General features: G+C 32.7%; 34 protein-coding genes, 4 long non-coding RNA genes, 1 other non-coding gene and 2 pseudogenes across 62 annotated transcripts; 19 read left to right on the top strand and 22 right to left on the bottom strand.

Moving 5' to 3' along the window:
• Nucleotides 1–8,028: 8,028 nt before the first annotated feature.
• LOC117132203 lies at nt 8,029–8,128 on the bottom strand. The gene has a single exon (XR_004455763.1). It is a non-coding gene; the product is annotated as a U6 spliceosomal RNA (small nuclear RNA).
• A 4,857-nt stretch (nt 8,129–12,985) lies between these two features.
• On the bottom strand, nt 12,986–29,469 carry LOC103852807. 4 transcript variants are annotated; one of them, XR_001957286.2, is made up of 5 exons: nt 22,110–29,465; nt 21,602–21,726; nt 21,323–21,480; nt 21,141–21,227; nt 12,986–20,886 (listed from the first exon to the last, which is right to left on the bottom strand). It is a non-coding gene; the product is annotated as an uncharacterized LOC103852807 (long non-coding RNA). The 4 variants fall into 4 exon arrangements; XR_630010.3 differs by having other exon boundaries at nt 21,323–21,466; nt 22,110–29,464; XR_004455617.1 differs by having other exon boundaries at nt 21,323–21,726; nt 22,110–29,469.
• A 3,071-nt stretch (nt 29,470–32,540) lies between these two features.
• Nucleotides 32,541–54,036, bottom strand: LOC103852808. Its single transcript, XR_001957698.2, has 3 exons — nt 53,358–54,036; nt 36,374–36,413; nt 32,541–36,259 (listed from the first exon to the last, which is right to left on the bottom strand). It is a non-coding gene; the product is annotated as an uncharacterized LOC103852808 (long non-coding RNA).
• On the top strand, nt 38,609–52,731 carry LOC103852811 (disease resistance protein TAO1). Of its 2 annotated transcripts, XM_018656981.2 has the most exons (3): nt 38,609–39,241; nt 41,572–42,284; nt 51,506–52,731. In XM_018656981.2, exons 1-3 carry the CDS (start codon nt 38,760–38,762, stop codon nt 51,937–51,939), a joined length of 1,629 nt encoding a protein of 542 aa, XP_018512497.1. In that variant the 5' UTR covers nt 38,609–38,759; the 3' UTR covers nt 51,940–52,731. The 2 variants fall into 2 exon arrangements, with proteins under 2 accessions (XP_018512497.1, XP_018512498.1); XM_018656982.2 differs by lacking the exon at nt 51,506–52,731 and having other exon boundaries at nt 38,613–39,241; nt 41,572–42,918.
• Nucleotides 54,037–56,514: 2,478 nt separating the features above from the next.
• On the bottom strand, nt 56,515–68,823 carry LOC103852812 (5'-nucleotidase SurE). 2 transcript variants are annotated; one of them, XM_018656926.2, is made up of 11 exons: nt 68,590–68,823; nt 58,548–58,777; nt 58,364–58,458; nt 58,141–58,208; nt 58,026–58,069; nt 57,874–57,951; nt 57,630–57,783; nt 57,346–57,498; nt 57,156–57,263; nt 56,997–57,062; nt 56,515–56,922 (listed from the first exon to the last, which is right to left on the bottom strand). In XM_018656926.2, the coding sequence occupies exons 1-11, from the start codon at nt 68,638–68,640 to the stop codon at nt 56,824–56,826; spliced, it is 1,146 nt and encodes a 381-aa protein (XP_018512442.2). In that variant the 5' UTR covers nt 68,641–68,823; the 3' UTR covers nt 56,515–56,823. The 2 variants fall into 2 exon arrangements, with proteins under 2 accessions (XP_018512442.2, XP_009127958.2); XM_009129710.3 differs by lacking the exon at nt 68,590–68,823 and having other exon boundaries at nt 58,548–59,025.
• Nucleotides 59,945–68,110, top strand: LOC117131764. The gene is made up of 2 exons (XR_004455099.1): nt 59,945–65,101; nt 65,273–68,110. It is a non-coding gene; the product is annotated as an uncharacterized LOC117131764 (long non-coding RNA).
• A 9,704-nt stretch (nt 68,824–78,527) lies between the features above and the next one.
• LOC103852813 (TMV resistance protein N) lies at nt 78,528–82,091 on the top strand. The gene is made up of 2 exons (XM_009129711.3): nt 78,528–79,619; nt 79,941–82,091. Exons 1-2 carry the CDS (start codon nt 79,063–79,065, stop codon nt 80,746–80,748), a joined length of 1,365 nt encoding a protein of 454 aa, XP_009127959.1. The 5' UTR covers nt 78,528–79,062; the 3' UTR covers nt 80,749–82,091.
• A 705-nt stretch (nt 82,092–82,796) lies between these two features.
• Nucleotides 82,797–86,266, top strand: LOC103852814 (protein HOTHEAD). The gene is made up of 6 exons (XM_009129713.3): nt 82,797–83,079; nt 83,383–83,773; nt 84,143–84,453; nt 84,526–84,911; nt 85,345–85,913; nt 86,004–86,266. Exons 1-6 carry the CDS (start codon nt 83,007–83,009, stop codon nt 86,056–86,058), a joined length of 1,785 nt encoding a protein of 594 aa, XP_009127961.1. The 5' UTR covers nt 82,797–83,006; the 3' UTR covers nt 86,059–86,266.
• LOC103852815 (LOB domain-containing protein 7) lies at nt 86,058–87,133 on the bottom strand. Its single transcript, XM_009129714.3, has one exon. It carries the CDS (start codon nt 87,072–87,074, stop codon nt 86,517–86,519), a length of 558 nt encoding a protein of 185 aa, XP_009127962.1. The 5' UTR covers nt 87,075–87,133; the 3' UTR covers nt 86,058–86,516.
• A 2,242-nt stretch (nt 87,134–89,375) lies between these two features.
• Nucleotides 89,376–90,410, top strand: LOC103852816 (abscisic acid receptor PYL3). Its single transcript, XM_009129715.2, has one exon. It carries the CDS (start codon nt 89,433–89,435, stop codon nt 90,048–90,050), a length of 618 nt encoding a protein of 205 aa, XP_009127963.1. The 5' UTR covers nt 89,376–89,432; the 3' UTR covers nt 90,051–90,410.
• A 5,242-nt stretch (nt 90,411–95,652) lies between these two features.
• On the bottom strand, nt 95,653–97,484 carry LOC103852818 (inorganic pyrophosphatase 1). The gene is made up of 4 exons (XM_009129717.3): nt 96,954–97,484; nt 96,688–96,809; nt 96,357–96,564; nt 95,653–96,249 (listed from the first exon to the last, which is right to left on the bottom strand). Exons 1-4 carry the CDS (start codon nt 97,110–97,112, stop codon nt 95,860–95,862), a joined length of 879 nt encoding a protein of 292 aa, XP_009127965.1. The 5' UTR covers nt 97,113–97,484; the 3' UTR covers nt 95,653–95,859.
• Nucleotides 97,485–106,358: 8,874 nt separating this feature from the next.
• Nucleotides 106,359–108,043, top strand: LOC103852821 (ESCRT-related protein CHMP1B). Its single transcript, XM_033283420.1, has 2 exons — nt 106,359–106,785; nt 107,550–108,043. Exons 1-2 carry the CDS (start codon nt 106,461–106,463, stop codon nt 107,834–107,836), a joined length of 612 nt encoding a protein of 203 aa, XP_033139311.1. The 5' UTR covers nt 106,359–106,460; the 3' UTR covers nt 107,837–108,043.
• LOC103852819 (jacalin-related lectin 19) lies at nt 107,977–109,290 on the bottom strand. Of its 3 annotated transcripts, XM_033283412.1 has the most exons (3): nt 109,063–109,290; nt 108,484–108,711; nt 107,977–108,405 (listed from the first exon to the last, which is right to left on the bottom strand). In XM_033283412.1, exons 1-3 carry the CDS (start codon nt 109,192–109,194, stop codon nt 108,097–108,099), a joined length of 669 nt encoding a protein of 222 aa, XP_033139303.1. In that variant the 5' UTR covers nt 109,195–109,290; the 3' UTR covers nt 107,977–108,096. The 3 variants fall into 3 exon arrangements, with proteins under 3 accessions (XP_033139303.1, XP_033139300.1, XP_033139308.1); XM_033283409.1 differs by having other exon boundaries at nt 107,977–108,711; XM_033283417.1 differs by having other exon boundaries at nt 107,977–108,711; nt 109,067–109,264.
• A 192-nt stretch (nt 109,291–109,482) lies between these two features.
• Nucleotides 109,483–111,804, bottom strand: LOC103852822 ((R)-mandelonitrile lyase-like). The gene is made up of 3 exons (XM_009129719.3): nt 111,415–111,804; nt 109,802–111,305; nt 109,483–109,717 (listed from the first exon to the last, which is right to left on the bottom strand). The coding sequence occupies exons 2-3, from the start codon at nt 111,127–111,129 to the stop codon at nt 109,675–109,677; spliced, it is 1,371 nt and encodes a 456-aa protein (XP_009127967.2). The 5' UTR covers nt 111,130–111,305; nt 111,415–111,804; the 3' UTR covers nt 109,483–109,674.
• A 231-nt stretch (nt 111,805–112,035) lies between these two features.
• LOC103852823 lies at nt 112,036–114,435 on the top strand. Its single transcript, XM_009129720.3, has 8 exons — nt 112,036–112,261; nt 112,447–112,642; nt 112,975–113,037; nt 113,173–113,312; nt 113,410–113,447; nt 113,535–113,580; nt 113,861–114,025; nt 114,129–114,435. The coding sequence occupies exons 1-8, from the start codon at nt 112,141–112,143 to the stop codon at nt 114,278–114,280; spliced, it is 921 nt and encodes a 306-aa protein (XP_009127968.1). The 5' UTR covers nt 112,036–112,140; the 3' UTR covers nt 114,281–114,435.
• On the bottom strand, nt 114,315–115,805 carry LOC117131947. Its single transcript, XM_033285190.1, has 2 exons — nt 115,800–115,805; nt 114,315–115,109 (listed from the first exon to the last, which is right to left on the bottom strand). Exons 1-2 carry the CDS (start codon nt 115,803–115,805, stop codon nt 114,792–114,794), a joined length of 324 nt encoding a protein of 107 aa, XP_033141081.1. The 3' UTR covers nt 114,315–114,791.
• LOC103852824 lies at nt 114,315–118,150 on the bottom strand. The gene is made up of 2 exons (XM_009129722.3): nt 117,812–118,150; nt 114,315–117,691 (listed from the first exon to the last, which is right to left on the bottom strand). The coding sequence occupies exons 1-2, from the start codon at nt 117,868–117,870 to the stop codon at nt 117,418–117,420; spliced, it is 333 nt and encodes a 110-aa protein (XP_009127970.1). The 5' UTR covers nt 117,871–118,150; the 3' UTR covers nt 114,315–117,417.
• A 628-nt stretch (nt 118,151–118,778) lies between these two features.
• Nucleotides 118,779–120,505, top strand: LOC103852826. Its single transcript, XM_009129725.3, has 5 exons — nt 118,779–118,890; nt 119,194–119,290; nt 119,382–119,850; nt 119,927–120,075; nt 120,196–120,505. The coding sequence occupies exons 2-5, from the start codon at nt 119,213–119,215 to the stop codon at nt 120,373–120,375; spliced, it is 876 nt and encodes a 291-aa protein (XP_009127973.1). The 5' UTR covers nt 118,779–118,890; nt 119,194–119,212; the 3' UTR covers nt 120,376–120,505.
• Nucleotides 120,406–126,721, bottom strand: LOC103852825 (protein trichome birefringence-like 31). Its single transcript, XM_009129724.3, has 5 exons — nt 126,296–126,721; nt 126,048–126,219; nt 125,776–125,975; nt 125,550–125,696; nt 120,406–120,928 (listed from the first exon to the last, which is right to left on the bottom strand). The coding sequence occupies exons 1-5, from the start codon at nt 126,658–126,660 to the stop codon at nt 120,571–120,573; spliced, it is 1,242 nt and encodes a 413-aa protein (XP_009127972.1). The 5' UTR covers nt 126,661–126,721; the 3' UTR covers nt 120,406–120,570.
• Nucleotides 126,722–126,806: 85 nt separating this feature from the next.
• Nucleotides 126,807–128,535, bottom strand: LOC103852827 (transcription factor GTE3, chloroplastic). The gene is made up of 4 exons (XM_033283389.1): nt 127,465–128,535; nt 127,332–127,377; nt 127,165–127,242; nt 126,807–127,092 (listed from the first exon to the last, which is right to left on the bottom strand). Exons 1-4 carry the CDS (start codon nt 128,482–128,484, stop codon nt 127,058–127,060), a joined length of 1,179 nt encoding a protein of 392 aa, XP_033139280.1. The 5' UTR covers nt 128,485–128,535; the 3' UTR covers nt 126,807–127,057.
• A 795-nt stretch (nt 128,536–129,330) lies between these two features.
• Nucleotides 129,331–136,796, bottom strand: LOC108870878 (CLAVATA3/ESR (CLE)-related protein 1-like). The gene has a single exon (XM_033283433.1). It carries the CDS (start codon nt 133,785–133,787, stop codon nt 133,548–133,550), a length of 240 nt encoding a protein of 79 aa, XP_033139324.1. The 5' UTR covers nt 133,788–136,796; the 3' UTR covers nt 129,331–133,547.
• LOC103853390 (putative RING-H2 finger protein ATL61) lies at nt 129,505–130,131 on the top strand. The gene has a single exon (XM_009130308.2). It carries the CDS (start codon nt 129,505–129,507, stop codon nt 130,129–130,131), a length of 627 nt encoding a protein of 208 aa, XP_009128556.1.
• A 219-nt stretch (nt 136,797–137,015) lies between the features above and the next one.
• Nucleotides 137,016–140,514, bottom strand: LOC103852828 (uncharacterized protein ycf45). 2 transcript variants are annotated; one of them, XM_018656816.2, is made up of 9 exons: nt 139,814–140,514; nt 139,325–139,539; nt 139,090–139,240; nt 138,820–139,011; nt 138,535–138,697; nt 138,195–138,430; nt 137,939–138,115; nt 137,736–137,858; nt 137,016–137,485 (listed from the first exon to the last, which is right to left on the bottom strand). In XM_018656816.2, exons 1-9 carry the CDS (start codon nt 140,228–140,230, stop codon nt 137,159–137,161), a joined length of 2,001 nt encoding a protein of 666 aa, XP_018512332.1. In that variant the 5' UTR covers nt 140,231–140,514; the 3' UTR covers nt 137,016–137,158. The 2 variants fall into 2 exon arrangements, with proteins under 2 accessions (XP_018512332.1, XP_033139274.1); XM_033283383.1 differs by having other exon boundaries at nt 139,810–140,048.
• Nucleotides 140,515–142,294: 1,780 nt separating this feature from the next.
• LOC103852832 (aquaporin TIP3-1) lies at nt 142,295–143,476 on the top strand. The gene is made up of 3 exons (XM_033283404.1): nt 142,295–142,523; nt 142,607–142,872; nt 142,938–143,476. Exons 1-3 carry the CDS (start codon nt 142,382–142,384, stop codon nt 143,328–143,330), a joined length of 801 nt encoding a protein of 266 aa, XP_033139295.1. The 5' UTR covers nt 142,295–142,381; the 3' UTR covers nt 143,331–143,476.
• Nucleotides 143,370–147,352, bottom strand: LOC103852830. The gene is made up of 7 exons (XM_009129729.3): nt 146,250–147,352; nt 145,859–146,100; nt 145,006–145,639; nt 144,578–144,935; nt 144,427–144,509; nt 144,156–144,350; nt 143,370–144,072 (listed from the first exon to the last, which is right to left on the bottom strand). Exons 1-7 carry the CDS (start codon nt 146,433–146,435, stop codon nt 143,551–143,553), a joined length of 2,220 nt encoding a protein of 739 aa, XP_009127977.1. The 5' UTR covers nt 146,436–147,352; the 3' UTR covers nt 143,370–143,550.
• Nucleotides 147,353–147,690: 338 nt separating this feature from the next.
• LOC103852833 lies at nt 147,691–152,645 on the bottom strand. The gene is made up of 7 exons (XM_009129731.3): nt 150,134–152,645; nt 149,872–150,017; nt 148,948–149,132; nt 148,571–148,805; nt 148,410–148,495; nt 148,244–148,335; nt 147,691–148,168 (listed from the first exon to the last, which is right to left on the bottom strand). Exons 2-7 carry the CDS (start codon nt 149,965–149,967, stop codon nt 147,930–147,932), a joined length of 933 nt encoding a protein of 310 aa, XP_009127979.1. The 5' UTR covers nt 149,968–150,017; nt 150,134–152,645; the 3' UTR covers nt 147,691–147,929.
• A 711-nt stretch (nt 152,646–153,356) lies between these two features.
• LOC117125768 lies at nt 153,357–160,372 on the bottom strand (annotated as a pseudogene).
• Nucleotides 160,373–167,609: 7,237 nt separating this feature from the next.
• On the top strand, nt 167,610–171,179 carry LOC103852837. 4 transcript variants are annotated; one of them, XR_004455377.1, is made up of 7 exons: nt 167,610–169,153; nt 169,247–169,305; nt 169,440–169,500; nt 169,607–169,673; nt 169,772–169,960; nt 170,031–170,702; nt 170,799–171,179. It is a non-coding gene; the product is annotated as an uncharacterized LOC103852837 (long non-coding RNA). The 4 variants fall into 4 exon arrangements; XR_004455379.1 differs by having other exon boundaries at nt 167,610–168,572; nt 168,777–169,153; nt 170,031–171,164; XR_004455378.1 differs by having other exon boundaries at nt 167,612–168,907; nt 169,063–169,153; nt 170,031–171,164.
• A 255-nt stretch (nt 171,180–171,434) lies between these two features.
• LOC103852838 (kunitz trypsin inhibitor 4) lies at nt 171,435–172,598 on the top strand. Its single transcript, XM_009129734.3, has one exon. The coding sequence runs from the start codon at nt 171,854–171,856 to the stop codon at nt 172,499–172,501; it is 648 nt and encodes a 215-aa protein (XP_009127982.1). The 5' UTR covers nt 171,435–171,853; the 3' UTR covers nt 172,502–172,598.
• Nucleotides 172,599–172,831: 233 nt separating this feature from the next.
• Nucleotides 172,832–174,765, top strand: LOC103852839 (kunitz trypsin inhibitor 4). Its single transcript, XM_009129735.3, has one exon. The coding sequence runs from the start codon at nt 174,013–174,015 to the stop codon at nt 174,634–174,636; it is 624 nt and encodes a 207-aa protein (XP_009127983.1). The 5' UTR covers nt 172,832–174,012; the 3' UTR covers nt 174,637–174,765.
• A 174-nt stretch (nt 174,766–174,939) lies between these two features.
• LOC103853391 (kunitz trypsin inhibitor 4-like) lies at nt 174,940–177,871 on the top strand. The gene has a single exon (XM_033285079.1). The coding sequence runs from the start codon at nt 174,981–174,983 to the stop codon at nt 175,674–175,676; it is 696 nt and encodes a 231-aa protein (XP_033140970.1). The 5' UTR covers nt 174,940–174,980; the 3' UTR covers nt 175,677–177,871.
• Nucleotides 177,872–179,131: 1,260 nt separating this feature from the next.
• LOC103852841 (nascent polypeptide-associated complex subunit beta) lies at nt 179,132–180,866 on the top strand. Its single transcript, XM_009129737.3, has 6 exons — nt 179,132–179,354; nt 179,820–179,887; nt 179,992–180,140; nt 180,219–180,275; nt 180,358–180,396; nt 180,483–180,866. The coding sequence occupies exons 2-6, from the start codon at nt 179,820–179,822 to the stop codon at nt 180,671–180,673; spliced, it is 504 nt and encodes a 167-aa protein (XP_009127985.1). The 5' UTR covers nt 179,132–179,354; the 3' UTR covers nt 180,674–180,866.
• LOC103852840 (organic cation/carnitine transporter 1) lies at nt 180,701–183,206 on the bottom strand. The gene is made up of 2 exons (XM_009129736.3): nt 182,427–183,206; nt 180,701–182,086 (listed from the first exon to the last, which is right to left on the bottom strand). The coding sequence occupies exons 1-2, from the start codon at nt 182,959–182,961 to the stop codon at nt 180,915–180,917; spliced, it is 1,707 nt and encodes a 568-aa protein (XP_009127984.1). The 5' UTR covers nt 182,962–183,206; the 3' UTR covers nt 180,701–180,914.
• On the bottom strand, nt 183,196–188,769 carry LOC103852842 (kunitz trypsin inhibitor 4-like). Its single transcript, XM_033285081.1, has one exon. It carries the CDS (start codon nt 188,738–188,740, stop codon nt 188,099–188,101), a length of 642 nt encoding a protein of 213 aa, XP_033140972.1. The 5' UTR covers nt 188,741–188,769; the 3' UTR covers nt 183,196–188,098.
• Nucleotides 188,770–192,061: 3,292 nt separating this feature from the next.
• Nucleotides 192,062–194,649, bottom strand: LOC103852844 (kunitz trypsin inhibitor 4-like). Its single transcript, XM_033285080.1, has one exon. The coding sequence runs from the start codon at nt 193,265–193,267 to the stop codon at nt 192,653–192,655; it is 615 nt and encodes a 204-aa protein (XP_033140971.1). The 5' UTR covers nt 193,268–194,649; the 3' UTR covers nt 192,062–192,652.
• Nucleotides 194,650–195,166: 517 nt separating this feature from the next.
• LOC103853392 (kunitz trypsin inhibitor 4-like) lies at nt 195,167–195,493 on the bottom strand. The gene has a single exon (XM_009130310.1). The coding sequence runs from the start codon at nt 195,491–195,493 to the stop codon at nt 195,167–195,169; it is 327 nt and encodes a 108-aa protein (XP_009128558.1).
• Nucleotides 195,494–204,675: 9,182 nt separating this feature from the next.
• Nucleotides 204,676–224,758, bottom strand: LOC103853397 (kunitz trypsin inhibitor 4). 11 transcript variants are annotated; one of them, XM_033285705.1, is made up of 9 exons: nt 219,508–224,758; nt 219,137–219,424; nt 218,897–219,063; nt 218,679–218,751; nt 218,448–218,521; nt 212,586–212,655; nt 212,245–212,334; nt 211,348–211,421; nt 204,676–205,219 (listed from the first exon to the last, which is right to left on the bottom strand). In XM_033285705.1, the coding sequence occupies exon 1, from the start codon at nt 222,530–222,532 to the stop codon at nt 221,831–221,833; it is 702 nt and encodes a 233-aa protein (XP_033141596.1). In that variant the 5' UTR covers nt 222,533–224,758; the 3' UTR covers nt 204,676–205,219; nt 211,348–211,421; nt 212,245–212,334; nt 212,586–212,655; nt 218,448–218,521; nt 218,679–218,751; nt 218,897–219,063; nt 219,137–219,424; nt 219,508–221,830. The 11 variants fall into 11 exon arrangements, with proteins under 11 accessions (XP_033141596.1, XP_033141594.1, XP_033141589.1 ...); XM_033285703.1 differs by having other exon boundaries at nt 204,676–208,874; XM_033285698.1 differs by having other exon boundaries at nt 212,245–212,359.
• On the top strand, nt 212,666–218,517 carry LOC117125761 (annotated as a pseudogene).
• A 6,200-nt stretch (nt 224,759–230,958) lies between the features above and the next one.
• LOC103852845 (UPF0415 protein C7orf25 homolog) lies at nt 230,959–232,755 on the top strand. Its single transcript, XM_009129740.3, has 2 exons — nt 230,959–232,235; nt 232,309–232,755. The coding sequence occupies exons 1-2, from the start codon at nt 230,962–230,964 to the stop codon at nt 232,514–232,516; spliced, it is 1,482 nt and encodes a 493-aa protein (XP_009127988.2). The 5' UTR covers nt 230,959–230,961; the 3' UTR covers nt 232,517–232,755.
• A 1,502-nt stretch (nt 232,756–234,257) lies between these two features.
• Nucleotides 234,258–239,288, top strand: LOC103852846 (transcription factor MYB54). 2 transcript variants are annotated; one of them, XM_009129741.3, is made up of 4 exons: nt 234,258–235,019; nt 235,334–235,732; nt 236,058–238,758; nt 239,118–239,288. In XM_009129741.3, the coding sequence occupies exons 1-3, from the start codon at nt 234,905–234,907 to the stop codon at nt 236,246–236,248; spliced, it is 705 nt and encodes a 234-aa protein (XP_009127989.1). In that variant the 5' UTR covers nt 234,258–234,904; the 3' UTR covers nt 236,249–238,758; nt 239,118–239,288. The 2 variants fall into 2 exon arrangements, with proteins under 2 accessions (XP_009127989.1, XP_009127991.1); XM_009129743.3 differs by lacking the exon at nt 239,118–239,288 and having other exon boundaries at nt 236,070–236,464.
• Nucleotides 239,289–240,725: 1,437 nt separating this feature from the next.
• Nucleotides 240,726–243,385, top strand: LOC103852847. Of its 2 annotated transcripts, none has more exons than XM_018656255.2 (12): nt 240,726–240,940; nt 241,041–241,125; nt 241,207–241,294; nt 241,391–241,546; nt 241,756–241,887; nt 241,960–242,110; nt 242,194–242,232; nt 242,309–242,383; nt 242,486–242,557; nt 242,651–242,715; nt 242,883–242,973; nt 243,063–243,385. In XM_018656255.2, the coding sequence occupies exons 1-12, from the start codon at nt 240,851–240,853 to the stop codon at nt 243,099–243,101; spliced, it is 1,083 nt and encodes a 360-aa protein (XP_018511771.1). In that variant the 5' UTR covers nt 240,726–240,850; the 3' UTR covers nt 243,102–243,385. The 2 variants fall into 2 exon arrangements, with proteins under 2 accessions (XP_018511771.1, XP_009127993.1); XM_009129745.3 differs by having other exon boundaries at nt 240,727–240,940; nt 242,498–242,557.
• The last annotated feature ends 408 nt before the right edge of the window (nt 243,386–243,793 follow it).

Raw genomic sequence — 243,793 nt, forward strand, 5'->3', positions numbered from 1 at the left:
GCAAGCGCGGAATTCTGGATAGAATTCTTGTTTCATCTTAATATTTGCTAGGGTTATTGTAGTTGTGAATTTTGCGTTTTGAGTTGTTTTTCAAGTTTTTTTATTGTTATAGAGTCAGATTTGTGATGATGAACTGTGTATGCATTGTTCTCCACTTATGAAAGACTGAACTGTGTTAGTAATGTGATTGATATAGTTTGTGTTGTTGTTTGCTGTGTCACTGAGATTTATTGTTTGTTTGTCTTTTTAATTTGTTTTTTGTACTGTTGAGAGTACATAAATTATATTAAACTTGTTGAGAGTACCTTTTGTTTCTGGATATTTTTTCTCCAGTTTAGTTGTGTAAGTTGTGTGTATTAAGAAATAATTTTTATTATCCTTATTATGTTTGTTATATGTTTTTTATTTTATTTTAAAACTTGTTGCTCTTACCGGACCTTTAAAACAAATACATGAAGACTTCTAGAAATAACTATAAAATGAGTGACATTTCTGAGTATTTGGGTTTTAATGAGTTTTAAACGAATATGTATTTCTCATAAGAAGACAATAGCATTGGCCTATTGACATTGGACATGTAAGCCATTTTTATAAGACAAGAGTAGTGAGCAGGTGGAGCTGTTGTTGCCGCCTTTGTGTCTATCGGGATTGTCTCTTGTATCTCATGTTGTGGTTGTATTTGTTTATCATTTATTTGATGGGTAATATGTAAACAAAAATCATTGTTAGTTGTATTTATCAGAGTTCATAACTTACTCTGCTTTTTTTGTTTAGGTAATTTCACTGATCTTGGATGTCGTCTTCGTTTTTTTCGTTGCGAAAGTAAGTTTGTAAATTGTTAAATAGCTGCCCGTGTAGTTTGTATTTGTTTAGCCGACTCGATGTATCTGTCGTTACAAAAGTAAGTTTGTAAATTGTTAAATAGTTGACCGTATAGTTTGTATTTGTTTAGCAGACTCGATGTATATGTGTCGTTGAGTTTTAGTTGAGGTGATTGGTTTGATATATTTGTTTTGAAGTTTATTTCTAAGATTAGACAAAAAAGAGAGGTGGTCATTAATGATTCGTCCTTTTTTGGAATTCTAGTTTTTGGTGTTTTGATTGTTTGGGTTGTTGTGGTTTCTTTTAAGCTGTAAAATAAAAGTTTGTGCAAAATTTGTTTGATAAGTAAGAGAGATAAATAGACGACCACATAATTTGGGTAGGAAATATTTTTGATTATTGATGTTAGCACAATATAGATTATAATATAAAGGGAATTGTGTGTTGATTATTTCTTACGGATCAATGACGAGACGGATAACGACTCGAGTTGTTTCTTTGCTAAGGTCATAGCCTTGGACAGACCGGATTTTTCCAACCACATCTGCGAGTTTAATTATCCGTTATGAATTATGATAACGAAACATATTATAAACCCATATGCAATATGATAATATACCTGAGAGTTCTAGGTTTATGTTCACAATCACTTAGAAATTGTCAAACAATGTAATTATGATTGGAGATTGATCTCAGGAGCACCTGTGATGACTTCATCAATATTAGTTGGTGAGATGAAACAAATGAGAAATGGATGATCAATTATCTTGTACATGCTTGAGCATCTAGCAACCTCAAAACGATCGACTTTCACAATGGAACCGGCTTTCAAAGATGGCATGTAATGATTAGTACGTCCGGCGGGAATAAATCCATGAATCACGGAATGTGCAAATAATATTTTTTAACAAAGAATCAGGAAATCAATTAAAAACAATTATATTAAATAAGTGTGATAAATCGAAGATTAACTACCTTTTCATCAAGGAAGAGAACTGTGATTCCCATAAACTCATTGTCTTTCTTAAAGTTTAGGGAATCTCATAAGCGAGGAGGTTAGAGGCTATGCTTTGACTACCACGACCAACACGGAGAGACTCGAAGGTTGAGTGACGAATGCCGGGAACGCCGGTTTGAGGAACTTGAGAGGCAGAGATACATTTCTAGAAGATCGTTAAAGCTAGAGGAATCAATGAGTTTTGTGGAGATGCAGATTGGGTTCATCAAAGATGAGAATCATATATATATATGGGTTACAGAAAAGCTACAACTCAGGAACATTTAAGATCAAGCGATTTAAGATGGGGAGATGAAGAGTTCACCGGTGAAAAACTAGATTACGAACAGATACACAGCGCAACTCTGTAACTCAGACTTGTCTGAAACAATGATGAAAAGAACCCTAACTCATGTTAAGCGAAGACATTTTACAATATGGAAAAACTATAATTTACATATAACGTGATGAACCTCATTTAAAAATGAAACTCATAATACACTTGTAGGCCCGGTCCACAGAAAAAACCGAAGAAGCAAAGATTTCTGACCTTCATAAATATATATTAGTTTCGGCCATCAATGTATAAAGTATCTTTTAGTTTAGTGGTAAAAATGTTGGTGTTTATATCTCAATAACTCGGATTCGAGCCGAAGACTTGCCACTTTTTCACACTTTTTAAAAGTGGGATCCACCAAAATACTGAGTTGTCGCATCAGGAAAGAAAGAATTGTATTGGCGTAAAAGAATCTTTATTATTACCAACTAAAAGCATCTCTAAAAAAAAACCATTAAACCTTATGTACTTTAAAATCTCAAATTTTAAAGTTTTGAATAATGAAGCTTTATGTTTAAAATTTCATTATTCAAAACCTTACATTTAAGGTTTTATATTTTAATCTTTGTAATTATCTGTTTTCCAAATAACTGTTTTAATCTACCAGTTTCTTGACACCTTGCATTTAAGGTTTTATATTTTAATCTTTATAATTATCTGTTTTTCAAATAACTGTGTTAATCTACCAGTTTCTTTATACTCGCGGCACATGTTTTTGATCAACCCCGGTTCCTTTAGCTGGCCATTTGAATTTATTCTTGCTTACGTCGCAAGGCTGGATAGGAAGCTCAAAGACCCTTGGTTCTGGAAGTTTGTTGAACCGACATGAGAAATGGGAAAATAAGTACCATTTGTTCTGGGTCGAGGACTCTTCCTCCTTTATTTTCTTTCTTTCACAAAAAAATAAACCACCAATAGCTGTGAATTTTGTTTTGAAAATTTTAGTTTCTATAATTTTATCTCATTAAGATTTCACATGTAAAAATATTGATTTAGTTCATAACTAACATATAACTAAATTAACATATCATTTTAAAATTCATAAATTGATCATATATAAAAACACTAGAAAACTCATTTGAGTAATTTAGTATTTATTTGTTATTTATGATATAATTTAGTTTTTCTGTTATTGTTAGAATAAAATAAAACAGAGCTCTTTGTAATACAACATAAACGGAAAGCTGAGTATTTGAACTAGAAACAAGGATCAAAAGTATTGGTTTGTTCAGAGCATCTCCAACAATCCTCTTTATTTTAAAAGAAAGATCCACTTAAAATAAAAAAAAATAAAAGAATAGATTTTATTACTCAAACTTAAGCGTAGCCTGAATGGCTTACCAAACTAAAAACCCCCAGGGAGGATGGCTGAGTGTGAAGAGGATATTGAACGGGTTGCAGCAGAATACTTCCAAGTTCTCTTTACCACATCAAGCCCCAAAATTTTTGATGAAGCCCTCCGGTATGTTACCGAGAAAGTTACTACACGGTGTAATGAGACGCTTAATAGTGCCCCATCAGATGAGGAAATTGAAAAAGCTCTATTCGATATTAATCCGGAGAAGGCACATGGCCCTGATGGGATGACGAGCTTGTTCTATCAAAAATTCTGGGGAATCACCGCATGGGAGATCTTCCGTACGGTGAAAGATTTCTTCTCGTCAGACACATTGGATGCGAGACTGAACCAAACAAACATCTGCCTAATCCCAAAGACAGATAGACCATGCGAGATGACGGAGTTCCACCCCATAAGCTTGTGTAATGTAAGCTATAAAAATGTTTCGAAGATCCTCAGCAATCGACTCAAACGCTTCCTCCCGACTTTGATTTTGGAGACCCAATCGGTCTTTGTAGCTAAGCGACTCATCACAGATAATATCCTAGTCGCACAAGAAGTGTTTCATACTCTACGGACTAACCAAAGCTGCAAGACTAAATTTGTCGCCATCATGACCAATATGAGTAAAGCCTAAGACAGGGTGGAATGAACATCCTTAGAAGCACTTATGCACAAACTGGGATTTTGTGAGCGATGGATCTCCTGGATACATGTATGTATTTCTTCAGTATCATACAATGTACTCATCAATGGAGAACCGAAAGGTAACATAATCCCAACCAGAGGTATCCGACAGGGTGACCCACTCTCTCCATTCATGTTCATTATCCTGACAGAGGCGCTTATATCCCAAATACATGGAGCAGAAAGAGAGGGCAGACTCACCGGCCTAAAAATTGCGAGAGATAGCCCTCCTTTCTCGCATCTCCTGTTTGCGGATGACAGCCTCTTCTTCTGTAAAGCAGAACCTCAACAATGTCGGGAACTCATGAAAATCATTAGTGAATACGAGAGAGCATCAGCACAACAGTTAAACGCTGCCAAATCCTCCGTTTTCTTCGGCAGCAAGGTCCCTACGGAACTCAAAACTGAAAAAAAAAAGCTCTGGGTATATCTCGCGAGGGAGGTATGGGCATCTATCTGGGACTACCGGAGAAGATTTGTGGCTCCAAGAGACAGGTATTTTCTTTTATACAGGAACGCCCTTTGGATCATCTGAATTCTTGGTCTGCGAAACTACTTTCAAAAGGCGGAAATGAGGTTTTGATCAAATGGGTGGCGCAGGCACTTCCCTCTTATGTTATGTCATGCTTCCTACTTCCTCAAGACATTATTAAAAAAATGTCTAGTGCAATCGCATGGTTCTGGTGGAGTACCAAGCAAAATAATGGCGGCCTACACTGGATCGCATGGAATAAAATCTGTATACCGAAAGACAAGGTAGGTTTGGGATTTCGAGATTTAAAGAATTTCAACATTGCCCTGCTGGCCAAGCAGCTGTGGCGCCTCGTACAATACCCGACGTCCCTATTGGCTAAAGTACTGAAACGAAGATATTAGCGCAATACAAATCCGATTGATGTCGAGAAGCAAGTTCACCATCTTACATATGGCGCAGTTTGATGGCAGCAAAACGCCTCCTGAAGTCGGGGCTGAGAAAGGCTATAGGCTCTGGCTATAATACTAGAGTCTGGGACGAGTCATGGCTTCCTACAAGCCCCCCCCCACGTCCGCCTACTGGGGTAAGCCCGATCCAAAAACCAAATTTACTCGTCCATGAGCTCGTCGATCGCAACTCCAAGAATTGGAACTTGGATTTGTTGAAAACTTTGATTGTCCCTGAAGATATCCCATTGATAGGTAGCCTGCGGATTAGCAAATCTTTCAGGGTAAATAGCTACTGCTGGGTTCATACGAAATCCGGAATGTACTCCGTCAAAACTGGATATGATGAGATGTGTCGACTGACAGAGGAACTTCCTACAGAAAACTGCTCAGAACCTAGCATTACCGGTTTAACTCAACAGGTGTTGGCGAGCAAAACTGTGCCAAAAGTAAAGCACTTCATGTGGCAAGCCCTGACTAACTGTGTTCCCGACTGCAGTTGTTTGGCTGACCGGCACTGCCATCCTGATCGGACATGTCCAAGATGCGGGAAATATGAAGATACTATAAACCATATGCTATTTGAGTGCCATATGGCCACCCAGACCTGGTCCCTTGCGGCACTACCCACCGATCTGGGAGAGTTCCCGAGCTCCTCCATATACGGAAAATTCGACTTCCTACTCAATAGGATCCACAAACGCCATAGCACAGAGGAGTGCAAAGCTCGTATCCCTTGGATCCTCTGGTTCCTATGGAAAGCTCAAATGAGAAGGTCTTTAGCAACAAGGACATCTCGCCACTGGAGGTGTTGCAGTCTGCAGTTTCAGAGACGACTAGCTGGTGTGTGGCGCAAATTATCCCGGAAGCACCAGAGGTGAATGAGTGCTCGCAGATTCCGGAGCCGCAATATATACTTCCACGGAGGCCTTTTTGCAGGATAGACGCATCATGGAAGGAAGATGACGCCCGTTACGGTGGTGGTTTCGTGATGGAGAATGAAGATGGGAGTACAATGTTCAGTTCAATTGCTAGTAACCGTGTGTTGTCTCCCCTACATGCAGAGTTCGCAACTTTGCTGTGGGGTATGAAGTCTTCGCTATCTCTTGGTCACGTCTCGATGGCTTTTGAATCAGACTGCTTGCAGCTGGTTAGGCTGATTGAGGAAGAAGAAGAATGGCCAAGTCTTATGGCTGAGTTTGATGAGTTTCTTAACCTTCGTTCTATGTTTCAATTTTGCTCCATCTCTTTTGTTTCACGTTTAAAGAAACTCTGAGCCGATTGCCTTGCGAAAGGTGCTCGTTCTCGCGGCTTTTGTTTTTCCCATGTACTTCCTGAGGTCCCAACTTGGCTGGTGCTCGACACCACTTGGTTGGAACCATCGTAATAAAAAATATGGAGCTTTCAATGTCAAAAAAAAAAGTGTAACCTGAATAACTACACCGTTATAGAAGGACCAATAAAACAAAGTTCTCAATAGAAAGACCTCGCAACCCTATCTAAAGAGTCAAAAATCTGATTTTGCGCTCATGGAATATAAGTGATCTTGAATTCCGGTAAGCATATTGGCAGAGTCTCTATCCTCTCCAATTTCGTTGCAAAGTTTGGCCAAGGATGAGACTCCTTAATCATAGAGAGATGGTTCTTCAAGGGTGACCCTTTATATAATTTAATTTTCTTAATATATTACATTTTAGTCCTCAATTGTATAATAACTAAATATAATCATTAAACTTTTCAAAATCAATAAAACATACTAATTAATAGATATTAAATAAAGTATTTTTGAAAATAAATAATAATATATAGTCAAATATAACTATAAATAGTATAAAATGTTAATAATGTATTTTAAATTGAAATAATTTTAAGAAATTATAATGATAAGTACTATGATATATAAAAAGTTATCATGCAATTGTGAGACATATATAATTATAGGGACTAAAGTGAAAAGTGAATAGTATCTGAATAGTGACCTTTATATTTGAAGGTGTACGGATCATCTCTTTAAAAAATAAAGGGATAAAGGGTTGTTGGACTAAAAAACTCTTTAAGAATAAAGAGATAAAAGACAGTCGGAGATGCTCTCGTCTTTAGAACATGAACTACAACTTATAGGTCTAGTAACCCTAGTTTCAGCTGTCTAACTCTATAATCGAAGTTGTGGACAATCATCCCTTGTTATAGGGTTTATGAACTTTTTTTATAAGCTCTTGTAGTAAGAAAATATGTTAAATTCTTCAATATCCTAAAATATAGTAAAATATCAATTTAGTAGAAGTTTTCCATTTTATCTGAAGGTTAGAGGAAAACCTGTTCGGAAGTTGGATATCAAGGTCAACTAACAACACGTGCAAGTGAAGCGGTTGAACATGCCCCATATATAAAAAATAAAAAATTAATAATTTTTTAATATTATAGATAAATTATGGTAAAAACCCCTAAATTTTTAGATATGTTGCTAAGTTTAAAACTTAGAACTAAATAAATAAATCAAACAAATATATGAATTTTTAAATATACGGTTAATATTTTTTGAACGGAGTCTGAAATAATTTGAGACGGCTCTGCCGGAAATCATTTAAGCTTGAGAAGAAGGTCGATGTTCTGCTCTAAGCAGGAGGAATAAATTCTTGGATTAATTATCATAAGAATTATCATTTACTATTATTAGTGGTGATGTAAGTTTTAATATTTATAAAGTTCTTAAAACTTTGATCAGTATTGAAAATTAAATGCAAATATATATTTTAAGGTCAAATTTTAGATTTAATATGAGAGAAGAACATCCTCAAATTTGAAAGTATTTAATCTTAAAAATAAAATTGCTCTTGTATACGCTGGAACTACTAATGTTTATTGGATATAAAAAACTGATATTCGATGAACCAAAATATTATATTCTTCTCCATTTTAAAGATTTTGAAGTTAGACTATTTCTCGATTTATGTGTCATCTTTGCGCAAGATCATGATAATATTTTCTGTATCGTTCCAATTTTATAAGATGTCTTTGAAGATACTCCTTTTTTACCTTTTCTGTCTGTTTTTCTTTATTTTTGTTTTCTTAGGAATTTAGTATGTTGTTTCGTGGGAGTGGGTAGAAAAAAGAACTGGAAATTTCAGAGTTTGAGCTCTGAGCAGCATTAGCTTCCTTGGTTTTCGTGATATTTGTCTAATTTCCTATTTCAGAGTTTTGGAGCTCCGAACAGCATTAGCTTTGATCGATCCTAGACGCAGCAGAGAAATGGAGCAAAGAAAAAGGCGAAGAAGAGGAAGAAAAAGACTTAACATTGTGTCAATATCTTTCCGCTGTTATTCTTGTCCTTAGTCATTCTTCCAAAAACACCAGTTGTAGCCGAATAATCTGAATAACTTGTCCACAAGTACTCACCGTATGAAATATGTAATACAATTGTTTTTTTAATAAAAATATGTGCAGACATTAACTTTAATATTAAATTGATAATTATACATTTACAACTATATAATACTTATGTTACATGTATATGGTTAATATGAAAGATTCGATGTTACATATTAATATTTATACTATGTTCATATGAACAAAGAATACATTAGAACGTTCAGAAAATGATCACATTTAACACTAATCTTAAAACATCAAAAAATATAATTGAGAAAAAACAAATATTTCACGCATAACTCCAATAAATTTTTTTGCCATGATATATAAAAGAGATATTTGAATTACCTGAGATTTATTATCATTGATTTCATTGTAACAGCAATTTACGGTTTCTTTCTCTAAGCCTTGAGTCAGAAAAAAAGTAATTCTAACAAAAATATTTAAAGATGTAAACAATCTCCAAAAGATAACAAATTATATAATTGATAGGACAACGTCAATGAGTTACAAAGTTTTTAAAAAGCTTTGAAATTACCTTTGGCTCTGAGACGTACCGAAGAGGATCACACACAATAAATAAATTGCACTTGATTAGCATACACATCTTATATTATATTCTTGATAACTGATTTAACTTTAGAAAAAAAAAGAATTACCTTTTTCTAAAGGGATGATCAGTTCCTGGATAAACAAAGTCGTCTCTTTTTGTTAGTTGAATGAATCACTACTGATGCAAAAATATAGATAGAGATACAACATGGAGAGGAAGAGAACAAAAATAAACGGAGAAGAAGAATCCCCTATAAAATTACCAGTAATGGTGTTTCCGTCTATGAGTTACTTATTGATTATCATATACATGCGTAAGATCACAAAAGTAGAATTTAAATTAAAGCGATCAAAAACATATAAAAACTTAAAAGATAGATGCGTGAAACTAATGGGGGTGGCATGATATTTATATAGCAAATTAGTTTAAGTTTTTAAATGACCTAGTTTTCAAGAGAAACTATGAGATATAATATCCTCTAATAAATTTTAGTTCAGCTATAAGATAGAATATCTTCTAATAATTTTTTTAAGATATTATGGTTATAATATATACATAATTTTGGTAACTCAAATCTTGCTATATATATATATATATATTTAAATATTAAATGCATGATATTAAAAAAGAATATATCTCGTCAGTTGATTGCAACTGATTTTTGATAAAACAAATCTCACTATAAGTATTTAAATAATAGATAATAAGGAAAGAATAAGGAATTTTAACGTTAAAACCTCTCAACTAAGTTTGTTTCGGGTAAAAACCCTCAAACTAAGTATTTAACGAAAAACCCCTAAACTAATTTTATTTAATAAATTAAACTCTAACAGGTCATAATTACTATTACTACCAGTAAATCTTTAGTTTAGGGATTTCTACACTAAGTAAACATAGTTGAGGAATTTTACCATTAAAAATGAATAAAATTCAAAATATTGTAATAGGAGGATAAATTTTCAAAATACATTTTATAAATTAATGTATAAGCTTCTATAAATAACTTAGAACCTCCAATAATAATTTAAAACGTCTAATTTTTATAAATGTATTTATAATTTTATAAATGATTTATAAAGCATGCATTGAATTATTAGACATTAATATTTATTATGATACTTTATATACAAATATAATTATTTCTATACGAATATAAAATCATTATATCAATTCAAATAAACACTTTTGTTTATTGTTTTATGTAATTTATAAATATATAAAAAATTGATCGCATTATTACTCTTTCATAGTTTCAACAATTAGTTACCATAAATAATTATTTCTAATATTATGTAGATTATTTGGAAAGTGGTAATTGAATTATCCTTTCCTTTTAGATATAATTATAATAAATATAATTAAAAATCATCGGTCAATCAAATAATAACAATTTGAAGAGTTCATTTATGATCAACACGTAATAAAAAATCACTTATGTGACTTCTCAATCAATATATAGTAGAATTTATATTTTTATAAATAATTTATAACACTATATAAATAATTTTAAAATTCTGATAAATTAATTCTGTAAACAACGATAAATAATTTAAAAATCATATTAATAAACATGTTTGGATTTTGTAATATTTAAAATAGTTATTACATAATTATATTCGAATACAATTCATCAAGTAGAATATAAAACTATTATAATTATCTTATATAAAAATCCGTTCATTATATGTTATAGTTTATAAATATTAAAAGTAATAAATATAACATTATTAATCTTTCTATAATTTCGAGAATTAGTTGTCATAAATTGTTATTTGTAATATTCTTTAGATTATATGGCAAGTGATGTTAAATGTCTTTAAACTTACCTTAAATTTTTAGATCTAATTTAAATAAATAAAAATTAAAAACAATCGACTAATCAAATTATAACAATTTATTTGAAACTTCACCTATGAGCGACACGTCACCAGACCTCACTAAAGTGACTTCACTTTTAATATATAGGGGGATTCGGGGCGGAAGGTGTGGTACGGTATTACTTTTCAATTTTTAAGGATCAAAGCTTAAATGTTTTTTTTCAATGATAAACTTACATTTAAAATAACATTTTAGTTACATTTTAATGCCACTGAAAACTACCTAACACTATCTTTTAGCATTTATTATCTTTATGTCAATTAAAAAACATACCTAAATTAATTTCCAAACTAATTAATGTTGAAAGTTTATAAATATTTCTCAATTTTAATAAAATTTCCAAAATTGATATTTAATTATTATACAAAAAAATATTTGTAAAACAGATATCAACACTTAAAATACACAAATTAGTGTATGCTGAATGGTAATAATTCGAAAATTGTATCTAAACTTCAACTCTATTAACTTCTCCAGAACTACAATAACCTAAAACCATATATTATATAGAAGTCTTTTGGCATTTAATAACTTTACGTTCAGAAATTTTCCTTATTTCCTTATTTGATAAAAATAAATCAAAAGTTCAATTCAATATTTTTAAAATACTAAAGAAATTTTCTAATTTTTATACCAGGTTAACTATATCACGGATTGATAACGTTTTTTTAGATCTTAACATAATTTTAATTAACAGTTTTTCAAATAATATCTAAACCAGTTTATATACGACTCAGCAAATTCATCGGTGAAAGTGCATGTTTTTTTTAATTTCATCTAATTTGAATTATTTAGTTAAAACTAATGAGCACATTTTTTTTTTTGCAACAAACGACTATTCTATTACTAAAATTTGAGATGGTCTGGATAACCAGGCCGGAATATAATAACCAATAAAGCAAAACGATCTATGAAAAGAACGAGCATTTCTCGCTAGTGAATCAGTAATTTTATTTTGCGCTTTGGAAAGTAGCTGGTCTTGAAATCCGGAAAAATATATGGAGAATTTGAATGACCTCCAGCTCAGTTGAGAATTTGGCCAAGCTTATGGGTCCGTTATCATTGCAATAAGGTTCTTGCAATCTGTTTCAAATCTCTAACAGGTCGAATGTTGTAGCATGCTCTCTATTGCCCATGTTAGCGCTTCCAGTTCCGAGTGTAATGCTGTCTCATGCCTCTTTAAGTTATGTGTCTTCATAAGTTAGATATTTCCCATGCTATCCTTCTAAACCAATCCAATTCAACGAATTCATCTGTAGAGGTCCATGAACCATCCACCATAAAAATATTATGCAAGCTTAAGGCTTGGGTTTCTTCAACAATTTGTGCTTGTGGAGGAGCATGTATAGTATCCTTTGCATTGTACCAGGCTCGACACTCACTCTATACATATCTGACTAGCTCCAACGGATCTTCGCCTTTTGAAGAGTTTATTCTTAGCCTTTCAAATGTACTAGATTATTCAAGGATAAAAATCTCTATCATCTTCTGGATCTATAATACTATTCTTTCTCCAGAAAAAATAGTCCATTTTAGCGTAGATATTCGAGATAGGAAAAGTTTGACAGCTTGATGGTGTTGATGATAATGCCCATGTTTGTAAAGTCGGTAGACACATTAAGCACATTGAAAGGTAAAATAATATTATAATATAAATTAAAGCAATCAACATATAGTTACATAAATATAAGTTTTTTTATTTATTTGATGGCAGAAATATAAAATGCATATTGAAAGATAAAATTATATAATATGTAAAATTTCTTCTGTGTATTTAATATATTTTGACAAATAAAACAAATCTCGCAGTTTAAAAGTTCAGATCAAAATTTAATTAAGCATTTAAAAGCCCAAAGACACAAGTACAGAGAATATTATACAAGGAAACCCAAATAATAGATAATACATTAAAGCTCATAAAAACAAATAATTTTTTCCTGGAAGCCACTTTGGTTCAATGATTTGATTAAAAGTTCATTAATGCTTCTATACGGAAATCTGAGATTCAAACCCCAAATAATGCAAAATTATGTAGATTATGGAGAAAATAGTTATAAAAGATCTTCAATATGGTGTAGAATGTACTATGAAACACAGATCTTATAGAACCGCTCAGAATGATACAGTCAAACATGTATTCTCATAAAATGGTATAATTATTGCTTAGCGGTAAATCATATATTACACATTGTAATAGCACAATTAATCATACCTTAAAAAATAACCATAGAAAAGAAGAGTCAGCTCTACTCGTCTACAGTCCGTCCCTGCGAATCAAAAGTCTTCACCACTATCTTTTGCCATCGGAAGGATGCTCGGCCGAGATCCGCCATGAATTAATCACCTCTTCTCTATCCAGTATTGGATCCTATTTCTTAACCAAGCCTTGTACTCTTTGGAATTTCCTTCCATCTCAGCCGTTGACCACTTGACCAGAGAGACCTTATTTTGCCGGAGATTTAGAACAGAGGAAACTTGAGCCGGATTGAAGATATACCTTATGTTGGACCGTTTAAAAATGCCAACTCTTCTTGATCCACTCCAAAACAACTTCAGAAAATCTATCAAACCTAATCGACTCCCATCAGAAATGCTTTTCTTACACTTAAATAGGTTAAACTAGCAAATAAATAATTTATTCTCCTAGACAGGAATTAAGGTGAGCGGCAAAAGAAAGTATCTGCTCATTGGACTACTGGATTAGGGTCAGATGAATGACAGGTTATTGCAGTCTCAATCAAAGATAGAAGAACCGCTTCGTTAAGATTGAGAACAAAACAAAAGTCTCCAAAGCGAAAAAAACAAAATTCGGCAACCAAAGTGGAATCGATCAAAGATCGAACATATATTACAACAAAAACAAAACATTGAAAGATTTGGGATTTGATAAAATAAAAGCGTTGGAGAAAAATCTCTTCTCTAGGATTTTTTTTTTTTTATGTTATCATCTTTATCTATATTTTTTATGTCCGCACAGGGTACGGACCGGCCACCTAATATAATCTTAACATAGTAAAATATAAATTAAAATATATTTCTTTTGTCAACTTTTGATTCATTAAGCCTTTTGAGCTAATAATAGAAGAGAAGATAGAGGAATGTATCAGGTGTAGTAATTCTTCTCGGCTCCAACATCTACATGACTTACCAATCTAGATACTATGAAGGATTTGGAAAAGTCGAAACATGCTCATTTTTCAGAACAAAGGAATTCATTGGAGATCAACTTTCAACAGGCTTATGATGATGCAAAAGAATGGTGGAATGATACTAGGAACATAGTTGTTCAGCAAAATGTTTCCCACAGAAATGTCAATAATTTGAGGCAAAAACCATGGAGTAGACCCCCTGTTGAGTGGCTCAAATATAATGTGGATGAGTCTTTTTTAAATGATGCAATTCCAGGACAAGTCGGGTGGGTCATTCGAGACAACTGGGGTGTTTACAAAGGTGCTGTTCAAGCTACTAGAAAACAAGTGAAGAATGCGTTGGAATGCGAATAGCAGCAGGCTATACTAATGGCTTTACAACATGTTTGGAGCAGCGGTCACAAGAAAGTCATTGTCGAAAGTGATTGTGAAAAGGCTGTTGAGAACTTGAGATATTAAATAATAGGAAGCTGCACTTTGATATGTATAACTGGAAACGGGAAATTTTATGGTGGCAGGCTCGTTTGGAAGAAGTACAATTTCGATGGATTAATCGTACATCAAATCGAGTTGCAGATAAGCTGGCGAAAGAAAGAATACAAGATTCTAAGTCGTTCTTATTCCATAATTATGTACCAATGTTTATTGCTGATGTATTTCGCAACGATTATGTTCTTTCGGTTTAATTAATAAGATGAAGTGTAATAAAAAAAAGAGAGACAAATTTAAGCATACAAACCCAACACGTAAACCAACTAAAGATACAGAAAATCAGTTCAGACAAACACATGTGAGGCATTCATCCCTTCTTTGCTACGTGGCTTTCAACTGTATTTTGGGCAAGACACACGTTTCCTCTTCTCCGGCAATGAAGAAGCAGGGGCGGACGTAGAACAGTATTGAGACAGAGGCATATGCTATTTTTTTTTATCATGTTTAATTTTTGAATTTGTACATTATACAATTTAGGACTTGTTCGTTTCTCCATATGGATCAACCATTTGGATAGAGATGAAAGTTTTGTTCGTTTAGACATTAATTTGGATGACTTTTGAAAATTTAGACTTTAATTTTAAAGTCTATTCAACTGAACTAATTTGGATGGAGATGATTCAATCAATATGGTATAATGTCTATTATTCCCGCTTAAACCATAAACGTGTTTTCCTGTTTTTTTTTTTGCGACAACGTGTTTTCCTGCCAGAACGTGTTTTTCCGTCAAAACCGAAAAATGCATTTTCTCATCAAAATGCATTATCCGCCAAAACTGTTAAACGCGATTTCTCGTGAAAACCATAAAAAAAACATATTTTCCTGCCAAAACGCATTTTTTCCGCGAAAACGTATTCTCGCCAAAAGCGTATTTTCCTGCCAAAAACATATTTTTCTGCCCAAAAGCGCAAAAACGTTTTTTCTCGCCAAAACCAAAAATTGTATTTTCCTGTCAAAACTGCAAAAAAAAATATGTTTTCTGCCAAAAACGTATTTTCCCGCTAAAAACGCATTTTCTCGCCAAAACCAAAAGTTGTATTTTCGTGTCAATATCGAAAAATCTCGTTTTCCTGTCAAAATAAAAAAAATCTCGTTTTCCCGTCAAAACCGAAAAATCTCGTTTTTCGCCAAAACCGAAGTTATAGTGAGTTTATTATTAATACTCTTTCTAGTTTGAAACTCTAAATTTTTTTTTTCAAATACATGTTTATCAATTTTTTTTGTTTATTAGAAGTTAATATTGTAGTGAAATTTTAACATATGATTAAATAAACACAAAAGGTATTCTGGTAATTTGTTTACTAAACTCATTAGCATGAAAATAAAAATAAAGAAAAAAACATAAGATATATTTAGATGATTCATCTAGATGAACTATTTGGATGAACAAACAAACTATCACAAAAATCTTAATGGATCATCTGGATGGAGATGAAAGATGTTAAAACGAACGGCCCTTTAATGCAAATTAGTGAAGTAAAATAAAAAAGAGATGGGGACACGTGTCCCCGTAAGTTTCTATGCATCCGCCCCTGTGAAGAAGTAACCCACCGGCAAAGCTTTTCCCTCGAACCACCTTTCATTTTAGCCGTGACCACTTAAGCGGAGAGGCCCTGTTCCACCGGAGTTTATAACAGAGGAAGTTTAAGTCAAGCCGGAACTAGATCCTTTGTCGGACCCTTATAATAATGCCGACTCTTCTGAATCCATTCCAAAAAAAGTCGACTTTTTATATGACAACCCGAGTTCTTTCTAACTTCATAATTAGGTTGTTGGTGAGCCTCGAACCCATGACCTCACCTTTTAACAGCATTCCCACAAGACAAGCTCAATCCCAAACTAAAGAAAGTAGAACATGAAGATTTGATTCGTTGGAGATTGAAATTCACTATAAAATTGCCACAGCTAAGACCAAATCCGACATAGCCCGACATGGCGAACGAAAGACTCGATCCTAAGAGCATCTTTAAAAGAAACTCTATAACTTCAAATATACAATTTTTTACTCTCCAAAAATGAATTTCAAAACATTAAATTTGGGTTTAAAATTTTACCACTCAAAATTTCAAATATGAAATTTCATTTTTTTTTATTTGCATTTTGATTCTTACAATTAATTATACATCTTTTTTTCTGACAACAAGATATTCACAGATTCATATTAACTCTGCATCCATGTGAACGACGAAAGACGGTTGTTTTCTACCACTGCGTGCTAAGCTATCCGCCCGTAAGATCTCGTCCGAGGTACATGAACGATGTCTGAGTTGAGAAAACTTCTTCGTAACAGCGTGATATCTTCCAGATAACTTTCATCATATTTATGATTTTTAACTATTTTCACTTATTGTTTTAATTTTTAAATTTTTCATATCTCATAAATATTTCAAATTTGTTTTTTTTTAATTCAAATTTTACACATAAACATAAATAAAAATTTTAAAACTAGAATTAAACAACAAAAATATTACAAAAAAAAAACTTAATAAAAAAAATTTAAAAATATATGAAAATATAGTTATTACACAAATTTAAATATCACAATAAAATAAATACTCTTGTAAATTTTCTGTGGAACCTAATAATTGTTCAAAAAGATTTTCTGCAACCAAAAATGGAGCATTAAAAATAATTTATGAAATAATGTGGTATTTTGTTTTTGATTTAATATTTAATTATGTATTTCTATTTAAAATTTTATATTTTAGTTTAAATTGTATTAGTTAATATTGCTGTAATAGTCTTATATATGTGCTAGTTATTTATTAAAAGAATTATGAATTTATATTAATTATGATAAATATAAAAATTATAGTGTAAGATACAAATAATTTTGAAGTTGGATTTGAAGTTTTGTTTTTGGAGAAAAACATTTGAAAATTTCAAATAAAATATTTCAAAAACTTTAAAATAGAAAATCTTTTTGGAGAAGCTATACGATCGAAAGACACAGCAAAAAAAACACGATCCTTTTTCCTCTGAAAGATAGGAAAGAGTGAAAAGGCAGAGAGGTATTCTCTCTCTATAAAATTGATTAATAAAAGATTTCACCACCATAAGTGATAACTAAAAGCACGAATTTAATCATAAATTACTAAATAATTATAAATTATTAAATAAAACAATTTGTAATGTTCTCTATTTGATCAATAGTATAATAAAAAGTTTCACAGTCATTTTTTACGTAAGACATAACGGAGAATAACTGTATAATGTTACAGATTTGAAATTTAAAACATGTCTTAGAGGGTCCTATGTTTTATACTTCTGTATATTTTTCCAATTAAGGTGGTGGTGTTATTAAACAAACAAAAATGAACAGTTAATATCACGTTTATTTATTTGAAATTTTATTTTAATCCAAATCAATTTATTTCAGATATGATTCAGTTCCAAATAATTCAGGGTATGATTGTTATGGAATTCAAATATCTCTATTTCTATAATATTATTTGATAAGTCAGTTTCAGTTCCAAATAATTTAGGGTATGATTGTTATGGAATTCAAATATCTTTATTTCTATAATATTATTTGATAAGTCAGTTTCTTACGTGTTGCACTCATTATAGTCAATTAAATTGATACTCTTAATAAATTAAATTTATATGTAACTATCAATATTTGTATTTTAATTAATTTGTTAATAATTTTTATTTTATTTTTCAATTATAAAAAATAAAAATATCTATAAATTTCTGTAAAGCTATTTGGGATTTTTTCTCCAAAACAAAAATTTAGGAATATATGTATACTTTATTAATAAGAATTAGTGTGACGTATAAATTATTAGATTTGAAAATAATAATATATAAAAACAAATATATTATTTATTTTATATAAATTTAATTTTAATAACTATGGATATTTTACCTAATATTTTCTGATTAAAAATATTTACTATTTTATTTTTAAATAAAAGTTGATATTTGTTTAATTTAAACTGGGTGAATCAATAATTTTTAAAAATCCTTCATATTTTCTATTCTAATTTTAGTCTAAAAATAAAAATATCAAATTATATAGATTTTAAAAGATATACTTACAAATGTAAGAAGAACCAAACTAAATAAAAAGACTAAATTTAACATTTTAACCTAACTAGAACTACGAAAACAATAGTTTAATATGCTTAAAACTTAATAATCAAACTGGTCAGAAATCTTATATCGAAAATTACATGTCAAACTACAACAACAATATAATTTAAAAAAGTTTCTATTTTATTTTCAAACATAGATAAACCATTTTGAGTTTTCTAAACAAACGTAAGCGAAACATTAATTAATGACTAGAGGTTGGCCCGCCCTACGGGCGGGTGGGTTTACACTGAAACTATTTTATACTAAATTATATTTTAGTTTTATAAAATATTTAAAATTTTACTTTATACTGAAATTAATAAATATAATCTATTTTATTCTAAAATTATATTATAAATTTAATTAAATTTTGTTGGTTTAAGTTGAAAAAACTACTAACAATATTTTTAATAGAAAACACAAAATTATTAAATTAAAAATTAATATTTTAATATTTGATTTCTATTTCAATTTAATATAGTTTAAAAAATCTAAAATAAGAATAACTACTATTTTTTATTCTAAAAATATCAGATTTTAATATTATTATAATAACTATTTTTCACGATAATAAATTAATATACCCACTTCCAAACTAAATCATTTGAAAAACAAATGTAATGTGATACAATTATAAAATTTTATATTTTAAAGTAATATAGAAATAGATTCAGTAATGTCATAATTAATAATTAGTATATATTATATAACAAAAAACGTGGTGTAGAATATATGTGTGTCTCAGTTTATATTAGATTTTCCATTTATAATGAATTTCTTTAATTTTTAGTGTTTTACTAATTATTTTTTGTAAAATATTTTAGCATTTGGTGTAAAATATAGTGTTTTAATTTTGCATTTGTATTGGTGTGATTTGTAATAAATTTATTGTTATAAACATTTTTCACAATGATTTTTTTAGTTATTTCATTTCCATAGTGATGTGTTCATGTTGTTAATACAAACAAATCATAATCATCTACTACGGTTGACATTTATCCATTGAAAAGTTAAACTAAAAGTAATGTATGTTTTTTAATTATTATAATAATCAGTTAGTTTAATTTTTTTTTCATAGTAGAAAGATTGGTTTTTAGAATGTTAAAGAGAATATCAGTAACATCAACTAAATGAGGATTGCGTTACGAAGCCAAATTTACAAAATTAATGTAATTTAAGTTTACCGTTACGACTTCAACAATGTTAGATCGCTGGAAGCTAGTAGGAGTAAGGCAATGTGCGGTCAGACCAATTCATTGATTGGATGTCAAATTAGTAGACCGACGATTATAAACAAAGTTGTAAGGTTTTGAGAGTACACAAGATTTTGGGGACTGTAGACCTTACTATTGATGTTTAGTATAGTGACATGTTAATTCTCATTCTATTTTTTTATTTGTGTCTCGCTTAATTCAAATATATTTGTATTTTATGTTTTTATTTCATGATTAGTGGTAAGTTCACTTTCACATTATGACTTAGGTTTTTACATAATATATTTTGCAGATTTTGGTTTCATTTTTTTTTAAATCAACATTTGAATGTATGGTCTGAAAAATTCTATTTCATATATTCCATATCTTCTGATGCTGTATCCATTTGTCCACAATGGGAAGTTGTTATTGGGTAACTGTCAACCCCTTGAAACTTTTAGATCATTTGGATTTGTACTATGTATATTACATATTGTTATCTTTTGATAAATGCAACTCCGTATAATTCTTTGAAATCAGTAAACTTATAACTTCAGTCGTTTGAAAAATTTTCCCAATCTTTTGTAAATGATTTTCCCATGAAGGATGAATAAATTTGAAATTTCATAAAAAAAAAAAATTTCCCCAATCTAAATGTGTTTTTAAGTGATAGTGTAAAGAAAAAAATAATGCAAGACATTCGTTTGAGCTTATTTAGTTTTAAATACACTGCAGAAACTTAATTTTTCTAGTGTACAAAAATCATATGCGAGAAGAGCAACAGCACCAGTAATGCTCACTTACTTTGTAAGACCTGAATCATTATCTTTGCCTAGGAAGCCGGAATGAGGGAGGTTGAAGATAGTTCGGTCAAATCTTCTGCAGTTAAGATGAGGATGCAATGTTACTGCAATTTGGTTGCATAAACTCCACGTAAGAGGGAATCTCCACATGTCCTCAAAGTTCCAAGATTTGAAAGGAAGAGATAAGAATGGATTGGATGAAGCGGAGAGATTTGGGGAGTTCGTCATCTTTATTTATAGGATATAGATTCTCGTTGCTACAAAAACTGCAACACAAAGAACACAATACAAATCAGCCTCAATCAAACGATGAAAAAAACCACAGTGAGAATATACACAAACAAAGAAACTAAGGTAAGAAACAGAATTGTAAAATGCAACAAATCTTTAGAAACAGCCACAGAAATCATAAAATAAAATGCAACATATCAACAAAATCAACAATTTTGCAAGAGACAGAGACAGAGATTAATATAGGCATATGTTAACCACATAAAATAAAATGACAAACTTAACTTACAAATACAATAGATCTAGTGGCCTCTGAAGGAAAGTAAGTGGTGAAGAAGCCATTCAGTTCGAGAAGGCTCGTTGCTAATACTTCTTCCTGAAAAAGGCAAAAATAGAAATTCTAACTAAAGCCTTGATACAAAAGGAGATAAAAGAAGACTTGAAGATATGGTTCATAGATAACATTTATACCTTCAGTGCTTCAGATCTTGAAGCTGCACCAACAGCAAGAACAGCTCTCGCACAGTCTGTCTAGCAGTTCTTACGGCTCTGAATCTCCTCTACACTGCTGCGTGAAGCTTAAGAAAGCTAGGAATGGTAACCACAAAATCCAACCTTCAAGTTTGATGCTTTAAACAATTATTCCAGCAAGAGAAGGCGTTTAACGTCATGTATAAAGCTTTGAAGTCAAAATCTAAAACTGATCAAAACGAAACCAACATAGGACAGTGTAGTTTGTTAAATGTTTACCACATAGGAAGTCAAAGTCAAGCATTCGTTGAACAGGAAGCTGATTATAGTTGTAGAACAAAGCTTGTATGGTCCGAGAGAACAGTTGTCCCGTTGCAATTTTGGGAAGAGTTCAAAAGGGGAAACTGTGAATCAAAACAGAAAAATGATCAGATCCAGAGTCTTAGTTAAACGAATAGACACCAGCAATGCAGACTACAACTATAGTAAAAGTGTTCCTCTTTCAATGTTGAAGACTCGAATCAAAGACAAAGTTGAATCAAAGACAAATTTGAAAAGTTAGCTACTTTACCCTAATCGAACTCGGCCCTCGAGAATATCTATTTAGAATCACCAACACGCAGATCTCATCATTGTTTACTACATTAACGAATCTAGAATTGCATAAAGTTTTAAACTTTACGCACTCTCCTCGTAGATATCGAAATTTTGGTGTCAAATCGGAATCAAGACAGATGTAAAAGCTAGGAAAGAGGGTGTGTGAGAAAGCTCAGAAAGGAGAACGGACCTAGCCCTTGGCGAATCTAATCACCCTCATGGCGATCTCAACTCCAATTTCATTGTCATCAGCTGATGTGCCTGTTTGTTTTGCTGTAATTCTCGGTGGTACGCATAGTTTCTTAGATATTATTTCATTTTGCATCTGTTTTATAGAGGGAAAACGGGAAGTCGAAGAAAAATCTATGATTTCTGTTTTGAAGAAGGCAATAATGGATGAAGTTAATGGAATAAAAACTTGGAACAGCTAAGAAGTGGGATGGAGAAAAACTGGAAAGACAACGAAAAGAGAGGAAGGAAGCCATTCTTCGGTTAGATTTTTTTTTTTGTTTAAGTGACATGGCACATTAAAACAATTTGATTGGTCTGAATTAATTTGTCGACGTGGCATGCTTCTCTGTTGAGCATATATTCCTTTTAATATTGTTAGATTACCATTAAGTTATTTTATGAATATTTAAATATGCATGTGGTTTTAGAATACCACTAATTATATTGGTTAATGCAACTCTAATTACATTAACAGTTAGTTTTTTTTTTTTTTAAATCTTTCCAAAACAACATATATTATTAGATTGTTAATATATTTATAAACATCATGATGAACAGAACTAAATATAATTAAAATATTAAAATATTTAAAACCAAAATAAACAACATTTCAGTTGAAAATAGATACAACCCAATATACCAAAAAAATTGAACTGATTTGAATGGTTATACATATAATTACATATTTAACTGCGACGCCAACATAATAATTTAACACAATGTTTATTTTTACTTTTTATACATATAGATTATGAAACTATTCAGAAATTATCAAAAAGTGAAAATGAAAAATTAACTAATTATAATTTTATTATTTTTAAATGTTTATATGTGTGTGTGAGCATAGAAGAATCACCTAACTCACTATATATTATTTGAGAATCATTTTAAAATATATAACCTTCTATTTGGTATTAATTACAATTTAATCTTGATGAGTTGTCAACACCTTATATCTTTACAATGCTTATGTGATTAATTAAAAATGATGTATTAGTTAAAACTTTATATTTTCAAAAAAAAAAAACTAAATGTATTGATATCCTATAATATTTTCTATATTACAAGTTGTTAATCAGAAAATATAAAAGTCGTTGTCACGAGAGAAGGCAAGATATATTTTTATCTTAGGTTAACTAATCTGTATTTGGTTTAGATTTGAAGGAGGTGGCTTTAGGGTTTGGAGATTATGGTTTAGAATTTAAAATTTAAGGTATAAAATTAATGTAATAATTTTAAATATATTTTTGGAAAAATAAGAGTTTTGAAAAAGCCTAAAATGAATTTTGAAAGAAATATCAGAAACATTTAAAAAAAAAAGTTTTATTTTTTTCAAAATAAAAATCTATTTTTATTATTTAATATTGATTTCTATATATATATAGTAGAGACACAAATGTTTTTTTATCTCTTTAATGAAACTTACTTTTGTCATTTTTCTCTTTGTATGTTTTTGGTCATAAAACATTTTTAGATTTATTTGAAAGATTTCCCTATAATATAAGATGCAAGTGGAGCTTGTAGATGTCAATAGTCTTTCATGACTAACTAAGCGACGAAGTCACTGATGTTGGATGCATTAATTGTTACTACATAAGGCATGCAGAGTAGTGGATTACCATGTGGATGCACGATATGCTGAGATGAAAAAAGATAAACTGAGGGTTTATGTCTTGACGTAGTCGTTGAAGTAGTTGCTGAGGCAGTGTGTGTCAGAGAGTGAACCAGGAGGCATGCAAAGTGGTAGAGACCATGTGGACGCAAGATGCTGAGCTGGCGTGGGATAAACTTGAGGAGCAAGTTTATACCGTGAAGAAAAGGCAAGAGATAAACTTGGGGAGTAAGTTTATGCCTTGAGAAATAAGTGCATTTCAAGAAAAAGAAAGTGTACTTATTGATATGGGTTTCAGGAACGTGGAGATCACTATAAAATAGCTATGGAGTTGTGTGTATTCCATGAGACACTGGCTATTATTATAGAGGAAGGGTTAAAATCCCTTAGGGGTGTTCTTTGGTCATGCTGAAGTACTGACGACAGAGAGACAAGTTTGGGTAGATTAGAAATCTTTCAGTAGCAGTTGTTAGGGTGTTAACAGGGTGTGTAAAGCTAATAAGTAAGTCTTGTAATAGATTGTTTAATAAAGCATAGTTGGTTGCTTGTATCTATATTTTATTTTTGATTTATCTTCTGCATTACCTTATTATGGTGTCATCTTTGAACTAATAAGTGGTATCAGAGCAGGTCACCTAAGTTACTGGTGTGATCCTGAAGGTGAAGATGTACATGATTGTTCTATGCAGAAGACAATCATGTTGAAGGATGGTCGATATGGTCATTGGAAGGTACACATGAAGTTGTTGGTTTGAGGAGTCAATGATGCTGCATGGATAGCTGTGAAGAGTAGGTGGGAGGAGCCTACCATATTTACAGCAGAAGGGAAGAAGCTCAAGCCTAAGGAGCCAAGATAAGGAGTGGTGAAGATAGTGCAACTCTCGTGGGGGAGAATGGCATATCAAGTGTGGAAGTTTCGAGGTTAAGAAACGTGGTTGTTGAACCAGAAGGATATTGTGCTTGATCGGCACACAAAGCTAAAAGGGGGAGATTGAAGATGCAAGTGGAACTTGTAGATGTCAATAGTCTTCTGTGATTAATTAGGCGGCGAAGTCATTGATGTTGGATGCATTAGTCGTTACTACATAAGGCATGAAGAGTGATGGGTTACCATGTGGATGCACGATATGGTGAGATGGAGAAGGATAAACTGAGGGTTTATGTCTTGACGTAGTCGTTGAAACAGTTGCTGAGGAACCAAGAGGCATGCGAAGTGGTAGAGACCATGTGGACGCAAGATGCTGAGCTAGCGTGGGATAAACTTGAGGAGCAAGTTTATACCGTGGAGAAAAGGCAAAAGGTAAATTTGGGGAATAAGTTTATGCCTTGAAGAATAAGTGCATTTCAAGAAAAGAAAAGTGTACTTATTGATGTGAAAGCTGTCTATATCCATGTTCCATGGAGGCTAGGGTTTCACAAACATGGAAATCAATATAAAAGAGCTATGGAATCGTGTGTATTCCATGAGACACTGGCTATTATTATAGAAGAATAGTGAAAATCTCTTAGGGGTGTTCTTGGGTCGTACTGAAGCAGTTGATGAAGTAATGATGACAAATAGACAAGTTTGGGTAGATTAAAAATATTTCAGTAGCAGCTGTTAGGGTGTTAATAGGGTGTGAAACTGACAAGCAAGTTTTGTAAGAAATTGTTTAGACGATTTTTAATAAAGCATAGTTGGTTGCTTATATCTATATTGTCTCTTTGATTTATATTTTGTATTAATTTATTGTGGTGTTATCTTTGCACTAATATAATATATTGTTTACAGTTTTTTTTTTAGTTTAATTTAATTTAATTTAATTATTATGTACATCTTTAAAGTATTTGTACGGCTCGCCGCCCAAACCAGATGAACAGTAGTCAGTCTTGTTCTCTCTCACTTCTCACCTGAAAAGAAAATTCAAACTCGCCTCATTTCGTTGCTCTGGCTCCAGTGCCGTGCGAAGGTTTTCGGAGGCCCGAGGCGAGTTCAAAAATATATTTTACATGATATATTTTTAATAATATATATATATATATATATATAACACTCAAAAGTTTTGAGTTATTACATAAACGTTTTCTAAATTTTCTTCACCAAAATTTTATAAAATAAAATTTTTAATCATGAACAAAAAGTATGAATTTGTAATATAAATACAAAGATATAAATTTTTGATTGAAATGTTGGTAGCTGTCAAAAATGTAAATCTTAGCATTTAAATTAACTATAATAAACTATATATTGAAAATATTATATTTTCTTTATCAAATTCTCATAAATATATAAAATAAATCTAACTCATAGCATATAAAAAAAAGAACAATGTGATCAAATATTTACAGTTTTTTAGAAGTAGAATCTTTATAATTTTATTTAAAATATAGCAAAAATGATTACAAACCTAGTTACTTTAAACAGAAGTTCAATTTAAATTCAAATAAAAATAAAAATGTAATTAATAGAATATGTTAACTACCATGTAAAAGTATTTTTTTTTATAATTTGAGGCCCTAAAATTTCTACAAAATTTGGGGGCCCTAGGCGAATGCCTTTTTTAAAAAGCTCTAAGCACGGCTCTGTCTGGCTCGCCTGCTTATCGGAGGCCTAGTCTCTTTTACATATGTCTTCGCCAAAAATCTGTTTGGAGGATCGATGGCCTTTCAGTTACCGTAAAAGATGTTGCACTCGGATTTTTAGAGCTGTGATTCATGTTGAATCTGATTTTCATATTAACGTCTTTGACTTGATTATAACAGAAGTTATTCTAATATTAATAAAATATATTTATTCTGGAGCTTGAACCCGTGCCATAATACCTTTTAAAAGAGATATACTAACCACTAGACTAAAGTAACATATCAAAATATAATTACAAATTTAAATTATATATATTGCTATACTCTTTTTTTTTGTTCAAAATATTTCTATACTCTTTATCTTCTCCAATTAAAACTTTAGTAAAGACCATTTCTGATTTATATAAACACATTAGCATGTTTTTAATTATCATATCTTTAATAAACTTATAATATACTCAAATATAAATAATAAAATATTGATATTTTTCAAATTTTAAATGCACTTAAATTTTTGAAAATAGTTATAAATTTCTTATATGAATTAATTTAATTTTTAAAATTAAAATGACAATTTTTTATTTCTAAAAATTAATATTATATATTTTGATATTTTTTCAAAACGTTATTGTGTTAATAGGCATATTACATTTCTTTCACTAAGATATTTTGTTCAAAATATTAGGCATATTAAACAATAACTAAAATATATGAAAAAATAAAATATGTAGTAAATTAAATTAATTTTGAAAAAGAAAAAATTACCATTCAAGTTTTACATTTTTAAATAATTGATATAAGAAAATTTTAAAAATAGTTCAAAATTTTAAGTATATATTTTTTTAATAATTTATGAATATCTTATGAGTATATTTTAATATAATTTAAGTTTATTAAAGATAATAATTAGGAAATATGTTAATATTATATAAATCAGAAACAATTATCACCTAAGTTTTAATTGGAGACTATGAAAAAGTACAATAGTATATATAATTTCAAATTTGTAATAGTATTTTCAAAAAATTACTTTATTCTAGTGATTAGTGTATTTGTTTAAAAGGATATCAAGGCACATGTATGAATCATGGAATAAGCATATTTAAAATAAAAAATTCAAAATGACTTCGTTGGTTGACTAATTTCTATTATATCCAATGTAGATTTATACACGTTAAAAAGTTCAAATTATTTTTTTAAATTATAACTGAGTTGAAATTATATTTAGCACTGACTTTTAGTTAGAACCGCATTTGGAGCGAGTGATATTGTTGGAGTTGAAATAGAATTTTCCGTTTATATCCTGCAATAAAACCACGGTGTTGTAAACTGATTGGAGAATACTCTCAACTCTTATATAAAATATAATTATTATATAATATTTTTATTAAATTAGTTAGTTTAGTTATTAGAGTTTTAAAAATAAATAACTTTTATTTTTATCATAGATTATTACTCCCTCTGTTTTTATTTGTAGGTAGTTTTAGCAAAATAGATTTGTTTTATATTATAAGATGTTACAGAATCCAAAGGAATAAAATAATATAATTAAAAAACATTTAACTAAATAGTGGTTACTTTTTCCAAAAAGTTGAACACAACTTACAATGAATAAATTTTAAATTTAATAGGTAGGCAACTACTAATATTTACTAATTACCAAAAACTGTGTCTTCTAAATTCACTATAAATAACATATCTAACGTAACTGTTTTCTTATTCTATCAGAGTTTCTTTTGATTTGTTTTCTTCAACCCATTTTTCTCTTCAGAAAATAATGGAACGAGAAGAAGCAAAAATCAAAAAGAAAACAAAACAGAAAATGTTCAAATGTGTGATTTTTGTTGTAAAATTCTTAAAAGCTCAAATGTGTGATTTTTGGTATTCTTGTTCACTTTTTTTAATTTTTCTTATCCTTTTATTCTTCTTAAGAATAGCAATAGCCTCTTTTTTAATTAAATGTTTCAGACAAAATAAATGTGTTATAGATAAAGCAATGTGTGTTTTCATTGCTGATTTTTAGAAAGTTAAGAAGTCTTAATCTGCGTGCTTTTATGTTAAACTACCTACAAATAAAAACAGAGGGAGTATTATTTTATATTATCTTTAGATTTATATTTAAAAAATTATTTTTAAAATTGGATATCGGTGTTTGACCAAAAAAAAAAAAATTGGATATCGGTTAAAAGTTATTTAAAATTTTAAATATCCGGGCATAGAATATTTAAATTGTTATGAAGAAAATTTGTTAGATAATTGACTATTCAAATGAACTAGATCGAATTCCGTATACTTCTAAAATTCAAACATTTGATTTATGCCTACCCATAATGGACGATAACTTTGAAAACTTAAAATGCAATTTTCCCTGATATGTCAACATAGACGTTGCATGTGTCAATGGACATGTGGCCATGTGGGAAAGGAAAGAAAATTGTTAACACTGCCCCCACAAAGTTTAGTCCAGCCATGAAAAGTCTTTACCTAGGTGGGTCCATAAAATTGACAAAAAAAAGGTGGGTCCATAAAAGGTGGGTCCATAAAAAAGGTGGGTCCATAAAAATTGACAATAAAAAAGGTGGGCCCATAAAAATTGACAAAAAAAAGGTGGATCCATAAAAATGATAATTTTTTGAGTACCTGGACTTTCGGTCACCGTTTTATATTTTCTAAACATAAATATTAGGCTTCAAAATATTAACATTGTAAATATATTATTTTATCCATCCATTTATTTATAAATAACTACGTTAGAGATTTTTTATGAAATAAAAGAATAAATAACTCTATATTTACTTAAATGTATATTTTAAATAATTTAAAATGATAAATGATTTTTATTTTGTTTGTTATCTCAAATTTATTTAATAACTATTTAAAAATAGATTATGTTTAGATATCACTAATTAGAGACTGACATTAACTGAATAGCATTTGCAAAACATCGTATTTCTTATTATCGAATCAGTCTTATTATCATAAAATAAATTTAAAATATTTAAAAATTGCAAACATTTTTTAAATGTTCTTTAATATATGGTTTTTTGTATATAATATATGTAGAAAATTAGCATTTCTCAGTAAAAAATAAAAGATAGTTTTATATTATAAAATATATAAATTTATGTAGATATTTATGGGTACTATTACTTAAAATTATATCTTATTATATAAAGCTTGGCTCTTCAAACTTGCTAATTAACATGATCGCGACACATATCAATTATATATTTTAAGATTGTGACATGTATTAATCTATCTCATAATTAAAAATATATATACTAAGATATTAACAAAAACGAATTTTATTAAAAAGTAATTAAAATATTATTTAATATTAATTTTTCTTTTTTAAATCCTAATCAAAAGATATTTAGAAAAAAAATATTCGATAATAAATTTCCTTATAATATTGTGACATGTGTTTAAATATATAATAATTAAATATATATACAATAAGATAATAAAAACGAATTTTGATAAAAACTACTTTTAAAATTATTTAATAGTAAAATTTATTCTTTTAATATTTAGTAGTAATTATTTTAGAAATTTTCTTTTTACAAAATCCTAAAAAAAATTGAAAACCATTTATTTAATAGAATTTTCCTTTTATGAAAGTTTGTTTCTTCAAAATTTTTAATTAACAAGATCGCGACACATGAGAATTATATATTTTAAGAATGTGACATGTGTTAATCTATCTCATAATTATAAAAAATATATATAAATATATTAACAAAAACAAATTTTATTAAAAAATAATTAAAATATTATTTAATTATAATTTCCCTTTTTTAAAATCATAATCAAATGATAATTGCAAAAAACTATTTGATAACAATTTTCCTTATAATATTGTGATATGTGTTTAAATATATAATAATTAAAAATATATATAATAAGATAATAAAAAGAATTTTGATAAAAACTAATTTTAAAAATTATTTAATAGTAAAATATATATTTTAAAAATATTCAATAGTAATTATTTTAGAAATTTATTTTTCGAAAATCCTAAAAAAAATATTTGAAAACAATTTATTTAATATAATTTTCCTTTTCTAAAGTTTTAATGAAAATATAATTATAAAATATTATATTGAGCTTGGTTCTTCAAAATTGCTAATTAACTTGATTGTGTCGCATGTTACTTATATATTTAGAAATGTATTATGTGTTAAACTATCTAATAATCAAAATATATATACTTAAATAATGAAAATGATATTTTTCTTAAAAAATAATTATAAATAGTATTTAATAGTCTTATTATTATTATTATTATTATTATTATTATTATTAATATTAATATTATTATTATTATTTTTGTTAGTATTTTTATAAAAAGCTTAATTTTTCAAAGTTGCTAATTTACATAATTGTGACAATGTTAGTTATAGATTTGAAAATGTGATATGTGTTAAACTTTCTCATAATCAAAAATATATATACTAAAATAAAAAATATATTATTTATTAAAAATTAATTATAAATATTATTTAATAGTCTTATTATTATTATTATTATTATTATTATTACTATTGTTATTATTTATCATAAAGTTTGTTTTAAGAGATACTAAAGATAGAGAATTATAAAATATAAATATTAACTTTCCAGAAAAAATGTTAAACAAAAGCTAATCGTAAAATCCTACAAGTACAAAAAATTATTTAGTAAAAAATGAATAAAAATAACTTTTGAATAAATAATATTACTTTTTTTAAAGCCTTATTAAAAGAAAATTTTAAAAGTACTCTTATTATTGTCTTATAAGTAATTGACTTTCCTTTTTTAATAGATAATTTTGTATGTTAAAAAAGTATGACCAACAATAGCTACAAATATTTCACATCTATATTTAGGTTTAAGCTACTACATATTTGTTTTACAAAACACAACTTTTCCTTGATACAACTCAATTTTTTATTATCCTTAATACATCTTATGATGCTAACATAATTTTATATTTTATGTTGTTATCGTACATGAGTATGTGTGAATATGATGAATATGTGTTTGTATGTATAATCCAAAATATATAAATAATAAACAGAATTTTTTCTGTTAAAAGTAAAATAGTTGTATAAAAATCTAAAAGAAAAATTAATTATAAAATAATTAATTTTCTTTTTAAAAGTCTAAATAAAATAAAAATATAAAAATAATCGTATTTTTCTTATAATTAACTAACTTTACTTTTTAATAATTTTGTGTTAAAAATATATAAACCAAAATTAAATTCAAATATTTCACTTGATATGATTGTGACATGTGTCAATTAAAAAAATATTGTGAATGTGTCGATAAAAACTGTCATTATGTGAAAATAATTTAGTCTTTTCCTAAAATTCTAAATAAAAGAGATTTATAAAAAAAAATTATTTTCTAATCTTAACCAATTAAGAATTTTTCTCTTTTTAAAAGAAATTCTCACCAGAGAGAATTGTATAATTTCATTTAATAGTAATTTGTACTTATAAAAATTAAGGATAAACCTGATAGTTAAAAAAAATATTTAGTTAACAAAAATTTGTAAAAAATATTAGTGATATTGGAAAAGATGAATTTTAAAAATGGCAACTTTTAAAAATAGTTAATATTTACTGGAAATAATTATTTGATAGAAATTTTATTTTTCTAAATCCTAGAAAAAAATATAATTGTAAAATATTATGTAATATTAATTTCCTTTTCTAAAATCCTAAAAACTGTACAAGAATATTTGATAGTTTTTTTTTCTTATTTATATAATAAATCCTAATGAAAAAAAATTGTATCATATTTTTAAGTCCTAACCAAAAGAAAATTGTAAAAATATATTTGATAATATTATTAAGATAATATTTGATGATGAACATGATACAAAAAAATATTTAATTAACAAAAGAAGTGTAAAATTAGTATTGATACGAAATATAAATTTTATTTATTAATAACTTAAAATAATTATTTGATAGCAATTTTTTTTTTGAAATTCTAAAGAGAAGATAATTGTAATAGGTTATATGATAGTAAATTTTTTTTCTAAAATATTAAACAAAATTGTAAAAGAGTATTTAATATTATTTTTAATTGTAAATATAAACGAGATTTATAAAATAGAATTTTTTTATTTTTAAAAGAAAATCCTAAAAAACAAAAATTAAAGAACTATTTAATAAAACATTAAATTATTATATAAGAACATGTATAATGTTGTCATTGACTCGATTGGTGTATTTAAATTTCATTTCTTTTTACTTTTCATTCAGTTTTTTTTATTCCGGGCTGTGTTTAGTTTAAACGTTTAGATATAGTATTTTATCTAATCCTAAGTACAAAATTTAAAACAATTCATCTATGTACGACTATAAAATACAACTATTAACTTAAACTTATGTGTAAAAATAGGTTTTAATTATAAAATAAATCTCAAACAACATATGCAAAAAATAATCATAAAACTATAATAAAATTATTTATTATTTTAAAGTTTTTATTAAATTAAAACATCACACAAAACCCGTTGCAACGCAACGGGCTCATAACTTGTTCAATATAAAACTTACAAAAACAAGCTAAATATAATACTTAAAAAAGAGTGTATGATTTCTTTTAATATTATTAATAAAATACATATCGTTTTATATGAATGGTTGATTAGATGAGATTTTCAAGATCTAAAGCTATTGAACACATTCTTTTACGGTTTAGGTTGGACACAAATTTGACTCTTTTACCCGGTTTGAATTTCGGATTTCGAACTTATATGATTGTATTCAAAAGTTAAAAAGATATTAAATTAACAAAAGTTTAACTAAAATTAATTAATCAAAAAGAAATAGAAATAATTTTAACAACGGTAGTTATATATAATTTTTAGTTCATTGAGTATAAATTTATTTTTGACCACTATTAGAATTTATAAAACGAAATAATTTTATTTAAACGTACCTAAAATTAACTAAGCAAAATAAAAGTTGTAATAATTGCAGTTATACAATATGTTAAGTCATTTAAAATAAATTTATAATCAATTATTAATTGAATTAGCATAAGAATGATACCTAAAAATTGATTTTCAAAATAATATCGTAAAAAAAAATTGAGATGTGTTTTTGGGGTTTTTGCAAAATTGACTCAAAACTCAAATTTAACCATAAAACTAACTTGTGTTTTCTTTTGAAATTTTTTTTGTCCTAGTCACCACACAAGTTTAAATTATTCATGAAAATGAAAATGCCATTAAATTATTATTTTTCGAAAATGGCTTTTTTACTCTCTCTCAAACTCATCATATTCAAGTATTTACCAACCACCATGAACAACTAATTTAAAACTCTTTATGCACCTAAAATTGATTTACACATCCTCTTTCTCAACTCTTATGAAATAAAAACAATATCTCTTTACTTTATCTTCATATTCATCCAAAAAACCCAAGATTTTGTTTCTAAAATTTTTATGGTTTATAGATCCATTGAATTTTACGATTCTTAGTGGGTCACTTTTGTTTGAGATTTTGTGTGCTTGGAGAAGACTTATGTATGCTAAACAAGTTATTTCACTGGTTGAAACTATGAAATCAATTTTTTTTTCAGATCTGTTCGCCCAGTCGACTTCCGGGTAAGTCATCTGGCTATAGACGTCTTACATGCAAGTCTTCTGGTCAATGCAGATGTTAGTTTTGCAATTGATTTTTAAATGTGCTTTTATAGACGACTTACATGGAAGTCGTCCATCTTTGTTTGTTAAAAAAAATCGAGACGACTTTCATGTAAGTCGTCAAAGGTAAACGGGTTAGTTTTGCAATTGATCAGATTGTGTCAGAAATTTGATTTTTCTTGGACTGACTTAAACATAAGTCGTCCAATAATTTTTTTTAAAAAAATCAATATTTTGTTATATCTAAACGACTTCAACGTAAGTCGTCTCAGGTTAGTTTTGCAATTGAAAAATAAAACATAAAATTTTATTTTCTTAAGACGATTTACACGGAAGTCGTCCGTTAGACGACTTACACAAAATTCGTCCATGATTATATTCCGAGATTCTGGTCAAACCTTGCTTATCTTGGATAACTTCCATGTAAGTCATCGGGCGGACGACTTCCCTGTAAGTCGTCTAGAAAAAAAATATTTTTTTTGTTTTATTCCCAATTGCAAAACTAACCTGAGACGACTTACATGGAAGTCGTCTAGGTATAACACAATATTGATTTTTTAATTTTTTACTGGACGACTTATGTGTAAGTCGTCCAGGATAAATCAAATTTCTGACACAATCCGGTCAAATGCAAAACTAATCCGTTTATCCTAGACGACTTACATGGAAATCGTCTCATTTTTTTTAAACAAACAAAAATGGACGACTTCCATGTAAGTCATCTAGGTTAAAATCAATTTCAAAACTATCCTAAATGGACGATTTGCTAGAAGTCTACCTGACGACCTCCATGGAAATCGTCTGCGTCAGTGTTTAATAATTTTTCATTTTCTCTAAAACTATAAAGAATTTTTAATACTTTTTTTGTTAATTCATGTATATTAGTCGATATTTGAGCTTCTGAATGAAATTCATAACTTAATTGGTTTTAATTATGAGTTTACTGACATTCATGTGTATTAATGTTTCCATGGAAGTATTCTATGTTAGTTTTTGTAAATTTGTTAAGTAACTTTAAGATATGTTTATTTAATTTTCAAAAGTGTTTAGTAACTTCAAGAATATCAAGTAACATGGTTTAATGTGTCTTTTTAGATCAGTAGATATACTTTTTAACTTTCAAGAAATTTGAAATTTCAATTTTCACTTAAAATTTTGAATTTCCTTCTTAAATTTTAAGTTTCCGCTTAAATTTTCCGCTTATATTTCAATGTTCTACTTGAAATTTAAGTCTTCCGAGAAGACTTCCCAAAAGACTTCTAATGAAAGTGTTATATCCTTGAACTTATGTAATGGTTTATCTTTTGTGAATTTGATTAACTTTTCTTGAGAATTCTTCTCCCTTAGTTGTAATAAATTTGATTAATTTCTTGTGTTATTGTGTTTTGCTATTGAAGTTGTATCAATAACTTCAGTTATGTCAAGTAATTTTGGCAAGATAATATTGTTGAATATGAACATATTTACCAAACTTTTTATTAATATCTCTTCAAATTTAGAAAAAAAATCACAACTAAAAGAATACACATGCAAATCACAAACAGACCACAAAAAAACTATTATAGATCATTCCACTATAAAGACAAGCTTGGGCTCTACATGATATGGAAAAAGACTCCGTGAGATCTAGCATATTATATTTTAGAAGATTTTGGAAGACTCATGGGAAGTCTTCTCGGAAGTCTTCTAAAATATAATGCGTTAGAAGAATTCCAGGAAGTCAGCGCATTATATTTTAGAAGATTTCCGAGAAGATTTTCCATCAGTCTTCCAATGTCTGCTCTATATCTGAAAAACATGTATGTCAAACTCAGATCTGAAAAACATGCATATCAAAAATGTCAAATGGCTTAAAAACAGAGAAAATGAGTGAAATATTATATATATATATGCTTTTATAGAATACACAGAGTACATATCCAAGTGGAAGAGGAGAACCATCTGGTTAAAAACCTTCAACAAAAAGATTGATTAATGAGAAAGATATGAAACAAAAATGAATAATTCATATCAAGTTAGGTGTTTTCAAGCCAAAGAGATTAGAGTAGGTTTGAAGAGTTTTAGTTTGGAAAAATGTAAGAACTTTATGCAACATGAGGTTACCAGATGAAGAAAAATTAGACATAAAAACTTACTAAAACGCTTAGATCTATTATGAAATGGAGACATGTGAGAAGACTCCGTCAGAAGACATCCAAGTCAATCGTCCTGGAAGTCTTCTAGCGCATTATATTTTAGACGACTAATATGTAAGTCGTCTCAGAAGTTTTCCAAATCTGAAAAATCTGCATATCCAAAAAAACGTTCAAAGGGCTTAAAACAGAGAAAATGAGTAGAAGATTAGATAGATCTATCTTTCTAGAACACAAAAAATACATATCTAAAATTAATAGATCTACCTTTAAATGAGTAGAAGATGATAACTATGTGATGAAATACCTGCAAAACAAGATAAACTAATGAGAAAGACATGAGACAAAAACAATAAATAGATATAAAGTTTGGTCTTTATAAGTTCAAAGAGATTAGAGAGAGGTTGAAGAGTTTTAGAATGAAGAACATATCATTTTTGTTGCAGCCATTTGAGAGGAGGAGAAAAAATATGTAAATTTTTCTTTATATATGGAGACAAAAATTCCAATAAGTTATATATTTTCGATTCAGAAGACTTTCAAGTAAGTCTTCTACAAGATGACTTATTTGTAAGTCACCCATAAGACTTCAATATTTTTAGCGGGAAAAATATTTTAGTGGGAGTTAGAAGACTTTCAGAAAAGTCTTCTAATCGCCAGCGACTTACATGTTAGTCTTCTAGACCCTAAACATAACCCCCAAACTAAATTAACTAACTAACACTTCATAAAATCAAATTAAACTTAAGAAGTGTTTACTATACACAAAAATAAATAAATATATGTAAAATTTTAATTTTATAAAATAATATTTAAGTTTTCCAAATCAAACCCTAAGAATACATACAATACTACATCATATGTTGTCAAACCCTAAGCCAAAGAATATTATGATTAACTACTTTCACTCATCTATATTGAAAACTATTCAATTTTATTATATCTTAATTTATATCACTTAAAACTATTTATACTTACATGATTTTAATTATAATATTCATATATTACCTATTGATTTTTTGTTTATTTATTCAAAAATGATTTAATTTTTTACAGTAGGTTTTTATGAATTCTTATTAATTTTATGATATTTAATTTTAAGTGAAGCAATAGATTTGTAAATAAGAAAGAAATGCAATGACTAAACGTGTAAATAAAAAGAAATATTGAATCTGCTATCCGTGTTTCCAAACAATTCTCATTTAATCTGCTATCTAAGTTTTCAAACGACAGAATCTGTAAATAAGAAAGAAATAGAGTGACTAAATATGTAAATAAAAAAATATTTACTGCTATTTTTGTTTCTAAACAACTTTCATTTAATCTACTATCTAAATTTCCAAACAATATAAAAAGGTAATTTAGATCTAAGTTTCCAAACAATATCAAAAGATACTTCAGTTTTAATAATATAAATAGATAAGTATATTCATATATAATAAGATCAGCGCGGCGTCCAATTTGGAAGAGAAAAAAACATGCCAAAAATTATTGAAGTTAAAATTGACCCCAGTCGGTATCAAAGTTTGGAAAAGAAAACATGACAAAAATTATTGAAGTTAGAATTGACATTTTTCTGTTCCTCCCTCTTTCGCTCCACTGATGCACACATCAAAATTTATTATTATAGATATTATATATATATTTTTTGTGTCAAAAAAAAAGAGATTATATTTTTGTAAAGCTGACAAAAAAAATATAATTTTCTAAAATATCAACTACAAGGACATCCTAGCGATTTGTATAGTCTTTTCCTAAATTACCGCGTATTAAACTTGACGTGAATTATAATGTTGAATCAACCTCATTTTCTCTTCGATCAACAAGTGAGCCACATTGATGAACCTTTTTTTCCAGGGGTAGGCATGTACACTGTTAAATTAACAATAATATTTGTAAACCCCTAAAATATCTGTTTTATTTCTTTTATATATCTTAAATTTATAATTCATCAAAATAATTTTATAAATTAAACTCAAAACTAAAATATTTTATATAAATATATATATATATATATATTAAATTAATGATTCGTCAACGTAAAGTCTATATAGATTTCTTGAACATTGTTTTACACATTCTCCACATATACTAAATAATTATCAACATATACATAATGCCATAACTTCTATAAAAGTCACTATTTAATTAGTTCATATTATTTAATCTATAATTATAAAATTTGACTAGAAATATTTTTAAAATTATATTCTCTAATAGAAAATATATTTTTAAAATATACTACATAAGCAATTTAAACTATTTTAATATTTTAAGTACAATAAAATTTTAAATATTAAAATACTTATAATATATTAAAATTATTATATAATTTTGTATGTACTATTAAAATAATATTGATCCCAGTGGAAAAATTCTAGCTCCATCGCCGCTTTTTCCGATAAGTTTACCAATAAAAAGACAAAAAGGAGAGAAAAGAGAAAAAGGAGAAAAACAAAAAATTGACACAAAAAAACGTATAAAAACGAAATGAGCTATCCATTACAACACTACGTCATCAATGATATCACTAAACTTTTAACCGCCATACAAAGGTATCTTCAATGGTCCTCAATGGTGTCCTCAAAATTTTTTTTGAATCTTAAGCTATATTTCGTAGAGAGAAATAATTAGCCACAGTTCTCCAGTTATCATGTATACATCTTCGTTATCATCCAACGCAAAAGTGGATGTGTTCCTAAGTTTCAGAGAAGAAATTCGTGGGGGATTTGTAAGCGGATTTCTAAGCCATCTGAGGCATGCGCTTGCTCGACAAAGCATAACATGTTTTATAGACAACCAAGAGGAGGAGAGGACAGAGAAAAGGAAGCAACTTTCAGCCAAGAAGGTCCTCCATGCTATCCCGGAGTCTAAAGTAGCAGTGGTTGTGTTATCTAAGAACTATGCCTCCTCTTCCTGGTCTTTAAACGAGCTGGCGGAGATTATGGAGACAAACTTGATGATGGTTCCGGTCTACTACGAGGTGGATATATCTGATGTCCGGTATCAGAAAGGCAGTTTCGGGGAGGATTTACGGAGACATGGCCAATCCGAGAGTTCCCAGACCATGAAAAGATGGAAAGCGTGTTTGACAAAATTAACCGACACCAAACCGGAATTTTCTCCTCAAACTTCGTACGTCTTGACAAAAATTACTTATTTAGTTTTTTTTTTGTTGAACTTCTGTTTGTGTTTACGTACGTGGTTATTATAAAGTCTATAGGAATATAGTGGAATGAGATGAATTAAGAAAAATGGAATACAATCAAATGGAATGATAGCGGTGAAAGAAATAAGATGAATGGAATTACAAATATTTGTGTAACATAACTGGTAGTCTTTTACGGGAATATAGTGGGATGAAAACAAATTTAATTTAAACTTAATAAAACTTTCTAAATAATAAATAAAAAAACTTATCTCTCTTCTCTATTCTCTCTCTTCCATCTTTTACGGAGAAGAGATGAGATGAAGTTTTTTACCGGCGTTCTTGTCGGATTTTGACTTCCGCGTGGTCGGGTTTTTGTCTCCGGGAAGCCGAGGTTCTCTTAGCTCTGGCTTCGCCGGCTTCTGTCTCCAGGAGGCGATGTATTCTTCAGAATCGCTTTCACCAGCACTGCTTGATCTTCGAATCAGTTCTTCCTTATCCGACTGCCTCTCTTTCTGATTCTCCGACGATTCTCCATCCCAATCGTTTTGGTTTTTGCATCTTCAAGCTTATCTTTATCTTCAAAGATCCTGGATCTATACATGCAAGATAGTCGAAGAGGTGGGATCGATCGTAGGCGTTGATGATCTTTTCCCGATTCGTAAATCCACCAGTTTTGGCTCTTCGGTTCGAGCCCTTGTGAAGATTGGTTCTTCCGTGGTTCGTCTTCGCCGTCGGCGGAGCTCCGTTGTGTTCTTTTCTGGTTCCGGTGGAAGGAAGCGGCTCTTCGTCTTGATCCGTGTTCATTGATCGCCGGGCGATCGTACATGTGGAAGATGACGTGCTATGGCTTGCTTCCTCAACGGTTTATTTCTTGTGGGCTGAAATCCACAAGTTGTTAATCTTTTCGGGCCTGTCTTTTGAGCTTTCGTTGTAATGTTTGTTGGGCTTTTTTTGCCTTCTTTATCTTGTTTTGTTATGGGTTTTGCCCTGTTGGGTCGAGTTCCATTAATAAAATTTCCAGTAAAAAAAAAAACTTTCTAAATAATATAAAACTGTTATTTTATTTTTTTTCATTCTTCCTATTTCATCCATTCACGAGACTTTTTGTTTATGAATGATTTTTAACTTCATTTCATTCCTTTCCATGTATTCCATTGGAATTGATGGAATAAAGATTTGTTTTTCATTCAACTCAAATGGTAACATTTCTGTGGAATCTTCGTGAATGGCTCATTCCATATAATTTTATTCCAAAAAATGTATATCCAGTTGTTCTTTTATCAAATGATAACATGTTCCATTTTCTTAATTAACATTCAGTTTTATTTAGTCAAAAAATCATTTGTAAATGGTTATAGACTTAACTGGTTATTCCTAATAGGAATACATGGAATAAAATGAATAATTATATGTAGAATGGAAAAAATTGGAATGATAAACAAAATAGAATAAAAACTGAAATTTGTTTTGGAATTGGAATTCCAATCATCCCACACATTCACGATCATTTTTGATATGGAACAAATGGAAAAGATTTTACAAAGGATTTGTTTTTAAATTTTATTTCATTTTTGGAATATGTGAAATTGATTTTAAAAGGTTTTCCATGTAACTGGTAAATATTTTTTTGGAATTCTATGGAATGATGCATTCCAAACAATTCCATTCCAAAATTTAGCATTCCAGTTGCAGTTATAGTAATGTTTTTTCTCCAGATTTAAAAATTTATATTTGAATTCGTTTTGATACAAATCATTCCAATTTCTATATCGAATACATTATTTAGTGTTTTTAGTACAAAATGATAGGTAACGGCAGGCAGGGCCGGCTTACAAGGGGGGACAAGCGGTGCGACCGTCCCGGGTCCGAGTCCGTGTCCCCCCGTGTAATGATAAATAAGGGGCCCAATTTTTTATAAATTTATACTTTTATATATAAAAAAAATTATAATACAATAAATAAAATTGAAAAGGGCCCAAAATTATTTGATATGTATATAGTTTTATTTTCATTACAAAATATACAAAATATTATTGATTAAATTTTAAAAATATTTTAAACATTATCTCTATATAAATTTTAGAGAGTAAAATTTTTTTTTTTTTGCCCTAGGGCCCCTAGCAGTGTTGAGCCGGCCCTGACGGCAGGTAGAAGAAAATTTGGAAGTAAGACATGTAAAATGATGGTATTTTTTTCTCTTGTTTGACCCTTTGGTTTGGTATGAATAACAACAACGAGATGATAAGAAAAAAATAAACATGCTATATATTTAAGCATAAATAATAGCGTCTCATGAATCTCAAATCATTGACAGGAAGGATGAAGCGAAGCTGGTTCGCGATATTACACGTCACGTTTCTGGTTTGTTGTCTACATCTCGTTTACCTAAAAATTTGCTCCCAGGAAAGACATGTGAAGACAAACCTAATACTAGGATGACTTCTTGGAGTCGACGAGTCTCTGATTCCAACAAGATTATGGCTACCATATCTGGGAAATCCTACAGCCCCATCGCAATGGATCGTCAAACAGACTCAATATATGAAATATTGAAGTTAGAATGTACTAGCGAAGTTTATGTGATTGCTGTTACAGGTGTGGCAGGAATTGGCAAAACGACTATTGCAAGGCATCTTTTCAATAAACTATCCTCCCGTTTCGAAGAATCGTGTTTCTTCGAAGCCTCAAGAAACATTCTTGATGACAGTTCACAAGCTCAACGAGTTATCACATCAAGTGCAACAAAGAATATCAACCAGAACTTATCCACAGCTTGTTATCAGAATCATTATTCTCTTGAAATCTCGAGGAACTTCCTTGATCAAGGCCACGACCTTTCTGCCTTGTTTGGCTCACACGAAAAGCTTCTTTCCCCAAAAAGTCGTAAGAGAAAAGCAAGACAGACACTCGGCGATGAAGATAACAAAAGGAGAAGGATTTGCAAGAAGCGAGTTCTTATAATAGTTGATAACATAGGGATCGAGGACTTAGAGATGGTCATGAAGGGTGTGAATCGTTTCTGCCCAGGAAGTAGAGTTATAGTAACCACAGAAGACAAGAGTTTGCTCTTAGCACGTGGAGTTGAACATGTCTACGAAATGGACTGTCTAAAATACGACGAAGGTCTTGAGCTCTTCAGTGAATGCGCGTTCCAGAAGCAGTATCCTCCAGCAAATTTCGAGCAGCTCTCGGCCCGTGCAGTCGAAGTTACCGGCTGTCTTCCTTTGGGTCTTAAATTACTTGGTTCTTTCCTACGTGACAGAACCGAAGAGGAATGGGAATGTGAATTAAGGAGGTTGGAGGCAAGACAAGATGAAGCCACTGTTGAACTATCAAAGCTTAAAGCACAAGCCATGAAGGCATACCACATGGCAGAACAAAAGAAGATTGCGAATGTGAATGCTGAGGCTCGAAACAACAAAAACAGAAGCCACTGATTGAAGATTTTTCCACAAGGCATACCACATCACCAGGACTAGTTTCCTTTGTGATATCATGTATTATATTATTTGTTTGATATCATGTAAAAACTCGTGCTTTTATCGTATTGTTTGTTTGATATATCATGTAAAAACTCGTGCTTCTATTGTATTGTTTGTATGTTATCATGTAAAACTCAAATAAGTTATTCGTTACCGTTTTATGTACACTGTTAATTAAACAGCTACATGCTTCTTCAAGCATCTATTTATATAAATAAATTTGTTATTTCTTTAAACTCTTACAAACATTCTCTAATTGGCAACTCATCATAACTTTTGAATATTTATTATTACTTCACATTCTATACTATTATTTTTAATACCAATTTCTTAATAAATATTTAAGAACAATAAAAAATAATTAAAGATTTTTTTATCAAAAAAATTGACATCAATCTATCAAAAACATAATTTAATGAATAATACACAACAATTTCAAAAATAAAAAATGAACAAGAAGGAGTGATATTCTTTAATGATATTTTTTTATTTGTCATCAAACCAACGACAACAAAAATAAAAAATGTAAAAACTGCATAAGTGTTCTTCTATTATTGTCATAAAATTCAAGATTAACAAAACAAACAAGGAAAATATATGATAAACATAACTAAAATTAATACATAATAGGTATTATTTGTACATCTATATTATTAAAACTGAAGTACAAATGGGTAGTGTTTGGAAACATAGATAACAATATAAATGAAAATTGTTTGAAAATATGAATAGCAGTACAAAATAATATTTGTCTATTTAGATTTTTATTCTATTTTTAATCAAATATAACCATTTCATTTATTATATTTACTAAATAAATTGACATCAGAAGTACAGGAAAAAACTTATTTGTTTTAATTTTTTTTATCTTTTATATTCATTTTCTCACCTTTTTAACTTATAATTACTATAATATTTTGACAGCATTTATTTCCATATTAACTATAATAATTTGACATATTTGAATGAAATTATTCTATTTTTGACAAGAATTCAAAATGGTTAACAATTTTTTTATTTGTTTACATAATCAGTTAGCCATAGACATTCATATACATGTCAACTACGAGTTATTTCTTTTGTGTATCAGATTTTTTGAGTTTTGAAACTATGCTTCATTCGGGTAATATAAATTTTCATGTGGTTTTCGAATCGGGTCTTTCCAAAAACTAATGTATTTGAGGCCGGTTCAGATATTTATATCAAAAGTAACAATATTAACCGATTCAGTCCGGGTACTTTAAATTCAGACTAAACTTAACCTAAAAATAACCACATAACCAAAAGTAACAATATCACCCTATTTGATTCGGGTTCGATTCTAATGTATAGAAATCTAAAATATTCAAATACTTATACAATTAATTATATATGACACATAAAAATATCTAATACCAATCATGAAAAACACAAAATATTAATTTATAAAAAGAATAAAAATCAACACCATCACGGGCATGCGGATCAATCTCTAGTAATAGATTATAAAAACTCAGTTTTTGAAGAATTTATATATATATTATTATTTGAGAATTGATTTTGCTTATTTGTCAACTTTTTTATATTTTTTGGCAATTTTGATTACTTGTCATGTTTTTAATAAAATTATGATTTGTCAATTTCTCTATATTGGTAATTTTTCTTATTTATCATGTTTGCAATTAATTTTGACTAATTTTTCTTATTTATCATGTTTGCAATTAATTTTGATTAGTCATAAATTTTTTTTATAATATAGATATACCTATACTTTTAGTTAAAACATTATTAATTTATATGTAGCATTATTGTAATCATATGTTAGTAGTAACAAAAAAAATGCATCTACAATGATAATTAAAATACTTAAATGATTAGACAAGGATAACATGTGTACTCTTAAGCTTTGAAAAGTCTTTACATAACTGCCACCACCACTAACCATGCTTTTTAAGTGGGCTCCTAAGAGGTGGATCCACGATTTTGATAAAAACCAGCTCTTCCTCTTCTCTAAGAGGCGATTTTACTTAGGTTCTTATACTATTTGCGGGCTTTATTGATACATGGCGCTTACAATTGGTTCGTTTTTAATTTTTTTTTTAATCAGACAAAAAAAAGTAAAATAAAAACCCTTTAACGTTAATCATGCTCTTAGAGATATAAGAACAGTTTTCTATGTCATCACCATCGTGGATTTGTACTGAAAATCACCACTGATATATATCATTAAAATTTATCCTAACTATTTCATACTTCTATGTTGCCGAGAATATGTACCACTAAAAACTCTTTCTTTCGTATTCTTGGCAACTTGAGATGAGTAGAATTCCGTTTGAACTACCAAAAAATAAAACATGCAATTTATTGAAAGATGTAGCATATACATGTTCTTTAGAATACTATCTAAACAAAGTAACTCTTAGACCATCTCCAATGTATTTTGCTATTTTCACCTCTAAAATAGGAGAACTCTATAATAGAGGTGAGATATGCTCCAATGTATTCCTCTAAAATAGCAATCTCTAAAATATAGAGTAAAAAATAGAGGAATGCTATTTCTTCCTCTATAAATAGAGGAAAAAATAGAGATCTCTATTATAGAGGAAGAATTAGAGGTGGGTTGGAGCAATTTCACCTCTAAATGCTATTATAGAGGTAAAAATAGCAATGGGTTGAAGATGCTCTTAATACTACCAACTTGAACCAAACCAATGTAAATTGTATAGATATCACCACTCTTCAATATTGAAAGAAACTCTGTTAAAATTGAATTGAGTCAAAAGAATAATTTTATTTTCAAATAGAATAATATGGTATCAAACGTAAGAAAAAAAATCCACACAACAAACAATAGGGATTTGGTTTAAAATAAAAAAAAATAAAACACAAAAAATTAATTTAATATTTGCATCAAATTTAATAACTTCGTTTAAATCCAAAACATGTATTAAAACAAATTTCGTTGGAAATATACATTAGTCCGCACCCTTACCTAGTAAATTATTGTTATACAAGAAAACTTTATCACAATTATTTCTAAGTTTGATGAAAGTTTTTATTTAATAAATAATAATTTAATTAAAGAATAAAATATAATTCAATAATATATGTATCTCAAGAAGAGGTAAAAATTTATAAGGTGAAAACCACAATCAAAGGTTAATACATAGTAAAAAAAAAAAAATTCTGAAAATAGTTTAGAAAACAGTTGATTAAAAAAATAGTTTATAAAAAAGTATAAATATTAAAAAAATTAGTAAAAATGTGATATAACCCAAAGTACATAATATAACAAAGGGGAAATTTCATAAAAATAGACTACCTAAATTTTGTTAAGGTTTTTAATACCCAATTTTTTTTTGTTACCCTACTTAATACCAAACTAATTACTTTGCTCATTTTAATACACTAACTTTAAAACTATTTTCATTTTAAATTATTTTTTTTAATCCTAAAAATAATCACTTTTGGGAAGATTTTTTTTTGGATAATATTCAAAAAAATTACAATATTAGTTTTATATTTAATTTCAAAATTTATTTTTTTCTAAATTTGAACTAATTTATTTATTTTATTCATAATTAAGTTTTTGTAAATTTTAGAATTTTTTCCAAAGTTAAAACTGAAATTTTAAAATTTTAAGATTTTTTTGGAATTTTAGATATTTTTAAGTTTTATTTGAAACTTATTAATATTTTTGATTAAAATGAGCTTAATTTGAGTACTAAAATGAACATAATTTTAACAGATTTTGTATTAAAATGAAAAAAGTAATTAGATTACGTATTGAAAGGGTTGACGTATTTTTATGAAATTTTTCCTATAACAAAATATAATTTAAGGATTTGTAGGAAAAACACATAAGAATAAAGAAAAAGATAATTCATTTACGATATATCAAAACAAGATTAAAAAAAAAACTTTAAAGGGTTTTCTCTTTTTAAACACCACACCCAAGTTAACTGAAACTAACAAGATATAGATGGAAAATTACAACTAAAATTAATAGATAACTAAAAAAAATCAAAAGTATATGTATAATAAAATCTAAATAAAACACTAATCATATAAACAAAAATGAACTTTTTTATGTATTATATAAACAAAAGAGCTAATGTTACTGTATCCAAATAATTGTAGAACTTTTACTAAAAATGTATGTCATGAACTTGAAAAAAATTCATGAACAAAAATCTGATACTGATACGTAAATAAAAAGTATATAGTTGTATTATTTATACGTACAAAAAATCCAATATAAAATAACCTGATAAGAAGAAACACAAAAATTAATGAAACTAAATGACCTAAAATAAAGATTTACCTAAATAATAACAGAACATACAGTAGTTTCACTATAACAATCTCAACAATCGTATAATAAAAATTTAGTTAACTGCAAAGAGATTGAAACTGAATAAAAATGATCAATTCTAGAAACAATGAGGAGCAGAGCAGAAGCGGTTTTTTATCCCTGCATGTCTCATTTCACCGGCATTGTGCTACCATAAGTTTGGAATGTTTAAGAGAATATCACAAATTCGCGAACAAATCAAAACCCTAACAACAGTAGAATCGATATTATTGTATGATAAAAATAACTTGGTTTTCATATATTTTTGTCAGATAAATAATAAAATAATAGGAATTTAATTTGAAAAAACTACATTTTGAACCATTAGAACATCTCTGATATATTATTTTGTTTCTAGTAAAATATAGAACAATTTGATATAGTAGTAGAGTTTTATCTGATCCTATTCCGTTTCTGAATGATAACAGAGTAATTAGTAAAAACTAAATGCATTATTTTATTTTTTTAAATGATATCATTTTTTACTTCACTATGTTAGTCATGGCCATATTATCTGAAATCCAAAACGGAACCAAAAACATAAAAACCAAAACTAGATCGCAATTTAAAGAACTCAAGCAATTCATATTTCTCTAGCCCAAAAAAAATACAAACTGAAAACAAAACAGATACCCAAATATTTGTAATATAATTGATTTATTTAAAAAATATTAATTAATTTTTATTTTAAAATAATCATATATCTAGAAATATATTTATAAATAAAAAAATTATAAAACAATTTATCTCTAATACTTTCTGATTTCTTCGGATTTAACTTGAGAATTAGCTAGGATTTATCTCTAATAGTTTCAAGATTTAATTTGTCAGTTTTTTTTGCTTACCCGAACCAAACCCAAACTATTTTTAATTTAGATCCTTATGTTTTATAAAGAAACATAAAGCATACACGAACTCAACATTACTCGAACTTTTCCGATCTAAAATTTTTCCAATTCCTAAATACCACAACTCGAATAACCCAAAATCCGAATAACCTAAACTAACCTGAACCGACCCGAGCCGCAAACCCAAATGCACATCTCTACACTATGTAGTGCAGGGTTTAGAGATTTGCTCTAGTTTCTATTTTGGAATGGAAATAGAACAGAGATGAAGATACTTCAGGTGATGATTGTTTCCATTAGTTTCTGGTTTTAGTTTTTGGTTTTTAGATTTTGGTTTTAGATTTTAATTTTTGGTTTTTAACTTTTTGATTTTGGTTTTTGATTTTCAACTTTTGATTTTAGTTTTTGGTTTTTAGATTTTGGTTTTGCTGTATTCTTAGTTTATTTTTATAAAATAAGCAATACATTGTTTTATAATAATATTTTTTTTAAAAATTACCATTAAAACTTATCAAAATATAGTGGCTGTTATTCCAAATAAAAACATTACCATGTTTTAGATTATTTTATTTTTAAGTATTATACTTAAATATAATTAAAAAATATCTATAAATTATTAAAATTAAAATATTTTAAAATTTTGAAACTATTTATAAATTTTATACATAAAATATTTTTCGTTTTTTAGAACTTAAATGGCTATTTTTTCAAATTAATATAATGTATTGTATTAATAAAATATTTTAAATTTATAATTTTTAGTTGTTGTTTAGTATGTATAATAAAATTCTTCAATAATTTATTTATAGATATTAATAAGTAATTGGTTACAACTAATACTAAAATTATCTATATTTATTTACATATATGAAACACATAAATTATTTTACATTAATGTTAAATGATAAAAAGAATTGTATGGGAATTTTATCTTTATGAAAACATTATTTACTTAATTATTAATTAATTAAAATATAGTATTTTATACAAAATAAACAAAATCGTTTTTATATTGAAAACCCACAAAAGTTGGTTTTTGGCTTTTCTTCACAAATTGGTTGAAATTTTGAAAAACTAGTTTCCCTAAATTTTAGGGAATTTATTTGTTAAAAAACTTGATTGCCAAGTGAAATGGTTTTTACCAAAACAAACACTAAAAGCTAAAAACTTGATTAGATAAAAAATAGTTTTTACAAAAACAAAAACCAAAAACTAAAACAAAAACTACAAACAATCAACCTCTCAATCTTATTTTTCGTTCTTAAAGTTTAAAATGCGCTTACTCCAAATTCATCAGGACTTCAAAACATAAAATTTGGTTCTCTAATAGAATTCTAAAATGACATAATTTTACCAAATTTGGTGTTCTGTAAATAATATAATATCAAAATTATTTTAACATTATTTATCACACTAAATATTTAAACAATATATTTATCTTTTATTTAAAGATAAATTCTTCAAAAAAGATCATAAAATGCTTTTTGACCAAAAGAATATACAAGAAGAAAAATGACCAAAAAAGTTTCATTAAAAAGATGAATGACAATTATAACATTACTCTATAGATGTATAAATATAAATAATAAATATTTTTTTTATTTGCAAAAAACTTTATTCTATATTCCAAACTTTTATAGAATTTTTTTTTCAACTTTACAATTTTTTAAAAAATTATTTTGAATACCAAAATTTCTTTCTAAAACATTGTTAAATTATTATTTTAAAACTTAATTTTAAATTCGAAACTCCACCTCTTTCTGAACTTCACCCTCGAAATCTAAACTCGAAGTTTAAATTACTAACCATAAGAGTATAAATGTTTTTTACTTCTTTTGTGAAATATTTTTAGTCATTATTAGAATTTTTTTGTGTAAAAAATTTAGTGATATAAAATATTTCTCTTTTAATTAATTCTAACATACAAATATATGTATATATTAATTTTGTTTTTAGATATAAAAAATATATCATTTTGTATTTTTCATTTGTTTGATTTTTCTACACGCTTCTCTTTGGACCTTTCGTTAGGGTCTGATTAGTCCTATCTTTTTGTCGTATTTTTTGTCGTGTCAATATGGGTTTGCTGTTTATAAGACTTGGCGTACATGACATTGTTAGAAGAAAGAAGTCATTCTCAGGAGCAAAACTTTTTTTCTGCGCAATAATCACGATTATTGGCCAGGGTATTGATAATGTATTCGGTGTTTTTGAATTTCAGAGGGGAAGACGTGCGTAAAAGTTTTATCAGCCATCTGATTCGTGAGTTAAATCAAAAAGGCATAAGAAGTTTTAAGGACGAGGAGGAGGAGGTGGAGGACGAGAAAAAGAGAGGGAAGCAAATCTCCGCTTCCCTTCACCGTGCTATTTCAGAGTCGTATGTGGCGTTGGTTGTGTTGTCTAAGAACTATTCTTCTTCTGTCGGGTGTTTAGATGAACTGGACAAGATTATGGATCGTGCTCGGCAGAAATTGACGGTAGTGGTGCCTGTCTTCTATGAGGTGGATTTGTCTGATGTGAAATACCAGAGAGGTGGATTCAGGGAAGATTTCGAGAGACATGGACAAGTAGAGAGTCCAAAGACGTTGAAGAGGTGGAGAGACTCTTTGAACAGCTTAACCGACAGACCTGGCTTCTCCTCTCAATCTTCGTACGTACCCCTTTCTTCTTCTTTTTTCTTCTTTCTTTTCAACGCCTCCAAATAAAATTTTAAAAACCATTTGGTAGAGATAATAAACAAATATAGAAAGTTATAACTTTTCCATTTTATTTTCTGCCTTTACAATTTAGAACTAAGTAATTGGTTGTTGTATTTTAATGGATTTAAAAATCTATAAATAATAGCGTCTCATGAATCTCAAATCATTGACAGGAAGGATGAAGCGAAGCTGGTTCGCGATATTACACGTCACGTCTCTGGTTTGTTGTCAGAATCTCGTCTCCACAAGGAGTTGCTTCCGGGTAAAGCATGCGGAGACAAGTCAGCTATAAAGAAAACTCGACTACACTCTGCTTCCGACCAATTTATGGCTACCAAATCTGAGATATCTAGTAACCTGGTTGCCATGGATCGCCACTTGGAGCTGATGAAGGGAGTCTTGGCGTTAAAATCTACTAACGAAGTTAGAGTGATTGGCATTTCAGGCGTCAAAGGAATTGGCAAAACTACTATTGCGAAATTTATTTACCAAGAATTATCTCCAGATTTTCAGGAACATTACTTTCTTGAGACCTCGACCAATATTCATGAACACCTTTCAGGCAATCAAAGTATTGGCCAAATAAGTATTGCGAGCAATCGTTGCAAGCAATCAACCCCAGCATTTCAAAACCATTGTTTGCTTGCCACTTCGATGAATTTTTATGATCAAGGCCATGTCGGCCGTGCTTCCTCATCAGGCTCACCGAAAGAGATTCTCTCTCCAAGAGGTAAGAAACGAAAAGCGTCACAGACTAGTTCTGACTTGGGTTCTGAGGCTAAAAGGGCAAGGATTGGGGACCAAAGAGCTCTAGTCATAGTCGACAACGTTGAGACTATCAAACAGTTAGGGGAGATCATGAAAGATGCGAAGTGCCTTGGTCCAGGAAGTAGAGTTATAGTAACCACAGAAGACAAGAGTTTGCTCTTAGCACGTGGAGTTGAACATGTCTACGAAATGGACTGTCTAAAATACGACGAAGGTCTTGAGCTCTTCAGTGAATGCGCGTTCCAGAAGCAGTATCCTCCAGCAAATTTCGAGCAGCTCTCGGCCCGTGCAGTCGAAGTTACCGGCTGTCTTCCTTTGGCCCTTAAATTACTTGGCTCTTCTCTACGTGACAGAACCGAAGAGGAATGGGAATGTGAAATCCTGAGGTTGGAGGCAAGACAAGATGCAGACTTACCTAAGGAAACTCCGATAGGATCCGCCCCCGGACTATCAAAGTTTAAAGCACAAGGCATAGGATCCGCCCCCGGACCCAAAGAGTTATGGGAATATAAGTGCATAGGCTCGAAACTAGAACAACAGAAAGAAAGATAAAGCCACTGATTGAAGATTATCCCGCAAGGCATACCACATCACCAGGACAAGATTCCTTTGTGATATCATATAAAAACTCGTGCTTTTATCGTATTGTTTGTTTGATATATCATGTAAAAACTCGTGCTTCTATTGTATTGTTTGTTTGATATCGTGTAAAAACTCAAATAAGTAATTCATTACCGTTTTATGTACACTGCTAAACAGCTCCATGTTTTTTTCAAGAATTTGGAATAAAGAAAATCATGGGAGAATGGTAGTCAACTTAATACCCATTGGTTACCCATCGATCCAGTGCATATGTCATCGTTCCGGTTTATGTAAAGCCCGGTATCATTTACCTAGTTTGGGTTTTTAGGCCAATACGTTAATTTATGTGATTGGTATTATTAAGCTCAAGGGTTTAAGATACACTATATAAGCTTCATAACCTAATTCTTGAAAGATTAACATAGAAATCAGAGATTAGATAGAGGCAAGAGAGAAAGAGGAGTTAGAAAGAGAATCTGTAGAAGGTTGAAGAGAAGAAAAAGAAGATTCGATCAGGAGTCTGAGATGATTCTTCGTTATGTGTGTTTTATCTTTTACACATTCACAGTTTCAATAAGCTTAAATGGTTAACTTATTGCTGTGTTCTCTCTAGGTGAATCGAGAAACATTAAGGTTGTTGTGTAAGAAAAATCTTGCATACATTTAATAATAGTGAATCGTTGAAAGTGTAATCCTTTCCCAAGCTATACCGGTAAAAAGAAACAGGGTAAACATATATATCGTGACTTTAATTAAATCAAACAACAACAAGAATACTAAGATTAGTTGGTAAAAATGAGATAATCTGGTTCAAGGAATTTTCTCGACACAATTACAAACATATTAACTTCTCAAACAGCTACTGGCAAGAAGATGTTTTTTTTTTTTTATCTATCCATGTTCTATTTCACAAGCATTGTGTTACCATAAGTTTGGATATTTTCCCTGTGTTACTGTTAGCTAGAGAGTGAACGATTTGTGACAAAGAAAAAAAAGAGAGAAAATCCCTCTATACAACTACCAATGTTATTTACAATGTGAATGTGAATGTGAATGTTCATTCCTACAATATTGCTAAAAGCTACAGGCTGCACATAATTAACAACTGGTTCGAAATGCCATCATGGAGGCACTATGTGGCCAAGAAGGGAGGATGAAGAAAGAAGGTTTACAGGTCAATCAGAGATTCACAAATCATATCAAACATCAATTGTCCAAGCCATCGCACTTGCACGTTCTCCATAGTTTTTTTTTTAAATAAAGTTCGTTGACTTTTTGAAAGGTTAATGATGTATTCGGGTTGACTCCACCTAATTGCGTAGATTATCTATATCTAAAGCATGGAATCAAAGTATGATGTGTTTTGAAAAAGATGATTCGAAACTTACAGAGAGACGGGAGACAGGAAGGATTTCTCCTGAGGTCTCGCATGCTATCCGATGATCGAAGATTGCCGTCGTCGTTGTGATATCGGAGAACTACGCATCCTTCAGTACTCTTGTACGATGTGGATCCCCAGGATTTGATATCGGATAACTCGCCGACGACTTTTAGAGGCCCGATGAGAGAGAAGACCAGAGAGACTGTGAATAGTTGGAGGGTTTCTTTGTCTCCACTTAGCGCATAGCCTGTTTTGTATCAAATACGTATTAGATGCTCTTTTAACCTCCACTTGGATGTTTTTAGTTTGACATTTATTTAAAACAAAACATAGTTAATTTCAAGTTTACAACCCGGGCTATCCAAACCTAAAACCATACCCACACGTTAAACCAAGATTCAGTCATAAAATTTAAAAATCAACAAAGTATTTAGCTTTAGATTTTGCTCATTTTTCCTGTTTCTTTATTTTTTTTATTGAAACAAAACAAATCAATATTTTAAATCTATTGATTTCCTTTTTTTTTTTTTTTTTGTCAAAACCTTTCATCTTTTCATTACTGGAGAATAGGATAAATTTCCAATAGGAGACGAATTAATTCTTTCTCCAGAAAATAACAAAATAGCAAATCATAAATTACATATAGAAAGAGGAGAAAAAAATAACGCAAAATTGTACAACTTTGTCAAATTTGGTATAACTATAAAATTTCATACAATTTAATAAAACTATAACTTAGTACTCCCTCTGTTTTACAAAGATAGATTTTTTAGTATTTTCACACATATTAAGAAAACACATTAAACTACTGTATTGTTTTTTGCAATTTTCAATTTTCAATAACTTTTAACCAATAGTAATTCAATAAAGTCAATTAATTTTTTTTTAAATTTACAATTTTTTCATAAAAAACACAAAAATACATCTTTGTGAAACAAACTTTTTTTTTAGAAAATCTATCTTAATGGAACGGAAAGACTAATATTTTGTGCAATTTTATGATGATGGCTTAATTTCATATACTTAGTTAGGTTTTCGTATGAAGTGCATCTTTAAGAAAACGAAAGTGACGCCATGCAAACTCTGATGATCTAGGCATGGAACGAAGTGAAATGTATGGTGGTTTTGAAAAAAAAGGGAAAACAAAAAAAGAATGTTGGTAAGAGTGTATGGGATAATGACAGTGGAAGTGATAATGGAAAAAGATTTTTGGGATTAGTAAAACCAGTTTGTGTAATTTTTGGTAATTCAGTTCAACTTTGTTATTTATGTTTATGTAATTCGGTATAATATTGTGAACTTTTTTTCATTTTAGTTTTTCAGACTTCTTAGAATTTGAGATTATCTTGTTTTTGTGTTTATGTAACTCGGTAAAAAAAGTTATCAAATTTGTCTAGATTTGTTTGTAAAACTTGGTATTACTTTGTTTTAGAGTTTGTGTAAACTTGGAAAAACTTTACACTCCATTTAATTGATACAAATTATGATTAGTTGTACATCCAAATTTCCGAAACTACCATGATAATAGACATAAGATAACATAAAACTATCATTATTAATATAAAATTTCTCAAACTTCATAGTTGTTTTCAGACATAAAACTTCTTTTTCAACACACCAACTAGAATTTGTGACAAAAAAAAAAAAAAAAAAACACACCAACTAGAATTTGACCCGCGTTTTAAAAGTGCGGATATATTTTTACCATTTTGATAAAATTTATTTGAATTAATTATTTAAACATAAAAATTTTAAAGTTGTTCTATTAATATTTAAAAATATTCTATTATAATGTTTGATTTTTGCGTAGTGTTTTCATATTCGAACAAGACCCATAATTGAACTGGTACATCCGACAACTTTTGTATAATCCAGTTAAGATTTAATGAAAGTTGAACCAACCCAGAAAGTATCTTAAAACCTGCTATTAATATGTAATATGATATCTGTTGATCCGCTAAAAACCCCCATAAAAACTGATAATATATATTTTTTAAAATTAGTTAAATAACTCATATTTTTAATATTAAAGAAAATTGATTTTTTGTAATTTCTTTGATGAAATTTTTCTTGTCATTTGAAAAAAATGAAACAATGGTAATAGAAAAAACAAAATTTATTCATATAACAATATTAGTTTCTTTTTGTTATTAATAATCTATGATAAATTTACATTTTTACTTATTTTATATCTAAAATTAGTTTATAAAACAAATTGAATTGACATATCATTATTGTGGACAAAATGACATAGTAAATAATAATTTATAATTGGTTATCGCTAAATAATATTATACACGAAAATATGATATTAAAATTAATTAGAAAGTATAATTTTCATAAAAGAAAATTTATTATTAATCACAAAAATAGGAAACATTATCAGTTACCATAAATATAGGAAATATTTAATTGGTTAGTTAGTTAAGATTCTAAAAATAAAGAGTGATATTATCTTATAAATATGATGAAAGTCTAGGGGTAGAATCCAAAATTTTTAAAATAAGATCCTGCTTTAATATTATAGATTTGGTTGTTTGTGTAATTTGGTTTGTTATTTATGTTCGTACACTTGGTGTAATTTGGGATAACTTTGTTTAATACTACACTCGCGGAATGTGTTTTCAGACATCTCATGCCGCTTGCAACACTACTGCTTCCTAAGCAATGTCAATAACATCTACAAACACCGCTTCTCACCAAGTTTGCTAGAACATCTTACTAACAAAAAGAATTTCCATTTCTTGTAAACCGACACGTCCTGCTTGTTATCGATGGTGTTCATGATACTCGCCATGAACAACTTAGGAATGCGATGTATCACTTGTTTTTGTGTAATTCGTTGGCTCGGTTATCACATTATACGGTGTAACCGTGTTATTTCTACGACTCCATCTGGTCGATGTCCGTTACAGTGATGCTACATAAGTGTTGTTCAGCAGTCAATCAAAATAACAAGAAAGAGCTATTGTCCCTATGTTTGAACAAAGGTTGTAGCATTGCCGGATACTGAAAAATAAATTCAATGCAATGATATGGTCCAATAGCCACACACCTCTCTTAATATATCTAACCAATAGCAACATGTTTCACATTAGAAACCTCACTACCTCCTTTATGAGATATCCAGAGCCAAAACTCAAAGATAGTTCATGAAACATGTTTCAGCTGAACCAATAGTATCATCCAGGGGATTTGGGACGGTCCTTCACAATCAAGAGGTATACAAAACAAATATCAATACAAAGTTTTCATGAATGTGGAATAGAGTAAAAGTAGACCGACCCTTTTCAATTACAAAGGTAAGCGTTCCCAAAAGCTACTGACAAACAAACAGGCCAACAAAAGTAACCCACGAGGGAGATCGAAAAATAGAATAAACAAAAAGGGTTAAAACGACAAACAAATGCAGAGTCGAGTTACCAGATTTGGTTGGCCAAATCATGTAACATAATTTACTATAAGGGCCTTTTTCATTGATCAGCGTTAAGGGCTTTGGAGATCCATTCTGATGCTGCGGCTTGAGTTTCTGGATCCATCTTTGGAAGTAGCGACAATGGAGTCACAGAAACCTGTCATTACAAAAAAAGGGTTAGTAAATAGCTAAGAATCCAGACCATAAAAGAGAGTGATCATGTCAACTTACAAAACCATCTTCTAGAGCCTTGATATCCAGATCTTCATCCGTATGTTCTTGTTCTTTACCCACAAACTGCATATTAACACAGTCAGGACTCAGGATCTCAAACACAGTGGTACATGCTTATACAAAAGATTTGAGAACGGTTCAAATTTTTGTATTTACCTCTAGGCGGAAGTATTTCTTAACACGGCTATCAGTTTTAGCAGCAACACCAACCGATTCAATCTCCACAATACTCTTCTTCTGTGTGGTGAAACGACGAGCCGCTCCCTGAGATCACCGGATATCTTAATCTCAGTATCTAATTAACTAAATCTTGGACCAAACTTTTGAATAGAAGGAATTAACTCACAGCAGCTGAAGCATCTCTGCCAAGCTGGGCAAGTTGAGCTCCTAGGCTTTGTTGGTTGGACATGAAATTCCCAGCACCAGGGTGACGGTTAGCTGAAACAGCTTGCCAGCTAGGACTCTGCCTCCACATGCTTTGTTTTGTTACCTTAAAACCCTATTCATATATATGTACATGAATGAAACTTCAACTTCCCTAAAACCATTGAAGAACATGGTAACCTATGATTGTGTTCTGAACATGCATAACTCGAACCAACAAGCAGTGTCTGAGTTAGAAATGCAAACCTTGTTTGATGATGGGGATGTTGGAATTTCTATATTGAGAGAGCAGTCTTTAGGGAAAACTCCTTTCTCAATGTCTCTGATTGTTGCGTTTATCAAAGGTAAAGAGACACCAACAGCATCCTTAAAGTCACTTTCTTTGCTTTCATCTTTCTTCCTGTAATAATAGATAAGAAAACATTTAAACCCAAAACGTCTAATGCTATATACTCACTAGTTATTTGATACATTCCTATGATATACTCACCAGTTCAATGATATTGACAAAGAGGGTACTCCAGAAATCAAGGCTTCCCTGGCTCCAGCCACCGCACCAGAATAGAACCTGAAAGATTCTCGCATCAGGAAACACATAGCAGATGGACAAACAAGCAAGTATACAAAGACAAAAGCACCTACATTTGATGACCACAGCTTGATCCCTGATTGATTCCACTGATTACCTGAAGAAAAAGAAGCAAAGAGAAGGATGCATAAACTATCATAATATCATATATGATTAAAAAATGCTAACCAGTATTGGTTTTGACCAAGCGAAAAGGGCTCCAGATAATCCTAATGAGATGCAGTCCACAGTAGTCCCTGAGACAAAAACAATAATCTTAAAGCCTATGAAGACACTAAACTAGCAAAAGACTTGCAACAACAAAATGAGAATCAATGGATCTTGTTTCAACAAAAAGACTTCAACTTTCAGCTTACAGATGTAATAACATTCAATCAAAATCAGCAAATACCTGAAACTTCAAAGGCGGTGGCACCTTTGATATCAGCAGAACTCGCAGCAATGGTTTCTCCAGGAGTCATAGAATGAGAAGAAACCGATTTATCCCTGCCCACATTCCAATTCACAAGCCTCACCCAAAGTTGGAAACTTTAACAAGAAAAATTGAACAAATCATAAAACCAAATCTTGCTCACGTTTGAGGAGCACAGACATGGACATTGTAGAGCCCTTCGCTAACCAAAGCCTCGACGAGAGAGACGAGCCCAATCGAATCAATCCCATCTCCATTCGTGACTAAAACGATGGGTCTGGAGTCGTCGATCTCCTCCTTGGCGGCAACATCGACGGAGACAGAAGTAGACGGAGGAGGCTCCTCCTCCTCCGCGGATCCATCGCTTCCTCCTTTTCTCTTGGAAAGCACGTCCTGGAGATTCGAGACGAGCGCGGCCGACAAGCCGTTGTTCTTCGAGGTCATCGTGTCGAAAGAGAGAGCACGCAGATGAGGTGGGTCCTGTCTTGAAGACGAAGAAGAAAGTTGAGAGAGAGAGAGAGAGAGAGCGGGTCTAACGGAGGAAAGAGAGAAGCTTTAATTGGCAGAGAGAGAGAGAGATTACTTGTGTCAACTGTTATCTCTTTTTAGATAGAGAAGAGGAAGGAAGAACAGTGACGCGCTATTTTTTCCAACCAGAAAACATAAATATTACATTTAAGTGAATAAAATATTTATTTTAGTAATATTTTAGTTAATTAGCCATATAAATACATAAACCTTATAATTAAAATAAATTATTTGGAATACTATTTTTTACAAGTTAATATAACTCGTAAACTTTTACTTATGCATATAAAGACCTGAACCTTGAAATTAAAATAAATTGATTAATTTTTTTTTCTGGTTAGGGTCAAAAGAATGAAACATGTTATGAATGGTCCACATCTAATAATTATTCAGTTATTATGGTATGCATTTAAAGATATTGTGGAAAATAATTTGAACCGACAGCATCATAGTATCATGTTGGTTGATAATTAAAACTGTTAATTGTTGCTAGATCATATGCTACTGTAGTTTTTTTTTCTTATATCAAAATAGCCTTTTGATTTAATTAGTTTTAGTTGCACTATGTTATTTATGCTTTATTACTGAATTGGGTACAACCCATGTTTGAAACTACGCTAGGGGCGAGTTGGGCACTCGACCGGAGCCTAGCGAGTTAAAAAAAAATCGGAAATTAATCGACGATTAATCGGATATCAGTTTTGTGTATCGTTCTCAGTTTTTTGATAAATGTATATATTATTACTCGGTTTACATAAAGAAAATCAATTGTTAATGTGGTCTAGTGGTCATCTTGTGTCTTAACTGAGCGTCAGTTACCGAGTTCAAACTCAGTGTAGTGTTTATTTTGCCTCTTTCATTTTTTATTCATTAATGGCACATCTGTAATTTTGTCATCCTCTTCCTCCCGATTTTTAGGTTACGGAGAAAAAAATTTCCATTTGTGACAAAAAAATGAGAAAATTTTCTCTATTATTTTTACGTTTCTCTGGCTGTTTATGCATCAAACTTGTAGATCTAACATATTGCACCCGATTTCAAGCTTCCGAACCCCAAAAACGTGAATTATTTTGGTGACTCCGATTTAATACCCGAGTTTGACGAAATCGGTATGCTTCACCACCGCACAGCGTATTTCTGCCCTGCGTTATCGGTCACGTTTTAGAACCTGGGGTACAACTACATTAAATAAAATATCTGAAGAACAAACTACAATTTCTATATTTGTCTACTTGATAGCTTATTCTAGGTAATAAAGTATTTTTTTTAGTTAGGGTTGCATTCTATTACTAATAATTTAAAACTGATTTATGAATGAATGGAGGAATATTGTAGGGTCTCTAAGTCAAGTAACGAATTAGAAAATGTATCAATACGAGGGTAGTGTTGTAGATGAGATTATTGTCTCCCTAACTCGTCCGAAGTCGTCATGATTGAAAAGACGCAGAAAGTACATCGAATGTCATGCTCTTGGTATGAAATCATTTCCCTTTTCTGAAAAGAACGTCAAGTACTATTAGGGGGAAGATGGCGAGGGAGATGTTTGAATATAATCTTTGCTACTATAAGGACGGAGATGTTGCAGACTACAGCAACTTGGATATGTACGTAGGCTAGTGATGTGTAATCTTCTCTCCTTTTGGTGCTTACTTTTGTTAGAACTCTTGGATGTGTAGTTTGTAACCTCTTTTGTCCTCTTTTGTAACCTTGTAGTACGTTAACAAGGTAGGATATGAGTAACTTTTTTTGAAACCTATCCTCCTACCAACTAGTTCGGTAGTGCATCTAACAAGGAACTTGTTCTATTGTTCATAACAGAAAGTGTATAAGTGAAAAGACGATAGAAATAAGTCATAAAACAAGTACATAAGTCAAAAGACAATAGAAATAAGTCATAACACAAATACATAAGTGGAAAGACAATAGATGGTAATAAGTCATAACACAATACATAACAAAGCAAATAGAAAGATACGTGGAAGAGTTCTAGACGACTTTATAACGACCTTCAGACGACTCACATAAGATTTGTTTCCAGAAGACTTGATGAAGACCTTATGACGACTCGTACACGACTTTCAGGAAGACTTACTTCTCAGAAGACTTTCACCTTGACTATAATTTTTTTCCAAACGTATGTAATTATATAAATTTATAATCTGAAATAATCAAATAGATAAACCCCTTAAAATATATATTTTTAATTTCTACAGTTTTCATACAAAATTCTCTTATAATTTATTTAGTTATACTATAGAATAGATATTTGTGTAGGATAATTTATATTTTCTTGTTGTGTTTAAAAATATACTTTAGCATGTATATTTTTAGTACATATCTGGATTTTGTAAGTAATTATTTTATTAAATTTTATACATGGTTTACGAATTTAAATATCTTTTGATGGTGAATGATATTTTAAATGATTTTTTTTCAAAAATAAATAAGTTAATTTATTAATTTAATATAATTTTTCTATTTAGTTCATATAGTACTTCTATTTAGTTCATATAGTTTAGTTCATGTATAATTGTTGATTCGGGTTACAACAAAGAGACCGTTTTCGCAAGTATAAAAACGCTCTTTACAAAGTCGTCTGAAGTCATCATGAAGTCTTCTCATGTTTGTACTTGTAACATACCAATCATGTTTCTGTGTTGTCATACTGGATATAACCAGTATTAGATTGTTAAAACCACTTCGGAAAGCAAAGTATCTAAAACATTAGAACTTAAACATCAGAACCAAGTCAGGAAAGTAGAAGCGGAAACATGGGAATACAAAATGAAAGAAATGGGCGTTGACAATCCTGAATCATTTACTTATATGCGGCCGCCGTGAAAAAGTCTGGTCTCATTAATATGCATCCTCGTGAAGATATCCCTAGATTTCGTGTGCTAGGTGCAACTGGCTGCTTCTGATGAAGCTGTAACTCACCGTGTAGCTGTGACTCCAACACATTATCCACTATCCCATTCCGCTGTTTCCTCTTCCTATTCCTCACATAGGCCTGCACTGGCTTCTGATGAAGCTGTAACTCACAGTGTAGCTCTTCTTCCTCGTTCGTTCCCGTCGGTTCCCGTAGAGGCTGTGTCTCATCACGAGGCTGAAAAGAGGAACTTTGAGGCTGAATAGGGGAATATTGAGTCTGTGACCGTAGCTCACCGTGTAGCTGTAACTCCCGCTCTTCTTCCTCGTTCATTCCCGTCGGTTCACATCTGTTCCCGTCCATTCTCGTCTGTTCCTCTATTCCGTTTTGATGAAAAGAGGAATCTTGTTGCTCATTACCAGGCTGAAAAGAGGAATTTTGAGGCTGTGGCTCATCTTCCTCTTCTTCGTTTTGATGAAAAGAGGAATGTTGAGGCTGTGTCTCATTATCAGGCTGAAAAGGGGAGGAATATTGACCCTGTGGATCATCACGAGGCTGTCCTTTCAAAGCTTCCAATTGTGCTCTTAAGTCAAAAATTGCTTTGTCTTGTTGATCGGATTTCTTCTTCAATAACTCCACTTCTCTTTGAATTATCTCATCTTCTCCCACCTCCAGGTTTGTCTCTAAATTATCCTCATTTCTTTCTCTTGTGTTCTCTTTGACTTCAACAACCCGGTTGGATTGATCTTTTTTTGTAGAGATGATCCCAGCAAATTTTCTTTTGTTCCATCAAAACAAGTTTCCAGTTGTTGATGGTGGAATAATCTGTTTCGGGTTCTTGAACTTATGCCACCAGATGATGCTCATCAATCGTAGGTATCAAAATAGACTCGATGTTTGTAAAAATAAAAAGCAATAAGTCTTTCGTACGTCTTTCTTAAGTCTTTAATGAGTTTTTCTGCCTCATCCGCTTATCAGTTGTACCATCATACCAAAATCAAATCAGCATATTATACAACATATTATGCATTTCAAACTAAGAAACCAGCATACCAAAATCAAACTAACCTTATCAGTTCCTAATGATCTCTATACGCCATTCAGTGAAAAGCTTTTTTCGCCTGTTTTGCGAAATTCCATCTTACACATCCGTGGACATGTATTCACTGCTCCTCGTACAGGCAATCGATATTTGCTCTTGAGGTTTGCAATACATTCAAAAGGAAATATCTGCAGAGTTCAAAAATAAGTCAGTGAATTCAAAGTCTTTGATTCAGAAAGAAAGTACAACGCAGAAAGAAACCTCAAAGTCAGAAAGAAACCTCTTAGGGAGTAATGAAGCAGGGTAAATTCCAACTATTCAAGGAAGGCTTGGAACGCTCTTTCATCTTGTCTGCCAGGATATATAAGCAGTACTTAAATGACAGAGTGCCCCACGGAAAGGTCTGACACAGATCTAAATGGTTCACTAACTTAAGGAAGAATGGGTCTAAAAGACATTTTCCTTTATTCTTCCTTCTTATAATGATAGATCCTATGAAGTATAACAATGTCATTTTCACAAGATCTTCATTATCCTCAGCCATTGACAAGAATTTTTCTTCAACGTCTAACCGATCAACCTTATCTATGTCTAAAAAGTTCCTATGAGCGAAACTGAGACTTAAACTATGCTTCTCTGCAAAGCTTTTCTTTGACGGGAGTTCATCGCAGCACAATCTCGTTAACAAGACATGTTCCCTAATGGAATATCTAACTGGGATGCCATTAACAACAGGTCACCACTGATTATCCTTGATGTAAGCAGTTCTAATAGCTAAAGCCCACAGTCCCATGAGTTTATGAGAGCTGTATCTAGGCATATGAAAAACATACTTAAATTGTGGGTGATGGTGAAACCAAGCAATCTTATCATCCTTCAGCTTTGTCTCTATTACATCAAGTGTTTCCTTAACCCGGCACGACGTTCCCATTCTACACATCTGCCTATAACAGGACGGATCAAATAACATTTCTGGCGGAGGAACAGGCTCTGTACCTATCGAACCCCTAGCATATCAACATTCCAAAATTTCAACCCAAATCCACAACCCAAATACAAACACAAATCCACTATTCAATTGATCCACTTACCTGTTGTCAGAGACTCCGACCATCGAACTAGGGTTCCGGAGGTCTTCGGCAATCGAACTCGAGTTCCGGGGGTCCGGAACCCTAGTTCGATGGTCGGAGTCTCTGACAACAGGTAAGTGGATCAATTGAATTGTGGATTTGTGTTGTGTATTTGGATTGTTGATTTGGGTTGAAATTTTTGAATGTTGATATGCTAAGGGTTCGATAGGTACAGAGTATGTTCCTCCGCCAGAAATGTTATTTGATCCGTCCTGTTATAGGCAGATGTGTAGAATAGGAACGTCGTGCCGGGTTAAGGAAACACTTGATGTAATAAAGACAAAGCTGAAGGATGATAAGATTGCTTGGTTTCACCATCACCCACAATTTAAGTATGTTTTTCATATGCCTAGATACAGCTCTCATAAACTCATGGGACTGTGGGCTTTAGCTATTAGAACTGCTTACATCAAGGATTATCAGTGGTGGCGTGTTGTTAATGGCATCCCAGTTAGATATTTCATTAGGGAACATGCCTTGTTAACGGGATTGTGATGCGATGAACTCCCGTCAAAGAAAAGCTTTGCAGAGAAGCATAGTTTAAATCTCAGTTTCGCTCATAAGAACTTTTTAGACATAGATAAGGTTGATCGGTTAGACGTTGAAGAAAATTTTTTGTCAATGGCTGAGGATAATGAAGATCTTGTGAAAATGGCATTGTTATACTTCATAGGATCTATCATTATAAGAAGGAAGATTAAAGGAAAAGGTCTTTTAGACCCCTTTGTCCTTAAGTTAGTGAACCATTTAGATCTGTGTCAGACCTTTCTGTGGGGTACTCTGTCTTTTAAGTACTGCTTAGATATCCTGGCAGACAAGATGAAAGAGCATTCGGAGCGTTCCAAGCCTTCCTTGAATAGTTGGAATTTACCCTGCTTCATAACTCTTTTAGAGGTTTCTTTCTGACTTTGAGGTTTCTTTATGCGTTGTACTTTCTTTCTGAATCAAAGACTTTGAATTCACTGACTTATTTTTGAACTCTGCAGATATTTCCTTTTGAATGTATTGCAAACCTCAAGAGCAAATATTGATTGCCTGTACGAGGAGCAGTGAAAACATGTCCACGGATGTGTAAGATGAAATTTCGCAAAACGGGCGAAAAAAGCTTTTCACTGAATGGCATATAGAGATCATTAAGAACTGATAAGGTTAGTTTGATTTTGGTATGCTGGTTTCTTAGTTTGAAATGCATAATATGTTGTATAATATGCTGGTTTGATTTTGGTATGCTGGTACAACTGATAAGCGGATGAGGCAGAAAAACTCATTAAAGACTTAAGGAAGACGTACGAAAGACTTATTGCTTTTTATTTTTACAGGACATCGAGTCTATTTTGGTACCTACGATTGATAAGCATCATCTGGTGGCAGAATTCCAAGAACCCGAAACATATCATTCCACCATCAACAACTGGAAACATGTTTTGATGGAACAAAAGAAAATTTGCTAGGATCATCTCTACGAAAAAGATCAATCCAACCGGGTTGTTGAAGTCAAAGAGAACAAAAGAGAAAAAAATGGGGATAATTTAGAGAAAAACCTGGAGGTGGGAGAAGATGAGATAATTCAAAGAAAAGTGGAGTTATTGAAGAAGAAATCCGATCAACAAGACAAAGCGATTTTTGACTTAAGAGCACAATTGGAAGCTTTGAAAAGACAGTCTCGTGATGATCCACAGCCTCAATATTCCTCCCCTTTTCAGCCTGATAATGAGACACAGCCTCAATATTCCTCTTTTCATCAAAACGAAGAAGAGGAAGATGAGCCACAGCCTCAAAATTCCTCTTTTCAGCCTGGTAATGAGCAACAAGATTCCTCTTTTCATCAAACGAAATAGAGGAACAGACGAGAATGGACGGGAACAGATGTGAACCGACGGGAATGAACGAGGAAGAAGAGCGGGAGTTACAGCTACACAGTGAGCTACGGTCACAGACTCAATATTCCCCTATTCAGCCTCAAAGTTCCTCTTTTCAGCCTCGTGATGAGACACAGCCTCTACGGAAACCGACGGGAACGAACGAGGAAGAAGAGCTACACTGTGAGTTACAGCTTCATCAGAAGCCAGTGCAGGTCTATGTGAGGAATAGGAATAGGAAACAGCGGAATGGGATAGTGGATAATGTGTTGGAGTCACAGCTACACAGTGAGTTACAGCTTCATCAGAAGCAGCCAGTAGCACCCAGCACACGAAATCTAGGAATATCTTCACGAGGACGCATATTAATGAGACCAGACTTTTTCACGGCGGCCGCATATAAGTAAATGATTCATGATTGTCAACGCCCATTTCTTTCATTTTGTATTCCCATGTTTCCGCTTCTACTTTCCTGACTTGGTTCTGATGTTTAAGTTCTAATGTTTTAGATACTTTGCTTTCCGAAGTGGTTTTAACAATCTAATACTGGTTATATCCAGTATGACAACACAGAAACATGATTGGTATGTTACAAGTACAAACATGAGAAGACTTCATGATGACTTCAAAAGACTTTGTAAAGAGCGTTTTCATACTTGCGAAAACGGTATCTTTGTTGTAACCCGAATCAACAATTATACATGAACTAAACTATATGAACTAAATAGAAGTGCTATATGAACTAAATAGAAAAATTATGATCATGATTAGATACTAATCAATGTAAACCAATAGAAATAACCAATTGTTGCATAATTAATAAGCAAGTTAGGTTGAACTTGTTTTCACTTAACGGTAGTGAGTTGCACATGATGATATAATAATTGTCAAACTTATTAATATCATAAGGCTACCATTCAGCAAAGCAATAACATGAGATGAGTGAACACGTCTTTAGAGTTGTTTGATAATTTAAACCACAACAATAATTCTACCGTGACACATATGTGCAGTTTGAAAGTTATTAAAGCATGTTATGATTTAATAAGAGAGCTTATCTTTGTGGTGAAGAGCAAACAAGCGTCCGAGGTTGCCGAACTTTGTTTGTATCTTGGTGAAGAAGCTACCATAAGCATCACTTCAAGACCTTGGTATCGTCATAACAACTTGTGGCCGAGAATACAAGAAGAATCAAACTCTTCTCATCTCCAGTCGCCAAGAATCTTGACTTGTGCTGTTGAGGTTGCTAAGTCCCGCCATTGTCTAAGCTCTCGGAGACGGTTGTAGTGAGCTCAGAGGGAATTGCTCTAAAAACTGGTCCTCTCATCTGAGTTGAGATGATGATGAGCTCGGTGTATCATACAGCAAGTTGAACAGCTCGTTCTTAGAGAAAGAGAATGGCAATTACGAGATCATAAACATGCCGAGCTGTTTTAGATCTTCATCTATAATCTCTTTCGTTTATATTCTTCTCGGCACTTGATTGGAAAGAGGTGATGCTGATAATCATGTGACTGAACTCGTTGCGGTGTTGGAGACGCACACATTCACACGTTTGAGGAATTCATCATTCTTGATAGCAATACACCGAGATCAGGCTGATTGTCGAGTTGCTGGAATCTGAAGATAAGGTCGTGTCTCATGTGCTGTTTCTTCTTGACGAGGAGTTTGTGCCGGTTGTGGCAAGCTTATGGAGCTTTTCCAATATCAAACCATGGCTGCCGAGATCACAATTTGATTTATGTGACAAGAAGCTTGAGAACTCTGTAGAGAATTGTTGATGGAGATCATGCTCTTGCCGAAGTGGCTGGTGAACCCATGTCGTCACGGCGTGGATTGGATTCTTCGCGTCTCTCTCTCTGTCCTCATGTTCTTCGCGATTCTGGGAATAAGCTCGAGCAGTTCCAGAGGCTTCACCGGCGGACGGAGACAAGATCAAGCTCGTGAGCTTCGCCGAGATTAATTCCCAAGCTTTGTTGCAGTCTTTATGAACCAAAGGATGAGACGGCAAGCTGAGAACTTGAGGTGAAGCTAGATCTGGAACGGCTACGATTGCAGGTTCACCGAGGATGAGAAAGCTCCGCATACTACTCAGCTGCTTCGAGAATGGAAGAGGAAAGAAGAATCCATTTTGATTCTTGATCTTTTTTTTTTTTTTTTTGTAGATCTAGGATTTGATTTGCCTCGAAGATAGTTCTCCTTAGCCCCTCCTTCTAGCGCCAATTGTTTGATCCAAAAATGGTATTTATATTTGTGATGTTTGTTGGAATCAATCAAATAAAAAATCTAAACATAAAAGCTTAGATTTTTGAGGTTTATAAGAAATCAACATAGAAATCAAATAGAAAATAAACATCAAAAGAGTTTGTTGATTTAAAATTGTATTACATGTAAGATAACAAGTGTAAATAAATTTAATAATCCATAAACTCTTTGTAGAATGTGTTTTAAGTCTAAAATGGAGAGAAGAAGATCCATCTAAGAAGGAGATAGCTCCTTATTTATAGAAGGATGACGCTTATAACTTTCTAGTAATATGGACATAATTCATTGTCTAATGGGCCTTAAGGGAGGATGTAAATCCACCCCCAACATCTACGATGATGTTGACGGCAACAAATGAGAAAGAGAATGTGTAGGCATATATAGCTAGGTTTAGAAGTTGATTAATTAAATAACTAAACCAACACCACTGGTTCGTATAAGGGTTTGGTTCAATAAATAATTAAATAAACCAGGCTATGGTTTTATAAGAATTGGGTCGTTACAAGCACGTCCTGGAGATTCGAGACGAGCGCGGCCGACAAGCCGTTGTTCTTCGAGGTCATCGTGTCGAAAGAGAGAACACGCAGATGAGGTGGGTCCTGTCTTGAAGAAGAAGAAGAAAGTTGGGAGAGGGAGAGAGAGCGGGTCTAACGGACGAAAGAGAGAAGCTTTAATTGGCAGAGAGAGAGAGATTACTTGTGTCAACTGTTATCTCGTTTTAGATTGAGAAGAAGAAGAACAGTGACGCGCTATTTTTTTCCAACCAGAAAACATAAATATTAATAAGTATACAATTTAAGTGAATAAAATATTTATTTTAGTAATATTTTAGTTAATTAGCCATATAAATACATAAACCTTATAATTAAAATAAATTATTTGGAATAGTATTTCTTACAAGTTAATATAAAGTTATTCTTACTCGGAAACTCTTATGCATATAAAGACCTGGACCTTGAAATTAAAATAAATTGATTAATTTTTTTTTTCTGGTTAGGGTCAAAACAATGAAACATGTTATGAATGGTCCACATCTAATAATTATTCAGTTATTATGACATGCATTTAAAGATACTTGTGGAAAATAATTTGAACCGACAGCATCATAGTATCATGTTGGTTGATAATTAAAACTGTTAATTGTTGCTAGATCATATGCTACTGGAATTTTTTTTTCTTATATCAAAATAGCCTTTTGATTTAATTAGTTTTAGTTGCACTATGTTATTTATGCTTTATTACTGAATTGGGTACAACCCATGTTTGAAACTACGATAGACGCGAGTTGGGCACTCGACCGGAGCCTAGCGAGTTAAAAAAAATCGGAAATTAATCAACGATTAATCGGATATCAGTTTTGAGTATCGTTTTCAGTTTTTTGATAAATGTATATATTATTACTCGGTTTACATAAAGAAAATCAATTGTTAATGTGGTCTAGTGGTCATCTTGTGTCTTAACTGAGCGTCAGTTACCGAGTCCAAACTCAGTGTAGTGTTTATTTTGCCTCTTTCATTTTTTATTCATTAATGGCACATCTGTAATTTTGTCATCTTCTTCCTCCCGATTTTTAGGTTACGGAGAAAAAATTTCCATTTGTGACAAAAAAAAAGGAGAAAATTTTCTCTATTATTTTTACTTTTCTCTGGCTGTTTATGCATCAAACTTGTAGATCTAACATATTGCGCCCGATTTCAAGCTTCCGAACCCCAAAAACGTGAATTATTTTGGTAATTCCGATTTAATAGCCGAGTTTGACGAAATCGGTACACTTCACCACTGCATAGCGTATTTCCGCCGCGTTATTGGCCGCACCGGCCGCGTTTTAGAACTTGGGGGTACAACTACATTGAATAAAATATCTGAAGAACAAACTACCATTTCTATATTTGTCTACTTGATAGCTTATTCCATGTAATAAAGTATATTTTAGTTAGGGTTGCATTCTATTACTAATAATTTAAAACTGATTTATGAATGAATGGCAGAATATTGTAGGGTCTCAAAGTCGAGTAACGAATTAGAAAATGTATCAATACGAGGGTAGTGTTGTAGATGAGATTATTGTCTCCCTAATCATAATATGTCAAAGGTTAGCTAGCTCCTTAATTTTGATTATTGGAATGGTGTGATTGTCACGTCGTGATGATGATTCGAGTAAATAAAGTTTATAGGAAACATGAACTGTTGTAAAGTACAACGACATGAATCTTCTTCTTTCTTTTTACTCATCTATTGCCCGCTTAACAAATTCAAAAACTTTATACTTTAATCCAAGTTTTGGGCTCTCTTTTTGAACATTTGCAGAACTTTACAGACATAAAATGAGAGAACTGTACTTGGTAAATAAATCATCAAGAGTTAAAACTAAGAATGGCCCTTTGGTTATCATTCATTCGTTTGATCTTGATTCGTCTTCTGATGTATGCATTTCTAAGAGAATTGTTGGCTTAAACCACTCACTAGTTGGCCCAATATGGCAATATATAATCTGAACTTACATATTACTAACCTTACAAAGCCATTTAAATTCATAATAGTACAATTCTTTTTTTTTTAATAACTTTAGCTTTGAAAAAGAATTCCATCTACAAAATCAGAATAAGAAAAAACCACATAAACAATGTACAACTGTATCGACCTTCCAACCGGAAAACTCGATCAGATGAATAGTTCAGCCTACGACTCTTTCTTCTTATAAAATTAAGATAGCTCTGACTTCATTAATTAATTGAGAAGAAGTCTATTTGACTTCTTTGTTTAAACAAAGTACTGTAGCAGGACGTACCGTCGACGAATCTATGACTCGGCAAAGTATAGTAGCATACGTTACTTACGTTGCCAGATTAGGCTGTACCGACAAGATCGTAAGAATATGTTATTAAATTTTCGACGATGATTTCACATATATTTAGCAAGCGTATTATATTTATTTCAAAGTACGATCCAAGTATCAAGATCTCCAGTATCTATGACGTTGGATACGTTTGAGATAAACTTTACTTTGGAATGTATGCTTCTGACATCTCTATATTGACAACATATACCATTCCAAGATTTTTGTGAAAAAAATAACGTGTTTCAACTTTCAACTTTAGGATGGCTCGTAAACGTATCTCTAAAAAGCTCTTGACAACATCATTACCGGTAGAATATCAACCAAATATTTTAGCTACATAATATTAAATTAATTTATTTAATATTGAAAGAAAGAAGCTTTCAAACAATTTAGAAAAAACTCCTCAGTGTTTTGATGTGATTGGTTTAATATTTTTGTGCTTAAAATTTTAACTAAAACTCAATATTTTGAAATCGGACCGGGGACTAACTCGGCTTGTAGCTAGATTAGTGATCGGACCGGTCAAACCAGTTCAATCAGATTTTAACTTATAATCTAACTTTAGACAAAGTAACTATTATACATATGTATTACTATGATATTATTATACATATGTATTACTATGATATTATTTTTATAAAAGTTTATATCATTGTTAAAATCTAAATATTATATGAAAATAAAATGAAAAATTCAAAATATATAAAATTTAATAAAATTTAATTTACTTAAATAGATATTAAACAAAGTATGAATTTTTCATAAAGTCTTTTTAAAATTTACAGTTTTTTATTTTTTATTTTTACTTGAATTTTTTTTAACAAAAAACAAGTTTTCATATTGAACTGATCACCGGTTTTACCAAGTTTGATAGTTTTTGACCGGGTTTGTCAGTTTAACTCAAATCAGGTTTTTAGCATAACCTAGAACCGGTTATATAGGTGAGTCATGTTCTGACCGACCGGCCCTGTCCAATTTTCAAAACACTGCTAAAACTTGATTTTAGTGACAAAATATGTGAGTAATTACCGTTAAAGATATTTAGTTTATCTCCCGCTTCTTGCCTTCAGTTATGGTTGTGTTTTAAAATGGACTAGAGTTTGATCCACGCAGCAGCGCATGTGTTTTTTCAAATTGAAATGAAGGATTAGAAGTTATGTTGGTTGCGTATTTATGTTTTAAACAGTGAAAAAATCAAATTGATATGTAGGTAAGTAACTTGTAATTTGACAATTCTATATAAAGTGAAACCGATTCAAATGTTTTTGTTTGTAGAACATATTCACTTTGTTTTTTTAATATATGACATTTTAAAGAATGTTTTCACTGTAAATTAGATGAAAATTTCAATTTTCAATGCAAATTTATTAATTTTATGATGTTTTTGATTAGACAAAATACAAAATTAAAAAAAAAAAATCTTAATTTATGTAAGCAAATCTAAATGTCAAAGTAAGAAAAAATGGAAATAGTGTCATTTAGTTGATAATATATATATATATATATATATATATATATGTATATGATTATTTTGGTGAAATGTTAAATTTATATTATAAGGAAAAAGTTTTATGTACAAAAAGAATCATAAGAATAATCATGTGCTACTAGTGAGATCAAGAACCAAGCTAGTGCCTCATAAACCATCGTTGGAGCAGTCTCCGAAGCTTTGCTTTCTCAAAGTAGTGTCATTTAGTTGAATATATATTAGTACATCTATATTTGTAAATACATTTGTTTCACAGACAAAATATGCTATATTTTTGTATCTTTTATATAGAAAACAATTTATTTTATATGTCAAATTATTTTTCAATTTAGATTTAACGTTTGAACAACGTTTTAGAGAGAACTTGACGACGTTTTAGCATATGCGTTGTACTCTCTAGATATTATTTGTGCTGATAATTGGTTAGTTTTAACAATAACTTAGATTAAAAGACATGGTATTCATTACTTTTTCTAATCATCAAAATATTTAATAAAATCTATTTTGATATAATTTTAATATCATTTTTAAAAGTATTTCTTTGCAAGTATTTATAGTTTTTGCAAGCTATACTAAAATGAGATATAAGTCATCTTTAGGATTTTAAGATTTAGTAATTTTGTGGTTAGTTTAATTTTTTGTTTTAAAAGTAGAATATTCGTAGAAATTTTAAGATCTTTTTGTTATAATATAATTATAATTTTGTGATTTAGAAATATAGTATTGGTAAAATCAATAAATTTAAAAACCAGGGTTTAAAATATGTCTGGTCTGATAGATTATATTATTAAATAAATAGTATTATATGTTTTATAATGTTATTAATTTAATAATTATTGTTCATAATATTAAAAATCAATCACATGTTGTGATACTTTTTTGACATCATCAAATATAATAACAATAATCATATGTTATGGTTGCATAACATAATACTAAGACTAGTAGACACAATCATATATTATGATTGCATAACATATGAAGAAACAAAATATAGTTAATGACATGAGCTTAAAATAGTTAATGGCCTACGAAATAATTATATATCTTGTTATAATTATTAGATTAATATGTTAGTAATATTATTTATAAATTAGTTGGTATATTTAATTATATTTAATTGATTGATCTTGAATACAAATTTTTGAATTTAGCACATATTAACGGTAAAAAAAATATCATACATGAAAGGAGTTATGATTTATGTTTTAACAGATAAAATAAACATTAAGCTTTTTTGCATTTGTGTAATTCCTTTCTCTTTGTTTTCTCTTTATAAAACTGTATAGCCATAAAGTCATAGTTTGTAGTATTTTCTTGCATTCTAATAGAACACCATTTGTCAAAAAAAAAACATGTCTCTAAAGGTAGAACAATTATGTGGCAATATATAAGAATAATTAACACGGGTTTTACCTTTTTTAAGCGTCCATTTCACGGTGTCTAGAACTAGAAGGGCGTACGGTAAGTCCAGCAGTACGTTAAAGACCATGCCTTCTAAACTATAGTAGGCTGTATAATGGTCTTCTTTTTTTTACTTTTGGGTTTAATATAAATTTATTAAAAGAGCGGCTATGCTAAATTTATTGTAAAACATTGAATTAAAAGAGAAAACTATAGTTTTATAAACGTTTACTATAGTTTTAAAACTATTTAGATTTTAAAATCTCTGCATATTGCAAGACATGTTCTTGCAAAAAAAGTATCATCAACATCTCCAAAGAGTCAAAGACCAAACCTTGCAATTCTTAACCATATGATCTTATTTTCTTCTTTTAATACATTTAGGAGGGAGATAAATGCATTTATGCATAAGAAACAAATAAAATATAGAGATTATAAACACGATTTACATAATTTTTTTTAAGTCTGTTCGATTTATAATAATTACCAAAATAAACATAACAAGATATAATATAGAAGAACTATTTTCGGTGAAATGTTTGAAGCAGTCTACACCACAGAAAGCTAAATTCAACTTCTTATTAGCTAAGGAGGGCGGCTTGACCAAAACTGATAAACATTTTTGAAATAGAATGAAAATCAGAAGACGTAAGATATTGATTTCCTATAAGTCGAACTACTTAAATAGAATAATAAGATATTGATTTCCTATAAGTCGAACTACTTAGGGGTTTTTGCAAAAACTAACCCACAACTTGATTTTAATGCCAAACCTATACCCAAACTTGAATCAAATGCAAAACTAACCTAAAAGCCTAGTGAAATTACAGCTCAGCCCCTTGTCACCAAACAAAAAAACAGAAGCCATTTTTACGAATATAGCCCCAGTAAATCGTCTGAGTCGTCTGAGATGTTGGAAGTCGTCTGGACGACTGAAGTTTAAGTCGTCTGGTACCAGTTTATTTTAAAAATAATTTATAAATCTTGTAAAAAAATATTTTGATGAGTAAAAAATAAAAATCAAGTAATTATAAACAGTTTTAACTGATATAAATTAAGATATGATAAAATTGATTTGTTTTGAAGATAGATGAGTGGAAGTAGTGAATCATGAAATACTTTGGTTTAGGAGTTTGGCAAACATATGTTGTAGTATTGTATGTATTGTTAGGGTTAGATTTTGGAAAACTAAAATGTTTTTTTCAAAAATTAGTTTTCACTTATATGTGTTTATTTCTGTGTATAGTAAACACTTTCCAAGTTTGATTTGGTTTTATGAAGTGTTTAATTAGATAATTAAGTTTAGGGGTTATGTTTAGGGTGTGGACGACTTATATTTCAGTCGTCTGTTGAATAATTTACCCGGACGACATATATTTCAGTCGTCCAGACGACTTACTTGTAAGTCGTCCAGACGACTTACTTGTAAGTCGTCTGGAAAGTCTTCTATTTTAGTTTCCCGCTAAAAATATTTAATTTCCCGCTAAAAATATTAAACTCTTCTGGACGACTTACATGTAAGTCGTCTGTTTTAATTTCTTCACCAGACGACTGAAATGTAAGTCGTCCAGGAAGTCGTCTGAGTCAAAAATATTTAACCTAATTGGATTTTTTGTCTCCCTATATAAAGAAAAATTTACACATTCTCTCTCCTCCTCTCAAATGGCTGCAACAAAAATGTAATGTTCATCATTCTAAAACTCTCCAACCTCTCTCTAATCTCTTTGACTTGAAAACACCAAACTTTATATGAAGTTTTCAGTTTTGTCTCATGTATTTCTTACTAATCTATCTCTTTTGCAGGTTTTTAATCAAATGGTACTCATCTTCCACTAATTTAGAGGTAGATCTATTAATTTTAGATATGTATTTTTGTGTGTTCTATAAATGTAGATTTATCTAATCTTTCACTCATTTTCTCTATTTTTAAGTCATTTGAACGTTTTTGGATATGCAGGTTTTTCAGATCTGGATTTGATGTGCAGGTTTTTTAGATCTGGAAGACTTCTGGGACGACTTACATGTTAGTCGTCTGGAAGTCGTCTGGAAGTCGTCTGGAAGTCGTCTGGAAGTCGTCTGGACTTCTTGGAAGTCTTCTGACAAAGTCGTCTGGACTTCCAGGAAGTCGTCTGGACTTCCAGGAAGTCGTCTGGACTTCCAGGAAGTCGTCTGGACTTCCAGGAAGTCGTCTGGACTTCCAGGAAGTCGTCTGGACTTCCAGGAAGTCGTCTGGACTTCCAGGAAGTCGTCTGGACTTCCAGGAAGTCGTCTGGACTTCTAGGAAGTCGTCTGGATTTTTCTGAGCGTTTTGGTAAGTTCTTATGTCTGATTTTTCTTCATTTGGTAACTTCTTGTTGTATAAAGTTCTTACTTTTTTTCCAAACTAAAACTCTCCAAACCCACTCTAATCTCTTTGACTTGAAAACACCAAACTTTATATGAATTTTTCAATTTTGTCTCATGTCTTTCTTACTAATCTATTTTTTTTTTTGCAGGTTTTTAATTAGATGGTACTCATCTTCCACTAATTTGAAGGTAGATCTATTATTTTTAGATATATATTTTTGTGTGTTCTGTAAAGGTAGATTTATCTAATCTTCCACTCATTTTTTCTGTTTTTAAGCCATTTGAACGTTTTTGAATATGCAGGTTTTTCAGATATGGATTTAATATGCAGGTTTTTCAGATCTGGAAGACTTCTGGGACGACTTACTTGTTAGTCGTCTGGAAGTCGTCTGGAAGTCGTCTGGAAGTCGTCTGGACTTCCTGTAAAGTCGTCTGGAAGTCGTCTGAACTTCCTAAAAGTCTTCTGGCAAAGTCGTCTGAACTTCCTGGAAGTCGTCTGGACTTCTTAGAAGTCGTCTGGACTTCTTAAAAGTTGTCTGGTCTTGTCTACTCAAGTGGAATCCAAGCTTGTCTTTGTAGATGAATGATCTATAATAGTTTTGTTTGTGGTCTGTTTTGTGAATTGCATGTATACTCTTTTAGTTGTGAACTTTTTGTAAAATCAGTAATAATGTTTTCCAAGATGTATTAAATGTGCTAACAATGTGTTTACACATTTACAAATCAATGAAATAATAGACTTCAGTAGCCTTTTTCTTATCTTTGGATCTCTCATATGCAATAATAAACTCCAATAGCCTTTTTTTCATCATTAAACAAGAATGTTGGTAAGAGATGGAAACAAACAATAGTAACTAGTCAAAGCATATCATATTTTTTATAAGTTTTCATTGAAAAACTTAGTCAAATTTAGTAAAACTAAGGGAGAGAACATATTTTGTAAATATGAGTTTTACATATCTTGAAGTTACTTATCACTCTTAAAAATACAAGTTATTCAAAAACTAAGGTAGAAGACTTAAAAACTAGTGGAGAAGACGCGGACGACTTCAATCTAAGTTGTCTAGACGACTAAACTATATGTCGTCTGGTCAACGCAGAGGTTATTTTTGCAATTGACTTTGAAATCTGTTATTTCGGACGACTGAAAGTTAAGTCGTCTACTATTGTTTGGTTAAAAAAAAACTCCAAAAAAGCTAGACGACTTACATTTCAGTCGTCAGAGGTTAGTTTTGCATTTGACTGGATTATTTCAGAAGTTTGACTTTTTGGACGACTTACATTTCAGTCGTCTAGTGAAAATTAAAATAATAATATTTTTTTAAAAGTAGACGACTTAAAGTTAAGTCGTCGTAGGTTAGTTTTGCAATTGAAAAAAAAAAATTCAAGATTTAATTATACACAGACGACTTATAATTCAGTCGTCCACCAGACGACTGAAATGTAAGTCGTCCAGGATTTACGAGGTTTGACCAGAATCTCGGAAAAAAGTCTTGGACGACTTACAATTAAGTCGTCTGGTGGACGACTGAATTATAAGTCGTCTGTGTATAATTAAATCTTGAAGTTTTTTTTTTCAATTGCAAAACTAACCTATAACGACTTAACTTTAAGTCGTCTACTTTAAAAAAAATATTATTATTTTAATTTTTGCCAGACGACTGAAATGTAAGTCGTCTGGGGAAGTCAAACTTCTGAAATTATCCAGTCAAATGCAAAACTAACCTATGACGACTGAAATGTAAGTCGTCTATGTTCTTTGGAATTTTTTTTGAAACCAAACAATAGTAGACGACTTAACTTTCAGTCGTCTCAGGTTACAGATTTCAAAGTCAATTGCAAAAATAACCTCTGCGTTGACCAGACGACTTCCAGGTAAGTCGTCTACAGCCAGACGACTGAAAGGTAAGTCGTCTACAGCCAGACGACTTCCCAAGTAAGTCGTCTGACGAACAGATCTGGAAAAAAACTCAATGTCATACCTTAAATTGGTGAGATAAGTTCCTTAGCATACATAAGGCTTCTCCAAGCACACAGAATCACAAACGAAAGTCACCCACCCATAATCGTTAGCTTCTATGACTCTATGAACCATAAAAATTTTAGAATCAAAATCTTGGATTTTTTTAGCTCATTGTGGAGAGAAAGTGAGAGATATGTTGTGTTTAGTTCACAAGAATGGAAAAAAAAGAAGGGTAAATCGATTTTGGGAGCATTAAGAGCTTCAAATTGGTTGTTCATGGTGGTTGTGGTATTGATGACAATGGCAATCTTGTAATTACTTGAAGATGATGAGGGTGAGAGAGTAAAAATGTCATTTTCGAAAAAAAAAAAAAAAAAAAAATTGATGGCATTTTCGTAAATTATATGAACTTGTGGGGTGAATAGGGCAAAACCAATTTTCAAAAAAAAAGAGGTTAGTTTTGTGTTTGAATTTAAGTTGTAGGTCAATTTTGCAAAAATCCCAACTACTTAAGCAGAAAAATTTGATCACCAGATCGTTATATTTTACTGCAATATTAAACAAAACAGTTTCAAACATATACATATGAACATTATTTATTCTAACCATCTGATATATCAGATCCTTTTCATTGAACGCTTCACATAAAAATGGGAGTATCTAGCGAACAAATGAAAGAAATAAAAATAGTTATAATTATATCCTAATTAAAAATACATACAGACTAAGTGTGTAATCGTTTGTATAAAATTTTAAAAATACATACAAAATATTTATAATTTTATACACAATGGTTTGTATTAAATTTCTTGGAAATTAACTGGTAATTTCATTACCGTTAAGCGTTAACTAAGTGTGCAATCTTTTCTTCTATAAAACTAAACTCATGTTGGGTATAGACTACTAAATGCTCCCAAACTCAAAAGCCTATAAAGAATTTAAAGATGAATAGAATCTTGAGAAAACTATCGTGCGTTAAGACAAAAGTTAAAACTTCACTGCGACTATTCGAATCCAGGTCATCACTGTCTTCTTCCTCTTCTGCCTCTTTTACTCCCAAGAGGTTCGACGTCTTTCTAAGCTTCAGAGGCGCAGATACTCGCAGGAAGTTCGTTAGCTTTCTGTACAATGATCTAGAGGCTAAAGAGATTCGAACGTTCAAAGACGACAAGGAACTGGAGAGTGGCCGTCCTATTCCACCGGAGCTTATCCAAGCCATCAAAGGATCAAAAATCGCGGTGGTGGTGGTCTCTGCGACTTACCCTGCCTCCTACTGGTGTCTAGAGGAGCTCGTGAAGATTCTGAAGTACGAGAGAAAGGGTTTGCTTAAAGTTCTGCCTGTTTTCTACGAGGTTGATCCTTCTCACCTGAGGTGGCAGATCGGAGAAGTTGCAAAACAGTTCAAGAAACATGAGAAGAGACAAAGCAAAGAGAGGGTCAAGTCTTGGAGGGATGCGTTGGCTTATTTGGCTAATCTTTCTGGCGAATGTTCCAAAAAATGGTAAGATCTCATCTCCATAAGGACCGGACCATAAGCTGTTTCTCTATTTCAGGTTGTGGTTTGTTGAATTGTTTCTTGAATCTTGATATTTTATTTTACTCTTGTCTCAGATTGTGATTTGTTTTTCTTGAATCTTGATATTTTACTCTGTTTTATATTGTGATTTCTTGAATTGTTTCTTGAATCTTGATATTTTTCTCTGTTTCAGATTGTGATATGTTGAATTGTTTCTTGAATCTTGATATTTTTCTCTGTTTCAGATTGTGACTTGTTGAAGGGTTTCCTGAATCTTGATATTTTAGTCTGTTTTCTTTTTTTCAGGGATGATGACTCGAAGCTTGTCGATGGAATCACGGAGAAGATATCAAAGATGTTGTTCTCAACAACACCTACAAATGGTAACAACCTAATAGGTATCGACCAACACATGGACGAGTTGTATCCATTACTGGACCTAAACTCAAACCAAGGTGTTAGAGTGATTGGTATATGGGGAAGAGGAAGCAACGGAAGATCAGTACTGGCAAGACACGTCTACGAAAACATCTCACATAACTTTGACGCTCATTGTCTTATCGAAGACGTGAGGAGGGTTTCACGACACTGCCGCAGATCTCATCTTCAAGAAGAGCTTCTTTCCAAGATGCAAGGAGAAGGCCTGGGCGCAAAGACAAGGTGCCTTAACGCAATCAAAGCAAGGCTCAGGAACAAGAAGATTCTGCTTGTGGCTAACGACGTAGACAAGATCAAACAGTTAGACGCGCTTGCGGAGGAGTTTAGCTGGTTTGGTCCAGGGAGCAGAATCATCATAACCACACAAGATAGACAACTGCTTAGTTCATCTGGTGTGACGAGTGTCTATGAAGTTGAGATCTTGAGATGCTATGAAGTTCGTCAGCTCTTCAGGTCAGAAGCATTCAGGCAGAGAGATGATCCTAGAGTTCGTCAGCTCTTTAGGTCATTAGCATTCACACAGAGACACGAACATGTTGGTTTGGAAGAGCCTACATATAGACCCATGGATCTTCCTGGTATTAACTTTTTTTTTACCCTCAAATATTTGTTGGCTTTGTTGTGTGATAGAGGCCAGCTTAGGGAAAGACTTGAAGCAATGATATATAGTCTTTAGATTGAGTAATATTGATTGAACTGATGTGTTTGTTTGTTCTTTGGTAACTTAGTCTTACTAATGTTAAGCCATTCTTTGTATGTGATCTGTTCTTTCTGATGAGAAATAAATAATACACCATTCTTTGATGATTTATCTGTACAACTGGGACTGCTTGTGGCAGACAATGTCTATAAATTTGAACAGTTAGATACTTTTGCAGAGGATTTCAACTGTTTTGGTTTGGGGAGTATAGTTATCAATTATCATCACTCACACAAGAACACGTAGCTGTTTATTTACACAGGCATAAAGCTTGTTTAACAAAGTATAGCTTCTGAGAGTCCAGAAAGTTGGAGAACTATTCAGAGAATTAGCCTTTCAGGAACATTTCTGATGCGTTCGAGTCGGTGTTATGTAAGGGAACAAATATTGCCATGGAATGGTTAGGTTATCTACAGGTTAGATCTGGTTAGGGGACAGTGTGTTCCCTTTTCATATACGTTTAAGTTAAGTATGACTAAACTTAGTTAGACGTGGCTTATAAATAGTAATGTTCTGTATATTTTTGGAGTGGGCTGCTGGTGCATATATAGAAGAACTGTCAGTCAAATAGAAGTCACTGATGCAGATAAGAGCGAGGGATGTTGTTCTGTACAGCTTATTGATGGAGATGGTATATACAATGTCTCTGGCATCGATCATTTAATCAAAGAGGTGAAGCTAGGAGAGTGTGGCCTCTCCTAAGCTGTTGTCTCCATCATGTGTCCTCAAAGCAGCGAGCTGTATGCATTGTTTTAGAGAGGAGATATGTAATATTCATAATCTTTTAGTATAGCTTTTGTGATATTACAGGGAAGAGTACTACACTGTTGAAGTTTGTTTGGAGCAAATTTTATGTTGATGAAAATGTATTTCCACCAGGCGGCAGGGAAGAGTATTTCCATATAGCTTTCCTCACATTTTGTCGCCTGGTTAAGAAAATTTTCTACAGGTCTCAGATCACAAAAGATATGACTTGCAAGATGTGCCGATATAGAGCCTTGCACCTTGGTAATGGACTTGAAGGCCACCGTTGGTGCAAAACCCGGCGTTAGGGGACCGTTTACTTAGTTCTAGAAGTTTTCGTTATGGCATGATTTGAATCGGTTGATTATTTTCTCTCTTACTGTAAAAAAAAAACTGAAAGGAGGGCTATAAATATATGTACGATCTCAATACCTAGTTCCGTGAAAGTTGAAGCATGGGACAACATTGCCAACCCCATGAAAAGAGAGGAGAAATTAATCCTTACATTAACTGCTGAGTAGTAAAGTTTTGTAAATATATATTCAGAATCCAACTCATGGATTGGTGTGTGTATTTATTATCATCATTTCTTTGCATATCCACCACCAATAACTCTGTGAAACATACACGGTCCTCCAATCACCAGAAGATTTAAAAGTGAGTTTACCATATAAGAAATGTTCAAATGCATTTGTGGGCTAGTATTAACAAAAATGTAAGAATTAAGTGTTTTTATTGTATATTATATGATACTATTTTCCCTCCAAAGAAACATTCATTAATAAATTCAACATCAAACTTTATTTGTGGTGGCTACATCAGATTATATGGTATAGTTGTGACTGGTTTAAAGTGAAGAGAAAATCTCATGTGATCCATATATATGACCACCGTACGTGGTATGATGCGATCACATGCTAAACCAAATAAAACGGAAGGTACTGTGTTTTGGTTAGGTGAAGATAATCAATAAGATTAATTGTCACTTGTCAGCAACATGACTCGTGAAGATTTACTCACAGTTATGATCATTATTAAGATACTTTCATCTGCTACTATATAAAACTACTTGCTAAAAACATGGCTCTATAGTATTATTGTTTTTGTGTGTTTGGTTAGGTGAATATGATTAATGTATACACTTTGAATCTATGAAGTCTTGATCCAACGGCTACAAGAGCTCCTACTACAACCGTTTCATGCCATTAATGACATAGACAAGCTGTACAACTCTCCCTTTTATCTTGAAACTGTTTTATTTATATGATACTACTATACTACTACAAAATAATTATTATTTTTACAATATGAAGAGACAGCAGACACATGTAGGTGTAATTAATATAGTTGCTATGTTGGATCCTAAGTGTTATTTATAGGAGAAGGTTCACATAAAACAAGACCATTCATGAAAAGCCACATAAGAAGTTGAAGCAGAAGCAAAAAACACCAAGAAAAAGAAAGTTCTGCTTTGGTTTCTGTAGTCTCCTATGGCTCTCAAGCTCGTTCTCCTTGCTCTTTTCCTCTGTCTCCCAGCTTCTCTTTCCTCCACTGCTTCTAAAGGTTACTTTTCTCGTAACACATTTCTCATTACAACGTTCTTAGTGTTGTGTCTGAAGTAAACTCTGTATTTCTCTCTCCTTATCACTCTTGTTCATTGGCGATTTTGTGTAGTTCAATTGATTTCTTGAGTCATTATGACCAAATCTCGAGTGATTAGGACACTAACAGTACAGTCTTTGTTTACACAAATCTGTTATGTTATTTCGGCTTATGTTCTGCTAATGTCATTAATGGTGTAATTACTTCTACCAACTACCCATTATTGTATAGTTAAATATCTAAATAAATGTTTTCTTTTTGTAGATAAAGAGCATAAGTTGAAGTTTAATCCTTATCGATACACGTTCATCGATAAAGCCAGCACATTCTCAGCATCTTCCTCGTCTTCTTTTGCATCAACCGGTCAAGACTCGACCTACGACTACATAGTCATCGGAGGTGGAACCGCAGGCTGTCCACTAGCCGCAACGCTGTCGCGAAATTTCAGCGTTCTTGTTTTAGAGAGAGGTGGCGTTCCGTTTACAAACGCAAACGTCTCATTCCTCAGGAACTTCCACATCGGACTTGCTGACACGTCAGCTTCCTCCGCGTCGCAGGCATTTGTTTCCACTGACGGCGTTTACAACGCTCGTGCTAGAGTTCTCGGCGGTGGTTCTTGTATTAACGCCGGTTTCTACTCCAGAGCCGATGCTGCGTAAGTAACTAAAACCATTATTAACAAGAAACAAGATTTTGATTTGTGAACATTGAAACAGATCCTGTTGTCGTAATGGTAAATGTTACACATATCTGAAAACGCACCGAGTGGGAATGTTGTGTAATAATGGCACGACCACGTCTTCAACTTCTCACACATGTCAACATATATTTTCATAATTAACGTATTTTTAAAAAAATATATAAATAATTGGAAGGTTAGCTCGAATGGTGACTGAATGAAACATTTGCTTTAGCATCCAAATTTTAAAATATATTACATAGTTTTCAAAGTGTTGAATTTTTTTATTATTAAAATAAACAAATATTTATAAACCCTAAATCTAAGATCCGGTCTTGGGTGTAGGTTTGTGAAGCGAGCAGGATGGGATGCGAAGCTAGTGAATGAGTCGTATCCATGGGTGGAGCGAGAGATCGTTCATCAGCCGAAGTTGACGTTATGGCAGAAGGCTCTGAGAGACAGTCTTTTAGAGGTTGGAGTCAGACCTTTCAATGGCTTCACTTACGACCACGTCTCCGGAACAAAAGTCGGTGGCACAATCTTCGATAGGTTTGGCCGTCGTCACACTGCGGCAGAGCTTCTTGCTTACGCTAACCCTCAGAAGCTCAGAGTCTTGATCTACGCCACCGTGCAAAAGATAGTCTTTGACACATCTGGTACTAATGATATTAATTAGGTTTACGTGCATTCCAACTTTTGAATGTTAACGTTATTGGTTCCGGATGCAGGAACAAGACCTAGAGTAACAGGAGTGATATTCAAAGACGAGAAGGGTAACCAACACCAGGCTCTACTCTCGAACAGAAAGGGAAGTGAAGTGATCTTGTCCAGTGGAGCTATTGGGTCACCACAGATGCTCATGTTAAGTGGGATTGGACCTAAGAGAGAGCTTGAGAGGCTGAAGATTCCTTTGGTTCTGGAGAATGAGCATGTGGGGAAAGGAATGGCTGATAATCCGATGAACACCATCTTGGTGCCTTCAAAGCAGCCTATAGAGCAGTCACTTATCCAGACTGTTGGAATCACAAAGATGGGTGTGTATGTTGAAGCCAGCACTGGCTTTGGACAGTCTCCTGAGAGCATTCATACTCACTATGGAGTTATGTCGGACAAGGTAACCCTAAACTACATAACTTCGAATCCCTCATCGCATAACCAAGTGCACGCAACATTAACAATGGTCTCTAATTTTTTTTTGTTGATATATATATGAACATCCTCCATATGTTTTAAAAAAAAAATACTAAAGCTTTTACTAATGACTGTTTAAAGCCCCTAAAATTTCAGAATCGGCATTCTTCTATTTTTTTATTTTTTTTGAATGAACTGTAAAATTTATTCAAACCAAAAAAACTTATTTACATCAAGTGCATCAGTTTTTCTTTGTATTTAAAGAATCAACAGAATGCTATAAATAAAAGAATTTATCCAGCTCCTCCATTTGTTTCTGGTATCCCAAACCAAGTGCTCAATCCTTCATCAGTTTTTTCGGCATTCTTCTATTATTAATGTCTTTATATGAGAATGGTCTTTGAATGTTTTTGCAGAATGAATTGTTTTCGACCATACCTGCAAAGCAGAGAAGACCAGAAGCAACACAAGCTTACACCACAAGAAACAAATACCAACTTCAAGAAGCATTCAATGGAAGTTTCATTTTGGAGAAACTAGCTTACCCAATCTCTAGAGGGCATTTGAGCTTACTCAACACAAATGTAGATGACAACCCATCAGTGACCTTCAACTACTTCAAACACCCAGTGGATCTCCAACGCTGCGTTGAAGCTATCCGTCTGGTTTCAAAAGTTGTGACATCTAAGCGGTTCCTAAACTACACGCAGTGCGACAAGCAAAACGTCCACAAGATGCTTAGCTTGAGTGTCAAGGCAAACATCAATCTAAGACCAAAGCAAGTGAACGATACCAAATCTATGGCTCAGTTCTGTAAAGACACTGTTGTCACAATCTGGCACTATCATGGTGGTTGTCTTGTAGGTAAAGTTGTGAGCCCTGACCGCAAAGTTCTCGGTGTCAACAGGCTCAGAGTTATTGATGGTTCCACATTTGACGAGTCTCCCGGAACCAACCCGCAAGCCACGGTTATGATGATGGGAAGGTAAGTCGAAATCAAATACCAACATAATTAATGAATCAAAGCTCTTTTGAAGTTCAGTATATAAGCAGAATGAGTTGTAAATCTTTGCAGATACATGGGAGTCAAGATCCTTCGGGAGAGACTTGGAAACAAGGCAGGTGTTTAGTTTACAGCAGCATAACTTGTACTCTCTCTGGTTATTTTGATAGTAGATTCATCGAAATATAGGATCAGGTTGTCTAGTGAACTGTGTAACCCTTTTGGGGGAATTAGAGTTGTTGCTTGCGTCAAAAGTTAAGTCCTGACCTGATTTTGTTTTCAGCTTAGCTCCATCATTTTCCCAACCTAGAGCAATTTATAATCTATGAAAAAAAGAAGGAATTACCTTTGAACTTTATGAAAAATTATAAGACGTTAAAGAAGAAAAAGCTGAAAACTAAAACTAAATTTGTGAACAAACTGGTATAAAATACTGCTACTACTACGAGGATAGATTTGGACAATCTGAGAAACTATAGCAAAGAAAAGAGCAGTGGTAAACACGAAAACAAATTAAAACTAAACTTCGGAGAGTGTACAAAAACACAAAAAGACTAGAAAGACTTAAAAGCATAGTTATCTGGTTCACTGCATTCTTGTGTCCATAGAAACTTTTTCCTTCTCAAGCTTGATAGGCATCTCCATAAACATCTCGTAGTTCAGCACACTCTGTTTCTGATGAACATGACCATCAATATTAAGGTATTCGTCTCCTTGTTCTAATAAATCTCCGTACGAATAGCAACCAAATTGCTGCTGGAGAGCTATAGTTCGACACATGGCAAGATTCTGTTGATGAATCAAGTTAAGTTCAGCCTGAGTACAAGCAATCTTGTTCTTCAGATCAAGCATGATCTTGCAAACTCCCCAAACTGGATCTCGAGCACGTGCATTGGCGTGGAACATAAGATTAGTCATAGCTATGTCCCGTTGACATTCTTCAACTCCTTTGATGAACTTTGTGATGTTACTTACTCCAAACAGTTTATGGGCGTTTAGAAACTGATTTTGTTTTTCTTGTGGGAAGTAAGGAGCGAGAATACAGTGTTCGGTGCACTTTTTCCTCTGGTATTTACAAGCAGCGCAAGCCGTGGCAGAGGAGGAGCAGGAGGAGGAGCCACCGTGGAATTTGCTTAAGGACATTAGTTTTCGTGATTGGGGGAGATTTGTTAGGGTTTAGAAAAGAGGTTACCTTGATTTACTCCGTAAAGAGAAGGATAGAAAGAGAAGATCGAGGAGAGAGTTGAGTTGTGGATAGAGAAAATTTCGGAGACGGTTTATAGAGAGAGTTTGATTAGGAAAATAAAAAGTTTTTGTCAGTTAAATAGAGTCCAACAATATCTATTTTCTGATATTGTTCTGAATTTTAAATTATCTTATTATATACTCAGAAGCTATCTGTTAGAAATTCTGATTTTATCAGGTTTTTTTAGATGAATTTACTAAATGATTTATTTAACCATTCGATAATGTTAATAGGATTTATCTGATCATTTGTTTATGAGTAAATTTATTTATTTATAATAACGGATTGCACTTTTAGGGGTTATGGTAGGTAAATTGCAAAAACAATATTAAATAGTAAAGCGGGTCGCATTTTAAGGATATCTTCCTTAGTCCAAACTTAAAAAGTGCACTAGGGAACGGCTCCAAGTTACCACTGAATTGACACTGGAATCACTTGAACCGCATGTGAAGTCTTCCAAATCAACTTCATCCAGCAAAAGGTCGAGATGTGGAGATATTCCACCTCGAAAATGTTCTTGTTGGCATACCACATAATTTATGCCAGGCTTAAGGAGTGGTGCGGGAACGTTGAGGTTGCATTGTGGTCTACACTCTTGATAGAGAACTCACCAGCAAACAGAGCTGGTTATTGCTAGGACTTATTTTGAAGTCTCTTAATTAAATTCACCGAGAAAACAATGTATTCACAGATAAAAAAAACACTAGAGTATCATCTCAAATTCATAATCATCGCAAATTCACCTAGAGTACAATGTCTTCACAGAAAAAAAATTCAACACTAGAGTATCATCTCAAATTCATTATCATCGCAAAATCACCGAATGAAAAATGTATTCTCAGAAAAAAAAATCCACACTACAGAAAAATCGTAAACCGTTCCACACACGAGGAACACCAACCAAAATCAGATACCAAACCCTCAATCTACACTAATTTTCAATCGTACACAACCTATACAATCACAAACCGAAATCGTATAATCGAATCGAAATCCTCTAAATCTCAAAACAGAGGAGGAACACATACCTTTTTTGGGGCTATGCACCAAGAGGACATGCACCGAGAGGATTTCGACACAGGACATGCACCAGACAGGATTTCGATTTCGGCAATCAACGAGAGGAGCTACCAACAGATTGATGTCGAGTGATCGGAATGAAGGAGCTCCACATCCTCTCGAGGACGACGTCTGCGCGAACATAGGGCGATTCTTTCGCTGACGAGCTCTCACCAAAAAGATGACGGAAATGAGAAGACCAAGACCCGACTATCCCTTCTTCGAACCCTAAAGCGAATAACGAACTGACACATGCGACTTAAGGATGTCCGCCCAAACTTCTTAATTAAGAACTATGCGGCCTGTCACTTAACGTTTCTCTTTTTTTTTTTTTTTCGGACCCAAAAAAGGTAAGATATGGGCTTAAGATATGGCGATAATGATGCCCTTAGATGCATTAGTTTTGTGGCGCAAATTGATGTCTTTCAGCTTTTCATGAATTAGAATTTCATTATCACTGCTTATGTAAATATATAGAGATATTCAATTAAAAAACTCTGTTTTCTATTCATTCAGCAGTACGAACTTTTATTATTAGATTATTATTATTTTATTATTGCCAACAGCAATAAATTTGATTTTTTGAAAAACTATATTAAAGTAATAACCAACTTGCATAATCAATGTCCATGTTGCATTAAACTTGTTTATACATTAACCAAAGATAATTCAGTCTCTAACCTACCGACTAGCAATCTAGCATAGATCTTCCAAAAATAGTATAGCAAGAACAACGTTGCACAAAATAAAAAGTAAGGCAAATTATAAACTGATCAGACACAACATTTCTTCCACTATATAGTCACGTTAACCCTGTTAGGGGCATCGATTTTTCTTCTACGTCACGTTAACCCTATTAGGGGCATCGATCTTTCTTCTACGTCGTCTAGCCTTACATATCAAATTAACAAAAGTATAATCTATTTTGTATTTTACCCCAAAAAGCTGATGTGTTTGTAGCTCCTGAAGGATCCAATGAGTCATATAAAATGAGATTTGGTATCACGTTCACACTTTATACATCAGAAAGCAATTTAGTGCAACCCAACTCCGTTAGTCAAACATATCAACATCTCACTTCTCCATTTAAATATACATTTATAAAATACAATAACTTCTTATATATATATATATATATATTGTAATGGTATGTCAAAAGAATCAGTACTAGCTTCGTTCAGTTTTTTCTCAAAACCATGAACCCTAATCTTCCTCTTAGCCACGCCCCATCATCGTCATCATCAACAACAATAACACCATATGCATTAACGAAGGACGAGTTTTCAACTCTAGATCCAATTATCAGAACGCACCACACGCTCCCAAGATCGCCAAACACGTGCACATCCCTCATAGCCCACCGCGTAGACACACCAGCACGTACCATATGGAGATTCGTCCGAGACTTCGCGAATCCAAACAAGTACAAACACTTTATCAAAAGCTGCACCATCAGAGGTAACGGTAAAGAAATTAGCGTCGGGACCATAAGGGAAGTTAGCGTCGTGTCTGGTCTTCCAGCGTCAACAAGCATTGAGATACTAGAAGCTCTAGATGAAGAGAAACGAATTTTGAGTTTTCGTGTTCTTGGAGGAGAACACCGGTTAAGAAATTACCGGTCGGTTACATCTGTTAATGAGTTTGTTGTCTTGGAGAACGATAAGGTCAAGAGAGTGTACAGTGTGGTGTTGGAGTCTTACATTGTTGATATACCAAAAGGTAATACAGAGGAAGATACGAGGATGTTTGTGGATACTGTCGTTAAATCGAATTTACAGAATCTCGCCGTCGTTTCCATGGCAACTCCGACTTGAAACTTTTTTTGTGTGTTGAAAATGTCGTGTGTATATATATTGATAGTTGGCCATAAATGGGTCGGTTTGTTCAATGTGTATGTGTGGAATGTGAGGTGAGGTGAGGTGAGGTGTGTATACGTATTTTATGGACTGTAATGGGCTTAGTAACCCTCACAAGGAGAGCTCTGAGAAGATTCGACCCAACAAACTATAATACAATTTTCAGCGGATGTCCAAATTAATGCAAGGGTATTGGAATTATCCTTCGGTTACTGTTTGTTTCCTTCATTTTCATTTTTGTCAAGTACTAACCAATATAGTTTTGATGGAAGTTTAGTTCTTTTAATCTTGAAAATTGGAAGCAATACGGATTCAATTCGATATAGTGTTGAATTACATTTAAGAAATACAATCAAGGCTTTTTGTTGGAAATGAAATTAAAATATCATCCAAGTATATGGAAGCCAATAAACATTTAAAGAATATAATCAAGTTACTTCGGCTGAAGATCTAAGGTATAATAATATGTGAGAGATAACTAAATCTTTTTTTTGTTAAGTGATAACTAAATCTTCTGATAGTACCCAATCAGTTGGTGGCATTATCATATTTTATAACACTATATATTTAAATTTAATATTATATATATTAAATAAGAAAAATCAAAAGGATAAATTTAGTATGGGCTCCGGGAAACTAACCGTCCCTTATACTATGTCGGCACTGTTGTTATGTTGTTATTGCAAATACATGAAGCCTAATCTGGATCTTTGTTGGTGGCACAGGTGAACCACTATTTATTAAGACAAGAGTTATTTTGGGATGCTTGATATTTGACTGAGAAAGGGCTTTTGGATATGGTGTATATCTGCTGTGTAGTTTATCCATATGACGATCAACAATGGTAAGTCATTCTTCTTTTGGTCTGATTATTGGCTTCATGTGGTCCATCATATCAGTATCACATGTGATATATATGGAGTCTGAGAATTGAGACTTGCAAGAGTTTCAAACGCTGTTAGAAACTCAGAAAGAAGCTATAAGGACAAAGAGATGGCCATATAGTACATATCCTTTCTGGTATGTAATATTTTGGTGCCAATCTTTGAATGTGGGGCTGATGGTGTATTGTGTGTGCCCCAATCTTTGAATGAGTATAGGCATTAGGCACTGAGTATCCTCTACTTTCATGACTTGGGATCAGATCAGGGCCGGACCTGAATAGAAGCCAATGAAGCATGTGCTTTAGGGCCGGTGAGATAATATACTTGTTGGGGCCAAAAGTTCCAGAAATCTAATATAGCTATACTGGTAAAAGCGGCCAATAATTCACATTCATACCCGGGTTCAAACTTTTACTGATGCATATTCTAGCATTTTCGTCAATTTTATAATTTAGTGGGCCAAAGAAAAAAATTGGCTTGTGGGCCAATAATTATCAGGCACGGCCCTGGATCAGATTTATACTCAGAATGAGTAGATGAAGTGGAGTGGGTGGTATGGTTCGTGTAGGGTGTCCCTTGCTGTGCTTTTATAACATGGTTGGCAATCGTGGTTTTTTTTGACGGATGCATGTATTCATGTCCGATTTTGGATGAAACATTTTTCTTGGTCTCATAATAATAATTGGCTATGCATAAATCTTTCGGTGTTTAAAATAATTAAATATATATATTAACTGGTTATTTATCACTCAATCCTAAAATTTCATGAATCATAGAACCAGTATGCATGTACGCAGACTCGGTCCCCAAAATTTGTAGGTTAGAAACAACAAAAATCTCTAGTTTGGTGTTCTTAGGCAGAGGCGTGCCTGAAATGCATCGAAAAAATCATTCGCCTTAGACTTCCGATTAATATAACTTTATTTAAGGCTCCAAAATTTAAATAATTTATAGTCTAGTGATTTAAATTTATTTTAGAAAACCCTAACCACGAGAATTCGACTAATTCACATAGTGAATTCAACTTTTTTTTCTTATATAACATAATGATAGCATATTTAATTAATAAACTTATTCTTTTATAGTTTTTTGTCAGCAATTTTTATAGTTTTATACTTGTGTATTTGGTGAAGATGATATCTATACTATTATTTGCGAAGTAAATTTTTGCAACGGAGCTCTCACGTTAAAAGTTAGAGCGGTTAATATCTATATACCCTTAATGAATTTATCTATAATTAACTATATAATCAAAAATGAATTTTTATTTATAATATTTTTCTTTTCAAAAAGATAATTTTTACATTGTGTTGTTATCTTAAAACATATTTTTAAGCTATAAATATAATTAAAAACAAATTTTTATCTATAATATTTTTTTTCAGAAAGATAATTTTTACATTGTGTTGTTATCTTAAAACATATTTTTCAGTTATAAATGTAATCTATACTATTATTTGCGAAGTAAATTTTTACAACGGAGCTCTCACGTTAAAAGTTAGAGCGATTAATATTTATACTACCCTTAATGAATTTATCTATAATTAACTATATTATCAAAAACAAATTTTTATTTATAATATAAATTTTTTCAAAAAGATAATTTTTACATTGTGTTGTTATCTTAAAACATATTTTTCAGTTACAAATATAATTAAAAACGAATTTTTATTAATAATATTAATTTTCCTTTCAAAAAGATAATTTTTACATTGTGTTGTTATCTTAAAACAAATTTTACAGTTATAAATATAATTAAAAACGAATTTTTATTAATAATATTAATTTTTTTAAATAAGATAATTCTTATATATTGTGTTGTTATCTTAAAATTTATTTTTTTCAATTATAATAGTTAGCAAATAACAAATAAACAATTTATAATTAATATATATACTATTATTTGCGAAGTAAATTTTAGCAACGAAGCTCTCACGTTAAAAGTTAGAGCGGTTAACATCTATACTACCCTTAATGAATTTATCTATAATTAACTATATAATCAAAAACAAATTTTTATTTATAATATTAATTTTTTTTTTCAAAAATATAATTTTTACATTGTGTTGTTATCTTAAAACATATTTTTCAGTTATAAATATAACTAAAAACAAATTTTTATTAATAATATTATTTTGTTTAAATTAGATAATTCTTATATATTGTTTTGTTATCCTAAAATTTATTTTTTCAGTTATAACAATTAGAAAATAACAAATAAACAATTTATAATTAAATATTAATTAACTAAATTACAATAAATATATTTACTAAAATATTTTTAATATGTGAATGTTTTCTTTTAAAATTTCAGTACAATAATAAACATATATATTTTATTTAAATTTACGTCAAATATATATATATATATATATATATATATATATATATATATATATATATATATAATTTGATGTTTGATTTAATGTTTTTGAAAACATAAATAATAAGTTATCATGCTGATTTTTGAATTACTAAAATATAAACTAATATATATTTGTAAAACGATTAAGCTCGCATGTGCGGACAAAACATCTAGTACAGTTGTATTAGAAAAATATTTTTAATGTAGTTAAAAGTAAGTTTTTTTAACCTTAGCCCCTCGAACCCTTTGCACATCACTGTTTTAGAGAAGAGCACAATTAACAAATTAACAATCTATACTATTATTTGCGAAGTAAATTTTTGCAACGGAGCTCTCACGTTAAAAGTTAAAGTGGTTAATATTGTTTATACCTTTAATAAATAAAATGTATAAATAATTAAAAAATAAAAACAAATTTTAATTGATTTGATTAGATAATTGATTAATATTACTAACAGTAAGAATTATTCAAAATCTGAAAATATAATTTAATAAAGAGATAATCTTTGTATATATTGTATTATTATCTGAAAAAATATTTTAGTAAAAATTTGAAAACATAATTATATAGCTAAATATTAATCAAATAAAACTCTTAATTATATAATTAAAAATAGAATATTGAATTATCCAAAATCTAAAAATATAACTAAAAAAAAGATAATTTCTATATATATATTGCATTGTTATCTGAAAAAGTATTTTAGTAAAACGTTAAAAACATAAATTATATAATTAAATATTAATCAAGTAAAGAATTTTTTTGGAATCGAGCTCTCACGTTAAAAGTTAGAATGATTAATATCGTTTATACCCCTAATGAATAAAATGTATTAATAAATTAAAAATAAATATGAAATTTTAATTGATTTGATTAGATAATTGATTAATATTAATAATAGTAAGAGTTATCCAAAATCTGAAAATATAATTTTAAAAAGAGATAATTTATGTATATATTGTATTGTTATCTGAAAAAGTATTTTAGTAAAAATTTAAAAACATAAATTATATAACTAAATATTAGTTAAATAAAATTATTAATTATATAATTAATAATAGAATATTGAATTATCCAAAATCTAAAAATATAATTAAAAATAATAATTTCTATATATATACTCCCTGTGTTTTATATTAAGTGTCGTTTTAGAGAAAAAATTTAGTTATCTGAAAAAGTATTTAAGTAAAACATTGAACATATAATTTATATTACTAAATATTAATCAAATAAAAAAATTTAATTATTTAATTAAAAATATTATATTGAGTTATTTTAAGATTTATTTTAGTAATGAATATAGTGTACAAAGAACTTTCCAAAAATTTATGAAAATCTTTAAGTCCGCGTCGCGGGCAAATCACCTAGTTGTCGTTAAACCATAAAGATTTGTATTCCTTTTATTTTTAATATTTGATATTTTAGGAAATTTTTGTTAATTAAATGGTGTTTTAATTTTTAATTTGAAATTTATTAAAATTTTATGTTATATGACTAATAGTATTATGCAGTCTATTTTATTAGTTAGATGTATAGTTGATGACCTTTTTTTAAAAAAATGTTTTTTTAATGTATATATTATGTCTTGAAATGTTATCTATTGCAAATGGGAGAAGTATATTGATGTTGGCATTTGTGAAAAGATCTCTCGAAACAATTGAGAAAAAGAAAAGACGTAACATTAGTTATGATCCCTGTTCAGAACTACAATAGGCGTTAGTCGGACGGAAATTCTGGGCCAAGCGAATTACCGAAATCTGGAAGTATTCGGAGATGACGTGGAGCCTAATTTTAAATATAATTTAATATATTTATAATATATTTAGCTAATTTTAATATGATGACACAAGTCCTTAGACATAATTATATAACTTTTTATATATAATTTTTAACAGTCTCTTTTTGATTCGATGTGTTTGGAAAGAAAAAATCCCTAAATATAGTATGCATATGTGTTTGTTTTGGGTTTGATAGCTAATTGTAATTATTTAGTAATAAATAATTACACAAAATCTGTTAATAATGAGTAAAAAACAATTAACCGTGTTTCAATTTTACACGGACGAAAACAAAAAAACTTAGGTGGTCAACGCAAAAATTAGACGGTTTTATGCGCGTATCAAGGCGAATCAATGTCTGACTACATCGATTTGGGTATATTTGCAGCCGCGTTTCGAGCAGGGGTTATGGCACATCGTGAAGAATATTCGTATCAAAAGGATTTGAAGTACAATTCTGTATTTGGAACTTGGGACCGCATGGCTCACGTGGAGTCTATACATTTGGAATCTCAAGAAAAAAATAATTGTATGATAAAAATCATCATAATGTACTATTTTTAGGACAAGACAAAAATACATTTGATAAATTTATGACAAAACAGCAAAGACCAAGGCAAATACTTGTTAAAAACAAAATCACAATCATACAACTTCATCGTCATATATATTGTTTATAATTATAAAGTCACCACATATAATATTCTTCTTCATCAGTTATATCAAACCACCTAATTAATTAACCAGACTGAGAAACTCGAAGAGCACGGGGCATTATTGGCTCATGATGAACATTAATCCCGACAGAGATGGTCTGCATCTTGCAGTTATTCTCCGCACTAGTCAACATCTTCTTCTCGTTCTCTTCCTCCAATAGAATCTCCTCGATGGTTCCCAGCAATATCCTCTCCAAGCTTTCACCATCAGTCCATTCTCTGATCGCTGCTTTAACCAGCATAGGATTTTGACTAATCAGATCCCAAACCGGGAAATTCTTACGGGGCATCGCGTAATCTTCAGCTTTTAGCTTTAAACTTGGACAGTAATCACCAGCTCCATCTCCTAAATAGACCATCTTCTTCTTCCCTTCTTTAGCTAGAGATTCTTGAATCCTCTCAATGATCAAGCCCTAAATAAATGTAAAAACATAATGATTAAGACTATGGTTTAATATTTAGAAACGACCTATGTGGTCAACATCTGACCAAAACAAAATAAAATAAATGTTAAAAGTACCTTGCACATGTTAGGAGGGCACGTGCGATGAGAGCAACCATGGGACGAGTTGGTGAAATCATGGTAAGGAGAAATTCTCAACGTGTCATGCTCATCGACGAACCCTGGGTTCGAGTTGATCTCAGAGAAGTATTCACTAATCCCGAGATGCTCAACGATGGTTTCGATGAAGAACATGTTGGCGTCGCTCACTATCCTAAGCTCACACCTGGAAACCGGACCGTGAATATCGGATTAGAAACGGTGGGTTTTGTCTAACATTAGACATATTAATGCTTAGAAAAAATAATAATTTGAATAAAAAAAATGAGAGTATAAAAATGTGAATTACCCTAAAGCATGTGCAGATTTGATGGCAGGGACGACTCGTGGGTGGATAGGGATTGTTTTGAGAACTTCTTTGATCTCTTCAATGGTTTTGCCTTGATCATGAATATCCTTCATCATACGGTCCTGTTAAACAACAACAAAAAAACATTAAGGTTCCATGCAAAATTCAAGAATGATATATGAACAAAACCGCAAAATCACAAAAATTAAATAGTTTTTTTTTAAATAAATTAAAACAAAAGCAGAGAAGAGAAAACAAGAACAAACCATGAGTGAGTTCCAAGGCATGGTAGGGAGGAGTTGATTGAACAAATCAGTGAAGCCAAGTCCATCGACCACCCAATTGTCGCTATCAACGTCGATGATTGTCTTGTCGAAGTCGAACACAACGACAATGTTGTTCTTGTTATTGCTATTGTAAGCCATGTCTCACGAATATTTCTCGAGATAATCTGAGTTTTAGATTTGATTGGATGTTTTGAGTTCGTTGGTTTGTGGATGGAGGAGAAGAGAAATGTGGTTTGGTATTTATACAAAACAATGAAGGATTTTCTAGGAGATGCCATTGGAATATTACCTCAAGGGTGAAAATAAAAGGAGGAAGAACACAAAATTAGAATCTTATTTTCTTTTTGTTTGTGAACCGTTGGATTGGATGACGTTTATGGTCAAACATGGGTCTTTTAGAGTGATCCAACGGTTATGAGAGCTTTTGTTTTTGATTTTGCCTTTTTAGATGTTTCTGGGTGGGTTTCATTAAGACGAGGAGGTAACGCGGGAATAAGAGAAGAATATTCGATCATCAAATATATATTCTTTTTTTTTTTGGTACAATATATATCCATCATATGAAGGGAAATAAATAACTAAAACTAAAGGTAAGTTGGAATATCTAATCTATTAAAATAGGAGTACAAAATTAGATTATCCCTTAGTTTTCCACTATATTTACAATGGCATGCCACTGAAGTTATTAATTAACCTATCTTTTAGGATTTTTGTCTTTTCTCTTCAATTAATGTATTTCCAAAATCAAATTATAACTAAAAAATCATGGCAACAATAATTAATAAACCTAACTTTTAATATTTTTTGTCTTTTCCTTTTTATTATACATATGTGTATTTGAAAATAATTAATTCCATATATACATTTCGTAATTACATACATTATATGGTAATTATTTTAGAGCAAATTAGCTCAATACCCTGAAAAGAGTGGGATACCATTGAATTAGGGGAAAATGGTAGTGTTGGGGGGAAAAAAATTGAAGGGAAATAGGGTATGGAATGCAAATAGGTGGGAAGTTGTGTGTAGGGAGTACAAATACTCTTATTTTACTAATTCCACATATACATAATAAATAGTATACAACAATTTCATTATACATAATCATAAAATTTTGATCCATAAAAACAGTTTATACAATAATTTTATTATATATAATCATAAAATTTTGATCCATAAAAAATAAAAATACATTTGTGTGATTTTACAGGTCGTATTCTAAATAAATGGATGATATAATTAAGGGTTTACATGATAAAATAAAACTACTCAATATAAACTATAAAATTATTGTGTTTATAAATGTCATATTAAAAAAAAATTAAACGGATAAATTTTAAAATATATATTATCACTTATACAAATAAATATTCATTTATCAAAAAACTAACACCTGCGCGGGTGCGCGGGTCAAGCTCTAGTATGATTTTATAAGATAAAACTTGTAACACATGTTGAAGAAAATATACCGGGCAATTGACAATTTGACACATCATATGATTTGTCCAAAATGAAAAAAAAAGACACATCATATGAAATTCTAGATTATGCAATAACTGTTTTTATGAAACTCTGATAATATTCACAGTTAATTTACTTTTTGTCATCTCATATTTGATTTTATTTTATTTAGCTTAATGATTTTGAAGAGAATATTAATTTATCATTTAAATATATTATAATATTTTTCTAACTAATCGGCTCATATTTTTAAAGTATTTTTTTTGAGAAACATATTTTAAAACGTTAAAGAAAAAGATAACTCTAAAATCAATTCTTATTATTATTTATGTGATGGTGATATTGTTACAAACTGGATATAGCTACAGCCACTAGCAAGAGAGAGGAGTCGCGAGGGACAAAGATTAACAAAAAAAGGATAATCATAATTAAGTAATTAAGAAGCCGTATTCGGTTGGCTACAGCGTTTTGTATTCATCTACTTGCATTTTCTTCGTTATCAACAATTATTTTTCTAATTAATCGTACTTTACGAAAACCAGAGGAGAAAACTTTAATAAAATCAGACCGCGGTCCACAATTTAAGACTTGAGTTACATATAGCTGCAATCATTTGACTGAACTTATAAACACAAAAATTGGTTAAGATTGAGAATAAAGCATTTGGAACGTCTTTGAATACTTGATTACGCGTTTTCAGAAATAACCTTTTACCTTTAGGTGTTTTCCAGAGGTAAGAAAGTAAAAACTGCCTAAATATTCCAGAACATATGTCATTAACAAAGATGGCAAAATATATATTTAAAAGCAAATCGGTGTGTCAATTTGCAGGAAAAATAGTGATCAAACAAATATACAAAGGGAGTTGGATCCGTGACTGTGTGACACTACTACAGTCATGAGTCATGACAAACGCAGAAGCTGCCACCAAATAAGATCTCTTAGAAACACGTTGCCTTGTAATAGCAATGTGTGATTCACAAGACCCGTCCGCGTTTGGAACTTAACCAACACACCATTCGCATCAACACATATCGTATAAAAAGTAAACTAACACGATTTTATATTCTTTAAGAGAAATTAATATGATTATTCATTTTTCCCATACAATTCTCTTTGTATTTCGCATATTCATGCTATTTTATCAAATCATGTGGTATATATTATAATTTTTTTTTTTGCTAAAATGTGAATTTCATATATAATATGGGAAGAGTTTGTAATGATACAAAAGTTTTAAAGCAAAGTTAAGTCAGCTTTGGCAAAAAATAAACAAGACTAAGTTATCATCCAATGAGCTCCAAAAATTTACTCATAGCGTATCCAAAACTGTATCAAAGGTTGAAATTTATGAAATTATAATGTTTACATCCAAAGCTGCATCAAAGGTATATATTATAATGTTATGACGACATGACTAAATTGCTTACAATTTTCCTTAATATTTTTTTCAAATCTGTTACATATGAACAGAATAGTATCCCTTTTTTCTTCTCTAAACCGCATGTGTCACCAGTGGCAACGTTACTAAACGCATTTTGAGAAAAAAGAAGAGAATAACATATGCTTATACACCTAATTTGATAAAAGCTAAAGGTGTTTTAGCATGAATACTCAATAAGATATATAGATGCAAAAAAGAGTATATTCTATACTCTGTTTGGCTTGATATTCGGGAAGTATGCCTTGCGATGATTTCCACGTTGATGTGTTTCTTTTGCATGAGTTCACATGAGAACAGTATCTTCAAATACACACTTATTCCGCAGCACTAATGTCATTCAGGAATCAGCATCAATACAACCTCGTGAAATCCCGTACGTTCATGAGAATAATATGAAAAATCTGAAGTTTGATAGATGTTCTCATTTTAATGCGATTAGCATCATGTGCGGTGGTTCGTATGAATAAAGCGGTCCCGGCAGATTTGTGAATTTTAAACTTCAACGAAATCTATATATTAAAAGACTATAATATTAATTTAACAGCTATTTGTTGTCCAGTAATCAAACCGTTAAAGTATGAATAAGATTCGTCCTTTTCTGTTTGTGTGACATGTCATGCGTGTCCCATTAAAAACCTGAATCCCACTTACAAAGCTGCTAAAGTTCCCAAGTATCGTGCAAGGTCTAATTGTAATAGTAGTGATTTAATATAATAGTTACATTTTACATACACGGCATTCGAGGTGTGTGGGCTGTGGAGAACTTTGAGTGTCTAGATGAAAGACATAGGCTGTGACTGTATGTCACTTCTAGAGTAAATAATAAAAGTGAAAAACCTGTTACTTTCATTTATTCTGAAATTTCTCCAATCAGGTAAAAATACATTTCCACCTATTTCTTCTAGTCTATATTATTAAAACTCAAGTACAAAATTAGAGTGTTTGGAGACTTGAATATGACTATTAAAAAAATTTGAAATGTTTGGAAACATGGATTGTAGTTTTTAAAAAAAAAATTGTTTACAAACAAAGATAATAATATTAAGAAAAAAAGTAATGGGCTTATGTTATTAAGAAAAACTGAAAGTCCATCATATTATAATAAATTATCTATCTCGGCCAGTTTTAAAATATACGAAAAATAGGTCAATCTAATTACCTAAAACTTTTTTTTTTCTAAACTAACCATAAAACAAAATTTAAACTTTATACACATATTTCAAATCAAAATAATAATTTAAAGTTGATTTATATCAAAAATTGATAAAAAATAATACATATATTCAAAAATGAATTTTTACTAAACTATTTTTCAATAACCATTATAAAAAATGTTATCAATATATATAAGAAAAATACAATACAAAGCCCAATTTGAAATACCAACTCAAATCATGGTTTTTATATCTCATATTAAGTTTAAAAAATATAATATATGTAATTATTTATATGATGGTACGTATAAAATACTATTAATTATATGATTACTTATATGATGGTACGTATAAAATACGATTAATTATATGATGACAATATACGATATATAATAATGACTAAGGATGGGCTTTCGGGTACCCATACGGGTTTGGTTCTGATCGGTTTGAGTTTCAGATTTTCGGGGTCAAAGATTTCAGTCCTATTAGGATGTTTCTAAATTTTGGTTTAAGTTCGATTTGGATCTTTGCAGGTTTGGTTCGCGTTTGGATAACCCATTTAAATTATTTTTAAAGTTTTAAATCATTATCTATTTAAATTTCTCAAAATCTATAAATAAAATAATATATTACCTATAAATTTGAATAACATATGTCAGAATACATAAGTTTAACATATCAATTGACTTGATTTAAAATTTTGGATACGAAATCAATAATTATTTTAAGTCTTTTTGGTGATTTGAGTATACTTTAACTATTTCAGATATTTACTTTTGATTATCTATATATATTTTCAAGTATTTAAACCAATTTAAAAATATCATTCTTGATGTTTTATATACATTAAATCTAAAAATAATTAATATATATAAGTATATAAATCTATTTTAGATAAATTCGGGTACCCGAATACTTCGGTTCGGATCAGATTCAGTTCTCTAAATAACAAAATTTTGAATAATTCGAATATTTAATCAATTTATATTCGGGTTTGGTACTATATTCCTCGGATTCATTTTATCAAATCCTAATAAGTACATGAAAAACAAATATCAACATCTGCGCCCGATCAAAGTCTAGTTACTGTTATAAAATTATAACAGAGTAAAACACACAAATAAATTTATTACATCTTAAACAAGAGTAAATATGTTTACTCTACTTTACTCTCTCTCCCATTTTCATTTTTCCACTTATTTCCACCTTTTTATTTCCCTCTCATTTACTCCATTTTTTCCAATCACACTCATATACCGACGAGACAAAACGCTAAGCCGTTGATATTTTGTTATTGGTCCCGCTGCTAAACGCTAAAGTTCATAATCCCTTCGCTTTTTTACTGTTTAAAGTTTTTTTTTTACTGTTTAAATTTTTCTCACACACACATATTTAAAATTAGGTAACAAGTTCAATTTCTTTCGTTTTTAATGTCTTTGTACTAGAATAAGTAGACTGCTATTTTATATGATACACTAATCAAAAAGTTTAAAGAACAGAAATAAAACTGAAGTGTCTACAGAAAAAATGCAGTAAAAACAAGAAATGACAATATATAGTAAAAAAATATTAAAACGACATTTGACACTGTATAAAACAAATGGAATAAATATTTTTGATATATAAAGAATGTTGTCATATGCTTTATTAATTGGTCGTGAATGAATGTAGAGGCCACGACGTTGTCTTTGATACATAACACGACGATAATTCAATCGATCGTTCATGTTATTGCAAGCCTTCTTTTTCTTATGTTTTTTAAGATTTATTTATGGAAGTTCACCAACCAATATAATTTTATTATTTGGTATTCGATATTTTTTTTAAAAAAAGTAAACAAAATATTGTTAAGTTATATTATATGTTTAAAATAAAAAGATAAAAAAATAAATAAAAAATAGTAGTAGTTACAAAAAATATTTTTAACGTCGTTAGCAAAATACTAAACCTTAAATCCATGAGTATTTTAGTGTTTAGTGTTTTTGATTTAGAGTTTAAGTTTTATCTAACAGTTTAGGGTTTAGGGATTATGATTTATGGTTTAGTGTTTTGCCGATGACGTTAGAAATATTTTTTTAAAAAGTTTTTTTTTGTAACTACTACTATTTTTATTTATTTTTTTACTTTTTTATTTTAAAAACATAATATAACTTGACAATATTTTGTTTTTTTTTTCTAAAAAATATCGAATATAAATAACAAAATATTATTAGTTTGTGAACATATGGATTAACCCAAAAATAACTCTTTTTTAAAACCTTTTTTTGCTTTAAATAGAATTTTCTTTTCATTATTTTTGTTCTTCGAATAAAATCTGACATAACCAATAATTGTGGAATAAACAAGAGTCCCAAACCAAAAAAAAATCAAAACCAATTGAACTGAAAGACAAAAACTAAACTAAACTGATAATCTCTCTTTTCAACAACGGATTTCTAAACAATCCTGTGGATATTAGTTCTTTCATAATAACGGGCTCTTAGACCATCTCCAATGTATTTTGCTATTTTCACCTCTAAAATAGAGGAACTCCATAATAGAGGTGAGATATGCTCCAATATATTTCTCTATAATAACAATCTCCAATTATAGAGTAAAAAATAGAGGAATGCTATTTCTTCCTCTATAAATAAAGGAAAATATAGAGATCTCTATTATGGAGGAAGAAATAGAGGTGGGTTGGAGTAATTTCACCTCTAAATGCTATTATAGAAGTGAAAATAGCAATGAGTTGGAGATGCTCTTATAATTTATAAGAAAGTTTCGAGTTTTGAACGACCAATATTTGTAACCACAATTTTTTTTATATGTTTATCAGTTTATATAGTTACTACAAATTTAGTAAATAATGACGTTTCCTATACAAATTCAAACCTTCAGTACACTTAATTTCTGTGGCCTTTTTGAATTTTGCTGGCAATTGTACAAATCAAATCAAATCATGTGATATTTTGAGACTTGTCCTGGCTATATCTATATAGATATGTTTTTTCTAACTTCCCATATTCTAGAGATGTAATGAAAATAAAAATATTGATTCTTCATCATAAGACTTTCTTGATAGCATATTAGCAGTTGATTCTTCTATCTTTGACATTTTGTATATTGTAGAGGAAGCATATACGTGTTTAATATATAGCGTCATAAATAAAACCGTTGAAACTGCAATCAGGGGCATAAACACATTTGGTAATTTGATAGTCTGATTAGGTGAGGAAAATAACTGTAAACCTTACCATTCGAAAAAGAATTTTCCACTAATCCAAAAGGAGAAATTGACAAATCATCTTTAAATGAAAAGAAAAAACCCATATCTTTGACCCAAAAGAGAAAATTATTGTTCTAAAATTCCATCTTTTACAAGACTTTTGATCATAAATGAGAAAAGTTTACTAATTAATAATACGACCTTGTAACCATTCATCGAGTACACAAACTGTTATACACACAGTATAAGAAATGTTCCAAGTTGTTGCTGATGATGTGAATTGTGAAACATAAACATTGAAAATGTTAGGAGACCCATGATTATAATTAACTTATATCACAAAGGACGCGACAAAAGATCTAACTGTCACGCACACACACTCAAAAAGCCTTTTGGTATTCTTTGAATCTATTTTCTTCACGTCAAGATTGCTCCGAGTCTTATTGTTGTTTTCAGTACATGTCTTGTAGTAGTGTCACATTCTTCACACATGCTCTTCAGGGACAAGATGTGAGAGTCCGAATTTCAGAAGCAAGAGTACATATGTTCCATGATGAGAATTGCAGCTAGGTCTAGTTCGATCTTCCATTTTCCTTCTTGATCGTATAGGCATACCAAGAGCTTTGAGTTTATGCATTATACACGCTACTACTAGAAGTTGAACACAAGAAAGAGTGTTTCAAACAAAAAGAAAAAAGAAAAAAGAACACAAGAAAGAAATCACTGAGTGAAGCGAGATAAAACAACGGTACATGATCCCTTTCCTAGTATCATATAAAGCTTATTTTTCGTGCTATCCATGTCACTTGCCATACGTTTGACGAAGCTCCAATTGTTTCCAGTGTGACCAATAGCTTTAAAGCAATTGTTTTTATAATTTCCATTATATTGCTCTGTGCACGACATATATTCATGTTTGCAAGAAACAAAAATCGAAAAAGGTAAGGATGAAAATGAAAATGACAAAGTGTTAACTGTTACCACTGCAGGAAGGTTAAAAGGAAGAGCGAAGGCAGAAGCAAACATCATGATCATTCCAAACTAGTTAAGCCACTATACCTGAATCAGGAAACCTTAACTGAAATCAACCCAAAAAAATCTGGTTCTTCCCGGTTGGGATATGTACATTTTTTTCATGTTCGATAATATTCATTTAGACCTCTGAGTCTCTTCGGTTTGGGTTTGGTTCCTACTGAGATTCGATAGGATACCGATAACTCAAGATTTATATATATATATATTAGTTATTTTGGGATAATTCAAATATATTTGTAGCATTTTGGGTATTTTTAAGTTGCGAGATTTTGATATTATTTTGGATTTCAGATGTACAAATTTTTTTTTTCCGGATAGTTAGAGATATTTTCGAGTCTTCAAGTATATATTTGGGTATTAGAATACATTCAAGTACTTCACATATTGCAAGTCTGAACTAAACCATATCAAAATATTTTGGGGGTATCATACGAATGTTATTCAAAACTCGACCCAAACCAAAACCGATATAAACCAACCAGAAACCGAATTGAAACACTGGCACATCTTATTTTGTTTGTTAAACTATAAATATCATATAAATAATGAAAAGTTTTTACAAAGTAGAAACCTAGTTTCTGAACCATCCCGACAAAGAGAAATAAAAACAATATGAAGCAAAGTAACAAGGTTATCTTAGCTACAAAGGCATGAGAAGACTGGAAGCCTTTCCTGGATCTTCTCGCCGAGATAATGTTACAAACCTCCCTGTCAATCCCTCTATCACTGGCACGTCTTAAATAGATTCAAAACAACCCGAACCAACCGAGTGACTCAAACGCCCAAACCTGTTCCAAACTGCAAGGCCAGCTTAATACAATTTACATTTCAGTTTTTTCTTTTAGCTGAGGGGAGGCATATGCAATTGCAAGCTACATCATGAGGATCAAATGTTAAACCGGGTAGTACCAACAATCACTAAACCGCGGTTGATTGAACCAGCCAAGTCCGATCTGAATTAGGAAAACCAAAGTTGACTCCAACATTATAAATAATTGACTTTTTTTCAGGGACCCACTTAAATATTAGATTCCTTCTTCTTCTTCTTCATCGTCATCATCAATATCATATCTCTTCTTCTACGAAACAACAATCGTAAAACAAAAGCGTCGAGATCTTTTCCCCCAAATTCAAATAAAACCCTAATCCTCTGTTTCGGGAATTCGATCTGAATCGATTTCAACATGGGCAACACAGACAAGCTGATGAATCAGATATTCGATCTCAAGTTCACGTCGAAGTCTCTGCAGAGGCAGTCAAGGAAGTGCGAGAAGGAAGAGAAGGCGGAGAAACTCAAGGTGAAGAAGGCGATCGAGAAGGGGAACATGGATGGTGCTCGGATCTACGCCGAGAACGCCATTCGCAAACGCAGCGAGCAGATGAACTACCTCCGCCTCGCTTCTCGCCTCGACGCCGTTGTTGCCCGCTTAGACACTCAGGCCAAGATGGCCACCATCACCAAATCCATGACTAACATCGTCAAGTCCCTCGAGTCTTCCCTCGCCACAGGTATATTCATTCCATCGTTCTATAGGAGCTTTTGTATGCTGATGTAGTTCTAATCGTTAATTTGGAGTTTATGCTTATTGGGTAGAGAGAAAGGTTTTGTTTTTATGGAAACACATAAGAAAGGTGCATCCTTTAGTCTCTGTTGCATACTTCTTCTTATAAGAGGAAGCTTTGTGCTGTATACAACTTTGTGTTCTTATCATTTAATGATCGGTTTTGAGTATTGGCTCTATGCCTGTTGATGTGCTGCTAATCATTGATCAGGGTATAGTTTATGCGTGTTTGTTAAGTTTTAGACTTTAGTTCATTTTAGGGTAATGTGGACTTTGCAGCATTCCTATTGGCTAGAGAGAGGTTTTGTTTTTATGGAAGCACACAAGAAAGGTTCATCCTTTAGTCTTAATTGCATACTTCTTCTCATAAGAGGAAGCTATCATGAACGGAATAGCAAGTAGATTTCATTGAGTTGTGTACAAGTTCTTGTCATTTAATGATCGGTTTTGAGTATTGATTCTCTGCCTGTTGATGTGCTGCTAATCTTTGATTAGGGTTTAGTTTATGCGTATTCGTCAAGGTTTAGTTATGACATCTTAGGCTAATGTTGAGCTGCATGATTCTATTTGGGTAGAGAGAAAGGTTTTGTTTTTATGGAAAGGTGCATACTTTAGTCTCGGTTGCATACTTCTTCTCATAAGAGGACACTAGCATGAAAGGTAGATGTCAGAACTTTGGGTTCTTATCTGTTTTATTGTTTCTATTACCAGGCAATCTACAGAAGATGTCAGAGACGATGGATTCATTTGAGAAGCAGTTTGTGAATATGGAGGTCCAAGCTGAGTTCATGGAGAACGCCATGGCTGGTTCTACATCCTTGTCCACTCCAGAAGGCGACGTCAACAACCTGATGCAGCAGGTAGCAGATGATTACGGTCTTGAAGTCTCTGTTGGACTGCCTCAGGCTGCTGGCCATGCCATTCCTACTGCAACAGAGGAGAAAGTTGATGAGGATGATTTGTCCAGGAGGCTTGCAGAGCTCAAGGCCAGAGGTTGAACCATGCTTGGACTATCTGCCACTTAGGACGAGTTCCTTATCGAAATATTACAGCTATTATCTGCGAACATTGACGCATTTGTGTATATTGCTCACTTTGAGACATGCTTTGTTTACTAACTTTATATAAAACCTTCGTGTGTGCTTTGTTTTTATCATTTCAATGATATGAGTTTGTGCAACAAAAAAGTAACATCCTTATTCGCAGAGTTCAGTGTTACATCTATACATAAATATTCTATTCTATGTAGAAGGCCTTGTCATGCAACCATTCTTGTGAACCAGTGAATCTTCTTTCGAAGCTTATGGATCACCTTGGTTGATTTAGGGCGTGAGAGATGGAAGCCGATGGAATCAAGGTACCAGCCGCTTCTACCGTTCATGCCAACAATGCGACCTCCGTTTACTGAGAAACTGAAAGGTGTTCCTTGTTCAACTCCGTAAGGTCCATACACCTGTTTATTGCTCTTGAAGGTCATTGATCTGATCACAGGAGTACCACTGTGCACTACTGGACAGTAGTAACCACTCACGCCGATCAGATACTCTTCTGGGTATTGCAGCTTTATCTGAATATAAATACGGTTCATGTTAAAGAAACCAAAATCTAAGAGATAAATGTACAGAAACTGAGAGAGGAACATTACCTCTGTTGTTTTGTTGCCTCCCTGGCCTCCATGCTTCTCTGATCTCACAGCTTTACCATTCTTATCGTAGACCAGAGAGATGGAGTCAATGCAGTGATCATATACAAGCTTGATTTCACGCACACCATGATAGATCCCGTCGTCCCAAGCGGTTCCTCCATTTCCTCCCCAGGGTCCAACGAACACACTCAGATTCTTATCACCCTGCTGTTGTTGATCCATGTGTCCCAGAGAGTGCCTACAGTGTATTGAAAAAGGCATTCGCCTCAGGCCTCCGATTAATATGATTGTTTTTAGGGCTCCAAAATTTAAAATAATTTCTAGTATAGTGGTTTAGACTTATTTAAAAAAAAAACATTTCAACGAAAATTAATTAATTCATTTTTTGAATTTATGTATTTTTTTTCTATATGACATAATATAACATATTTACGTTATAAAATTATTCTTTTACAGTATTAGACTTGTGTATTTGATGAAAATAATATATCATATTAGAAAATTATTTTCATTACAGTTGTAAATAAATTTATTTTTAAAACTTGCCTTAAGCCCCAAAAACTCTTCGCACTACATTGTGTCCGTCCTGTTCAATTGACAGCTTACTTTTACAAACTTCTTCTTTGCTACAGCAGAAGCGTTTTGGAATTCAAATAGGTTGCAGATTGATACATAACAAGAGTTGAGTCTTTGGTTTTTGCAACAACACATATAAAGAGGGCAAACGATGAAGACTGGGAAGCTTCACGGAAATATATTGGATTCCAAGACAGCACTATGTGAGGGTGATAGGTTTATGTCTGATTGTGCTATCATCCTTTACCGAAGGAACTGGAACGATTCCAGAAAACTTCAAGAAGAAACATTTAAGGAACATATTCCAAAAGTGTTCATCATAGTGCCAAAAGAAGACGAGAAGAATATTGCCTCTTGTTTTCACGTTACCATGTTTTAAATTTGCTCTAGTATGTTCATTTAAGAGAAACATAACTACTCTGAGCAAGATCCGCTATTGGTCATTACATCTCAGTCCTGCTGACTATTACATCAATCAACGAGAGGAGTCCAATGAAAACAATGAACAAAAGAATATACAAACAGTAGTAGCACCTAATAGAGAGCTAGAGTTGAACATACAGCAAAAGAATCAGCAAAGTAATCCAGAAAATGCCATCAAGCTCATCTGAAAAATTAGTATCTCATTCTCTCTTTCAGCATCTGCAGACCCATGTACCTGAAATTATAGTCATATAGAGAATTGTTTTTACTCTAATTCAAAAAGCATTGGTAACGGTATCAAAGAGTATAAAATTTTTACCTTCCAAGCATCATCAAGGTAGCTTGTGGGTTAGTCCCTGGAGAGATATTGAAGGTTGATCCATCCACGATTCTAAGAGAATCAACACCATTGACTTTGAGATCAGAGTTCACTACTTTCCCAACAACGCAGCCACCATGGTAATGCCAGATAGTGCTCACAGTTCGTCTACAGAAGTCTGCCATCACCAGATCATTAGTTTGGTCCAATGGTAAAGGAACTCCAACGAACCTGAACCTATGGCTCCCAAACCATTCCCTGAACATAAAGTCCTGCATAGCTCGGCTCCTGAGTATTTCACCAATCTTCCTAGTCCCATTAACACATCTCTCCAGATCCTGTGGATCACTGAAGTAGTTGAACCTAACAACTGGGTTTATCCTCACATCCGTTGAAGCCAACCTTAGCGAACCAACAGACACCGGACCAAGGATCTTCTCCATTATAGTTGTCACAGGGACATACAAAGGAGAAGCTGGAGCTCTGATGAAAACAGAATGCAGAGGAGACGCAAACGGGATCACATTGGACGCAGCTTCCAGAAAAGCACCGTCCTCAGTAACACCCACCACTTGTATCAACGAGTTCTCCATCGGAACCGGAGGAACAATGGAGATACCATTCCTCGGGTTATCATACACAAACCCTCCCACATGAGGCTGGTCAATAGCCACAGGGATCCCCCAAGTCGAAAGGTAGCTCCTTGGACCAATCCCACTAAGAAGCATCAACTGCGGACTACCGAGCGAACCAGCTGACAGTATCACCTCTCCTCTGTCCCGTATCATCGCGTGATGGTAACGCCCCAGCTGATCACGGTACACAACTCCAATAGCTGAGACATTAGAACCAGAGTCACTTATCAAAACTCTCTCCACAGTAGCGTAAACAGCAACTCTAATATTGGAGCTTCTTGCGTATCTAAGAAGATCAGCAGAGCTGTGTCTCCTCCCGGAACGATCAAACGTGGACCCTCCGATCTTAGTCCCAACCTTATGCTCCAGCGTGAAGCCGTTAAAGGGATGCACACCAACCTCAAGCAACACGTCTCTAATCGCAGACTGCCACGTCCTAAGCTGAGGTCTAAACACAATAGCTCTCTCCACCCACTCGTAAGACTGATTCACACTCACCAAATCCCAATCGAGACATGAGTTCTCAAAGAACTGTCTATCAGCTCTGCTGTAGAACCCAGCGTTGATCGCGCTGCTTCCGCCGAGAACACGGCCTCTCGCGTTGGGAACTCCTTCCTCGGAGACGAAGGACTGAGCCGGAGAGTCGAAGCTGTTGACGTCTGTGAGAGTCGTCAAGAAACCGTCGTGTGTCATCGCGTTAGGTCTGGTGTACGGAACGCCGCCGCGTTCGAGGAGAAGGACGCGGAAGGATTGGGAGAGCGTGGCGGCGAGTGGACATCCCGCCGTTCCTCCGCCGACGATTATCTAGTCGTAGTAATCCTCCGACGCGAAATCGGTTGCGTTCGTCACGAATCGCATGAAATTGGAATCTGCAAACGTAAGATGCAAACTATCGATGATCGCTATCTATAAGAATCTAATTACGTCGATGTTCAAGCATAAGCAAAGATTTTCCGGGAAAATTCTGGGGAAACTTACGTCGATTAGTGCGTGGTCTTGCGTTAAAGAGAGGAACTGATCCAAGAAGAAGAAGAAGCACCGCGTAGAGAAGATAATAGTCCATCAGCTTACTCATTTCTTGCTCTTCAGTTCTTCTCAGAGGAGAAAGAAAATTAAAATTTTCCCGGGAAAGAGAGATTTTTTTGTCAGTTACAAGTTATAAAAGAGACTCGTAGTTATGAGTGATTATTGAGTCTTTCTCGGCTCACGAACTCTTCGGTGTATCTACAATATAAAATAACACATCGTGGATCAAGTGGAGATCAACGGTTATCAAGAGGAGTAATCATGAACCCAACCGCACTGGATCAACGATTTTAAATGCTTTTAAAACGCAGCCGTTTTGTCTTCTGGTTTAATGACTGCTAATCAAATTCCGGTTTAATCCGGTATAAAAGTGCTTTTTACTGGGTGTTTCTCAGCTTTCGAACTCATCGGTGTATCTACGATATAAAAGGAAGACATCGATGTTAGATGAAGAAGAGATCAACGGTTAGAAAGAGAACTTATCATGAACACAACCGCAGTAGATAATAACGGCTAGGCTTAGGGATGTTATTGTATGTTACTGCTAACTAAAAGCAAGGCAACTCGACCCATAATTCTAATATGGGCCTAACTAAGGCCCGTTACTTGAAGCCGTATTTTTCGAAATCGACCCGTTATTTAATATAACAGTCGGGAATTTTTCGAGTCTTGTCGGAGATGAAGATAGGGGCGGTTCGGGAGTGTTGGCTTGTGCGAACTCCGGTAACTCCTCCGGCGGTTCACGGCTTAATTCGCCGGAATGAAAAGCCACATCAGCTCGGGTTTCCTCTCTCGAAGAGTGAGCTAAGCTCTTCACTTTTCATTTATAATGTTTTGAACTTTTGTGTCAGTTTAGTAGTTGATTGTAGAAGATAAAGTTCAGTTTTTTTCTTGCAAATATTTACAGTTTCGTTTTGGGTTTCGTCTTGTTGGGTTTCTAGAAGAGAGATGTGTCTGATAAAAAGGATTTGGATTTTTTGCCAGGGTTGTCTCGGGGTGTGGTTGTGGCGGTTCAGGGAGGGAGAGGATATGAGTCTCCATGGGATGAGAAACCTTATGAAACTCTTCCTACTGGGAAAAAGGTTTACGTTGATGAATCTGATGTTGTAACGTTTCTTGATCCACCCAAGGAGTTGATTCCATTGGACCCTACTTCATATAACCCAGCCGCTTATCTCTGGTTAGTCTGCTTGTGGTTGATTTAGTCTAAGCTGAAGGCTTTGCATACCTAAAGTAGCCACTACACAACAAAACTGATAGTTATATTACATAGAATGGGATTTGATTAGATGTATGCTGCAGCTTCAGTTTACTGATGGCTGCCATGGATTGTTTTAGTTAATATCTGGATAGCTAATGAATAAGGATATATGATGTTGTATATCTCAAAGCAAGAGGACTAAATGACTTTATCAGCTAAAGTTATGTTACCTCTAAGCAAGTGTTAGATCTCATTTGGCATCTTGTGAAACAATAAGATAACTATTTGATAGAGCTGATACTGATGCACAGGAAAAAGATTGAAGACATCCCTGAAGAGAGGCGCCACCGCTTGCTGCAATTTATAGAGCCAAGGTTATTCTTGCTGGAATCTGATCTCTATATATAGCTTTTTTGAGTCATGTGGTTGTCATACGTCTCTTTGAAAAGATTGCATGGAATGAATGAATACTTAAATGCATTTCTTTCATGAGAGCTATGTGTATGCAGGCTTATATCAAGAGCGTGGGAAATAGCAGGCGCTCGTTATGAAGATTCAAAATTAGCTAAAATGACTGCATCAAAGTTGTTCTCTACTGGAGGAGATGCGGAAATTTCACTTGAATACTTTAACTGCCGAACAAGTAACGGTAATAATAATCCATTTTTAGGTCTGGTTCTCCACAAATAAAAAATGGTTTTGTATGTTTTTGACAGCTCCTAAGATATTCTTCTCTTATTGCTTAGGTCCACTAATCATATCATGGATAAGATCCTTCAAGATGGTAAGTGAGGACTGATATCACTTCCATGCCTATTTCATTCAGCAGCATCTATCTCTCTTGACATAGTTTATATGTTTTACTTGGTAGGCTGTGTTTTCCTCCAACAACGGCCAAATCTATGGGCGTGTTTGTGGTGAGTGACTCCTTATCCAATTAATGATTTTCTCAAAATATACATGTTCCCATTTTCAGTTGCTAGGAGTTTATTGCCAACACAGGTATATAGTTCACTTGATGTGAAAATCTAATTAACGATGGGCAGACCATGGAGGAGCTTATCTTTGGAACTGATGTTGTTTAGATTTTTCTGAGATTTACAAATTTGTTTGTATCTTTATGACTGTTTTAATTGCAAGTCACCATTGCTATATATATATGTTTTAAGTAATATCTCTAGAAATAACATTATGCAGGTGGACCGATAGTCTCAACCCTTGCGAATGCTTTCAGCCCGCTTTACTTTGAGGTCACAGAAGCTATGGAAGTTATGGCCACAGAAGAACCCTGCGACATTGCCTGCAGATTTGGTGATGGGCTTCTTGCCATTGAAGATTACCCACAAGGGTTCCCTCGACCAGGTAAAGATTCATTGCTTAGATTAGCTTTTTTTTTTCTTGCACACACATTGTATCTCAACTCATAGGTTCATATATTTATGCTTTGGTTGACTTAATGTTGCAGCCAAGCATCCGTATCCGTTCAACGACAGTGTTGTCATATACATACGGCATATAGGTCCAGGTGTATGCGTAGGGCAGGCATGGCAAGAAGGTAAAGAAGTGCAGCAAGTTCCTCAAAGATTATGCTCAGACATTCTTATGGTGAAACAGTAAAATTGAATTTTACGGAGGCTATTTTTTTTTTTTTTGAATTTTAGATGGCAAAACTGTTTCATGTTAACTTGTATAAGAAGCTTTATCTTTGCGGTATAAAAGCAGAGGAGTTACAACATAGCTTATAGGACTTGATCATTGATCATGAGAACACTCGTCTTTCCTTGCATTACAAGTCATCATCAAAGTTCATGCAATCTAGTCTGGGAACGTTAAGAACACCTTTTAACTTGATTTTTTTTAGCAGAAAAAATATAAAAAACTTTTTTAACTTGATTCTGAATAACTGTTGAAGCTGTTATATGGTTCTATTAAGTTGTAAATCATAGAAGCATATTATAATATTGAACGAAACATTACAAAAACACATACGAGATCATAGTTATAGCAGGCGATCAAAATACACATCCCTAAACATCATACGGAAAACACATACGAAATCAAAATCATAGTTATAGGCGATCGAAATAATACAGATACGTAAACACCTGCAAAGAAGGTCTCATACCTCTCAGATCTGAAGCGCCAGCTGGAAGCAAGCGGCTGCCTCCACAGAAGCTTGACGGACTTGATTAAGGCTGAGGTTCCTGCAGCCCCAGTCCGACTTCGTGATAGCGGCATCTGACAGAAAGTTGAACTCCAAACAGCTGGAGAAGATCTCAGTGCTAGAGAGGTTGCAGAGAGCAACACCGTCATCGTCTTCTCCCACACCGTTGCGGAGGTCGATCAGTGAACGCACCTGGAGATCGGAGTTTTGCTGCAGAAGCTTAGCTCCATCGTGTCCGTTCCAGATCCCAGCGAGTGTGACAGATGATAGTAACCAAGTACTCTAAATTTCATAAACTTTTTGAATCTTTATATAAAATGCACAAAGAAAGAACACAAATTTTACTGATAAAAACATAATCATTTCTATATCATATACATATAGAAAGTCACTTTAAAAAGTGGAATAAAAACTCTACTAACAAAAATAATAAATAGTCAATTATTTATATATGAAAATATAAATATGTGGAGATAAGACTATATCGGAATATAAGAATTTTTTTTTTCATTGTAATATGAATTACAACAAATGGTATTTATTTGTGGTTTCGTCAAAACGATAATATATATTTTAAATTGATAACGAACATTACATTTTCAAATTTATTGTAGTATTAATTATTTTGATGTACATATCTGATAAATAAATTAAATAAATAATTCCCTTCAATTCCTAGCTAAGGTTACATTTTATAATAATTTTTTTAAAAAATTGTTTTCAAATACAGTTATCATGAAATCTACTAATACTGAATAACATAAATATTTAACAGAATTAGAAAATTATTGAACTGAATAACACTAATTTTTTAAAAAAAATTTAAAGTATTATAGTGGAATTAATGATTTTAAATACATAATCCAGTGACACAAAAATTTAAAAGAATTGATGAAATACATAATTGAATAACAAAGAAATTAATGGGTACTTCAATTCTTTCAATTTTAGTTGAATTTTTAAATTGAATACCTCCATCTTAGTAAAGATAGGTCAAACCCGGAAAAGGAAGAAGAAGGCCAGAAAGACTGCAACACAAGTGAAGTCAAAGTGGTGGGTTGACTAGATGATGGGAAATAGATAGCAAAGACTTTGAGTCAAAGAGAGTCTTTGTCAAATAAAGCAAAATGGAGGAAATAGATAGCAAAGACTAGGATGCACAAGGAGTCTTTGCCAAATAAAGAAACGACGTTGCTTCATTTATAAACGAGAGTTTGTTATTCACAGTGACAGAGCTGGACATTCATTCATATTATAGGGGTCATAATTAATTTATCATAGCTAAAAAGTCATTTCTGAGTTTTGAACTCAAGACACGGGGTCAAAAGAGAAATTCTAACCTGTTTACCACCGCAAAAACATGCAATACATGCCTCTTTTTTCTGTTTTTGTCAATGAAGCTTTAATTTTATATCATATGGGTTCAATTGATCGCCGTATCTCCAAGGTGGCTCCGACACTGGTTATACACTGTTTCTTTATGCTTAATATTGTTTGTTCGTCATGAGACTTTCCTCCCTTGATAATCATGAGATGCTAGGGCTTCTCTAATGAAAAATATTTGTGTTCATTCCATGTGTTGAATTTTCAAATTCACCTCACATTTTATCACTAATCAAAATGCCATGTAAAATTAATAAAAATATTAAATTATAAAAAGGCAAAATAGCTGAAAAAGGAACCACGCCGACGTTAATGCCGATAGTAAGAGTTTAAGATTTTGTTGCCAGCGTTAACATAACGTCGATGTCATTCTTTTTCCAGTTATTTTGCTTTTTTCTTTTAGTTTTAATATGTTTTTTATTAATTACACATAACTTTTGATTGTTAATAAGAGGTGATGTGAATTTGAAAGTTCAATCCATGCAAGTCATATTCAACATAAAGATATGCTTGCAAGGGCCTTTAAACTATCCAAATCTCAACACAGTTAAAGTTACCTTGGAAAAAGAATCAGGCTTTTTTGACTTTCATTTCAACCCAAGTTAGGATGTTAAAGAAGAAGAGCCATTTGCTCAAAGCCAACTGCATTAGTCATGCAGTGGTCTTGTCTAAAGTCATGTCCTTTTCTATTATTTTCTGAAGTCATGTCTTTTTGAAAGAAAGAAATAACATTCTTGTTTCTTGTCTGATAGTAGTAGCTAATTAATCATGTGTTCTCTAAGACAATGACTAGTTTTGGTCACACGTTCAACTTCAATCTTAGTCTCTTTGTTAACTACTTGTAGTTCCAATTGTAACCAGAAAATTAATTTTGTTCGGATAAGGCTTGACACTAAACAAAGCGTTACTTAGTCCCTAGAAGGGTGATCAGCAAACAAATTAATGAAAGCATGCATAAAGCAGCAGTTATTTACTGCATGCATTGGTACTTAATTAACTCATTTAATTTTTACCATTATCATTATTCATTATCATTGATTATATGACCATACATGATTACATTCGTATCCACTTATAATTACACACACACATACGGTACAGAAAAGTAAGATTTTCCTCCTTGTACAACAATAATTAGACATAGACAAAGAGAACAATATTGCAATCACGATGAGATCGAGATGATAGGAGAGTGTTGGATCAAGACTCAAGAGAACCAGTTAACGAGTTCCTCCGCGTGGCTACGAGCCGGAGGAGGCACATCTTGCATCACCTTCTCTTGTCCCTTTGGATAGTAGATTCCCGTGACTTCATGTGGGACCCAACTACTTTCTGACGACGACGAAATCTCTCTGGCGACGGAGAAACCTCTCATCGTCTTCATCTCAGCCTCTTGGACGCTGGCACCATCAATCTTCACCGTCTCCCTCACTATGTCGTGTGACGCGCTCTTCTTGTGAATAGATTTCCTAAGCAATGGTCTATAAATATGTATAATTGCATGTGTAACATATAAGTTACATAATAGAAAGTAATCGTAACTTTCACGATCATGCATTATCAATATATATGGCATGCAAGTAGGTAAGAGTAAGACTTACTTGACGAACATGGTGTTCATCGTTTGGGCACCACGAGACGAGAAGGTGGAAGTCGCCATGTCAATCACTTTGATCTCTTACAATAAATGTGTAATATAATTATAAATGTACAATACGATGTGTGTGTGTTTGTATATTGTGAGAGTTGCATTTATATATACACACATCATCATTAAATGTGAATGGAATTTAACAAGCATATAATAAAAAATAATATTAGAGTGAGATAGAATCCATAATCACATCTCCCAATGTAGATTATGGCCAGAACCATGCCTCTCTTTGGTCATCTCCTCCACGTGGCCTTATCCACGTCTCCTAATTTTGGATTCCTTCCTCTAAGCATACACTGATACACATAACTAGACTTACGTGGCCTTATCCATGTCTTCTAATTTTGGAACCTTCCTCTAAATAGACCCATGCGGTTATTAACCGAAATAGACCTACCAAAACAAATGTTGGTTTTCGGCTAAGTTCGATTTGATCATTAAAAATTTTTAGTCGTCAGTTCGGTTTTTAGTTAATTCGGTTTTCTAAAAAGAATATTAACCAAACTATATTGATTTTAACCAAAACTCCGAATCAAACTAACCAATTTTTTTAACTAATAATTTTAAAACCAAAGTTTTAACTGAATTTAAAAACTTTTTGAAACATAACTAGCCCGAACCCAAACTATTTTTTTCTTGGTTCAATAACCGAATTTCAAACTGACCGATCTGGAAAATCTGAACTAACGGAACGCGCATGCCTACTGACGTATCGATGTTGTGGGCACTTTTTTAAGTCATGATGGGCTTTTTAATCTAGAGTCCATTAAAAACTCAACAGAAGAGTTAGGACCACAAGTATCGACTTTTTGATACGAAGCCCATGTATGACCGAATAGATAATCCCACTTGGTTAAAACAATAAATATAAAAATGAAAAAAAAATCTTAAACCCACCCTTAAAAAAATCTTAGAATATAATACAATAAAGCTTTTATATATTGTTGTGTGATGATAATGATGATTCTGTTCGGGTTGAGGTTTTGTCTCGTATGATCATAAGTTATGTTGTAGTCTCTTCCTCAGGTAAATCCTTCCGTTTACTTTCAAGTTTAGGGTTTATCTTAAAGTCTCCTATCTCGATGCGTGTATGAGTTTCTCTGTATCAGAGATCCTCGTGCTGCTTTGGTCACAAACTCTAGATAGTTTTTCTCTATAGTGTTTACTTAATTACTCTTCTTCTCCGAGTAAATAGCTAAAGTACTCATCTTCAGGGTTGTTTCTAAATTGGGACTTCTCCTTTTGTTTTTGTTTGATCGTCTTTCCTTATTGAGATGATGACTTTACCTAACCAAAGTTTGTACCTTTTTGTTGCTGTTTGCTGCATAGTTTTTTGTAGTGTAAAACAATGGGTCCAACATGGTTTGGTAAAATCTACAACAAGCTTGAAACGATACTTGTGGAGGTGGACACTTTCACTTCACAGGTACTCTTCTCCGGGATTACATTGTTGATTGAAATGATGTTAGAGAGTAGATAGACTGAAACTGGGTGATTGTTTCTTATGTTTTGGACAGAGCACTCTGTGTTTGAATTCAAGTGATCCTTCAGGATGGGAATCTGTAAGAGGTGAACCAGATGATAGGCTTACTTCACCGAGCTGTGAAAGAAGTCCTTCTGACCCACCATCACATCAGAACTTTGACGTTTTAGGAAATTTTGGGGTTGAGGAACAAGTTGAAGAGGATATCATGAAGGAGGATTTATCAGTCTCCTCCTCCTCGTCTTCTTCTGATGGAGAAACACTCTCTAGAATTTCATTGATTCAAGAGTACTGTGTTGGTAATCTGACATTAGCTCCTCAGATCACTAACGCTTCAACTCCTCAGAGATCTTCTTCTGGAGAAGAAGTTAGGGTTGAGTCATTCAGAGATTTTGTTTCCACAGCTACGCTTGAGATCTCGATAGATGGTTCAAATCTAAATCCAACCGACACAAAGTTTCCAGATGCACCTGCTGAAGCAAACATGAGATCCTCTAATGAGGGTTGGTGCTTCACTCATTTTTTGTTTTGCTGCAAGTTTTGGACCCTTAAATATCTTTTTATTTTATTTCTATATAGATGATGTGATTAATGATGGCAAGCCTGATGCTCCATTGGATACCAAAGCATTGTCCGGGATAACATTTCAAGAAGAAGACCCTGGGTGTGTTGACGACAATGAACTCTATGCTCTCCATTTTAGGACCAAGAAGCTCAGATCAGTAAAGGTTCCCTTTTCTTTTCTCTTTAGATAATATCTCTGTTGTGATAAACCCCATTCTGACTGATTTTTAGACTTTAAACTCATCTCTCATTGCCTAATTTTCACCTCTTTTAATCAACATCAGAGAAAGATCTTGGATGCTTTAACTACAAAAAGAATAAGAGAGAAGGAGTATGAGCAGCTTGCAATTTGGTTCGGAGATGCAGATATGGGTTCTGATCTGGTCAGTGATGACTCTGAAGCCATAGACTCCAAAAGCTCGCAGGTACATGAATCAGCCGATTCCCAATGGGAGCTATTGTGAGAGTCATGCTTACATCATTTAGTACCTTTGTATAGTGAGACTCCTATTGCTTTATTAAAAACATAAACGAGCTAATCGGCTCTGAGATGCAAACTTTTTTTTGACAATGAATAACCAAAAGCTTATCCTATCTAAAAACCATTGATGGTAAAAAAGACTCCATGTTCTTAAGCTCTGCACATCCCTGAGAAGGGATCAGAAGTTATTTCGATGACTGCGTAGCAAATATGCATAGAGAATCTCGTTCCATGTATCAGGAACTCCAGGCAAACACCAGTGGATGCAGTCTCCATAGTTTTTAGGATCAGCTCTCTGCTCCTTTGTCAAGAGCTTCCCTCTCCGTTCTCCATACACAGTCGTGTGTCCGTCTTTCCTATATTCTGACAGTTGTGTGATGTTCAGGAGCGTTACTTTGTCTCCAACTCTGCTTAGAACATCACCAACTATCTTCATGATGTCTTGGTTCGATCCTGTGCCCCAATAGGATGGTTTGTCTATTGGATATAACTCATTATAACAGGTTCCATCGCTCCCTGGATTCCACTCCCAGCTCCTGCCAAGATCACACACCCAAATCACTCTCCAAGTCTTTGGAAATTAAAACACGTTTGCTCTAAAACGTATCTGTATAGCTTTTGGAACCTTCTATGTTTTCTGTTCTGAAGGAACATACTAGCCTCGCGGATTTAAACCGAACCAAAATTTTTGGTTTTCGGTTCAGTTCGGTTTAGTTCGGAAAGTTTTTGAAAATATTTTGGTTTGGTTTTTGGTTAGTTTAGTTTAAAAACAAAAAGCTAAATTATCTGAAATGATCTGAAATGAGTTTTGACGAAATAACCGAATTTAACCGAAGATCACAGTTTTAAAAAAACTTATACCAAAATCTAACTGAAATCCAGTTATTCGTTTATTTCAGAAAATAAAAATAAAAACCGACACTAACCGAACCTAATAATTTTTTCAGAAATTTGGGAAAAGAGAACAAAACAACTACTACTTTGTCCCTTTAGAATTAGAACACAAATCTTTGTCCCTATAGTATAAACAATAATGCTAATCCCGTTTTGTCCTTTCTATTAATTTCGAAATACATATATTAAAAAAGTTATGTAATTTACTGAGGAAGTAAATAAAAAGTAAAAAAAAAATACAGAGTAAAAAATCATAACATGTCGTCGACTCCTATTTTCCTTTCTCTCTAACAAAGAGGCGGCGATTAAGTTTCGTTATCAAAGCCATCTTCTCCGGCCGTCTTAGGGTTTCGAAAGCCCCTTTATGTTTTTTTTTTGTGTTGATCTTAATTTCTTTATTTGCATGTACTAGATTTAAGCTCTTCTACGGACGAAGAGATTGACGTTGTTCGAATTTCATCTTGGTTTCTCTTTCCCTAAAATTGAAGGTAAGGTTTTGCGGGTTTTGCGATCTCCTTTTGGATTTTTTTTTATTGATTTTGTTGATGTTCATATTGCGAGATTGAGTTTTAGTTTGATTTTCTTAAGGCATTACTAACGAGTTGAAGTTATTGCTATTATGTTTTATAGGAATGGCGTACGAGTTTCCACAACGCATACTTGAAGAAGGAATTGAGACGCAAATTGACAAGATCAACAATACGTGTAGACGTACAATTCTGGAGGAAGTGAAGGGTGTTCTCAACACTGAGTATGAGGAAGTTTTGAAAGATCCTGTCTTCGGTCCGCTTCTGGCAATCATAGAGAACAAGCTCATCTACTCAGGGAAGATCATTCATAGCTTCATATGCAAGCAGCTCAAAGTTTCGAAGCTTCACGAGCTGTGGTTTCTATTTGCTAAGAGGCCTCTTAGGTTCTCTGCGCAAGAATTTCATGCTGTGACAGGATTGAAGTTCAAAGATGAACCTGACATAAACTTCAATGATTGGAAGGATGATAAGGGGTTCTGGAGCAATGTGCTGAGGAAAAATAGAAAGGTCAACTTATCGATGATAAAGACGAAGCTTCTTAACGAATGCAACAAGTGGACGTATGTGGACAGGGTTAGGCTAGTGTATCTGTGCGTCATACATGGATTCCTCATAGCTAAGGATTCAAGAGTGTTGATCCCACATGAATACATCCGTTTGGTGATGGATTTTGAGAAGATGAGGATGTATCCGTGGGGTCTTCACGCGTATGACGAGCTGCTTGCATCAATACTCAAAGCAAGGACAGATTTCGTATGGGAAGTCGAAGCTTTGCCTCCAACTTTAGAGCTTTCTGATTCAGAGACTGATGGAGAGAATGTTGAAGTCGAAGATGTCACAGATACTCATGTTGACGAACCGGCTGTTGTTGCAAGAAGGGGAAAGCGTAAGCTAAATGATCCTGGTGTACATGTCGATCAGTGAGTGTGTGTGCTTGTATGCCTACGCTGAAAGCTGCTTTTATGGCGTGTCTGCATGGAATTTTCATCAGATCGAATTTCCCACATGAACATGTGCGTCTGACCAAGTCGACCATACATTCAAAAGTGTCACCTCGAACCAAAAACCTGGCATCGCTAACTGGAAAAACCTGAAACTTCTTACCCTTCTCAATCCTTCGATCAATCTTCTTCTCTACAGCAATGGTCAGTGGCTGTTTATGCTTTGAACTTAAAGCTCTACGTTTGAAAAACCATCGAGTCATCATTTCCCTTATGCTGTCCAACAAGGGTATAACTGGAAACTCTCTTGGCGAACGCAAAGCAGAATTTATTGATTCAGCAGGGTTATTGGTCCTAACATCGTACCTGTAACCCGGAAATTGACAACGAGCCCACTTTCTCACATCAGCTTGTATCAGATAGTTTCCAATTGCAGGACTAATTGAGAAAATAGCAGTGAATTGCTTCTTAAAATCAGCAACTCGGTAAGCTTTAGAAGCCTTTGCCACCAAACCAGCGGCACCTTTACCCTTGAAATATGTAACAACATTGTTCAGCAAGTGGTGAATGCAAATTCCATGATGAGCATGCGGATACACTTTTGCAAGAGCTTTAGCAAGTGAATTATTCCGGTCAGACACAAAAGCTAAATTCTGATCATCACCAATGACAACCTTAAGTTGTCTCATAAACCATTCCCACGAGCGGTCATTCTCTGAGTCGACAACTCCAAATGCAATAGGATATAGGTTCGAGTTTCCATCCAAAGCAGTAGCAACCATTAATACTCCTTTGTATTTGCTCTTCAAGAAAGTCCCATCCACAACAATAACTTTCCGAATGGCAGCATAAAAACCGCGAATAGACTGACCATATGCGATGAAGAGGAATTTGAATCTCCCATCGCTATCAGTTTCATAAAATGTGTGTGATCCTGGATTAGCTTCCTTCATCATGTGCAAGTATTTGGGAACTTTTTCATAACCCTTCTATGGAATGCCTCTCACAACACTTACTGCATACTCACGTGCCTCCCAAGCTAAAGAGTAGGATATCTCAACTCCATGATCATCACGCATAAACTGGATAATATCATTAGGTTTCGGCCCTTCCTTGACAGTTTCGTACTTATGCTTAATGAGACTACCAACTGTTTTTGATGAAACGGTCCGAACAGAGTGGTTCCTTGATGATGGAGCACATGAATGATTAGGCACATACTTTTTGATGATAAAATATGAAAAACCTGTTAATCCCTCTGCGCGAACACGCCAGCGGCAATCATCATACGCGCAGCAAACGTACCAAACTCTTCTATCCGTTTTGGCAACCTTGTAGTCGAAATTATGTTTCATTGCGCATATTTCCATTGTTGCCTGCAAAGCTGCTTTGCTAGTAAAATGTTGACCCTTCTTCACAACATCAACCAGAGAAAAACGGACAGACTTTCCGTTGGTCATATCTTTCTCACACTTGTTTTCGTCATCACTTTCATCTATCTTCGCATCTTTTTCTTCAAGCTCGGCTTCACCATCAATATCATCTGAAACTTCACCCGACATACCCACTTCCTCTCTGTTAGGCAACTCAGCAGGCTCTTCATTCAAGTTAAATCCGACCTTAGATCGAATACACACACATAACCGCGTTGAAGCTTTGGTCTTCACATATGTAAGAAAATTTTTGAGTTGTCGATCATTGGTGATGAAAACAGGTGGTGAATCGAGGCCAATAACCAAATCGGAAGGTAAGTAACTCAGGTCGATATTGACCAAGTTTAGATCGGTTCCAAAGTCCTCACAAACCATAACTCTTAGGTTGTCAAAGGTTTTGCTTGTGTCCAAAGTAAGTAGTCTACCTCCTGTTTCTTGATCAACAAGAAACTTCCACCCTTTTGTTTTGGACGATCTCCAAACACCAGAATAGGCATAGATGTGCATTTTGTCAAGTTAGATTGACAAAAGTTTAAAGAAACTATGAAAAAGAGAAGAATCCTCACGATTTTTGGTCCAAATTGTGGTTGGCAACGAAGAAACAAAAATTTAGGGAAGAAGATTTAAAAAAGAAAATAAAAAAGATTTAGGAAATATTTTCTAACCGTTTTTCCTAGATTTTCGGATTTTTTAAAAAATCTAGTAGAAATTACATTCTACGTACGGTAGAATAAAGAAAACGTGGTAGATATAGAATACATATATTATAGATATATGAGAATTGAGTAGAATGTATATTCTTCCATAGAAGATATAAGAACATTTACTATTACTTATGATCTACCAGAAAGGCAGAACATAGAAGAAAATGTTGATTTTGTATTCTGCCATTTTAGATCTTAATGTTTCCGGTCTAATGCGCATTCTTCTGTATGTAGATCATTGTGTTTCAGTTAGAATGCATATTCTGAATCTCCGTAGATGGTAGATCTTATATACTAACACCTTTAGCCTATTTTTCAATTTACCATTCCAATTTTTTTTTAATCCAAAAATATTTTTCATATATGCACATGTTTAACTACTTCATGTTTTAAATTTTTCTTAATTTTTTTGCATTGTAAATTAATTGATATAAATTTTTATAACTCTTAAAGGTAGTGAAAGTCCAAAAGTGACAAAGTTTGATTTTGTACTAAGGGGACAATAGCTTAGTTTAGTTGTTCCCTTTTTCCAAATTTCCCTAATTTTTTTCTGGTTTACTTTTGGGGGATCATTGTCGGACCGAACTAACCGAAACCAAAAATACCCGACCTGTATTAACCGAAAAAAACACAAAACCGGAGGCCTAGAACATACCATAGATGAGTCGGAGACATGCTCGTGAAGAAAACCCTTTGCTTCACTGGATTGATCTTCGCCTCTAACCATTTAGCCCATGTTTCTAAAGCTAGTCTATAAGCAGTCGTCACATTATACTCTTGGACTTTACTGGTCCCTCCATACCTGCATATACATTACAGCTATAAATTCCCCTTCTAGACGCTCCAATGCAAGAAACTTCGATTTTGCCTAATGAGCTTACGTTGCATTGATCTTAGGTTGATGCATCCACCATACATAACTCTCAAAGACTAGAACATCGACACCTTCCCAGCTCTTGCTATGTTTTTCAATGGCGTCAAGGTTAACCAACCTTTTGTGTACTGTATGATTAGTTGCATGATCTGAAATCGATTCCACGATGAAAGGTGCCCAGTAATACTCGATAGACACATTGTATTCCTGATCATACATTTAATATAAGAAAACCATATTTGCCTCTGTTGACTAGGAGTATGTTTTTCTTTCATGTACCTCAGCTTTGAAGATCTTCATAGGAGCTCTCCTGTGAAAAGACTTCTTATTGTCAGGTATTACTGATTGTACCATACAGATCATTGACTCGAACGTGCTTCTCTGCACGGAGTCTCCTATGAACATCAGTCTTTTGTCTCTCAACACGTCCAACAGTTTCAAAGCATCAAACCTGAAACATCACAAAGATTACTTAAGTCACTTGGATCTGAGACCATGAATCAACACATGCTTCTTTTCTTTCATACCTGGGCAAGTCACATGAACTCGGTTGCCATCTCCAGTTCTGGTAAGAAGAATCAGGCCGTCCGTTTCGTTGACATGTTGTTTGTTTCACCAGATATGGACAGCTCTTCTCCGTGTAAAGTGGGTAGGAGACATTGTCCCAAACCCATTTCCCTTCAAAGACGTTGCAGCTATCATCGATCTGATCCTCTTTGGTGACGAACACTGCCTGTTTCTGTCTGAAGCCATAGAGTTGAAATATCCGGCTCTTGTTGCTCTTGAGTTCATCAAGGATCCATCTCGCAGATCCTATGACTAGAAGACTAACAAGCACAAGCTGGAAGATGGATTGAATCATCCGCGAATCCGCAGATGTTTGTTTCGACATTTGGAAACAGACTCAAAATGAACTTGCTGTTGAGTGCATGATTTCAAAGAAGTGAATAACTTCACATACAAGCATCATCCATGTAACAACCAGTTGGTGAACTTTCTGCATTAGGTAGCTTGTCTTTTTTTCTTTTGGTCTCTCGGTTTAAAATAGTGATATGATTTTAAAGACAATAAAAACAATTAAGAAGGACATAACAAGCCTGTTCGATTGATGACAAGTGTTGTTCACTTTTATGTACAGTTAACAAGAACTCTAATACAGAAACAATCTGATGTAGAAAACGTTGGAACAAAAAGGTAACCTAGCTTTGCTCCTAAAAGGGTGTGTAACTGACAACAACATGGCTCCCACCTATGCTAAATACTTTCAGAGTCTTGGTTAGTTAACAGTATCAAGATCCATGCCCTGAGCTATCACTGTCAGAATCTGCATAGGGAAAGAGGAATGTAAGTAAACTGGTGAAAAGGGAGAAGAAGGACAAACAAGTTTCAACATTACCACTAGAAGAGCCTGATCCACTACTAGAACTACTTGATACACCAGCATTTACTTGCTGAGCTGGAGATGCCACATGGCCTAAAATGTCAAAAACAAAATAAAAGTAAAGAGTTTATTGCAGTGAGGCTAAAAAGACTAATATAGTACTTATAAACTAAAAATCTCACCTAGTTCTGTAACTTTTGTCGATTCAGGTCCAGTTACTAGAGTGTTCTGTGAACACCAAAGAAGAAACAGGATACCATTAGAGTCTAGATACCAGTTTAATACGATAAAAGGCAATTAGTTATTTGCTCTCACCGGTTCTTGGACAGACTCAACATCTCTTTCTGATCCCAATCTCTGTTCTTCCTTTTTATTGCTCAAGCTCTCTTTATATCCTATCACGAATCTGTAAAGCTCCCAAAGCGTTTGGAGGTCGAGACTATCAATATCTAACTCAATCTCGTCGTCTTGTTGAGCGAGCTCCGGCTTAGTCTTCTTTATAATCTCAACAACTTCCTCTAGCTTGTCGAAAGGCAAATCCTGAAGGTCTTCACTAAGCCTCCGCTTCTCCTCAAACGTCAAGTCTCTATTCCCAGACGCCTCCTCTTCTTCACACTTCTCAGGGGAAACGGTTAGAGCTAAAGGCTCCACTGGGTTTGTCATAGATTCAGCTCTCTCCAAAGTCCTATTTTCAACCACTACAGGAGGAGGAGCTTGTAACGGTAATGGCTCCACATAATGATGAGTGTTGTAAAGAGAGGCACACTGTGTTTCAAGCGGGGCCCACTTGTCCTCAAACATGTTCAACAAAAACTGAGCCATACGATGCACATCATGCCCCACGGGGTTATACAGCAACGCATTGTTGAAAGTAAGTCTCACATCGTCAGCAAACTCCAAGGGAGACTCATACCAACTCTTACTCAACCTAGTCTTGACAGTCCCTAAATCCATAGGCTTCTTAACTATAGTGTGATAATCATGTAAACCGGACTTAACCGCATCAACCGGGGTGTTGAAAATCCACCCAAACTTATGCTTCATTAACTTGGTAAGCAAGCTATTACAGCTCTTCAAGATCTGAGCTTTACCTTGTCCTCCCTTGTTGGGGACAGGTTCGAGGCGGTTGATCAAGCTTCTGACTTTTTCGAGCTCAGCTGTTAGTTTCCGCTTCAAGTCTCTGACTTGAAGCTTTGAGATTGAGTTGAGAGTTATCTTCCTCATCTCCGAATGCGACGGAGACACCGGCCTCACCGCCGTCGTGGGTTTCAATCTTTTGTTGCTAATTTCGCTCCGTTTATGCTTCGCCTTCGAAACTAGAGCACCAGACGCCATTCCCTCGACGATATTGGAGATTTGAAATGAGTAATTGAAGATTGGTGAGAGGTAATTAGAAAGGGGGTTTTAGGGATCGTGATTGCCAACAACGAAACCCTAGGAGGCGAGGATGGAGAAGATGCACGCGCTTTAGTCCCCACGCGCGTCAAGAGCCCGAGTAACTAGGGGAGTGATACATATGTAAAGTTTGACGGGGGTAATGACGCTTACGTGTCTGATAAATGCTTAACCGGAACTAACCGAGTCGAAATTCGATATGTATGTCCCCGGTTTAGTCGAAATTTATTGTACAAAGGCATTTAAATCTTGCTAACCCATGTGAAAACTCGATTGAAAATCGAATTAAAATTCCGAGAAATATCTGATACTAGTATAAAGCGTTTATAACGCACTGCCCAGTGCCTATATAATAATACTCTCTCCGTTTTCGAAAGTAAAATTTTTAAAATTTTTTTTTTTGTTCCATAAAAATAGATTTTCTATATTGTTAAGGTATTTTTTTATACTTTTAAGGAACATTAATTAAAAATATTTGAATTGATTAAATTTCATTGGTGGAAAGTTATTGGAAAGTGTATAATAAAATAAAAAATAAATTAAAGAATATTTTTTAAATTCTTAATAAGTGTGCATGCTGTAGAAAATCTTAATTTCGGGAACAGATGAAGTATTGTTCAAAATTTAGACATTAGGAAATTAAAGTCACGTTTTCTTGAGGTCCGCCAAACACAAATCCGTCTTTATGGCTATAGTTTAGTTAAAAAAAAAGGAAATTACTTACTTTTACCTTTTTGATTTCTTCAAGTTTAGTCGTTGCCAAAAAAAAAAAAAAAAAAAAAAAAAGATTTCTTCAAGTTTAGTAAGTTTTTCCTTTTAAAGAAAAATGGTAAGATCACTTAACCTATAAATACATGTTCATGAAAACCAATCAAAATCATTACGACTTCTCTCACTCAAGTTTTAGTATCCTTCCTTCCACCTTTCAGCTATTCTGAAAAAAAACACATATATTCGAAGATGAAGCACATTGTAATATACATTTATGCTATCTCTATATTTATTATTGGCTTCCAGTATTGCCTGTATTGGGTTTTTCCTCGTGGTGACAAGAATGCCCAAAGAGTTGTTTTGGTTGCTACTATCGTTCTGGATTCGCTTGGCTTCCTTGTACTACTGTGTGCCGGCGCTTATAAACTTTACTTTGATGATGATGATGATGATGCCAACAATGATCATGGTTTGGGTACAAGCGATGACCATCATGTTATCAACATCACGGAGTTGGCCAGTGTTAACCCCTCCATCCTCATCCGATCAATCCCCGCCGTTGATTTTAACCCTCGGAACTTTGAGTTTGAGGACGGCGTCGAGTGTGTCGTTTGTCTCTCTGAGCTCGCCGAAGGAGACAAAGCCAAGCTCTTGCCGAGCTGTAAACACTGGTTTCACGCACATTGCATCGACGCTTGGCTTGAGTCGCACGCCACTTGCCCTATCTGCAGAACGAGAGTTCGCCTGTTCCAAACTAACGAACCAAGTTCCGGCAATCTAACTTGTTCTGATGAGCATTCAGCAGATGTGACGGCGGTTGTTGTAGACATCCCGACAACCTTCCAAGTCGGAGATTTGGGCCCATCACATCCCTGACCCCATTATGAGTTTTTCTTCACCTACAATGTAGAAAGTCTTTTTCTTTTTTTTTTTGTCTTTGCTTTTTGATAAATAATTTTGTATTTAAGCATGAGTTGGAGTTAAATGAAAGGGGAAGAGAAAATTGCAGTAAACTTGTCTTTAAGAACCAAAGTGTTCTTGTTTTGATCAACATTGGTTTTCCTATAACTGGGACCTATACATTACTAGTCATTTGTTTAATCTCAACACACTCGAGAGTTAATAGTACAAACTAAGGCACAATATTCAGTTACTAGCGCCTTCAAATAAACCAGGTACTGCCGACAAAATGGTTTGTCTATTCTTACTAGAATTTTAGTTTATATTGATAAGATTCCTGTATAAACTTCAAAAGATCACACAGATCTCTCATACTCCAGGCTTGTGCTCCCTCACTTGAGACAACACTTCAAGTAGTACAGATTCTGATGTCAACCGGTTTAGCTTTTGTTTCGTCACATCTTTGTGGCTCCAACATCGGTAATGTTGGGATTGGAAGACTTTGGAGGACCTCTGCTTTTACCTTACAGTCAATCTCGTCAAGCTTCGCCCTTTGTTCGCCAGTGTAGTGGTGAAGACATATCAAAATCCACCTTGTTGGGTTCAGGAGAGAACACTTCCACACTCCTCCATTAAGGATAGAATTTGTCTATTGTTTGCCTACTCCATGAGAGGCACATTTTGTCCGGATACGATTCCGTTGAAATTTAACACTGCTATGCTCTAGATGCAACAGAGCTCATTTTTGTGAGAACCAAGAGTTTAAAGTGTTTGTCAAAGTTACATGTTAAGGTGACAATCTGCAAGTTGGAAGATCTTGAAGTGTGTTTCGAATATTCTGTGATTTCATCCGCAAGTGTCTCCTTCAAAATTCATTTTAACACTTTATTTGTGTACCTATCCTTCTATTGCTTCAGATGTTGTGTTGTTGTAGCCATGAGGCTTGCACAATGGGTATGTCTGATGTTGTTCTATATCATTGTAATCGATTAAGCTTAATAATGAAGTTGTGTTACCAAAAAAAAAAACAGATTCATACTCTTTCATGTACACAATACACATACTTGCAAGTTTTAGTGGATCTAGTAACGAAATCAGAAGTAGGGTGGGCAAAAAAACCAAACCAAACCGATTGGAACAGAATCGAACCGACCCAACCGAAGTTAAACTAAACCAAACCAAACCGTGTTCTTTACGTAAACCAATTGGTTCATGTTTTACTAACCTGAATGGTTTGGTTTGATTTGGCTTTAAACCGAACCAAACCGATAACCCAGTATGTTTTTATCTTCTTTTTTATACACTTTTTATTTATTAATAAATAATAGATATATGTGTATATTAATATATTTTGAAATTATTTAGTTAAAGTTCTGTTTTTTTTTTCTTAACATCTATATTTTTGAAATTCTCAAATATGATGCAAATAATACTATTAAATTTATTCTCTAATTCTAATCCTAATACATAATACATAAAAGTGATTGTATGATATTTTCTCTAGTTCTGTTTTTAACGTGATTTTCGTGATATTTTCATTTTTATTCTTATCATTCAGTTGCAAGAATAACTTGTATTTGTTATTTAAGTTGAAAATTTAATATTTCTTTGTTTTTATTTTTACTAAGTATTTATTGTTATAACCAGTTGTAAGAATAACTTTCAAAATATTTTTTTTACAATAAGTACCTTATATTTATGAAAATTTAAAATTTACTTTATTTACTTTTAATTTTTCAAGATTTTTAAAGAATTATAACTTTGTTTAAATTAAAATTTCCTCAAATATACATTACATATTAATGTTTTGTTTGTCAACAAAGTTGGTCTGCTTAAGTGTTTATTCAATTATTATAGGAAGTGTTTCACAATATAATTATACATATATCAGTATTCTTATTTACTTTGACTAATATAATATGCAAAGTTGAGTTTGGTTTAACATTCTTGTGCTTTTGATTTATTTTGAGATTTTGTTGGTTATGCTAATTCCTAGAATTGGTTTAATAACATCACTTTATATTAATAATTATATATTTGTTTATTTAATTATATCATTGTTTATAAATTAATATAATAAAAATTTGTTCAAGATAACAACATATTTACAAAATATTAGTGTTGTTATCCAAAAATAATGTTTTAAATCAATAAAAATTAAGAAATTAAGAAATTGTAAGATTCATAAAATAGTATAAGTTTAATGTTTAATTTTTTTTTTATCTTTAAACTAATAAATATTTATTAATAAATATTTATTAAATAACTATGCCCGTTTGTGCGGACAAAACTCCTAGTTGTACTAAAAACAAAACCTAAAAACTATAAGAAAGTCTTGTTGCCGTCTCGTCTCATTCATCATAGATTCTCTAGTTTCCATTGTCTGAAAGTTATAATATTAAATTGTTTTAGTAATACTATTAGTTTTTGGATACATTGTTTTAGTATGGATTTTTTAGCTGACAAGTTTATATTTCATCCCAACTTTTTATAAATTGATTATTTTCTAATCAAACTAATACCAACATATTTTATAACCAACCCGAACTACACCGAAGCAAAATATAATAAAGTGAACCAAACTAAATCTAAACCAAACCGAACTAAATCGAACCAAACTAAACCCAAACCGAACCCAAACCGAAGCTAGTTCGGTTTTGATTGGGTTAAGTTTTATAGAACCCAAATTAACCAAACTAAACCGAATCTAAACCGAATCCAAAACTAAATCGACATGCCCACCCCTAATCAGAAGTATTGGTTTATATATCGGTTTATCAATTTAATAGTAGTTGTCAGAGCCGGTTATGCTAGCTTCAAATTAGAGGCGTTGACTTCTAACTTTAAAAAGGTCTAATTTCATTAAAACCAATCCTTGTTTTCCCTATGTTTTTCTACTTCAGTCACTATCTTATCTCTCTTATATATATGTTTTATTAGTGGAATATTAGGCGAAATAGTCATAAATCATATATACTCTTCAAACACAATTTTAAATCATATATCTACACGAGCCATCAGACAATTAAAGACAGGATAAACTAAACTAGTGCAGTCTCACTTTTATACTATTTCTTTATCCTTTTTGTTATATATATATATATATATACTTTATATGCAAACGTCCTCTCTAGTCTGGACTAGACCAAGAGGTCCAAGGCTAGTATATACTATATATATATACTATATAATAGAATGTATAGGGTACGTAAAGCATGCACCATTCATAAAAAATGTATGACGAACAGATACGTCAATATTTATTTTGGTTAAACCGAATGAACAAACAAGGCTACATTCAAAATGGATCAATATGTTTTCTTCTAAACCGGTTCTCGATCGAGAAAAAGAAATACACATCCCTGCATCTTTAATTCTACGAGAGCTCGAACTCAGTGATGACGAGGATCGGGACCTCCAGGGCTAAGTCTCATTGACTCATTAAAACCTCTCTCCATTAGCTTTTCCATATTAGCTTTCAACACTTTTTCTGCTTCTCTCATCATACGCCCTCGTCGTCTACTTCCATCTTCGTTTGCAAACCGTTGCTGCAACGGCCGAGATGCTGATGACCACGACAATGAAGAAACGCAGATCAAGAACAAACACATCAAAAACTTAAAGCTAGCCATGTGTTATGTGCTAATAAAATGATTCAGTATGTAAGGTGTTTATATGTTTTATGTATAAATGAGGTACGTTTTTCATCATATGCCTGAGACATTTATATAGAGAATGGCGTTAGGATCATGAATCTCAATGGAATGATAAACTTTTTATAATATAGATAAGACGGTCGTAAAAGCCAATTTATAATCCAACTTCTGCAAAGTGATCGTTCGAGCGCACATGCACTTACAATACATATATTCTTTTTTGTCAACATATAATGATAAAATATATTAAAGTAAGCTTATATATATCCACACCTACTTTATAGTTCTATGTAAGGTTAAACCCGGATCTATTAAACACACATACTTAATCTCCGGATGAGAGGTGCAGCCCTGCATAGACAATCTCTTGGGTATTCAAATGCGATAAAATATAGCGACTTATATCTGGGTAGGATGACCAGAAAAATATGACTTAGTTTCTCATGGCAGGTAGATCGAACATGAAATGTGGTGAAACCCTTTTCCTTACCGCAAGCTCCCGGTCGAAATAGTTTTATGTATATATAAACCAGGTTACTGTTAGTTTGTTACGTCTGCGTATGATGAGTAAAATAAATAGAGGATGTGAAAACGTTTTCTACTAATGCGAATGGTTTTATAATTAAACTGTAAGATTATGTATATGTATATGATGAGTAACAGTTAAAGTTTAAGACCAACAAGGGGTTGGTTTAGTGACAAAAACTCTAGACCATCTAGTATTAGAGATCGCTAGTTCATTTTTTTGTTAGGAAAAGGTCTACTCCCCCAAAAAAATTAATTTAACATAATTTGAACTTCGTTCTAAGGTAATGTACGGGCTCTCTTCAGAATTTTCCACTGCTTCAAAAAAGAAGTAAGAGATTAACAAAAAGGTGAAAAATGCTTCGATGACATTTTTAAACTTTCTAAACGAGCTCATTTGAATGATGACCTGAGTTGTCAAAATTATCTAAACCAGTTGATGATATTAAAAAAGAAAAACAGAAAATGTGGGGGACAAATGTGAATGGGGTTAATTTTTAAATTGTCGTAGCAAAGAGTCAAGAAAAGCCATGTGGCTAACTTTTGCCGCCTTTTTTGGGTTGGCCTTTTGATTAGCTGACCATATGAGTTATCTAACGTCAGCCCGAAGTAAAGTGATCTGAGTAATGTGTTTTGATTAAACTTTGATTCTATCGGCTGAAAATAACAGATGCTATAAAACAACAAAGAAAATAGTGTTATTTTTCAAAAGCAAAATCAACTATGATTAATCTCTCTATAATATATGTGCATGCATGAAACGATTATATATAGCTTCTTAAGGGTATCAAAGAACTTAACAGAATATTTATGAGTGAGGTCCAAATCACTAAAGCTTCTTTCTCAGTTTTTCTTTAGAGTCAAGGTGAGTGTAAGACGAACGAAGTTAGCCACTATATGTTAGATTATTAGCGGAAACGATTTTGGTTTTTTTGTGGATACAAGCTGGCACTTTAGTTTATAGATTAAGTGAAGCACCATTTCTAAGCCGAAAGAAAAAGTGAATTGAACACTACCTTCAATTCAACTACTAATTAAGAGAGCAGTATTGACACGATTACCTAATTTTTTAGATTACAAATGGTTTACAAAACAAACATGTTAGATTGAATATACGAGATTCTGAGATTGTATATTTGAGAATAGATTTGTATAGATACTAGTTTAGATACTCAAGATTCTCTTGTACTCTATATGTTGTTTTGATGATCCAGTAATCAAAATATGGAGTTTATCAGGTTACAAAATAGCTATCTATATGTATTTCACGTGTGTATCATCGATGTAATCCTGGGGAATGACTCATGGGGAACTTAAAATCATTTTTATGTTTGTGGAACATTTTAACCAAAAAAAAATCATCTTTAGTAACAATGCATTATGCGGAAGATAACACATTGATAGCACCATCATGATGATCACATTTAAACCTTAAATTATAATATAATATAATAAATTTTTGAAATACTTTACCGCTTGGATCATCAATACCGTAATAAACACCACAATATATGTACATAATTTTTTAAAACAAAAATTCTCCTCCTAACTCATTTTAACAAATTACTCCAAAGTATTTTATTTTCTCCTATATACGTCTTATTCTATTTACCAAAATACTTATAAACCGCTTACATATGACATATACCATAAACTCATAACAAACACACATATACAATACAATATAAGTTTCTTAGTTAAACGTCTAGCTATTCAAAATTTTCATTTCTTATTTTTTTTATCAATGAATAAATTTAACATAAATATACATATGAATATAAGAATATGGGTGTGTGCAATACAGACGCCCAGCTATATTAAAATAAATTTTGTAAAAATGAATTTTAATGGGGTTAATTATTCAAAGTATAGTTGGCCCTGTCAGATGATTAAGGTTGTTAAGGTTTAACTACCTACTTCTCACCGTGGTCCTGCTCATCTGGTCGGCACTTTCTTACATAACGCACTCTATCAAGTTATTCTTTCCAACTTTTTAATTCCATTAAACTCCAAATTTAAATAAATTATCATATTTACATTCTTTTCTGTCTAGCGTGTATGTTTTTATATCAATTTATATGTTGAGTTAACTAACAACCCAAAAATGGATCACGATGGCTGACTGGAAGATAAATTAAATAAATTTGTAATGGCGGTTAGATGTGTATAGAGTCACTCACAAGTCAAAATTTCATGAGTCATCACTCATCACCACTTTTTGTAAAGTATTGTTGCAAAATGCAGTGGATGTGTAAATTTTGTAAAGTCAAAACATTTTTAAAAGAAAAGTGCTGTTAGTTTAACTTGTCAGCAACCTGCACTATAAGTTCGAATTCTGATAGTGATACATGGACGACATTAACATAAATTATAAAACTACATATATTCTAAGGGAAAATCGCATAAAAACCTTGAAAGTGTCACTTACTAACACTTTAAACCTTGAAGTTTTTTTACTAACACTTTTAACCTTTAAAGTGATATTTTTATCATAAAAAACCTCCAAAGAACAAAAATGACCGGCTAAACAGGTTAAAAACAGTGTTATCAAGTGAGTTTCAAGAAGAAAAACAAAAAACAAAATTAGTTGGACGCAAATTAGCAATTAGTGACAAACAATTATGTTCTTCAGAACCAAATATTCAAGTTTATCTATAGCCAGTAAATGTTTAAGTAACATAAAAAAAATCAACACTGATCTATTAGTATTTCAAGATTAGTCTAAGAATCATTTCATAATACCCAATTACCATATTCTTTTTACAAATATTATATTTGCATTCACAGAAACGTATCTATATTATGCACATATAAAATCAAAACTAGTCAGGCAATAGAGGCAACCTGTCGATACTGTAGGGTAAACCATTAGACTCTTCAGTAACACAACCGAACTCCTCAAGCTCTCCTCCGTTCTCTTCTTCGACCACCTCTTCCTCTTCATCTTCGTCTTCTTTGTTTTTGTCTTCGTCCATACCATAAGGCAGGATCCGTAGATACACCTCATCTCCTCTCCATTGTCTTTCGGATCTTAAATTATACTTCCTCACTAGGTTTCCTTGAAATGACACGATCTTCCTTGGCCTTGGGAGAAGATCGACTGGTTCCTTTTCTGGTATCACTATCCGCTCTATAGCTAATCTTGCTTCCTGCATATACACAAATCAGTTCTAACAATGGTGCATTGTGGTTACTATGAAATATAATCAGGGCCGAATCTAAGATTTAGATGGTCATAAACATTTATAGGTTAATTTTAATAATTTTTTTTTGACAATTTAGAAGTTAATTATGCGACCTATGTATAATAGCTCTCTAAAATTCAAGACCAAAGCAAATGTTTCATTCGGCTGTGCCTAGAACGGTTCTGAATATAATTCTGACTTGCTCTTTACGTACCTCTAAGGCGTCCATTTTTTCAGATAGTTTTGGACGATCTTCTGAACCAAACTCTCCTAGTCCATCTTCGTAGTCTGTGAGTAACTCCCGTATCGCTTTGGCCACTTGAATACCTGAACTCGTCTACAAGAAGGAGAGTTTCTTTTGGTTAAAGATGCTGAATATTTGAAAACTTCAAGAACAGTCTTGTTTTTTTCTGTTACCTTTGTTACATAAACAGGTATACCGTGAGATGTAGCTAATGATTTAATCCGAGGATTCTTCCTGATCTTGGATTGTAATGCAAGCAAGGCTTCTGCTTCACTAATGTTGTCGGTTATCTCTACTGCAATTTCCATCTCTAGTGTTTTAATTGCTTGAAGGACAGTTGATTCTGCAATCTGTATATGTATACGTATATGATAACCAAGAAACCATATAACCATTGGTAACGCATAAAAAAGGAACAAGTAATCTTACCCCATAAACATATAGATACATTGGTGTCTCGTGCTCTGAAGATTCTGCTTCTGTAATCTCTTTAGTTGGAAGGACTGCAGAGATAGTTTCCTCCTTGATGAGCTTCGAAACATCCAATGTTTCCTCTTCATGTTTCTTATCCAAAGTCGTCACATCCATGAGAGGTTCCTTCTTTTCCATGATCACTTCCACTCCATGAGAGTTTATTTTGCGGATTTCAACGTTTGGTAAGCGACCTTTTAGCCAGGAGATGAGTCAAACGAAGAAGATAGTTTTATGTAGTTATGTATATATTCTTTGCTTCTATAGTCAGTTCCTACTCAAGAAGACAATAGTCTACCTGCGAGGACAGCATCAACAGTTGCTTCAAGACTACGATGAACACGAACTTCAGTCTTCGAAACTATTTCTGCACCACAGGTAAATGTCGGAGGACCTTTTCTTTCGAGGACAGTCTTCGTGCCACCTCTTCTGGTCGCTTCCTCGTCTCCAAGAGTCACACTCTGCCAAAGATATCCATTATACATAGTCACAATGCTGTCTAAACTACAGAAACGAGAATCTCCAAACTACATCTTTGAATTCAATATTGGTTTGAATGGTAAGCAAACACATCATGTCTAACCTGCACACCTCCAACGAGGAGGTCTAACGAAGGGTTCTTAATCAAATTCTCTATGGTGGCTCCATGAGCCGTGGCAACTAACTGTATCCCACGCTCTGCTATTGTACTTGCAGCTATAGCTTCAAGTTTAGTCCCAATCTCATCAATCACAATCACTTGAGGCATGTGGTTTTCTACTGCTTCTATCAGTACCTGAACGTAAATCAAATTAAAACAGACACTCACTCTTATTTACTATGAAAGAACAAAGTTAAAGCTTATATAGTAAACCTTGTGTTGTATGTCAGAGTTAGGAACTTGCATCCGCCTAGCGTTACCAATCCCAGGATGAGGTATATCACCATCACCACCAATCTCATTAGAAGTATCAACAATCATCACTCTCTTCTCATAGTCATTCCCTAGCATTCTTGCTACCTCCCTACAACAGCACAAAGATCAAAATCAACGGTTCTAAAGGGAGCAATGAGAAGAGTTCATAGGGTACTGAACTCTACACACGAACCTAATCATTGTGGTTTTACCAACACCTGGTGGACCAATAAGTAACAAAGAGTTCCCATCTTGGACAAGGTCACGCAGCAAATTGGCGCTTCCTCTAACAGATCGACCAACACGGCAAGTCAAGCCAATGATTTCGCCTTTCCGGTTCCTTATGGCACTAATCCGGTGCAGTGTCCGGCTGATTCCAGCTCGATTATCGTTAGTAAACTCACCAACCTGAGAAAAACTCATGGTGTTTAGATCCCACATTGAACCAACACTAACACTAATATATAAAAAACTTTAACCAATCCACTCGTTACCAATTGGTTTTGAGTTAGAACCTAATGAAACTTAACATGGTATCAGTTCGAGATTATGGTTTAAAGAAACCAACACTAATATATAAGGAACTTAAACCAATCCGATTCACTGCCAATTGATTTTAAGTTAGAAGCTCGGAAACTTTAAACTCAAATCTCAGCATCATACAGAAAAATCACTCACCAACCTGAGAGACTGCGAATTGCAGATCCTTAACCCTAACAGCGTCGTCGGAGATGATAAAATCGCCGGAAGGGAATCGCGCCAGAGGCTTACGCCCTAAATCCAGCACTACCTCAATGAGTTCGCCGATTTCGGGATGCTCCTCCAGCGTCCGTCGTATCTCCTCCGGTACGAGCGCCAGCAGACGGCGTAATTCGTCATCGAAGTGGTCTTCGTCTACTGATTCCGGAACTGCGAAGGGAGAGGAAGAGGCGGAAACTGCAACAACTCCAGGTGAGGAATTGGAAACGAGCTTAGCGCGGAAGAGTTGGTGAAACAGTAGGGAAGATCGGCAGCTGAGCTTGAGATTGAGAGTTCTTCGTTCGTGGTGGCTCGAGAGCGTTAATGGAGGAACATGATTACTCAGCGATAAGCTCAGCATCTTTCCTCCTTTCCCTGAATATCGTTTTTTTTGTTTGTTTCAGGGACCGTTTAAATATGAAGGTTGACCAACCACGTGTGCGAAGCATACGCAGACACATCAGCAAAAGGTTAACAATTTTAACGAATCATAATAAAACACGTCAACATTCAACAAAAAGAAAGCAAGAGAGTTTTGGTAGCTTTTTACAGTGTATCCAGTGCAAGATCATGCCAAGCTTCTCCATCTGGCTGCTGAGTTTCTTGATCTGAAACAATTAAAACGCAAGAGAGTAAGGGAAGCATATTCTTGGTAGACAAAGTCCTGAAGCTCAAAGTTTCTCTCAGTGTAGATCCTCTATGATATTGAGGTGTAATGTGAAAAGGGCAAAATAAGGTTACCATCATCAGGGAGAGTGTCCCTCATCCACAATGTCTATAAGCATACCAAGACTTACTTCTGCCATTGAAACCCCTAAAGATTTCTACTGGACAATGTTCAAAATTCAGATGAAAACTAACACATAAACATAAAAATTGACTCGTTCAAGTACAAAGTAACCGGTTGATTCTGTGAGTGAACTTAGTGTTCTTCTATCAAGGCAATTCGTCGAGCAGGTGGTGAACAATCAAGTAAAGAGAAGGATATAGGATTCAAAGCCGAAATTCAAAGCTAACCCTTGAAGAAATACTCGATTTTTATTACGAGAACCCTTTGAGTTTGGTCAGAAAATTGCAAGAGATCACCTGATAGATACGAGAATGGAACGAGAAAAGCAGCAGTAGCAATTAGGCTACGCTTCTAGCTCACTCAGAGGTTTCTACAAAGACTTGGTGAGACATTACAATCTCATGTCATTACACTACTTCTTCTTCTTCTTCTTCTTCTTCTTGTAGAAAGTTAAAGAGCTTTCTGTTTGACTTTGATTGATATGCATTAATCAGGTCTCTCTCTCAAGTAAGCAATGAGTTCTTCACCATCATTGGAGATCTTAGGTAACATATCTTTGAACACTCCACTTCTTTAAGGTTATGGGTTACACGTCTCTTCTTTAAAGTCACTACCCTTTTTATATGCAGTTAGCGAAGCTGAAGGTTTCACTGTGTGGAATGGCCCCTCCATTCACCAACGGTCAACCCACTCTCAAGATTGAGCGAGTTTCATGCTCCAACACCAAGTTCAGCTCTGTTGGATCCAAGTTTATGGCCGTGAAATCAGATGGAGTCTCCAGACAGGTCAGTGAGATCATTGAACTTGTCAAGTCAATTGAATCATTGAAACTCGAAGAGGGCAAATCCCAAGGTTCGAGTCTCTTGGTCTTAACCCTTAAACGATTATCTTAGGACAAGGATCAGCTCAGAAGAAAGCTGTTGCTTCCATCTCCACTATATACAAAAACCGGCTGCATATCGACCTCCACATGCTAAGCACGCGGCTGCCATTCAAGCCGAGGTACTGAGAAAGAACCTTTCTATGTATCACAATGATACTAACAACTAGTTATCAACTACACCGTCATGAAAGTGATTTGCTTGTTCATACTCATTACTACCGTTTTTCAATATATCTCTGATAGTTTGATGATTTAAATTGCAGTTGCTTGGAGGAAACCCAGCAGGGTAAGTGCTCTATCTTTCAAAACATACATAATCTTGGAAACAGTCTTCCTTATATTGATGGATGCTCTGTTGTTCGTTCATTACAGAGAGATGAGCAAGAACGCTCTTAAAAACAAGAAGACGAGGGAGAAGAAGAAAGCAGCCGAGGCTGCTGCTTCTGGGGCTAACAATGCCTGATTGAAGAAGTCACACCCAAGATATCAAGTTCACAGGAGATTACAGTTTTGAGATTCCAATGAAGATTCTATAGAAGTTGCACAAAACGTTATGTAAAACCGCTGTTTTTCTTGAAAAAACGTTTGTTATGTCTTTGTCTTTGTCTTAATCCGTCCAAAAAACTTACCAAGAGAAGATAAGGAGGCGGAGGAAAATGACATACATGGTCAAGTACATGCATGCAGTTTAAAGCTACGTGTCCATCTCAAGACACTCAAGTATCACATCTGTCCTTTACTTCTTTTAAACTCTCTCTGTCTCTGTCTCTGTCTCTCTCTTTCTACTTCTACCTTTGTTCATCACACATCTTTGTTGATTCAGAGTGTTTGTGATTATAATGGCAACATCAGCTCGTAGAGCATACGGTTTCGGTAGAGCGGACGAGGCTACACACCCTGACTCCATTAGAGCCACGTTAGCTGAGTTCCTCTCCACATTTGTCTTCGTCTTTGCCGCTGAAGGCTCTATCCTCTCTCTCGGTTCGTACACTAACCCTTCAGATAGATTCTATCTGTATGCGGTTATGTAATATGACTTGTTAGTCGTGTTGTTTTATCCTCAGACAAGTTGTATTGGGACCATGCGGCTCATGCGGGAACAAACACACCAGGAGGACTAGTATTAGCCGCGTTAGCTCATGCTTTTGCACTCTTCGCTGCTGTTTCTGCAGCCGCCAATGTCTCCGGTGGACATGCAAACCCAGCAGTCACTTTTGGTGCTCTTATTGGAGGCAGACTCTCTGCGATCCGTGCCATCTACTACTGGATAGCTCAGCTTCTTGGAGCCATCCTCGCTTGTCTATTATTAAGGCTCGCCACAAACGGCATGGTACGACTAATCCATGTGAAGTGCATTTAAGCATTTATGAAAGAGTTTGTTGTATGTTCATGCAGAGACCAGTTGGTTTCCGTCTAGCATCAGGTGTTGGTGCAGTTAACGGACTCGTGTTAGAGATCATTTTAACGTTTGGACTTGTCTACGTTGTTTACTCGACTATGATCGATCCAAAACGTGGAAGCCTTGGTGTTATAGGACCGCTTGCGATTGGACTCATAGTTGGGGCAAACATCTTGGTTGGTGGACAGTTCTCTGGTGCGTCAATGAATCCAGCTAGAGCCTTTGGTCCAGCATTGGTTGGATGGAGATGGGATGATCACTGGATCTATTGGGTCGGTCCATTCATTGGTGGTGCTTTAGCTGCTCTTATATATGAGTACATGGTCATACCCACTGAGCCACCAACACAACACACACACCACCAGCCCTTGGCTCCTGAAGATTACTAGGTGGGACTTTCCTCTTGGTCTGTATGAAATCATAGAATCTCTGTTTTGATGCTGCTCTTTGTTTGTTGTAATATATAAGAATAAAGAAAGATTTCACAGTTGAGTTCTTTTGATATTTTCATCGAACATATATGGATACAAGTAACAAGTATTATAACGCTAATCTAATAAAAAGGCTTCTTCATCTTCTTGTTCTAAACCCTTGTGTGTTAAGGTCCTCTCATCTTTTCAACAATCTATTACTTCTTTCCTCCACATGACGTTTCTTCTCTTCAAACTTCTCCCCAAACTTCTTCCTAAAACCGGACATCCTCTCTTTTGTTCCAATTTTCTTTCCCTTCAAATCATCCTCTTCACTTGAAAAGATAGACCTCGATGATGACTGGACACTAGCCGGAGTAGTCTCCTCGTCATTGCCTCCTCGTGCTATTGTATCCTCCGAGGAACTGTCACTTTCTACTATAGGAGCTGCAGAGTTAGCTGCTGATGGTGATGAAGCCACAGGCTCTTCATCATTTCTTGGTTTCTGGTGAACGTTGGCAACTTTCTTGGGACTCGGCGGCTTGTCGGCTTTAGGTTTTACGTCGGCAGCTTCGAAGCTGTCGTGATCACTATCTGAGTCTTGATTCAGCCACATAAATGGCGCAACACTCCGTTGGACCCAATCATCCTTCTCAGCCATCATCCATGGAATGGTTACGTTTTCGCAGTTGGGAAGCACCATGACCTCTCTTATCCCGTTCTGCAGAATGAGAGATGCTGTGTTATATGTTTTGTTTTATTTTCCTTTAGAAACAAAAGGAGGAGCAAGTGTTTTTTTTTTACCTTAAACTTGTTGATCAAGAACGTAGCAACATGGCTGTTTGTGATTTTGTGGTCACCAACAGATGAGACAAGGTCGAAATGAATATCAGGCATGGTTGTGAAGCTAAGCCATAGTTGATCTGATGGAGGCGGCTTCATGTGTACGCGCAGTGTCCCTCTAAGGGAGGAGACTCCTATTGACAAATTAATAGGAACCTGCAGTTTACAAACATAGACGGTCTATAAGATACTACAAGAACTGAGAAAAAGGGAGGCTCACACAAAGAATAACCTGAGAGACTTGCTCAGCGATGTTCTTCAGAATAGACTTCCACTTAGATCCATTGTTTGTTCCTTTTGAACCCTTAGATTCATCTGCAAATATATAACTCCGTATAAATTCACCTACGCATCATGCTAAATGATTAAATGAATACACTAACCAGGTTTCTCGCTTCCTCCAGTTTTCACTTTAACGGTTCCTCCAGGAACACTTAATTGCTTTTCAAACTCTTCAAGACCTTCAAGGAGATCTATGGGAACATCGCCAGAAGGACTTGGCTGCAGTTTTCCCTCAGCTATCCTCTTCTGCAGATCTTCCGCTCTGGCATCAACACGAGTCTCAACTACTAAACCCGCACCACCAGTGTATTCAATGTCTAGTTCAAACGCCCACACACCATTCATCTCCACTGGAAGAACCCTTGCACCATGTATATAAGGCGGGAGATTCCCAATCTTTACATCACAGCAGATTAAATCACCTATGTAGCTGGGAAGTCTCATGTTAGACAACACCCGCTGTTAAACCAAAAAAAGAGTTGTATAAACAATAATTGATGTAACAACATCTTTCATTTTAATAACAGACCTGGATACGTTCGTGCACTATATTCTTTATCCCTGTGTTCAGTTTAACATCAAAAAACAGCCGAGAGATCAGCAAGTTCCACGCTAAAGTTCCTTCATCGGTATAAAACTTGTCCTCCGAGTCTGCATCAGAGACATGACTGACATGGCTCCAAGAACGTGAGAAAGCTTGCACTTCAGTTTCCTCAGGGATGTTGTTATCTCGCACCTTTCTCGCTGGGGTGCTTCTTCCAGAGCTACCGGATGAATCTTGGTAATGGCGTGTTGATGAAGTCTTCTTGTCTTCACGGTTCGGCACTTTCTTTCTTGAGAATTTCTTCCAGAACAAACGAACTTTGGAGGAAGGAGCATCTATTTTAACCCCCTTGTTGTCCAATGACTCAACATCAAATCCAGATGATGGTTGCTTCATAAAAGAAGGATATGCAACATTAAGGGAAGCTATGTAGTTCTGGAAATCATGTTTCAACTGGGTAGGCCAGGTAGATCTTTCTTGATCATTGCAAGCAGCAAGACGGAGAGCTTTACACCATGACTCCTTCTCCCAAGAAGTCTCGAGAAAGATGTAAAACACACGGCTTCCTTTGTTCAAGTCTGAAGTTTTGCTTTCTACTTTGATAGGATATCTTTTCGCCCTACCAAAACAAATGTTCAAAAAATTGTTAGGCGGTAAATAGACGCTTTAAATAGGATTATTGATTATGCGGGTGACTAAAAAGATTTTCTTAGATCAATTTCTTTTTTAAAAAAAACAAGAAAAATCGTTTGTTTAGTTTAGGTCCAGTTTTGGTGATTAGGCAGATGCTTAAGCGATTAACTTGAATGAATTAGCAATGTTTAAGAGATTTGAGTACCATTTCCTTGTTGGGAGTTCAGACCCTGAAACAGCCTCAACGGAGCAACCTTTCAAAGAAACAATCTTCTGAGTGCCATCTCCATTTGAGAAGATGAGCTTGTGGTCTTTTATATGAGCAGACTTTCTAACTGGATGCACCTCCAAGATGTCTTTCTTCTTCTTCTTATTCTGCTCTTTTGGTAACTTCTCCTTCATCCAATCCTTTAAACTCTCATCAGACTCCAAAACCCAAATCACTCCCTGAGACAAATGAAATCAAACAGCACCCCATCTCAGAAATGGAGAAACTGATCACAATGTCTCCACCAAAGCAAACACACATTAAACAATAAAAATCAAAACTTTACGAGAAAGCTCAACACTTTGGGAAACTCATGAGGCTGTTGTACCTGTTTGTTGAGACTGAAATCAATGGAGTTGGGAGGATCAGAGCTCGTCTTATTCGATTCATGGAGGTTTCTCTTCCGATTCAATCGCTTGAGGAGATACAGAAAGGCAGCAACTTCCGCCGCTACGATGGTGAGGATCCCCAGCAAAAATCCAGTGATGAAGGCGAATCCAGCAAACGAAACCATCCCCAGTTTATTGATTTCAACTTTAGTGAAGAGGAAAAGCGGAGAAGATTGCTTGCGAAGGAATCAAGAAGAAAAGAAGAAGACGCGTAACGGTGTAGTTCATGTCACTTTTGGAGATGAAGAGGAAACAGAGAGAGAAAGAGAGAGAAGAACCCATTGGATTTTTTTTTTTTGTCAATAACCAATAAGATATTTTAATAAGATTATTTTTTTTGGTCAATAACCAATAGGATATTTTTAAAATAATATTTTGCAAAAAAATGAATTATTGCTTCAATAATAACACCGCTATCAAAAAATTATCTTTAATGACAAGATATTATTCAAAAACTCATGCAATTTTTGGGAAAAAAAAGAATTTAGTTGGACAAAATCATAATTAAATTAAATATATAGTTGTGAAATAGGAACTTTTTTTTTTGAAAAAGAATGAAATATAATTGTGAAATAGGAATTTTGTTTACTAATCCAATTCATTTGCGACTTCTGTGTGTTTTGAAATTTTAGTTCCCTTTATACAAAATTAGGATTGGTTATCAAATTTAATATATTTTAATTGGTTTTTAGTTTAGATTTTGTTAGTATGTGTACATGAAAATCTATATACATTAATTTCAAACACCCTAAATATAAAAACTTCACAAATATAATGCCAAAGTTATTGGATTAGATCTTTTACTTCAAATCTAAAGTTGTACATAGAAAAATGCAAATTCATTTCAATTTTTTTCACAAAATTTCTTCAAGAGAGAAATATTGAATACAAAGACTTTTCACCGGTTCAAACAATAAAACATCACTGATTATTTATGGTCACTATTGCATAACCAAGCAGCTTCTCTGTTATTAATGTCGTTGAACAAAATTTTTGATTGTTTCAACTTTTAACTTGACCTAATCCTTTTGAAGTTCCTATCGCACCCAAGTCTTCATTCGTTAAAGAATGAGTCAGAAGATATCGACTCTTCAGTCAAGTCTTCCGTAAGTTACTGAAAGAACAAAGCAAAAGTAACCATATAATGTGAAAAGACATCTTCATCCAACATTCAACTTTAAATAAATAAAAAATCTAGAGAACAAACAAAAAGTACACATAAAATCTACCAAAAAGTGTGTTGTCTTCTTCCTATCTTACCGACATACAAGAAAGACAATGATTTGTTTTATACATTTAGACAGAAAGTACAAAACAGAGTCCTCTATTCACAGATCAATTAAGGAAAAAAAAAATAACAAACAGAAATAAAAGAAAGAGAAGAGTAAAGAACTTCATTTACATTGTCTTACTCAAGTACGAAATCATTATTTTTGTTTTCTTATCGCCTCAACACCTAAAAAGAAAGGAAAAAAAATTTGTTTTCTTCTTAGTAACTACCATGGCTTGCAACAGAAGTAACAACTCAGGAATGGCGGTTGCTACTTAAAACAACACAACAAGCCAGACAACAAAAACAAAAGAGGGAGCTTAAAACAACAAAGAACAGTTCAAGGTTCTTAAAAGCTGGAGTTCATGAAGAAGTTAAAGTCATGGTGATCAACATTCAGCTGTTTCAGCCATGAATCAGCAGCACTTTGAAGATAAACCAACCGGTCCTGATCAAACCCTGTCTTTCCCCAGAGATCTCCTTGCATTTTGTAAGTAGCTAAACCAAATGGAGGCAATGGGATTCTCTTGTTCATGACAGATTCTTCACAACACTCCATCTCTTCTTGATCTCCCACCACCACATTATCTGCAGCTTATGAAACCGTTAAAGAACCAGAAATGATGCTTGTTGTTTACGTCACTAAGAAGTGATCAAACGTACCTTGAAAAGAAGAAGATAAAGTATGGTAAGTTAGGAAGCCTGTCTTTAAATCTTTCTCGTTCTTGCAGGTTGGGATGTTATATATCGGATACCTAATAAACCAAACCATCATGTTTATCAGTCCCATAGTTCAAGGGTTTGTATTAACTGATGATTGATTGCTTACCATGCAACAGCCATCCAACTTGAAGGAGACATATCTACACTCCTTAAGGTCATCAATCCAGGATACTTCTCAGCCAATTCGTTGATCTGAAGAAGAATCAATGTACTTCCTTAAGAGGAGAGTGTGGTTACCAAGAGAATTAACAATGGAGAAAAAGGAACCTTGTCGGTTAAGGGAACCCGCTTGTAAGGAGAATCTCTTTCAATGTACTTAAAGTCAATGTAACCAAGCTTATCTTGCAGTAGTGGTGTGCCATCCGGATCATAAACCGAATCATCGGAGACATCATCCCATGTTCTACTCGAATCATTGCTCATTGAGCTTGACAATAACTTCTCGCTCTCACTATCGCTCCAACACTCACTACTCTCAGATTCAACCACCTCATTATGGTTCCTGCAACACCAAATAAATGCAGTCATTACATAAACCAAGAAACCAAAACACATCAACCATCTAGAGATCTGTCCTAAACACTTTCATTGTCAAGACTACAAAGACAACTGATTGTTAATGAAATCAAGCCTCATCACTTAACCTGGACATCATAGCTGGTTTGGTAGTTTGGATTTGGATAGCTGATAGATATGGGACATAATACTGCATAACCGTTTCACCATTGTTTAACTCAACCTGTGATCCAAAGCCATAAGCACTTAGCTCATCATAACAGTCCCAAAGATCACCAAGCCTGAAATACTCGGTCTCCTCTTTCCCATGTTGCTGCCACAAAACAGTAAAGATCACTCACACAGCTTTGCAAGTAGAACATAAATTGCCCGTTTAGCTGATAATGCAATGTGATCAAGCTATTCATATCGTTTCAAACAACTCTCTAGCAACATGATCTTTAATTTTTTAACACCAACATGGTCTTAGTATTTCATTAGTTAATGTATATAATTAACGATTAACATGTATCGAGCAATAAAGCTCTTCTTAGTCCATAATCACAAACATAAACCATGATTACTGAATACGACAGATTCAGATTCAAAGGATCATCAAGAAGATTCACACCAAATCTCAGCACTTTAGCTATTGGATTAATGTTTATTTCAGTAAAACAAATTCTTTCTCATGTTTCCACGTGGTTATACATAATCCAAGAATGATGCGACCATTAAAAAGAACATCTTTTTCATAGTTATTTTTCCGTGATGGACTATGTATGGACCATGCAATTATTGTCCTTATAGCCAATTCCAACTGAAAAAATTCACACAAAATCATTAAAATATTACAAATCTAGGTTGTTGTCTGATACATCAACATTAGTTTAAAATTAAGACCTTTTCGAAATCTGTTGATTATAGACGAGTTTTGAAGAGGAGAAAGCCAGTTCAAATGGTTATTATAATGATATAATTGTGAATTAAGAGAGAGAGAGAGAGAGAGAGAGAGAGAGAGAGAGAGAGAGAGAGATTTTTTCTAAGAAAAAAAAAGCGAGAAAGAAGATTACCAGAGGAAGAGAGAAAGAAGGAGGTTTAGGAGTGAATCCTAAGAGAAACCTCTCCAGATTAGAACGACCTTTTCCTGAAGAACACCACCACCACATTATCGCTCTTCTTCTTGTCTCAATCTATTTCTGATGTCAGATCTTCATCCCTAATCCAGTCCACACAAAAGTTCGGAAATTTAATATTTATGGTTCTGGTCTTCTCTCATTAATACAAATATGGTAGCTTTATATTTCTCAAAATTACTGTCTTTCCTTTTAATACCTTCAATATATCCCAATTTCAAGATTCTTCTCTTTAAAAAAAAACACCAATGAACGAAACTGATTATGGGTTTATCGAAATATCGAAATTTTCAATATCAGAGGCTCTACAAAAAATGAGAAAACTCGAATTTTGTTCTAACTAGGTGAAAACAAGTCTCGAGAGAAACTGAAGTAAAAAGATGAATAAAGCTTTCTGAGCTAAAAAAAAAGGACGAAACGCTTTCTGAGTTCTTTATTATAAAAAAGCTTTCTGAGTATGATTAATGGAAGCAGAAGAAGAAACGAAGAGTACGAAACGCTTCTTCTCTTTCTCTCTCTGTTTCACTCACTCTCTGATACCTTTTATTTATTAAATAATATTATACTCCTTTTTTATTTTCTTTTTTGTTCAAGATTATATTATACTCCTTTTTAAAACCAAATATGAAACCGAAGACTTTTCTGATTATATATATTTCTTTTGGTTTCTAATAAATAAATAATTTAATTAAAACAAATTGTAATCTAGCTATAATTAAAAAAAGAGGATTGCGTACATAAATGTTTTTAAGGGTTCGCCATAAAAGGAGGATTGCATACATAAACGTATATATTTATAGATAAAATAAGTTTTTATATATGTAGACATGATTACGCCATTTCAACATCAAAATCCAAGTCGCATTGCAAAATGAAAAGGTAAATTGTTTTTTGGATTACATTTGTTTGATCGAATATGCTGATGATCTTCTGATTCCATATGTTTCTTTTAACTAAAACAACTTGTAATCTAGCTATAATTAATTAAAAAGAGGATTGCGATATTAATTACACATCAATTTCTTTGTATGTTTATAGACAAAAGTTTCTTTTTATAAAAGTATACATGATTACGTCATTACTAGGTGGTTGTCCGCAATTTTGCGGGTGGTTATATTATATAAAATATATATATTATCTTCACGCTGTTATAATTTTCGAATAATAATTAGAAATTATAATTTTTAATTTCAAATATTTGGATAATAAAAAATTTCAATACATATTTTAGAAGATATGTGAGATTTAAAATAGTTCAAAAACATAAATTCTTAGTCATTAAAAATCTTTCTCTTACAGAAAAGAATATTATAATTAATTCAAATAATTGGTTGTAGAATTATTTTATATTTTAGTTTAACACATGAAAAACCGAAAATACTCTAGCTCTCAAGAGAAAAAAAAAAAGAGAGTTTGTTTTTTATGTAACTCCAATATGACCAATACAATGATCGGATGCATTTATCATGAAAGATCTTTTGTAAAGGGTTTTGTGTGGGCTTTAAAAACATAAAAGTTATAATAATTTCTTACGTACAAATATAATTATTTTATATAATAATATATAACCATTAAATTTATTTCTATAAAAAACATGTATTAGGAAAATAGTAGTTTAAGCAATTTTTCTCATAATTTGTTCCAAATTACACTTTCTCACTCATTTTTTTTAATTTAGTGTTTAACATAAAACTCAAATGGGTTAAGTAAACAAATTCTTTCTTAAATTATCTCTCATCATCACACTATTTTATCAAACACTAACTCATTCAACCAAATATTTTTAATTAAAACTAATCATAGTTTACATATCTTTTAAAATTATTGTTTTAATTTATTTTAAATTAAATTAAAACATACCTATAATAAATTAAATCTGATTATTTAATAAGAAAAATAATATTTCAATTTTTAAATAACCAAATGTCGTTATTTTAGGCGTACATATATACTTAATATTAATGTGAGATCCAATATTATATGAAATAAATTGTTTTTATTTGTATAAATTCTGTTAAATTTTTATTATCGTACATTAATTTTTAAATAATTTTTTCTTACTTTCAATTTACATTATAATTTCCATCTTTTACTTTGACAAGTGTAGAGATGGAAAGTTTTATTGAATTTCCTTACTAAATTTATCTTAAAATTTTAAAATGCATAAAAAGAATTAGTTCACATTTATAGTAACACAAAAAAGTACACGTACCTCGACAAACAAACAAAAATTAAATACATATAAAAATACCAATAACACAACAAACATATTTTATTATTCTTTCGTCTTGTTCTTTTATTTATGTCTGCTTTTTTCTATTAAAAATAAGCATGTTTATTTTATTATAATCCAAGCTATATGAATTATATTAATAGAGTATTAACTCTAGAAAAATCTTGTGAAAAAAATACTTTGATTAATATAATTAAATGACTTACCATATAATAAATTAAATGAATTACCAAATAATATAATTTTAAATGACTTACCATATAAAAATGTTAATTCATCTGTTTATATTAGTAAATGAATTCTGACAAAAAAATATTAATAGATGAATTAAATAATTTTTTCTTGATTAATATACATTTAAATAACTTACCATATAATTTTTCTGTTTTAAAATATAAAAATATTTTAATCATTTCTAAAAGTGATAACACCTATATGATATCACATTGTCATGGGAAAATGATTGGAAATTTTAAAATTATATATTTGACTATTTTGCATTCATTTGACACATTTTTATATTATACTAGGGTCGGCCCGGGCTACGCCCGGGTTTTTTGTTTTAATTTTAATTTTGATTATATATTTAGTACGTTTATTTAATATATAAATTTTAAAATTTATTATAAGAATATAAATAGCTATAGACAAATATAAAATATATAATTTTAAATCATTCATTGCTTTTTGCTTACACAATTTAAAAATTTTAGTATCCAATTATTTTTATTGGAAATTATATATAAGGTGAAGAGCAGAATGAAAAAAAAATGAATTAAATTCTAATTATAGTATTTAATTGGTTAAATTGTAGACATGTGTTATTTCACTTAAAATAAAAAAGGTCGGTCCGCGCGCGGATTATATATTTCAATTTGTTATATATATTAATTATTTTATATTTTTTTATTACTTTTCTGATATGTTTTTGATATTTATAATATATTTTATTACAATATTAGTAGGTAAAGATAATATAAATACTCATTATTTTAAGTAAAACTAAATTATATCTCTTATTCAAATAAATTCATTAAAAAAAGTAAATAAAATGCATTATTTATTTACATGTTAAATGTCCTCAATATATTCATCTCATGTATGTTTTTTAGTGTGTTACTTCCCCCACATTGTTGAAGATTTAAAACTTAAAATTGTGATAAAAATTGGTAAGGAATACATTTGTGAGTGACTTATATGCACAGACGATTGTTATAACTTTTATTTTTAAGAATATTGAAAAGTTTTGTGTTTATGAAATTTAAAGAGTTCCACTAACTCTTTCTTCCATTTTTTTAACTTCTTCAATTATTTTATTGTTTACTCCGTATAGTTATATACTTATATATCTTATGTAGTTCTTTGTGCATGTTAGTCGAACCAATACGATGGAAGCACATATATATGAATAATATTGAGATTTCTCATTTCAAATTTAAGCAAGCTATACCTTCGTTTTAGTAGTTAGCCTTTACGATACTACTTGATCAAGTAAAAGAAAATAACCAAAGTTATGAGTCAGATGACCTTTTCAGTATATACCCAGTCATGCCTACTGAAATTCTACAACTCTCTGCTTTCTATCCATTTTTCAGCTTCCATGTCTTTGTGAGGCATTTCTTCAAGAAAATTCAATTTTTTTATCAACTCCAATACCAGCCTAGCTCTGTCCAATCTATTCCATTATCATAACTACAAAACAGTCACCAACCACTATATTTCTTCTTCTTAAACTATGAAACAATGTCGTAATTTCTTGTTCAATCTCAAACTATCGAGGCATATATGATGGTATAGAGAAGAAGAAGTATGAATCTTAGTCCATGACTGCTGGTCTTCTTGCACGCATCAATTAAAGAACGTGTGAAACAGATGGATTAGCTAGATTTGCGGGCTATGAACTCCAGGAAGCTTAGCTTGCATTTGATCCCTCTTCTGAGGATTTTTCAGCTTCATCTTGCACATGTTATCTTTGGCACTTCATTAAAGACCATGTATGTATTCTACAAAAACCTTAGAATCAACATAAACTTGCATCTAAAATAAGCATTAGCAATCCTAAGACAGTCTTATTTCACTCTAGGTTGATGATTCCCAATTTATCAATGGAAAGACCAGTAAAAAAAAAAAAAAAAAAAAAAGCATGACAATCGATGAAAACAAACAGTCCACATGCATGTTCTGCCTCAGATTTAAAAATATATAAATTACTATGGATCTTATAAAAACAGCTGAGAAATTGTACCTTGAGCATGACAATCGATGAAAGTCAAAAAGTCAAGAAATCATCCCCACAATTGCCGCTGCTACCTCTGTTATTCGAAAATTGTTGTTGACTTTGCAACTCCTTATTTTGAAAGGTGAAAATGCCACATGAGTTTAGCTGAAAATAACATACCTCACTAACACTATTGATAAGAAATTCTTCAAACAGGCGTACCAGCACAGATTTTATTTGGCTAGTAATGCACAGAACATCCCATAATTAAAGACTGCCAACCTCTCTTCCGCCCCACCTGTATTTAGTTATGCAAAAATATCAACTCTGAATCGAATTTGTTATATATGAGCACAATTCTTGTTTTTTTTTGCAACAGATAGCTCATCGGCTCCATCCAGTATGTTTTTGTGTAAAGACTTTAAGCTGCTTCACTAACCCGTCTGTTTTCTAATATCTCAGGTACACATAAAGAAGGATTCTAACCCTCAATTCGTGATGCTGTTGTGTAGAGGAGTACTTGCAGTAACCCATGACCTGAAAAATACAAAACACATATCTTAATGGTCAAAGCACTGCAGGAACTTTTGCTGCAGAAAGCATATGAATAAAAAATTTTAGAGACTCCCTTTGACTGAATGTATAAATCATCGATCTGGAGCAAAACGTATAAGATTAAAAGCACCAAACGAAAATAATAGTTTATGTCTCTTGGAATGAAATAGATGATGCATATGCTAGAAGATGAGAACCCAATTAACTCAAAACCCATTATTATCACCACCGATGAACATCTCGAATTTTACAGGGAAAGATTGGCTTGCATTAACGTAGATATGGGGTGAGGTTGTTCTTTTTCTTAAAAAAATACTTTGAGAAATGCAAGATATTCGTTTTCAATATCCCTCTCTGATATTTATCGATTCAAACTTAAACTTGTACACAATAAGCAATGTATTAGAGTATCAGAAGTATTTACCTTTGTTCCACCGGCTCAAACTCATGACTGATATTTTGGGATGTCGTCTTCTGCTATAGTTGTCAGCACTGCAACGACACGTTTTTCTGCCACAATGGCTAACACTGGCTCCGTCAAAGTAACGATCCCGAGTCGTCGGAAACCAAACTAAGAGGATTTGGAACAATCTTGTTTCACCTTAGAATAAAATACGATTGAAACAGGGAGAGCAATCAGAAGAGCTCAACGTTTTGGAGTTGACAACGAAATTCATCAGAATAAATATTGAATATTAAAAGAGATTTACAATGAGCGATGCACCTACAGGGAGAAGACGGCGAGATGATATCATTACAGTAAGCGATACACCAAATCTTCGGAAACCAATGTATAGCTATGAGGAATTGTGGGGATGTGTTAAAGGTGAACTTTATATAGGTGGAGATCCTCCGCATGTAAAAGATATAAGAGAGCACCACATTGTGTTGTTTATTGCTCACTGAATCATTCCTCTGTGTTAAATCAAAAGCTAACAGCAGTGCACTGTCTAGGGATGCCTTAGCCTAAGCATCGTTCTAGAGAAACTCCCAAATCAACAAAGATACCACCTTTAACTTTAAAGCTAAGATTTTGATTACCTTTTTGACGGATGGAGACCATGAAAGCATAAGCCCCAAGAACACAATGAAGAAAAGCGGTCCTCACAGATCCCAATCCCTAAGCGCCTTCACAGAACACAAACTCCCTATTCGGATTCAGAAACACCACCAGCTTCAGATTACTCACGATCATCGACAGATCCCTCTTCACAGTATCACACACCGGCTCCGTCAACGTGTTCGGCGGAGACCCGAACCCGCTCCCACCGATCGTCCTCGAACTTTCGAGATGCCGAAGTTACCTGCCGGCGGAAGCGATGGAGGGGCTGGAACGGGCGGCACTTTCTGGGAGGTGGAGGAGGAAGACGGCGGAAGCGGAGGGAGGCTGGATTGGACGAAGGGAGAGGAGGATGGGATGGGTACTGAGGGACGGATCGGGCTCGGTGGAAGAGCGGGGAGGATGGTTCCGGGACCTGATTGGAATCCGCCGTTCATTTTGTTCTCGATCTCGTCGATGTCTGATTGGTAAAGCTAAATCGTATCATTGTGAGACATTCCGAAATTTTGATTCCGATGCGTTTGGTTTCAGCCAGAGCTTTTTGATGTCCGTGAGATTTAGTTAATGAAACGCAGAGTTTCCAGATGGTTGGACACGTGTCAACAGCATAAGAGTCGACTTTCTGATGTGGATCCTAGCTGGCATCACAGGAGAGAAGCAACATTTTTTTATATAATTAGATATATTGAATGAGTGAATTTAATTAATATTATTAAGTTTAGATTAATTAGTCTTCTAAAATCTATAATTTATTTTATTCACTACTAATATAAACATAATAAAAACCGTTTTTATAATTGTTTCTATAGTATCATATGTATTTATGTGTAACTTATCAATTTATATAATGTAATTTTGATATTTAATTATTTATCTAAACAAATTATTTTAATTCATCTATATTTAAGATGTTTAATTGTATGTTTCGAAACATAGATTAGATTAGATAATTCTATGAATAGTTTTTTTTTAACTTTAATTAAATAAATAAAAAATAAAAAAGTATCAACCAATCAAATTATAATAATTAATTCAAGAGCTCTTCTATGAATGACATGACAGCATAAATCATTAAAGTGACTTATCAATTAATATATAGGAGGTAACACCAAAATCCAAGTCACATTACAAATGAAAATAGTTAATTGTTTTAAAGTTTCATTTGTTTGTATCGAATATGCTGACATTCTTCTGATTCTATATGTTTTCTTTTAGAAGATAATTAACTAAAATATGGATCAAATGTGATTTTGGAGATCACGAGTACGTTACAACTAAAATTTACTCTTTTTTTTTATTTATGTGGTGAGTGAGCCTTCTACAAAAGCCATTTAATAAGTTTTTTATTTTCCAGTAATTTTTATGTTTGATGTCAAATACTAATGGTTTATCTATACTATTAAAAGGGAAGGAGTCCCAAAAAATCTACCTATGAAAGGTTGTTAGCCCTATTCACTAAACTTAACATTTTTTTGGTCTCACCTTATATTTCTTCTAACTATACACTAATCAATTACCTTATATTTCTCTAACTATAAAATAACCAATGCTCTTATTTAATACTAAACTTACTATAATACACCAAAGATTTATACATCAATATTATTAATTCAGAATCATTGATATATTTTACCCCTATTTTTCCTTGGAATATTACTTTTGTACCACTAAACCTATTAAAAGAAACAGATTATTTTATAACTGATTTAATAATCATACAACCCACGATCATTTTTCTTTAACAAAAACAGTTACTATAAAAACATTTGGATTTATTGGTAATTAAAGTCTGAACAATATCATGCTTTTAATTCATATTAAATGTTTTATGACCCAAACTAACATGAAAACAAAAAAAAAAAAAACATGAAAACATGATGCAAGTACGGTTAACAGAAAGTTAAAAACATGATACCATTCAACGGTCAAAACATATTAACTTCCAATTACGATTAGAGAAATAGTTCACAGTACAACAACAAGCTTAATTATATTTCAAAATTATAGTTTTTTCTTTGAAAACCTTCCTAGGTTATTTTTGTGATGAAAATCTTTTACAACTGGGTTTATTAGGAGAAAGGGTTTTGTATAAATATTTTCTCAGGATATTATAGCATTTTTAGAATGTTTTTTATGTTTAAATAAAATATATTATTTATTTTTAACATTTATAGGTAACTCAACTATACTCAACTTAAAAATAATTTTATTTCTAAAGCTCAAAAATTTAATCTTAATATAGTCATTATAAAACCTATAAACTAGAATGTATAACATAAAAAATGTAGTTTATTCAATTTTATATCTTAGTAAAATTAATATGAGAAATTTAATCAAATTTTAAAAAATATTATCATGTTATTTTAGATTTTTACCATGTCATCTGGTATAGATTCACGAGTTAATATGGGTTTTAGATTTTAAAGAATTTTAAATAATGGATTTTTATTAAACTGAAACTAGATTATATATGGTGACTGCGTTTACTGGTTTGACTGTGGATACCACTTATTGGTGTTTTGGTTTCTTTTAGTGAAAAATTAGACTGAATGTTGAGGACTTATTAAAATATTTTTTTAATATTTGAAAAAAAATGTATGAGTAATTTGTTTTTATTGGATAATTCAGCTTATAAATAGTATATTTAAGATATTTTGTTATTTAGAAATTACATATAATTAATATTTGTAGGTATATAATTTGTATTTTAAAAATTCAGGTATCTATTTATCTTGGTTCTAGATATACATGATATGTTCCGTTATTTATAAATTTTGGTTCAAGTTTGGTTTCATTTTTTCAATTTGGTACTGGTTGATTATTCGGTTCCGAATAATATGGCCAAACTTATAAACTATCTTATATAAAAATTTATATTAAAAATTATTAAATTCAAAAAATAAACCCGCGCTTTCTAAGCGCGGGTCAAAATCTAGTTTTTGTTTAAGGGTCTCGTGAAATATCAATGTTCTTGTTGAGAAACTGTAGAGTAAATATTCAAAAACGGAACAAGTGTTTAAAAAATTGATTACTCTTGAGTTTTTTTTGGTCTTTTAATAAATGTTCTTTTGTTATGCAATTGAATGAAGTAATCTCTTCTGTAGCTTATTTTTTTCAACATAATTATACCAGAGAAACTCTAACTTCAATAGTGTCGCTCTTTATATAAAGGATGCGTTTTTGACAATTACTCAATCCATATTAAAATCAGTTTCTTATGAGATGTCTCAGAAGCAACAAAAAATATTTAATACTGTATTGAACTTTTAAAACAATTTTTTTGTAAAAATTTGAAACTATATATTAACTTATTTATACTATATTTAAATATGAAAATGAACTATTTATCATTATATACATTTAAAATTCTGAAAATCTAATATATTAATTTAGAATATATTTTTATCTACTGTTTAAAGTCGTAATTTAAGTTTTTGACCCTTATAAATATAAACTAGATGATAATCCGCGCGTATACGCGGAATGAGTTCTTATAATAATGTTTGTTTATAAAATAAATTTAATATTTTGCAACACTACAATTTTTATTGATTATAAAATGATGAATACAAATATTGGTATCTTAAATATATCATTGTTACTGAAGAGTTAACGTATTATATATTATTTTAATTATTTTAAAGACTTCATATGCACACAAAAAAATTAAGTTTTGCGGCCGACACAAATCACCAAAATCAAATAGGAAACATCGATTGTATAATGACGAAAGAGAATTAGTTTTTTTTTTTTGTATTTGTTTACTATTGACTCTCCATAAGTGATTTCATTTTCTACCTCTATAGAATTGTGCTTTCGTCCTCGTCTTTATTTCATTGATATGAGTTAAGTTTCCTTTTAACTTTTTTTATAAATTCAGTAAATTATATAAGTATCAATTTAAAAAAATGGACATCTAAGAATCAAAATTTTGAAAAAAACCACTAACAAACTATATTAACATGTTAGTGTTCAAATCTAATATATCAAGTTACTATAGAATATAAGTGCCAACTCGAAATATAAATGTTTGTCTAGTATATATCCACGAGCTCGGTCTAAAAATCATTTAATTAGAACAACAAAACAAATTACTTATTTCACCAGTTCAGGTAATATCTCAATCCGAACGAGTAATATCCGACCCGAATAGATATCCAAAGATAACCAAACATATACTTAACTCTATATTTCTAGTTTATTTCTCTCATCTTATTCAAAATATTTATATTAATGATTTTTATTGCTCAAAATTAGATAATATACATATAATTATGGACAAAATTATTTGCTACTTACTTAAAATACATATCAAGTTCTTGTTTCTTGCATTAACAAAAGTTGCATCTAAAATTTCCAAAAAATAACTAAATTAGTGTCTTTTTATTTTTAAAGTTTTATCTTCAAACCTATTACTAGTTTAATCTTTTTAAAATTAAAAAAAACAATTAAGTTAAAATCTATTTTAAATACAAAAAACTTAAACAATGAAAAATTTATTTATTTTTTCTTCAAAATTTAAATATCCGAAACCGACCCAAAATATCTGAACCCAAACATAAAATACCCGAACCCGACTCGAAGTGTAGAAATATCCGAACGGGTTCTATACCTTTATATTGAAATATTCGATACAAACCCGAATGTGTATCCGTACGCCCATCCCTATGATATATGATCATTTGTATCTTGCTTGAACAAAAAAAAGGTTAAACCATTGATCACAAAATTTATAATGTGGGACTTTTACCATTTTTATTGATCTATAGTCATTTTTAAAAATTCAAAATATAACCTATAAGAAAAATATAATTTTTTATTATATGCTTGATGTGATTTTTTAATTTCTTTTGTATAAAATTAAACAAAAAAAGAGAGAGGTTATAATTTTTTATCAAAGTATGCTAGACACCACTTGGTTGGAATCATCTTAATAAAAGTATAAAGCTTTCGATGTCAAAAAAAAAGTTGGATTGGGTTTATCCGCGAAGAACTATGGTAGAGCAGTTTATGTGTGTTTGTTTTGTGAAAGGGCATTTTAGGCTTCGTGACGAAGATCAAAATGAAGATCAAATAGATAATGTAGATCAAGTAGAACAAATGCAGATCAAAATATGCAAAACAAATGTATATCTAAGTGATAAAACTATTTTAATGAATTAATATATTTAACTGAAGGTTAAAATGTAAAAATAACTGATTTTATATATCCAAAACAAAAATACAAATTTAATTAAATAAAAATAAAGTACATGCATATGTTATAATACATTTATTGAGAATAAATTAAAAAACTTATTGATTATCCAATTTTTTACCGTATTAAAATTTTCATAATTTATTAAAACATAATTAATTTAAAACAGTATTTCAATTTTTATAATTATTTTTGATGGATGTCGATATATATGAAAACCTAAAATATAAAAGCCGATTAAAAATAAAAATACATTCATTAATAAATATATATATATATATATATATAAGAACAAAAAATTATGTAGAATATTTTATTTTGTAAAAATATTTATTGATTATAATTTGTAAATTCATTATAAACATATTCTAGAAAAACAAATATATAAATTAAATATATAAATATATATATATATATATATATATATATATTCTTTAAGCATAATTTTAGAAGATAATATATGTATAAAAATAATATATATATTTTATATTTCTTTATGTAAATAAATTCGTCCAGAAAATATTACATAAAATTAAAGATATATATTAAACTATAATTTTGAGAGAATTGTTGTTTGAATTAAAAGGAATGAAATAACCTAAATAAACCTATCTATAAGAAATTAATAAGGATAGATGTCCATTTTTCTTTTAATAGGTGGTTGGTTTAGATAAAGTCATGTATCATATGATTTCTCCTTTCCTCATCACACTACTCCGACTCGCATTGTCGTCAACACTTTTGATAGGTGTACTATGGCTCCAAATGGTAATAGCGGACTGAGCGTTGTGGAACAAACGGATAGAATTCTGCAGTATGATTTAATTGTGGTTTGTATTATAAAAACGCAGACTACAAACCAAATGCAGTTCTTTAAAATAAGCAGTTCAAAATAAAATATGATTAGTGACACGTATAATGAATAATATAATTGTAGGATACATATAATATATTTATATTTAACAAATAAAACTCAGTGATATTAATATACTTTTAAAAATGTATTATTTTGAAATATTTTATATATCTGAATTATGAAATTTAATATGCTATTATTGAGATTTTAAGCCAGTGTTTTATTTTACTTTTAAAAATTACAATTACGCTAGTTGTCTTTAAACAAAATTAATTTTAATTTGTTATTTTAAAATAAAATAAAAACTAAATCAATATCAAAATTTTACTATTGAATCTTTATTACTTAATTTTAAAGTAATATAACATATTTTTAACGAAAAGACAACCAATTGTCAATTAAACAAAACTAAATAAATTATAATATGTATTATAGTTTAAAAATAAAATATTTTTGGTATAATTAATTTTATTAACTAAATAATACACATTTAAAATTTACTCTATGTATGTCCTATAGATAAAAGTAGTTGTTGTATTTTGTTTTTTTTTTACATTTTAATAATTAAAACAATAATTAATTTATAATAGGATAACTTTCTAACTACACTATATCAATGGCTTTTCTACAATGAGTGCGGTCAAAGACAAGAGTGATTGAATGGGAATATATATATTCCTATGCGTTCTTCTCTTCCCGCTATTAACACTCAAGGGCCTATAGTAAAATAATGATATATAGATGGTTATATAATATATGTGTTGTTCAAAAAAACTAAAATAAAATAATATATATGTATAAAACCATGTGTCGAACCGTGTGATGCGACAAAAATGGTCATCTTTGTCTAGTCAATCATCTCACGTGCGCTAAGCTCGCTTCTTTAGGCCCATTTGCTATTTGTTTGTTAGGCGGGGGGCATCATTTATTTTCAAAATTGTGGACATGTATTATTAAGAAAAAAAAGAAGCTATTTTTAATAGGGTGAATTGGGTGAAAAACCTAAAAGAATATGAAAATTAGCAAAGTACCAAAGAGAAGAAAATAGTGGGGTTTAGTTTTTCTCTGTAACATAGCAATTTACCTTAGTATCCCTAAGCTTTTTGGACGTAGGTTTATAGATGGGAAAAAGATTTTTAAGTTATTATAAATATTTTGCTTAGATTTTTTGGGGGGTTTTCTATATAGCAAACAATAACGATTTTTCTTCTCTCTTATTTATCTCTCTTGTCTCTTCACCCTTCCTCTTCTCTTTTCTCTTCAACTACTTCAGCTACATCTTTGGTCGGATCGTCTTTTTTTAGCTGTATCTTTGTTTTCCTTTTGTCTATCACTGTCAATGATTTACATCTCCATTCTTGCTCTTAAAATCTGTAGATCTAGATCGTTAGATCCCTTCTCGGTTGTTCTTGCATGTTTGTTTTAGATCTTCTGGTGCATGATCTCTTCCAGTTGCTGGCTCGGGGTTTGATCTAAGCACTGAGGGGCTCTGTTTCTAGATTCATGGATCTTTACTTGGCACATGTTAGTTATGTAGAACAACATCTACATCTTTGTCAGTCGTTTTACTAGCTTATATAATTTGTTTGAATGCTACTACATATATTAACCTGATAAGTATATCTTTAACTGTCAATATTAAAGAGTATAGCGTTTTATGATATGATAACTGCTAAAATAAATTATGTAAGCGTAACTAACTGTGCTGAAAATGAATATAGGTGCTTCAAACAGTGTGCAGGTTCTTACTAATCAAGAGGATGCACCGCCAACCTTATAGGATTTTGGGATAGACTTGGTGAACTACACTAAACATGGAATTCACCAGGGAATACTAATGAAGGGTTAGACAATGGGATGATGTTTCGGGAGGGAGTTATAACTTATAAGTGATGGCCGAGCGGCTGAAGGAGAGTTAACTATTAATGATCCAGATGTCAAAATGTAGGGGTGATTCTAGGTACCACGGGAAACAGTTGATGGAAGAGGTTCTTCAACAGGGTCCAGTAATGAATACATTTCACCCTATCGGCACGGTTATGGAAAAAAATAGCATTTAGGATGGTTTTGGGGGATAAACTTATATGTAACCGTATAAGTATTGTTTAGTTACCGTTAATTATAATCGAAAACTGTTAGAAGAGAGTTTAGCAAGGAGTGATTTGATTTTGGTTTGTTAAAATATCTTGTAACCATTGTTGTTATATATAATGGTCAGCTACTTTTATGTGATTGTTTCATAAATAAAATGTATGTTAACCAACTGGTTTTAATTGAGGGAGAGAAACATAAAATGAAAATCATACATTAAAAACATATCCAGTGGCTGGATAAATATATCAGTTAGCAATATATTTATAAATTTGGCTGGATAAATTATAATATGACGATGAAAACTGACATTGCAAGCGAATGTATTTAGTGTTTCCTCAACACGGTTTAGTGATTACTGTTAGCTGTGTTAATTAATAATTAGAGATTTAATAAATCTCAGATACGAGGACGGAGATTCCGCCGGAGCGATGGATCTGAGCGGAGGTTCGGACTTGTTTCTCCCACTGGATGCCGCCCCAAGAGGCGGTGAGGTAGCTGCTGCCGGAATCAACGAAGCTCTGGAAGCTTAGGTAGGAGGCGGTGAGGGCGATGAGGAAGAGAGCCCAGAGGAACACGGTGCTCATCGAAGCGAAGCAACAGTGGAGCTGACGGTTTCACCGGTCGATTTTGCATTTTCCTGGCGTTTACGGAAACAGCTCACATAGTTAACGGCGTTGACGAAAAAATTTATCGAACTAAAAAAAACAAAAAAAAAAATTCAAAAGAGGGAGCAACGGAGGAATAATTATGAATTTTGGTATCTTCCAAAAACATCTGCTAAGGAGAAGAGGGAGCAACGGAGGAGTAATTATGAATTTTGGGTTATCAGATATGTTAATTTTGTCTTGGAGTTATCGATAGAAAGGTAGTAGGGGTGTAATCGTCATAAAAGTTTCGAACAAAGTGACGAAAATCCTAAATGGGTATAGAGCTAATTAGGACATAAATCTTATGTGTAGAGTGCAAATACCCTTTTTAATATCTATCAAATGTCAAATTCGGACAAAATAATGATTTATCTTTGTTTTCTATAACATATTTTGCATTTGATTGAAATAGATTATGGGGGGGGGGGGGGGGGGGGGGGGGGGGGGGTTGTGGCACATCATTTATTTTCAAGTTTATGTACATGTATTTTTGAGAGAAAAATGAGGCGATTTCTGATATCTATCAAATATCGAATTCAGACAAAATCATGATTTATCTTGTTTTTCTATAACATATTTTTTATTTGATCGAAATGTATTTATCGTGATTCAGTTCAAATAATATTTTTTTGTTTAGTTTAGTTTCAACACGAGTGAAAGAAAAAACATTATATGACCAATATGATAGTATATTTTTACCACTAGACTACTACTGTTTCCTCCTCATTCAATTTCAAACTAAATATTATGTCCTCCTAAAGTGTTTGAAGAAGAAACTAACTCTATTACCTTCAAATTTTTAAATTGATGTCGTTTTCATAGGATGTTTTCTCTTGTATTTTTTCTTGACAACATTTTCTCTTGTATTTTATTTTTAATATTTTATCACATTTCTTTTTATTATATTTTATCACGATTTCCTAATAAGACTAATATTATGTCCTCCTAAAGTGTTTGAGGAAGATACTAACTCTATTACTTTCATATTTTAAATTAATGTCATTTTCATAGGATGTTTTCTCTTATATTTTTTTTACAACATTTTCTCTTGTATTTTATTTTTAATATTTTATCACATTTATTTATTTTCAAGATTATGGACATGTATTATTAAGAGAAAAGGAGGCAATTTTTAATATCTATCAAATATCGAATTCAGAAAAAATAATGATTTATCTTTTTTTCTATAATATATTTTGCATTTGATCGAAATGGATTATGGGGGGGGGGGGGGGGGGGGGGGGGGGGGTGGCATCATTTATTTTCAAGTTTATGAACATGTATTTTTGAGAGAAAAAGGAGGCGATTTCTGATATCAATCAAATATCGAATTCAGATAAAAATAATGATTTATCTTATTTTCCTATAACATATTTTTCATTTGATCGAAATGGATTTATCGTGATGCAGTTCAAATAATATTTTCGGTTTAGTTCATTTCCAACACCAGTGAAGGGAAAAACATTATATGACCAACATGATAGTATATTTTTACCACTAGACTACTACTGTTTCCTCCTCATTCAATTTCAAACTAAATATTATGTCCTCCTAAAGTGTTCGAAGAAGAAACTAACTCCATTACCTTCAAATTTTTAAATTAATGTTGTTTTCATAGGATGTTTTCTCTTGTATTTTTGTGACAACATTTTCTCTTGTATTTTATTTTTAATATTTTATCACATTTATTTTTTAATATATTTTATCACGATTTCCTAATAAGATTAAAATTATGACCTCCTAAAGTGTTTGAAGAAGATACTAACTCTATTACCTTCATATTTTAAATTAATGTCATTTTCATAGGATGTTTTCTCTTATGTGTTTTAACAATATTTTTTCTTGTATTTTATTTTTAATTTTTTATCACATTTATTGTTTGATATATTTTATCACGATTTCTTAATAAGGCTAATATTATGTCTTCTTAAAGTGTTTGAAAAAGATACTAACTCTATTACCTTTATATTTTAAATTAATGTCATTTTTATAGGATGTTTTCTTTCGCAACAAAACTTCCTACAATAGACTATCTCGATTACATTCCTCTTTTAAGCTTCTCCTCGTAAGTCAGTCAGTATTCATCGTCTCTACCATCTATTTGCTTTGTATTCTTAGGTCATTTATACATTTCGTGAAATAACAAAATTTAGGTTTTTATACAAGTATAATCAAAAGCTACTTTTTAATACAATTTGGAAGGCGTTAAAATTGTAAGTTGGTTAACAGGGTTAGATAGCTAAATAACCCTTAAATACATTGAACTCGTGAAGCCAGACCCATTCTATTAGTAAAGTTGATCCACAATAGAAAAGGACAAAAAAAAAAAAAACAATTATCGATTGGTGCTTGCAAAGTGGAATCCATATGATAGAGTTCTATTTGTGTTTGATAATAAAAATTTAGAACATCGTTTTTTATAAATAACAGAATTAAATTTTAAGTATAAACATATTTAACCACTCAAAATATGACATACGTCATGAGACTCATGACAGTTTTTCATGCTTCCCCTTTTTCTGTCTCTCTTATCTTTACTATGGTTAAGATTGGAAAATTTTGGAGCAATGCAGAGTAAATATAATGGTGAAAAACAGAGTAAATATTAAAAGAAGGAAAAATGAAAGAAAAAAAACAAAAGGTAGCGTTAATTGTATTTTTCTTGTCAATTCAAAAGTAACACTTAGACTGTTTTTTCTGCTTTATCAATAGTTGACAGAGTAAAAGTAAAATTATAATAGTCAATCTGATTAGTAACATTTCAGCTAAACTTGGAGTGGAATTGTTTTACTCCAAAATATTTATTCCAAAAAGACTATACAGTCACACTCTATGGGGGTGATTGGTTGGGATTTAGCAAGTGACTTTAGCTTTAATTTTTATCTACAGCTTTAAAATCACCAATCATGCTTTACATTACTTTTTAAAGCTACAACCAAAAAATTAAAGTTACAGCCAAAAAACAAAAAAAACTAGCTGTAAAAGTCTTATTTTCTAAAGCTCCATCTTTTTGGCTGTAGGAAATTTTAAAGGTACAGCTCTTAAAGCTAAATCAAAAAATCCTACAGACAAAATTCTAAAGTAAATTTCTAAAGTTACAACTCAACCAATCACCCCCACTATCTCAGAAGTTAAATGCTAACATAAATTATTGTAATTAAAATTTATATATTAGAATGATAGATCACTTACGAAAGGCAATTTAAAATTTAAAATCAGTATTTCACAGTTTTTGTGGAATATCTTACAGAAAAGCCGTCTTTTTAACTTTTTCATCCTTTTTAAATAATTCTTTATCTATCTATCTATCTATAAAGAAGAGTTTCTTCTTCTCTTCTTAGGACACGTTGGATTCCAGGTAGATAAGTCGGTTTCTGTCAAGGCGACTTGTGTCCTATGTAAACAAAACTCAGCGTTTCAGTACATAGCTTTCTTAAACTCTGAGTTTCATAGACATGGAGACCAGCCACAAATTTTTTTAGGGTTTGGTGTTCTTCTTCGACAATGAATCAAAGAGTCTTTTTTATCTTCGATCTCTGCAAAGCGGTTTCTATATTTTAGACTTTTTCATCAATCCTTTTTCAGAATAGAAGTCATCCCTTTGTTTTTCAACCGTGGAGGTGAGATTGACAGAAACGCCAAATGCGGTGGAAAGAGTTTCCGTCACCGGCTGATCCGGAAATCAAGTGATTGAATCACGAGCAGGGAGAGATGGGTTTGGGTTTGATCTTGGACTCGACAAAGGATGATGAACCAGATACATATATTCACAGATATGGTGGTTACTTAGTCTAGGACCCGATATGCTTATTTTTAAAGATCACTTTACCCGATATGCTTATTTTTAAAGATCACTTTCGCCTGAAATTTTTTCGTTTATGTCCTCAACTTCTCCATCTTTAATGTTGTGTTTCATGTACTCTTCAGTCTCTTTGTTATGTAGCTAAGTGCTGGCTTTCTCTTTACATCTTTTTGGTTTCAGAAAGTGAATAGAGAAATCATTGGATGAATGGTTCCTAAAGGTATTGTTTTTGTTGTTGTTGTTATTGAAGTTGCTTTGTCGATGACAAAGAAGAAAAGAAAGGAGGGATCAGAAGGAGAGTATTGTTGATGGTATTGGAGAGACTGTCGAAAAATATAACTATGTCCATGTTTTTCTTTTGTCTTGTTCTACAATTATGAATAGCTGGGTTTTTGCTTGAATATAAGTTAGATTAATATACGTCACATTCGGTCTTTGAATTGAGTTTTGGTTCCTATTGGTTCAGGTTCTTCCTCGGCTAGAACAAATTGATCCAGTTTTCTCTTGGTCCTTCTGCTTGGGATGAAATCCATCATGCCGTCTTTAAAGCTTCCAAGGTTGTGTACTAAGCTTCTTACAATATTTGTTTATATTACTTGATCTTTTTTCTCCAGTTGCATTTTTACATATGTTTTGGAATTTTATTTCAGCTTCTTCATGGTGATGATGAACTGCTTATTACAGATATGCCAAAGGAAGAGGTTGAAAGGTATCATCTCTCTCTTGAAGACCTTTTTCCATCTTGCTTTGGTCAAAACAACAGTGAAAGGCTTAAATTGTATCCATCTCCCCTGGCTTTACTGTATCTTTGTTGTAACTGTTTCTAACTGGTTATCATTGCAGCTTATTTGACTCTTATGAAGATTCTAATTTTTCAAGGATTGAAAGTACTGTAGTAGAAAAGGTTTCTGACTAAATCTATTGCCAGCTTAATAAACAAACAAGCTTGACTGTGTTAATCTTCACTACTGACCAACACTGTTTTGGTACAAATACAATTGATTGACCAGGTTGAACTGAAGAGAGGTCTTCTAGAACAGTTTACACATGAGATGGAACCGTTACTAGGAAAGCAAGGTATGCATGTTCGGCTCAACAAAGGGTGTATCTTGCCACTTTTAGTTTCCCTCTTCCTCATTCACAAGGTTAATTTCTTTTCTTGATTCATTATGTAGGTACAACCTGATGTTGATCATGTTACAGTCAGATGGATCCCATCCAATAATCTGTTTGCAATAACGGTTAGCGTTATTGATCAATACCCTGCTCAGAAAAATGTTTACCAAAATCAAGGTGTTTCCTTTCCGGATTCGTGCTGAACTGAGCATGATGCAATGCAGAGAAAGCTTAAAGTCTGACAAAATGTAAGCTTTTTTCTTTCTCAGATAATCAATAAGTGGCAAGAAACAATGATTGTTGGATCGATTTTTACAGGAGGATAAATTGAAAATCTGGGGAATTAACAGTCAAAATGCCAGCGATTTCCAGAGACCATACAGCTTATGCACTTAAGAAGGCACACAAGGCTTAGCTGCTCAAGTTAGGCAAAATCACAGACCTCCTGCTTTCTATCAAGCTTGGTTTTTTCTCTGTTTCCATGTTCACCTTATTCGATCAGCCAAATAAAAGTTCAACTTAACCCAAATATGAACCCTAAATCCAAATATAAAAATCTAAAAAGTACATAATATTATGTAATATTAAACTATACAATATAGATCACAATACAATTTTTACAGATTAAACACATGTAAAGATAGTTAGAATTTAAGAAAATTACAAACTACATATTTCTAAACAAAATAAAGCATTTTTATTAACCATCAAATAGAATGGAACATGATAAAATAATATAGTAACAAAAACTGAAATGGAATAGAATGCATAACAAAATAGAATGCATAACAAAATATGAAAAATACACATAACTGTTCATAAATTCAGATACATACATGTTTTGGTGTCTTCGCTACTGTCGCTTTTGGAATCTGAGAAGCCTCTCCTTTCCATCACCGACAAAGCCTCTTAAACCGGTCTCCTCCTCCACAAAACATTTCGGAAACGTAGTCTGTAGTTTGGAAGAATCTATTCACTTCCCAAATATTGGTAATAAAAAATTTATTTTGTGAATATAAGTGAATAACAAAGAGCCACATTTTATGTTTCACAGTAATTATTAATTAAATTTTTGTTTCTTTACAGGTTGCACCGGTGAAAGAGAAGGCTAATATAATATTATAATATAAATGTAATGGTATGTATAGAAATGTTAGAAAAATTGATTACTCACTGAATTAGGCTTTTTTCTATGCCATACAACCTATGTTACACGGAAACGGAAGCGGGTACGTGGAAGCGGAAACGTAAGGAAGCGCAGAAACGATATTTTTTAAAATATTAGGAAGCGGGTACGTGTTGGAAGCGTATATCCATATATAAATAAATATATATATATATATACATATGTTAATTTTTTAAAAAAACTAGGACTAAAAATTATATGATTTAAATTTGAAATAAAACATTAATTTATTTATAATAATTTTGAAATGATTTTATATTAAAACTGTAAAAATACACATAAATTATGTTCACAAAAAATATTGTATTAATTATTTTTAATACTTCATAAATAATTGACACAATATATTTCAATATGTGCTATATCTTTAATAAAAAATCTCAATGCATAAAGATAATTTATAGTATTATTTTTGATATTTCTATATATAACTCAATATTCATTACTATTTTTTTTTATATAGATTAAAACTATGGTTTTATATTTTATTGATATACATTGTATTTTTTTTAAAATGGAAGCGTGATTCCAAAACGGAATCATAAGCTTCCAACAGGTTTTTAAAGAGAATATTTTAGAAACGTTTTGGAAGCGAGATTCCGCAAGCTTCCACAAGGTTCCGATTGCGATTCCGATTTCGAAGCGGGAAGCTGACGTCCGATGAAGCTTTCGTGTAACGTATCATACAACCCAAATCGTTCGTAGACAAAAATAAAATAAAAATGAAGAAGCGTGGAAGGAAAGTGGAGTAAAAAAAGATAGACATGATCTTCTCAAAACTCAATGTACTTGTTTAATTTTAAATCTAATAAATTCAAAACCTAAGCATAACGTATGCAAAGCTGTATATGCATGTATACACGGATAAATACCAATCACATGAACTCACATTTACTTCATCCAGTGACAAACAACTCTAGCCAACCACATAAAATCAAAAAAAAAAGAAAAGAAGATGAATACTTTGTTTTACTTCCTTCTTGCCTCAACCGCTGTTTTGGCCACCACAGCAAACGCGAGCGAACCAGTTGTCGACGCTGATGGTGATCTCATATCCGACGGCAGCTACTATGCTGTCCCCGTCACCGACAATGAAGGTGGCCTGACTCTCGCTTCCGGTGGTGGCAACCAATGTCCCCTTTATGTCGGACCGGAATTATCAACGAAGAACAAGGGCCTTGCCCTAAAATTCTCAAACTGGGGGTCATGGGCTGAGTTCGTTCCCGAATCAGAGAACCTCAACATCGAGATGAACGTCCCATCTACGATCTGCGGTCAGTCCTATTGGTGGCTCACTGAGACTCAGAGTAAAGGATTACTGTTCATAGCAGCTGGTCCTAAGCCAGAAACTGGAAAAGATTCGTCCAAGAGTTTCTTCCAGATCAAGAAAGCTGGAGATTTTCTTCGCGGTTACAAGTTTGTGTATTGTCGTAACGATAAGAGCTGCTACGAATTTGGGATGGTTGTGGACAGATATGGCTATAACCGTTTGGCTCCAGCCAATCTGCCATTCCTCGTTGAGTTCGTGAAAGCTGTCAAGACAGAGACTTCGTCAAAGTCCAAGACAGAGACTTCGTTAAAGACTACAAAATTTAGAGGATAAGATTTTTAACTTGCACACTAGTAATAAAACTTTATCTGTGTGTTCTATGTTTTCATTGTTCATCTTTAATGGAATGAAACATTAATTTTCTTTTCAATTATCACCCTAGTTTAAGCCCCTAAATTTTTTGAAGAAATTATACATAGATCCTCAAATTTGTGTAAAAAAAAACTAAACTCACAAATTATTGATTTTTTTTTTTTTTAAATCGTCTAGAACTCTAAAATCTCAGCCCCTGATGCACATGCCCATTTTTTGGGTAAACGTTATTAGTTAAGTTATTAGCTGGTGAAGCACATTCGCACTAAAATAAGGAAAATTATGAAACATGACAAAACATATTATTAAATCAGAACCGGTTTACTCATGTAGATTAGCTCGAATAAGGACTATGTGTAAGTTGGATAAAAAAGGACTAAAAGCTATATACTTTTAATTAATCATATAGGCTTTGGGCTCTTTCCTCTTTAAATTAACCTTGTTGTTATCCCTGTCTTCTAAACTATCTAAAGACTTGTGTCCATATCACCAGATATCACAATAATAGAAAACCATATGTGAAAATTCTATGAATGGTTAAACAACCTTTTAACCAGGGTGCTCAACTTCAAACCAGCCCAGCTTGAATGGAGAAATTAAAGGGAGCTTTTAGTTGTTATTCTTTTATTTGTAAGAATGTGAATACCATTAATAAAAATGAAACATTTAATACAAGTTGTTAGCTTGGATCTCATTCTGCTATGAAAGCACTATAGTTTCTACAGAATTTCTATAAAAAAAATTAAATTATATAATTAATAGGACAAGGTTACCTGAACAACTACGAGAATAACCAGTAGGTTAACATCAGAGATGAACCAGAAGATAATGAGGAGATAGAGAGATATCTGCTCAGATCACAACATGGAGGCAGTCGACAACTCCGGCCCCGGCCATTGGCATCGATGAGTTGGCTCCAAACATATCAAAATCCAGAGAATCATATGCTGTAGGGCCTGAGGGTCCAACCCCCAACAATTGTTATAAAATAACGTTTCAATCAAAAATTTATAAAACCAGAGCTATAGTGAACATACATAAACTTATTCGTTGCCAACGGTCCAAGACCAGGCTAAAACTCTATCCCACATATGATATAAATAAACAAACAAATTAAAGAAGCGTTAGCAACAAAAAAAACTAAAGTGTTAAAGAAGCTTAATTAGCGTATACAAAGCTGTATGTGCATCTTTCTCGAGACGTGAAGACAGATTTGAGGGTTCTAGAACCAGAAGTGCAGCCACATGTTGCAACAAAGACTGACTCGCAATTAAAGAAGTGGATCACAAAAAAGATACGCATCTTCTCAATCTCAATGTACTTTAATAATTCGAAACCTAAGCATAGCGTATACAAAGCTGTACGTATCAACTCAGCACATCCATGTATAAAATACCAATGACCTGAACTCACATTTTCTACACCCAGTTACATTCAAATATAACCAACTATATATATAAACTCAAAAAATAATGAATCCTATGTTTTACTTCCTTCTTGCCTTAACCACTGTTTTGGCCGTGACCGCAGACCCTGGCGGACCAATTCTCGACAATGATGGTTATGTCATATTCAACGGCAGTTACTTAGTTCGCCCAATCATCTTCGGTGGCGGCCTGACTCTCTCCCCCCTTGGTGACAACCAGTGTCCCCTCTACATCGAACAGCAATTTTCAAAGGACGACATAGGCTATCCCATAAGATTCTCAAACTGGGGGTCTGGAGCTAGGTTCGTTCCGGAGTCAGAGAACCTCAACGTCGAGATGGTCATCCCAGTTCCGACCTGCGTTCAGTCTTCAACCTATTGGTGGGTCACTGCGACCGAGGGTAGCAAATGGTTATTCATATCGGCTGGTCCTAAGCCAGATCCTGGAGAAGCTTCGTCCAAGAGTTTCTTCCAGATCAAGAAAGTTGGAGATTTTACTAATGGTTACAAGATTATGTTTTGTAGTAAAGATAACAACTGCATCGATGTCGGGATAGTTGTGGACGAATATGGCGTTCAGCGTTTGGCTTTATGCACTATGCCATTCCCCGTTACGTTCGTGAAAGCTGACGAGACAGAGACTTCGTCCAAGAATATATCTATTATGTGAGAGAAATAAAAGACTACAAAATTAAGAAGATAATAGAGTTTTAACTTACTATAGATAATAAAACTCTATCCATGTGTTCCTGTCTTCTTTGTTTATCCATCTATACATGAAATAAAACAATAAGCGAAAGCATGCGTGGCAACTACGAACATATATAATTTTATTTGTTAAAACTTTATCTCCACATAAGAAATAAATAAACAAACAAGTTACAGAAGCGTTCGTAGCCAGAAATGAAATAAAAATGAAGAAGCATGGAAGGAAAGTTGAGTAAACAAAGATGGACATGATCTTCTCAAATCTCAGTGTACTTGTTTAATTTTAAAGCTAATAATTCAAAACCTATGTGCATGTATAAACTGATAAAAAGCAACCACATGAACTCACATTTTCTTCATCCAGTAACAAACAAATCTAGTCAACCACATAAACTCCAAAAAAAAAAGATGACTCCTATGTTTTACTTCCTTCTTGTCTCAACCGCTGTTTTGGCCGCCACAGCAAAGGCGGGCGAACCAGTTGTCGACACTGATGGTAACCTCATATCCAATGGCAGTTACTACGCTGTCCCAGTCTCCCACTATGAAGGTGCCCTGACTCTCGCCTCCGGTGGTGCCAACCCATGTCCCCTTTATGTCGGACCGGAATTATCAAGGAGGAACAAGGGCCTTCCCCTAAGATTCTCAAACTGGGGTTCTGGAGCTAGGTTCGTTCCCGAATCAGAGAACCTCAACATCAAGATGGACCTCCCACCTACGATCTGCGGTCAGTCATCCTATTGGTGGCTCACTGAGACTGAGATTAAAGGATGGCTGTTCATAGCAGCTGGTCCTAAGCCAGAAACTGGAAAAGATTCGTCCAAGAGTTTCTTCCAGATCAAGAAAGCTGGAGGTGTACTTCGCGGTTACAAGTTTGTGTATTGTGGTGGCGATAAGAGCTGCTACGAATTCGGAATGGTTGTGGACAGATATGGCTATAGCCGTTTGGCTCCATCCAAATCCAATCTGCCATTCCGCTTTGTGTTCGTGAAAGCTGACTAGAGAGAGGCTGCGTCAAAGTCCAAAATTATATGTCTATTAAGTGAGAGAAGTTAAAAGACTACAAACTTAAGTGGATAAGAGTTTTAACTTATACCACTAATAGTAAAACTCTATCCCTGTGTTCTCTGTTTTCTTTGTTCATCTTATATGGAATAACACATGCATCTTTCTTTGTTTTTTTTTTTTTTTGTAACTATCTCTCTAGTTTAAGATTCACATAATATGGAAACTAAACATAACATTATCAAATTTTATTGCTTAAAAATTGTTTTCTTAACAGTGATTAATTTCTCTTTTAGTTTATGTAGTTATTATATTCATGATGTTATAACGATGATTATATCGTCTAATAGTTTAATTTTGCGTCACACTAAATTGCATTATAGAGATCAAAATCAAATGTCAGGTATGTAAATTTTCGTTCATTAATCTATATAACTAATAATAGTTGTATTGTATGGAACTTGAACTTCATACCTCTAATCTATACTATTATTTGCGAAGTAAATTTTTTGAATCGAGCTCTCACGTTAAAAGTTAGAGCGGTTAATATCTATACTACCCTTAATGAATTTTATATATATACTATTTCTTATATAATTAATTTATTTAGAGAAAATTATCTATATGTCACGTTTGATGTATGTCTCCTTTTCATTATATGATTTGGTTGATTTCAACATAATTTGTTTCTATCTTTAATTCGTCATTATTATCCCTATTATCATTGGATTTATCTTTCTAAATAAAACAAACTATTTAACCAATGATGTGTATATATATGTAAGTTAATCCCCACGTCCTTAAAAGCTTCAAAATCAAACTTCTAATATCTAAATAACATCTTTTTACTCAGTGCAAAACATGTCCCATCCACGAAGGAAGACAGCTACTTTAGTCTTTATTGACGATATTAAACCAGGGAACAATAGTTACAAATTAAAGGTGCAGGTTATGAAATTGTGGAAGCTATGGAGATAAAAAAAAGTTGTCTCCATTGAGATGGTTCTTGTGGATGCAACTGTGAGTATACTACAATATTATTTTTGATGATTTCTATTTTTAGTTTATGTAAGATTATCTAACTTATTCAATTGTAGGGAACAAGGATACATGCATCCATTGATGAGGATTTGATACACATATATGAAGGAAAAGTGTCTGAGGGTATCTTTAAGTACATTACAAAGGGACCAGATTATGTTAGAGCTTCGGTCCAAGGGGATGATACAGATGATACTATCGACGATGAGATACAGATGTTCTTTAGTTGCAGGTATGTGCTAATAATATACAAACTGTTTTGTCTCTTTCTGATGTTTTTTCTCTTGAGTCCATAGTTTTTTTTATAAAAAAAAGAAGAAAAAAGAAATTAGGGCTCGGGGAGGAGATGAAACGTGGGCATAGTTTAGCCAAATCAACTACTGTCTACTCTCTTGATTTAATAGTGTTACAACATGAAATATTGATTTTAGTTCTATTTTGATTAATTTAAAAACTAAGATGAGACAAAATTTTAGAGAATATATTTGTGTAATTTAAAATCAAGTTAGGAATATTCTATCAAACTTTTAGAGAATTACTTGTGTACATAATTAATAGTGGGAATAGGAATGTTTCTAAAACGACCAGTTCCTTACTAAAAAGAAAAAATATATTAACAACTCCAATCAAATAGAAAAACTAAATTCAAAATAGTGTTGACAGATTGCTTTTATTTGATGATGCAGGTATATTTCAGCGTGTGAAGCAACTTGGAGAATACTAGCTTTTCCTACGCATTACCGAACAACCACAGTAGTTAAGCTTTCCTTCCATTTACCTAATCAGCAAATGGCAATTTATAATGAAGATGACCCTATTGATGATGTTTTAAATCGTTCTGCGGTATTGCGGTCAAAGTTTCTAGCATGGATGGAGGCGAACTGTAAATATCCGGAAGCAAGAGGTCTAACGTATGCGGAATTCCCCACAAAGTTTGTTTGGGTACAAAAGACGAGAGAGTGGAAGCCACGTGACAAAGGTTTTGCAATAGGAAGGATTACATATGTTCCACCTAAATATGTTAACTCATATTCCTTCCGTTCCTTAGTAATAGACTTTTTAGAAAAAAAGTTTGTTTCAGAAAGATGAATTTTTTTGTGTTTTTTATGAAATTTTTTTAAAATTTAAGAAAATTAATTGATTTTATTGAATTACTATTAGTTACAAATTATTAAAATTGAAAATTACAGAAAACAGTATAGTTATTATGATAATTTAATGTGTTTTCTTAATATATGTGAAAATACTAAAAAGTCTATTTTTTAAAAGAGAGAGAGTACTATCTAAGAGTTTTGCTCAACATAGTTAAAGGCCCAAGGAGTTATGAAGAGATACGTACAGTCAAAGGTATTGTTTATAAGACATATAAGGATGCATGTTATGCATTGGGATTATTGGATGATGATAAAGAGTATATCGAAACAATTAACGAAGCCAGTTTATGGGGAACATGGAACTTTTTAAGAAAGCTATTTGCTATAATGTTATTTTCTAATAGTATGGCTATGCCTGTTAAAGTTTGGAACGCAACATGGAGAATCTTGACAGAAGATATATTATACAAATTAAGAAAGTTGTCTTTAGGTGTCTTGAGTTCACGGAATGAAGATGTCGACAAGATCAATGAATATATGCTATCTCAAATAAAAGGTAAATCTTTTGTCTGATGTTTATTTTGTGTGTTTTAGAAGAAGTATTTGGTTTTATGTCAAATCATTAATGTTGATTATTTTCTTTTGAATATTTGAATAGGTGAGGAGCGTTCGTATCTCAGTTCAGATAGTATAGATACTTCTGATACAAGTAAAATAGGTGATAAGGTGTACACTCAAGAATATTTAAACAGCATTAAGATCTCTGGATTACCAAATCATGATCTAAAGTTGAAAGTAGGTGCACCTATTATGCTGCTTAGGAATATTGACCCTAAAGGTGGACTATGCAATGGTACAAGGTTACTTGTAACACAATTAGCAAATCACGTCATTCAAGCCAAGTTTATAACCGGTGACAAAGTTTGCCAAAAAGTTTTGCTCCCAAGAATGTTTGTTTCTCCACCATAAACCAGATTTCCGTTTAGGATGAGACAGAGACAATTTCCTATTGCTCTTGCTTTTAGGACATTATTATGATGCATCTTAACTGTTTAATATTCTCAAAATCATTGTGCCCGCGTCCACGCGGGCTGGACACCTAGTGAATCCTTTAATCAATGACTAAAGTTCGACCCAAGTTTGCTTCGTCTTTATGACATGAAATTTGAATTTCCAGGACTCTATAATTGTTTCAGTTACTGTGCTGCTTAATAAACGAGTTCCAATAATTGCGCATCTAGAGAATTTGGAGATGAAATGGGCCATAGAGTAAGGCCCATGGTTCAAATAAGTATATCGCGGCCTATAGCGATATCGAACGGTAGAGAAGAAGAGTGCGATTAAGGACGTGATATACTGACCGTAGGATGTTATGTTTTTTTATATATGATTAAATTGTATTCGTTGTAACAGGCGAAATCGGCCAAGGAATCGCAAAACCCTCCCCATCGCCGTTTGGATCTGTCTGTCTATTCTCTTATCTTCTTCTTCTTCTTATACCCTTTGGACCAAGGAAGAACCCTATAAATCGAATAACAAGGTACACCACTCTTCACTTCTTCTTCCTTTCGATTGCTTCTTTAGTGCTGAAGTGGTCAAGATCAGTTTCATGTCTTCATTGATTCAACATACTGTCTTTGTCAATTGAGTATTATCAAAAGTAGTGTCTTGTCTGTTCAAGTAGTAATAAAGACTTAATCGCTTGTAAAAATTGATACTTTAAGGTCATAGCTTTGTGATTAGTTACTGAGTGTAACGAACTTCTTAGATACATTTTGGGATTAAAGGTTATAGTTTTTTTTTTTTGATTAGTTACCGTGTGTGTGCCTATTTAATTCAGTCAGTTGTATATATTAATGTGTTCCCTTATAATACTGCTTAGGTACATTTTGGGATTAAAGGTTATATAGCTTTGTGATTAGCACTGTGTGTATGCCTAACTGATGCAGTCAAGAGTAGATATTGATACCTTTTGGGATTAAAAGTGTTCCTTTTGCACAATCAGATGAATAGGGAGAAGTTGATGAAGATGGCTAACACTGTCCGCACTGGCGGTAAAGGGACAGTAAGAAGGTAATCTATCTATCCAAAGTCTCTCTTCTTCTTTTAAGCATTAGGCATTGTTATTAATTATTGTTTAGCTAAACTGTTTTTTTTTTTTGTTTTCTCATTTATAGAAAGAAGAAGGCTGTTCACAAGACGAACACCACTGATGACAAGAAGCTCCAGAGCACTCTTAAGAGAGTTGGAGTCAACTCCATTCCCGGTATTGAAGAAGTTAACATCTTTAAAGATGATGTAGTCATTCAGTTCATTAACCCTAAGGGTAAATTTCCTAACCTTTATTTGTTTTGTTTTATTAGAAAGCCTTCATTTCATTTATATTTTAATGTTGATATTACAGTTCAAGCTTCGATTGCTGCTAACACATGGGCTGTGAGCGGTACACCACAGACCAAAAGTAAGTGTTGTATCTACCATTGTCCACTACTCTCCTCGGCTTATTTGTAATTCTAATATCAAAATCTTACATTTTCCTGCAGAATTGCAAGACATACTTCCTCAGATTATCAGCCAACTTGGTATGTCTTTACCCTCTCCAAGTCCTTTTTCTCCAAACTAGTGATCGCTTGACGCTAACCGATTTCTATTACTCTGTTTATCTTAGGACCTGATAACTTAGACAACCTGAAGAAGCTGGCAGAGCAGTTCCAGAAACAGTCACCAGGTGGAGCTGATGTTCCAGCAACTATCCAAGAAGAAGACGATGATGATGATGTCCCAGAACTTGTAGTGGGAGAGACTTTCGAGACACCTGCTGCTGAAGAAGCTGCTCAGCCCAAAGCTGCTGCTTCTTAGAGAAAGAAGAGCACACCCCATTATATGTTCTGTCGCTTTTTGCTTACCATCTGTTAAATGTGAGTTCCATTCTCTGTTCTGTCTCTTCAATCAATCCTTAAAACATAGTCTGTCGGATTCTTGGTTCCGATTATTTACATTATCAGTCAACGTTTCATATATCTTGATGGAAAAAACCAAAATATGTTACATTTTTTTTTCCAATTATTGGACAAATATTGTAAAGGAACATCACTAGTGTTCAAGAACATTCCGTTTTGTTCTCCATCTCTTCAGCCTTCCCCTGCTGCGTTAGTGTTTCATAAAGTGGAGCGTTTCGCGTTTCTTTTAGCCAGAGACTCACCACACCGCTCAACACGGACGCTGCGCCAATAACAATGAAAGACATCATGGCGTTTTCTCGTCCCAATGCAACTAGCAACGGTGCTGCACATGCTCCCAGCATGAACGCTTGACACAACAGCGAAACCGCAAAGTTCCTCACGTTTGTTGGGAACAGCTCGACGCCATAGACATATAGGACATCGTAGGCAGTTGAGGACGCCATGAACCCAACTGCCTCAACAGCTAGCTGCAGCCATTTGGTAGCAGGTAGTACAGTGGTCACACAATGGAGCGAGAGAACCGCGCAGAGTAAGCACGCGGTTCCAGCTAGGTATGATGAGATTGAGAACAATGGACGACGGTTCATGACCCCTAAGAGGAAGCTTCCGACGAAAACCGCTGGAAACTCCATCAAAGCATTGACCGCAACGGTTAAGTAGAGATTGAAGTTGAGATTCTCAGCGTTTAGTTGAATACCGTAGTAAACAAAACCAGTGCCAAATCCAGCCATCATCACAATTACAATCCTCTTCACAGCCCACTTAGTTCTCCAAAATTTCTCTGATGACGACGAAGCTCTATCATCTCGTCCTTGTATCGGATTGACTAGGCTTAGATCAGCTGGAAGTTGTTTCCCATTGCGCCTCGCGAGTTTCTTCAAGACTACCATGGCTTCTTTGTTACGTCCTTTAACAAGAAGCCATCGAGGGGACTCATAGGCAAATGGCAAGAGGAAAACAGCGTATCCAAGAGGAAGAAGGGATGTGATTCGGTAAAGGTTTCTCCATGACTTTCTCTCCAAGTAACCCATGAGTGGTAGAGATAGAAACCCTAACGTGAAGAAGAAGAAACCGTATTGCCCTACTTGCCCACGCCATTTCTTACCGACGACCTCTGTAGCAAGCACGATACAACAAGAACCAATTCCTGATCTGAAAAAACCGTTTGCGAAACGCAAGAACGCGTAAACCCAAACGTTTGGAGAAAAGGAGATCGCTAAAGCAGTGACAAACGTTAAAAGACAAGAGATAAATAGTGTCTTTTTCCGACCAAACCATGAATCAGCAAGATATCCATAAACTCCAGAACCTGTAAGGAGCAAACAAAAATGCAATATGATAATCAGGACTGGCCTAAGAAACCAATCAAACTGAAAGTAAACTAATGTTTAAAAAAAAAGTTAAATTAATGTATAATAATTTCCCCGATTTTTATTAGTTGACGTTTTAGGTTGTATACACAAATTAAAAAAAAAAAAAAGACTGAATAACCAAAAAGGTCATATACCATAAAATAACTAACAAATTTTATTAAGAAATTGAATACGTTATCTAATTTGAAACAAAAATATATACTAAAACGTCATGTATTAAAAACGAAGGAGAACTCTCCAAACCGTAAACAAACGAACTTGGATTAAGATTCGTACCAAAGAGAGATCCGATGAAGAAAAGAGTGGATGGAAGAGCAACGAGGAACTTATGTTGACATATAAGATTCCACTCTGAAACAATAGTGTCGCTCTTTCCTCCAACCCATTCCCACTCTCCGGTGGACAACCCACACAACATCGAGCCTTCCACGATGGCTCCCGTTGTGAGAAGCCTCGCAGCGGGCTTAGCGTCGGAGAATATGGATATAAGAGTGGACTGAGCATCGAAGGTCCAAGCAATAGAGACCAAAAGAGCATGCACTATCTGTGCAAACCCAAGTGCTCCAATGTGTTGCTCGATCACCTCGTCAACTGTGAGTGCATAACCATTGCTGGATTGTTGTTGGCTTGTTGCTTCTCCTTTCTCCGATGCTGATGGATCATTCGATATGTTTGATGATGCAGCCACAAGCTTCGGAGGTTCAGAAGGTTTCATTTTTTCTGTTGTTTCAGGTGTAAATAATCTTGTTTTAAGGTTTTGTTTTGATGATTGATATGTCTTAAGTAAGTAACCATATATATTTATACACATGGTCGAGCAACGTTTTGTATCACTCTCGAATAAACAATCTAATAAAAGGATCCTGTGGGTATTGAGTCACTAATTATTATAACCAATTTTTCTTATATTGTGTGCCTATTTTATATGTTGCGTTTGATTGGTACATTCATTAACTTGAGATTTTAATTTAAATTTGGAAAAACAAGATTTGCTTACAACTTCTCACCGAACTATTAACATTCATGTAAGTACGTAACTCTTTACCAAAACTTTAAACAACAAAAAGTGTGTTACTCTCTTTTATTTCTATTTTTCGTCCTTTTTTTTTTGTAAAAAGGTTTCCATATTAAAGTGCAAAAACTACATGTATGAATTTTCACTCATAAGTTTGATAAACTTTGACACAAATCAAAGGGTATAGAGACCCTAGATAAAGATTTACATTTGAATCTTAGAAAACAAGATTAGTTAAAGACATTAACTAGTGATTTTGGTTCCCCACGATGTAACGCAGATGTAACGCATTTGCAAAAAAACGTGACTCTTTATATTGAAAAAAAATATAACAAATTAAACGACAAAAGTTACGGTTAGAATAAACATGATACATGACGAGAAAATTAAAAAGAATGTGTGATGCATAAGAGGATAAGACATTGCTGAAATTACAAAATTAACTCTTTGATGTGTCAACATGCATGTGAGTTCCAAAACTCATTAAGATTTATTTGATAGTGCTTTCAAAAAGTTGGGATCTATTGTGGATTTTTGGCCGAATAATACATGAAAAATGAGTTTAAATTTTGGAAGAAACTCTTTGTAAGAAAACGTATTCATCCGTAAGTGGCTTAGTGTTACGTCTAGGTATGGCAATGTGACATACGCAGAACTCTTTAAGGTATAATAAATATGTCAGATGTGGTTTGACGATTAATATACACTGTCCATTTTCAAAAAGTAAATAGTGCAAGTTCGGAAAGAAGGTAATCCCCTATATATTAAGATAGAACCATTATCATTCAATGTTTTCAGACTATATTGGACACGTGACAACGTCACATTGATTTCAATTTGAATATGCTGATGTGTCGATCTCACAGTCGTTTAACAATTAATGCGTTCACATACTAATTTTTTTAATTTTATCGCAGACAATTTAACGTGTTCACACTATTTTTTTAATCAGCTCATTTGTGTTCTTCTATTTTTAGCTTTTGTATAAATGAACTGAAGTTCTCTACGTATAACTAATAATATCATTTGAAAGAAAGAAATTAGAAAAAATGATTAAGATTCACATCAACTAAAATGCTGGAATGAGAATGTTTTTATAAATTGAAAGTTTCGTATCTTGCCGAGCTTAACTATGGTTGATGCTTCTGTACACGAATGCAATAAATAATTACGATTGGTTATGAATTAAAAAAATTGAGGTCAAAAATACCAGACACAAAGTCGGATTTTTAGTTAAGCCAAATATTGTTTTTGTTTACAGATTTTTCATACCAGACCAAATGTTATAAACATAAACAGATTGCAAGAAAAAATGAGGAATCAGAAAAATTTTAAAAGAAAAAAAAATCGTGAAATCGATTGAAAAACAGAATTCAAGTGTCGAGTAAAGAGATCACATTATTACATGTTATTGGTTTTAGGATACATCAGTTTTGCAACATGCTTAAAAATATTGAGACAATTCTGAATAATTTTATTGGTATTTTTAAAATATAGTCCAATAATTATGTATGTTAAATAAATCGAGAATATTTTTTTTACATTTATTTTATTTTGTTTTATATTAGTAGGAAAAGTAAGTCTGGGTAAAACATTTGGATCCAAAGAACCGAACCAAACTAAAATTGATTAAGTACTCAGATGGATCTAAAATTTTAATATCCACATAACCAGATCCGAATTTAATCCAAACTAAAAGATTTTGGATACCAAAATATCTAAATCACAATTATATATTTAAATGTATTAATTATTTTAAATTTTATATCTATTAGATATTCAAAAATCTGAAAATATCTAAAAATTATCAATATACTCACAAGTAAATATCTAAAAATAATAGAAAATATTCAAAATACCGTAAATATTTATTTTTTCTCCATCCATATAGTCTCAAGTATTTTTTTTTTGTTGCATATTTAGTGGCGACTGAAATTAATCAAGTTTTCGATTTGGATTATTCAATCATTAACAACTTTTAAGATTGTTGCAAAGTTGGATCTTACAGATTAATTAATATATTAACGAGGTGCGATCATCCAAAGAGGCCATGAAGAAAGTGGGTTAAATAGTAGGATTAGGACATTACTGGGATGTAGAAACTTTAATTTGCTTGAACATTCTTTTATCTCTTGTAACCTTGGTCGATAATCTAATAAGCATTTGCAACCTATATATCAATACAACAACAAAATAGCAAATGTCATTTTCTGTGATATACATATATATGGTATCAAACTCTTTCGTAATTGTTTCGGGTTTGTACCTATAGAAAGAATTAAAGGTTGGTGTGTTCTTTTTTTATAAACACTTTTTTTTTTTGAAACACCAAAAAGGTTGGTGTGTTCATGATATTAACCTATTTTTAGGTCATATAGTTTGCGAAGAATATGTTGCACATTTTTTTGCCTAAATCCACATCTCTTCCTCCATGTTTTACAATCGATTCGAGTGATAAAGTGAAGATCCTCGTGATCATCATTATTATAACTAAACTCAATCTGATAATCGTGTAACATGTCTTTCGTTGATTCCATGACACATAATGTTCATTCCACATGAAACCTCCAACTTATTATTTGCCTCCACCTATAGGAAAACAACATATTGTTCATGAACCTCCCTTACGAGAATATAAATTATTTGTGTTAATGGCGTTAGCTGAAACCCTTATATTATATAAAATATCAATCACATTGCCTTTTTGCTGAAGTATTGTAATTTAATCATGAGGATGAAAATGTTAGAACACTCGTGATTGCGCTTAGTTATCCCTAAGTTAGTGTAATCATACACGAACTTTTCTTAATTAAGAAATATTTCAGGAGGAATATTCGTAATTTAAAGCTCCTTTTCATGTGTTTTCTCGTATCCGATGATAAATTACGTAAGATTTTGCTTCACATATCGTGGGCAGATGAGGATCAAAGTAACTGTAAGGCATATTCTACATAGATTCTATGGGAATGTTAAGGTATATGCCTATAATTTTCATAGTCTCTTATATATACTTTTATAATAAGAGAGATGGTGTATGAGTAAGCATCCGGTCTTTATATATTATGTTCCAGTCGTAGTAGCACTAACTAGAAGTAATCATGTCAATCAGAATTCACACAAACTGAATGAGTAAGTCAAGTTTTAAATCTAGCTTAACATAATATGTAATAGCTATTGCAAGTTATAATTTGTTTTATCCATGTGTAAACCTCACATTATCTTTGAAAGTGACGACATAAGAAAGAAAAATGTTTGGTTTGTATCAACAAGATGATAGAAGCATAAAATTGAGGAATGTCGAGGACATTGTCACTAGTTGAAAATTAGTAATGACACGACATAAATGCTATATAAAATACCATGCCAGTTACCAAATCTTCATCCAATCGATACTTAACCCATTTTCATTTGTCTTCTTTTCTTGAATTTCTTCACACTAATAAAAGATTACAAATATGTATTTGATCAAATTATTATTGGATGACGAGTTGTGGGAATATCGCAAATGCTGCTTTAAAGTTAGGCAAGCTTCTATCTATAAACAAATCAAAACCATCTCTTTGTTTACAATCTCTAAATTATAATATTACAAACTAAAAAATCTTTAGATTTTTTTTTATTTTGTAAATCTCTTACAAGGAATAGTGTAAATGGTTAACAAGAAAAGAAAAATGTTTGACAAGGGTATCCTAAATGCAAATAGTTAATTCGTTACATTCAAGCTTGTTTTCTGCAAATTCAATCTACCAAAAACCGTATTGTCTAAGATGAGAAACCTCTAATTCGGTATAGTTTTGAGCTTCATTTTCGACGGACCACATTACATAATAATATATAAATTTGTAAACTAAACTTTGTGACCAAAAACCTAGTAAACTAAAATAAAATGATTGAATCATCATCATACAACAACACCACCGTATGTGATTTTACTTGAACTCGCAAAGAATAAATCGTTTTACAACAATTGAGTTTAGTAAAAAAAACAACTGGATCATTTAGCTATTTGGTTTAATGATGAACAAAATTAAGTAAAAAAATAACTCCATGTTAAAAGGCTTTTAAGGGTTTTAAGCCCAACGTTCAAGACTCAGACTCTGTCTTTCAACATTTCCATATTCAGGGTGATGATTCTTCTTCATTGATCCATCATCTCACCTGATATCTTTTCCAGCTGGCATAAAAACCTTCATCACGCCTCGGCCCAAATCTCGAAATCACATTAACCTAATCCGCTTTCTTCTCCTCCAAAAACCTAATTTCACTCGGTCATAGCAACGACAACCACCGCCTCTTGCATCTCCTCTGAATTTTACCTCAAGATAGGGTACCTTCGAGTATCTATTTGAGTATCGGTTATAAACAGATAGGATTTGGATATCCAAACTTACTCAGAATGAAGCGCGATTGGTTATTTAGCAGTAACCGTATCTGAACCGATCTTCCTACTTCGGTCAGGTTCGGGTATAATTCACTATGCCCAGGCCTAGTCCGCACTAGTGAGCCTTTGATCCACCTTACACGAACATGATAAATAACCAGTTTTAAATTTGCAAGCACCTTTTCACGAGCTCTCTCTTTATTTATTGGCCTCGTTCTTTGCGAGTTTACACGACGCACTGCAAACATCTACACCCACTCCCTAGAGCTATGTAACAAAAAAAAAAGAAAAACAAATTGATAGAACTAACCCTAGCTCTTCTTATTCTATGCTGGTTATGTCCACATCTCAAGCTTGATGTCAAGAGGTTAATAGTTGTAACACAAAGCGAGAAGATGTCTTTGTTTGATTTCCGGTTTATATGAATCTTAAACTAGGGAGTTAATTAAAAAGAAAAAAATAAACAAAGGAAAGATGTTTTATTCCATTTAAGATGAACAAAGAAAACAGAAACACAGATAGAGTTTTATTATTAGTCGTTACTTATAACTCTTATTCTTTTACTTTTGTAGTCTTTATAGACATAATCGGCTTGGTCGAAGTCTCTGTCTCAGTAGCTTTCATGAACCTAACCTCGAATGGTGTAGAGCTTAAAGCCAAACGCCTAACGCCCTGTTTGTCCACAAATATCCCGATATCGCTGCAATCGTTATTGTTAACACAAAACACAATCTTGTAACCGCCAAGACCATCTTCAATTTTCTTGATCTGGAAGAAACCATTTGACGGTTTAGGACCAGCCGCTATGAACAACGCCTCAATAACCGTGATGGGCTCGACGGGAGGGACATACCAATAGGTTGACTGACCACATATCGTGGCTTTGACGTCCATATGGATGTTGAGGTTCGCTGACTCGGGAACGAACGCAACTTTAGTCCTCCAGTCTGAGAATTTTACGGGAATGCCCCTGTTAACCTCTGAATATTCCTGTTTGAGATAGAGGGGACACCAATCATCACCACGGGAGCTGAGAGTCAGGCCGCCACCTCCAGGGCCGGAAATGCGGGGGAGAACATAGTAACTGCCATCGAATATGATATCACCATGAATATCGAGAACTGGTTCGCCGGGGCTTCCGGTCACGGCCAAAACAGCGGTTAAGGCAAGAAGGAAGTAAAACATGGGATTCATTCTTTTTGAGTTTATGTAGTTGATTATATTTGAATGTTATTGGATGAAGAAAATGTGAGTTCATGTGTTCCGTATTTGTACACGAATGTGTGTATACATGCACATACATCTTTGTATACACAACGCTGTTTGAATTATTAACTTTAAAATTATGCAAGTACATCGAGATTTGAGAAGATGTCTATCGTTTTCTACTCCACTCTCTTTCCACGCTTCTTTGATTATAAATTTATTTTTGATATAAACGCTTCTTAGTTGTCCAAAAAAAAACGCTTTTGTTTTTAGTAAAATGTTAATTTGTTTGTTTAATTATCCCTTATTTCTTATGGGGAGATAGAGTTTATTGAATAATTATATATGTTCACTATGGCTCTAGCTCGTAATTAAGTTTACGATTTAAACGTTATGAAAGGGAAAAAATTCTGGTTCGACACTAGTTTATTTATGTTCACTATAGCTCTGGTTTTATAAGTTGTTGAATGAAACTAAAAGTTCCCCTTGCTTCTGTTAATTTGTCGGTTCAATCTGGTTTGGTTCGAAATGGAGCCGCCAAAATGGAGTACCCACCCACACATGTGTTTCGATTCTTGTGATATGAGCGCAAGTCTTCAGAAGAAAAGGATAAGAACAAGGTTAATTTAAATAGGAAATATATCAAAAGATCTCCTATATATTAAAGGAGAAGCATTTTTAAAACTTACCTTAAAAGTTTATTGGCGAGGAATGTGACGTGGTGACGTGGCTTCACGAGAAGCTTTTATTTAGTAAAACGTTTAGCTGTCACGCAGAGAACATTTCTCACCAAAACTGTGCATTTAATGCGTTCACACTAACATTCCTTTAAAAAATATTCAAACCATGTATACTTTTCTCGACGTTAAACCTTCAGCTTCAAGTTTGATTATTTGATTTATCAATCTTCTCAATATAATCATAGCATCAATTAAGATTCCTTATTCCTCTATACGTTTATGTTAAAAAAGCTAATCCATCTGATCTATCGCTATTAAGTCGACAGATCCGTAGAGACGACAAAGCGATGAAACTTTAGTATGATGCCAAGTGTTAATGAAAAAACTCTTTTCTTCATACCTGTTTTCATGCATTTAGCAGAGCACTCACGTTCTTGAGAACCGCCTCTCATTGCTGAAATATGACGTTGATAATCTATTTCTAGATAAATGTGATGTATTCGGTTTTGTTACTGCTCGATGAGGTGATCTCTGTTTCGAAGAAACTGAATCACTGTAAGTCGTTTCGGCTTAGCGTATTAGTCTTCTCGAGCAAGCAATATAAGCATCTGAGTGTCACCACTTTCGCCGCCATGAGAGCTCTGCATTAGACGATCTTGAAGATGAGAAGAAACTTCCAGGAACGAACCACCGGCAAGTCTCACGTGCTGGTCGCATCTAGAACAACATTTACAATTTAGAGAGTCAAATAACCTTCAATTTCTTTTATTATGCAACTATTTTTTTTTTGAATTTAAAGGAGCTATACTTTTTTTTATTTCACACAGTTATTGTTTTTCTTATAATATGTTATTGATCCACTTTTATTTCGATTTTATGTGTTAAACCTTTAAGTCCATAACTACTACAACAAAATATGTGAAATATAAAAAAATATTTTCTAAAGCTTCTTTTCAAACTTGCAAACACCGTATATTAAATTTTAATATTAGTGAACTCATTATAAAAAGTCTATAGCTTCGCCCCTGATAATAATCATACTTTTAGTTCTATCTAACTATCGGTTAAAGTATACTTTATGTTATACATAATCATAATATATAATTTTAACATTAATATAGACATCTTATCCCGCGCAAAACGCGGGTTACTATCTAGTAAGCTTATTATAAGTAATGTTTTAGCCTCGTGTTTTCACAGATTCTCCTCGTGTGATTAATGTTATGAGGAACTTGATCAACTTTCCAAGCACCATCGCTAATTGTTTTGTCTTTCTCTTCTATGGGTGAACATTACTAATAAAATGGGTATGTCACGTACCGTATGTGCTTCACGAGCTAAGGGCATTAGCTATGTGTACAATGTTGGCCAAAATAATTTGGAAATTAAACGCACCCAAAAAAATGTTATAAAATAGCGTTTTTAATCCATTTTAACTTTATGAACCATAAAGCTATTCGTCTAACACTTAGGGTATGAATGGTGACCAGGGAACGGCGAAGAATAATGCATTTCCTAACGTTCCTGAAAAAAATCACCATTTACGAGGAATAATAATTCTCTCTCATTCCCTTTCATTCTTTTTTTTTAGATAATTAAAGAACAAAAGTATTCCTTGTTAAAAATGATAAGGAACGACCATTTCTTTTCATTCCTGCTATTTTATTCCCAAACATTCTTTTTTAATCCGTTATTCTTGTTTCTCGAATGGTCACCAGTCAGACCTTACTGTATTATTTTTACCAAAAAACACTGTTACTGTATTTGACATCTATTTAGGAAAATAATAGTTTATACCAAATTCAGTTCCGTGTCATGCACACAATATATTTTTTTATAATTTAAATCTTTAAAATATAAATGAAATAATGTGTTAATATGTCACTTTGTCTTTATTACATTTAATTTTTTTTTAGTTTTGGATGGCAAATATATTAACGTTTGAACATGTATATAAACCGTACAAATCTATTTACATCTGGTAAATTTAATTATATATATACATTTTCCGTACCTGAATACCTAAAATGGTCGATCCGTTAACCTGACCCTCCCTTTTGACCAAACTGATTTGTGTCCTTACATGAACATTATTAAGTTTTCTTTTGATTTAAAGTTTAAACTCTGGTGTGGCCCTTTTCCCTATATTCAAAATCCACAACACAATTACGAAACATACAAGTTAAAGCCGTAATAAAATTGTTGCTGTGGCTGTAGTGAATGTCATTTTAGTTGCATAAGTCCTTTTATATCTGTTGATGATGAAGAAGAAGAATCAAAGTGTAATTTGAGGCGAGTCTGATAGAAAGAATTATGAACGATTAAAACGTTTGAATTGTGATCCTTTACATTTAATTTATATGGCGTCAACTATTAATTTATAATCCCTCTGTTTTCTTAAAAGATGATATTTTAGAAAATTTTCTTTGCACATCTTTAAAATTTAATAATTTTTATGCTATATAACTCTTCATATTTAAAAATATGTTTTTCATTTGTCGAATTATGGTTAGATAGATAGTTAATAATATTTATGTTTAGAAAAAAAGTTGAAATTAATATTTTATTAATTTGTGTGTTAAAATCTAAAAGTCAAATAATAAGAACAGGGAGTATTGTACATCTTTTCTTTTTTTTTTGAAGTAGAGTATTGTACATCTTGAGAAGATCATTAATTTGTAAGCTCTCTTTATTTACTGGCCTCGTGCTTTAAGAGTTTTCACGGCCGTCGATGCAAATATGTACACTGAATTGAATTTTGACTTAGCGCCATTGATCAAATTGCTAGCTATTTTATTTATTTGTTAAAACTTTTACCAGAAAAGCGAATATGTTGTACGTACAAAAAAAGTGAATATATCACACTGAATCTGTTTCTGGTCAATTTCCATTCCATTTACCAAACACAACCGACTTTCTAGAACCAAAAGAAGCTGCATCAACTTTTTTCTAGAGCTATGTAACTTAAAGGAAAAATATATCGACAGAACTAATCCTAGATCTTCTGATTCAATGCTGGTTATTATTTTTTAAAAAAAAAGCTATGCTGGTTTTGGTTATAATGTCCCCACATCCGGCCCTGCTTGAACTAGAGAGAGAATTAAAAAGAAAAAGAAACAAAGGAAGATGTTTTATTCCATTTATGACGATTGATGAACAAAGAAAACATGAAACATAGATTGAGTTTTATTATTAGTCGTAGCTTATAACTCTTATCCTCTTAGATGATAGACATAATAGGCTTGGACGAAGTCTTTGTCTCACTAGCTCTCACGAACACAACCTCGAATGGCGTAGAGGCTAGAGCCAAACGCCTAACGCCATGTTTGTCCACAAATATTCCGACATCGACGCAATCTTCACCGTTAAAACAAAACACAATCTTGTAACCTCCAATAGAATCTTCAATTTTCTTGATCTGGAAGAAATCATTCGATGGTTTAGGACCAGCCGCTATGAACGCCGCTCCAAAGACCATGTCGGGCGCAGGTACATACCAATAGGTTGACTGAACACAAATCGTGGCTTTGACGTCCATCTCGATGTTGAGGTTCGTTGATTCAGGAACGAACGCAACTTTAGTCCTCCAGTCTGAGAATCTTACGGGAATGCCCCTCTTGACCTCTGAATACTCCTGTCCGATATAGAGGGGACAATTGTTGCCACCACGGGGGGAGAGAGTCAGGCCACCTGCAGGGCCGAAGATGCGTGGGAGAACGTAGTAACTGCCGTCGAATATGATATCACCATTAATGTCAAGAACTGGTTCGCCGGGGCTTGCGGTCACGACCAAAACAGCGGTTAAGGCAAGAAGGAAATAAAACATAGGATTCATCCTTTTTTGCGTTTATGTAGTTAATTAGATTTGATGTTATTGGATGAAGAAAATGTGAGTTCATGTGATCAGTATTTATACACGAATGTGTGTATATATGCACATACATCTTTGTATACCTATGCTTAGGGTTTGAATTATTAACTTTTAAATTAAACAAGTACCTTGAGATTTGAGTAGATGCTTTTTCTTTACTCCACTCTTCTTTAATTTGTTTGTTTAGTGATTTCTTATGGGGAGATAGAGTTTGGCCTGGTCTTGAACCATTGGTTATAATAAGATTATATATGTATGTTCACTATAGCTCCGATTTTATAAGTTTTGTATTCCAACGTTATTGAAAGAAAAAAGAAAACTATAACTCCCCTTACTTCAGTAATTTCTATCAATTTATTTGATTCAATCATATCTGGTTTGGTTCGAAACTGAGCAGTGAGCACCCTGGTCAGAAGTTTTGTTAACCATCGATAGTTTTCACACATGTTTGTGAGTCTTGGAATATGAGCGCAATTAATCTTTAGAAGATAAGGATAACAACAAGGTTAAATAAAGAGGAAATATCCCAAAGAATCTGCTAATAGTACAGTATATAAGTAATTCCAAGCCTCGTGTTTTAAAAGCGTTAACTTCTTATTAAACGTACAATTCAGAACTGTATAATATAAATTACACTTTCCAAGCACCAATCATTTACTTTTTTTTGTCATTTTCTATTATTGGTCAAGTTTCCTAATAAAATGGATATGTGCTTCACGAGCTCTATGTATTGAAGCGTCATTTAGCTATGTCCCTCTTAATCAAATTAATTTATAAATTTAACACCTTGTAAAATATGTTAAAAATTAGCGTACTAGATCTGCATCAATACCACAAGGGTGAATTGGCTGAATGACTATAATGAACTTTTTAAAAACAAAATAGCCATGTAAAAATATGGGTGGGAAATGCGATAGTTGACACAAAATTGGACAATCTATTCCGTGCTGCAAGTTACCGTACAACTCACAACGTCCACAACATATAGATATTTATAAAATAGAATAGTATGGTATATTTTTTATTAAAGTACATGAAGGTCTAAAACTTTCAAAACTCAATTTTATGAAATTTCAAAAAATTATAAGATAAAATTATAAGTTTATAATGTTTAAATATCATCAAAACCATAAAATACTATTTATCTTATAAATACTCGTAGAAGTGTGTTATCGTAATGATTTATGATGACACTGTGAATCCTATTAAATGTGTTGATTTGTGGCATTCTTCTGATTGTGATGGATATTGGAAACTTCATAAAACATTAGAGACATTGATATGGTAGTCAAGCCTCAAGGTTAAGGCTAAGATGATCAAGATGGTTATTGGAAGATTTGACGAGTTTTATCAAGTTATCGAGAGATCTGTATTTTGTCTTCGTGCTTGGAGTTTGATACTAGTTTGAAAAGGGTAGCTTCTTCGTTAAGTTTCGCAATCAATGATCAAAGTGTGAACTTATATGAACTCCCCCAAAATAATGAAGTGCACAGGCTCCACTATTTCTTCAAAAATAAAATAAAAACCAAGTGAGAGAATCACAGAACTAAACTGCGTGTGATTGAATTGAACTAACCCTAGCTCTTATTTTTCTATGTTGTTATGTCTCCACATCTCAAGCTTGATGCGTTTACGATTTATAGTTGTAACTTGTAACAGAAATCGAGAAAATGTTTATGTCTAATTTCCAAGTTATACGAATCTTAAACTAGGGAGAGAATTAAAAAGAAAAAAAAAATCAAAGGAACGATGGTTTTATTCCATTTAAGATGAACAAAGAAAACATGAAACACAGATAAGAGTTTTATTATTGTTCGTAGCTTGTAACTCTGATCCTTTTAGTTTTGTAGTCTTTCCTTTTTCTCAGACAATAGACATAGTTTTGGGCAATGCCTCTGTCCCAGAAGCTTTCATGAACACGACCGGGAATGGCGTAGAGCTTAAAGCCAAACGTCGAACGCCATGTCGGTCTACAAATATCCCAATATCGCTGCAATCGCTATCGTTAGGACAAAACACAATCTTGTAACCGCCAAGAGCATCATTTATTTTCTTGATATGGAATAAACCACTCGACCGTTTAGGACCAGCCGCTATGAACAATGGATCAATGACGCCAGCCTTCGGGGGAGGGACATACCAATAGGTTGACTGACCACATATCGTGGCTGGGACGTTATTAGAGTACATATTGGTTTATTATGGTTAAGTTTGGTTTAGTATAAACCGAGATGTAAAGCTTACTATATAAACACTTGTATCACCTTTGTAAAGCTCTAACAGAAATAATAGAAAGTTTGTTAGATCATCTTAATTTTTAGACCCATTTACACCCAATTGCATGCTTGTCTGGTGGAAGAGAACAGACTGTCCAAGTATTAGTACTTTCTAAAGCCATGAGTTCGTCATTCATAGCTTTTAGCCAGACATCAAAACGCTTTGCCTGTTTGAGTGAAACTCGATGGCTCAGGATACAAAGCAACAGAGCAGATATAGGCCTTGTAATCTTCAGAGAGACTAGCAAAAGATGTATATGCAGAGAGGGGATAAGGTATATTAGTATCACTCTCTGCTATATTACAATAGTAATCTTGAAGATGAGCAGGCAACTTTGAAATCCTCTTGCCTTCTGCCTTAGATAAACCAACATCTGCTAGTGGCGTTTCTGTAACTGGAACAGCAACAGGTTCTTCTACATGTAAATCACTATTAGGTGCAGAAGTAGGTTCAGGGATTGGAGCAGAGGAAAATATATCTTCATAAGGTTCAGTGTGATCTTTAGCATATGGAAATATGGCTTCATGGAACGTAACATTCCGTGATATATGAATGGAGTTAGTATCCAAGTCAAGAAGCTTATAACCCTTATAGCCTGCAGGATATCCAAGGAAAATACAAGGCTTTGATCGTGGCTGAAACTTATGTCGATTCTTTGTTGATGTAGAGTAGTAAGCTAAACATCCAAAGACTTTGAAGCCACCATAATCGACTCGTTTGGAGGTAAGAACTTCAAAAGGAGACTTATCTTTTAATAAAGGAGTAGGGAGCCGATTGATGATGAAAACAGCAGTGAGTACACAGTCACCCCAGAGCTCAAGAGGAACGTGTGATTGAAACATCAAAGCACGGGCAACATTCAGAATAAGCTGATGCTTCCTTTCAACCACTGAGTTCTGTTTTGGCGTTTCTGGACAAGAATGATAAGAGACTATTCCTTTCTTCTTGTAGAAATCCACAAACTTCAATTCTGGAGCATTGTCTGATCTCACAGCCTTAACCTTACTCTTATATTTAGTCTCAATCATCTGAATAAAATCCGGAAAGACTGTCAAAACTTCATTCTTTGTGCGCAAAAGATATATCCAGATCACACGAGTGTGATCATCAACTATTGTCAAGAAATGCTTGTAACCTTCAGCTGTAGACACAGAGAAAGGGCCCCATATGTCGATATGAAGAAGATCAAAAACATTCTGACTCATGTTGTTCTGTGGATTATAAGGAAGGCGTTTCTGCTTTGCAAGAGGACAAATGGCACAATGAAAAGGTTCTTTATTGATATGTTTGAATCCAAATACATCAACAATGTTTTCTGTTTTAGACATAGAAGGATGTCCTAATCTGTTGTGCCACAAGCTTACATCAACAACAACACTAGAACAAGAGGCAGACTGTTGTTGAATGAATGAAGAGCCTGTTATATCCACTGCATCCAGAACGTAAAGATTGCAAATCTGTTCACCCCTCCCAATCATCAATCCCTTGGTAGGATCCTGTATAAAACAAGCACCCGGATCAAACATAACTCTGTAACCCAAATCCTTAGTGAGTTGGCTCACACTCAAAAGATTAAGTCTGAAATCCGATAGATATAAGACATTTCTCAAGATCAAGGAGTCGGTGAGTCTTATACTGCCAATGCCTGCAATCTTAATACCAAGACCAGTAGGAAGAGTAACAGATGTACTAATGGAATCAGTGAGGTCAAGAAAAAGATCTCTATCATGGGCAACATGATGAGTGGCACCACTGTCTATTATCCAAGTCTTTGTACACAGAGCATTACTCGTTGCTTTAAGCATTCCAACAAAACAGAGTGTGGAGGAAGAGAATGCCATACCGGGAAGTGCTGTTATCATGCCTCCAGAAGTAGATGCAACACAATTTGCTTGAATAGGCTGCATTTTCAGTTGAGAATTAAAGTAGGCAATAACTCCTTCAATCTGATCTTTAGTAAGGTTGTTAACAATATTAGAAACTGAGTCCACAAATCCTACTTGAGCGACAACTGGTTTAGCATTGTTGTACTTCGGGGTTGAGGAGGATTTATCAGTCTGTTTCTTGCCTTTGTGTTTGAAACCAACAGGATAGCCATGGATCTTATAACAAGTATCGACAGTGTGACCGTTGTAGCCACAATGAGCACAGGTGAGCTTGTGTTGTTTCGCTGGAGCAGTATACTGAGCAGCATTTAGAAGAGGCATGGACTGAACTGTGGACTGATCAGGAATCAAGACCTGAAAAGCAGTCGCATTCATCACGGGAATAATGTTTCTTTGGTTAAAGTCTTGATCAAGCAGATTATAAATCTCAAAGAGCTCAGGAACATTCTTCTTCATGATGATTTGACTCCTGATCACAGAGTATGACTCGTTAAGCCCTGCGAGAAACTTTATGACTCTAGCATGATCAGCTTTAGTATCAATAGCTTTGCAACAGGTACAATGACGACATGTATCGACGCAAGAAGCTCCATCTAGCTCATCCCAAAGAGTCTTCAGAGCAGTGTAGTATGTTGCCAAGTCCATTGATCCTTGTTGGAGAGCCCATATCTGTTGTGACAGCTGATAAGATCTGGGGAGATTGGTGATATGAAATCGAGTCTCCAAATCTTTCCAAATCTCAACAGCATCATTGAAACGAAGAATACTCTTGTAGATCTGTTTGGAAACAGTATTGAGAATCCAAGATTTGACCATCGAATTACATCTAGACCAGATTCGGCTATGAGGATGTGATTCAAGAGGCCTAGGAACAGATCCATCGATAAACACTAGCTTATTCTTAGCGTCTAAAGCAATCTTCATAGCAATGCTCCAGTTATCATAGTTCGTACCATCTAAGACTTCCGAGATGATAGAAAGACCTGGATTATCGCTATTGGTGAGGTGAAATGGTGAATGAATGCTATCGGGAGAAAGTTCTGCAACGATCGTAGGTGTAGGCGACGTCGGAACTGAGTCTTCCGGTGTAGAAGCTCGGCGAGCTGACGACGATGCCTGTCTTCCACCACGACGTGTCGATCTCTGTGCAATCACCACCATCACGTATAATTTCGTAAAATCGGTGGAAATGATCAGAACAACGATCTACGAAACAGAGAGAAGATCGATCGAGAGATTCATCGATAGATCGTAGGTCAAAGAAAGAAAATGAAGAACGGATCGCTTGAGGTTTCAGCCTCAAGGCTCTGATACCATCTTAGAGTTGATGAATCGGAGAACAAAGTGATCTAACAAACTTTCTATTATTTCTGTTAGAACTTTACAAAGGTGATACAAGTGTTTATATAGTAAGCTTTACATCTCGGTTTATACTAAACCAAACTTAACCATAATAAACCAACATGTACTCTAATAGACGTCCATCTGGATGTTGAGGCTAGTTGATTCGGGAGCAAACGCAACTTGAATCATCCAGTTTGAGAATTTTATAGGAATGCCCCTGTTAACCTCTGAATATTCCTGTCCGATGTAGAGGGGACACAAATTGCCACCACGGGAGGTGAGACTCAGGCCGCCACCTCCAGGGCCAGAAATGCGGGGGAGGACGTAGTAACTGCCATCGAATATGATATCACCATCAGTGTCGAGAACTGGTTTGAGGGCGTTTACGGTTGCGGCCAAAGCAGCGGTCAAGGCAAGAAGGAAGTAAAACCTATGATTCATACTTTTTTAAGTTTACGTAGTTGATTAGAAATGAATGTTCCTGAATGAAGAAAATGTGAGTTCATGTGATTGGTATTTATACACGAATGTGTATACATGCACATACACCTTTGTATACACTACGATTAGGTTTTGAGTTATTAAATTTAACATCGGAGATTTGAGAAGATGCCTATCTTGTTTTTACTCCACGCACCTTCCACGCTTCTTAATTTAATTTATGTTTTTGTTACAAACGCTTCTTTAATTTCTTATAGAGTTTTAGCCTGGTCTTGGACGGTTGGTTAACGCATAAGTTTATGTATGTTCACTACAGCTCTGGTTTTATAATTTTTTTATTTAAACGTTCTGAAAGGAAAAAAGAATATTTAAACGCTCCTCTTAGTTCTGCAAGTTCTGTAATTTTATTTTAGCAAAAAAAAAAAAAAACTTCTGTAGTTTTATCGGTTGGTTTGGTTCGAAATTGAGCACCCTGGTCAAAAGTTTGGTTCGATAGTTTCCACACGTGTGTTTTGGTTCTTGTGATATGAGCACAAGTCTTTAGACGATAAGGATAACAACAAGGTTAATTTTTAAAGAGGAAAGATACCAAAGCATATGCTTATAGCATAGAAGTAATTTTTAGCCTCGTGTTATCATAGACTCGCCTCGTGTGATTATTTATATGAGGAAATTGTTTAAGAGAGAAGCTCTTACTAATCACAATTAAACACAATAAAATCTCTATAATATATTTATTCCACTTTCCAAGCACCAATCGCTAATTGGTTTTGTCCTTCTATTCTATTAAAATATAATCCTATTTTATCGACTATTTTTGGGACTACGAAAAAGTTATAACAGTCCAAATAAAATAAATCCATAATTCTTCTTTTTTAATTAATGTTAATTTTTTTTTTAATCTTTGTACAATGTCTATAACTTGAGTTGAAAGTTTTGCTTAATTAAAGCTTAGAAAAAAAACTAACAATTCACTTCTCATCTCACCGAAAACCATGTTTCTATGGCTTTGACATACTGTTGATCTCCCATCATCCTCATGCTCGAGATCCTATTCCTGACCACCTTATCAATACGTTTGGTCAGACAAGCAGGATTGTTTGGGTTCTCGCTGTGCCTTCTTCCGTTTCTCTCATTCCCGACTGTTGACAAAGTGTTGGAAAACATATCTGAGAAGAAACAAGTGCAGCTTGCTTCGTGTTTGGTCTGATAAAAGTTGAACGTCCTCCTCCCACACATTTGTGTAATGCGATAACATTAAATCCACGATTCATTATCATATAATACTTTTTAAATATAACTAAAATCAGTATGTTCTTATTAAACCAAATATTTCTAATTTTACATAAACAATGGACGCAAGATTTCTTGTTTTTTACATAAACAATGAATGAACGATTCCTCTTTCACAACTAAGAATATATCAAATATATATTGAAGATTAGCTTTAATAAGTTAATAACATAGTTACAATATCAAATTCGCTTACATATGATTTTTATGAATCGGTTCATATCTTCATGTGAAAGAGAAAATTTTATGTCCAATGTTTTTACTTGGTTCACATAAAGATTAGAATCAATTCAAATTTCTTTACAATTTTGTAGAACATTAAAAAAACTTTCACATATTTAGACTAGTGACTATGTGGTTTATTTGGGGTTTATATGGGACCTCTGCGTTAGCGAATTGTATATATATATTATATTTATATAAGATATTTTAGTTTTGAGTTTAACTATAAATTATTTTGATGAATTATCAAACTTTGATATACAAAAAAAAATTAGATAAATTTGTGGATTTTTGTTAACATTATTACTTACTGTAACGTAGTTAGACTAATTTATATCGATTTAAACTGATTTAGAATTGTTTAAACCGATTGTGAGTTTTATATATATATATATATATATATATATATATGATTTTCAGAAAATTATTTCGGCTATAACCAGTTCGCTGTATAGGCATCGCCTATACAATTTTAAGAACCATAATAACACATGATTAAAAGCATAAAAGGAATAAAGATACAAAGCATATGCTTATACAAAGCATAGTGTTATGGATTGGAAATGTTTTAACGTAACTCCCATAATCTTTCAACATATAGAGTGTGACTGTATAGTCTTTTTGGAATAAATATTTTGGAGTAAAACAATTCCACTCCAAGTTTAGCTGAAATGTTACTAATCAGATTGACTATTATAATTTTACTTTTACTCTGTCAACTATTGATAAAGCAGAAAAAACAGTCTAAGTGTTACTTTTGAATTGACAAGAAAAATACAATTAACGCTACCTTTTGTTTTTTTTCTTTCATTTTTCCTTCTTTTAATATTTACTCTGTTTTTCACCATTATATTTACTCTGCATTGCTCCAAAATTTTCCAATCTTAACCATAGTAAAGATAAGAGAGACAGAAAAAGGGGGAAGCATGAAAAACTGTCATGAGTCTCATGACGTATGTCATATTTTGAGTGGTTAAATATGTTTATACTTAAAATTTAATTCTGTTATTTATAAAAAACGATGTTCTAAATTTTTATTATCAAACACAAATAGAACTCTATCATATGGATTCCACTTTGCAAGCACCAATCGATAATTGTTTTTTTTTTTTTGTCCTTTTCTATTGTGGATCAACTTTACTAATAGAATGGGTCTGGCTTCACGAGTTCAATGTATTTAAGGGTTATTTAGCTATCTAACCCTGTTAACCAACTTACAATTTTAACGCCTTCCAAATTGTATTAAAAAGTAGCTTTTGATTATACTTGTATAAAAACCTAAATTTTGTTATTTCACGAAATGTATAAATGACCTAAGAATACAAAGCAAATAGATGGTAGAGACGATGAATACTGACTGACTTACGAGGAGAAGCTTAAAAGAGGAATGTAATCGAGATAGTCTATTGTAGGAAGTTTTGTTGCGAAAGAAAACATCCTATAAAAATGACATTAATTTAAAATATAAAGGTAATAGAGTTAGTATCTTTTTCAAACACTTTAAGAAGACATAATATTAGCCTTATTAAGAAATCGTGATAAAATATATCAAACAATAAATGTGATAAAAAATTAAAAATAAAATACAAGAAAAAATATTGTTAAAACACATAAGAGAAAACATCCTATGAAAATGACATTAATTTAAAATATGAAGGTAATAGAGTTAGTATCTTCTTCAAACACTTTAGGAGGTCATAATTTTAATCTTATTAGGAAATCGTGATAAAATATATTAAAAAATAAATGTGATAAAATATTAAAAATAAAATACAAGAGAAAATGTTGTCACAAAAATACAAGAGAAAACATCCTATGAAAACAACATTAATTTAAAAATTTGAAGGTAATGGAGTTAGTTTCTTCTTCGAACACTTTAGGAGGACATAATATTTAGTTTGAAATTGAATGAGGAGGAAACAGTAGTAGTCTAGTGGTAAAAATATACTATCATGTTGGTCATATAATGTTTTTCCCTTCACTGGTGTTGGAAATGAACTAAACCGAAAATATTATTTGAACTGCATCACGATAAATCCATTTCGATCAAATGAAAAATATGTTATAGGAAAATAAGATAAATCATTATTTTTATCTGAATTCGATATTTGATTGATATCAGAAATCGCCTCCTTTTTCTCTCAAAAATACATGTTCATAAACTTGAAAATAAATGATGCCACCCCCCACCCCCCCCCCCCCCCCCCCCCCACCATAATCCATTTCGATCAAATGCAAAATATATTATAGAAAAAAAGATAAATCATTATTTTTTCTGAATTCGATATTTGATAGATATTAAAAATTGCCTCCTTTTCTCTTAATAATACATGTCCATAATCTTGAAAATAAATAAATGTGATAAAATATTAAAAATAAAATACAAGAGAAAATGTTGTAAAAAAAATATAAGAGAAAACATCCTATGAAAATGACATTAATTTAAAATATGAAAGTAATAGAGTTAGTATCTTCCTCAAACACTTTAGGAGGACATAATATTAGTCTTATTAGGAAATCGTGATAAAATATAATAAAAAGAAATGTGATAAAATATTAAAAATAAAATACAAGAGAAAATGTTGTCAAGAAAAAATACAAGAGAAAACATCCTATGAAAACGACATCAATTTAAAAATTTGAAGGTAATAGAGTTAGTTTCTTCTTCAAACACTTTAGGAGGACATAATATTTAGTTTGAAATTGAATGAGGAGGAAACAGTAGTAGTCTAGTGGTAAAAATATACTATCATATTGGTCATATAATGTTTTTTCTTTCACTCGTGTTGAAACTAAACTAAACAAAAAAATATTATTTGAACTGAATCACGATAAATACATTTCGATCAAATAAAAAATATGTTATAGAAAAACAAGATAAATCATGATTTTGTCTGAATTCGATATTTGATAGATATCAGAAATCGCCTCATTTTTCTCTCAAAAATACATGTACATAAACTTGAAAATAAATGATGTGCCACAACCCCCCCCCCCCCCCCCCCCCCCCCCCCCCATAATCTATTTCAATCAAATGCAAAATATGTTATAGAAAACAAAGATAAATCATTATTTTGTCCGAATTTGACATTTGATAGATATTAAAAAGGGTATTTGCACTCTACACATAAGATTTATGTCCTAATTAGCTCTATACCCATTTAGGATTTTCGTCACTTTGTTCGAAACTTTTATGACGATTACACCCCTACTACCTTTCTATCGATAACTCCAAGACAAAATTAACATATCTGATAACCCAAAATTCATAATTACTCCTCCGTTGCTCCCTCTTCTCCTTAGCAGATGTTTTTGGAAGATACCAAAATTCATAATTATTCCTCCGTTGCTCCCTCTTTTGAATTTTTTTTTTTGTTTTTTTTAGTTCGATAAATTTTTTCGTCAACGCCGTTAACTATGTGAGCTGTTTCCGTAAACGCCAGGAAAATGCAAAATCGACCGGTGAAACCGTCAGCTCCACTGTTGCTTCGCTTCGATGAGCACCGTGTTCCTCTGGGCTCTCTTCCTCATCGCCCTCACCGCCTCCTACCTAAGCTTCCAGAGCTTCGTTGATTCCGGCAGCAGCTACCTCACCGCCTCTTGGGGCGGCATCCAGTGGGAGAAACAAGTCCGAACCTCCGCTCAGATCCATCGCTCCGGCGGAATCTCCGTCCTCGTATCTGAGATTTATTAAATCTCTAATTATTAATTAACACAGCTAACAGTAATCACTAAACCGTGTTGAGGAAACACTAAATACATTCGCTTGCAATGTCAGTTTTCATCGTCATATTATAATTTATCCAGCCAAATTTATAAATATATTGCTAACTGATATATTTATCCAGCCACTGGATATGTTTTTAATGTATGATTTTCATTTTATGTTTCTCTCCCTCAATTAAAACCAGTTGGTTAACATACATTTTATTTATGAAACAATCACATAAAAGTAGCTGACCATTATATATAACAACAATGGTTACAAGATATTTTAACAAACCAAAATCAAATCACTCCTTGCTAAACTCTCTTCTAACAGTTTTCGATTATAATTAACGGTAACTAAACAATACTTATACGGTTACATATAAGTTTATCCCCCAAAACCATCCTAAATGCTATTTTTTTCCATAACCGTGCCGATAGGGTGAAATGTATTCATTACTGGACCCTGTTGAAGAACCTCTTCCATCAACTGTTTCCCGTGGTACCTAGAATCACCCCTACATTTTGACATCTGGATCATTAATAGTTAACTCTCCTTCAGCCGCTCGGCCATCACTTATAAGTTATAACTCCCTCCCGAAACATCATCCCATTGTCTAACCCTTCATTAGTATTCCCTGGTGAATTCCATGTTTAGTGTAGTTCACCAAGTCTATCCCAAAATCCTATAAGGTTGGCGGTGCATCCTCTTGATTAGTAAGAACCTGCACACTGTTTGAAGCACCTATATTCATTTTCAGCACAGTTAGTTACGCTTACATAATTTATTTTAGCAGTTATCATATCATAAAACGCTATACTCTTTAATATTGACAGTTAAAGATATACTTATCAGGTTAATATATGTAGTAGCATTCAAACAAATTATATAAGCTAGTAAAACGACTGACAAAGATGTAGATGTTGTTCTACATAACTAACATGTGCCAAGTAAAGATCCATGAATCTAGAAACAGAGCCCCTCAGTGCTTAGATCAAACCCCGAGCCAGCAACTGGAAGAGATCATGCACCAGAAGATCTAAAACAAACATGCAAGAACAACCGAGAAGGGATCTAACGATCTAGATCTACAGATTTTAAGAGCAAGAATGGAGATGTAAATCATTGACAGTGATAGACAAAAGGAAAACAAAGATACAGCTAAAAAAAGACGATCCGACCAAAGATGTAGCTGAAGTAGTTGAAGAGAAAAGAGAAGAGGAAGGGTGAAGAGACAAGAGAGATAAATAAGAGAGAAGAAAAATCGTTATTGTTTGCTATATAGAAAACCCCCCAAAAAATCTAAGCAAAATATTTATAATAACTTAAAAATCTTTTTCCCGTCTATAAACCTACGTCCAAAAAGCTTAGGGATACTAAGGTAAATTGCTATGTTACAGAGAAAAACTAAACCCCACTATTTTCTTCTCTTTGGTACTTTGCTAATTTTCATATTCTTTTAGGTTTTTCACCCAATTCACCCTATTAAAAATAGCTTCTTTTTTTTCTTAATAATACATGTCCACAATTTTGAAAATAAATGATGCCCCCCGCCTAACAAACAAATAGCAAATGGGCCTAAAGAAGCGAGCTTAGCGCACGTGAGATGATTGACTAGACAAAGATGACCATTTTTGTCGCATCACACGGTTCGACACATGGTTTTATACATATATATTATTTTATTTTAGTTTTTTTGAACAACACATATATTATATAACCATCTATATATCATTATTTTACTATAGGCCCTTGAGTGTTAATAGCGGGAAGAGAAGAACGCATAGGAATATATATATTCCCATTCAATCACTCTTGTCTTTGACCGCACTCATTGTAGAAAAGCCATTGATATAGTGTAGTTAGAAAGTTATCCTATTATAAATTAATTATTGTTTTAATTATTAAAATGTAAAAAAAAAACAAAATACAACAACTACTTTTATCTATAGGACATACATAGAGTAAATTTTAAATGTGTATTATTTAGTTAATAAAATTAATTATACCAAAAATATTTTATTTTTAAACTATAATACATATTATAATTTATTTAGTTTTGTTTAATTGACAATTGGTTGTCTTTTCGTTAAAAATATGTTATATTACTTTAAAATTAAGTAATAAAGATTCAATAGTAAAATTTTGATATTGATTTAGTTTTTATTTTATTTTAAAATAACAAATTAAAATTAATTTTGTTTAAAGACAACTAGCGTAATTGTAATTTTTAAAAGTAAAATAAAACACTGGCTTAAAATCTCAATAATAGCATATTAAATTTCATAATTCAGATATATAAAATATTTCAAAATAATACATTTTTAAAAGTATATTAATATCACTGAGTTTTATTTGTTAAATATAACAAGTGACTAACTCTTAAATCTCGCAAAGTGGCTAAATATTTTGGATAGATGATAATACCAACATATATGACTATTAAGAAAAATTCTCTATGATAGGATAGTTTTTTTTAAGTTTTTGTCACAAAAATAATATTCAATAAAGAAAATTAAAATAAATTTTATTAAAGAGTAAAAATGTATTTTACTCTAGGGTTGATTAATCTACACTTAAAGTTTAGAGTTAAAGGATGAGGTTTTGGGGATAGAGTTTCAAATTTAAAAAATAAAAATAAAATAAAAATTAAAATTTTCAAAAAAAAAAAAACTATTTTGGTCTTTTTTTTTTTGAAAACTATTTTGTGATAAAAACTTAAAATAATATTTGAGAGATTTGTCCTATGACTAATCTAGACAGTCTATAATTTATTATATACTCACCCGTGATTTAAAATTGAGAAATCCGTTACAAGAATTAGGTACTAGTTAATTATTGTCCTCGCTTTTCACGAGCATAAAAACAAATCGGAATTACCAATTTTATATGCATTTTAGACTCCGTTGGTCTGGGCTCACATGGCAAGGGAATTTTCTAATATTTGATACAATTAGACTGAACGTATACAATAAAACTTATTATATCTGAGATTGCCCGCTGATGCTAAGAGCATGATTAATGGGATTCTTAGAGTAGAGTTCTTAACGGAATATAAAAAATTGTCTCTTAACTTTTAACTAAAAAAATTAAGAACTGGTTATGATATTTAAGAACCGGTTCGTAGTTTTTTTAGTTAAAAATTAAAGGACGGTTTCTTATATTCTGTTAAGAATTCCACTCTAAAACCTCTCTATTAATCATGCTCTATAAGAGCACCCCCATTAGTGAACTTATGGGGGAGTTCACACAGATTCCAAAAAAAAAAAAATATTATAATAATGAATAGTAATGAACCTGTCTCTCCCAAGCTCTTCCCAGTGAACCTGGTTCATCACTGTAGCGCGGGCTCCACGACACGTGGCGGCCCGCGATTGGTCCGATTAATTATTATTATTTATTTTTTTTCAAAAACAAAAATCAAACAGTAAAAAAAAAAATAAAAATATACTTTGTGAACCCCTTTCATGGGGTTCACTGATGCACATGCTCTAAGTGTTTTTCCTCCAAGTTTTACTTTGACATGTACGGACAAACAAACCTCAATGGTTAACATCTATATATCCTATTAAAAGTGAAGTACAAATGTATAATCATCCTCACTTCTTCTAATTATTTACGACAGATTGCCACTGGTTTTAATTATGGAGCTTCTACTTAATTATCCATCAACTATTTCACGTCAAACCTCATAAAAGAAGCCCATTCCGTTTTTTGTTCTACTTTTAAATGGGCTATGCAATGTTTTAAAAATGGGCTATATGCTATCTCACGTCAAACGATTTTTTAAAAAAGAATTTCAAAAATAAAATCAAGATTTTCAAAGATCTTCCTTGCACATAGCATTTAAACAATACATCGGATAATATCAATTCAAAACCGTAACCAATCAACTAACTACCCTTTAAATCTTCATTATCTTAAATACTTAACATAAATAATCCTCTACATTTAAGATTTCACATTTATTATATCCATCAAAATACTTGCTAATCACGATAATATAGGGCCGATTTATTACGATTTTTCATAAATTTAAACATACCTAATTGTGATTACGTGATAAAATTGTAACCACAAAATCTTTTAAAAAATATTCTCTTATTAAGTATATTCCTTATCGTGAACAACTTGCTCATCAAGTTTTTTAATAGTTAGTTTTGATTTACCTATCATCAAAATATCACCTACATATCTATATATATCTCTTCTCCTACGTTCAATAACATCATTCATTTTGCAATATAAACCAGAAAACATAAAATGCCAAACAACGCAAGTCTCACGCCTGTCAAAGATTTGAAACCATTTAAGACTAAATGGCGCTCTCAAGTGAAAGTGCTACATTCATGGCTTCAAAACACTGGTTTTGGTGGTGAGACTCTTCAGATGGTTCTGACTGATGAACAAGTAAGTTTCAAAACGCAATAAGTCATTACTTTATTGTTCCTTAATATGTGTAACTTACATTATGTTGTTTTTCTTTTGTAGGGTGAAAAGATTAGTGCTACGTGCAAAAGGAATCACATTTTGAGTGTCTAGTGAAAACTACCCCTGGGGAAATGGCGTGTCCTCACAACGTTTTCTGTTTCGCAAGCATCAGGCCAATATCGGCCAACAAGCCATCCATACAAGATAACGATGAGTGACGAAACCGTGATATCAAATTCTGACCTAATTGAAGATAGCATCTACCTATCTCTTGCCAGATACGATGACATCATCGATGGGACCTTAAAGACTAACTTCCTTATTGGTAATATCTATATTTGAATGTTTCAGATATTTAGTTTCCGATTCTGGTTTGAATGTTCTTCTCTAGACTAATGTGATTTTTATCTTGAAGATGTGATGGGGAAAATCGTAAGCCTTGAACCAGTTCAAACCGTCCAAGTTAAAGGACAGGACCGGAAGAAAGTTCAATTTCGTTTGGTTGATGCAAAGTAAGTTTTTATATAATTGTTTTCGGCTTGCGAACACGATTTACTTGCTCTAATAGTTGTTCCTTTTTAGTGGTAAGGACCTTGCATGTTGTTTATGGGGAAAATATGCAGAGCAAATGGAGGCTTATGTTGAACGTGAACAACCACTGATCTGTTTGATCAGGTTTGCCAAAATCAGTTTTTACAGAGGTATTTCTCTAAATTCGTTTTCAAATTATTGTATTCTTTTTATGTGCCTAATTCTATTAGAGCAATTAATAGGTGAGGTGCAAATCACAAATGCTTTTGATGCATCCATTGTTTATCTTGATCCAACTATGAAGGAAGCATTACTCTTCAAGGAGAAGTAAGTTTTGTTGAACACGATTTTTTTATCTATCTATATGTTATGACAGTTGTGATTTTTTTACCTATTTGTATAGGCTGGTGGAAGACGAGCTTCCGCTTGCTCTTATTGAGAAGAAAAACGGTAAGAAAGAAATCGTTTTACAAGAAGATGACTGGAACAAGGTTGAGATCAAGATGATTTCGGAGCTCTTTGTTTCAAATCAGGTTATATTCCTACAGATGATTTATTATTTAGTAAAGCTTTTTATTTAGTATAGTGCCCCTAAACTTATTGTAATATAAACGTGATCATATATTCCTAGGTGGAGAACTGCAAAATCATTTGTTCAATTGAAGCTGTTGACACTGATTGGTCATGGTTCTACTTTGGGCATAAAGGTTGCAAACATCGTGCCATAAAACTTCCATCAAACAATGGTGATATCCAACTTTGGCGTTGTGAGAAGTGCCAAGTTAAAATCAAGGACGTGATACCTGTGTAAGAGCCCATTTTCAAGTCTTTAGTTCTTTATTCAATTTTCTTATATATTTTCACACCACTATAAATTAATTTTGTGCACTGTAATAGGTTCAAACTTCATTTGATTGTGAGGGATGACACAGAAACATGTAAGTTGATGTTGCTGAACACTGTTGCTACTACCATTGTTGGACATGAAGCTGTTGATTTGTGGGATGGCTCCTAGGATGAGGTAAGTTTGGTTCCTGATTTTAAGCATTTGATTTAATATGCGCAAGCCCTAATTTATGTTTAACACAGATTGAAGATCCAGAGCTCCTACCAGAACAAGTCAGAGCTTTAGAAGGAAAATCTTTTTGTTTTGGCATTTCTGTGAAAGCTGACAATGTGAATGATGTGGCAGCAACATTTAAAGTTCTTGAGGTCTGGTCTGGAGATCACATTCTTAAAGTGGAATCTCAATCCGAGCCAACCTCAATGATTGGCACATCATCTTCTACAGTGTCTTCTGGTGAAGTGAGTTTGTTATCTAAATTATACATACATTGTAATAACGTAAAGTTTATTATATTATAGTTTTGCTAATTGTATAATTCTGTAAATCAGGTGCTCCTGCTGGAAGGAAACAGCCAGAATGATTCAGAAAAATGCAAAACACCTTTTGCAAAACGCAAAGAGGAAGATGCTGATCTCCCAGACATAACTTCTACTACTAAAAAGTTGTGCACCTCCATCAAAGTGGAAAAGGAAAAGGAAGAGTAACTCTGCAGAAGAAGAATGTTTTTCATTTTATGTTGGTTTTTTTCAAATTTTTAATCTTCGTTTTGCATTGCTTTATTCAGAAACAATAATTCTTTTCCTATTTTTATTTATTTATTTTATCGATTTGAATAAGATGGATGAATGAGTTATAAGTTTGTGTTTTTATATTATAATGTTCAGTTAAATAAATGTTTACAATCTTGAACTCTTCCTAATCTAATATATTAATATGAAAGAGTCTATATTAATATATATATAAGATAATCCGGACACTAACCAAGTATCTCACTGAAAATAGTTCCCCTTTCAGTCCTAGCAGTTTCTAACTATATACATAAATATATACTCTTTTGACATACCTTATGCTCCTTAGTAGATTAGATGATACTAGATGAAGCTTAACTCGAAATACAAAAGTCCATTGATCTTCAACCTGTTGGATAAAACATAAATATATTAGTACCTAACATGGATGCTCCAGCACAGAATATTTACGATTAATAATTAAAAACATCTAATTCTTAACTATATTTCAAAGCAATACGTTTTGAAATACTTCTGTTAAAGAAATATGTATCAATTAGGTAAATTTCTGTTCCAGAATATTAACATATATATTTACTTCCTATCTAATCTATTTTATAAACAAAAAAATCAACTCCTAATTATTAGGTTATTGGAAATCGTATTTTGGATTTAGACACCAAAAAAAGTATTGCTTTAAAACCTTCTCGTGCCTCTCCGTGTTTTCAATCGATTACATCTCAGCCTAACGTGAAAACAAAACCACAAAGTCACAGTATGAAGAGGAAAAAAACAGATTATCACAGTGGAGATCGAGTTAACCACAATATCACTCCAGAAACCTTTAATCTTAAGAGAACATTCAGCAATGCAAGTCAGTTTTGTTCAAATTCAATCACAAATCAAGACATTCCATTGCGATCAGTCTATTACAGGCTGTTTGAGGCTATGGAAGGAAGGAATGTTCCACCTAATACGCATTCCTTATATCAGCAAATCAGCATGCTATCACCTCAGACAGCACGGAATAAACGGAGATGTGTACTTGGTTAGTGTATCATCCAAACCTTTTTAGACTTTTTATAGATAAAGGCTTTTTTGACAGGCTCTGACATGAAAGTTATATTCTCGATTTTCCTTTCAGGACTTGATATTTTGACTAACCAAACATCAGACTCACCAAAACAGAGCAGCTGTTTGACGAATTTGACATGTAAGTGATGAAAAAGTACCTGTTGCTTTGTATAGCGAATGGCAATGCATTGATTTCAGGTTTTGAAAAGATGACACCTTTTTTTATTCACTTGATCTCAGCTCCAATCCTGCGGCCACAGAAGCCATTCTCTACTGGTCTCTCATTTGAGCAGAGAAAACAAAACAACACACGTAAATATTCTGTTGTGGTCAATACTTGCAGGCTTTAAATTATTTTAAATGTAGCTGCAGGCTTTAAACCATTTTTTTAAACGTGTATATATTTCTCTAGCTCCAGAATTTGGTGCGAAACAACTCTCAAAGACATCAAGTCAGAAAAATTGTTTCAGAACTCCATCATGTAAGTTTGAACTATTACCTCTTTTGGTTTCTTTTGCCAAAGCTTTGCAGTAATCACTTCTATTCACTTCATGCCTTTAGCATCTAGCCTGCAAAAAACAAAAGAGAACTCATTTAAGAAGTTGCCTGATAAGCGTAAAAGGAAAGGGACATCAAATATTTTGAGAGACATTACAAATATTGACTTTTCTTTGGGTTCTGAAAATCAAGAATCACCATCTCCTACGGTTATTCCAGAACCCGACTTTGGAGGTTTGTTTTCACGTTTTAATATATGTATATTTTTAATCAGTACTATAACAATTAACTTCATCTAAGCTACATTTGCATTTGTTTTGCAGCAATAGTCGATGAAACTGGTGAACTTGAGTTTGATTGTAGCTCTTTAGATACTACTGATTCAGAATATGAAACTGAAGATGTTGATGGACCTTCGTCTACAGCAGCTACAAAAGGACAAAACAAAGATGGTATTGTCTTTTTAAAATAAAAAAACTATTGATCATGTCAGAACATTTTTTTCCAGTGTGTGCCTAAATTCTCAGTTTTTTTTTTTGTAATTTCAGAATATACTGATGAAGGTGATCCAAAATATACATGTTCACATTGTGGTGCAATGATGTGGTATGGAGAAAGGTTGAACAAACGCCGGAATGCTAAGAATCCTACATTTTCACTATGTTGTATGCAAGGACAAGTGTAATTGCCTTTATTGAAAGAACCACCAAGTGTTCTAAAAAGGTTGATGGAAGGTGATGATTCAGAAAGCAAGCATTTCCAGAAGAATATGAGACCTTATAACATGATCTTTTCATTTACTTCACTTGGTGGGAAAGTAGAGAGATCTGCTCAAAAGGGAAAAGGACCACCAATGTTAGTTCTACAAGGTGAAAATTATCATCTTATGGGCAGCTTAACTCCTAATAATGACAGTCAAGCAAAGTTCGGACAGCTTTACATAGCTGACACAGAAAATGAAGTTGATAACCGAGCAAAATGTTTGAGGTAATAACTCTGTTATTTAACGTGGCTTAAATGAAATTTGTATTCAATATACAGTGTAGTTAGAATTCTGATCTTTTATTCATTGTTTTGCAGCTCTGGTAGACAGGGGTTACAGACCAATAAGAAGGATACTTTGAGGAAAGATATTATTGAGAAGCTGATTAAGATGTTGGATGAAGTGAATCCATATGTTAAGAAGTTTAGAACAGCGAGAGATCGATTTAAAATACAACCAGAAGATTCATTTCATATGAGGATTGTAAGTGATCGATCTAAGGATGGGAGGACATATAATACTCCCACAGCTTCTGAAGTTGCTGCTCTCATTCCAGGGGATTTCTCTCTAGATATGGATAATAGGGATATTGTACTACAGCAAAAATCAGGAAACCTACTGCGAATAAACGAGATACATGCTTCTTATCTTGCCCTTCAATACCCTCTGTTATTTACTTATGGAGAAGATGGATTCAGACTTGGTATCAAGAAAGGTGTAACAAAAGCTACAAAGAAACAGAAGAAGCCTAATATCAGTATGCGACAGTTCTTTGCTTTCCGCCTTCATGAACGTAAGAACGAGTCTCATTCTCTGTTGCATTCGAGGAGACTATTTCAGCAGTTCTTGGTGGATGCCTACACTACTATAGAGTCTAATCGCCTACGCTATCTGAGATTTAATCAACCTACTTTGCGATCTGATAGTTATGACTCTATCAAAGAGTCTGAGAATGCAGGAAAGGTCGATATGAGTGATCAAGGATCAGAGTTCGTGTTACCAGCATCATTCACCGGGAGTCCTAGATATATGAAGAATCTTTACTTGGATGCTATGACAGTATGTAAGCATTTTGGATTTCCAGATCTTTTCATTACTTTCACTTGTAATCCGAAATGGCCGGAGATCACAAGATATGTTAAGTCTCGGAAGCTAAAGGCAGAAGATAGATCAGATATTGTTTGTAGGATCTTCAAGATGAAACTTGATTCATTGATGGATGACTTAACCAAAAAAAATCTTCTTGGAAAGACTGTTTCATGTAAGTTATAAAACTAAATGTTTTTTTTTTAAATATGTTTTAACTTCGTTGATAATATGTGTAATAGGTATTTTTTTTTACAGCTATGTACACAGTCGAGTTCCAGAAACGTGGTCTACCACACGCACACATTCTCTTATTCATGGATCCTTTGCACAAGTTTCCTACAATCGATGACATTGACAATATCATTTCTGCAGAGATTCCTGATAAATCGGAAGAACCTGAGCTTTATGAAGTTATTAAGGATATGATGATTCATGGTCCTTGTGGAGCAGCTAATATGAATTCTCCATGTATGGAGAATGGTTTGTGCTCTAAGTCGTATCCTAAACCATTTGCTGAGAAGACCACTATTAATAAAGAAGGATTTCCCATTTATAGGAGGCGCGAACAGTCAGAGAACTTTGTCCTCAAGAATGGATTGAAATGTGACAATCGGTTTGTTATTCCATATAACAAGAGACTATCTCTACGTTTCCGAGCTCATATTAATGTGGAGTGGTGCAACCAAGCTGGATCTATCAAGTACTTATTCAAGTACATAAATAAGGGACAAGATCGTGTGACTATTGCCGTGGAACCGCCAGATCACATTGTTGCTAACGAGTTAGGCAATGAAGAGATTACTGTGGAAAAGATAGAAAAGAAAAGAAATGAACTGAAGGACTTTTTCGATTGCAGGTATGTAATTAATACAAAACGTTTTATAATTGTTAGATTTGATCATTTTCAAGTTCCTAATGAGTTTTTCTGTTATGCAGATATGTGTCTTCTTGTGAATCAGCTTGGCGAATCTTCAAATTTCCTATTCACTATCGATCAACTGCTGTTGAGAAGCTTAGTTTTCATCTACCAGGAAAACAAGTGATTACTTTTAAGGGAAAGGACAAGCTGAAAGCAGTGATCAGTCGTAAGCTCATTGAGAAGACAATGTTCTTAGCATGGTTCGAGTTGAATAAAATCGATGAGTTTGCAAGAACACTGACTTATGCTCAGATTCCTATCTTCTATATCTTTGACAAGCGGTCTAAGAAGTTCAAGAAGCGAAAAAGAGGTTTCTGTTTAGGAAGAATAAATTATGCTCCGAGGATACAAGAAGCCGCTTATTTCTTGCGCATATTGTTGAACATTGTCAGAGGACCTACCTCTTATGATGACATTAAGACCTATGAGGGAGTTCTCTATCCTGAATACAAAGATGTGTGTTTTGCTCGTGGATTATTAGATGATGATCAGGAGTACATTGATGATCTTGTAAGGAGAAGCTACGAATGCTCTGCAAGTGATCTACGAGAGGTGTTTGTTATCATGCTTATGAGTAACACACTCTCTCAGCCAGAGGTTGTATGGGAAAACACGTGGCAGTTTTTGTCTGAAGATATAGAGCATAATAGAAGAAAATATTTGAACAGGCCAGGTATGAACATTCATTCCGAATTCATTTTTATATTAGTTTTACCTACAATTTTAATTCCTATTTTGGACTAACCATGTATCTTATATCTACAATTTTTTTCTGTAGGATTATTGTTGAGCGATGACGACAAAAAGAAGTATGCTTTGCTAGAGATTGAGAAGCTCTTGAGACGTAATGGTACGTCTCTACCAAGATTAACGAAGAAGCCAAAGCTGCCAAAGACAAGTGCTCAGGATTTCAATGTCCTGATAGTGGATGAGCGCAGTTATTCTCGAGAAACATTGTCAGAGACTCTTGATAGAGATATTCCGAAACTAACAGATGAGCAAAAGGAAATTTATGATCAGATCCTTGCTGCTGTGAACGAAAGAAATGGTGGAATGTTTTTTGTTTATGGATTTGGTGGAACTGGGAAAACCTTTCTCTGGAAGTTACTTTCTGCAGCTATTAGATGTCGAGGAGATATTGTTCTAAACGTTGCATCAAGTGGTATTGCTTCTTTATTACTACCTGGTGGTAGGACTGCTCATTCAAGGTTTGGTATTCCGTTAAATCCAGACGAGTTTTCATCGTGTACTATGGAGCCTGGAACTGATCAAGCTAATTTGGTCAAAGAATCATCACTTATTATATGGGATGAAGCACCGATGATGGGCAAACATTGTTTTGAAGCTTTGGATAGGAGCTTATCTGATATAGTTGGGAAGCATGCGAACCAGCCTTTTGGTGGAAAGGTTATTGTCTTTGGGGGTGACTTTAGGCAGGTTATTCCTGTTATAAATGGAGCTGGTAGGGCTGAGATCGTCTTAGCTTCTCTGAATTCATCATATCTTTGGGAGCACTGCAAAGTGCTGAAGCTCACCAAGAACATGCGTTTGTTATCGGATGGTTTGTCACCAGAAGAGGCTGCGGATCTTAGAGATTTTTCGGATTGGATATTAAAAGTTGGGGATGGCAAACTCGCAGAGCCTAATGATGGTGAAGCGGAGATCGATATTCCACCAGAAATTCTTATTTCAGACTCCGAAAATCCTATAGAAGCAATCAGCTCAGCCATTTATGGCGATACTGCTTCTCTACATGAAAAGAAAGAGGCCAAGTTTTTTCAAGAGAGAGCTATCCTATGTCCAACTAATGAAGATGTCAATATGATTAATGAGTACATGCTGGATCGGCTGGATGGTAAGTTTATATTTTACATTCTTATTTTTGCCTACTTAGATGTATACAAGATATGTACTAATAATTTAGTTTCGATTTCAGGTGATGAGAAGATCTACTACAGTGCCGACAGTATAGACCCAAGAGACACGGGTTCAGTAAACAATGAAGCACTAGGACCTGATTTTCTTGACACTATTAAGGTGTCTGGTTTACCGAATCATAGGCTTAGACTGAAGATTGGTTGTCCAGTTATGGTTCTGCGAAACTGTCAGCCTTCTGCTGGGTTAATGAACGGCACTAGACTACAGATCACTCAACTCATGGACTTTATGGTTCAAGCTAGGATTATAACTGGAGAAAAAGTTGGAAAATTAGTATACATTCCTAGACTGTTGATAACACCATCAGACACTCGACTGCCTTTTAAGATGCGCAGAAGGCAATTGCCTCTGGCAGTGGCTTTTGCTATTACAATAAACAAAAGCCAAGGACAATCCCTTTCCGAGGTGGGTATTTTTCTACCAAGACCTGTGTTTTCACATGGACAACTCTACGTGGCTGTTTCTAGGGTCACTTCTAAAAAAGGATTAAAAATTCTCGCTGTCGACAAAGATGGTAAACCTCAAAAGAAAACTACAAACGTTGTCTTCAAAGAAGTTTTTGCTAACCTGGAATAGTATCAGTGACTAGGTAAATTTTTCTTCTGAGTTGTCATCTATTTATTTCGTGAATTAAATATATATTCATCAGTAATTTTGTCTACTTTTTGTTGAATACAGGTTTCAGAGCTTTACAAACAAGACATGCTTTTTTCGGTTTCTCGAGACACCTTCTAAACTAAGCACACTTTCTACTTATTTTCTGGTTTTGCAGAACAATAAAGAAACCGTTTCAATTGTTTTTTTCTTCATTTAAACGTTGATTATTATGATTTAGTTGGTGATAACACAATCTAACAAACAGCACACAGTTTGACCCGCACCAGCAAATGAATAAATAATTCTATATAAAGCTGTCTAAGAAAATCTACTTTTGCGACTAACGTTTGTTACGATCATTCTATATGTTAGTTAACTAAATGTTTGCAATCTTGCACTCTTCCTAATCTGATATATAAACATGAAAGCGTATATATTTATATAGATAAGATTATCCTGTCACTAACCATATGTCGATCTCACTGAAACAAAATAGTTCCCCTTTCAGTCCTATCAGTTTCTAACTATATACATAAATATATACTCTTTTGACATACCTTATGCTCCTTAATAGATTAGATGATACAAGATGAAGCTTAACTCGAAATTCCTTAGTCCATTGATCTTCCACCTGTTTTTTTTAAACATAAATATATTAGTACCTAACATGGATGCTCCAGCAAATATATTAGAATTAATAATTAAAAACAACTAATTATTAGCTATATTTCAAAGCAATATGTTAAATATACTTCTGTTAAAGAAAGATGTATCATCAATTTACTAACCTTGTGGTGTTTGAACTGATCTGTTGTCCGCTTCATTGCCCAGTTCAAACTTCTAAAAACTGATTTATGTTACCTGAACACCATATATTCTGTTAAAGTTAATAAAATATAATAACCTTCTATGTATATTTAAGTAATATCAACTAGCCTTTCAATTAATAGTATAAATACATAACCAAAGTATGTGGTCGATGATAAGTCTGACGTTGAAAAGATACCATGAGTGATTCTAAGGAAGGAGCTGGAAATCAGGCTGGCATCTTTCGATCAAGTACAGAGTCTAGGGACAATGGTGCGGCCCTGATTGATTGCAACCTTTCCAATATCCTCGACTCATCTCTATATTCTTCCCCTTTCTTTGATTGATTAAAAACATAAATCACCACTGAAACCAAGGAGATTGTTCTTCAATCCATCGTATCAATTGTTAAAACAGAGATAAACAATTGAATTAGTACCTTGCAGAACATAGTGTTTATTTGCCGATGTGATTCTAAGGAAGGAGCTGAGAAATCCGTCTGGCATCTTTCGATCAAGCTAAGAGTCTCCGGACAATTGTTTATCTCTGATTCATTGCAACCTTTCCAATCTCCTGGAATCATCTCTATATGCTTCCCCTTTCTTTGATTGACTAAATAACATACATCACCACCGAAGCATGAAGCGTTTCTTCAATCCATCGTATCCATGTCTACTTTTTCTTATTCGATGTCTTGATTTCATAGACAATCAAGCAAACATATCTCCTGTTCTAAACAAAAACGTTTTTTTAATATCAAAAAGATTTAACTAGAGCTTATTAAACAGAGATAAACAATTGAATTGGTACCTTGCTTCTTCTAAATCCAGATGTTAATCGCAAATCTTTTGAAGTTCTCCCACGAATTCGCCGAATTCCTCATCCGACCTAGACTCGCGCTTTCAATTCATCGAGTTTTTTTTTCTTCGCATAACTGTTTTTTTTCCTACGTAAAGTTGTTAATAATGTTTTTGGGCCTTTGTTCATTTTTCAGTAGAATTTGGGCTAGGAATTTTATGATTATGTTTATATATCTATCACCAGAATTTAAAAAACTCATTTATAAATAATATAAATTGCTTTCAAATATATATATTATTTAATACCTATCCTATTAAAAATGAGCATATTTTTAAAAACTATAAATTCAAATGTGAAAGTGAAAATAAAATCTGTCCAAATATATTTAATCTATAACTAAATATGGTTAATAATTTAATATGAACTTATTCATTTCTTCATATGTTAACAAAATAATCCATGCAAGTGGATGAGTGAAACAATACATATCAAATATTTGTTTTGTTGAATATAAAACTAACAAAAAACAACTTACAAACTATATCCGTAACAAACACTTTTCTAACAATTTAGATATAAATAACTATAAACTATAAAAATATCATAAATATCAAACCGAAACGAACACCCGCGCGGGCGCGCGGGTCCAGGTCTAGTTGTTGATTAAGTGAAGAGTCTTGCTAATCCGGATGCCATATATCGTGTTTATCAACACGAATCATAATCTAAAACACACACATCCCAATTTTAATGGTACCCACGGGAGACAAACAAAACAAACACATGTTATTCTTCATTCTGATCTTCTTCTTTTTTCCGAAACATTCTGATCAAATACTAAATTTTAAAAATATGGGTTTTAAAGCCACTTATAAGTGATAATCCAAGTCTGATATACATTAATACATATACATACTAATATACACACAAACACAAGTATGTAACACATTTTGATCATAGAATGTATACTATAATCACAGTTTCTTGTCCATTATACGTAAAGGACACTCTCTTCTTTTACAGTGGTGTAAGGCTGTGGATGAGGAGTATGATTTTAAGAAAGTCCTGATACTTGGTATGTTTGGTTTTCTACCTGATGGAAAGAAAATAGTTGGATGCAAATGGATGTTTAAAGTAAAACGCATCGATGGGACCTTTGAGCAGTATAAAGCCCATTTAGTGGCTAAAGGATTTACCTAGCAGAAAAGAGTTGACTATGTTGATGCATTCTCCATTCACAAAGATGGTATCGTCAAGCTTCTACACGCAATGACTGCCAAGAAGTGGTTTTACACGTACTAGACATCTCAAACGCCTTTCTCATTGGTGATCTCTCGCAGGATATTTATATTGATTTACCTCCGGGATACACAGTAAGAAAGAGGGACACACTTCACCTAATGTTGTCTTGCGACTTGTGTATAAAAAAGTCAATCTATGGGTTTAAACAAGCATCACGACGATGGTTCTTACAGTTTTCCACAGCTTTGATGAGTTTGAACTTTGCAAAGATCAAAGGTGACCGATCATACCCTTTTCCACTGTCTTACTTAAGTTTCTATGGTGCCAGTATATGTTGATGAATTCTTACTTTCATCTTATAAGGTTTTCCAATTTTATGTTTATGGATGCACTAGCGCATTCTTTTTAGAACTGAACGATAGAGCTTTAGTTTTTTTGGAAAAGTTTAATGCTCGCAAATTTCCTCATTATTTCACGCACTTGTGGCGATTTCAAAGTTCCTTTCCACACTTCATCAAACTTTGTTAAGTTTGTGTACTATCCTCCTATTTTTGTTTATGCTTTGTTGCACATAGAATACGATGGTGCTTTTAAATTGTAATCGTTAAACTACGGATGAAGAATATATATGTTGTAATAAAAAGACGATAAACCCAGTGGCATAATAAACAACTTAAACTAAAGGCTCATCCCTCCGAGCTGGTACCTCCTAGATCATGAGTAACCTTTGGATAGGGGTTCTAAATAGTGGATCCCACAACTACATACATATATACAATACATACATATACACATATTTATTTTTAGAATATTAATGCGTAGAACTCCCATTGGAGGTGCTAATGCACCACACAAACTTGTAACCTTCTCCCGATTTAAGAAAATTGAATGAATTTATAGTCAAGGAATGTCATTTTATTTGCGTAAGTCCTTGTATCTGTTGGTGAGGAAAAAGAATCAAAATAGTATTTAATTTGCAAGCACCTTTCACGAGATCTCTTTATTTTACCGGTCTCGTGCTTTGAGATTTTTCATGATTAGACATACAAATGATTGATGAACATATACAGTCTTATATATACTCTTAATTTCACTCAGATAATATATACATATTCTTGGACGAAGTCTTTTCCACAGTGGCTTTCATGAACATAACTGGGAGTGGCATAGAGCCTAAAGCCAAACGACGAATGCCATGTTCGTCCATAAATATCCCGACATCGCTGCAACCGTTATCCTTGGAACAAAACGCAACCGTGTAAATGTTAACCAAAACTCCAGTTTTCTTGATCTGGAAGAAACTCTTTGACGTATCTTCTCCAAGTTCTGGCTTAGGACCAGCCGTTACGAACAACTTCCTAAAGTGACTTTCGGCAGCCGTCACCCACCAATAGGTTGACCGAACGCAGAACTTAGCTTTGACGTCCATCTCGATGTTGAGGTTCTCTGATTGGGGAACGAACTGAACTTTAGACCTCCAGTTTGAGAACTTTACGGGAATGCCCCTGTTGACCTCTGAAATTATCTGCCCGATAAAGAGGGGACATAAATTGTCACCACGAGGGGTGAGGGTGAGACCGCCACCTTTAGTGCCATAGTTGAGGGGAATAACGTAGTAACTGCCGTCCGATATAATATCACCATTAATGTCGAGAACTGGTTGGCCGGGGCTTGCGGTCACAGCCAAAACAGTGGTTAAGGCAAGAAGGAAGTAAAACATAAAATTCATCCTTTTCAGTTTGTGTAGTTGATTAGCTTTGATTGTTATTGGATGAAAAAAATGTGAGCTCATGTGATCGGTATTTATACGGTCGTGTATACATGCACATACAGCTTCGTATACGCTAGGTTTATGAAGACGCCTATCTTTTTCTTTATTCCACTTTCATTAAACCCCTTTTAAATTATTATTTTTTTGTCTATAAACGCTTCTTCAATTTGTTTGTTTGATTATTTCTTATGGAGTGATAGAGTTTTACTGTTTTATCCTGATCTTGGAGACTTTAACAGTTGGTTAACTAATAAGATTATGTATTTCACTATCTATAGCTCTAGCTTTATCAGTTTTTGGTTTAATCGTTACTAGGATTATATTTTGTTGATAAATTTATTAACATGTATGTTTGTTTACTAATATGTTTAGACATGGACGATCGGTTTTCAGTTTGCTTCCACATTATATTTTTTTTTGTTTTTGGTTTGGTTCCGATTCGGTTGTAGTTTTTAGTTTTTGCTTCAAGATATATATAAACTATTCGGTTAATTATGAATTTGGTTCTGATTTGTGTTTAGTTATTTGGTTTTTTGTTTGGTCAAGTCACAACATGTTTAATAGGTCCAAAAAAATGTCACGGTAAATTTCAAAAAGAATTCTAAATTCATACAATAGATTTATTTACTTTTAGATAGGTCTAAAAAATTGTTTGCATTAGATTTTAAAAATAATTTCCTTTTAATTTAAATTAATTAGTTAAGAAGATATACACAATTTCAGTTAGTAGTTTAATTCTAGCATACATATATTCCATTTACTAAAATCGTGGTATATATAATATTCTGTGTAATAATAACTATAGTATCTAGTTATCTACCTTCAAAATCTTTTTTAAATTATAATTTATTGTATAATGGTAATCATTAAAAATTATATCATTATATTATCATGTAAAAATATAATGGTATTTGACAATCATATAAACGTGTCGGTCTATTTTATGAATGACTAAATATATAAAAACTGCCATTATAAAACTTATTATAAAATTATTACTGTATATGATTGTCAAATATGTATTCTATGTAACGTCATGTATATATATATGTAAATATGTAATTCATATTTATGTAATATAGTATATAAGTGAAGTTTATTAAGTATGTGTGTTTTTATGTCTATGAATGTATAAATGTATTCTTAATAAATATATTAAGAAGTTAAATATCATTTATGATCATAAAACATATATGCATAGACTATCTTATGTGAATACACCTTCCTTAAATAATAGATTATAATTAATAGATGAAATGGCGGATAGACTAGCACGCAGTGCTAGGAAGCAACCGTCTTTTGTCGTTTACATGGATGCAGATCACCCGGTTTGGTTTACAGAGTCAGTATGAGTCTGTAATAGTTGACGACAAAAAAAAAATTAATTAGATAAAATAATATTGAGTAGTTTAAAAAAGATAATATTATAGGTTCATATTAAGTCAACAACGTGTTCAATAGGTATAAAACAAAAAAGATGCCAATATAACCCTAAATTAATAGATTGGATGAAAGGAAAAAGAACAACTAAAAGCTTGGTTCAACCTGGTCAGAAAATTGGTTAACCAAAAAGGTTAATTTAAAGAGAAAAATACCAAAGCACCTGTTTATAGTATAGAAGTGGATTCATTGATAGATTATCCTCGTGTGATTAAATTTATGAGGAAATTGTTCAAGAGTGAAGTTTTTAAAGCGTTAGCTTCTTGGTAGTTACAGTAGAAACTCTATAAATTATTTTTTAAAGTTTCTAATTTTCCTTAATAAACATAATAACCGCTACTTGTATTTTCAAACGTAATTTGAAAAAGTGGTATTTGAAAAAAAAAGTTAATTATTTCAAATAAATTATTTTAAATTAAACAATTATACATGTAGAGAAGATGATCATTTATAATATAGATTCCATTTTAAGCTAATTGTGTGTTTGTCTTTTTTATTTATTTATTATGAGTCAACTTTACTAATAAAATGGGTATATGCTTCATGAGCTCTATTTTTTTAAGGTCACTTATGTTACCCTGTTGACCAAATTAATATCCAAGTTTAAGGCAGACTAGATTTCCACCCGCACAACCGTGCGGGTATATATTTTCACATTTATATATATAGATATTTATTTTACATAACTATTATATATTTTTAATATTACTCACATAATTAAATGTATGTATAATTATGCCAAATATAATAATTTTATAGTTTTCATGCTGTAAATTAAAATCATCACATATATATGTTGCTTATTATATATTTGTCTTATTGAATTTGCGTTTGATTACTAAACTAAAATTTTTAATGCATGAAACAACATATATGAAAACAATTTTTTATTTAATTTATTATAATCATGATCCGTAATTCAAATTGCTAGATTTTTGTATTAATTTTTTAATGTTTATTAATTTATATAATAAATTACTGTATATTAAAAAGTTTAAGATAAGTTAATTTTTTATACATGTATTATATAGTTTACTAATATTAACCCATTCTACCAACATATTATATTTTTTTAAATATTTTATATTTATGAAAATAAAAATATGTTAACTTATCAATTTAAAATAATTTTATCATATTTTGTTCAATATAACATTTTTATTTTAAAATGATAGATATTATTATAAATTTGATAAAATAGGATATGATTTTATTCTTTTAGTAACATTTCATTACTAATTACAAAATTAGTTGAAAATATTTATATTCAATTTATGACAATTAAGATCTTATTATAATCTTTTTCAAGAGATTTGTTATAATTTTAATTTTTTTTTAAAAAAAATTAAAAGATATAAAAGATATTATGATTAAAGTAGTTAAAAATATTATGTATATTAGCATTAGTGATATACATTTAATATAAAATTTAAATGATGGTCCAAAAAAAATATCACTCATCAAAAAATCATGATTTTTATTTTATTAAAAAACAAATTTGAAAAAATTAAAATAAAAATAAATAGTTATTTCTAACAAAATATTTAAAAATTATTAGTAAACGTATTTGTGAAATTAATTAATTTCATTTTATTTAAATTTTCGTTTATAAACCAAAACTATATTCAATTTTAATTTCTAATTATATTTTATGATAATTTAAATTAAAACTAACTAATTTTTGAAAGTAAATTTAAAAATATTCTAAGAAGATTTTAAAAAGATTTTGTTAGAACATTTTAAATATATTCATTTGTATTTCAAATAAAAATATAAAGATATTAAAAGATATAATAATAAACTTATGTAAAATATAATATTTTTTAGGAATGGTCCAAACTAAAAAAATTACACATGAAAAGAAGTCATGACTTCTGTTTTAATATATAAGATGTAAAGAAAATAGCATTTAAAGATTATTTTAGCTTTGTAAATCATAAGAGGCTACTCGTCAGACAACATTACTGTATTTAACACAGCTATATAATTATGAAAATAATAATTAGTATGTAGTAAAATAATTGTGTATTCAATATAAAATTTGAATTGATTTGATTTTTAACGAGTTTTTAAATGATTTTATATGATGGGTAAGTTTTATACTATTTATAAAAAAACAACTCTAAAATCTCATTTTAAATTATGAGATTTGTTTTTTTTTTTTTGTTTTTTTAAGTTTTTTACTTTAACATCTGCATATCTGGATTTCGGATAATCGTCAAGATATTGTAATATTTGCGGATATTGGGATTTGGATCCCAAAAAAAAAAAAAATATATATTTAAAAAAAAATCAAAAGACAATAAATAAATCAAATATTTTTATACAATTTCAGCTGTTTTAATTTCATTTTGTAGTTCTCAAAAATCTAAGTTGGATCAATGAATGTACAGTAGAACCTATATAAATTAATACTCGATAAATTAACAATCTCTACAAATTAATAAATTTCACTGGTCCCAATTTAGACCGATTTAAAATTTGACACAAATCGATAAAATAATAAGATAATATTTTTTTTTAGAAAATTCTACGTAAATATATGGTCCCATTAAAATTATAAATTAATAATTTATATGTATACATATTTAATATAAGTAAGAACCTATTGTTATATTGTTTGTTTTATATTCACAATGAAATTATCTTTATATTTTCTTAACATTTAATATATTTTTATAGTAATATTATATCTAAAACCACATTTAAGTTTATGCAATATATATTATATACACTAAATAATATAATAAATTTAATATAAATGTCAAATTTTAAAAAATAACAGTTAATGTCTATGCACTAAAATCAAAATATTTTTATTATCTTTGAATAAATATATTTTAAAATAATAAATCTAAATAATGAAATTTTTGTAAATTAATACCTCTATAAATTAAAAAAAATTAAAAGTTTCAATATTATTAATTTATAGAGATTCTATTGTAGTTTGTTGAATTTTTATGGTTTGTCGTTAACATGGTCCTCATTTATTGAGACATCACCTCTACTATAAATCACCTCTTCATCAATGCTTTTAGCATCAATATGTGTTTTTGTAATTTATCCTAAAATAAAACAACTCAGGTTCATGATTCTTAATTGAATTTTCACTTCTTCTCACATAAAACATCTCTTAAGTGAAACAAAAAAAATAAGTCTATAAAATTTTGCTTTAGGAAACGAAATAAGTACACTATAATACTACAATTTTCCTTGGCAGAGTGAGTTATTAAGTGGCAGCTATAGAAATTGATAATAAGTTAATTAAAAACAAAATCAAAACTGAATTGGTTTGAGAATTATCGTCTTGGTGCTATTTTCATAATTTATGATATATAAATATAGAGCAAATTAGCTCAATATACTAAAAAAAGTGAGATACCATAGAATGGGTGGAAATAATAATGATTGGAAGAAGAAAATTGGGAGGAAATAAGGTATAGAGTGCAAATATGGTAGATTTTGTGTGTAGGGAGTACAAATTCTCATAAATGTATCAGGGGAGATTGTAAATGCTATAACGTGAAGTGAATATCAAATACAGTGGAACCTCTATAAATTAATAATGTTGGGACTTTGAAATTTTATTAATTTATAGATATATTAATTTAAAAAAGTTTCCTTATATAGATTTTTAACTTTGATATATATTTATTTTAAGATAAAAAAATATATTTGATTTTAGTATATAGACATTAATTGTTATTTTTTGAAATTTGACAATTATATTAATTTTATTATATTATGTGGTGTATATAATATATATTTCATAGAACTTAAAAGTGGTTTTAAATATAATATTGCTAAATCTCATCAAAATATATTAGGTGTTAAAATAATATAAAGATAATTTAATTGTGAATATTAAAAACAATATAATAATAGGTTCTTACTTATATAAAATATGTATACATATAATTTATTAATTTATAATTTTAGATAGGACTATATATTTATATAAATTTTTGTAAAAGAATATTATCTTATTATTTTATCGATTTGTGTCAAATTTTGAACCGGTTCAAATTAGAACCGGCAAAATTTATTAATTTATAGAAATTATTAATTGTAGAGGTTCTAATGTATATCGATGAACTAAAGATAGCGTAATGAATTTGTCAACCGATGAGATAATCACTTTGATCTTTAGTTTACCACTCATGAGTGCCTTATTATATTCCTTAAATACTAGTAACAGGTGGAAGTCTCCTTAGTCCAGTGGTTTAACTAAGGATTCATTAATGTTTCTACATCAGGAGGTTTGGGTTTCGAATCCCAGCAAAGGAGAATTATGCAGATTTATGGAGAAAAGCATACAAGAGATCTTCGGTATGGCGCAAGGAGTATCGTTAGGCATGGATCTCATAGGACGGCTCAAAATGATGCAGTCAGGCGTGAATCCTCATAAGGCAAGTAGAATTGTCGGCTGTAGAATCGTCTTGTAATATTTCCCATAATTTGTAAGAGCATAATTAACCATGGACAAAAAAAAGTACTAGTAACATTAGTCTCAAAAAGAAGAAGCAATTAAATAGAGTATTAAAAGAATTGATAGTAACATTAGTCTCAAAAAGAAGAAGCAATTAAATAGAGTATTAAAAGAATTGATATAAATTTCTCATCTTACCACATTTATTTTGGGATGTCAGTTACATACAGAGACATATTACGTCTTTCTCTTATCTTGAGAGACACATTATGTGGTTGGGACACATTGTCCATACAGCTGTCCTTTTGTGGATGAAATTACCCATGCTTTAGGTGGAAAGGAAAGTATGTTCCCTTTAAGAAAGAAACTACATGGTCAATTGGATTTGGTCACACAATAACTAACTTATATTAGATTTTGGTTTGAGTGACTAAATGAATGTAACTTAGTTTATAGTTTGACCGATGAGTTGCAATTTTTTGTATTTTTCTTAATATATTTTTATTATTTTTATAAATTCACCTCTCGTTCTTTTGTTTGATTATTTTTCGAATATTAAAGTATATAAATTAAAAAATTTGACATAATAAATTCTAGCTTTTTATCTCCTACATTTTAACATCCATTAACATATATTTTAACCATTTGACGTCAGATTTTTGGATTAAGCATTTGTGGACAAATGAAAATGGACATCTATATTGTGGATAGAAAAAAAAAGTGAATTCATGAGTTGTGAACACGTAAATTACAAATGAGTTGTAGAAACAAGAATTATGGACAAGCAAACTAAAATCTGTTTAATTATCTTTTTACTTGTTATATGTACATAAATATAGTAGAAAAGTTAAGTAAATCTGAAAAGTCATCGAGCACAATCAATAGAAGATTTATGAACAGAAAAAATGTTGACGCAAGAAACGTGGACACTTAACATATACTTATGGATGGATATGTATGGACGCAATGTTTGTGGTTACGGTAAACAGTTGACAGGGAATAAACTATTCTTCTCCGTTCTCTACTAATTTTAGAACAAAGAGATGAAAGTTGAGATATATCCTTAGAAACAAAACAAAGCTAAAGTTGTGGACGAGTTAGATATGAACATACACATTGTGGATGGTAAGATTATGGACACTGAAAAATGTGGACACATGAATCAAGGCTTTGTAGATGAAGATCTTGTGGATGAGGTCTTATGTTCAAGGTTTTGTGGATGAACATACACAATATGATTGAATTGTATTTAATTGATAAATAATCACACATTCAAATCCTTTACAAAACATAGTTATGATGATTAGATATATAAAAAGTTTGTGGACGAGATTCTGTGGACGAGATTTTGTGGACGAGATTTCATGGATGAAGTTGTAGATAGTATTACACATGAGACTTAGGGTCAGTGAACACCAAAATCACATATATTAGTCAAATTTTCAGATTAACGAAACAATAATCTGAAATCTTACCTATTTAAGAGTTTGTAGTCAATTCAAGAAGATTTATATACAAATTTGAGAGTTTTAGATCAAAATTAGGACATGGACAAAGTTAGAAGATCAAATGTGCAAATAAGTTAAAGTTGACCATTGCTGTTCTTCAACCGAGCTTTTGATCTGCAACCAAAGGGGGCTGCAATACGGTGATTCCCACGGTGAAGGAGGAGTTGTTCATGGCTGTGGATTCGTGGAAATTTTGATAGGTTACTCGATTTGGGGATTAATAGAATCTGAGAAGAAGAAACTAATCGAAAAAACAAAGATTTAGGAAGTTTCATGTTTCCCAATTTTGGATCGAGAGCAAGAAAAAAAAAGGAATTAAGGTTCATTGAGAATGGGAGATACAGTTTCAAATTTGGAAATAGAATCTATTGTTAAAAAAAATACATAAAAGAGGAGAGTTGTTATCGTTGGTTTCAAAAAAATGAATTGATTTTTAAAAAAAAATAAAGACAAATGGATTAGTAGCTGGTTCAGTTTCTAGTAGCTGGTTCAGAATGTAACCAAACTTACTGCCACACTAGTTAAAGGGCTTATTGGACAATATAACATAAGAAAGTGTTCTATATACCCAATGTGTCTCTTAGGGTAATTGAAAACATGAAATGTGTCTCCTAGAATAATTTTTTCTGAATAAAGTGAAACTTCTCATACAGTCTCTGCCTTCGTTTGCTCCGTATAAAGCAGCTATCCCAATTTATCATGTGGACTTATTCATTACATTCTTTATTATCTTAAGAAATAAATTCAAATATATGTTCAACAAAGTTTTGTAATCAATATCTGTGCAGATAGTACATACAAGTTGTCCAATCTGGTAAGAAGCCAAAACATTACAAAAATAATAATTCCAATCTTGAATGTTACTATTTTCATTCCATTGTAGATTTATAGCTTCTTGTTTGATTTTTCCTCTATCCAACTAGACCTTTAGCCCTTTTGAACAAACAAACCCTCTCTCACTTTAGCATCCTTTTGTTCTTGACCATATTTACTTTTCCGTTTCTGCCACGTCCTTCTGCATACTTATTCCTCCGAGAGATGTTGGTCTACAAGAAAACATTACAGTTTTGTAGATGCATAACGAACCGGGATATGACAAGCGGGCCAAACCAAGACGCATACATTTTATCGGACCGAAACCGATTTACTACCTATCCAAACCGGGTTATTCACGTACCGGTTTCGACCCGGTTCAGCCTCTTCTGTTGACTTTCCGGAAGCAGAATCCTAAAATTAAAAAACAGACGTTAGAAGCGATGGAGATCGGAGAGATAGAGACGGCGAAGAAGAGATGCGAATCAGTCATAAGAACAATCAACCACCTTCCTTTATCAACTTCCATAACCGCTTCGTGTCGCAGCACACTCCTCAAGCTCGCTTCCTCCGAGCTCTCCTTCCTCTCATCCCTCGCCACCGACCCTTCTCCCCCACAGCCTCTCAGTGTCAACATCGGCCACATCGAGTCAGTCCTATGGATCCTACGCCGTCCTTCAATCACCGCCGTTTCGCGCGTCTGCAAACCGATTCCTCTTCCGAACACCAACAGCGTCCACGTCGATCTCGTGTGTACTCTCGGAAAGGCTCCTGTTTGGATCATCGTCTCCGATAGAAACTCTAATTACATCTCATGGAGTGACACCCGCCACGGAAGCAAGGGGTTAAGATCGAGAATCGAAACGATCCTCTCCGCTGCGAACTCTACAACGACGTTGAAACCTTCTTCGTTGATTCTCTTCTTCGCAAATGGCTTGCCTTCACCGGTTTACGAGAAGTTAAAAGACCGATTCGGAGCTAAAGATTTCAACTTTGGCTCTGATTCGGATTTTGATTGCGAGGAGACATTAGAGGGAGGAGAATGGGTTAATGTGGTTCGGACCAGGTCGTATAAAGAAGCAGTTTCTGTCGAGATCAAGCTCATAGATGGTCACGATTCTCTTGCGTTTGCTGAGCATGTTGTAGCTGAAGCAGAGGTCGCTGAGCTTAGTGAGAAAGATGCTTTCTCGTCAGTGCTCTCTTCCATGAGATTGAAAGGTGAAGACTTTCTTGTGAACTTCGACACGACAGCTCTTGTTGCTCTCGTTTCTGGAATCGCTAACGGGTGTGCAGAGAGGATCTTGGACATGCCTGAGGTTGTGTTAGAGGAAAAGTTCAAAGGGAATACTGTTTTCGTGATTGCTCAGGCGAGATCTGAAGTTGAGTACTCAGTTCTTGTCAGAATGGGAGGTGTGCTGTCAGGGAAGCGAGGGATTGTGTGCAAGAGTGTTGTTTCAGAGTTCGAGGAGTTAGTGTCAATGTATGCTGGACCCAATGAGAAGCATAGAGCTGAGCAGTTGTTGAAGAGGCTAATGTAATTCGAATCTCAACAATCAGATTATGCTCTGTGTCATGCGTTTTATTCATTGTGATTGTGATCTGTGCAGGGTGGTGAATGACAATCCTACAGAGCGTGTGATGGGACTCCCAACAACGAGGAAGTTAGCAATGAAGAACAAGATTGTGTTTGGGACAGGTGATAGATGGGGAGCACCTACGTTGACTGCAAACATGGGGTTTGTCAGAGCCGTAGCTCAGTCAGGCATGTCTCTCTCCACCATAGAACATAGCCCTCGTGCTCTCACTGGTGATTAGCCAAAGTTCAACTTCTACTTATTCTGTAACTACTTTAAGTTCTAAAGACCAATCCTTGTATTAGGGAAACAAAACAAAAACAGAACGTAGCATTTTACTTCTATCTGGTGTAGATGTCGTTTAGTTCTGGACCAAGTATCATTTCTCGGAAGCAAAGAGACCTTATCAAGGCAGTTGTATATGGTTATGTTGATTTCTTTGGGAATGATCTCACAGCGCATAACACGTCCTAAAGTTAACTATTGCGTACACAGAGCTGAATGTTTGAACGATGGTTAGCATAACCATTCCCTTAAACGTGAGAGAGAGGTGTGATCTCTTCATGGTTCATAGTTATTCTTGAAAACATTATGATGCTAGAACAGTGGTTTGAAGTCTATGTCAGCATTTGGTGGAGCAACAGTACATGTACAGTTAAAAAGTGAAAACCAATATGGTATACTGCTGGTCAAGTGTAATCAGGATCCGGTTTAGATGTATGAGTCTTTCTTGAATACCACACTTTTTTGTTAGTATGATAGGTTCGAAACTGAAGAAGGCTTCTCTCCTAACTATCAACAGAACAAATGAAATTGGTTACGGCTCCATTCCCAACTAACTCTGTTTTATTTATTTTCCTACTTAACTTTTTTTTTTCCAAAGTTTTCCTACTTAACTTTACCAGCAATTAAAAGGCAAAATTTATGTTTATTAGTATTTGTTATCAACTTAATTATCAAAATCATTTTAAGTATAGATTATTTACCTTTGTTGGTAATAAAACTATGTCATCAACTCTAGAATAAAACACTCACAGTGCTAAAAAGACATTTACTCCAAGTTTCCAACTATAGTTAAAAGGGAAATATGTAAATACTAAATAATACTCCTATATTAGTTATGTACTTTATTTTTATTAGTATAATAAAATAAATATTATTTATTCGATGATCTAGTCTAGTCAGTGTTTTGTTGTTAAGGCTGCGATGTTAAAAAGTTGAATAATATGACTTAGCTAACCAGAGTTAGTTGTATGGTGTCAACGTTGGCATATATAGTTCGAATTAAGCTAAGACAAAAACGTTGATTAGGTTTGAGAGGTTATCAGAACCTATCCATCAAATAATATATGTGACCTGCAATTTAACCAGAAGTCCACAACAATGTTACCAAACTCTTTTCTTCTCTTCATGTTTTTTGGGTCTAATTTCAATAATTTATCATATTTAATTAATATTACAAAGTATTCTCAGCATTTAATTAGCAGCATCACCCATTAACTAACTAAAGGCAATATGCAGTTGGTTGGAATCCATATATTATGGAATAACAAGTTCTCATGATCCATCCAATGTACGTAAGGTTTCTAGAATATACATATAATTAAATTAAAAACATAGATCTCAGACGTATAAAACACATATTATGCATATGAAGAAGTATATTCGACATAAGCATGCATAAGAATTAACAGTTTTGAAAACTATTGCAAACTAATTTTGTTATAGTTATCGAAATTTAGTAATCAAACAATATTTATGTATAACAGTTACTTACAAATATTAGTTTAAAAAATGAAATAACAGTAACTCACAAAAGTTATCAGTTTAGGATATCAATATAGTTGTTTTGTCTTTATTTGGATATCAATGTTTATTATATGTAAATACGTAGAGCTTGTCTTTTTTTTTTTTTTAACATACGTAGAGCTTGTCGAAGACTACAGAAACGTAGATGAATGTTGGTGGCTCGAAGTAGCGGGTGTAGGTTAGAATTTAGAGAAACCCCTTAAATTAATACCCACACGAAGAGACGTTGAGAGGTTAACGAAATTCAGCGCACACCAAAGCAATCTCTAACCCTTATATGTTTAAATTTATACATATTGCGTAAATTTATCAAGCAATTACGATCAAATGTACAAGAAAATAAATATAATAAAAAAGGTAGATCGATTACTTAAAATGGATGTTGTGTTGGTTAGGGTAGACGTTGGCATCAGTCGCCGGTCGAGAGGTCCGTCCAAACCCTCCCAACTCTCTAACGGACTATATTTTATTTTTATTTTTCTCTTTATATATATACATAAACTTAATTATATAATAGACTATATATATATGTATACGTGCTGTTGCTCTTCACCTTTCTTCTTGTTCCCACATATCCATCTTCCCCAACCTTTCCCAAAAAGAAAAACTTAGGGTTTTAAGCTCCAAGATTCCTACAGATATATATTTAAAACACACAAACGCATAAAAATAATTGCGTATGTTGTTTATGTAACATCTGTGTGTTTTATTTTCTTGTGATATTTTTCTTTGTTCTTTGTATTGGTTTAGATCGTTACGCTTGAGATTAAAGTTGTCCAGTAGTTAAATATAAAGATCAGCCTAAAGAAAGAGAAGGATTATGTGTAGTCGAGGCCATTGGAGACCAGCAGAAGACGAGAAGCTCAAGGATCTGGTCGAACAATATGGTCCTCATAACTGGAACGCCATAGCCCTCAAGCTCCCTGGTCGATCTGGTAAGTATCTTTTACGGTTGGTCCCAGTGGCTTAAGCACTATGGGTGCAAGTGCACCCAGTATATTTTAGATATTTGATTTTTTACATAGGACTTATAAGAAGGAGGTGGCTATTTGGTTAAGTTTGCACCCATAATTTCCTAATAACCTAGGTTCAATTCCCCCTATGCTATTTTTATCAATTATTGTGCACCCAGTTAAGAATAAACCTAGCTTCGCCCAGGTCCTAGATATTTCAAAACTAGGGTTTGATATATGTATCAGTTATGTAATAAAATATATAATTTTATAATTATGTTGATGTATATATGCAGGAAAGAGTTGTAGATTGAGATGGTTTAATCAACTGGATCCGAGAATAAATCGAAACCCTTTCACTGAAGAAGAAGAAGAAAGACTTTTAGCGGCTCACCGGATCCATGGGAACAGGTGGTCCATCATCGCTAGACTTTTCCCTGGAAGAACTGACAACGCCGTCAAGAACCATTGGCATGTTATCATGGCTCGACGCACACGTCGTCAAACCTCCAAGCCTCGTATTCTTACCTCCACGACTTCTTCTTTATTGGAGACTGAACAAATCATGATGGCTTCTGGTGATCGGAAGAGAATACTTGGGGACGGTATCAGTTACCCTTACCAATTCTCTCATATCAATCATCTTCAGTTGCTAAAGGAGTTCTTCACCGAAAAGATCGCTTTCAATACCAAAGGTAAACTAAAAAAAAGTGACGGGAGTACATTTTCATATTAGTGTTGCATGGATTCGTAATGAAATTATTATGTTCTAATTTTTGCAATGGAGTGCAGCCGAGTTTTTTTTTTCTTTCTCTCTTTTGATTACATAATCAAAAAGAATTGTGATGAATTTCGATTTATTTGTGATAAAATCATATTTTCTTGTTGATTAATACATCATTTTCTTTATTATGCTAAATTTTCTATGTATTTTAATTATAATTATGGTTTTTTGGTAAAATTATATAGTTATGGTTGCAACCACACATATATAACTGATGATTTGATCGTCATTTTTAGATGCGATGGTAGCAAATCAGAGTAAAAAGCCTATGGAGTTCTACAATTTTCTACAAGTAGATATGGATTCTAACAAGAGCGAGATTGTTGATCAAGATTCAGACCAAAGCAACCCCCATGACTCGGACAACAAAAACGAAAGTCGTGTTCCTTTCTTCGACTTTTTATCTGTTAAAAACTCTACTTCCTAGGGTTAACTCGTTTGCAGTATATCCGTATATGTATACGTATGTAAGTCATAATTTCTAGATTTAACTAATTAGTCTGTACTCTGTATACGTACGAGACTTGACATCGATTGATTACACGTATGTTTGACGTATGTAAATTACTAAATAGTGAGCTCTAGCTAATCTAAGCTAAATGTTAAAATGTACCAAATGTAAATGCATCCACTCCACGCATTATTAATCGGTTTATATGAGGTGAGGTGGGTAAAATGTCTAATCATATAATTCTTCTACCAATAAAACAATCAGCGGGCTATACAAACAGATCGCTTACGGTCGTGTAACCAAACCCTATAATTAAACTTACGGCGGCGTTCTTAATTAGTTTAGAATATTAATTAAAAGATGATTTAACTAAAGAAAACAAAAGATGTCGTGTAACCAAGAAGTAGATGCAATTACATCAGCGGGCTATACAAACAGATCGCTTACGGTCAAGATCAGGCACAAGTAAAACGCATATATACACACACATTCATATAGCAAACAATCCAATATCCATAACTTATGTGAATACATTACATATATAGAGAAAATCACCTAAAGACCATAAAATGAGTTTTTTTTAACAAAGAGTTAAAAAATCATTCTACCCTAACTTTATAGATATATAATTATAAATAATTATTTCAATAAATAATCAAAAATCAAAAACAATTTTTTAGAATGATTCACCAGCCAGTTTGCTTGCAAGAAGGGTTATGGGAATAATAGGAACTATAGATCATGAAATGCTTACCAAGGAACGTGATTCCCACAAATACTTTACAGAAAACAGGATGCACTACGAGGGGAACCATGAAAGTAACAGATTGGAGTACCTGATACCTAAAAAAACATCATTGAGACATAGGCTACCAATGGGAGACCAAGGATTCACAGACTTTGTGGCTCATCTTCTTGAGATAAACCCAAAGAAACGTCCCTCTGCATTAGAGGCTCTCAAGCACCCTTGGGTTTCATACCCATACGAACCCATCTCTGCTTGAATGACCTGACACAACCAGTGACTTACTTTGGCCATCATAAAAAAACCGCAGATTAGTGGGAAAAAACTTATTAACTGTGCAAAGTTGAAGCACCAAACCATGTAAAAGTTAGTCTTCCTTTGTGGCTGTATTCTTCAGTCAAGAGGTGGTTATGCGTAGGCTTGTGACGGATCGGGTATCCGGGCAATTTTAAGGTATCCTGATCCGAATCCTTATCCGGATCCGGGGTTTTCGGATATCCGGATGTCGGATATCTTTTTAAAAATTATAATATGTGGCGGATATCTGGATCCGGATTTGGATCCTTAAAATAAATAAAAAATAATATTAATATATATAAAATATTAAAAATAGTTTAAAAATAAAAAAATATATAATGTTTTTAATTATTTCTATGTATAATATTACAAAATTTACATACAATTTATATATACTATTATAAAAATGAAAATATATTAAATAAAATTAATTTATATATATAAATATTACTATTTTTGAAATAGTTATTAATAAAACTTACGGATCCGGATATCCAGATTAAAAAATAAAAACCCGGATTTGGCTTTAACGGATCCAACATTTTACTATTTGGATCTGGATTCGGCCCCTCCGGATATCTGGATTTTCGGATCGGATCCGGATCGAATCCGGATTTCGGATAAAAGTCTAGTTATGTTAGTGCAAAGGTGGGAGATTTAGAGAAGAAAAACTTTTTGGGAGTTTTGATTAGATCATGTAACACTTGTGATTCTTGTTCTCTTAGAACAGATTGTTGCTAAAACTTGTGTTTGTCTCATCTGCTGATCCTAGTCTTTCGATTATTACTACTTCATCTGTTTCAGATATATATTCTTTAAAACCTTTTTACATGTATTAAATGTAAATTACATATATCAAAATTGTAACAATTTTCAGTATCTTTAAAACAGTAATAATTCAATAAAATTTTAAACAATTTACCACTAATGATTAAATAAATAAAAAATGTATTTTATCTTGGGAAATTGGGTTGTATAACCATGAAAAAAATTATAATCCACTGCATAACCAATTTACCTGACATTTCTATACACGGCGTTAGATTTATATAATAATACTGTGTTGCCCCTTTCTGCAACCGGTGAAACCTGAAGCAAAAGCAAAAAAAAAAAAAATCTTAGTTATTATCTGTAAAAAGTAAATCGTGGCTTACCTTCCTTCACATCAATTCTTTTAACTTTCTTTGATAACTTTTGAGAAACTGAAATTTCTCCGTCGATGGTTTTCTTCACCTCTTCGAGCCCACCATTTTCTCTACACCATTGTCGCCGTCAGCCTTGTCCGACTTTATTCGCCTTCTCGAAGTGTGTTGCAAAGGGGATGTCGTCTTCGCTTCTGAAATCGATTGCGAGAAGACGGCATTACAGTCTAATCGGCGAGAAGGAGCAACCCGAGCCTCGTCTCCTTCACATCGGCGATTCATCAGAGATCTGTTGTGATACTGTAAGTTCTCGATTGTGTGCCTTCAATTCTATTATTGTGATGTTTACTACGAAGTCTGGGATTAGTTATGTTTGGAATCGAAAAGAACATATTAGGAGTAGAACTATATTGTATGACTATGCTATGTGAAATGGAATAGCTTAAAAACTATGCTATGGGAAATGGAATAGCTTAACGTGTTTAGTATTTGCCCTTGTATGTTTCCACTGAGTCACATATGTATTAAATTTGTCTGTTGTCTATGCATATCATTACGTCTTACCTGATTTTCCTTTTATTTTGTTATATTGTACGTTCTATTTCACATGTACTTTTCTAGACGGATGTTAACACATTTACCTTTTGCTTGTGTGTGTCAGGTTACAAATGGAAGATTTAGACTGCTAACTAGATTGTTCGAAACTGGATTTGAGTCATCTAGTGAATATATTCTCATTTATATGTAATGGTGCAATGTGTATATAAATGAAATAAATTATGTGCATGTAAATGGAACCATCATACATATGAAATGGAATGTTATATATTTATTTGGAACAACAATAAAACTTAGATGAACTGCAAATTATTTCGTTAACCAACTCACACAAATGTAGACTTCTTACAAACTTCTCTTAACCTATATGTAATGACACTCCACTAGTTATTTCATCGTAAATTTACTATTTTTATTCTATTTGCCGAACTTATAATAAAAATATGAATTTACAGTGAATAAGCATGAGGTATGTTTCGTTGTATTTACAGTGAATAAGCATTGAGCCAAAATTAAGTTTTTCCATGCAATTATAGAAATTTCATATTATCACCAATACGTATTATTCTATTTATTTTGTTCTATTTTATTTGGGTTTAAGATTTATATTTGAATTTAGGGTTTATATTTGGGTTTAGGGTTTAGTGATTAGAGTTTGGAGTTTAGTATTTGGAAGGTGGGGGTTGATTTTGGGATCATCATTAATTTCTTTTATGCAATCATAGTCATTTCATAATTTTATTAATAAGTACTATGATATTTTATTTTGTTCTATTCCATTTGAGTTTAAAGTTTACATTTGAATTTATGGGTTTATATTTGGGTTTAGGGTTTAGTGATTCGTGTTTAGGCTTTATTATTTGAATGTGGAGGTTAAGGTTGAGGTCAACATATACTTCTTTCATGCAGTCATAGTCATTTCATAATTTCACTAATACGTACTATGCTATTTATTTTGTTCCATTCCATTTAAGCTTAGGTTTTACATTTGCATTTATGATTTATATTTAGGTTTATGATTTAGTGATTAGGGTTTAGATTTACTATTTTGGGTTGAGGGTGGAGTTGGGATATGGTTTATTATTTAGGGGTTGGGATGATGTTGGTGCCCTATTGTATTTTGATATTCTATTTTGATGATATGGAATAGAATACTATGAAATTTTTAAATCATGTGCTAATGCATTCTTCGACTTAATATATGTAAGTAAATGAAGTAGCCAATGTTTTGCTACAGGTTTTAATTTTACATCACTCGTTTTACTGCATACAGTAAAAATACATTTGGTAACTGTCCCTTTTGACGTGGCTTCTTCTTTTTCTTTTAAATGGAATAACTCTTAAACATTCTTGACCATATATTCCATCGATTACGTATCTGCTCTCCAAACCGGCGACGTCATCACCGTTAACTGGGAACTTGTTAAATGAAAGGGTAAAACCGGCTGGGATGTGGTATAAAAGTCTAACATTATATTGTGTCAAAATCAATGTCATTTACCTAATTTACACACGATATATGGCTATTAGGCCAATAAGCCCTTTTATCTTTTGAAAACAAAAATATAGTTTATGAAGGTTCACTTTGATTTATTTTCGTTGTTACAAATATGAAAACGGTTGTATTAACCCAGCAAACCCCTGGATTTTGCAATTGAGTGATGAAAATTCATCATTAACTTTTTTCAAAAAAAAAAATAAATTCATCATTAACTGAATTTAAATGCATTAAAAAGCTTTAAAGAAAAAAAAGAAGAAGATTATTAGCAGAAAATGAAGAAGTGAACAGTTTCGTGGGTCAGGGAACTAGACTAGAGTGAGTAGTAATTGAATCCGATGACCACAGTCTCCGGCGCCGTCGTTCCACCATTCGTAGCTCCTCCGCTTCGCCGCCCACTCTCTCGTCATCATCTGAGTCTGACCAAGGTCTCTCTCTCTCTCTCTCTCTCTTTCTCGATACATTATCTCTCTCTCTCTCTCTCTCTTCTTCCAACCTTTCGTTTTCAATTCGATTGTGATTGTGAAGCTTCCTAGAGCCGGCTTGCGGAGGAGGAAACAGCTCGGAGTTTCTTCAGCGGCGGTTACGGCTTCGGAATCATCGCCATCGGAAGGTGAAATGAAAAGCTCACTCCTTCTCTTTAGCGTTGTTGTTGTTTAACCTACTGTGAATGAATGTTTGATTTTTTTGGCAGGCACGTATGATCCGGAGCTCCGTTTGGTTTTCGAGCTCGCCACAGATTCTGAGCTGTACGAGCTTGAGAATATCCTCTTTGGTCCCAGGTGAGAGAATATCTTCTACTCATTCAGTTACCGTCCACTCTTTAACAATGAAGTTCTTGTGCCCTGAGTAGTTAGTTACTTTGCTTTTGTGAGCAGCTACTTTAGCCCTTTGTTGAAATCAATCCCTAACAAAGGAGGAGGAGGAGGTGAGAGGCTTATGATAGGGGAAGATATTGAGGTGCGAGATGGTTTTATCCAATCTCTTGAATCTAGATTCTTGTTTCTCGCCGCAGACGCTCGCTCCACTCTCAGGTACCCCTTCCTTCTTCTCTCCTTTGAAACATTATATTAGACATTCCATCAATCAATAGTAGCTTCTTGTTTTGAGATTTCACTAGAGTTGTAAGCTTTCGATGAAGCATTGACTCTGTTGCAACTAAAGTTCTCGTCTTTGTGGAAACTAGTTCGATTATTTCTTGACTTTAAAGAGTCTGAAACCAAAGAGTTTTCTTGACGTTTAGGGGTTGGAGGCCTTCATACAGAAACGTTTTACTTGCCGTGAGAAATAAACTGAGCATTCCCTGCTCCAGCCACTTGCCAACCGAGGATCTCGAAGCTGAGATTTTTCTTTTTCTTGTTGACAATTTCTCTAGGTACATTTTTTGTTGGTGACTCATCATTTTAAGCTCTTTCAGTTGCATGAACCTCTTTACTTGTCTATGCAGTGAAGCATCAGGGGTTTTCCCTGGCTTGTGGGATAGTTCTCAAGCATCGGAGGTACAGGGAAGCTTAGAAGTCGGGCTCAGTAAATGGAAAGTTGAACTACTTGCTGCATTAGAAGTAGGTGCTTCAGAGGTCCAATCTATGATTCTCAAGGTTAGTCTTGTTCTAAAGCTTTTTCACCTTAGTAATATGGCCGCGTTTCTTTTCTCTGGCTTACAATGTGTTTCTCTTGCCAGGGTGGTGGGATGATCACATTTGCCAAGATTTATCAGTTGGTATGATCACACATTTGCCAAGATTTTATCAGTTTGTATATTTACATATAACTGGTCTCTTTTGGCCCTGTTATAGTTGGCTAAGAAGCTATCAGGAAAAGTAATCATTGAAGCTGCCAATTACCAGATAAGGAGAGAGATGCTGAAAAAGGTTTGCATTTTGTATTCAAATCCATCGCTCTGCAGAAGAATCTTATTATCAATCACTCACGGATTTGAGAATCTTTACATATGTCAAATGATGTAGTAGTAGTATGTAATACAGGGTGGACACTTAGCTGCCATTAACTTGGAATCACGAGCAGCTCTGATTGCAGCAAAGCATGTAGTTACTTTTTCTCCATCCTATCGCTTTTGAGCTGTGTTCGTTATATAAACTACATTGTGATTTTAACATTTACCTTTTATTTGATCACAGGGGTTTGTAGGAGCAGCATCCAGATACCTTGGCTTAAGAACAGTGATGCAATTAGTCGGTCCAATGTTAGTATTCACTACCCTAATCCTAGCTTGTTTCAAATATATATTACAAAAGCTAGTTGCAGTAGTAGGCCCCTAAATACCTTCAATTTACATAACATATGCACATGGATCTGATTCTTATTCATCATAAGATTTTTTCTTATTCGGAAGAATGATTGAATGTACAGGATGTGGGGGACGTTACTGGCTGATTTGGTTATTCAGATGCTTGAAACTGACTACGCTAGAATCTTACGAGCAATTTACGCGTTTGCACAGGTACTTATTTCTTATGTAGGTAATAGCAGTAGTTGTTACTTCGTATTGTTCAAAGAGTTTGAAAAGGATTGTTTGTTTGAATTTTCCAGATTCGAATCACGAGGACATACAGGCTACCTTGTAAATAAAGTAACAGTTATTTTCTCGAGTATCACAATCTCCACTGTCTCATACCTGTTATGTCGGTAACAATGTTAAGTATATATCACTCGTAGTATGTGGTTGAAATGAAACTAGATGCTACTACTCGAATGGAAACATGTTCCCTTTTCTTGTTTCTTCATAGGAGACGTGATGTGTTTCTTTTGTAACCCATGTCTCGTCTGTGAGCTTCCAAAGCGACGGCTCTGTTTCTTTCACGACGTGCGTTTCACCACGCGGCTTGTGTCGGAATTTTAGGCCATTTCCATAATTTGTTTGCATATTATATTGAACTTTGTGTGTCGTTAGTTTTAGGGCAATTGTCAATAATAGCACCTTTTGAAATTTATGTCTAAAAAATAGCATTAGAAGGAGAAAGTCACAAAAATGACATTCATTAAATGGTAAAATATATCTAATACCTTTGGTTTAAAATAAAATAAACAAACAAAATAAATAAAATAAAATAAAAAAAATGAAAAAAAGAAATTTTTTTTATAGTTTCAGATTATATGTTTTCAGATTCGAAATTTTTATTTTTTATTTTTTTGAAAATTGTTTTTTCGAAATTTTTTTTTATTTTTTTTCAAATTTTCTTTTTATAATTTAAAAATACATTTTGAAACTGTTTTTAAAATTTTTATTTTTTATTTTAGTATTTATTTTTTATAAAATTTTA

Source organism: Brassica rapa, chromosome A02 (assembly GCF_000309985.2).
Source record: "Brassica rapa cultivar Chiifu-401-42 chromosome A02, CAAS_Brap_v3.01, whole genome shotgun sequence".
NCBI classification, from domain to species: Eukaryota; Viridiplantae; Streptophyta; class Magnoliopsida; order Brassicales; family Brassicaceae; genus Brassica; species Brassica rapa.

Bases quoted from the DNA above. Each gene is read 5' to 3' on its own strand.
- LOC103852821 (XM_033283420.1), top strand. From the start codon at position 106,461: ATGGGCAACACAGACAAGCTGATGAATCAGATATTCGATCTCAAGTTC. The intron at 106,786-107,549 runs GTATATTCATTC...TTCTATTACCAG, and splicing joins CGAGTCTTCCCTCGCCACAG to GCAATCTACAGAAGATGTCA.
- LOC103852840 (XM_009129736.3), bottom strand. From the start codon at position 182,961: ATGTGTATAAATATATATGGTTACTTACTTAAGACATATCAATCATCA. The intron at 182,087-182,426 runs GTACGAATCTTA...TGCTCCTTACAG, and splicing joins CTTCATCGGATCTCTCTTTG to GTTCTGGAGTTTATGGATAT.
- LOC103852846 (XM_009129741.3), top strand. From the start codon at position 234,905: ATGTGTAGTCGAGGCCATTGGAGACCAGCAGAAGACGAGAAGCTCAAG. The intron at 235,020-235,333 runs GTAAGTATCTTT...GTATATATGCAG, and splicing joins CAAGCTCCCTGGTCGATCTG to GAAAGAGTTGTAGATTGAGA. The intron at 235,733-236,057 runs GTAAACTAAAAA...CGTCATTTTTAG, and splicing joins GATCGCTTTCAATACCAAAG to ATGCGATGGTAGCAAATCAG.
- LOC103852825 (XM_009129724.3), bottom strand. From the start codon at position 126,660: ATGTCGAAACAAACATCTGCGGATTCGCGGATGATTCAATCCATCTTC. The intron at 126,220-126,295 runs GTATGAAAGAAA...GTGATGTTTCAG, and splicing joins AGTTCATGTGACTTGCCCAG to GTTTGATGCTTTGAAACTGT. The intron at 125,697-125,775 runs GTAAGCTCATTA...ATGTATATGCAG, and splicing joins CAACCTAAGATCAATGCAAC to GTATGGAGGGACCAGTAAAG.
- LOC103852838 (XM_009129734.3), top strand. From the start codon at position 171,854: ATGAATACTTTGTTTTACTTCCTTCTTGCCTCAACCGCTGTTTTGGCC.
- LOC103852819 (XM_033283409.1), bottom strand. From the start codon at position 109,194: ATGTGTTGTTGCAAAAACCAAAGACTCAACTCTTGTTATGTATCAATC. The intron at 108,712-109,062 runs ACAATGTAGTGC...AGGCACTCTCTG, and splicing joins GTCAATTGAACAGGACGGAC to GGACACATGGATCAACAACA.
- LOC103852823 (XM_009129720.3), top strand. From the start codon at position 112,141: ATGAAGATAGGGGCGGTTCGGGAGTGTTGGCTTGTGCGAACTCCGGTA. The intron at 113,038-113,172 runs GTTATTCTTGCT...ATGTGTATGCAG, and splicing joins CTGCAATTTATAGAGCCAAG to GCTTATATCAAGAGCGTGGG. The intron at 113,581-113,860 runs GTGAGTGACTCC...AACATTATGCAG, and splicing joins AATCTATGGGCGTGTTTGTG to GTGGACCGATAGTCTCAACC.
- LOC103852814 (XM_009129713.3), top strand. From the start codon at position 83,007: ATGGCTCTCAAGCTCGTTCTCCTTGCTCTTTTCCTCTGTCTCCCAGCT. The intron at 83,774-84,142 runs GTAAGTAACTAA...TCTTGGGTGTAG, and splicing joins TACTCCAGAGCCGATGCTGC to GTTTGTGAAGCGAGCAGGAT. The intron at 84,912-85,344 runs GTAACCCTAAAC...ATGTTTTTGCAG, and splicing joins ATGGAGTTATGTCGGACAAG to AATGAATTGTTTTCGACCAT.
- LOC103852832 (XM_033283404.1), top strand. From the start codon at position 142,382: ATGGCAACATCAGCTCGTAGAGCATACGGTTTCGGTAGAGCGGACGAG. The intron at 142,524-142,606 runs GTTCGTACACTA...TTTTATCCTCAG, and splicing joins AGGCTCTATCCTCTCTCTCG to ACAAGTTGTATTGGGACCAT. The intron at 142,873-142,937 runs GTACGACTAATC...ATGTTCATGCAG, and splicing joins GGCTCGCCACAAACGGCATG to AGACCAGTTGGTTTCCGTCT.
- LOC103852822 (XM_009129719.3), bottom strand. From the start codon at position 111,129: ATGACACACGACGGTTTCTTGACGACTCTCACAGACGTCAACAGCTTC. The intron at 109,718-109,801 runs GTAAAAATTTTA...CTATAATTTCAG, and splicing joins ACCTTGATGATGCTTGGAAG to GTACATGGGTCTGCAGATGC.
- LOC103852839 (XM_009129735.3), top strand. From the start codon at position 174,013: ATGAATCCTATGTTTTACTTCCTTCTTGCCTTAACCACTGTTTTGGCC.
- LOC103852824 (XM_009129722.3), bottom strand. From the start codon at position 117,870: ATGGCGACTTCCACCTTCTCGTCTCGTGGTGCCCAAACGATGAACACC. The intron at 117,692-117,811 runs GTAAGTCTTACT...ACATATTTATAG, and splicing joins ATGAACACCATGTTCGTCAA to ACCATTGCTTAGGAAATCTA.
- LOC103852828 (XM_018656816.2), bottom strand. From the start codon at position 140,230: ATGCTGAGCTTATCGCTGAGTAATCATGTTCCTCCATTAACGCTCTCG. The intron at 139,540-139,813 runs GTTGGTGAGTGA...AGTTTTTCTCAG, and splicing joins TGCAATTCGCAGTCTCTCAG to GTTGGTGAGTTTACTAACGA. The intron at 138,431-138,534 runs GTAGACTATTGT...CCTGGCTAAAAG, and splicing joins TGTTGATGCTGTCCTCGCAG to GTCGCTTACCAAACGTTGAA.
- LOC103852841 (XM_009129737.3), top strand. From the start codon at position 179,820: ATGAATAGGGAGAAGTTGATGAAGATGGCTAACACTGTCCGCACTGGC. The intron at 179,888-179,991 runs GTAATCTATCTA...TCTCATTTATAG, and splicing joins GGTAAAGGGACAGTAAGAAG to AAAGAAGAAGGCTGTTCACA. The intron at 180,276-180,357 runs GTAAGTGTTGTA...ATTTTCCTGCAG, and splicing joins CGGTACACCACAGACCAAAA to AATTGCAAGACATACTTCCT.
- LOC103852811 (XM_018656981.2), top strand. From the start codon at position 38,760: ATGTATACATCTTCGTTATCATCCAACGCAAAAGTGGATGTGTTCCTA. The intron at 39,242-41,571 runs GTACGTCTTGAC...AATCATTGACAG, and splicing joins GAATTTTCTCCTCAAACTTC to GAAGGATGAAGCGAAGCTGG. The intron at 42,285-51,505 runs GAAGTAGAGTTA...GCCTTGGTCCAG, and splicing joins TGTGAATCGTTTCTGCCCAG to GAAGTAGAGTTATAGTAACC.
- LOC103852842 (XM_033285081.1), bottom strand. From the start codon at position 188,740: ATGAATCCCATGTTTTACTTCCTTCTTGCCTTAACCGCTGTTTTGGCC.
- LOC103852830 (XM_009129729.3), bottom strand. From the start codon at position 146,435: ATGGTTTCGTTTGCTGGATTCGCCTTCATCACTGGATTTTTGCTGGGG. The intron at 145,640-145,858 runs GTACTCAAATCT...TTGTTTTGGTAG, and splicing joins GAACTCCCAACAAGGAAATG to GGCGAAAAGATATCCTATCA. The intron at 144,936-145,005 runs GTCTGTTATTAA...TTGGTTTAACAG, and splicing joins TAGTGCACGAACGTATCCAG to CGGGTGTTGTCTAACATGAG.
- LOC108870878 (XM_033283433.1), bottom strand. From the start codon at position 133,787: ATGGCTAGCTTTAAGTTTTTGATGTGTTTGTTCTTGATCTGCGTTTCT.
- LOC103853390 (XM_009130308.2), top strand. From the start codon at position 129,505: ATGAAGCACATTGTAATATACATTTATGCTATCTCTATATTTATTATT.
- LOC103852847 (XM_018656255.2), top strand. From the start codon at position 240,851: ATGACCACAGTCTCCGGCGCCGTCGTTCCACCATTCGTAGCTCCTCCG. The intron at 241,547-241,755 runs GTACCCCTTCCT...CTTGACGTTTAG, and splicing joins GACGCTCGCTCCACTCTCAG to GGGTTGGAGGCCTTCATACA. The intron at 241,888-241,959 runs GTACATTTTTTG...TTGTCTATGCAG, and splicing joins CTTGTTGACAATTTCTCTAG to TGAAGCATCAGGGGTTTTCC.
- LOC103852815 (XM_009129714.3), bottom strand. From the start codon at position 87,074: ATGTCCTTAAGCAAATTCCACGGTGGCTCCTCCTCCTGCTCCTCCTCT.
- LOC103853391 (XM_033285079.1), top strand. From the start codon at position 174,981: ATGTGCATGTATAAACTGATAAAAAGCAACCACATGAACTCACATTTT.
- LOC103852818 (XM_009129717.3), bottom strand. From the start codon at position 97,112: ATGGCTTACAATAGCAATAACAAGAACAACATTGTCGTTGTGTTCGAC. The intron at 96,810-96,953 runs GTTTGTTCTTGT...GTTGTTTAACAG, and splicing joins TGCCTTGGAACTCACTCATG to GACCGTATGATGAAGGATAT. The intron at 96,250-96,356 runs GTACTTTTAACA...ACATTTATTTAG, and splicing joins GCCCTCCTAACATGTGCAAG to GGCTTGATCATTGAGAGGAT.
- LOC103852813 (XM_009129711.3), top strand. From the start codon at position 79,063: ATGAATAGAATCTTGAGAAAACTATCGTGCGTTAAGACAAAAGTTAAA. The intron at 79,620-79,940 runs GTAAGATCTCAT...TCTTTTTTTCAG, and splicing joins GGCGAATGTTCCAAAAAATG to GGATGATGACTCGAAGCTTG.
- LOC103853397 (XM_033285705.1), bottom strand. From the start codon at position 222,532: ATGAGCTCACATTTTTTTCATCCAATAACAATCAAAGCTAATCAACTA.
- LOC103852833 (XM_009129731.3), bottom strand. From the start codon at position 149,967: ATGTGGTGGTGGTGTTCTTCAGGAAAAGGTCGTTCTAATCTGGAGAGG. The intron at 148,496-148,570 runs GTTCCTTTTTCT...ATTCTTCTTCAG, and splicing joins GGGTTCCCTTAACCGACAAG to ATCAACGAATTGGCTGAGAA. The intron at 148,336-148,409 runs GTAAGCAATCAA...TTGGTTTATTAG, and splicing joins AGTTGGATGGCTGTTGCATG to GTATCCGATATATAACATCC.
- LOC103852845 (XM_009129740.3), top strand. From the start codon at position 230,962: ATGCATAACGAACCGGGATATGACAAGCGGGCCAAACCAAGACGCATA. The intron at 232,236-232,308 runs GTAATTCGAATC...TGATCTGTGCAG, and splicing joins CAGTTGTTGAAGAGGCTAAT to GGTGGTGAATGACAATCCTA.
- LOC103853392 (XM_009130310.1), bottom strand. From the start codon at position 195,493: ATGTACTCTAATAACGTCCCAGCCACGATATGTGGTCAGTCAACCTAT.
- LOC103852816 (XM_009129715.2), top strand. From the start codon at position 89,433: ATGAACCCTAATCTTCCTCTTAGCCACGCCCCATCATCGTCATCATCA.
- LOC103852812 (XM_018656926.2), bottom strand. From the start codon at position 68,640: ATGACCTCGAAGAACAACGGCTTGTCGGCCGCGCTCGTCTCGAATCTC. The intron at 57,952-58,025 runs GTAGGTGCTTTT...AGAATCTTTCAG, and splicing joins TCAAGCTGTGGTCATCAAAT to GTTCTATTCTGGTGCGGTGG. The intron at 57,499-57,629 runs GTTTGCATTTCT...ATATATGAATAG, and splicing joins CATCCCCATCATCAAACAAG to GGTTTTAAGGTAACAAAACA.
- LOC103852844 (XM_033285080.1), bottom strand. From the start codon at position 193,267: ATGAATCCTATGTTTTATTTCCTTCTTGCCTTAACCGCTGTTTTGGTC.
- LOC103852826 (XM_009129725.3), top strand. From the start codon at position 119,213: ATGGGTCCAACATGGTTTGGTAAAATCTACAACAAGCTTGAAACGATA. The intron at 119,291-119,381 runs GTACTCTTCTCC...TGTTTTGGACAG, and splicing joins TGGACACTTTCACTTCACAG to AGCACTCTGTGTTTGAATTC. The intron at 119,851-119,926 runs GTTGGTGCTTCA...ATTTCTATATAG, and splicing joins CATGAGATCCTCTAATGAGG to ATGATGTGATTAATGATGGC.
- LOC103852827 (XM_033283389.1), bottom strand. From the start codon at position 128,484: ATGGCGTCTGGTGCTCTAGTTTCGAAGGCGAAGCATAAACGGAGCGAA. The intron at 127,378-127,464 runs GTGAGAGCAAAT...TGGTGTTCACAG, and splicing joins TTGAGTCTGTCCAAGAACCG to AACACTCTAGTAACTGGACC. The intron at 127,243-127,331 runs GTGAGATTTTTA...TTGACATTTTAG, and splicing joins GACAAAAGTTACAGAACTAG to GCCATGTGGCATCTCCAGCT.